At 45.4% G+C, this 285,324-nt stretch overlaps 12 protein-coding genes and 2 pseudogenes across 35 annotated transcripts in view; 8 read left to right on the top strand and 6 right to left on the bottom strand.

Annotated features, from left to right (window-relative positions):
- Nucleotides 1-5,699: 5,699 nt before the first annotated feature.
- On the bottom strand, nt 5,700-14,956 carry LOC133381241 (zinc finger and SCAN domain-containing protein 31-like). Of its 3 annotated transcripts, none has more exons than XM_061620074.1 (4): nt 14,851-14,956; nt 11,203-12,184; nt 8,594-8,723; nt 5,700-6,544 (listed from the first exon to the last, which is right to left on the bottom strand). In XM_061620074.1, exons 2-4 carry the CDS (start codon nt 11,887-11,889, stop codon nt 5,700-5,702), a joined length of 1,662 nt encoding a protein of 553 aa, XP_061476058.1. In that variant the 5' UTR covers nt 11,890-12,184; nt 14,851-14,956. The 3 variants fall into 3 exon arrangements, with proteins under 3 accessions (XP_061476058.1, XP_061476057.1, XP_061476059.1); XM_061620073.1 differs by having other exon boundaries at nt 14,864-14,956; XM_061620075.1 differs by having other exon boundaries at nt 8,594-8,720; nt 14,864-14,956.
- Nucleotides 14,957-18,179: 3,223 nt separating this feature from the next.
- Nucleotides 18,180-53,302, top strand: LOC133381268 (zinc finger protein 271-like). The gene is made up of 5 exons (XM_061620162.1): nt 18,180-18,331; nt 27,095-28,016; nt 30,069-30,198; nt 31,427-32,732; nt 46,973-53,302. The coding sequence occupies exons 2-5, from the start codon at nt 27,267-27,269 to the stop codon at nt 47,592-47,594; spliced, it is 2,808 nt and encodes a 935-aa protein (XP_061476146.1). The 5' UTR covers nt 18,180-18,331; nt 27,095-27,266; the 3' UTR covers nt 47,595-53,302.
- A 10,386-nt stretch (nt 53,303-63,688) lies between these two features.
- Nucleotides 63,689-72,696, bottom strand: LOC133381240 (zinc finger and SCAN domain-containing protein 31-like). Its single transcript, XM_061620072.1, has 4 exons — nt 72,571-72,696; nt 70,202-71,141; nt 68,049-68,151; nt 63,689-67,196 (listed from the first exon to the last, which is right to left on the bottom strand). The coding sequence occupies exons 2-4, from the start codon at nt 70,943-70,945 to the stop codon at nt 66,379-66,381; spliced, it is 1,665 nt and encodes a 554-aa protein (XP_061476056.1). The 5' UTR covers nt 70,946-71,141; nt 72,571-72,696; the 3' UTR covers nt 63,689-66,378.
- A 222-nt stretch (nt 72,697-72,918) lies between these two features.
- Nucleotides 72,919-89,932, top strand: LOC133381239 (zinc finger and SCAN domain-containing protein 31-like). 3 transcript variants are annotated; one of them, XM_061620071.1, is made up of 4 exons: nt 72,919-72,986; nt 75,842-76,962; nt 81,543-81,642; nt 84,205-89,932. In XM_061620071.1, exons 2-4 carry the CDS (start codon nt 76,096-76,098, stop codon nt 84,936-84,938), a joined length of 1,701 nt encoding a protein of 566 aa, XP_061476055.1. In that variant the 5' UTR covers nt 72,919-72,986; nt 75,842-76,095; the 3' UTR covers nt 84,939-89,932. The 3 variants fall into 3 exon arrangements, with proteins under 3 accessions (XP_061476055.1, XP_061476052.1, XP_061476053.1); XM_061620068.1 differs by having other exon boundaries at nt 84,202-89,932; XM_061620069.1 differs by lacking the exon at nt 72,919-72,986 and adding an exon at nt 73,025-73,069 and having other exon boundaries at nt 84,202-89,932.
- Nucleotides 89,933-118,343: 28,411 nt separating this feature from the next.
- On the bottom strand, nt 118,344-133,557 carry LOC133381227 (zinc finger protein 436-like). Of its 3 annotated transcripts, none has more exons than XM_061620020.1 (5): nt 133,435-133,557; nt 132,106-132,191; nt 130,593-131,496; nt 127,986-128,115; nt 118,344-124,630 (listed from the first exon to the last, which is right to left on the bottom strand). In XM_061620020.1, exons 3-5 carry the CDS (start codon nt 131,391-131,393, stop codon nt 123,396-123,398), a joined length of 2,166 nt encoding a protein of 721 aa, XP_061476004.1. In that variant the 5' UTR covers nt 131,394-131,496; nt 132,106-132,191; nt 133,435-133,557; the 3' UTR covers nt 118,344-123,395. The 3 variants fall into 3 exon arrangements, with proteins under 3 accessions (XP_061476004.1, XP_061476007.1, XP_061476006.1); XM_061620023.1 differs by having other exon boundaries at nt 118,344-124,627; XM_061620022.1 differs by lacking the exon at nt 132,106-132,191.
- Nucleotides 133,558-138,361: 4,804 nt separating this feature from the next.
- LOC133381257 (zinc finger protein 239-like) lies at nt 138,362-148,293 on the top strand. Of its 7 annotated transcripts, none has more exons than XM_061620137.1 (4): nt 138,362-138,436; nt 143,578-143,636; nt 143,842-143,980; nt 146,354-148,293. In XM_061620137.1, exons 3-4 carry the CDS (start codon nt 143,875-143,877, stop codon nt 147,301-147,303), a joined length of 1,056 nt encoding a protein of 351 aa, XP_061476121.1. In that variant the 5' UTR covers nt 138,362-138,436; nt 143,578-143,636; nt 143,842-143,874; the 3' UTR covers nt 147,304-148,293. The 7 variants fall into 7 exon arrangements, with proteins under 7 accessions (XP_061476121.1, XP_061476119.1, XP_061476122.1 ...); XM_061620135.1 differs by lacking the exon at nt 138,362-138,436 and adding an exon at nt 142,392-142,444; XM_061620138.1 differs by lacking the exon at nt 138,362-138,436 and adding an exon at nt 142,423-142,448.
- Nucleotides 148,294-150,463: 2,170 nt separating this feature from the next.
- Nucleotides 150,464-150,582, top strand: LOC133382475 (5S ribosomal RNA; annotated as a pseudogene).
- An 11,992-nt stretch (nt 150,583-162,574) lies between these two features.
- Nucleotides 162,575-171,154, bottom strand: LOC133381231 (zinc finger and SCAN domain-containing protein 31-like). The gene is made up of 4 exons (XM_061620033.1): nt 170,980-171,154; nt 168,414-169,337; nt 167,379-167,505; nt 162,575-166,528 (listed from the first exon to the last, which is right to left on the bottom strand). Exons 2-4 carry the CDS (start codon nt 169,191-169,193, stop codon nt 165,561-165,563), a joined length of 1,875 nt encoding a protein of 624 aa, XP_061476017.1. The 5' UTR covers nt 169,194-169,337; nt 170,980-171,154; the 3' UTR covers nt 162,575-165,560.
- Nucleotides 171,155-174,144: 2,990 nt separating this feature from the next.
- Nucleotides 174,145-184,467, top strand: LOC133381243 (zinc finger protein OZF-like). 5 transcript variants are annotated; one of them, XM_061620082.1, is made up of 5 exons: nt 174,145-174,170; nt 174,639-174,807; nt 176,216-176,283; nt 177,631-177,662; nt 180,215-184,467. In XM_061620082.1, exons 4-5 carry the CDS (start codon nt 177,641-177,643, stop codon nt 181,744-181,746), a joined length of 1,554 nt encoding a protein of 517 aa, XP_061476066.1. In that variant the 5' UTR covers nt 174,145-174,170; nt 174,639-174,807; nt 176,216-176,283; nt 177,631-177,640; the 3' UTR covers nt 181,747-184,467. The 5 variants fall into 5 exon arrangements, with proteins under 5 accessions (XP_061476066.1, XP_061476065.1, XP_061476067.1 ...); XM_061620081.1 differs by having other exon boundaries at nt 174,160-174,249; XM_061620083.1 differs by lacking the exon at nt 176,216-176,283 and having other exon boundaries at nt 174,160-174,249.
- Nucleotides 184,468-187,034: 2,567 nt separating this feature from the next.
- Nucleotides 187,035-211,550, bottom strand: LOC133381226 (zinc finger and SCAN domain-containing protein 2-like). 3 transcript variants are annotated; one of them, XM_061620018.1, is made up of 10 exons: nt 211,454-211,550; nt 210,005-210,089; nt 205,341-205,478; nt 203,683-203,823; nt 202,306-202,395; nt 201,733-201,873; nt 198,392-198,469; nt 197,661-197,683; nt 195,582-195,688; nt 187,035-192,888 (listed from the first exon to the last, which is right to left on the bottom strand). In XM_061620018.1, the coding sequence occupies exons 2-10, from the start codon at nt 210,044-210,046 to the stop codon at nt 191,465-191,467; spliced, it is 2,184 nt and encodes a 727-aa protein (XP_061476002.1). In that variant the 5' UTR covers nt 210,047-210,089; nt 211,454-211,550; the 3' UTR covers nt 187,035-191,464. The 3 variants fall into 3 exon arrangements, with proteins under 3 accessions (XP_061476002.1, XP_061476001.1, XP_061476003.1); XM_061620017.1 differs by lacking the exon at nt 211,454-211,550 and adding an exon at nt 210,857-211,418; XM_061620019.1 differs by lacking the exon at nt 211,454-211,550 and adding an exon at nt 210,579-210,668.
- LOC133381264 (zinc finger protein 629-like) lies at nt 210,918-255,133 on the top strand. Of its 6 annotated transcripts, XM_061620156.1 has the most exons (6): nt 210,919-211,389; nt 215,406-215,647; nt 244,127-244,225; nt 249,048-249,145; nt 250,422-250,551; nt 254,006-255,133. In XM_061620156.1, exons 5-6 carry the CDS (start codon nt 250,428-250,430, stop codon nt 254,950-254,952), a joined length of 1,071 nt encoding a protein of 356 aa, XP_061476140.1. In that variant the 5' UTR covers nt 210,919-211,389; nt 215,406-215,647; nt 244,127-244,225; nt 249,048-249,145; nt 250,422-250,427; the 3' UTR covers nt 254,953-255,133. The 6 variants fall into 6 exon arrangements, with proteins under 6 accessions (XP_061476141.1, XP_061476142.1, XP_061476140.1 ...); XM_061620152.1 differs by lacking the exon at nt 215,406-215,647; XM_061620153.1 differs by lacking the exons at nt 210,919-211,389; nt 215,406-215,647 and adding an exon at nt 211,529-211,625.
- Nucleotides 225,131-225,239, bottom strand: LOC133382553 (5S ribosomal RNA; annotated as a pseudogene).
- Nucleotides 231,854-234,598, top strand: LOC133378881 (zinc finger protein 232-like). The gene is made up of 2 exons (XM_061613494.1): nt 231,854-232,649; nt 234,518-234,598. The coding sequence occupies exons 1-2, from the start codon at nt 231,897-231,899 to the stop codon at nt 234,596-234,598; spliced, it is 834 nt and encodes a 277-aa protein (XP_061469478.1). The 5' UTR covers nt 231,854-231,896.
- A 23,759-nt stretch (nt 255,134-278,892) lies between the features above and the next one.
- The window catches only part of LOC133381222 (zinc finger protein 436-like), a 20,016-nt gene continuing 13,584 nt past the window's right edge, over nt 278,893-285,324 (top strand). Inside the window, exons 1-3 of the mRNA XM_061620006.1 lie at nt 278,893-279,017; nt 282,325-283,290; nt 284,285-284,408. Coding sequence (XP_061475990.1) covers nt 282,568-283,290; nt 284,285-284,408 — 847 coding nt within the window. The 5' untranslated portion in view covers nt 278,893-279,017; nt 282,325-282,567. The remainder of the gene's footprint in view (nt 279,018-282,324; nt 283,291-284,284; nt 284,409-285,324) is intronic.

The following is a 285,324-nucleotide window of genomic DNA, read 5'->3' as shown; positions in this document are numbered from 1 at the left end:
CACCGCCAGTTCAGACCCCATGAGCGTATATGTGAAATTAAGATTTTTTGCTCCAATATTTTGCTCCAATATGACTGGCAGCGGCTCGCCAGGGTTTTAGACGGGACGTTCCCAGCCCTACCTGAAGGTGCCGGGGATTGAACCTGGGATGTTCTGCAAGAAAAAGAGGTGCATGACCACTGATCTTCGGCCCTTCCTCCTTCTGTAAGTTAACCATGCCTGAATATCCAGCTTCATTGGATGACCCCTGGTTCAAATGTCATGAGACAAAAAGTGCTTCTGTATTTATGGTTTCATAAGCAGAAATACCCATTCTGCATGCAGAAATACTGCAAACCAAGGGGAGGGGAAATAAATGCCACAGAAATATTTGAGAAAACGTGTCAATAATTTTACCAGCATTTCCTAAACTGTACATATAAACACCAGCTCACGAGGCTACGGATTGAGAGACTGGTAGTTTTGTTAGCTCGGTGCCATGTTCTCTTAAAATGTTGTCTGCAGTTGTTCCTACTTCCATCATTAATGTGTGTAACTCCTGTCGCGCTGCGATAGTACGTGTGTGGTCCAATACAACACCAAAAGCAGGTTCAGGTATAGAAAAGATCCAGTCACAGGCAATGATTTCTTTTAAGTCTTTACTGAGACATTTAGAGTTACAACCAGCTTCTTCCACATAAACGCTACACCCCCACGTACTTTCGGTTTCTCTCAGCCTTATGTAGATAAGAGTGCCCTTGTGATGGCACAGCTGCCATCTATGGCCTTGGCACTCTTCCCAACCAACTTAACCCCATAAGAGCAGGTTTGTCCGTTGCTTTCCTCTCTGTGAGGAACACACACATAACCTGAGAGCCCAACAACTCCATGATCAAAATCCTCCGAAAACTTGTCCTCCGTTATCAGAAATTTCTTTTTATTAGAGGCAATCCCACACCAGGCCTGTGAATCGTGGGATAACAGCCACTGACGTTTGTTGATGGTTGTGTGTGTAAAATTCTTTTCAGAATGTTTCTAACTGAGCAGGTTTCCCTTCAATTTTATTTATTTTATTTATTTATTTAATTACGCTTTTAAACCGCCCTATAGCAACGAGCTCTCAGGGCGGTGTACAGCAAGATAAAACCACATTTAAAAAAGAACAAGTGTGGAGTACAGCATACAATATAAAACATATTTAAAAACAAAATTAGAATACAAAAAATAAAAATACAATTACAGTTAAATTTAAAATAAAATTAAATTTAAGCTTAAAATGCCTGGGCGAAGAGGTAGGTTTTTACCTGGCGCCGAAAAGATAACAAAGAAGGCGCCAGGCGTATCTCATCTGGGAGGGCATTCCATAATTCGGGGGCCACCACTGAAAAGGCCCTAGATCTAATTGTTGTTCTCCGGGCCTCCCTATGAGTTGGGACCCGGAGAAGGGCCTTAGATGTCGAGCGCAGTGAACGGGTAGGTACATAGCGAGAGAGGCGTTCCATCAGATATTGCGGTCCGATGCTGTTAAGGGCTTTATAGGTAAGAACCAACACTTTGAATCTGGCCCGGAAACATATAGGTAGCCAGTGCAGTTGGGCCAGAATAGGTGTTATATGGTCGAATTTCTTCGTCCCAGTAAGAACTCTGGCCGCAGCATTCTGCACTAGCTGAAGTTTCCGAATCGTCTTCAAAGGTAACCCTACGTAGAGTGCATTACAGTAATCCAATCTAGAGGTTACCAGAGCGTGAATAACTGAGGCAAGGTTCTCCCTGTCCAGATAGGGTCATAGTTGGGCTACCAGCCGAAGCTGGTAGAACGCATTCCGTGCCACCGAGGCTACCTGAGCCTCAAGTGACAGGAGCGGATCTAATAAGACCCCCAAACTATGGACCTGCTCCTTTAGGGGGAGTGTAACCCCATCCAGAGCAGGTCTGACATCAACCACCTGGGCAGAGTACCCCCCCACCAACAGCATCTCAGTCTTGTCAGGATTGAGTTTCAGTTTATTAGCTCTCATCCAGTCCATTATCGCGGCCAGGCAGCAGTTCAGTACATTGACAGCCTCACCTGAGGAAGATGAAAAGGAGAAGTAGAGTTGCATATCATCAGCATATTGCTGAAAACGCACTCCAAAACTCCTGATGACCTCACCCAGCGGCTTCATATAGATATTAAAGAGCATGGGGGACAGAACTGAACCCTACGGGACCCCATATTGGAGTACCCAGGGACTCGAGTAATGCTCCCCAAGCATCACCTTCTGGAGGCGATTCCCAAGATAGGATTGCAGCCACTGCCAAGCAGTGCCTCCAATTCCTAAGTCCGTGAGTCGCCCCAGAAGGATACCATGGTCGATGGTATCAAAAGCCGCCGAGAGATCAAGGAGAATCAACAGAGTTACACTCCCTCTGTCTTTCTCCCGACAGAGGTCATCATACAGGGCGACCAAGGCTGTTTCTGTACCAAACCCCGGACGAAAGCCCGATTGAAATGGGTCCAGATAATCAGTTTCATCCAAGAGAGCCTGGAGTTGGTGAGCGACCACGCGCTCTAGAACCTTGCCCAGAAATGGAACATTTGCTACCGGTCTATAGTTGTTAAAATTATCAGGGTCCAAGGAGGGCTTTTTTAGGAGCGGTCTCACCACCGCCTGTTTCAGGCAGAGTGGGACCACTCCCTCTCGTAAAGAGGCATTAATCACCTCCTTGGCCCAACCGGCTGTTCCATTCCTGCTAGCTTTTATTAGCCATGAGGGGCAAGGATCCAGAGCAGAAGTGGTCGCCCGCACCTGTCCGAGCACCTTGTCCACATCCTCGAGCTGTACCAACTGAAACTCATCAAATAAAACCGGACAAGACTGTGTTCTGGACACCTCATTAGATTCAACTGCTACAATATTGGAGTCAAGGTCCCGGCAGATGTTAGTGATCTTATCTTGGAAGTGCCTCGCAAACTCATTACAGCGGGCTATTGATGGTTGTATTGCATCCGGAGGACCAGAGTGTAGAAGTCCCCGGACAACTTTATAAAGTTCCGCTGGGCGGTTACAAGATGACTGAATGGAGGCAGCAAAGTACTGCTTCTTTGCTGCCCTCACCGCCTTCACATAACGTTTGGTAGAGGCCTTCACAAGAGCATAATTACAGCCGTCGGGAGTTCGCCTCCATTTGCACTCAAGCCGTCTCCTTTCTTGCTTCATCACTCTTAGCTCCGAGGTAAACCAAGGAGCCAATTGAGCTCTGCAACGGAGAGGGCGCACCGGGGCGATTGTGTCAACTGCCTGGGTCATTTCCGTATTCCACAGAGTGACCAGGGTTTCGACAGAATCGTCAGTTTTATCAGCCGGAAAATTCCCTAGAGCCCTTTGAAATCCCTCAGGATTCATTAGTCTCCGGGGACGGACCATCTGAATCGGTCCTCCACCCTTGCAGAGGGGAGAAGACAATGTGAGTCTAAATCTCAATAGGCGGTGATCTGTCCATGACAAAGGAATAGATGTAAAATTCCTTACTCCCAGATCACCATCCCCTAACCCAGTGGCAAAAATCAAGTCTAGAGTATGTCCTGACACATGCGTAGGGCCAGTAACAAATTGAGACAGCCCCATGGCTGTCATGGAGGTCATGAAGTCCTGAGCCGCTCCAGACAAAGCAGCCTCGGCATGGATGTTGAGATCCCCCAATACCAGAAGCTTGGGGGATCGCAACACCAAATCCGAGACCACCTCCGTCAGCTCAGTTAGGGAAGCTGTTGGGCAGCAGGGTGGACGGTACACCAACAGTATTCCCAGTCTGTCTCGCTGACCCAATGCAATGTGCAGACACTCCAGGCCATTAGCCACCTGGATAGGGTGCCTAACGAGAGGAATGGAACTTTTATAGACCACAGCGATTCCCCCTCCCCGACCCTCGGATCTACCCAGATGCTGGACCGAATATCCAGGTGGGCACAACTGGGAGAGATTAATACCTCCCAGATCGCTCACCCAGGTTTCGGTAATACATGCCAGATCGGCCACCTCATCCATAATTAAATCATGGATGAGGGAGGTTTTATTATTTACCGATCTGGCATTAAGAAGCAGCAACTGGAGATCCGAGGGTTGGCTGATAAGACTACCAGCAATCCTGTGGGTGTGAGGAGGACCGGAACACGGCACAGCCACCAATTGTCTGGGTCGAGTTCCCCTTAACTGGCATGTCTTCCTCACAGCACCATACCTCCCATTACCCGTCACTGCACTGATTGGGGCCCCCTTTGGTCCTCCCTCCCAGCACACTATCCTCTCACCCAGGCACATAATAAAAATAAAATAAATAACAAAGCTCATATTTTATACACAATCACACACTCATTCATACAACCACTCAAATTAGCTGGGATATTTCAATCTGTTCAAAGAGACCATTTCCAGAGAGAGAGAAAAGTACATCTGTATAGCTTTATGTGGGTACAAAGCTTTCACATATACAAGCTGGAAAACAAAATACACGAACCAACAGATGTTAGCATTAGTAGCAGTTATATTGTGAATAGGAACACAGAAAACTGCCTTCGGCTGACTCAGACCATTGGTTCATTTAGCTCAGTACTGCCTACACTGACTGGCAACAGCCCTCCAGGGTTTCATGCAGGGGAAATTCCCAGCCCTCCCTAGAGAGGGCACTGGGGATTGAACCTGGGACCTTCTGCATACAAGGCAGATGCTCTGCCACTGAGCTAGGGCCCTTCCCCTATAAAGCTGCATTAAAGGACTCCTGAAATTAGGAATACAGGGTTGTATCCAACTAAAGTCTACTCACAGTAAAACCGCTGAAATTAAAGCTAGGACTGGGGAGGGCACCTGTGAGAAAACTAGAAAAGGTCCTCAAATGCAAAGATGTGTCACTGAATACTAAAGTCAGGATCATTCAGACCATGGTATTCCTGATCTCTATGTACGGATGTGAAAGTTGGACAGTGAAAAAAGCGGGTAAGAGAAAAATCAGCTCATTTGAAATGTGGTGTTGGAGTTTTGCGCATACCATGGACTGCGAAAAAGACAAATAATTGGGTGTTAGAACAAATGAAACCAGAACTGTCAGTAGAAGCTAAAATGATGAAACTGAGGTTATCATACTTTGGACACATAATGAGCAGACCTGATTCACTAGAAAAGACAATATTGCTAGGAAAAACAGCAGGGAGTAGAAAAAGAGGAAGGCCAAACAAGATGGATTGATTCCATAAAGGAAGCCACAGACCTGAACTTACAAGATCTGAACAGGGTGGTTCACGACAGATGCTATTGGAGGTCACTGATTCATAGTGTCGCCACAAGTCGTAATCGACTTGAAGGCACATAACAACAAGTCATGTCTATTAATTGTAATGGGTTTACAATGAATAGGGTTAACATTGGTTACAACCTACAGGAAGCTGCCTTATGCAGAGTCAGACCATTGATCCATCCAGCTCAGTATTATCTACACTGACTGGCAGCAGCTCTCCAGGAGTTCAGACAGGGGTCTCTCTCAAGCCCTACCTGGAGATGCTGGGGACTGAACCTGAGACCTTCTGCATGCAAAGCAAATGTTCTACCACTGAGCTACCACTTCCCCAATCAAGTGGATTCTCTGATGTCTGAAAGCTAGTGGATTCTTTGGGAGTTAGAAGACAGATGAGAGGCCCAGCAGCGCCAGTGTGTGACAGAGCCAAAGAAGAATAAGATGTATCCTGTCTAGAGGATTCCATCGCTCATGTGGATTCTCTGGTGTTTGTTGAAGTTTGAAATGTAGTGGAAGATCTTCCCACAGTCCTGGCACTCGTAGGTTTTCTCTCCTGCATGGACACGCTGGTGCTTGGTGAGGCTCTGCTTGCTGCAGAACCGCCTCCGGCACTCTGGACATTCATACGGCTTCTCCCCAGTATGGATCCGGTGGTGGGAGACGAGGTGGGCCTTGCTGATGAAGGTTTTCCCACAGTGGAGGCATTCATAAGGCCTCTCGCCCGTGTGGATTCTCAAGTGCTTAACAAATTCCTCTTTCCACCGGTAGGTTTTCTTGCACACGGGGCAGGTGTAGGGCTTCTCGCCTGTGTGGATCCTCTGGTGGTTGATCAGCTTCCCTCTCTCGCGGAAGCTTTTCCCGCACTCAGGGCACTTGTGGGGTTTCTGCCCCGTGTGGATCCTCTGGTGCCTGATCAGTTTGTCCCTCCGGCGGAAAGTTTTCCCACACTCCAGGCACACGTGGGGCTTCTCGCCGGTGTGCATCTTCTGGTGTCGAATTAATGTCGATTTGTGCTGGAAATGCTGGCCGCACTCCGGACATAGGTACTTGATCGGCCCCCCGCGGAGCATCGCTTTAGCAACTGGTCTGGCGGCTTCCACGTGGACTGTGGGTTCCCCCCATATCATCACAGTCAGCTGTTCCTGCTGCCGCTTTGACCCACAGCCTTCCTCAAAACTCTCGCACCTGAGCACAAGGTGCCCTTCGGATTTGTCTGGGAAAACCCCGCCTGGTTCTGCTAGCTCTGAACCTCCCCGCTGCCTGTCCTCTTCCTCATTCTGAGACATCGTACTGTCACCTGAAAGAAAAGACACAGACCTCTTCACACAGCATGTAGTTATAACTACGCAGTGATGGCTGCCCAGTTGGGGAGCTTCCAGATGGGTATTTATCGCTGGACTGGTGCTCCTCCGCATGCAAGTTTTTTGCACTAGCATCAATAGGACTGTGAAGGCTCAGGAAACACAACAACCCACCTCTCCCTCCCCATTTCCCCCTTTTTTTGTCCAGGCCCTCACATCTCTTGGCATCAAAATGCCAGCCCGTATTTCCACCACCCCCTTAATCCAGATGCATACTTTCTGGGGAAAATATTGTAACTTTTTTCAAAAAAACCCTGTTGTCCCACAGCCCCTTTGAGGCATCTCAGTGACCAATTTGCAAATTAAGTCACCATCTGGAAAGACCAGAGAATAATTTCAAAAGGGGATGAGGTAAACTCGTGGAGGATATCGCTGTACCAACAGACGCTAGTCATGACATCTGTCTACTACCTACATGCCTCTGAATGCCAGTTGCTGGGGTCATGAGTGGGAGAGTAATGCTGTTGCACTCTGCGTGGGGGCTTCCCATTGGGGCATCTGGTTGGTCACTGCAAAAAGAGGATGCCAGACTAGACGGGCCTTTGGAATGAACTAACATGGCTCTGCCTACGCACAGAGCTTATGTTTGCCCGCCGGTAAGCAAACTGGCAGGCAGGAACCCTGAACAGGATTCCTCCCGCTAGGAAGCAAGGATGCACTGCAACATATTGTAGCAGGTCTCACTTCTCTGTGTGTGTGCGTATACACAAGCATACAGAGTGAAGCCACCAATCACTTTAGCACAGAGGTGGGGAACCTCCGGCGCAGGGACCAAATGTGGCCCTCAAGGCCTCTCTATCAGGCCCCTCATTGGCCCAGCTTCACACCCTGAATGTTTTGCCTGGCTGAAGTGTTTCCTTCAAGTCTCTTCATGCCTCCTGCTTCCCTGGATGAAGGATTAGAGAGGGGTGTGTAGGTCTGGGTAGAAACTAGCCTACTGTACAAAGGTAAAACTCACGTTTCTTGCTCCGCCCACTTTCTCCTCTAGCCCCGCCCACCACTGGCATGCAGTCGCAGGAAGGCTGCTCAGAAGGGAATGCACCCCCCAGGGCTGAAAAAGGTTCCCCTCCCCGATTATTAGTATTATTATTTAACAAGATTTATATACTGCTTAATAGGAAAAAAATCTCTAAGTGGTTTCCCACCGAACGTCACTTTCACCTGCTTTTTTCTTTTTTCAGTTCCCTCCTCATCTCACTTTGGTCACATCCACACCACAAGTTTAAAGCATTTCTGTTGCAGTTTAAACAGGCATGGCTTCCCCCGCCACAAAAATCCTCGTTTGTTAAGGGTGCTGAGAGGTGTTAAGAGACCGCCTCGCAGAGCGACAGTTCCCAGCACCCTTGCGTACCCTGTGGACGTGATCTTGCTTTTCCTCACACAAGGAGTTCCCAAACGGTGGCCCGTGAGCTGCACTGGGTTGGCCCGCCGCATATGAAATATTCACGTTGGTTTTTAATTGTGTTTTTATTGCTTCTTTCATTTCTTATATGGTATTGTATTACAGTTTGAATTCTGCCGAATGCAGAATGGAAAAAATGAAATACAGCATAAGAAAGAAGGGAAACGAAAGAAACAATTAAAAATCATACAGCGTCTAGCACAGCGCATTGCAATGGCTGCAACAGGCATGGTCTGCCAAGCCCATCAGCAATTTTCAAGTGGCCTGTGGGGAAAGAAAGGTTGGGAGCCACTGGCTTACATCATTAATCCTTCAGGTTTTCTTATTGGTTCTTTCTGCACCATCCCTCCCTCCTTCCACAGTCAAGGCCGGTGGCTCCGATTCTGGTGTGGCAGTGAATCCGCTCCGGGTTTTAGTCTGAACTTTGAAGGAGTTGTCCAAGGTGCATCTTGGACAGCTCCTTCACAGTTCAGACTAAAACCCGGAGCGGATTCACTGCTCCACTGACATGGGCGCCACCGGCTGCCACTGTTTAAACACTCCCTCCCATTGACTATTACGGGTCTCGAGAATAGTTCCGTACCGAATGATCCTGCATCTCTATCGCCCTCCTGCTTGATCTCCTTGAAGAGTGGCCTCTGCCAAGCATCCGATGGAGCCTGCTCCCCCTCAGGATAATTCACCGTCACTTCCACAAAAGGCCCTGGCTCCTGCTAAAAATGTAAAAGTTTTCCGATCAGAGCTGAGCCGGGGCAGGAATGCATCGGAGACTGGGGGACAGGGAGGATTTCCCACCCACGCCCATTTCAGAAATGCATTGTTTCACAAAATTAAATAGCAACATAATGAATGAATGAATGCAAGGCAAATCATACTGGGCAACTGGACACAACACCAGTCAAACTTAAAATCAAAGTTGCAATTGACTTTTTTTAAAGGTGGCTATCCTTAGGAAGTACATAGACTTTGTTTTATTTATTAAATGTATATGCTGCCCTTCCTCCCAACAGGAGTTGAGGGCGACAAACAGCAAGTGATAAAACAATAAAAAACTTCTTAAAAACAAAACATCTTAAAAACAATTCCAATAAAAGTGCAGACTGGGACAAAGGTGTCTACTTAAAAGGCTTATGTACATGCTATATTAACGCAGGTTCTTGTATTAATATACTAAGACCTGAACAACTTGGGTCCAGGATACCATAGGGACCACCTAGGCACAAGGCCAAAGCAACACTGGAGTGGCTCAAGAACAAAAAAGTGAATGTCCTCCATTGGCCCAGTCAAAGTCCCGATCTCAATCCCATTGAGAAACTGTAGCTCTCTTTGAAAACTGTGGCCCACAAGCGACGTCCAACCAACCTGAATGACCTGGAGCGAATCTGCCAAGAAGAATGGGCCAAAATCCCTCTGACACCATGTGCAAAGCTGGTACATACCTACCCCGAAAGACTTAAAGCTGTTATTGCAGCGAAAAGTGACTGTACCAAATATTAACGTGTGGGGGTCGAATACTTATGCAAGCAACATGTTTCAGCTTTTTATGTTTCTTACAAACATTTCCCAACATAAAATCAATGTCACCTTACAATAATTGATTTTGAGTTTCAGTGTTTCAAAATAAAATATCCTACAGAACAAAATTACAATGTACCATTTGTAATTCAGTAATATGAGAGCATGGTCAGGGGTCTGACTGCTTTTGCAAGGCACCGTATTTCTGAGTAGACATGCCTAGGATTCATATGTTAATAGTTTTCACTGTTAGGAGAGTGAAGATCTGAACCCACACCTCCCCTAGGGGTGGGATCCAGTGGCTGATTATAGTTCGAAAGCATTCCGTTGACCTAACAGGCTGGTACCAATTCAAGTTTGGTCTTTGTGTCCTAGCCACGGCTTTTACTAATCCGTTTTTCCCCTCTCACAAAAAATATTGATATTAATATCAACATTTTTTAAAGGAAACATCAATTTTAAAGTAAATATTGATAAAATTCTCGTTCTTAATTTTAGAGGTGGATTTTTTTTAAAAAAAATCCATGTTCAAACATAGCTGCAGAAAATCACTACATAGAAATTCAAGCGGCAACAATAGAGAATAAGTGAATTAATTGAAAATTTGGTACCAAATCTGAATTGGGTGGAATTCTAGCACATCGCTAATCTCCCCAGTCTAAGGTCAAATCCACACCACACATTTAAAGCACATGGCTTCCCCCAAAGAATCCTGGGAACTGTTGTATGTTAAGGGTGCTGGGAAATGTAGCTTTGTGAGGGGTAAACGACAGTTCCCAGAATCCTTTAGGGAAAGCCATGACTGTTAAAATTCTATAAATGTTCTTTAAAAGTGTAGCGTATAGAACCTGGACTGAGGTTATGCTTGTTAGATGGAGAGGTTTATTTTAGGATATTTCTGTTGCTCAGAGTAACATACACTAGTGCTGTTCCAGAATGTTCTCTAAGCTCTGGGGAGGACTTGTCTATGCTAGGGATGGGGGAGAAATTCAATCTAGTTTTCACTTAGGGGCAAACTGATCAAATTCAAACTTTTTGAAACATTGTAAGAACTGACACATGGCCATTCTTCAAAATACTGTGATGTAGTTCTCCAACCAACGTTTACAAAAATTATGAGGAAATGTGCATAAAATGAATATGTTAGTGAAAACAACATACGAAGATGCATTATAATTGGTGAAATTCAAACATTCGCAAATTGCTGCAGAACTGAATTTCAGATTGCAAAAATGAGAAAAGCACAGACATTTTTATCCCTAGTCTACACTGAGCCCAGAGCATTCCAGAATCTGGTCTGGATCAAGGAACGCAATAGACCAGCCTTTCCCAACCAGTGTGCCTCCAGATGTTGTTGGACCACAATTCCCATCTTTCCTGACCATTGGCAATGCTAGCTGAGGGTCATGGGAGTTGTGGTCCAACAACATCTGGAAGCACACTGGTTGGGAAAGGCTGCAATAGACAATAGAGCCTGGCCTCCTCAGTCCAACTCCAATCACGACACCACACTGGTGGACACACTATGCTACACTTCCGTGTGACTCCAGTCGCCGCCCGCCCAGTCAAGTTACATAGATCAAACTCTGGTTTATCAGCAGATCCAGACACCCACCACCCTACACCCTTGGCAATTCCCCCCTGAGCCCTCTAAATGCCAGGCGGAAACCCAGTCACCTCCTGCCCCCATCGTTCTGCCTCTCGTTGTCTCAGCAGGAAATCTTCAGCCAGGGCAATCACGTGGGCGCAGGTCTCAGGCTCTCGTTTCCTGACCCAATTCTGCATCTCCGAGGGCAGGACAGTCAGGAACTGCTCCAGGATCACCAGCTCCAAAATCTGCTCCTTGCTGTGCCTCTCTGGCTTCAGCCACCGATGGCAGAGGTCCCGGAGTTGGCTGTAGGCCTCATGCAACCCCTTGGCCTCTTGGTAGCAGAAACAGCGGAACTGCTGGCGCTGGGCCTCTGCTTCGACCACCCCTCTTGGAAGAAGGCTGTTCTTCTCTTTCCCGCCATCCCTCCTTGTTGCAGTACTGTTTGGCCTACCAGCAGCTTGTTGCCCTTCCCCTCTGATGACAGACGTCTCCTGCTGAGTCCCCCACTCTCTGGCCAGCCATTTGAAAGGCGTGGACGCTCCCTCAAAGGAGGCTGAGAAGACTTTGGCATCATCCCACGGCACAGCCTCTTGCAACAGCAGGTTTCCCCATCCTGAGGGAGGGGATGAGGCGGCCTTTAAGAACACCTGCTTCTCTCGGGCTTCCCACCACAGCTCTTCCGGTTCCTGCTTGACGTGCCATCCCAGCGGCTCGCCAACACACACCACCTGGATGTTATGAGCATTGGCGTCATTTGGATCCTTGGCCTCCATTTTTATCCCCCCCCCTGCTGTTCAAGTGCAACCTGGAATGGCAGACAAAGGGGTCACGATGAGCCTCCTTCCTCGGTGGCCGTTTTGACTTGGCCTTCCCCCAGCCGTGGCCCTCAAACTCACAGGCCTTAGCATACACCTGAGGGGAGCATTGGGCCTTGTTTTTTTCTTTTCTTTTTTCCTTTGTTTATTTGTTAGGCTCGGTAACCAAACAGGGGACTCTGAGCCTCTTTTTGTTGAACTGGTACCTAACGAGGAGTTGGGGGCATTCTCAACTGGCAACCAGGGCATCTCCCTGAAAGAAAGAAATGGCAAGATATATATATTTCCTCTTCAAACTCACTCTATCATCCGCAGGCCACTAGTTTCAGGCAGGGAGTCTTATCCCAGTTCCACCTGAAGACACTGAGGACTGAGCCTGGGACCTTCTGCATGCCAAAGGAAACTGCTTCATGCTAAGGTTGCAGCCCAATGCCTACTTTCAGAGAGTCATGATCCAAAAGGCCGCCTCCTTCCCTACAGATCCTCTCGACTGTTAAGATCAACAGAGGGGACCCTCTTGGTAGTTTTACCATCCTCAAAAATTTAGGGGATAGCGGCCCGGGATATGGCTTTCTCTGTGGCAGCCGCTAACCTGTGGAATTACCTCCTCTCAGAGGTGCGGCTGGCACCTTCATTACAGTTTTTGTGGTATGCTGAAGACGCCCCTCTTTACCCTTGCCTATACATAATAATAATCCGACATCTCGTTCCCTATTACGACTCCTCTCTGACGTTTCCAAACGCGGCTTGCATGTGTGAGCCGTTGCCAGTATTAGAGCTGGGCTAAGGATGGGTCAGAAATTTGATTCAGTTTGGACTTGAAGGGGAACTTACCCAGTTCTCCCTCTCTGAAAGAATATGCAAACGGAAAAGTAGCTATCCTGAGAAATTGGCACTTCTCCAAATTTTGCAACACGGTGCTCCAGCTATGTGTACAGAAATGCGTATACTAGGGTTACGTCTGCATATAAATGCACATATGAGTGAAAATCATAGAAACATCCAGGTGGTTCTAGCAAATCAGAAATCTGTCACCTTAACCCTGCGAAAGACCTTATCAAAAGTTCTGCTGGATCAGACCCAAAGGCCCATCTCTGTCCACTCACAGAATCATAGAACCACAGAATAACAGAGTTGGAAGGGGCCTATAAGACCACCAAGTCCAACCCCCTGCGCAATGCAGGAATCCAGATTAAAGCATCCCCAACCGGTGGCTGTCCAGCTGCCTCTTGAATGCCTCCAGTGTTGGAGAGCCCACCACCTCCCTAGGTCATTGGTTCCACTGTATAGCTCTAACAGGAAGTTTTTCCTGATGTTCAGTCAAAATCTGGCTTCCTATAACTTGAGCCTATTATTCCATGTCCTGCACTCTGGGACGATTGAGAAGAAATCCTGGCCCTCCTCTGTGTGACAACCTTTCAAGTATTTGAAGAGTGCTATCCTATCTCCCCTCAGTCTTCTCTTCTCAAGGCTCAAACATGCCCAGTTCTTTCAGTCTCTTTGTTTCCAGTCCTCTGATCATTGTTGTTGCCCTCCTCTGAACCTGTCCCAGTTTGTCTGCATCCTTCTTACAGTGTAGTAACTGGATGCAGTACTCAAGATGAGGCCTAACCAGTATTGAATAGAAATAACATAGAAAAATTTATTGTGTTATTAGAGGAAATTGTGTGTGTAAGATGATATGGCATACAAAAATGTGTATATTCTGAGAAATTCACATTAAAATGCTGCATTTTCATGAGAAATCTATCTATCATCTCAAATTGATGTGAAAATGTGGAGACCTGAAGTTCAGATTGGAAAAATAAGAAACCGAAATTGAGATATTCACCCATCCCTACTCTGGGCCAAGGATTGCTTGCTTGGGGAGGCGATGTTTTTGGTGGTATCACCAAAATGACTGCAACACCAATGTTGTAAAACAGACACTTGGCTGCTTGTGATGGTAGAAATCTCTGATCATGCCAGGCAGTTTTACAAAAGTGGTCTCTTCCTTTTTGGGAGCCATAAATAGCTAACACAGATATGGATCTAGACGTAGAGGCAGAGAATCAGTCAGTTTTGGATTCGCTCAGTTTCACATTTTTCAACCTTACCTTCAGTTCCCCACATTTACACATCAGTTTGCAATTCTATTTTTTAAAGTCCTCATGAAAATTGCACACATTTTCCCTAACATACACATCTTTCTATGCAACGTTGACTAACATGCGCATTTGTGCAAGCAATATTGCCTAACAGAATGCATTTTGTTAAATGTTCTTTTCATTAATATATGCAGTTTTACATAATCATTTTCCTCTTATGCATTGTCATACACACTTTTTTTTTGCTGAAGAGCTGCACAGCAAAAGTTGGGCATGTGCAAATTTCAAAGGATCGCTGTGTTTTGGTTCATGTATTGGGTCCGAAAGTGCGAATGACCAATTCAAAGTTTTCCTCTATCCTCAGATGTATATACACCAACCTTTGGCTACCTAGTCCCCTCCAGATGTTTCGGACTACAACTCCCATCAGCCCCAGAGTTGTAGTCCAAAACAGCTGAAGGACACCAGGTTGGCAAAGGTTGGTATACACTGATAGGCATGATGTAAATAATAATGATAAAAATAAAATACCGTACTGATTTCTCTTGCATAATAGGAACTCCATCACCCCCTTGGCATCCAGTGACAGTAATAAAAACAGGTAGCTCAACAAAAACAGCCCCAAAGAGTACAGCAGCAACGCATCAGTGAAAATAATTGTCTCTCTGGGACAAGGGGGGGGACAGGGTTTATCTGGGATTTAGGAAGATGATCCTCTCTGCTCCCAAGGTGCAAAACGTAATCCCCTTCCTGGCACAGTTTCTTTCCGCTCCAACCCCAGTGAACTCTCCTTTTCCCAAAATGTCACCCCTTTCTTTCTCCTCCAGCTCACCCACTCTTTGCACCTTGGAAACGTCCTGCCAATGCTTTGATGGTCCTCTTACACCTAGCAAGACACAGAAACGGATTCCTCATCAGGGCACTGAAGGGAAGAGGGAAGCTCTTCCCCCTTGCAGCTTCCTACCTTTCCTGGCCTCTCTAGGAACCAAAGAGCGGTCTGATTTGTTCTTTCATTTTTTTAACCCTTATAGCAGCAGACACCTCTCTCTCTCTCTCTCACTCTCTGCTTCTCTGGAGGCAAACTGCCATCACTGTCTTAAGGCCAGATACTCCTGGTTGCCACCCTTTTAAAACAACAACAACCCTGGGCCTTTAAGCAAAAGCTTGACAGGTAGACATTTAACAGGTGCAGCCAGGCACATCACTGAATTTCCATGTCAGGGAATAGCTTTGCCTGCTGGATTTCTCCCTGGCATTGTGCTCTTAAAAGCCAGAAGAGCCCTTCTGTTTTGGAGAGAGAGAGATGGTGGAAACTCCCCTAACTCAGGAGTGCTTAAGAGTTGTGTCTGTTATGTGTTGATTTCCTTCAAGGACAGTAGTGCTATGCCATTCAATCTGGAAGGCAGAAAAATCAGCTTGTTTCACTTTCAAGGCAGGTGTTGAGGGTCAGCGTTGTCAGGCATCCACCAAGGGCCCAGATCCCAGTAAGGGGCCCTCTGACAAGAGCCCCCTAGTAGAGCTGCTGCACTGAGGAGGGAGGACAGGCTCACCCAGGGAATGGAGGATGAGGCTTGCCCGAAAAGTCTCCAAAACCTGCAGTTCTTGTGAGGCCATAGCCACACCATACATTTAAAGCCCATGGTTCTTCCCCTAAAGAATCCTGGGAACTGTTGTTTACCTCTAACAAAGCTACAATTCCCAGCACCCTTAACAAACTACAATTCCCAGGATTCTTTGAAGGGAGCTGTGTGCTTTAAATGTATGGTGTGGATGTGACCACAGTCTGCTTAGCTTGAGTGCAAAAAAGGAGTCACTACCCAGTGTGATGGAAAGCAAAAAAGGGGAAACCACAGGCATTGAGGCATACCTCTGTAATGCAATGTCAACTAGTATACAAATAGCCAAAATGCCATGGAAATCGCTGCAAACAGTAAATAATATTACAGATTCCAAAGACAATGAAGCGTAACACTGTAATCCCAATAACACAATGCAAACATATATTACAAATAGCCTAAACGTGATACAATACACAAATACCAGTACAATGTGCCCTGGATTCTCCTGCAAGAATAATCCATGTGCTCCACTGAAAAAAATGCAAGATATTCCTGGGAGAAACCAACCTTCAAAAACCTTCTTCTTGTGTGAGGTAATCCTTGATCCAGTCTCTTTAGGTCATTTGTAATATATGTTTGCATTGTATTACTGGGATTACAGTGTTACACTTTGGAAACTGTAATATTATTAACTGTTTGCAGTGATTTCCATGGCATTTTGGCTATTTGTATACTTGCTTACATTGCATTAGAGTTCCCCATCATAGCGGGTAGTGACTCCTTTTTTGTGTTTGTTTTGCAGAACCCTCTCCTCTTTGGTAGGGCATTTTGCTTAGCTTGAGACCATAGCCTGGGACTGCTCTGCTGTTTGTCCCCCAGTGAGTGATATACTGCCTCTGATTATGGAGGTTCCATTCAGCCAACATAGTTAAGAACATAAGACAAGCCCTGCTGGATCAGGCCAAAGACTCAGATAGAACAGCATCCTGTCTCCCCTACTGGCTAACCAGATGTGTCTGGGAAGCCCCGCAAGCAGGACACGAGGGCAATGGAAACTGGTATAGAAAGGTAGACAACTTCTGAACCTAGAGACTCAATTTAACCCTCCCATATGCATCGGTTTGCTTATTTAATAATGTGATTTATCACCCGCACAATAACAAGAGTGCTCTAGGTGACATAAAAATGTTAATAATAATAATATTAAAATCACAATGATAATAAAGCAAAAAAATAGTTAAAGATGACTATTAGATCATTTAAAAATCACTTTAAAAAAGGATAAAGATATTAAAATGTTACAGCAACGATTGATTAGATCAGAGTCCTTTTCTCCCCCACTTTGTTAAATTTGCAAATTAAAATATATATATATTTAAAAACCAAACCAAATAAAATGTAAAAATTCATAGAACAGAAGATGGGGAATTTTATATATACATACATGTATGGCTAATGGGGAACTCAATATACATAATCAATAAGCAAAAACATTATTTTATGAAGCTATAAAGGTTCATAACATTTTAATAGTTTAGTAGGAAGGCAGATCTTTTTCTCTTTGGAGCTGTCTCCCTGACTATGCTGGTCGTTTGGAACTACTTGTACTCAAAACAATTGATAACACTGTGCTGAATATCTCAGCACCTCTGAGACGTAGAAAGAATTGCAGAATAGCTAAAATGCTTAGCTCATTAGCTGGAGTGCATAGCTCACTGTGAAAATGTACTTTCATGTGAAGTACTCAACATTGCCAAATTCATTAGAACACCAAATTCACTAGAACACGATGCAGAGAAGTACAGTACCTATGCAATGCCTATGCAAAATGCCTGTGTAATACTGTCATGTCTATGTAATTCTGATGTGTTAAAGTACAAAGTACCTATGCAAAATGCCTGTGTAATACTGTCGTCTATGTAATTCTGATGTGTTAAAAGTACAAAGTACCTATGCAAAATGCCTGTGTAATACTATCATGTCTATGTCATTCTGATGTGTTAAATCCTGATTGGTAGATGCTAAACTCTGAAATGTATAAAAACCCCAGGCAAACAGTGCCAAGTTGCAGTTCTCCACTCACTAGGAGGGGGGCTGACCAAGTGTACATTTGTCATCCAATAAAGGCCTACCTTTTTGCTGCAAGCCTGTGTCTTCAAAATTTTTATTCAAGGACCCCCAGCAAAAGGACCCACAGGAGAAATACAAAATTCTCCAACACTAAACATCCATACTAAAACAACAGCGCATGTATACGATATATGGGTTTTTCATTATACGTCCTATTTTGAATGTTGCAAACTGCCTAAAGGCTTGTGTTGGTGATGCACACATTATAGTTAACGACGACAGCCACAAGCTGGTTGACACCAGGTCAGACATTTTGTACTGTACTGTCTACACTGACTGGCAGCCGCTCTCCAGAGTGTTGGGCTGGAAAAGGTACTATTTCTCATCACCCTGCTAACTCCCTCATCCCTTTAGCCCAGACCTTGGATGCTGCAAAGAGTTAAGTCAATAGAGGCTGTGGTTGCCAGAGAGGGCCGGAAATGTCAACACAAAAAAGTGTGTGTCTGTGGCGGGGAGAGAAAGGGGAACTATCCAGTTCCCTTCCTGCTCCACCTTCCCCAGGAGGGAATCTGTCTTTTGAATTTGTGCCCCCAGCCTTGATTTACACTGCATTGGTTGGCTAATCTGCAGAAAAGAGTTTCTCTGGATTTTTTTTTTTTTTTTTGCTGTGCCTCTGGAAAGGAGGTGAGTTAAAAGAGGGAGGGGCGAGGGATTTAAAAAAGAAAAAGACCTCAGAGGAGGGAAAGAGATAACAGATAATGCAGGATTGGATACCTGTCCCCCCCCCATCATAAAACCCGAAATCTGAGGAGGGCAAATTTCGTCTACTATCAGGTTCTCTTTGATCATTTCTTCTGTTCCTGCTTGCTGTATATCTCTGAATACTAGTTTTTGGAAAACTGAAATGGGCAGAGGGCTCTTGCGCACAGGTCCTGCTTGGGGGTGTCCTGCTGGGGATATCTACTTGGCCACTGTGAGAACAGGGGGCTGGACTAGATCAATGGCTGTTGGCCACGATGGCTATCCTCTCCCTGCACTGTCGGAGGTGGTGTGCCTTTGAATACCATGTGCTAGGAGTCAAGTACTGTTGAACTCAGGTCCTGCTTGCCGGCTTCCCTGAGACATCTGGTTGGCCACTGTGAAGATGCTGGACTAGATTGGTGGCTATTAGCCGCAACGGCTATGTTCTCCCTCCACTGTCGAAGGCAGTATGTTTCTGAATACAAGTTGCAGGGGACCACAAGTGGAGAGAGGGCTCTTGCGCTCAGGTCCTGCTTGTGGGCTTCCCAGAGGCATCCGGCTGGCCAGTGTGAGAACAGGGCGCTGGACTAGGTGGGCCACTGACCTGATCCAGCAGCCAGGCTCTTGGGTTCTTATTACAGTTTGATCTTTTTTTTTTTTTACGTTAGATTGTAGGTTGCTTTTAAGAAGCGCATTATTAGGCACTGAATGACAACACTAATTAATAGCAGCAGGTAAGACATTCTTGGTAAGTGCCAGACACAGTTGAGTTTCTGAAATTTTAAAACATATTGGGCATGATCCTTTCTCTGCCCTCCATGAGGAATTATACAATTCATGGCATGTTCCTTGGCAGTAAGTCCCAGTAACAGAGTCATCCTATATATGACTACTCAGAAGTAAGTCCCATTGAGCTCACTGGGGCTTACTCCCAGTTAAATGATGTGATTGTATAGCAGTAGTTCCCAAACTTTTTTCCCCCTGCAGACCACTTGAAAATTGCTGAGGGTCTTGGCGGGCCACTTAATGTTTTGTCTGCCTATTGTAGCTATTGTAATTCCATATAATTCAAACTGCAATAGAATAAAATACAATATAAGAAATAAAAGCAATAAAGATGCAATTAAAAATCAGTACGAATACTCAGTGCGAGAGATGTGCTTTCTCCCATCTTCAATCGCAAATACGTAAACATGCCACGAACCACCTGAATGAAGCTCGCGGACCACTGGTGATCCACACACCACAGTTTGGGAGCCCCTGCCGAATAGGACTGCAGCCTAAATTCAGAGGACTTCACTCACAAGGATTGAGAAGGCCCTTAGTTCAGTGGTGGAGCATCTGCTTTGACTCAGTATAAGGCAGCTTCTCCTTATTATCCATGGATTATTTACCTCTTGCCTTTAATGGCCCCACTGTTTGCTTTCTTATCCTCTGTGTCTGTGTATTTTAATTTAATCTAAAATGTTTATCTCCCTCTCGCCTGCTCATAGATCATTCAGTGGCTTAGGTTCTGCGTAAATCGAAGCCATCCATGGCGCCCTGTGAACAGGCAAGGGTGCTGGCACAAAGGGAGAAAAACACGGGAGCTTGGACCACACACTACCATGAGCTAAGCCATCGTTTGGGGAATCTCAGGCACGGGGCCAAATATGCCCCCTCCAGTCCTCTCTGTCTGGCCCTCAAAACTCTCCCCAGGCTACACCCCTCACAGGGCTACCCTTCCCAGGATTCTCCGTGACTGTTGCAGTGGTGCAAGTTTGCTTTAAATGTATGGTAACAAAATGTACAAAAATGTACAAAAGGGACGGGCTCCACTCCACTCCACTCCAACCAGAATGGAACCAGACTGCTGGCACTTAAAATTAAAAAGGTGGCAGAGCAGCTTTTAAACTGACTGAGGGGGGAAACCCGACAGGAGCTGAGAAAGGTCCGGTTCGGAATAAACCTCCCCCCTGGGATAAAAACCAAAGAAATGATGAAATTTTAAAAGGGGTAGGCCTAGAAGTAGGCATTGTGAGAGCAGGGGCACAGGATATAAATTCAGAAGAGCAAAATTACCACAGGCCTAACCACAAGTGCCAAAGACACTTGAAGAGAGACACTGCTTACAAGTGCCTGTACGCTAATGCTAGGAGCCTGCGAACCAAGATGGGAGAACTGGAGCGCTTGGTCTTAGAAGAGAGCATTGATATAGTGAGCATAACGGAGACCTGGTGGAATGGAGAAAACCAGTGGGATACGGTTATCCCTGGATATAAACTATATCGGAAGGACAGGGAAGGACGTATTGGTGGCGGAGTCGCTCTATACGTGAAAGAAGGCATTGAATCCAGCAAGCTCGAAACCCCAAAAGAGGCAGACTCCTCCACAGAATCGTTGTGGGTGGTGATACCATGCCCCAGGAGGGACTTAATACTGGGAACGATCTATCGTCCCCCTGATCAAAATGCTCAGGGAGACCTGGAGATGAGATATGAAATTGAGGAAGCATCCAAACTAGGAAATGTGGTAGTAATGGGTGACTTCAACTACCCGGACATAGACTGGCTGCATATGTGTTCCAGTCATGACAAAGAAGCAAAGTTTCTAGATATTCTAAATGACTATTCCCTAGACCAGTTGGTCATGGAACCGACCAGAGGGACGGCAACCCTGGACTTAATCCTCAGTGGGGACCGGGACCTGGTGCAAGATGTAAGTGTTGTTGAACCGATTGGGAGCAGTGACCACAGTGCTATTAAATTAAACATACATGTAAATGGCCAATTGCCAAGAAAATCCAACACAGTCACATTTGACTTCAAAAGAGGAAACTTCACAAAAATGAGGGGATTGGTAAAAAGAAAGCTGAAAAACAAAGTCCAGAGGGTCACATCACTCGAAAATGCTTGGAAGTTGTTTAAAAACACTATATTAGAAGCTCAACTGGAGTGCATACCGCAGATCAGAAAAGGTACCGCCAGGGCCAAGAAGATGCCAGCATGGTTAACGAGCAAAGTCAAGGAAGCTCTTAGAGGCAAAAAGTCTTCCTTCAAAAAATGGAAGTCTTGTCCAAATGAAGAAAATAAAAAAGAACACAAACTCTGGCAAAAGAAATGCAAGAAGACAATAAGGGATGCTAAAAAAGAATTTGAGGAGCACATTGCTAAGAACATAAAAACCAACAACAAAAAATTGATTTGAAACGAATGCTGATGAAAGTTAAAGAGGAAAGCAGGACAGCTGAACATACAAAAGACTAAAGTAATGACAACAGAAGATGTATGTAACTTTAAAGTTGACAATGAGGACATTGAACTTCTCAAGGATTATCAATACCTCCGCACAGTCATTAACCAAAATGGAGACAATAGTCAAGAAATCAGAAGAAGGCAAGAAGACAATAAGGGATGCTAAAAAAGAATTTGAGGAGCACATTGCTAAGAACATAAAAACCAACAACAAAAAATTCTATAAATACATTCAAAGCAGGAGACCATCTAGGGAGGCGATTGGACCCTTGGATGATAAGGGAGTCAAAGGTGTACTAAAGAACGATAAGGAGATTGCAGAGAAGCTAAATGAATTCTTTGCATCTGTCTTCACAGTGGAAGATATAGGGCAGATCCCTGAACCTGAACTAACATTTGCAGGAAGGGATTCTGAGGAACTGAGACAAATAGTGGTAACGAAAGAGGAAGTTCTAAGCTTAATGGACAATATAAAAACTGACAAATCACCGGGTCCGGATGGCATCCACCCGAGAGTTCTCAAAGAACTCAAATGTGAAATTGCTGATCTGCTAACTAAACTATGTAACTTGTCCCTTGGGTCCTCCTCCGTGCCTGAGGACTGGAAAGTGGCAAATGTAACACCAATCTTCAAAAAGGGATCCAGGGGGGATCCCGGAAATTACAGGCCAGTTAGCTTAACTTCTGTCCCTGGAAAACTGGTAGAAAGTATTATTAAAGCTAGATTAACTAAGCACATAGAAGAACAAGCCTTGCTGAAGCAGAGCCAGCAAGGGAAAGTCCTGTCTCAGTAACCTATTAGAATTCTTTGAGAGTGTCAACAAGCATATAGATAGAGGTGATCCAGTAGACATAGTGTACTTAGACTTTCAAAAAGCGTTTGACAAGGTACCTCACCAAAGGCTTCTGAGGAAGCTTAGCAGTCATGGAATAAGAGGAGAGGTCCTCTTGTGGATAAGAAATTGGTTAAGAAGCAGAAAGCAGAGAGTAGGAATAAACGGACAGTTCTCCCAATGAAGGGCTGTAGAAAGTGGAGTCCCTCAAGGATCGGTATTGGGACCTGTACTTTTCAACTTGTTCATTAATGACCTAGAATTAGGAGTGAGCAGTGAAGTGGCCAAGTTTGCTGATGACACTAAATTGTTCAGGGTTGTTAAAACAAAAATGGATTGCGAAGAGCTCCAAAAAGACCTCTCCAAACTGAGTGAATGGGCAGAAAAATGGCAAATGCAATTCAATATAAACAAGTGTAAAATTATGCATATTGGAGCAAAAAATCTGAATTTCACATATACGCTCATGGGGTCTGAACTGGCGGTGACCGACCAGGAGAGAGACCTCGGGGTTGTAGTGGACAGCACGATGAAAATGTCGACCCAGTGTGCGGCAGCTGTGAAAAAGGCAAATTCCATGCTAGCGATAATTAGGAAAGGTATTGAAAATAAAACAGCCGATATCATAATGCCATTGTATAAATCTATGGTGCGGCCGCATTTGGAATACTGTGTACAGTTCTGGTCGCCTCATCTCAAAAAGGATATTATAGAGTTGGAAAAGGTTCAGAAGAGGGCAACCAGAATGATCAAGGGGATGGAGCGACTCCCTTACGAGGAAAGGTTGCAGCATTTGGGGCTTTTTAGTTTAGAGAAAAGGCGGGTCAGAGGAGACATGATAGAAGTGTATAAAATTATGCATGGCATTGAGAAAGTGGATAGAGAAAAGTTCTTCTCCCTCTCTCATAATACTAGAACTCGTGGACATTCAAAGAAGCTGAATGTTGGAAGATTCAGGACAGACAAAAGGAAGTACTTCTTTACTCAGCGCATAGTTAAACTATGGAATTTGCTCCCACAAGATGCAGTAATGGCCACCAGCTTGGACGGCTTTAAAAGAAGATTAGACAAATTCATGGAGGACAGGGCTATCAATGGCTACTAGCCGTGATGGCTGTGCTCTGCCACCCTAGTCAGAGGCAGCATGCTTCTGAAAACTAGTTGCCGGAAGCCTCAGGAGGGGAGAGTGTTCTTGCACTCGGGTCCTGCTTGTGGGCTTCCCCCAGGCACCTGGTTGGCCACTGTGAGAACAGGATGCTGGACTAGATGGGCCACTGGCCTGATCCAGCAGTCTCTTCTTATGTTCTTATGTTCTTATGTAATGGGCTCTTCTCCACCAAAGCTTCTGTCGCTGATCAGTGTTGTTTGGCCCATTATATCATTTCTTCTTTTTAAGTTATTGTTGGTATTTCAAGAACAAAACCAGTGATTGGATGTGTTTTGCAGTGGTCCAAATTGTAAAGAAGGACATCAGATGAGCCCTGAAGCTGGATCAGGCCAGTGGCCCACCTAGTCCAGAGCGGCCATCCAAATGCCCCAGTGGGAAGCCCACTTGAGTGCAACAGCACTCGCCCCACCTGCAGTTCCCAGCAACTGGCATTCAGGGCCACACTGCCTCTGATGGTGGAGGCAGAGAATATCCATTGTGGCTAGTAGCCGTTGGTAGCCTTCTCTTCCATGAATTTGTCTAATCCTCTCTTAAAGCCACCCAAGTTGATGGCCATCACTGCCTCTTGTGGGAGCAAATTCCAAAGTTTAACTCTGTGCTGAGTGAAGAAATCCTTTCTTTTGTCTGTCTTGAATGTCCCACTTTTCAGCTTCATTGGATGGCCTCATTGGTTCTGGTTAGGGACAAGGGAGAAATGTGATTTAGTTCACATTTAAAGGCTAGCTTCACCTAATTTGCATTTTCAAAAGCAACATGTGAGCCAAAACACAGGCATCCTCTGAAATTTGCACTTCTCCAAATTTTGTACTGCAGTTCTCCAGCTAAGTCATGGGTACAAAAATGCATATACTAGGGTAAAGTGCTCATTCAGATGCATATATTACAGAAAATAACATTGCAAATGCATTATATTAGGGGAAATGGCTTTGCAAAAATGTGCGTATTATGGTGAAGTTGCCCACAACAATGTATATATTACACTGGTGACTTTTCATTAGGACTTTTAATATATATTTTCAAAACTGATGGGGAAATGTGGAGCATTGAATATAGACTGGAAAAATGAGAAGCTGAGAGAAGCCAAGATTGGCTTCAATTCGCCCATCCCTAGTTCTGGTACAGGAATGCCTCAGTTAATGAAGTACATGTGTTCCTGGACGTTACTTCTTTAAAAGAAACTTTGGTACTAGAGGTAGGAATAACATGGAAAGTATAGGGATTGGTTCCTACACCCAAAAAAGAAGAGCAGTTCAACATATTTCAGCAAACTTTTTATTCAAAACTAACAGTATGCATGTCTGAAATGAAACAACCAGGTCAGGTAGGCCTTGCATACAGACCACGTGAAGGCTTCTTCCAAAATGCATCCAGGGATGCCTGCCATGTCCTTTTTCTTTTATCACGTAATATCTTGCTACAGCAATCTAAAGCTTTGAGCACAGTTCTCTCTGTGCACTTGAGCAGGCAGGCAAAGGGCAGCCACCACCACCACCACCGCCCTGTGCGCTCTCTCTCTCTCTCTCTCTCTCTCTGCCACCCTCCCCTACACTCGAGCAGATGCATCTGCAGTAAACAATGCTCCCAGGGCACCCAAACCACTGTTTACTGTGGAGCTGTCTGCACCACCTGGCAAGAAGCACCATTTCAGCAGCACATGGGAGAGCTGCCTGCAGCAGCTGCAGTCCAGTAGACAAGGGGCCACATTCTGACTATGCCCTCCATTCCCCTGCACCCCAAAAAGACTTCATTAAAAGGAGCTTATTTCCTGGAGCGTTTGTTAACTGAGATATAACTGAGACCATCTACCTGTGTGAGTTTCTGCAAGACCTGCTCCCTGCATTTCTGGCTAATTTCCACCTGGCCTGGAAGGGTGGGGCCCTGTCTCTCTCCATCTACAAAAGCAGCAACTGCTGAAGGGGCCAAAGACCATCTACCTGTGTGAGTTTCTGCAAGATCTGCTCCCTGCATTTCTGGCTAATTTCCACCTGGCCTGGAAGGGCGGGGCCCTGTCTCTCTCCAGCTACAAAAGCAGCAACTGCTGAAGGGGCCAGAGACCATCTACCTGTGTGAGTTTCTGCAAGACCTGCTCCCTGCATTTCTGGCTGATTTCCACTTGGCCTGGAAGGGCGGGGCCCTGTCTCTCTCCAGCTACAAAAGCAGCAACTGCTGAAGGGGCCAGAGACCATCTACCTGTGTGAGTTTCTGCAAAACCTGCTCCCTGTATTTCTGGCTAATTTCCACCTGGCCTGGAAGGGTGGGGCCCTGTCTCTCTCCAGCTACAAAAACAGCAACTGCTGAAGGCGCCAGAGACCGTGTGTGTGTATGTGCGCGTGAACCTGCTGCTCGGGATGTCTATAGACTACTGGGGTTAGTTGTTTTTTAGTTGTTTTTGGGGTCAAGATTTAATTTTGGAGATTCATTTTTGCTGTTATTTGGACTGCAGCATATTTTTGTTAGACACTGTTGTGAAGTGTGTGGGGATTGCTTAATTGTATATTTATTGAGATGTTTTCATTAGTTTGTTGTTTATTATTATTGTTTGGCTACTTATATACTGTGTATATTTATATTTTTTTGTTGTATTATTTCTCTGTTGTACACCGCCCAGAGAGCTATGCTAGTTGGGCGGTATAGAAATTTAACAAATAAATAATAAATAAATAAACTGTACAGAGAGAAGGATCACTGTTCTCTAACCTCTTGCACCACGCTATGCATACACCACTTATTTGCTCACCCCAGCTAAAAACTGTGCAATCTGGTGTCAGGATAGGTTTGGGCTTGCTTTCCCCTGTAGCTTGGCTCACTCACATGATCTGGAAGGACTTGCTATCTAAGCGGCTTTTAGGATTTAACCAGACCACTGGTCTGGATTACTTGGGTTGATCGGCAGGAGTGGGGGGAAAGCTGGATAAGGTGATGCTTTTTTCTTTTTTTTCTTTTTTGGCGCCTTCCAGTATTAGTATTAGTATTATTAATCATCATCATTATCACCACCAGTTATTATCCGCCCTTCACCCAAAGGTCCCACAATTTTAAAATATAGCAATAAAAACAATTAAAAACAACCTAAAAATCACAATTTTATTTATTTCTTTATTGCATTTATATCCCACCTTTTCTCCAAGGAGCTCAAGGTGGTGTACATGATTCTCTCCCCTCATTAATTCCCACAACAACTCTGTGAGTTAGGTTAGGTTGAGAGGCAGCGACTGGCATTTGTACCCTGGTCTCCCAGGACCTAGTCCAGCACTCTAACCACTACACCACATCGTGTGGGTCCTAAAAATGTATACGTCTTGGGTGTCAAAGGCCAGGGTAAAGAGGTGCATCTTAGTTGATCCCAGGGCAAGTTACAACAATTTTAAAATACAGCATTAAAAACAATGAAAAATATATGTCAATATGTGTGTCAAAGGCCAGGGCAAAGGGATGCATCTTAGTTGATTAAATTTCTTGTCTGTTTCTCTAGACAGGCATGAGAGAGACCCATCATCTCTAAGCGCAACTTATTTGAAGGAGAGAAGTAAGGTTGAAACCTGGACATGAGACATTTTTTGAAGGTTTAAGCAGTTAAAGGAGGAGAGGAAGAGTGGAGTGAGGCTTGAGCTTCAATAAGGCTGTCCTGTAGCCTGGGAAAGAAAATGGCTGACAAGCAAAGGATTCTGGGAGGCCAGGCTGCTCTGGATGAAGAGCAAATGGATGAGGAGGACCTGGGAGGCTTGGAACAAATGGAGGGATCAGGAAGAGCCAGGAAAGCACCTCATGACATCCTCCATCCTGGGGGCATCAGGAGACTCTTGAAAAAGATAATGGTCCCACAGGTTAAAGAGGAAACTGAGGAGGAGCTGCTCCAGAGCCAGGAATCTGAGTGGCAGGAGTCTCTCAAGGGAAAGAAGGCCCCTCTCTCAAGCTGGAGCAACCCAGAGCCAATGGATCCCACCATGCCGTGGGGAGATATCAAGGCCTTCCTGGCCCACTTTGAAGGAGCTAATCAGGCCAGCCAGTGGGCTGCCCGCCTTGGAGAAGTTTCAGAGGGCAGCCCTGACACCCAACAGAATTACGGGAAGATGAAGGCGGCCATCTTGCGTGGGGAGGCTAGCTGCAGGGAGTGGCAGCGCCAGCGTTTCAGGCTCTTCTGCTATGAGGAAGCCGAGGGGCCCCGAGAGGTTTGCAGGCAGCTCCAGGATTTCTGCCACCAGTGGCTGAAGCCAGACAAGCGCACGAAGGAGCAGATCCTGGAGCTGGTGATTCTGGAGCAGTTCCTGGCTGTCCTGCCCCCGGAGATGCAGGGCTGGGTGAAGGAAAGTGGCCCAGAGACTTGCAGACAGGCGGTGGCCCTGGCGGAGGTGTTCCTGTTGAGGCAGCAAGAGGGTGATAGCCAGGAAGAGGAGGTGAGATTATCGAGGGAAAGGGGCATAAGAAGTTGCCCTATCCGGACTCTAGGGATGGAAAGATGCAGTTTGGTTTTTTTTGTTTTTTTAAATTATCATGAAAATTCTCCAGCATTTTAGTGCAAATTTTGCCTAATAAATACATATTTGTGGGCAGTTTTGACTAATGTATGCATTTTTTAAAGAAATTCCTCCTCATCTAATGCATATTTGTATGTTATTTTTCACTCATGTATTCATTTTCATGCGTGCTTTCCCCTAGCACATGTGTTTTTGTAACCATAGCTTGGTTGGTGAACGGCATCGCAAAATTCAAAAAAGTGGGAAGGATGGCTGTGTTTCACTTCTCATATTGCTTTGGAAAGTGCGCTTTCAATAGATTCAGCTTGATATGCAAACTGAATCAAATTTCTCGCCCATCCCTACTTGTGTCAGACTGTTGGTCCACCAAGACCAAGATGGTTGGCAGTGATTGGCTGCGGCTCTCTAGGGGTTTCAGACAAGGTCATTTCCCAGCCCTACCCAGAGAGGACAGGGGCTGAACACAGAGCTTTTTGCATCCGCTTTACTTCTAAGCTACTACAGCCTTGCAGAGATGTGCAGGTGGGGCTGTGTTTACAGTGGGGGTGGGAGACCTCAGGCCTTGGGGCCAAAGGCCCTTCCAGGCGTCTCTATTTGGTTCTTAGAACTCAGGCCACAGTCCTCACTGGCCTTACTTTCCACCCTGGATATTTTTGCCTGGTTGGAATGTGTCTTTGCCGCTCTGATGATGCCCCTTGCTTGCCTGGTGGGAGGAGAGAGAGAGGGATGTGTGCGAGTCTGTGTGCAGAAATTAGCCTACCGTCCAAAGCAGCCTTTCCCAACCAGTGTGCCTCCAGATGCTGTTGGACCACAACTCCCGTCAGCCTCAGCCAGCATTGCCAATGGTCAGGAAAGATGGGAATTGTGGTCCAACAACATCTGGAGGCACACTGGTTGGGAAAGGCTGGTCCAAAAGTTAAATTTATGATCCTGGCTCTGCCCACTTTTGCCTCTGGCCCCACCCACAACTAGCATGTGGCCCACCCAGAAGGTTGCCCAGAAGGGAATGTGGCCCTCAAGCTTAAAAAGGTTTCCTGTTCCTGGTGTAGACTTCTGAAAACTCAAAGGCTTCAAAACTGTTCACCAGGAAAAGCTTCAAAACGCTTTGAAGTTCTGCACCAGGATTCCCCCCCCCGTGTGTTCTGCAATGGCTGATTGGAGGAAACGATCTATACAGGATCCTGAAGTTCTCCCCCCTTTCAAGTCCAGAAAATCAGATTCATCCATGCTGTCTGACAAATCAGTGATCTGAGGCTGAGGTTTTCTTTAAATCCACCCACTGAATTGGGCTGGTACACACCATACAAAAGAGAGCCAGTTTGGATAGTGGTTAAGGTGCTGGACTACAACTTGGGAGACCAGGGTTCGAATCCCCACACAGCCATGAAGCTCACTGGGTGACCTTGGGCCAGCCACTGCCTCTCAGCCTCAGAGGAAGGCAATGGTAAACCGCCTCTGAATGCTGCTTACCATGAAAACCCAATTTGTAGGGTCGCCATAAGTCGGGACCGACTTGAAGGCAGTCCATTTTTTTCCACACACCATTCATTTAGAATAATTTAAAGCACATTTCCTAACTCCCCACCAAGAATCCTAGTTTGTTAAGGGTGCTGGGAACTGTAGCTCTATGAGGGGTAAACTACACTTCCCAGGATTCTTTTGGTCATGTGCTTTAAATTGCTATATATGATGCGTAAGCAGCTTTACTGGAGAGGCGAGATTCGAACCAGTGACTGGTTGAATGGGCGGTTGGTTAGAATCATAGAACAGTAGAGTTGGAAGGGGCCTATAAGGCCATCGAATCCAGCTTGGAGCTGCTGATTCTGGTCCTGCTGCGGGAGAAGAGCAGAGGGAAAGAGGTTGGGACTGTACCCTTTAAAATACTGGGGGGGGGGGACAGGGGACCGAATCTGGCCCCTTCCCTCTCCATTGAGTTCCTTGCCCTGACTGGGATCCTCATTGCCATTTCAGGTCTTGGGGCTGTTTGAGGAAGGAGCTGAGGATTCCCCCAAGGACGAGCAGATTCTGCTGGATTCCAAGCAGAAGCAGCTGGACAATCAAATCGAGGAAGAGAACCGCCCAGACGATGGAAGTATCCATGGTAAGTGAGGTATAGGGTGCGAGGTTTGGCCTTCCCTTTGTCTCACTTTGAAGCCTGTCTTTGCCACTTCTTTTCCCTCTTCCTCTTCCTAAAGTGGAATCTGAGCTTTTCAGGATAAGAACATAAGAAAAGCCTGGGAGGATCATGGCAGGCCAGTGGCCCATCTCAGTCCGACATCCTCTTCTCACAGCGACCAAATAGATGCCCGTGGGAAGCCCACAAGGAGGACCTGAGCGCAACAGCACTCTTTCTTCGCATGTGATTCCCAGCAACTGGGTTTTGGAAGCATGCTGCCTGCAACTGTTTAGGGCTTGGGGCCGCTCCAGACAACCATTTTCCTGGGCATTCGTAATGATTTTGTGCTCATGATGGTCTTGGGGTGGTGACACACGATCCCCGCTTTCACTGCTGGTTGTGCCTGCAAAAGTTTCAGGGCGGACATACTGCTTTGTTTCCAATCAGAGTACATCCCATAACTTCCTGCTGAAATCCTGCACCTTTGTATAGCACAAATGTTCTGGGACTGTTGTTGGTTTCTTCTCGTCCCACTTTTCTTGCACTATAGTGCAAGAGTGCCCCTCCAGGCGGCAATAATTACAATTCTATAGAATTTAAATTGTAATAAAATAAAATACAATATATAAGAAATAAAAGAAGCCTTCAAAATACAATTAAAACACACACATAGCATCTGCCACAGCACATTTATAATGGCTGCAAGTGGCAGAAAATGTATTACGTGGTCCGCCAAGGCCCTTAGCAGTTTTCAAATGGTCCGTGGGGGATAACGTTTGGGCACCTACTGGTCTATAGCATATACAATAATAATCAAACAATCTTATGCGGTTTCTCAATGCTGAAATGCAGACACTGTGTGTAATATCACATCAATGTATTATAAAACATCTAGTTGTGCTGACCGGATCTACCTTTCAAATGGTTGGCTATCGGTTCTATCGTTTGGTCAGTAACCATATGATCTTGGTTTGGCTTTTCAGTCTATAAAAGACACAACAGAAAAGGAAAATGTATTGGGAGGAAGAAGGACATAACCAACGACAAGTACCAGTTCTTAATTGCAAATTGGTCTAATGACCAGCTGGGATATTAATAAGCAGATTTGTTGGGGGAGCAGTTTAAAAAGTTAAGGTTTGCACTGTTGGTCAGAAACAGGGTCCCAGAACATCATCAGTCACGCAGATCTCTCTTGTGATGTTGTCTTTCACAGGTGACAGTGAGGGACCTAGTGAAAATGAAGCTTCTGTGGGAAATCTAAAGCAAGCAGCGATCCACGGGGCGCTGCTTGGAAGAGCAAAAAGTGTTTCCTGGCATTCCAAGCCAGGGCAAGCTTCCAAGAACCAGCACGTGAGGAAGAGGAAACAGCCCAGCCAAGAAATCAGCCCAGCCAAGCAAGCAGGTGCCCTTGCCCTGGGAGGAGGTGGGGGTGGTAACGATGTCACCCCAGGGAGGCCTTCATTTCAGAGCTCAGAGCCTTGTGAGGAGGACAGGAACGATTCTGGTGATGGCACTGACTTCTTAATCGATGCTGAGGGCAAACCCCACAAACGCTCAGAGCCAGCTGGTCAGACTGGTGGCTGTATTAAGCATCCTGGAGGAGCTCATGCGGCAAGCGAGAAGACCAGTAGCTCTCTGAGCTGCGGGAAAAGCTTGAACCCAGTTGAGCAGGAGCAAAGGCATGTAGGGGAAGAAGATGCTCAGACTCGCGGATGCTCAGACTGCAGGGAAAACCTTGACGGGGGCTTGGCTCTTGTTAAGCATGAAAGAATCCCTCCAGGAGAGAAGCGTTACGGGTGCTTAACTTGTGGGGAAAGGTTCAGCCTCTATTCGAGCCTCATGAAACACGAGCGCACTCACACCGGAGAGGAGTCGTTCGTGCCTTTGGAAGCCGGGAAGCGATTCTGCCGGAGTGGCAGCCTTCCCACCGGGGATGAGAAAACCCTGGCGGCAGAGAAGCCATACAAGTGCCCAACCTGCGGGAAGAGCTTCAGTAAGAGTTCGGGCCTTCGTTTCCACAAGAGAATCCACACCGGGGAGCGGCCGTACGCATGCGCAGACTGTGGGAAAAGCTTCAGCCAGAGGTCCAACCTTATCCTGCACGAGAGAACCCACACCGGGGTGAAGCCTTTCCGGTGCTCCGACTGCGGAAAGAGCTTCCTCCGCAGCTCGGACCTCGTGAGGCATGAAATCATCCACACAGGAGAGAAGCCGTACACATGTGCCGAGTGTGGCAGGTCCTTTGGCCACAACTCGACGCTCATCGCACATGAGAGAACTCACACAGGTGAGAAACCTTATAAGTGCTCGATCTGCGGAAGGAGCTTTAGGCACCACTCGGGCCTTATCAAACACGAGAGGACCCACACTGGAGAGCGGCCGTACGCCTGCCCAGCCTGCGGGAAAGGTTTCAGTCAGAGCTCAGGCCTCACACTACATATGAGGACCCACACGGGGGAGAAGCCTTACCAGTGCTCGGCCTGCGGGAAGAGCTACAGTCAGAGGTCAAAACTGACAAAGCATGAGAGAACCCATCTGACAGAAAAACTTTAAAAGTTCTCATTGTGGAAGAGTGGCAGGTTCAGGAATTCAGGAAGAGTTTGGAACTTAAACCTCTGGTTTGTGGGGTGTTACATATAAGCAGAAAAAGGCAGTTACATCACATGTGGAGGCTGCCAAATGGTGGGCCTCGTTAGCAAACCTGATTGTGGGCACCTCTGCATGACTGTTTAATGTGGTTGCAATGCTGCTTGTACACACATTTTGCCATCCGTGCACATAGGGGTGCCAGCGCAGTGCCCTTGGGTGCCACTGTGTCCACTAGTGCCTCCTACGATGCCCATCGAAAGCCTCAGTAAATAATCTCTCAAAAATCCACAATGCACGAGAGGCTGTTCCTGCTCAGTCCTTGTTTGCACTGGCTTGGCTCTCTTCTGCATGGAGCACAAACTTTAGACATGCCCACATTTCATTGGGTGACAGGATTGGATACTTCTTTTCCATTCTTAACAGGTGAGAGGGGCGAAGCACTTCTCTCTGTGAGTGAGTGCAATGATGAGTGATGTAGGTGCCTTTTCCCATTGATTGGAGGGCAGGGACCTGCCTGCACTGGTTTGCAATCCTGTCTCTTTTTCTGCTCTGTTAGATGTGGTGGCCATTTTGTGTTATGCCACAACCCCACAGCAATTTTGTGACTGGCACCAACAGCAGTTTCTCAGCATTCCAGATGTGCCCACTACCCCAAAAAGGTTGCTGACCCCTGGTCCAGACTATGGTGTCCTCATCAAAATGCCATCCCATTTTATTTTCCCATTTAATCTGGATCAGGGGTACCCAAACGATGGTCCACAGGCAACCAGTGGTTTCCGAGTTCAGTGAGGTTGTCCACCGCACGTCCACATTAAATATTCATCTTGATTTTAATTACATTTTATTGTTTCTTTGATTTCTTTTATATTGCATTTTATTGTATTATAATTTGAATTCTATGGAATACAATATAAGAAATAAAAGAAACAATAAGAATACAGTTAAAAATCACACAGCATCTAGCACTGCTGTAACAGGTCAAGTGGTCCATGGGGGTAAAGTGTGGAAACCACTGCTCTCAATTTACTGTTGCCATGGAAACTCCAATAAATTAAAAACATGGAAACTAAAACCAGATTAAAGTTGTGGGTGGGAACATGGGATGCCATTTTAATAAGGACACTGATCAGATGCTTCACTGAGTCCACCATAAATTGTGGTGTGAATGCTCATTGTTTTCCCAGGGTTTCAGCCACAATTGTGGCTGGTCCTTGTAGCCCTCACCCTCACTCAAATATCTCCCATTTGAATGCTTGTTTAAACAAGTTGTTTCACAGTAGTTTTGTTCCACCAAGTGAGTTTTTGTCTTTTTTTAGTCAAAAGTTCTCGTTTTCTTAACTTGCTTTTTATTTGCCACTGTGGGCACTTCCAGACTGTCGTTTTCTGACGGGATTCAATCACGTGTCGGCAAATTCAGGTTGTGCCACAAAACCGCTTCCCCAAAAGATGGGGCTTTTGGGGATAAGGAAAGTGACAGGAAAATGCACTGGAAAGTGAGGGATGAAATACTTGCTTTGACGCATCTAATCTCCCTGCAAAGAAATCAGGACGAACACTCAACAAACAGGTCGCTTGGAAAGGCCCTAAACCCCATCTGTGTCCATGCCTCTATCTTAACTTTTCACAGGCGAGGAAAAAGGGGTGGCACAGAGAGAAAAAAAGGTGGTTGCAGAGAGAAAAGAGAGAGCCCTCCCACTTTTGGCTTTGGCCTTGCCCACCATTGTTGGCATGTGGCCTCTGAAAAATTACCACATCCAGCCCCTGAAGGAATTCAAGCCTTGACAGGAAAAAGGTTCCCCAGCCTGGTCTATGTCACTCACCCCCACACCCCATGTCTGTCTATTGCAGGGGTGGGGAACCTTTGACCCTTTCTGGACTCCAGCTCCCATCAGCCCCAGTCCATATCACCAGTAGTCAGGGATGATGGGAGTTGGAGTCCAGCAACATTTGGAGGGCCACAGGTTGCCCACCCACCAATGGGTCTATCTGTCTCAGCCCCGGGTATGTGTGGGCGTGTGCACGCAAGCTTGTGTGTGTGTGTGTTTTGGTATCTCTCTAGAGCAGGGGTGGGGAACCTTTTTGGCTTCTCAGGATCTGCCTCCTGGGCCAAATTTGACAGGTGGGCAGGGGTGCTTCAAAGGATGCTTCTGTACAGGGTTTTAACCCTGCATGGATGAAAACCTGCTGCCTTGGCTACATGATCTTGTTCCCTGCTGGCAGGGCCGGTGCCAGGGGGTGGCCAGATGGGCCCTGGCGAAGGGCCCCTGTGGCCCACAGGGGCCCCTGAAGGACCCTTCCTTAGGGTGAGAGGATAGCTCTCCCATTCTGTGATCCATGGCAGTATTGGCTCCCAACCCTACCGCAGATCTCAGAGAGGGATCTCCCAGGGCACCCCCATACAGACTGCACTGGCCCGCAACACCCACCTGCATGCCCCACCTACCTGTCCCATTGCTGTGAATGCTTTGTGCACTGTGCACGCAGACGTGCCATCAACCAAAATGGCGTCTAAGGCTTCCCTAAGGGGTTGACACCTCTGCCGCCGTCCTGGTTGATGGCAGGCATGCGCATCTTGGTTGATGCCAAGCATGCGCACACAGCGCACACTGCATTCACATGAAGCGACAAGAGAGGTATGTGGGGCATGCGGGTGGGCACTGCAGGCCCAGAGCAGGGTGGTACCCAAGGGCCCAGTTATGCCTGGTGCCAGTCCTGCCTGCTGAGAAAGGGATCACACAGCCAAGGCAAGACTAAACCCTGTCCTGCCCACCCGCTGACATCACTAGCGATATCAGCGGTTGGGTTTGGTTTGGGGAAAATTGCCTCAGGGGCCAAATGGGTCCTCTTGAAGGGACATGAGGCCAGAGTTGTCCCATCCCTGATCTAGAGAGAAAGAGGGAGACAGGAAGGTGTCTACAAATAGATGTATGGATTGCTAACACTTTCTTGCAATCCAGTCACAGGCCTGTTTACTCAGAAGTAAATCCCCATTTGCTCAGTAGGACTTCCTATTTGGAAATACAGTTGTTGAAGTCCATTGTCTCCTGAAGCAAGCTGTCACGTAGCCATGTTCACACCCAGGAATGTATCTAATTGTTTGCTAAAACAAGCTTGACCCTGTGCCCGGCATACATTTATTCAAATAGTCATATCTGCATAATTGTCTTAATTTGCATGGCTCGTTTCAGCTTTCCTAGTCATGGCAGGGGATCCAGACACTTGAACTTCATCCTGAGCACTAAAAGCACAGCTTGGAAAAGTTACTTTTTTTGAACTACAACTCCCATCAGCCCAATCTAGGGGCCATGCTGGCTGGGGCTGATGGGAGTTGTAGTTTAAAAAAGTAACTTTGCCAAGCTCTGAAGCCCTTGTTCAACCGCCTCTCTGGCTTCTGATTTTCCCACACCCTTTAAAGCCTGTCTCCGTCTTCATAAGGCCTAGAAACTTGCTTTCTTTCTGTTTAAAAACATGTTAATATTTGGGGGGGGACTGACTTCTGCACTCACAGTCAGATTCTGCGCTTCTGCAGGATTTCATCATGCATGCCACTCTGAATATACTGTGGCTTTCACCCAATTAAGGAAATCTTACAGAGCAATTCCATACATCTACTCAAAATGGAGCCTCATTGAATGGAGTGGGACTCATTCCCAGGTAAGTATGTATAGGACTGTGGCTGTAAATTAATCACATGAACTTTAATTAATTAATTGTGCAAGTATTTGCATAAGTATTTCTGAAAGGAAAAGGCCTGTCTTTGTTTTTCAATGGTGTACGTGTGATTGCTGGGGGGGGGGGGCTATCCTGGAGGAGGCACCCCCTCCTGTGTGGAAGAGAAGACAGAAGATACATATGTTACCTTTTTTATATTCATCTATTAAAAAATAATATTTCTTTTAAAATATGTTGGTTGATTAATTTGGATTCCTTTGTAGCCTATTTAAAAGGGGCATTGGGGGAGGAATCCATGTGTTCAATTAAAACAAGGGTGGCTAAACCCCAGTTTGCGGGTGGGGGGGCTGTGACGTCCTCCCCTGGTTCTCCCTGTCAGGTTCCCACCTGTTTGTGGCTACTGCCTTTCACTAGGCACCACCAGGGATACCACCAGTCCGGACCGTCCTTTATATGGTTTCTCACTCCGCTCTAGCACAGATCTCACTAGATCCCCCTTCTAGGCAGCACCACCAGTCATGTCCTATAACCAATACTCCCAGAGACTTTGCCTGAGTCTCTCTCTAGCTGGTTACTTTTGTGACTGCGTGCTTATGCTGTTCCCAACCCCCTTGTATCTTTATAGATAACGCATACAACTCTGGGTTGCTCTGGATACTTGAATTGTTATTATTCCTCCCTTCACTGCTGCCACCATTAGATACTGTTTCTGTTCAGCCTTGGTAATTACCTTGCCCTCCCTTCTGGTCTGTATATCCCGCAGCCAAGGATCAGGCCTTTGGTAAACCAAATAAGTATTTATTAAATATCAGAAATAACAAGATTAGTTTTAGAATGTTTCACAAGCGTATGGTTTCATCTATTCCTGTTTTGTACTTGACTTATTATTAATCAGAACTCCAACTCCCTCTTTCTCCACACTCCTGACCTCCACCCTCAAACACCTCTTTCTCCACACTCCCAACATCCACAGCCAAACACCTTCTTCTCCACCCTACTAACGTCCATCCACCACACCTTCTTCTCTACCCTACTAACATCCACCCCACCAAACACCTTCCTTTCCACCCTACTAACATCCACCCCACCAAACACCTTCTTCTCCACCCTACTAACATCCACCCAGATTCAACTGTCATTCTTCCATTTATACTCCCAGCCACTCAAACGCTCAGCCAATCATCCAACATTCTACTGCTCATGTACTCCCCCCTCCTCTTTCACTCCACTTACCATATGTCTTCTATATAAACAGCACTTACCATTTTTACCCTACAAGCAGGAACATCACAGGGGCTGATCTGGTTTCCTAAGCACATTCTTCTGACCACCCTCCCCCAAGGCCCCACTGTTTTTGGGAGCAGCAATAGCAAAAGAAAACCAATTTAAAGTAGAGTGCTGAGATGGACAGAGCCCAGTGCCCTGATGGGGATGTGAAAGGCCCACCTCCACGGGCATCAGATCAATCATTTTAATGGATGGAGAGAGAGAGCTATGACCTTGGCCTTTCCCAAAGGACTAGTAACATAAGAAGCTGTCTTGTCCTGAGTTAGACCGTTGATTTTGTCTATCCTTCGAGGTAGCCGTTCTCCAGGGTTTCAGGCAGGGACATGCCCAACCATACCTGGAGATGCTGGGGACTGAACCTGGGAGCTTTTGAATGCAACACAGGGCTGTTCCAAACAGCTATGACCCCTCCCTCTGCTGTTGTGTAGGTGTGATCTTGATGCCTATGGAATTATCACTTGCAGGATCGCCTTACCATATATGTGCCCCCTTGACCACTTTGATCTATGGAACTGGCCCTGTTACAGGTGCCACATAATACTCATTCCACACTTGTAAGAAATCAATCTTGTAGTAGGGGGTAGGGCTACACTTTGGAACTCCCTGCCTATTGACATCAGGCTGGTGCTTTCGCTATATTTCTTTTTGGCACCTGCCTAAAACATTTTTGTTTAGGCAAGCCTATCCAGATATGTAGATGTTGTCATGTTTTAATATCTTTTTAGTTTACCATTAATTTTATTCACCTTTTAAATGTTTTTAATTACTTGGTTATACTGTTTTATATTGATAATGTTAATATTTATTGAAAACCGCTTAGAGGTTTTATTACAGTCAAGTGGTAGATACTTTTTGTAAAATAAATAAACATCATCTCATTTTTCTGATATATGACACAGAAAGCTACTTGCAAGATTTAAAAAAGGCAAAAAAAGCAAAGCAATAGCATAAACCTGCATATTAATTAAAAATACAGATAAATAGCAATAAAAGGAAGACCATTTCAAACAGCTTCCAGATTAGAAACAGAAAACAGCAGGCTGGCAAACCAAAATATGAAAAGCACAGCAAAATGAAAAAGCAGAGAATCCCAGCAGATCACACGGGGAGAGGATTCCACACTATTGGGAACACCACTAAAAAGGCCCTGTCTTGGGTAGCTGATTTCATGTTGGGATAGGACCAGAAGCAGAGTGTCTGACACTGATCTTGATAGGTGGGAGATAATAGGCCTCACCTGCACTATACATTTAAAATGGTGTTATGCCACTTTAAACAGTCATGGATTCCCCCAAAGAATCCTGGGAACTAGTTTGCTAAAGATGCTGAGAGTTGTAAGGAGACCCTTATTTCCCTCACAGAGCTACAATTCTTGGTGCTCCCTGTGGAGAGGGATTTAAAAAAACACTCTGGAATTGTAGCTCTGTGAAGGGAATAAGGGTCTCCTCATGACTGCCAGCACTCTTGGCAAACTACAGTTCCCAGGATTCTTTGACGGTTTAAAATGGTATATTGCTTTAAATGTCAACTGTTGTAACATGCCCTGGGACCTGCTAGTGAAGGGTGGGTAATAAATTTAATGATGTTGTTGATGATGATGATGATAATAATGTAGAGTACAAATGGGGACATAGACAGGTAACCTGCCCCCAAGCCAGGTACATTTAATTCATTCCATTCATGAATGTCTTTCCCCCCAAGAGGTGCATCCCGCACTTCCTTTGCATACCTTTCCTCATATGCTGAAGATGCACCTCTTTATTTACCCTTTTGACCCACGAGAGAGACATTTTGGACCCATCCTGTTTTTCCAGTTGTAAATCGCGTTCACCTGATTTTCATATTGCAATTTTATATTGTTGTCATTTGCCATGGGATCTTATGGTGAGGGGCAGGAAAGAAAGAAATAGCTGGTACTGCGTATACACATCTATTCAAGGTGCAATGTCATCTTTGGCAACTGGCCCCCTTAAAAGGCGCAGCAAAAAATCTAAATAAAATTTCAAAATTGAACGATGCCTTTAAAAAAAAGGCTCAGCATTACTTCCAGGCTTTTTAAAAAAATTACAGCTGGCAATTCTGCTCCACTTCCAGCCCTTGAAACGGTTAAGTAGACTTCATCTCCCTTCCTAGAGAGTCCCTGGGAGTGAGCGTACGCGTGGGAGGGTACGAGTTGTGTTAAAGGCTCCTTCCTGTTCCGCCCTCCTCTCCCCTCCCCATAGTGGCAAAAGTGGCACCTGGAGTTCAGATGCAGCAGCACCGACCTTGCAGGGATCACCCTCAAAGGAGGTAAGGGGGAAGCCTCCCTTTTAATCGCTTAGGAAAGTAGACTTTGCAGTTTCAGGCGTAAGGGAAACGGTGGTTGCAGCTACCCTTGCTTTGGAGCCGCCACCACAAAAAATCAAAACTCAAAATTTGGGACCTTTTGCTTACCTGGTGATAGCCGTGAAAATAATTATAGATAGATAAATAGATAGACAGTTTTGAAAGCAACAAACTTCACCCAAGCTCTATCTATCTATCTATCTATCTATCTATCTATCTATCTATCATCTATCATCTATCATCTATCATCTATCATCTATCATCTATCATCTATCATCTATCATCTATCATCTATCATCTATCATCTATCATCTATCATCTATCATCTATCATCTATCATCTATCATCTATCATCTATCTATCTATCTATCTATCTATCTATCTATCTATCTATCCCCCCCCCCCCACATGCACACAACTTGGTTTTTATTTTTATTTTTAAAGTGGGAGGAGAAGACAGCTAGGCGGGTGGGTTGCTTGTTAAGAACCTAGGAAGCTAACTCAGTATTCTCTACACTGGCTGGCAGCAGCTCTCCAGGATTTCAGACAGTCTCTCCGCAGCCCTCCCTGGAGATGCCAGAGGGACTGAACCTGGGACCTTTTGCATGCAAAGCAGAGGCTCTGCCTCTGAGCTATCTATCCTGGGTAGGGAAGCTGTGATCCTCCTGATGTTATTGGACTCCAACTTCCATCGGTCTTAGCCAGCATGACCAGCAGTCAAGGATGACGGGAGCTGCAGTCCAAATAGGAGTCAGAGCTCAGAGAGATGCACCCTCAGAAGGTGGAGGAGAACAAAGAGCCAGTGTGGTGTAGTGGTTAGAGTGGTGGACTGGGACTTGGGAGACCAGGGTTTGAATCCTCACTCAGCCATGAAGTTCACTGAGTGACCTTGGGCCAGTCACTGCGTCTCAGCCTAACTTACCCCACAGGGTTGTTGTGGGGGATGAAATGAGAAGGGAGAGAACCATATATGACACTTTGAGCTCCTTGGAGGAAAGGTGGGATATAAATGCAATGCATAAACAAAGGAGAGTATGTGGTCTGAGACGAATCAGGAAGAGATGCTCAAACAAACAAGTGGTCAGTAAGAGGAAAGCAAAACATCACTCTTTCAGTCTATCATCTCCCCCGCCCCCCAGTTCAAGTAACTGACTACAAGCACTGTTGTCTCATTCCAGCAGATCTGAACCCTGATCTCCCAGGTCTAGTCCAACACCCAAGGTGAAAAGATTGTGATCCTACCGGTGGTAGAGAATAAACCTGCTTTAAACTGAATTCCTATAATAACAAATCAATATTTGTTTCTTCCTCATAAGGTCCCTTATGTGAACTGAACGATACTTATTGACCAACATCAACATCATTGCCTCCATGTTGCAATGGTTCCTTGCTTCAGAACACATTTCCACATGATAAGTGCATTGTATGTTAGCACATGACATTCATCAAAGAATACTGGGAACTGTAGGGGTGTTAGAAATTGTAGTTCTGTATGGGCTGAACTACAGTTCCCAGGATTCTTTAGCGGAAGTAATGTGTTTTTAAATGTATGGTATGTATCCACTAGGCCTGGGCAGAACTAGATTTAAATCTCCACTTAGCTATGTGCAACTCTGTTCAACTCCCCTTCCTCTTGGGTACATCCGAGGCGTCACTTTATGAAAACTTGGGAAGACAAGGATCTGGCATGCTAGCATCTCTGAGGTTCAAGTGAGACAGAAGAAAGGCTTTCTTGTATAGGTTTGTAGGAAATCTTGAATCGTAGGAACATAACAAGAGCCTGCTGGATCAGACCAATGGCCCATCTAGTCTGGCTTCCTGTTCTCACAGTGAACAACCAGATTCCCGGATGTCTATGGGAAGCCCGCAAGCAGGCCCTGCCCACAACAGCACCCTCCTCTCCTGCGGTTTCCAGAAGGTGGTCCTGCCTCTGACAGTGGAGTTAGTACACAAATCCATTGTGGCTAGTGGCCAGTGATAGCTTTATGCTCCATGAATTTGTCTTATCCAAGTTGGTGGCCATCATAGCCTTTGTGGGAGTGAATTCCAGTTTCACTATGCCCTGCATGAAGAAGTCCTGTCTCTTGCTTGTCCTGAATCTTCCAACATTCAGTTTCATTGGATGTCCCCGAGTTCTAGTGTTACGAGAGAAGAAGAAAAACTCTTCTCTGTTCCCTTTCTTCACACCATCAACAGCAAAAATCAAAATACTGTGATTTAAAACTGGGCAAAAACGTGTTATTGTTTTTCGCCAACAGGGAGAATTGATCTTGCAGATGGCTATTGCCATGAGCCTACAGTGTCTCTGCTGTTAGTTCCCCAGACTGCAGCTCGGCAGATCATCTCACCGATGGCACCGAATCAGCCCACGGGAGGAATGTAGACGTGAGCCTAAAATGGATGGGTTGTGGGGCTGTGAAGCCCAGTTGTTTGGCGTCAAGGTGGGCCCCTGTGGGAGGATTTGGAAGCAGCTGTCAGCCTGAGCCGAGGTTTGGAAACTGGAAACAAGACGACGTTTGGTTTAAGAGATGTCTCTTCTTGGGGGGGAAAAGAAGGCGTCAAAACAGGGATCGGCAGAAGGCCAGATCCGAGCTGCAGCCAAGAAGGAGGCAAAGTTAGGAGCACAAGTAGAGGAGATGGAGCCAAAGGGCTGCGAACCAGACGACAGATCCCTAGAAAAGGGGGAGGAATGCCCTCAAGTTATCCAATATGGAACCACCAAAGACTTGCCAAGGTGGCAGACATTGCCGCCACAAGTGAAGCAGGAGCCAGATGATGAACTAGCCAAACATTGGGAAGCCCAATGGCAAGAGTTCTTGAAGGCCACACCTTCCCTTTGCTCGACACTTGAAGACCCACCAACGCCGGAGCGCCCATCGTGGAGCAACACAGAGGCCTTTCTTGCCTCGTTCAAGGGAGTAACTAATGTTCGCCAGTGGGGTCGAAGAGAGTGGGTGACTCTTCTTGCACCAGCCTTCGACATAGGAGTGGAGCGGGACTCCAGTCTCCTGGATGCCACCATGGGGGGGTCCTCCAGGAAGGACAGGGAAGCCTCCATAGGGGCAGAAATGCAGGACCCGCAGCTGTGTTCCCGGAACGCTGAGGGGCTCCAAGAGGTTTGTGGTCGACTCCGGGAACTTTGCCAACAGTGGCTGAAGCCTAAGACACCCATGGAAGAGCAGGTCCTGGAGCTGGTGATCCTGGAGCAGTTCCTATCCATCTTGCCCCCAGACGTGCAGAGCTGGGTCAGGGAGCACTGCCCGGAGGCATGTGCCCAGGCGGTGTCCCTGGCTGAGGCCTTCCTGCTGAGGCGGCGAGAGGCTGACAGGCAGGAATGGGAGGTGAGAGCCTTTTGCCACAGATGAAGGGAGGACCCATGTTGGTCACAGGCTGCAGAGCAGATCAGTGTCAGAAGCCAGACTTCCCAATTAATCCTTCTCCCCAGGGAACTCTGTGAGTTGTAGTTCTCCTTGACCCCTCTCAGCACTCATACCAAACTACAGGTCCCAGGATACTTTGGGGGAAGCCATTTTAAGTGGCGTAGTACTACTTTAAATGTATAGATGGAGTCCTTGGGTGGTATTTAATGCTAGACATATGAAGGCCTGGAAAAAAGCAGAGTAAGTAGGAGAAAACGGGGGAAACTCAGGAAACGGGGGAAACCTTCATATCTCTATTTAACTCTAGCTGTATTCAGAGTAGACCCAATGGAATGAATGGACATAACTAACTCATGGCTAACCCATCGTTGTTAAATTCAGTGGGTCTTCCCGGAGTAGGACTTGGTTGAATATAACCCAGAGTGTGGTACAGGCGGGCCCCGCTTATACGGCAGGGTCCGTTCTCGACCCCCGCCGTAAAGCGGAAATCACCGTAAAGCGGAACCCCATTGAGTATAATGGGGCGCATTGCGTCAAAATGCCGCAAAATCGGCTTTAAAACGGGGAATGAAAGCCGCCGCATTAGCGGAACGCCGGGAAGCGAAGCACCGGGAAGCGGGGCCCTACTGTACATGTTGAAAATTCGATTCATAGAATAGTAGAGTTGGAAGGGTCCTATAAGGCCATTAAGTCTAGCCCCCTGCTCAGTGCAGGTATCCAAAATAAAGCATACCTGACAGGTGGCTGTCCAGCTGCCTCTTGAAGGCTTCCAGTGTTGGAGAGCCCACCACCTCTCAAGGTCATTGGTTCTATTGTTGTACTGCTCTAACAGTTAGGAAGTTTTTCCTGACATTCAGCCGAAATCTAACTTCCTGCAACTTGAGCCCATTATTCCATGTCCTGCACTGTGGGATAATCGAGAAGAGATCCTGGCCCTCCTCTGTGTGGCAAACGTTCAAGTACTTGAAGAGTATCGTATCTCCCCTCAGTCTTTTCTTCTGAAGGCTAAACATGCCAGTTTTTTCAGTCCTCTCCGTAGGACTTTGTTTCCAGTCCCCTGATCATCCGTGTTGCCCTCCTCTGAACCTGTTTCTGTTTGTCTGCATCCTTCTTAAAGTGCGGAGAGCAGAACTGAATGCAATAGTCAAAATGAGACCTAACCATTGCCAAATAGAGAACTAATGCTTCATGCGATTTGGAAACTATACTTCTGTTAATGCAGCCTAAAATAGCATTTGCCTTTTTTGCAGCAACATTGCACTGTTGGCTCATATTCAGCTTGTGATCAAGAATTCCAAGATCCTTCTCACATGTAGTATTGCTGAGCCAAATATTCCCCAACTTATAACTGTGCATTTGGTTTATTTTTCCTTTAGAAACTTTGCACTTATCCCTGTTAAATTTCATTCTGTTGTTTTCACCCCAATGCTCCAGCCTATCAAGATCACTTTGAATTTTGTTTCTGTCCTCCTGGCTGTTAGCTATCCCTCCCAATTTAATGCAGCCTAAAATAGCATTTGCCTTTTTTGAAGCCACATAGCTGTTTGGGTTTTGCCCCTGCTAATTTGTAATGGTGAATTTGGAAAGTGGTGTTTGTGTACATGCGCACAGCATCAAGCCCTTGCCTGTAGCTTTCACCTTTCCAGCCCTGCCTACCCTGCGCTGATCAAGACCCTCACTGCTGCTGTTGCAGGTCCCAGGGCCATTTGAGATGACTGCGGTGAATTTCCCAACAGCTGAATGGGCACTTTCTAACATCTGGCAGAGGCACCTCAGCCGAGGAAGCAAGCTAGAAGGTGATGGGGATGCCAGCTTGCTAGGTAAGGATAGAAACATAGCCTCCTGCAATTTTCAGGATTTGGGGGTGGGTTTTTTTAAATAAATATTTCTAGTCTTTAAGGCTACACGGTGGTAGGCATGGAAGGATCTGTCAGCTTTGGTTCTCTCAGTTTTTCATTTTTTTTTTAATCTTAAATTCAGTTCTCCACATTTCTGCAGCAATTTTTGATTTTTTAAAAAAATCCTCATGAACATTTTAATGCGGTTTTTTTCTCCTAATAAACACATTTTTGCAGGCAGTTTTGACTTATGTATACATTTTTGCAAGCAAATTCGCCTAACACAATGCATTTTTGTAAGTTATTTTCACTAATATATGCATTTCCAGCCACATTTCCCCCTAATATATGCATTTTTGTAAACCTTACCGGTTGGAGAACTGCCCTGCGAAATTTGGCTAAGTGCGGATTTCTACAGATGGCTGCGTTTCGTAAAGTGCAAATGTAATAGATTCAGTTTTAAATCCGAACTAAATTGGATTTCTGCCCCTTGTCTCCAGGGTGGTGCTAGCCAGCCTGCCCAGCCCATTTCCATTCCTTCTTCCCCAGGTTTTGTGTTCCCCTCCCCCCCTCCGTAGGTCAGCCATCATCCTCTTCCCAGTGTGTATGCTCAAGTCTTCATTGGGATATATTTCGGTTCTTTCCCCAACCCCCACCTATTTAGGCTTTTTTGTGCTTCGGCAAACTTTGCTGTTCCCCTAAGCTCTCTGATACTCCTTTTGGACATGGATGGTGCCTTTTCAGCTACATAAGCAGTGGCCCTTGCCACTTGAATGTTAGAAATAGAGATGATTCTGTCACTTCACCTTTGCTTTATACTTCTTTGAGAGAAATCTCAGGCCCCTCAAGGCCTCCTTTTTATTGCACATTCGTAATGATTTCTGTACATGATGGTTATACGCAATCCTGCTTCCAATACTGTTTGTTCCTGGAAATGGTTCAGGCCAGACATACTGCTTTGTTTCCAAGCAGTGCATGCCCTGTAACTTCTGCTGAGATCCTAGAACTTTTCATCCCACAAACGATCTGGGGTGGGGTGGGGATGTCCTGCTTTTGTTGCACTATAGAGCAAGAGTGCCTCCCCCCCCCCCGATGGCACATTGGGGAAGCATCACATATCATCTAAGGAAGTGGAATGATGTGTGGCTGATCCAATATAAATCCACTAATGCAGTATTATAGCGTCAATGACATGTTGCTGGACACACCCACAAAAAAGTCCCACCAGTCTGAAGGGGTCCCCCACTTCTTCTCAGTAAAGGGTATAATTCACGTAATGACCCTTTTTTTAAAAATTCCAGATGGGTGGAGAAGTGAGAATGCCTTACTCAGAAGAACTGAGCAAGTGATGTCACTGAGACAAGCCAAGGAAAACATGGTCCAATGTTATAATCGGGAGGAATCTCCTAAGCATCTGGATAGATCAGAGTGTAAGCAGGAACCCCTCAGAGGGATAAGACCAAAGAGATTGTCCAGTTGTGGTGGAGAAACTGATGACAATGACCTTGGCACGACACAGATTCAGCAGAGACTTTCCAATGACAAGAAACAAGATCTCTCGAGGACATGCCCTGATCGTCCCACCCATGCGGGAATGAGTGCTGACTTGAAAATATACAGTTGCGCAGAATGTGGGAAAAGCTTTTCCCGTAGCTCAAACCTTATTAGCCACCAGCGAACCCATGTGGGCGACAAGCCATACAAATGCTCGGACTGTGGGAAGGGCTTCACCCGCAGCTCGAACCTTATTAATCATCAGAGAACCCACACAGGAGAGAAGCCATATACATGCTTGGACTGTGGAGAGAGCTTTTCCCGAAGTTCACAGCTCATCAGCCACCGGCGAATCCATACAGGCGAGAAGCCTTACCAGTGTCCCGAGTGTCAGAAATCCTTCAGTTTGCGCTCACTCCTTATTAGGCATCAGAAAATCCACACAGGGGAGAAACCATACCAATGTGCCGAGTGCGGGAAACGGTTCATCGAGAGCTCCGAACTCATTACACACGAGAGGACCCACACGGGTGAAAAGCCATACAAGTGCAGCATTTGTGGGATCAGCTTCTGCCAGAGCTCAAACCTTCTGGCACACACCCGAACCCATACTGGGGAAAAACCCTACCAATGCGCAAGCTGTGGGAAGAGTTTCAGTCGGAGTTCGAACCTCATTGTGCATGAGAGGACACACACAGGCGAAAAGCCGTATGAATGTTCCTACTGTGGGAAAGGCTTCAGCCAAAACTCTCGCCTTATTAGTCACAAGAGAATCCACACTAGAGAGACTGTGTGAAAAGCCTCAGGAACTGTTTCTGTGGCTGGCTCTTGACATGGTGAGATCTTCACACATGAAAGCAAAGCCATGCACGCTTCTGACAAATGAAAAAACAAACCTAGATTGAGAATGTCAGCTTCATTAAATACAAGAATATCCATGTAGGTGGGGAACCTGTGGCCCTCCAGAAGTAGCTGAACTACAACTCCCATCATCCCTGGTCACCGGCCATGCTGGCTGAGGCTGATGGGAGTTGTAGTCCAGCAACACCTGAGCTATGGGTTCATGAGTTAGCTACCCCTCATGCAGAAGGAAGAATTTTCACTCTGTTGCAAGAAGGAGTAGGGTAGGGAAGGGAACCTGTTGCTGCAGCTAAGCAGGGGTATATCTAATCAGTTCCTCAGAAGGAAGACTATATTAAACCCCATTTAAAAGTAGAACATAAAGGTGTTGTATCCAACATAGCTCACAGCCACAGTTCTGTCAGCGCAAGGAATTCCATGAGTGCAACTGGACTTCCCCTTTTCCTCCCCCAGTGTCCCCTCCCCCCGGGTATGTTTTCCTTACATGCTTCAGGACGTAGCCCCGTTACTTTTTTTGCAGCCGGCCGCCTTCTTGAGTCCCTCTGTCTGTCCCTACAGCAAATGAAGCCACCACAATTCCCAAACGCAGAGTGTGTGCTTGTGTTTAACACCCTTTCCTCTTGCCTTAGGAGAGAATCCAGCAAGGCCAGGAGTCACTACAGCTCATCAGCAGTCAGTATGAATCTCCTTGCGTGCTAATTGGCTCCCACCATCTACTGCTGTGGGGAGGAGAGAAGCATGAGGAGGGAGAGAGTCAACACAAGTTAAGAGAGGGAAGTTTCCTGAGAAGAGGGGGGTCGGCCAAGCCTGATTTAAGAGTGGGTTTGCATCAGAATCTTGCTAAAACTAAGGGCTTTCAAACAGTGCCACGCAGACCCATGGCAGCCAACGCAGAGGATGGGTGAAGACAGCCACACTGTGGGGCAGGGAGGATGGGGCTAAGAGTGAGCCAAAGCAGCATTTTCTCACAGAGAAGGGGGACGAAGGGCTAAGAAGGGTGGGGGTGTTTTATAGACATCATTGGGCGAGACAGAACTTCTCCCACCTGATCTACAAAATAGGTTTCTTCCCCTTGTAAAATACAGGCAGCCTCATTCTTCTTAGCCCTTTGCTCTTTTTGTCTCCCCCCCCATGAGTCTCTCTCCCACCTCCCCCACTTTCTCACAGACAATCTGCAAAACGCACAATCAAGGGGAGAACTGCTTTACAAGCAATCCCCCTTGTATTTTACAGGCAGCCTTCCCCCTTTCTTCAGCCTTATTTGTGACCCACTCTTGGATGTGGGCCAATAAATTGAGGCTGAATCCTGAAAAGACAGAGGTGTTATTTGTCCAGAGTTCTCATGTCGAGGAGATGGGGAGACGGTCCGTTCTGGATGCTCTTTCCTTGAAGGAGCAGGTCTGCAGTCTGAGGGTGCTCCTTGATACCATACTGCCACTGGAGATTCAGGTGGCCTCAGTGGCTAGAAGTGCCTTTGTTCCAGCTCTGGCTAGTTCACCAGCATCAGCCCCTTTTGGACTGAGAAGACTTGGCCACAGTGCTCCATGCTCTGGTAACTTCCAGACTGAATTATTGCAATGTGCTCTACATGGGGCTGCCCTTGAAGATGACTTAGAAACTTCAACTGGTCCAAAATGGAGCAGCCAGATTTCTGGCTGGGGTTCCCTTTAGAACTCATATTTATGCTTTAATTTGGATTCCTGCATTGAGCAGGGGGTTCGACTCGATGGCCTTATAGGCCCCTTTCAACTCTATGATTCTATGAACCCCTGTTTTAAAACAGCTTTAAAACAGTCAGTTTGTTTCTGGGCCCAGTTCAAGGTGCTCATGTTAGCGTTTAAAGCCCTAAACGACTTATGTCCCAAATATCTGAAAGACCGCCTCCTCCCCTACAGACCTTCTCGGGTGTTGACATCAGCAGAGGGGGCCCTTTTGATGGTCCCGCCACCCTCAGAAGTTGCGGGGTGGGGGTGGCCTGGGAAAGGGCAGCCTCTGTGGCATCCCCTAACCCAGCCTTTCCCAACCGGTGGGCCTCCAGATGTTGTTGGACCACAATTCCCATCAGCCTCAGCCATTGAGCCATTGAGCAGAGAGTAGGAATAAACGGACAGTTCTCCCAATGGAGGGCTGTAGAAAGTGGAGTCCCTCAAGGATCGGTATTGGGACCTGTACTTTTCAACTTGTTCATTAATGACCTAGAATTAGGAGTGAGCAGTGAAGTGGCCAAGTTTGCTGACGACACTAAATTGTTCAGGGTTGTTAAAACAAGAAGGGATTGCGAAGAGCTCCAAAAAGACCTCTCCAAACTGAGTGAATGGGCGGAAAAATGGCAAATGCAATTCAATATAAACAAGTGTAAAATTATGCATATTGGAGCAAAAAATCTTAATTTCACATATACGCTCATGGGGTCTGAACTGGCGGTGACCAACCAGGAGAGAGACCTCGGGGTTGTGGTGGACAGCACGATGAAAATGTCGACCCAGTGTGTGGCAGCTGTGAAAAAGGCAAATTCCATGCTAGCAATAATTAGGAAAGGTATTGAAAATAAAACAGCCGATATCATAATGCCGTTGTATAAATCTATGGTGTGACCGCATTTGGAATACTGTGTACAGTTCTGGTCGCCTCATCTCAGAAAGGATATTATAGAGTTGGAAAAGGTTCAGAAGAGGGCAACCAGAATGATCAAGGGGATGGAGCGACTCCCTTACGAGGAAAGGTTGCAGCATTTGGGGCTTTTTAGTTTAGAGAAAAGGCGGGTCAGAGGAGACATGATAGAAGTGTATAAAATTATGCATGGCACTGAGAAAGTGGATAGAGAAAAGTTCTTCTCCCTCTCTCATAATACTAGAACTCGTGGACATTCAAAGAAGCTGAATGTTGGAAGATTCAAGACAGACAAAAGGAAGTACTTCTTTACTCAGCGCATAGTTAAACTATGGAATTTGCTCCCACAAGATGCAGTAATGGCCACCAGCTTGGATGGCTTTAAAAGAAGATTAGACAAATTCATGGAGGACAGGGCTATCAATGGCTACTAGCCATGATGGCTGTGCTCTGCCACCCTAGTCAGAGGCAGCATGCTTCTGAAAACCAGTTGCCGGAAGCCTCAGGAGGGGAGAGTGTTCTTGCACTCGGGTCCTGCTTGTGGGCTTCCCCCAGGCACCTGGTTGGCCACTGTGAGAACAGGATGCTGGACTAGATGGGCCACTGGCCTGATCCAGCAGGCTCTTCTTACGTTCTTATGTTCTTATTGGCAGTGCTGGCTGAGGCTGATGGGAGGTTGTGGTCCAACAACATCTGGAGGCCCACCGGTTGGGAAAGGCTGCCCTAAGCTATTTAACTCCCCACCGAGGTGCGTCTGCCAACTCCATTGTACAACTTTTGGTGAATGCTGAAGATGCACCTCTTTGACACCTGAGGTGTATATTTTTAGGACCCACCCTATTTTCTGTGATGTTGTTTAGGTGGTTTTTAACTGTTTTTAATTATGTGTTTTTAAATTGTTGTAACCCATCCTGGGACCTTTGAGTGAAGGGTGGGTGATGATGATGATGATAATAATAATAGTAATAATAATAATAATAATGCATTAATTGAATATCGCCTAAGGCTAATAAATATTAAAAACAGAAGGACAATTCTCAAAACTGCAGGCCTCAGCATCACATACATTTCCTGTCCCCCCCTTAACCTGAAACTTCTTAAAGTATGGATATTTTGGTATCGTATTTAACCAAGCGCCTGGTCACCATAGGTGACAGAAAATTCCATGCAGGCGAGTAAGTGGGTGGCAGAGGAGGGGTGATGCACTCCATCCCTCCTCTACCAGTCTGCTCAGTTTCTGAGTTGGTTGCAAAAGAAAAAAATACCCATCCCTCCAACCTGTCCCCATTTGACCAGCCTGTTTGATAGAAAGCTTTTTCAAAAAAATTGTTAGAAATCTAGTTTTCTGTGGTGGCCACAGAGAGTGGGGTGGGGATGAGGGCTTCTCCTTCTCTATAGAAAGCATGGGAATGCAGGCTACTAGCCTTTTAGCTGGCTAGTGGGAAACAACAACACTGCAACTTTTGTGGGCGTAGTTTTAGGGCTGGGTTACCTGTACCTGCCTCAATTGTCAGCACGTGACTATCTGAAAATATGGGACAAAAATATAGGAAGTAAATGAATGACTCAAATATATATGCAGAATATCTGGTTTAGTGTAAATTTATGTGGTTCCGTTTTCTCTTTTTTACAAAAAAGTTTTTGGTGTTTTTTTTTTACAAAAAAGTTTTATCTCTGGCCACATCCTCACCATACATTTGAACCACTGTTATACCACTTTACACAGCCATGGCTTCCCCCAAAGAATCCTGGGAGTTTGTGAAGGTTGCTGAGAGTTAGGAGGAGAAACTCTATTTGTGGTATGTGAAGGGGGTTAATTTTTTTCTGCACTTTGGCTAGTTTGACTTCCTCTGGTCTCGAAGCCTCCTAGAAACCCCTGCAAAAAGGAGGAAGGAGCTGCCAGACCAGTCAATAAATGTGTCTCCCCCCCCTTAACATGGCTCCTGTGTGTCTTTTATTATTTAGCAGCTGCAAGACAGATTTGCCTCAACCATGGACATAAGAGCCCTGTTGGATCAGACCAAAGACCTGTAAGTTGTGCTGGTCAGGAAACGAGAAGAGCGTGGGCGAGTTTAAATTTAACTCTTTCCATCTGATAAACTGAGACTTGGACTGACACACCGCTGCTTCCCTTTCCTCAACTCATGCCTTAATGTAAGGCTTCTAGGGTTGGCTAAACCACAGTTTCTTGTTATGCCCAACCTTGGAAACTGGTTTTGAGTTTACAGTACACTTTATGTTCAGATTGAGACTGTTATGTCTGAATTAGGCCTATTTTTGCACTATAAATGTTTATACCTTTCCTGTACTAAATTAACTGCTATGGTTTTTTCTGTCAAAATTGTAGCATGACACAAGTGCTAAAAAATTCTCTTGACTCCAGTTCCCAGGATTCCTTGGAGGAAGCCATGCTTGTTTAAAATGGTAAAAGTGCTGTCCTGGGCTGGGAGGAAGGGCATGATATAAATCTAATAAATAAATAAAGCAAGCAAGCTGCTTTAAATATATAGTCCGGATGGAGCCTTAGGCTAATCTTCTGAATGCTGTCTGTGGAACATGCCCTCTGAAGAGCTGCTTGTGAAATTCACACTTTTTTTGTTTTTAACCTTGTTAATGTTCATTGGTTATTATATTTGCTCAGGTGGAGTTCCTTGACGTCTCACTATGGCTTTGATTATTTTTGTTGTTTCTGCTGTGTGTGTGTGTGTGTTTGAATTGTCTCAAAGTTTGAAAGAGATTCTTAAAATAATTTAATAAAATTCCAACGGAAAATAAAATAAGAAATGGCTACAGAATGTTTTTGTTCTCCAAGTCAGACATTTATTAAGGCCTTAGATTTATTAGATTCAGGGGAACTTCTGCAAATGGAAAAGGGTCAAGGAGGTGAACATTTGTCAAAATAAAGATATTGCTTAAAACATTATTTTTGTTCTTCAGTATTCCATTAGATTGTGACTTGACCATTTTTTGAAAAATTGTAAATAAAATATGTTTTCAGCCGTGGGCAAGCTGCATAGTCCCAAGGAGCTCAGTTGGCCCCCAGCTGGCAGATGCGGACAAGGAAGGGGCTGGCTTGTGCAGCTGTGGCAAACTGAGCAGGCCCTACCAGCTGGGGAGGACAAGCCTCAGAGGGAGGCAATGGCAATGGCAAACACCTCTGAATACTGCTTATCATGAAAACCTTATTCATAGGGTTGCCATAAGTCAGGATTGACTTGAAGGCAGTCCATTTCCATTTTTCCAAGGGTGGTTCAATACTCATCCTGCTCAGTAGACCCATTGAAGTTAATGAACATAACTTAGGCTCATTTTAATGAGTCTACTCTGAGTAGGTCTACCACTGAATACCAACCTTTGCCCATATTTTCGATAAGGTTGGTAGGAAGATTAAAGAATGAGACAAAAGAAGTTGCCATTGTGAGTTTTTTGTGCCAGCTATAGACCTAGACCAGATCCACACCATACCTTTTAAAGTGCTATGAGGCCACTTGAAACAGTCCTGGCTTCCCCCAGAGACTTTCTCTATTCCCCTCACAGAGCTACAATTCCCAGAGCTCAGTGGGAAGAGGGATTGATTGTTAAACCACTCTGGCAATTGTAGCTCTCTGAAGGGAATAGTGGAGTCTCCCAACAGCACCCTTAACAAACTACAGTTCCCAAAATTCTTTGGGGGGAAGAATGCTTAAATGTGTGGTGTAGATGTGGCCTTTCCCCCAAGTCTTTGGATGACTCACTGATGTTTTAACTGGTTATATTTAAAAATAAAATGTTTTCTGGATTGACGTTTAGTTTTATGAAGATTATGCTTTATGACTGAAACCCATTGTTAAATGCAGAGAAGGCTATAAATATTTTACATGAATAATAAATGAAAATGAAATCTGAAATGAGAGGTGGACATACATTAAGGGTGAGAATGCTGGAGCAAGTATGATGGAAGATGGTGTGTGTAATATTTTAATTTTTTAAAAGTCCACCTGTATAATATTTTAATTGCTAAATAGATGTAATTGCTAAACAGAATAGTTCATCATAGACCCGTCTTGATGATGAACAGGGTGCGTGGGGAAGAGTTGTAGCTCGGGTTGGAGCGTTTGCTTTGCATGCAGAAGGTCCCAGGTTCAATCCCTGGCATCCCCAGGAAGGGGTGGGAAAAGACTCCCTTCTTGAAATCCTGGAAAGCCACTGCCAGTCAGTGTAAACAATAGTGAGGAATGGACCAATGGTCTGACTCAAGTATAAGGCAGCTTCCCATGAGCCTCTTTATTGCCATCAGCACCAAGCTGGCTAACAGAAAGGAAATAAAAACAGCATAATTCCACTGGCCAGACGCGGAGGACCTGCGCTCTTTTAGATCAGAGGTTGCCAAAGGAACACCTGCGGGCACCAGTGTGCCTGCCAGAGCCTCTTATAGGCCCACAAAAAGTCTCAGTAAATTTCCCCTCAAAAATCCCTAATGCATACAACTTTTGTACATTTTGTGTTCCTGTCTCTTTTTCTGCTCTTTTAAACAAGAGAGCCATTTTTTTGAGACAGCCATTTTGTGTTATGCCATACACCCCATGGCAGCTATGTTGTAATTGGCAGCCACGACACACTCCCAAAATTCCAGATGTGCCCAATGGCCTGAAATGTTTGGCTACCCTTGCTCTAGTCACTTTTGGACTATGACCCTTTCATCCCTGAGCATTGGCCATACTGGCTGTGACTGACAGGAGTTGGAATCCAACAGGAGCTGGAGATCCAGAGGTTCCCCACTTCTGGTTTAGAAGGAAAGGGTCCCTTTTCACGTTCCCTATTAGTGCTAGAACCAAAACGGTTAAACAAATTGCACAAGTGTTTCATTCTCAACCCCACCAACATTTTCATAGATCAATCCACCCATTAAACTGGTTAACCGGTCCAGCCATAGTTTCCAGAGGCATGACCTGGCCCCAAATATGGTAGACCCAGGTGGCCATATGCCTTCCTCAATGAACTCCCCTTCCAGAACTGCCTCCCTCAATAGCCAATGCAATTGGTTGCATCAGAGAGGATGAGAAGGCGAGGCCCGTTCCATTGGCTCAGCTGGGACCAGCTGACACTTGGCTCCTCCCCCACCCCAAAGTGCCTCCATCAGTGGCTATTCCACCCGGTCATTATGTAAGCCAAAATATGAAGCAATTGACACCTGAATTAGCTTCTTTTCCTCTTCACAACTTGCCCCTTTCATATTGCGGCTACCAAATATCTGAAAGGTGGCCTCCTTCCCTACAGATCCTCTCTTAAGATGGACAGAAAGGGCAATCTTAGCAGTTCCACCACCCTCGGATCTGCAGGGAATGGCAGCCTGGGAGAGGGCTTTCTCTGTCGGCCGCAAAATTGTGGAATTCTTTTGCCACAGAGGCAAGAGGCACCTTCATTGTGCAGCTTTCACCCTGCGCTCAAGACTTATCTCTTTGACGGTTAAGGTATTTTGTTTTGTAGGACCCACCTCTCTTGCTGAATTGGAAACGGTTTTACGTGATTTATAACTGTCATGTTTTTATTGCTGTATATTCTGTTGTAACCCACCCTGGGGCCTTATGGTGAAGGGTGGGTAAGAAAGTTCCCAAAAGGTAAGCCCTTATTTTCAAGCAGGCCGAGTGCACTGGCAAAAAGGCAGAGTATAAAATGCAGTCAACCACCCAGACCTTGGGGTCGTCATGGATAGCTCAATGAAGATGTTGACCCAGCGTGCAGCAATTGTAAAAAAGGCAAATTCCATGCTTGGGGTTATTAGGAAAGAAATTTACTGTCGATGCCAATATAATGCCATTATACTGGCTTCCTATTAGCTTCCTGTTAGCTACCGGGCCAAGTTCAAGGTTCTAGTTCTGGTGTACAAAGCCCTATACAGCTTGGGACCAGTATACCTGAAAAACTGTCTTACCCCTTATATACCCAGTCAATCACTATGCTCTGCAGGTGAGGGCCTCCTGCAGATACCATCTTATCAGGAGGTCCGTTCTGCACACCATAGGAAACGGACCTTTAGTGTTGTGGCACCTACCCTTTGGAATTCCCTCCCCTTAAATATCAGACAGGTGCTATCTGTTATCTTTTCAGTGCCTACTGAAGATCCTCTTTCAACAAGCATAAGTAGAGAGCTTATCCCAGTCTCCGTCTGTGGTAGAACTGCTTTTTAAGATGTTTTTAAAGCTTTTTTAAAAAGATACTTTAAAATATGTTTTGTTTTAATTTATTTTAGAGTTTTTAGTGTTTTTGTTCATCGCCCTGGGCTCCTACTGGGAGGTAGGGCAGGCTATAAATTAATTAAATAAATAAATCTATGGTGTGATTGCATTTGGAATACTGTGTACATTTCTGGTCACCTCACCCCAAAAAGGATATTGTAGCTGAATGTTGGAAGATTCGGGACAGACAAAATAAAGTACTTCTTCACCCAGCACATTTGGTCCCACAAGAGGCAGTGATGACCACCAACCTGGATGACTTTAAAAGGGGATGAAAATGTGGTGCCCAGAATTTGACGCAGAACTCCATACAGGGCTGGCCCAACTGTTAGGCAGAGTGAGGCAGCTGCCTCAAGGAGGCAGATCTTGAGAAGCAGAGACCAGACAAAGCTGCATGATGGGATACTCTGTCCTATTGCCAGAAAGTCCTTACATGCGATGGAATTAGTTCCCACAGGAGGCAATGATGGCCGCCAACTTGGATGGCTTTAAAAGAGGATTGGACAAATTCATGGAGGAGAAGGCTATCCACTGCTGCTATCCACGATGGCTATGTTCTGCCTCCACTGTCAGAAGCAGCATGTCTCTAGATAGCAGTTGCTGGGAATTGCCAGTGGGGAGAGTGCAGTTGTGCTCAAGTCCTGCTTGTGGGCTTCCCTTAGACATCTGGTTGGCTATGATGAGAACAGGATGCTGCACTAGACCGGCTTTTGGCCTGGTCTAGCAGGGCCAGTGGTGGCTGGTGCCCATCAGGAGTGGTAGGGCAGAAGGAAGGGTGGCCCAACAGTAGGCAGAGCCAGAGCCGGAGCCAACTAATCATAGTCTTGTCCCCATCCTCCTCCTCCCTCTCCTTGCTGAGTTCTACAGGGGCAACACTGAGACTGACAGAGAAGAAGCTGACAGCCAGTGCTGTCCCCTGGGCTGGCTGTAAGAAGCAGGAGAATGGCGGATGGCTGAGGGCACAGTGAGGTTGGTGGGGCAGCCTAGATTGAGCAGAGCCATTCAGTTCTTAAACCGACCTTTAGCCACATTGCTTCTACAGTGGTGTCTGGTGTGGCATTTAAAAAACAAAGCATCTATGCTTCAGACTAACTAAGATCTATTTAATCACGTGGTAGCTGTGAGGCGTCCTTCCCTGGCTATCCCTGTCAGGTTCCTACCTGCTTGTGGTTACTGCCTGTCACTAGGCACCACCAGGGACTCCACCAGTCCGGACCGCTCTCTCTTATGGTTTCTCTCCCCGCTCTAGCACAGATCTCAACAGATCCCCCTGCTAGGCAACCACCAGTAACGTCCCAATACTAGTATTCCCAGAGACTCTGAATACTGGTATTGTTATTCTCTTCACCGCTGCCACCATTTGTTACAGTTCCCCTTCAGCCTTGGTCATTACCTTACCCAACCTTCTGGTCTGTGAAACCCCAGCCAAGGATCAGGCCTTTGGTAAACCAAATTAAGTATTTATTACAGATAACAAAGCTAACAAGATTAACAAGATTTCTTCTTAAGGCACATAAGCATATGGTTTTACTCAATACTAATCCGAACTCCACCTCCCTCCTTCTTCACTCTCTCCTGGCAAACAACTCTCTAAACCCCACCAAGCAACCCACTCAGTTCTCTTCTCCCCCCCAGATTCCACTCTCACTCTTCCTTTTATACATTCAGCCATTTTAAACACTCAGCCAATCATCTCGCATTCTACTGCCCATTCACTCCCCCTCTTTCACTCCACTTACCATGTATCTTCTAAACAACCAACACTTACCATATATACATTAATATAGGAACATCACATCTCCCACACCCTTAAACAACAGCAGAGTATTATTCCTGTTCCAGGATTTATACGTCGCGTTAACAAATAAAAGTCTCTATGGGGAAAATGTCTTTCTTTGTTCCTCTGTCTGGTCACGTCACTGCAGTCCCAGCCACTTACCTGGAAAGTCCATCGGCCAGTACATTGTCCTTGCCTTTTATGAACTGGAAGTCCACTTGATAGTCCTGTAGGGCCCAGGACCACCTCTGCAGCATAGTGTTATGGTTTTTCATAGTCTGCAACCATAACAAGGCCCGATGATCCGTAGTCACTGTGAATCTTTGTCCCCACACGTATGGGCGCAACTTGTTCAGTCCCCACACGACCGCTAGGCACTCCTTCTGGACCGACAAATAGTTTTTCTCCCTCGGCGTCAGCTTGCGACTCAGGTACGCCACTGGATGTCTGGTGCCTTCTCTCTCCTGTAGCAAGACGACTCCCAGTGCGAGGTCTGACGCATCTGTAGCCACGATGAATGGTTTCTCATAGTCTGGTGCTATTAATATGGGTCCTTGGCACAAGGCTTGCTTCGGTAGATCAAAAGCCTTCTGACATTCATCCATCCATACCACACGCTCAGAACACTTCTTCTTTGTTAATTCATGCAAGGGGGTTGCTATTTCCCCAAAATTTCTCACAAACTTCCTATAAAATCCAGCCACACCCAGAAATGCCCTTACTTGTTTTTTGGTTAAGGGGATCGGCCACGCTTGTATTGCCTCCACCTTGCTCCATAAGGGGGTGATTTTCCCACTCCCCACCTTATGTCCTAAATAGATTACTTCCTTTAGTCCAAACTGGCATTTCTTAGCTTTTATTGTGAGGCCTGCTTTTCTTAAGGCCTCCAATACTGTTGTCAGGTGTTGGACATGCTCAGGCACTGACTTGCTAAAAATGGCCACGTCATCGATATAGGCCACTGCAAAATCTGACATGCCTCGCAACACAGTATTGATTAGCCTCTGAAATGAACTTGGTGAGTTCCTTAGTCCCATGGGTAAGGTCACAAACTCATATAACCCATCTGGTGTACTGAAGGCAGTTTTGGCTCTGGATTGCTCATCTAGTTCCATTTGCCAAAATCCTTTACAGAGATCTAGTGTAGAGATAATGGTTGCTGCCCCCAATAACTCTAACATTGCGTCTACCCTAGGCATAGGATACGCATCTGGGACAGTAATTTTATTGATTAGCCGATAATCAATGCAAAACCTTGTCGTTCCATCTTTTTTCAGAACCAGGACAATACTTGAGGCCCAGGGACTGATGGATTCCCTGATCACTCCTAATTCCAGCATATCTTCCACCTCCTTTTTGATCTCATTCAAAACTTTCCCATTCACACGGTACGGAACAGATCTGATTGGGGCATGATCTCCAGTATCAATGGAATGTATAACTACACTGGTTCGGCCAGGTTTGTTGCTAAAGAGATTCCTATAGGTTTTCAAAACTCTCAGAATCTCCTCTTTTACTTCCTCCTTCACCTCCTCTGACCATTCCACTTGATCTACCCCTCCTTTATCTTTGCTTTCCTGTACCAAATCTGGAAGTTCAGGCCCACTTCCCTCAGGGAATAAGGTAACTTGCAACACCTGTGCATCCCTGGTATGGTAAGGCTTCAACATATTTACATGAACCACTTTGCTTTTGTTTAATTGGTCTGTGGTAATTACATACGTCACTGTGTCAAGCCTTTCTCTGATGGTATATGGTCCTTCCCAGTTAGCCTGTAATTTGTCATGTTTCCTGGGTATGAACGCCATAACCATATCTCCCACATCATACACACGTTCTCTGGCTGTTCTGTCATACCAGTAACGTTGCTTCTCCTGTGCTTGACTCAAATTCTTTTCCACCACCTCCATCATTGATGTTAATTTATTGCGGAATTCCAATACAAAATCTACTACAGGTGTTTTGTACTCTCCCAGGGTTCCTTCCCATGAATTTTTTAATAGTTCCAAAGGTCCCCTCACTTTTCTAGTGAACATGAGTTCAAAGGGTGAGAAGCCTGTTGACTCCTGAGGGACTTCTCTGTATGCAAATAAGAAGCATCCCAACCGTTCATCCCAGTCTTGTGGGTGATCTTGAACATAGCTTCTGATCATGCCCTTCAAAACTCCATTGAATCTCTCTGTTAACCCATTAGTGGAGGGATGGTAAGTAGTGGTCTTTAGATGTTTTAGACCACAACATTTCCACATACATTGCATCACTTCTCCCATGAATACACTGCCTTGATCCGTCAGCACTTCATGAGGGAAACCCAGCCTCATAAAGATTTTTAATAAAGCCTCTGCCACTACAGGGGCTTCCACGGATCTTAGTGCTTCTGCGTCTGGGTACCTGGTGGCAAAATCCACCACCACCAATAGATATTTCTTGCCATGCCTTGTGGGTTTGGAAAAAGGGCCCACCAAATCTATTCCCACTCTATAAAAAGGTTGTCCAATTATAGGAAGGGGCTTTAAGGGTGCCTTAGTCTTTACTCCACTTTTCCCCACCTTTTGGCATATTCCACAAGATAGACAATGTTGTTTTACATCTTTGGAAAAGTTTGGCCAATAATAGTGTGCTGCCAATCTCCTCTTGGTCTTTTTTATTCCCAGATGTCCTGCACATGGGACATCGTGGGCTACCTCTAGCAATCTGGTTCTGTATTTGCTAGGTACTATTAATTGCTTCACTGGTTCACATTCATCCTTTCTCTCAGCAGGCATCCACAGTCTATATAAAATCCCATTCTCACACACAACTTGATTCCTCAGTTTGTCAGTGAAAGGAATCTGTTGGGTCAGAGCTTGTTCCTTTATCTGCTTCAAACTTATATCTTTTTGTAGCTCTTCCCTGAATTGATCTGCCTCATCATTATCAGAGACCACTTGATACAGTTTGTCTCCTTCAGCAGGCCTGCTAGTGGTTGCTATGGTGACCTGAGGCTGGTTAACAGATTCCACCCTGTTTGTTTCAGCCCCCCTTAATATGGCTTCTTTTTCTCTGCCAATTTGCTGTCTGGTCACTACATAGATCTTTCCTTGGGCGCCCATTACATCTCTTCCCAGTATTACTGGTTCTTGTTGCTGGGCATTAATGCCTACTTTATATTGGCCCTCTCGGCCTCTCCACGCCATTTTCACCAGGGCCACAGGCAAGCTTTCTGGTTGACCCCTCACTCCTTGGATAGTCACAGTTTCCTGAGGTAATATTTCCTCAGATTTTATTAAATCTGGCCTCAGTAATGTCTGAGCAGCACCAGTATCAAGCAATGCCCAATAATTTGCCCCTTGTACACTCACTTCCTCTCTCAGACTTGAATCAAGGTCTGTTACTTCTGTCCAGTTTATCTGGCAAAACTGAACCTTTTTCGCTGTTTCTAAAGCCTTGGGCTCTGTTTTCACTGTCCTTGTCTGAGCAGGATTACTACTGGGGTTGGCAACCTCACATTGAAAACGTAGGTGCCCCGGTCTACCACATTTGTAGCATAATTTCTCCTCACTTTTAGGGTACACAGATCCACTCTGGGGTGTCCTGTGCCCTTCAGATTTTACTGGAGGACTCACTTTCTGTGGTACCACATCCCTTCTGCCAGCATTATATGGTCTGGGTTTAAAATCTCTTGATGTTTTCCCCACCCAGCCAGTTCTGTTGGAGGCGAAGTGATCCGCCATCTCTGTGGCCTCCTGCACTGATGTAGGGGAACGGTCTTTGACCAGGAGCCTTATTTCTGGTGGTAACTGATGGTATAATTGATCCAATATCATGAGGTTTTTCACCTCCTCCACAGACTGAGCTTTTGCACTTGTCAGCCATTTCCCAAATATGTCCATCAGTTTTGCCCCCAGCTCCACGAAAGACCTCCCTGTCTGTATCTGGCAGTTTCTGAAAAGCTTTCTAAAATAATCAGGCCCCAGTCTGAATCTTTTAAACACTGCTTCTTTGAATTCAGCATAGGTGACGGGCCTGTCTGAGGGGAAATATTGGTATACCTCAGCCAATTCCCCTTTAATCAGGTTTGATAAATACTGCATGTATTTATCTTCAGGTAGCCCCCACAACTGAGCTGCTTTTTCAAAGGTGCTGAGGTAAATTTGAGGATCTTGACCAGGCTCATAGACAGCAAAGTCCTTTGGAGTAATTTTTATTTTTGCTCCATCTCTGTCTTTCCTTGTCTCATCAGAATGAAACTTCTCTCTTTCAAATTTTAACTTTTCTGCCTGTAATTCCGCATCCACTCTCATTCTCTCAAATTCCAACTCCCGCTGCTTTTCCTTCTCTGCACCTTCCATCCTCAATCTCTCAGCTTCCAACTCTCTCTGTTTATCTTTTTCCTCAGCTTCCATCCTCAATCTCTCAATTTCCAACTCTCGCTGTTTATCTTTCCCATCAGCTTCCATCCTCAATCTCTCAGTTTCCATCCTCAACTTCTCTCTCAAATACTCTATATAAGCGGGATTGCTTAAGTATCCTTCTGGGGTCTCTTCCCTGACAGGTTGTTTTTGCTGGACAGTAGCAAATCCTATAAGTGCTACCCTCAATTCATCTACCCCTTTACCCTCGTGAGGTAAATTGAATGTTATGCACTTCTCCACCAGCTCCTGTCTTTTCATTTTTATGTATTCAGCCATGGTGTTTGAGTTCACTCACTCTTTGCCACACACTCTTTGCCAGTCACTCTCACAAGTAATCTTGTTTTGTTATTTCTGTTTGCCACACAACTATTAGGGATTCTCTAGTATTCGTATCTCACTGCTACAGCCAACACCTGTGACGTAGTCTCCTTTGTCACCACGTGTCTTTGTGACTCTCTTTGGTTCGTATCTGGATTCTCTGTTGTTCGTATCCCACCGCTACTACAACCTGTGAGGCGTCCTTCCCTGGCTCTCCCTGTCAGGTTCCTACCTGCTCGTGGTTACTGCCTGTCACTAGGCACCACCAGGGACTCCACCAGTCCGGACCGCTCTCTCTTATGGTTTCTCTCCCCGCTCTAGCACGGATCTCAACAGATCCCCCTGCTAGGCAACCACCAGTAACGTCCCAATACTAGTATTCCCAGAGACTCTGAATACTGGTATTGTTATTCCCTTCACCGCTGCCACCATTTGTTACAGTTCCCCTTCAGCCTTGGTCATTACCTTACCCTCCCTTCTGGTCTGTGAAACCCCAGCCAAGGATCAGGCCTTTGGTAAACCAAATTAAGTATTTATTACAGATAACAAAGCTAACAAGATTAACAAGATTTCTTCTTAAGGCACATAAGCATATGGTTTTACTCAATACTAATCCGAACTCCACCTCCCTCCTTCTCCACTCTCTCCTGGCAAACAACTCTCTAAACCCCACCAAGCAACCCACTCAGTTCTCTTCTCCCCCCCAGATTCCACTCTCACTCTTCCTTTTATACATTCAGCCATTTTAAACACTCAGCCAATCATCTCGCATTCTACTGCCCATTCACTCCCCCTCTTTCACTCCACTTACCATGTATCTTCTAAACAACCAACACTTACCATATATACATTAATATAGGAACATCACAGTAGCCTTAGAAAATATATACGGTATTTCAGTGTAACTTGCCTCCAGCTTTATTCCATGGAAAAAAAAATAAACTCTTGAGTCCCACCATTCCTCTTTTCCATGACAAATGTTTGGGAAAATGCTACTCCAGTGTGGGTCTTTGCCCCTTACAAGGGTAGTTTATGTCCCAAATTTTGGCTTTTTAGAAGCCACTCTCTTCCGTACAGGAGATTAATCAGTTTCGTCCAGCGCTTAGAATAAATTAGTTTGGTTTAACAAAGTCAATCGAATTAGTTCAAAAATCTCTGGACTACACCTGAACGTTGTTCCCATGATTGCTGGGTGACCTGACTGCGAATTCAGTTTGTTCTAGGGTAGAACTTTGAATGATTTCTAGTTCATCTTCAAGTTCATTCTCTTACTTTTTTTTAATTTGATAGACCCTTTGGGCTTTGAAGCTTAAAGATCATCATTGTTAGGGAAAATAAATAAACCATTCACATCCCACTGTGTGTGTGCGCGTGTGCACGCTTTGATGTTTTCTTAGTCTTCTTAAGTCTATTTTATCCTTCATCCGAGCAGCTTGAAACATTCTGAATGCTGGGGGGGAAATCTGCCAAGGATTGTTTGAATGAACTGCGAACTGAACGGGAACGGAACTAGTTCATTTTCTAAAGGGACAAACATGAACGGGAATTAGTCCCTTTCTGGACATCTTGTCCTTGAACTAGAGCTAGTTCCTTTAAAAAAAAATTCAGGCTCTGGTTTCATTTAGAGCTGTGCTTTTTTTTTTGCAGCCAATCTCCTGGCCATTTGTGGGAAGAAGGGGTGACAAGAAATCCCCCAAGGGAAAGAAAAGTGGCACAGTGACATTTGTATAGGATGTCTTTGCAGGGGGTTGCCTCTTTTTGCTCAGCAATTCCCTTAATTACATTAAGAGGTGGCCGAGTGGTGTGGAGTTCTTCCTTTTGCCCTTTAAAAAGAAAAAAGCTTTGCGCTGGTCTCTGGCGATCTTTACCTCTCGCACTTCCTGGAATGCTCATAGGAGGATACGATGTCATGACGCCCTACCATAGGACAAAGGAAGCTGCCATAAATTGAGTCAGTCCTTTGGCCCATCTAGCTCACTATAGTCTGCACTGACTGGCAGCCACTCTCCGGGGTTTCAGACAGTAGAGATTCCTCAGCTTTACCTAGAGATGCTGGGGATTGAACCTGGGACCTTCTGCACACAAAGCAGATGCTCTACCAATGACCCAGGGCCCTCCCCCAAATAAAGTATGGCTGGCTAGGAGGCTGCCTGTGGAGTGCTGAAGGTTGAAAGGAAGGTTTAATTTCTTTTCTTTTTTTTAATCTTCCACCATTCTCCAGGCAGCCACACTTCCTGAACAGCCCATGGGAAGGCGTAACACAGCAGCCTCCTATGGACATTTCAGGAAGTATGGAAAGCCAAGTTATAAAGGGAGACTACCGAGCCAGTGTGGTGTAGTGGTTAAGGTGTTGGACTATGACCTGGGAGACCAGGGTTCGAATCCCCACACAGCCAAGAAGCTCACTGGGTGACCTTGGGCCAGTCACTGCCTCTCAGCCTCAGAGGGAGGCAATGGTAAACCCCCTCTGAATACCGCTTATCATGAAAACCCTATTCATAGGGTCACCAAAAGTCAGAATCGACTTGAAGGGCAGTACACCGCACCACTCCACCAACTCATGATGCGATTACTGTAAGAGCTAAGGAAAAGAGACTAACCTGCCCCAGCATTGTCGGAAGGCAGAGCTGGGGTCCCAATCCCGGGGAGCTGGATCCCGGAGAGTTGGGAGAAGAGTATTCGGATGGATGGCAGAGGGAAGGGGGAGGAACTTCCCCCCTTTGGAGCGAAGACGAAACAGAGGAACTGCCAGTGATAAGGTCGCTTAGCAACGGGGAGCCTGAGCCCTCCCAGGACATTCTCACGCCTCCCCCTCTTTCAGGCTCAGAGCAAGAGGGGGAAGAGGGAGGGCTGCTCACAGCAGAAAAGCGGGGAGGCAGTTTACCATCAGCTCCTCCCCTATCCCCCATCCTGGAATCGGAAACTTCAGAAGAGGAGGGGGTGATGCTTCCCCCCTCACCGCGCACACGCAGACAGCTGAAAAGACAGGAGAGAAGGGGGGGAAGGCGGGCAGTACCTGAGGGGCAGTTAAGGAGGAGCGAAAGATTGCGCGCCCGTTTGGCCCCTTCTTAAATAACAGGCGGGAAGAAGTCCCTTGCTCTGTCAACTTTCTCCCAATGCCGCAGGACCTGTATCCCTGTATTGCTTCATGAGAAAACGCAGTCTTTGTTTGGACATTACCCTAATAAAACACGAATTAACTACAACCGCTGATCTGGTTCCTGAGTCACATACTGGGCCTGACAAGCATGCACTCTGCACAAAAATCTCACTGGATTTCTCCCCCCTCTCCCACAGAGCAGCCGAAAAGTAGACCCTGCTTTGACAGGGAGGGCAAAGAGTTTTATGGAATAGGTGGGGTGGGGGTTTGGCACAGTATCTCCCTATTGCCAGAGCAAAAAGCAGTCAAACAGTTTGGTGTTCCACAACAGAAGAATGGAAAGGGAAGCTCTTCCCACAGTCTGGGCCTTCATATGGCTTCTCTTTGCGGTGGGTCCTCTCGTGCTTGAGTAAGCCGGTCCTATTGCTAAAGCGCTTCCCACAGTCGGAGCACTGGTAGGGCTTTTCGCCGGTGTGGATCCTCGCATGCTTGATGAGGACGGACCGGTTGCTGAAAGTTTTCTCACACACCGAGCATCCATAGGGCTTCTCGCCCGTGTGGGTCCTCTTGTGCGCAATGAAGGTCGAGTGGTGGGCAAAGCTCTTCCCACACGCAAGGCAGAGGTAGGGCTTCTCTCCGGTGTGGGTCCTCCGGTGCCCAAGGAGTTGCGATCGCTGGCAGAAACTTTTCCCACAGTCCAAACACGTGTGCGGCTTCTCCCCCGTGTGGATCCTCTGGTGTCGAATCAGGTCTGATCTCCGGCTGAAGCTTTTCCCACAATCGGAGCATATGTTGAGCTTTTCTACTGCTTCAATGCGCTTCTCCTTAACTGAGACAGAGCCGAAGCCCTCCCTGCTCTCGACGTACATTTCCAATGTTCTTTCACTGGGGATTTTTTGCTGGGAGTCTTCCGTTTCTTCCTGTCCCACAGCAAACATAAATTCGCCCACCATCTCCTTCGAGTTGATCTCCCGCTGCCTCTCTATTTGTTCTCGATTGCCTTCCACCTCGTGACACAAATGATCCTTCTTTCCTCTTCCTGGCAGGATCCTGAATTGTTCAGCATCCCTGGAGTTCTCTAGTTTTGAAACCATTTCAGCCTCTCCCAGCAGCCTGTTATTTGCTGGAATGAAAAGACAAAATCCCAGGGCCGTCGCCCAGTTAAAAAAGCTTTGACTCAATGAAATTTTATATTTGCTTATAAAGTAAGTGTAGTATTCAACACTAGTCCAACTCAGAGAAGACCCATTGAAGTTAATAGACATGACTAACTTCGGTTCGTTCATTTCAGCGGGTCTACTCCAAGCAGGACTTAGCTGAACACAGCCCAAGGTTTGCAAACATCTGCGTATTGGCTGAAATGGCAGTTTAAGTCATTTGCAAATTTATGCAGTTTTGAAATCAATTACTTATCATTAAATGATTCATTTACAGAACCACAGGATCCTGAAGAATCCTGGCAATTGTAGTTTGTTAGGGGTGCTGACCTCACAGTGCTATAATTCTCAGCAAGTAAGAGGTGACATGATAGAGGTGTATGCAATTATGGATACTGTGGAGAAAGTGAACTGAGAAAAGTTTTTGTCCCTTCTTTTTGTTATATTTGCAAATAACAATTCTTAAAAAATGAAGAGACCAGGATACCTTTGCATCCTTTGTTGGTTAAAAAGGTTATTTTTCAATTGATTCACATAACCCAATTAAAAGGAGGGTGGGGAACCTTTCTTTTTTGTCGAGGGCCAGATTCCCTTGTGGATAAATCTGCCAGGTACCAAGGTGGAGATCTCTGGGATTGAACTTGGAACCTTCTGTACGCAAAGCAGGCACTCCACCACAGAGCTACAGTCCTTTCTCAGCTAGGCCTCTCTTTTTGATTTATAAGCACAAGGAGGTTCAGAGAGGAATCTCAGCAGTATTGTGTAGAAATCTCACCCCCAGAACATCAGAGCATCCAGAAATGTAGGCAATGTCTTACACAGCAAACTGTTGTCCCTGTGAACTTCTTGCGTGGCCTTTGATGGACTCGACCCTGCCATTTGGGAATCCACAGCACTTTCTGTAAGTGGGCCCAGCAGCACCTGAGACAGCAAGAGGATCTCATTCAGCTTACATAAAAACATAAACATAAGAGCCTGCTGGATCAGGCCAATGTCCCATCTGATCCAGCATCCTGCTCTCACAGTGGGCAACCGGTTGCCCTTGGAATTCCTCCCAAGCAGGACCTGAGTGCAAAGAGCACTCTTTTCCTTCTGTGGTTTCCAGCGGCTAGTATTTGGAAGCATACTGCCTCCGACTATGGAGGCACAGCATAGCCATCAAGGCTAGTAGCCACCAATAGCCTTCTCCTCCATTAATTTGTCTAATACTCTTTTAAAGCCATCCAAGTTGGGGGCATCACTGCCTCTTGCAGGAGCAAATCCCATAGTTTAACTATTATTATTTTTATTTATTATTTGATTTATATCCCACCCTTCCTCCCAGCAGGAGCCCAGGGCGGCAAACAGAAGCGCTAAAAGCACTTTAAAACATCATAAAAATAGACTTTAAAATACATTAAAACAAAACGTCTTAAAAACATTTTTTTAAAAAAGGTTTCAAAACATCTTTTTTTTAAAAAAGGTTAAATACATTTAAAAAAAGGTTTAAAAACATATTAAAAAGCTATTCCAACACAGACGCAGACTGGGACAAGGTCTCAACTTAAAAGGCTTGTTGAAAGAGGAAAGGCTTCAAAAGGTGCCAAAAAGATAGCAGAGATGGCGCCTGCCTAATATTTAAGGAGAGGGAATTCCACAGGGTAGGTGCCGCCACACTAAAGGTCCATTTCCTATATTGTGCAGAATGGACCTCCTGATAAGATGATATCTGCAGGAGGCCCTCACCTGCAGAGCACAGTGATCGACTGGGTATATAAGGGGTAAGATGGTCTTTCAGGTATCCTGGTCCCGAGCTGTATAGGGCTTTATACACCAAAACTAGAACCTTGAACTTGGCCTGGTAGCAAATGGGCAGCCAGTGCAATTCTTTCAGCAGCGGGGTGACATGTTGGCAATACCCTGCCCCAGGGAGCAGCCTTGCCACCGCATTTTGCACCAACTGCAGCTTCCGGACCAACCTCAAGGGCAGACCCACATAGACCGCATTACAGTAATCCAGCCTGGAGGTTACCAGTGCGTGGACAACAGTGGTCAGGCTATTTTGGTCCAAAAACAGCTACAGCTGTCTTACCAGCCAAAGCTAGTAAAAGGCACTGCTAGCCACTGAGGTCACCTGGGCCTCTAGTGACAAAGATGGATCCAGGAGCACCCCCAAACTACAGTCCTGCTCTTTCAGAGGGAGTACGACCCCATCCAAAGCAGGCAATTGACCAATTATCTGAACTCGAGAACCACCAATCCACAGAGCCTCTGTCTTGCTAGCATTCAGACTCAGTTTATTGGCCCTCATCTAGCCCACCACCGAGTCCAGGCAGCAGTCCAGGTCTTGCGCGGACTCTCCCGATTCAGATGTTACAGAGAAATAGAGCTGGGTATCGTCAGTGAGATGCTGACACCTCGCCCCAAATCTCCTGATAACCGCTCCCAATGGCTTGATATAGATGTTAAACAGCATTGGGGACAAGATGGTGCCCTGCGGCACCCCACAGCACACCTGCCAGGGGGCCAAAAGACAATCACCCAATCCTATTCTCTGAAAATGACCCTGGAGGTTGGATCAGAACCACTGTAAAACAGTGCCTCCAATAGTAACAGGGTCGCACCCCCCTGTCCTTCTCCCGATAAAGGTCACCACCACCTCTGAATACCGCTTACCATGAAAGCCCTATTTGTAGGGTCAACATAAGTCGGGATCGACTTGAAGGCAGTCCATTTCCATTCCAAAGTGTTTTTAGTGCTTTTGTTTGCCACCTGGGCTCCTGCTGGGAGGAAGGGCGGGATATAAATCAAATAAATAAATAAAATAAGAATGATCATCCTCATCACACCACTGACTCTGGGCTTTTTGGGGGTTGTTCACTTACATCTCTTACCTGTTCTTGGGATTATTGATTTCAGCCTCTGGCCTGTTTTGGAATTACTGGTTTATGGCTCTCACCTGTCCTTGGGATCACAGACTTACGTCTCTCACCTGTTCATCTAATCTCTCTGGCTGCTTCTGCAGGAAATCCTCTGCCAGGGTCACAGCTTGGGCACAGGTCTCAGGCCTGCCTCCTTGGACCCAGCTCTCCATATCCTGAGGCAGGATGGTCAAGAACTGCTCCAGGATCAGCAGCTCCAGGATCTCTTCTTTGGTCCGTCTCTCTGGCTTTAGCCACCAGTGGCAAAGCTCCCACAGCCGGCCACAAACCGCTCGCGGCCCCTCGGCCTCTTGGTAGCGGAACTGTCTGAAGCATTGCCGCCGCATCTCCGTACTGGAAGCATCCTCTCCTGGGGTCTCTTCCTTCACCTTCCCGTCACCTCCTCTTGCACGGCAGATGTCTTCTGGTGGTTTCCCTTCCCCTTCCCCTCGAAGGGACTGACCGGTCTCTGCCACATCTTCCCCCGGGGCCAGGAATGCCTTTGTATCCTGCCACACCATGGGTTCTGGCAGCAGCGAGTTGGCCCATTCTAAGCGGGGACACTCCACTGCCTTCAGGAATTCCTGCCACTGGGCTTCCCAGTGCTGAGTTAACCCATCCTCTGGTTCTTGTTTCACCTGAGGCAGTGCAGCCCTGTGGAGAAATTCCCGGATGTTGCCAGCCTGAATTACATGAGGTGATTTTCTGTCTGACTCCAATCTCCCCCTTGCTTCAGGAGTGGCCAGATCCTGCTCTTCTACTTTGATCCTGGGAGACATCATCTGTTCAGGTGTAACTTGGAACTCTGTTGCCATGACATTTGAAACGGGGCTAGCTAGCCTTGGCTTGGGCCTACCACTTTCCCTTTCAGTCCTCTTGTCATGTGTCCAGGATTCAGGGCTGCAGTTAGGCCCATTTCACAGGCCAACCCTCCAACTTGGCCTCTCTTCCAGACCGGCAGCCATTTTGTAGACTCTGGCTGTACCCCCAACTATTCAGATGAGCTTCGTTCTGAAGGAGAAAAAGAGCGGGTCACGTGTTTGAGAAAAACAGATGGAAACATGAAAATGCAAGGAGCTGCTGTGTACAGAACTAGTCCATTGGTCCACGCAGGCCAGCATTAAAAACAGAAGAACATGAGAAGAGCCAGCTGGATCAGGCGAATGACTCATCTAGTCCAGCATCCTGTTCTCACGGTGGCCAACCAGATGCCCCAAAGGGAAGCCCACAAGCAGGACCTGAGCGCAAGAGCACTTTCACCACTTGCGATTCCCAACAAATGGTTTTCAGAAGCATGCTACCTCCAATGGTGGAAGTAGAACACAGCCATCATGGTTAGTAGCCACTGATTTTCTTTTGCTCCAAGGATTGAAGGGGGAGGCTGTGGCCCTTCAGATATTTGCTGGACTACAATTCCTATCATCCCTGACCATTGGCTATGCTGGTGAAGGCCGATGGGAGTTGAAGTCCAAACACATCTGGAGGGTCACAGATTCTCCATCTCTGGCTTGGTGTGTCAGACTACAACTGGGAAGACGCATGTTCAAATCTCCACTCAGTCACAGGGAGATAAGAAGAGCCCTAAAGCTGGATCAGGTCAATGGCCCATCTAGTCTAGCATCCTGTTCTCACAGTGGTCAACCAGATGCCTCAACAGGAAGCCCACAAGCAGGATCCGTGTGCAGCAATACTCTCCCCAGTTGAGATCCCCAACAATTGGTTTCTGTGGCATACTGGTGTAACAGGATACAAGAAAAATGCTCAGCCATATATATTATTAAGAGACCACCAGAGAGTTAGCCAACATGGCATCCTCCAAATCTTGCTGGACTACATCTGACCATTGGCGGTGCTGGTGGAGGCCAATGGGACTTGAAGTCCAGCAACATCTGGAGGATCACAGATTCTTCACTTCTGGGGTGGAGTGTCAGACTAGGACTTGGGGAGCCACAGGTTCAAATCCCCACTCAGCTGTAAGAACATTAAGAGCCCTGCTGGATCAGGTCAGTGGCCCATCTAGTCCAGCACTCTGTTCTCACAGCGGCCAACCAGATGCTCCAATGGGAAGCCCACAAGCAGGACCTGAGCGCAAGAGCACTACTCTCCCCACCAGCAACTGGCATTCAGAGGCATACTGCCACTGCCCTCGAGCTTAAAAGTTCCTAATCCTTCAGTATTTTAAATGGTGTCAGAGCCCAGCCAATCTGGAGGGCCACAGATCTTCCCCTACCTGCTCTAACCACTGCACCACACTGCCTCTCACCGCTCTTCATCTGCAGTGATCTGTAAAAGAGCTACCTTGTTGAGATCACCTACTCAGCCATCTTTCCCAGCCTTGATACAAGTTGGAATAGACTCACGACATTGCACCCTTTTCACCTATAGTTGCATTCCATCAATTACCCCCCTTCCTCCAAAAAAAGCTCATTTTTAAACTCACCCTTGCAGCAAAGATCCCTTCAGGTTTCAGCAAGTTACTCCAAATGCACCAGCCTAGGAAAATGCAAAAGGTTGATGCTCTCTAAACGAGGAGGAGGAATAGGAAGGGGGATCTTCAAGCACCACTTCCCTCCTCCCTTGCCAAATTTCCATGGAGCTCTCTGGGAATTACCTCCCTTGCATTAACCCCTCCTGCACAGGACTAGCTGTAGGTTCATGTTGGTTCCCATGGCACATGGAATATATGTGCCTCTTAAAAAGGGTTAAAGCCATAGAGCACTGATTCTCAGAGGGGCCCAGAAATTTGAAAAGGGGGGACTGTAAATACTGCAAAGTCCCTTCCTCCTCTGTTTCCTAGCTCAGCTTGTGCAGTGGAGCTATTGTTGTGTCTTCATTGCTGCAGACCCTGAGGTTGGGGTGAGTTTAAAGGGCTCTAGGGCTCACCCAGGACAAGGTTTTTTTTGGAACAGGATATCTTTCTCTTGCAACTGCATTCCCAGGTGAAAATGTGGTTTATTGGTAGGGCTGTGTCACCTTTTATAGAAATGTCGTTTTTATCATCTCAGGGTTGCAAAATGAGTTAGGATCTCTCGAGAGGCTTCCTGCAACTACTGCGTCTTCAGGGTAACTTGCCCTGTTGTTTTAAAATTTGCCAGTCCCTTGCTTTGTTTTTAAGCCAGACCATAACCGCTCCCAAGATTCTTCGGGGGAAATATTTAGTTAGTATTGTTTTCTTTCTCTCCCCACTGTGGTCGGGGACACATTTTACAATATAGGTCAATTTATACCCTAGGCGCTGAGCAGGTCATTGATGCAGTGTGGCTACATAATATATTGAGTTGGGATCAATCTTATTAATAGCAGCAGCAAAGATATACATCATTTGCAGTTCTGAATGAAAATCCTACTATGCAATCCTACACACACTTATCTGGGAGAAAGCTCCATTGGGGATTGGGGCAGAAATTCCATTCAGTTCTCATTTCAAGCCAAATCTATCGAATCCACACTTTCTGAAACAATATCAGAACCAAAGCTCAGTCATCCTTCAAAAGTCACTCTTCTCAGGATTCTGCAATGCAATTCTTCATTCAACAATGTTTACAAAAATGCATAGATTAGGGGAAAGTGTGCTTTAAAATGCATATATTAGTAAAAGCTAACATACATAAATGCATTACGTTAGGAGAAATTGCTTGCTGAAATGTGTTCATTACTCAAAACTGCATACCAAAAAAAGGTGTGTTAGGAGAAATTCACACTAAAATGCTGAAGAATGCTCATGAGGATTTTTTTTAAAAGTGCAAATTGCTGCAGAACTGAATTTAAGTTTGAAAAAATGGGAAACTGAGAAAACTGAAACTGACAGATCCTTTCACCGCTACTCCTGAGTAAACCTGGCTAGACTTGTGGTGTTTAGTGTTCTCTGTTGCCATTTAGGTTTTGTTCTTCCTAACGGGGTGTCTAAGCTGGCTAGGTGAGGAGGAAGGAACGGCTCCTGCACCTCATTGTTGTGGAAAAAGAGAAAAAAATTACATGTCATTTGTGAGTTCTGAGTGGTACTGTGATGCCTTTTCGTGCTGTTTGGTGGAATTTTATAACGTACATTAACAGTAATCCTTTACAACATCAATGGCCAGCAGTAACCCTTGAGATCTGGAAAGAACTTGAAGAAGTGGATTAATAAGGTCCCACCTGGAGCATGCATTTAAAGCACACATTAAAAGCACATGGCTTTCCCCAAAGAATCCTGGGAATGGTAGTTTGTTAAGGGTGCTGGGAATTGTAGCTCTGAGGGGTAAGCTACAGTTCCCCAGGATTCTTTGGGGAAAGACATAACTATTAACATAGTACAATTGCACTTTAACTGTATGGTATGGATGTGACCTAACACTGTGGAATACTTTGCTATCTAACTGTGTGAGGTAACATAGACCAGGGGTGACCAAACGTTTTTCCCCCATGGAGCATTTGAAAATTGCAGACACTGAATGATTTTTCTGCCTGTTGTTGCGATTGTAATGCGCTGTGCTAGATGCTTTGTGATTTTGAATTGTATTTTTATTCTTTTATTATTTTTATTGTACTTTATTGCATTCCATTTTGCATTCCATAGAATTCAAAGGGTAATATAATAAAATGCAGTATAAGAAATAAAAGATGCAACAAAAATACAATTAAAAATTGATATTTAATGCGGACACAATTTTTAAAAGGTGTAGGAACCTTGACCTCTTTGGAAACTGGCCACCATACCTGTGTCTGGAAAGTACTATTTAAGATTGTAGTAGTGGTTCATATGATCAGATGCATTCTGTATAATGTTTTTTAAGCCCCATAGAAAGCAGCATATGGTTAGCACTCTTCCCGTTGACATGAGAGTGTTCTTGCACTCGGGTCCTGCTTACGGGCTTCCCATTGGGGCACCTGGTTGGCCACTGTGAGAACAGGATGCTAGACTAGATGGGCCACTGGCCTGATCCAGCAGGCTCTTCTTATGTTCTTATGCTAACTTTCTGTGTGCAGGGAGTGCAATTTTGTTTAATTTTTTGGCATGGTAGACCATCTAATAATGACATCAGCCTTGAAACACAGTTTTTTTTATTTATTAAATGTATATCCCACCCTTCTCCCAAAGGAGCCCGTGTTGACAATAGTACAATTCACACCCAGGCTGATTCAGAGAGAGACCAGAGCGTTAGAGTATCTATGGGTTTTCTTGAGAAGCACCCAGATGCTTAATTTCTTCCTTACTCTGCAATTGAAATGTAAAATATTTGGGAGTTCTGCAAATCTCTTAATTAAAAAAAAAGAAATGTGGGAGGAAATTGGAATGTTTGCGGCATTGCCCTTGTGTACAGTATTCTGCATGAGCCCTGAACTCACTGTTAGGGGCAGAATTTATTATATCGGCTTTCATTTCTTTTTAAAAAAAGGTTTCTAGCCCTTATGACCACGGAGAATGTGGTTCAGTGGCAGAGAATCAGCTTTGCATGCAGAAGGTCCCAGGTTCAAGACCCGGCATCTCCAGTTAGGGCTGGGAGAGAGCTCTGGAGAGCTGCTGCCAGTTAGTGTAGTCAATACTCAACTAGATAGACCAATGGTCTGATTCGAAGTAAGGCAGCTCCTACATTCCAAAGAGAAATAGGTTTGAAACTGAGGCGATGTCTGGCAGAATCTCAGAAGCTGGATGGACAAGATAAAGTTATTCTGAATGTTTGGGGTTTTGTATGTTCTCTGTCATTCCCGTTTATGTCTCTTTTTCTTCTCAGGAAGACGGCTCTTGAACCATTCTCTATCATTACCTTCATGATACTTTTTTTCAAAAGAAAAATTGAACTCCTCACTTATATTTTTAAGAGAGCCTTGTGGACTCTGCTGCTGGGTCAAGCCTGGATCAACAACCCAAGTAAACTCAGAACGAAGATACTCCTGAAAAGCTGATATTGTGTGTCCCTGTGAGAGAGGGAGATTGAGAGACTGATAGTAACGCCTGGACCTAAGCAGAAGGCCACTCCCTAGAGAAATGGCTGCTGAGCAAGGGATTGTGGGGGATCCGGTTCCCCAGTTCCAAGCTGGGCTGCAGCCAGGGGAGCAAATGGTGGAACGGGGCCTATTAAGCCCCAAACCGGAGGAAGAATCCGAGGAAGGGAGCGAAACATTGTCTAACATCCCAGCCGGGAGCCCAGGGGGATTCCCCAAAGGAATGACGGCCCCACAGATCAAAGAGGAAGCTAAAGAGGGTTTGGCGCCGCAGTGGGAACCTCAGTGGCGGCACTTCCCAAAGGAGCCGCAGGCCTTTCACACCATTTGGGGGAATCCACACCTCCCACAGCCCTCCCCCTGGGGCCACACCGAGGCTTTGCCACCTCCATTACAGGGAGGAGTTAACGTTAGCCGAAGGCCCGGAGGAGAGTGGGCAGCCCAGCTCCTGTCTGGCCTCAGTAGAGATATTCAAGGGACATTAGCCAAAGATGAGACAGGCTGTGGGGAAGTCAAGGAGAAGGTGTCCTCGGATGAGGAGACTGTTGGCATGGAGCTGCGCCGCCAGCAGTTCCGGCAGTTTTGCTTCCAGGAAGCTGAGGGGCCCCGTGAGGTCTGCAGCCGCCTCTGGTTCCTTTGCTACCAGTGGCTGAAGCCAGAGAGACGCACCAAGGAGCAGATCCTGGAGCTGCTGATCCTGGAGCAGTTCCTGGCTGTCCTGCCACCGGAGGTCCAGAGGTGGGTGAAGGAGCGCAGCCCGGAGACCTGTGCCCAGGCAGTGGCCCTGGCTGAGGACTACCTGCTGAGGCAGGAAGAGCCACTGAGGACAGACGGTGAGCTCTCGGAGCCTCTCGGAGCAGAAGAAAGGAGCTTTGGGGCACTATTGCCTTTGCAACACATGGAGAAAGTGGTAAGGGTTGGCCTTCCCCTCTTCTCTCCCCAGTCCTAGTCCAGCACTCTTACCAGGGCCGGATTAAGCTGAGGAGGGCCCCTAGGCTGATTGGTGTTTGGGGGGCCCTTCTCCTCTTAGGCAATACTTTTCTCAAACCCCTTACAATGCGTGCCATCAACCAAGATGGCGGCAGAGGCTTCAGCCCCTTAGGGAAACCTTGGCCGTCATCTTGATTGATGGCAAACTGCAAAAAACAGAAAAAGGTAAGTGAAGTGGGGGGATGGCGGGCGGTTCGGAAGCTCTTGTCCTGCGACATTTTCTTTTTGTACATAATGAAAAATCTATATGATAATTTTTTTTAGCTTATGCATGGGCCCCCAAGAGCTCCAGGCCCCTAGGCTTCAGCCTACTAAGCCTAATGGATAATCTGGCCCTGACTCTAACCACTACACCTCACTGTCTTTCATGTGATACTGCACAGCTCAGTAAAAAATACCCATCATGTTACAATAACTGCACCATCCAAAAACGATAATACTAAAACACTAAAACAAACAATATAGCACACTACTCTGTGTGTGTGTGTGTGTGTGTGTGTGTGTGTGTGTGTGTGTTATGTGCCTTCAAGTCGATTACGACTTATGGCGACCCTATGAATCGGCAACCTCCACTAGCATCTGTTGTAAACCACCCTGTTCAGATCTTGAAAGTTCAGGTCTTTGACCTCCTTTATGGAGTCAATCCATCTCTTGTTTGGCCTTCCTCTTTTTTACTCCCTTCTGTTTTCCCAGCATTATTGTCTTTTCTAGTTAATCATGTCTTCTCATGTGTCCAAAGTATGTTAACCTCAGTTTCATCATATTAGCTTCTAATGATAGTTCTGATTTAATTTGTTCTAACACCCAATTATTTCTCTTTTTCACAGTCTATGATATCCGCAAAACTCTTCTCCAACACCACATTTCAAATGAGTTGATGCTTCTCTTACCCACTTTTTTTACTGTCCAACTTTCACATCCATACATAGAGATCGGGAATACCATGGTCTGAATGATCCTGACTTTAGTGTTCAGTGATATATCTTTGCATTTGAGGACCTTTTCCAGTTCTCTCATAGCTCCCCTCCCCAGTCCTAGCCTTCTTCCGATTTCTTGACTATTTCTTCCATTTTGGTTAATGACTGTTCCAAGGTATTGATAATCTTTGACAAGTCCAATATCCTTATTGGCAACTTTAAAGTTACATAAATCTTCTGTTGTCATTACTTTAGTCTTCTTGACATTCAGCTATAGTCCTGCTTTTGTGCTTTCCTCTTTAACTTTCATCAGGATTCATTTCAGATCATTACTAGTTTCTGCTAGTAGTATGGTATTGTCTGCATATCTTAAATTATTGATATTTCTCCTTCCAATTGATCCATCTTGATTGATCTTGATCCAAATCTGCTTCCCATATGGTATGTTCTGCATATAGATTAAACAAATAGGGTTATAAAATACACCCCGTCTCACTCGCGTTCTGATGGGGAACCAATTGGTTTCTCCATATTCTGTCCTTACAGTAGCCTCTTGTCCAGAGTATAGGTTGCGCATCAGGACAATCAGATGCTGTGGCACCCCCTTTCTTTTAAAGCATTCCACAGTTTTTCATGATCTACAAAATCAAAGGCTTTGCTGTAATCTATAAAGCACAGGGTGATTTTCTTCTGAAATTCCTTGCTCCGTTCCATTATCCAACATATGTTTGCGATATGATCTTTGGTGCCTCTTCCCTTTCTAAATCCAGCTTGGATATCTGGCATTTCTTGCTCCACATATGGTAAGAGCCTTTGTTGTAGAATCTAGAGCATTACTTTACTTGCATGGGATATTAAGGCAATACTTTGATAAATACTGCATTCCCTGGGATCCCCTTTTTTGGAATTGGGATGTATATTCAACACTTCCAATCTGTGGGCCATTGTTTTCTATATTTGTTGACACATTTTTGTCAAAATTTGGACAGATTCAGTCTCAGTAACTTGTAGCAACTCTATTGGTATGCCATCTATTCCTGGTGATTTGTTTCTTCCAAGTATTTTAGGAGCAGCATTCACCTCACATCCTAAAATTTCTGGTTCTTCTTCATATGGTTCCTCTGTGAATGAATCTGTCATCCTTGCTTCTCTTTTATGTAGTTCTTCAGTGCGTTGCTTCCATCTTCCTTTTATTTTATCTCGGTCTGTGTGTGTTCCCCTGTTGATTATTCAACAACCCTACTCCTGGTTTGAATTTCCCTTTGATTTCTCTAATCTTTTGGAATATGGCTCTTGTTCTATCTTTTATGTTATCCTCTTCTATTAATGTACAGTAATTATTGTAGTACTCTTTGTCTCTACGTACTAGTTTCTGTATTATCGCATTTAGGGTTCTAACTGTGTTTCTCCTTTTGCTTTTGCTTTCCTTCTCTCTTTAACCATTTTAAGAGTTTCTTCAGTCATCCATTGAGGTCTTTCTCTCTTTTTAACTAGAGCTATTGTCTTTTTGCATTCTTCCCTGATAATGTCTCTGACTTCACTCCATAGTTCTTCTGGTTCTCTGTCAGGTACAGTTGAAGCCTCAAATCTGTTCCTTATTTGATCTTTAAATTCTTCTGGGATGTTATTTAGATTGTATTTTGGCATTATGATTGCTTTGTTGTTCTTTTTTAGCCCACTCATGATCTGTACCGCAGTCTGCTCCTGGTCTTGTATTCGCAGAAAGTATGGAACTTCTCAGTCTTCTGCTACCAATTATATAATCAATTTGATTCCTATATTGGCCATTTGGTGATGTCAACGTGTACAGTTGTCTTTTTAGTTGCTCAAAAAATGTGTTTGCAAGAAACAAATTATTGGCTTCACAGAATTCAATAAGTCCTTCTTCATTTCTGTCTCCTAAGTCCCATTTCCCCACAATTCTTCTCTGTTCCCTACTTTTGCATTCCAGTCTCCCATTATTTTCAGTACATCTTGTTTTGGTGTGTGATCAATTTCTTCGTGTACTTCTGTGTAAAATCTTTCCAATTCCTCCTCTTCTGTGTTTGCTGTTGGAGCGTAGACTTGGATGATGGTTATGTCAATAGGTTTCCCGTTCAATCTCATTGATATCACTCGCTCAGACCTTGCGTTGTAGCTCCTAATTGCTTTTGCTACATCACTTCTCACTATTAAACCAATCCCGTTTCTTCTTAATTTCTCATTTCTTGCATAAAATTTTTTGTAGTTGCCTGATTGAAAATGTCCCATTCCCATCCATTTTAATTCACTCACACCAAGTATTGTAATGTTGATACATTCCATTTCTTGCTTGACAATTTCTAACTTTCCCTGGTTCATGCTTCTCACATTCCACATTCCTATTTTGTGTGTCGTACAACTCTGGACTCTCCTTTCACATCTGTGAGCATCAGCCTCTTGGGCTTCCTTTCAGCTTTGACTCAGCTGCGTCATTAGTCACAGCACTACTCGTACTTGTCCTTTGTTCTTCCCCAGTAGGTCAATGAGTGCCTTCTGACCTGGGGGTCGCATCTTCCAGCACTATCTCGTGTTGCATTTTGGATACTCTGTTCATAGGGTTTTCATGGTAAGAGGTATTCAGAGGTAGTGTACCATTGCCTTCCTCTGAGTTTGGATGCATCTTAGTCTGGTGTCTCAGCTTTGACCATTCCGCCTTGGATGCCCCTGCTAGGAGTCTAGCCTCTTGGTTTAGACTCCTGATGGCATTGCTTTCAGCTTCTTTGGCATCTCAAACCCCCTGACCACGTTAAAGTGTGCATCCTAGAGGGGGAGCACAATACTAGTCCTGTGTAATTCATAAGAACGTAAGAAGAGCCTGTTGGATCAGGTCGAGGGCCCATCTAGTCCAGCATTCTGTTCTCCCAATGATGCCTTTAGGAACATGGGAAGCTGCCTTATACCGAGTCAGACCATTGGTCCATCTAGCTCAGTCTTGTCTGCACTGACTGGCAGCAGCTATCCAGGGTTTCACGCAGAAGTCTCTCCCAGCCCTCCCTGGAGATGTCATTGGTGATTGCACCTGGGACCTTCAACTTGGAAGGCAGATGCTGTCTGCCACTGAGCTATGGCCTTTCCCTACAAGCAGGACCTGAGCACCACAGCACTATCCCCACTTCGGATTCCCTGCTACTGGTATTCAGAGGCATGCTGCCTCCAACAGTGGAGGGAGAGCACAGCCATCAGGGTCAGTAGCCATGGATGGCCTTAATCCTCCTCTGAGAATTTGTCTACTTCTCTTTTTCAAGCCATGCAGGCTGGTGGCCATGCAGGCTGGTGGCCATCACTACCTCTCGCGGGAGTGAATTCCATAGTTTAGCTAATGCAGCTGTGTGGCTGTTAGAGCAGGGATTACTGAGGCCAGCCTATCCTGATCTAGGAAGGACTGTAGCTGGCAAACGAGATGGGGATTGTATTGTCTGATCCCAGTTAACAATCTTTGCTGGCCTGTTTTGGACCAGCTGAGGTTTCTGGGCCATTTTCAAAGGCAGAACCACATACAATGTGATGCTGTTACTCGGGTATGATGATTCTGTCTGTATTGATTCTGTTTGTATTGTTTCAGGTGTCTGGGCTGCTGGCAGAGGTGGGCCTGTATTCTTCCAAAGCAAAGGGCACCTTCAGAAAGAGAAAGCAGGAGAGGGGCAGAGATGTTTCGTTGCCGGGTAAGCACGGCCTTAATTATTCTGTGTTTCCATAAAAATAAGGAGGGGGAACTTATGGCCTTCCAGATATTGCTGGACTACAGCTCCCGTCATTCCTGACCATTGGCTATGCTGCCTGGGGCTGATGGGAGTTGGAGGCCAAGAACATCTGGAGGGCCACAGCTTCCCCATCGCTGCCAAAGTAGAAATGAAAGAGCACAAGAGTTCACCCTACTGAGAATCATGAGAGTTATTTAAATGAAGCTCTGAGAAGGTTGTCAGATTTACCTAGTCTCCTGTGGTGAGTTAAGTGCTGCCTGCAGATAACTCAACTTGAGGAAGCTTTTGCAGACGTGGTTCTTTTTCCCTAGGCTGTCTGTGTGCCTCTAATAAGCAAAGTAGTTAGCCGCTCAGCGAGATGAGCTAAACTGCAGTTTATTTGGGAGCAAATATTATGTAGAGTTATTTGGAAGGCTGCATTAAACCTGGAAGGATGACCTTCCAAATATATTTATTTATTTATAAACAATATTTATAGACCACTCATTCACATAAAATTTATTTATTTATTTATTAAATGTATACCCCCACCTTATGGCCAAAAGGCCCTCAAAATATCAGTGTGGTATGCTGCAGTATCTTCCCATATATATATATCAGGTAGATCCACAGTTGGCAAAGAATCGTACTCAAAGAGTGCTTATCAGTGGATCCTTCTCAAACTGGGGGGACATAATGAGTGGGGTACCGCAGAACTCAGTCATGAGTCCAGTGCTCTTCAACATTTTTATCAATGACTTGGATAAGGAGGTGCAAGGAATGCTTATCAAATTTGCAGATGATATAAAATTGGGAGGAGTAGCTACAGTAATACCTTGGAAGACAGAAAAAAAATTCAAAGGGATCTTGATAGGCTGGACCATTAGGCTGAAGACAACAGAATGAAATTTAAAAGGGATAAGTGCAAAGTTCTACACCTAGGAAAAAGAAACCAAATGCACAGTTATAAGATGGGGGATACTCGGCTCAGCAATACTACATGCGAGAAGGATCTTGGAATTCTTGATCACAAGCTGTATATGAGCCAACAGTGTGATGTGGCTGCAAATAGGCAAATGCTATTTTTAAGCTTCATTAACAGAAGTATGGTTTCCAAATCACATGATGTACTAGTTCCCCTCTATTCGGCACTGGTTAGGCCTCCAGTTCTGGATACCGCACTTCAAGAAGGATGCCAATAAACAGGAGCAGGTTCAGAGGAGGGCAACAAGGATGATCAGGGGACTGGAAACAAATCCCTGTGAGGAGAGACTGAAAGAACTGGGCACGTTTAGCCTTGAGAAGAGAGGGGAGATATGACAGGACTCTTCAAGTACTTGAAAGGTTGCCACACAGAGGAGGGCCGGGATCTCTTCTCGATCGTCCCAGAGTGCAGGACACGGAATAACGGGCTCAAATTGCAGGAAGCCAGATTTCGGCTGAACGTCAGGAAAACCTTCCTAACTGTTAGAGCAGTACGACAGTGGAACCAATAACCTAGGGAGGTGGTGGGCTGTCAGATACTGGAGGCATTCAAGAGGGAGCTGGACAGCCACCTGTCAGGTATGCTTTAAGCTGGATTCCTGCATTGAGCAGGGGGTTGGACTCCATGGCCTTATAGGCCCCTTCCAACTCTTCTATGACAGCACTCCTGGATGATCTCTGTGATCGGGCTGGGATATAAGGGCTCAGGTAGTCCTTAAAGTATTCTGGGCCCACATTGTTCAGGGGTTTGTCTATCAACAAAGAACCCTGGTCTGGTATCATCAGGGCAACCAGGATAGGTGTTTTAACAGAGGTGTCGCATGATGTTGGTGGTCTGCCCCCATCAGCAGTGTAACTGCTGCAGGGCAACCCCACGTAGAGTGCATTGGAGTAATCTATTCTTGAGGTTACCAATGCATGGACTACAGTGGCCAAATCATCCTGATCCAGATATGGCTGTAGCTGGCACACCAGACAGAGCTGGTAAAATGCATTCCTACCCACAGAGGTCACTTGGGCCTCTAATGACAAAGATGTATCATGGAGTACCCCCACGCTGCTCTGCCGCCACAACTAGAAGCCCTTGTTGAAACTTGGGTAAACAGGTGAAACCACCTAAGGGGCCTGTAGTTCTGGACGGGCAGTTTTTACCGCAATGTAAAACAAAACTTCTCTTTGCTGCTGCAGCAACTCCAGCGCAGACACACGTCTGGCCACCTTGCCCAGAATGCCTTGCTCTGAGGGAGGACCCCCTTAGCCCTTTCTCAGAGCAAGGTGGGGGGGCAGGGGAGGAGTAATGCCTGCTGCTGCTATTGCTGCTGCTGTGGCAGCAAAAGGAATAAATCGCAAGCAGGGTGAGGAGGAGATGAGGGAGATGGGAGGGAGAGGAAGTGGGAGAGTGGGTGGGAGCAGCTCCCACAGCCCACCTGAGTCAGCGCAGGCTCTTGCGCCAGACCTGGACCCACATAGGTGAGGGCGGGGGTGTGGTCCATCTCTGTTGTTCTATCCTGCTAAAACACATTCCCCCCCCCTTTTCTTTTTATGTGTATTTTCCAGCAGATAACGTGCAGGAGATGGAGGTCGGCGCAGTTTTGCCCCAGGAAACTCCTAAGAAAGAGGAGCCACCACAAGACTGTGGGAGAGACCTTGATACAGGTTTGGACGTTGCCGGATGTGAAGATGCTCCCCCTGGCCTGAAACCTCACAAATGTTCCGAGTGCGGGAAACGATTCCACCAGATCTCCCACCTTAATAGACACCTGAGAATCCACACTGGGGAGAAACCATACAAGTGCTTGGATTGTGGGAAAAGCTTCACACAGGGCTCCTGTCTCCTTGGACACCAGAGAATCCACACGGGCGAGAAAGCGTATTCATGCTCCTACTGCGACAAAAGCTTCATTTGGAGCTCTGGTCTCCATCAGCATGAGAAAATCCACCTGGGTGAGAAGCCTTATAAGTGTTTAGAATGCGGGAAGAGCTTCCACCGGAGCTCAGCTCTCACCGACCATGTGAGGTCCCACACGGGAGAGAAACCATACACCTGCTCCGATTGCGGAAAAGGCTTCAGCCAGCACTCAAACCTCATCGTGCACAGACGAGTCCACACGGGAGAGAAACCGTACACCTGCTCCGTCTGCGGGAAAAGCTTCACCCGTACCGCGCTGCTTATGGCGCATCGAAGGATCCACACGGGAGAAAAACCATACAAGTGTTTGATCTGCGAGAGGAGCTTCAGGGAGAGACCAGCTCTTACAAAACATAAGAAGATCCACATGAGAGAAAACTTGTAGTATGTTGGGACTTTTGGGAAAGCCTCAGTCTCGCCTCTCCTTTTCAGTTGGCTTGCGTCTCTCACCCATTTTAAACTTAGCTCACCTCCACACCGTACATTTAAAGCACCTTGTATCATAAGAACATAAGAAGAGCCTGCTGGATCAGGCCAATGGCCCATCTAGTCCAATACCCTGGGTTCACTGTGGCCAACCAGATGCCCGAGGGAAGCCTGCAAGCAGGACCTGAGTGCAAGAGCACTCTTCCCACTTGTGATTCCCAGTAACTGCTATTCAGAAGCATCCTGCCTCCGACAGCAGGGGTAGAACATAACTATCAAGGCTAATAGCCACTGATAGCCTTATCCTCCATGAATATCTAATCCTCTTTTAATGCCTTCCACTTTAACAGTCACGGTTTCCCCCAAACAATTCAGGTGGGAACTATAATTTGTTAAGGGTGCTGAGAGTTGTTAGGAGGCCCCTTATTCCCCTCACAGAGCTACAATTCCCAGGGTGGTTTGACAATCAATCCTTCTTCCCAGGAAACTTTGGGAATTGTTGCTCCATGAAGGCAATTGTTGGCTGTGTCCTAACAACTTTCAGCACCCTTAACAAACTACAGTTCCCAGAGTTCTTTGGGGGAAGCCAAATATTGTTAAAGTGGTGCAAGATTGTGGATATGACCTTAGAATTGGCCTGTAGGTCATGGAGTGTGTTCCAACTGATCAGGGGCCAATATTCAATCATTTTACTTTGACGAGTTTAGCACTGTTGAACAGAAGAGTGAAGCTAGTGTGGCTGGGTAGGAACTACATCACTCAGGAGCAAGAAAACATTGGCCACTGGAAAAGAAGTTTTTACATTTGTTGTTGGGGGGGGGTGAGGGGTGGAGACCAGGGAGCACAAGGATGAGTGAGGCCAAACGGCTGCCACGTGGAAACTGAATTTCACATAACAGGTTTCAGCTAACCAGCCACATCTTGAATGGCAGTGGGTGTCGCATACAAAAAATGTTTGACAGAAAGTGACACCCAGCCAATTTGCTTGCTGAAGAGGTTGCTCTTGCCACTGGAACCTCCGGCGCAGAAAAGTCTAGTCTCCTAAGTCCATCTGCTAAGCCCTGTTTTTCCACCAAGGCCACGACTGTTTTCCCTACTGGTTTTCAGTTTTAGAATTCTATCCAAACTGATCTCAGGGATTCTTGAGAGCTTCTCAGAAATGTCACATAACACCATCACAAAAATTAGGATGGGTTGTTGTAGTTGTTGAGTGAGTAGAGGCAAGCAATTTATTATAGAATTGGATCTGTTGGGTTCCAGTGCATGGCTAGTCACCTTTTACGGTTGTCACGCTGAATCAAGAGGAGTTGGTAGGAACATGCCTCTGTGGGTAAATCTCCTGCAGCCTAAGTGTTGTAAATCCTCCTCAGAGTGGACCCATTGAAATTAATGAACCTAATTTAGTTGTCATTATTATTATTTATTAGGACGGGTCGCAAAATTCAATATTAAAAACAGTTAAATATAGTCACAGGAATAGAGTCTGTTACAGTCCATTAACTTCAGTGGATCTACTCTGAGTAGGAGTAGCTCTGAATACCACCCACTGTTTTTGAAGGATGTGTTTTCCCAAGTGCCTAATCTAGGGTTGGCATCCAGGATTGGCCAAAGCCCCACATCCTTGGAGTAGGTTTCACTGCCTCCCCCCCCCAAGAGGTTTCTGGCCCAGCATCCTTCTCTTTCCTTGTGCTCTTGAACTGGGTGGTTGAGTGGTTTGAACCAAAGTGAACAGGCTGCAGTGGCAACAAGGAAAAGTCCGCACTGAGTTACTTGACTTGCATCAAAGCACATTGGTTTCATTGAGCTGGGAGAGGTGCCAAAAAGAGCAGTCAAAGTGGAGCAACTTCCCTACAAGAAAGATTACAGTGCGCTTTTAGATGCAGGAATAAGGGGTGCATAAAATTAATGCCTGGCAGGGAGGAAGAAAACAGAAAGAAGACGCCTGCCCAGGGTCTTCCACTGCCAGAGGGCTGGGGCTGTGAGCCTCCATTCCCATGTCCCACAATGCCCTGGGATAACACTAAATAAGGCACTGTGGGGCATTATGGGAAGTTAAAACAGCCGCTCCCAGCTGTTGCTATGAAATAAAACCAGGAGTATCCATTGACACAAGAGGAGGCCCCCCCAAGGGACTCTGCCGAACCCTTCTCTCCATCCTCTGTTCCTTCCTAAACGTTCCTTCTGAGAAGCCTTCAGCTTTAACCCCGGAGGAGCCTTCAGCCATTGTCTGCAACCCAAACAAAGTCTTGAGGCTAGGGTTGCCAGGCTCAGGGCCTGAGACTGATCCTGTATCTTTAGGAGAAGAGAAAGTCAGCCACGTGCAGGTGCTCTTGCAACACAGGTGGAATTCTCCCTTCCCCTGGAGGGCCACATTTGAATCCTGGCCTGGAGGTGCCCCACCCCAGTGGATAGGAAGCCACTGTAAGCATTCATCCCTTGGTAGCTTTGCCTCTGCAGCACGGATGGGGGAGCTTGTGGTTCTCCAGTTGTTGGCTGCATAGACTAGATGGCCTATAGGCATCTTCCAACTCTATGGTTCTAAGTACATGTAAGCAGCCATGGGTGGACCACAATTCCCTTAATCCCTGAGCAACAATCATGTTGGCTGGGACTGAAGGGAGTTGTTCAACAACATCTGGAGGGCCACAGATATTCTCCACCTCTGCTCTGTACCCTGGTTCATTTTTCTTCATTTCTGGAATCCCAAAAGAAAAGAAAAGTCCAATAATATTTTAGAAAACAGTTGAAAGCAAAGCATGGTGTTTCCCCCAAATGGCTGCAGCTTAAAAGAAGGGAGAGTTGCATGGGAACTGTTGAACAAGTTTATTGAGGTTTGGAAGCATTAAGTAGAATCTTGGTTGTGGTGGGTTTCCCCCCCCCCAGGTTTTGCAAAGCAAACTTTGTTCTTTTGACTTTCTTGTTGTAGTTCCTAGTTGTGAATGGGAATTATGGTTTGTAGTGTTTGTTTTTAATGCAAATATATATATTAATAAATAGATTTTATAATTAAATGTTTGTAAGGTTTGGGGAGATTAGAACCATCCTTTATCTCCATCATACATTGATGGAGTTATATTTTTAATAATTAACAGTGCAATTTAGGAGCGCCAATATGGTGCAGTGGTTAGAGTGTTGGATTAGGACCTGGGAGACTAGGATTCAAATCCCTGCTCGGCAGTGAAGCTCACTGGGTGACCTTGGGCCAGTCACTGTCTAACCTACCCCACAGGTTGTTGTGATGATAAAATTGGGAAGGGGAAAAGCATGTTCTATGCCATCTTGAGCTCCTTGGATGAAAAGCGGGAGATAAATGTAATAAATATATAATGTGCAGGTCTACTCAGAAGTAAGGCTCATTGAGTCACATCAGACTTACTCCAGGTAAACATATACAGGATTGCCATGTTAGGCAGTGAATTCAATGAGATTTACTTCTGAGTAGACATGCATAGGATTGTGTAGTAAAAGTCATGCCCTCAAGGTGTTTCACAAATTTTCAGTGGAAATCCTGTTTTGACTTCTTTTTAAACTTAGGCTGTGTACACCCCATACATAGAAAGCCCATAGCTGCCCCCAAAGAATCCTGGGAAATGTAGTTTACTTCTCACAAAGCTACAATTCCCAGCACCCTTAAGAAACTACAATCCCCAGGATTCTTTGGGGGAATTCATATGCTTTAAATGTATAGCTGTGTGGAGCCCTAATTTATATTCTTTTTTTTTTTCAGTAACCAGTTACACAAAAGGCACTCATACAGGAATGGGGAAAAGTATGTACTGTATCAACTTTAGCCAAATACTCACTGGGTGACCTTGGGCCAGTCGCTGCCTCTCAGCCTCATGAAAACCCTATTCATAGGGTCGCCGTAAGTCAGAATCGACTTGAAGGCAGTACATTTACATTTTATATATATAGATAGATAGATTATGTATACATATAAAGTGAACATCACAGGCTTGAATATTTATGTAAACATAGAGAGGGGAAATATACTGGCACTTAAGCTTACTCTGGAAGAACTCCTACATGAATCATTATCTTTGTTCTGGTTCCTTAGAACCATACCTTCATTATATTACTGCAGCATATGGATCTGTAGAAATCTTTTTGGAAGCACATGGCTTCCCCCCAAGAATCCTGGGAACTGTAGTTTGTTAAGGTTGCTGGGAATTGTAGTCCTGTGAGGGGTGAAGCTACAGTTCCCAGGATTCTTGTGGGGAAGCCATATGCTTTAAATGCATGATGTGGATGTAATCTTAATTAGTTAATTAAAACCCACTTAATTGGAGACAAGGATCTTTTATTGGTTGGCAATGCTAGTTTGCACTTATGATGATAACTATTTTATAAGGGAGGGTTCCTGTGCTGTGTCTCCTGTGTCAGTTGATGAGGGGGGGAGAGAAAGAGAAATCATTTTGCAAGCGTTGGCTGCAAGGGGGACTGATGCATGCAAAAAATCAGGGCTGCTTGTTTCAGCTGCGCAGTGCCAAACTGAGCAGGATTTAACCCCACTGCTCATCAACTGAGGAGTGTGTGGGGTGTGTGTGAAATCTTGCTGCTTTGGCTGCCTAACATAAAATACCAAGGAGGTAAACAATGTTAAAACATTAAAAAATAAAAATACAGATAATCAAGGTGACTGGCTAATCAAAATAAAAATTAAACAACTGCAAAGGCCTGTCAGCATAAAAAAGATCTTCAAGAGTTGCGTGAAAGTCAAAAGTGAGGAGCCTGCCGAATTTCTGCTGGAAGAGAGTGTTCCTTCTCATGGGACCAGCAACACTGAATGCCTGACTCCTAATTGAGGCCAGTTGGGTCTCTGTAACATGAGGGAGAACTAATTGCGCTCCTCTGGATAATCACAGTGAGCTTGGCTGCATTCACACTGTATATTTATTCCACTATTATTCCACTTTAAACAATTGTGGCTTTCCCCAAAGAATTCTGGGAAGTGTAGTTTGTGACGGGTGCTGAGAGTTGTTAGGAGACCCCAATTCCCCTCACAGACCTGCAGTTGCCAGAGTTCTCTGGGAAGAGGGATTGATCATTTCCACTCAAGGAAATGTAGCTCTCTGAGGGGAATACTGTAGAGGCCTTTCAGTATCCTTCACAAACTACACTTCCCATGATTCTTTGAGGGAAGTCATGACTATTTAAAGTGGTATAATGGTGGAATAAAGGTATGGTGTGAATGTGGCCAATGTTTGTGAACAGGGAGGAGCCTTAGGTCAGTAGTAAGAGCATCTGCCTTGCATGCAGAAGGTCCCAGGTTCAACCTCTAGACTCTGCAGGTAGGGCTGGGACCTGGGAGAGACCCCTGCAGGAAATGCTAGAGAGCTGCTGCCAGTCAGTGTGGATATTACTGAGCTAGGACAAATGGTCTGAATCTGTATGCGGCAGCTTCCTATGTTCCTGCTTTCTAGAGGGACAGCATGGTGTAATGGTTAAGGTGTTGAACTATGACCTAGGAGACCAGGGTACTCAGCCCTGAAGCCCACTTGGTGACATTGGGCCAGTCACTGTCTTTCAGCCTAACCTACCTCACAGGGTTGTTGTGAGGATAAAAAGGGGAGGGGAGAACCATGTACACCACTTTGAGCTCCTGGGATGAAAGGTGGGGTATAAATGTAAGAAATAAAACAAAGAAACAAGTTTAAAAGCACTGGTCCCAATACAGATCTTGAGCAGGGGAACCCATTTCCTCCTTCCAGTGTGGGAATTATCTTATTTATTCCTGCCCTTCTTCCAGTTCTTTAATCAGTTACCATTCCATAAGAGGACATGTCCTTCTTACTCCATGACTGCTGAGTTTATTCAGGAGCTTTTGGTGAGCTTTTTGTCAAAAGCTTTTCAGAAGCTCAAATATATCATAATATCTACTGCAGAGATTGGAAAACTGGACCTCTCAGATTTTGCTGGACTACAACTGTCATCATTGGCCACGCTGCCTCGGGCTGATGGGAGTTGGAGTTCAACAACACCTTGGAGGGCCAATGGTTGGCCACTCCAGACTACAACTCCCATCATCTCTGATCTCATTGGCCATGCTGGATGGGGCTGATGGGAGTTGGAGTCCAACAACATCTGGAGGGCCTCAACTTTCTTCATCCATGACCTTCTGAATCATCTCCTTTCCACGTGCTTGCGGACACTCTTCGAGTTCTCCCACCGATCAGTGAGGCTGGATTTCCCTTTGCCAGGAAGAGAAGCACAGCTGCATATGAGAGGGAAGGAAGCCCTCAGAGTAACCAGAGATGGGCGTAGTAACTATCCTCCCCCCCCCATTTCCTGGAGGAGATTCTTGTATAGAACAATGCTTGGAGCATTCCAGCTGCATCCTAGGTCCCTGCCAACACCTTAAGAGTAAACAGAGGCCATAATAGCCATGCCAGGGATCATAGAATAATAGAGTTGGGGGAAGGGGTCTCAAAGGTCATCTAGTCCAACCCCCTGCTGCCACAGGATAGCTGCTGCTACGGCCTCCCTGACAGGTAGTCATCCAGCCTCTGCTGGGAAACTGCTAAGGAAGGTCCACCTCCTTCCAAGGCAGCTTATTCCGCGGTCCAGCAGCTCGTACTGTTGGGAAGTTCTGTTAATGTTTAGTTCAATGGCTCCCAAGCCTTTCCCCCCACAGACCACTTGAAAATTGCTGATGGCCTTGGTGGACTGCTGAACAATTTTTCTGCCAGTTATAGCAATTGTAATGGGCTGTGGGGAATGCTTTATGACTGTGAATTGTGTTTTTTATTGCGTCTTTGATTGTATTCCATAGAATTCACATTGCAATACAATAAAATACAAGAGACAAAGGAAACAGTGTGAATTCAGTTTAAATCAATATGAATATTTAAGGCAGAAATGCCGCGGACCACCCAAATGATGCTTGTGGACTATTGGTGGTCCACCACGACCAGAGTTTGGGACATCCTAGTTTGATTGAAATCCCCTTTCTTCTGTTGATTTGAGTCCTAATGTGTGGAGCAAGGGGCTCCCAACCCAGTGCCAGAGTGCCCACCAGTGCATCCCATGATCCCCTTGAAAAGCTTCCCAGCTGAATCAAAGTGAACTTAATGGCTGAGCAGGAGATTTGAATCCGGGTGTCTCGGGTCTTTAATCTCTTAACTGCTATATCAGTGTGAGAGCCAGCATGGTGAAGGGGTTAGAGTGTTGGACTAGGACCTGGGAGACCAGGGTTCAAATCATTACAAAGCTTGCTGGGTGACCTTGGGCCTGTCACAGTCTCTTAGCCTAACCTACCTCACAGGTTTGTTGTGAGGATAAAATGGAGAGGGAGGAGAACCATGTTCGCCACCTTGAGCTCCTTGGCGGAATTATGGGATTATACAGGTAACAAATAAATAAATAAACAAACAAACCACACACTGGCCCTCAATACTTAGTAAAGTATATTAATAAAGATCAGTAAAGATTAGAGAGGAACGACTGTATTATGTATGATTATTAGTAATAATAATGTATAGTATATTATTAATTTGTTAATATTAAATTAATAATAATTGGCTCAAGGCGATGTACAATACTATGATTTAAAACACAGTTCAAACCCGAAGAAACAGTCGATCTATTTCAAAACAAAACAGTCACCCATGGCAAAGACACATTCGTCCAGCTTGTCAGAACAACAATGTCTTCAATAGTTTCCAGAAAGCACAGATAGTGATATCACAACAGGGATGATGTTCCACACAACAGGGGCAGAAAGCCCTGCTCCAAATTATTGTGGAATGGGCTTCTGACATTCTTGAACTTGCAGGAGTTCTTCCGTAGACTGCAGTGACCTACTGGGTGTATAATTCAAGCATGCTTAGGGTGTATTCTGCCAACAAACAAGCATCCAACTCATGAGCTATAGATGAACCTGAAGGCTATATTTGGGGTGAGAAAGGTGTGGGTTTTTTTTAATTTCCCTAATAATGCAGGGAGGTGGGGGAGTGTGGTGGTTTGCTTTATGGTGTACACCCATGGGTAGATGTACCAGGAACCAGAGCCTATGTATGATGTTAGGGCCAAACTACACATTACACACTCCAACCTGGCCACGGTGTTAGATGCATTCATTCAGTGTTCACCAACCTGAATGGATTCTTCCATGGTTAATAAGGCTAGATCTTTTATGGCTTTTCCCACGGCATATATTTGGCTTTCATCCTGCAGAGTATTCTGAAATCCCTGAGACGAAATCTAGCTGCTTGGTTGGCTTTTGCTGATTTGGCTTCCAGATCTCTTCCACTTCATAAAACCTGGAACCATCTTTGGCTTTTTCGACTGATGGTCCATAGACTTCCATTTGCTCAAGGTTTTTCACTTCAGCAACTACCTCATTCTTGCTTATTCTCCGCTAAGCAAACAAGAGAAAGAACTCACAATCCAGTCTTCCTTAAAAAAAATTTGTGTCCCTTCTAAATTTTCTCTGCCCTCCGAGACCCCCAACCCAACATCAGCCATTTCTTCAGAAGCCAAGCACACAGAACTCTCAAACACTGCTGCATGTCTGTGGCCTACAAAGGGGTACATGGATCAGAACCTTAACCCAACACTGACATTAGACTTCCCTGGGAAGAGGGATTAACCACTCTGGAAATTGTGGCTCTGTGAGGCGAAGAGGGGGTCTCCTAACAAGTCTCAGCATCCTTCACAAACTGCAGTTCCCGGTATTCTTTGGGGGAAAGCCATGGCTGTTTAAAGTGGTATGATAGTGCTTTAAATGCACAGTGTAGATACAGTCTGGGGCTGCATTCAGACAGCAGTTTATTCCATTTTCCCAAAATTTCCTTATCTGATAATATCTGCATTTTATTTGAACTTTCACACAACGTAAAAGCCACTTCTGGAAATCTAGTGGAATCTAGTGGAAGTTTAGCATTCATGTCTGTGTTAATTACTTCCAGAAAAAGTCCGTTTGCAACCCCACTGAGCCAGAAAATCGCGGGAGCCAAGTGACAAACTTTGGGGCGGTCTACTGGCATACATGGGGAAACGGAAGTGTGCATGTGCAGAAAGGGTGGGAGAATAGTGTCCTGTCCAATGACATTCACTGTTGTGTCACACCACTCCCACTGGCGTGAATGAAATGTGGCGCAACACAGTGGTCTGTCAGTCAAAAAGCCACCGTTCCACAAGGCAACAGGTGCAGCCGTGTGAAAGGAACATTAGCAATTGGGACGGAACTGCTCCCATTATAATCAGGAAAACGAATGCAATAAACCTCATGTCTGACTGCATCCCTGGGCCTCACTGAGCTAGATGGACCAATAGCCTGACTCAGTATGAGGCAGCTTCTCATGGTCTCTCTCTGCCCTCCTGTTCATTCTGATCAAGGATGAGGACGATCCAGAGGCTGGAATAATAAAAAAATCATCATCCTGGCAACGGTGATAAGGGAGATCCCCCTTCCCAACCCACAACAACTCTTGCTCCTTTGCCACTCTCCCTCCTAAAACATTCTCCCTCCCTCCCTCCCACCCACCTCTCTCTCTCTCTCTCTCTCTCTCTCATACACACACATACACACTTTGAACAACCCTAAACATGCCAGTCCCCTGGCAGCAATTTTATGGGGCAGGAATCTAGGGCTGTGATTCATTTCCCCATTCCTTTTCCTTGGCTAGGGATTCCTTAGCTTTCTCTGCACTGAGTAAAGAGGAATGTTCGTTTGTCTGTCCTGAATCTGTCCCGAAAGGCTATAGGTCTGGGTAGACCGTCTAGGTCCCATATTCAATTCCCGGCATCTCCAGGTAGGGCTGGGAGAGACCCCCTGCCTGAAACCCTGGAGAGATGATGCCAGTCAGTGTAGCCAGTACTGAACTAGATGGACCAATGGTCTGATTCATTATAAGGCTGCTGTTTTTGTTCCTATTGAAACAGCTCTTCAGTTAGTACCATGAGGACTGGAATCTTACTTTAACTTTAATAATAATAATAATAATAAATTTAATTTCTTCGTCGCCTATCTGGCCGATGGCCACTCTAGGCGACTTACAAATTTGTTAGAATACAATTGATAAAATATAATAATACAATATAAAAACAATACATCTGCAGCAACAATATTAAAACTGGGCAGGAGGCATTACAGTTATAACAATTAACCCTCCCCGGATACCCCGAAGGCCTGCTGAAAGAGCCAGGTCTTTAAGGCTTTCCGAAACACATTTAGGGAAGAGGCATGCCGGAGATCTTGTGGGAGGGAGTTCCAAAGAGTGGGGGCCGCCACTGAGAATGCCCTCTCTCTAGTACCCGCCAATCTGGCTGTTTTTGTTGGCGGGATTGAGAGAAGGCCCTGTGTGGCCGATCTTGTCGGGCGGCATAATTGGTGGCGTTGAAGGCGCTCCGTGAGATAAACTGGGCCGAAACCGTGTAGGGATTTAAAGGTCAATACCAACACCTTGAATTGGGCTCGGAAAACAACTGGTAGCCAGTGTAGGTCGAACAACACTGGTGTGATGTGATCTCGGCGGCGACTATTCGTAAGTAGTCGAGCCGCCGCATTTGTATCAGTTGTAATTTCCGAACCGTTTTCAAGGGTAACCCCACGTAGAGCGCATTACAGTAGTCCAAACGAGAGGTGACCAGGGCGTGTACCACTAGTGGGAGCTGGTGAACAGGAAGGTAGGGTTGCAGCCTTCGTATGAGGTGTAGTTGGTACCAGGCTGCCCGGCTCACTGCCGAAATGTGAGCCTCCATGGACAGCCTGGAATCAAGCACAACCCCAAGGCTGCGGACCTGGTCCTTTAGGGGTAGACTCACCCCGTTAAACTTCAGGTCAATGTCGCCCAACCTTCTCTTGTCCCCCACAAGTAGTACCTCGGTCTTATCAGGGTTCAACTTCAGCTTGTTCCTTCCCATCCATCCACTCACGGATTCCAGGCACTTGGACAAGGTCTCCACAGCCAACTCTGGTGAAGATTTAAACGAGAGATAGAGCTGAGTGTCATCTGCATATTGGTGACACTGCAGCCCAAATCTCCTGATGATTGCCCCCAGCGGCTTCATATAGATGTTAAATAGCATGGGAGAGAGGATAGAGCCCTGTGGCACACCACAATTGAGAGGCCAAGGGTCTGATACCTCCTCCCCCAACGCTACCTGTTGGTACCTGTCGGAGAGAAAGGAATGGAACCACTGTAATACAGTGCCTCCAATTCCCAATCCCTCCAGGCGAAGCAGAAGGATACTGTGGTCGACAGTATCAAAAGCCGCTGAGAAATCGAGGAGGACAAGAAAGGTGGATTCTCCCCTATCTAATGCCCTCCTCAAATCATCTACCAGAGCGACCAAGGCTGTTTCAGTTCCGTGACCAGTCCTGAAACCCGATTGGTATGGATCCAAATAATCCGTTTCATCCAAGTGTGCTGACAACTGGTTGGCCACCACTCGCTCAATGACCTTGCCCAGAAATGGTAGATTCGAAATTGGGCGGAAGTTATCGAATACTTGGGGATCCAAGGAGGACTTCTTTAAGATGGGCTTTACAATTGCCTCCTTGAAGGCTGATGGCATCACACCCTCTTTCAAGGATGCGTTTACCACCGCTTTGATCCCCTCGCCCAATTTCTCTCTGCAGCTCACAAGGAGCCACGAAGGGCAAGGATCAGTAAGACAAGTGGTTGGCTTCACAGATGAAAGCACCTTGTCCACTTCCTCAGAAGGGAGAAGCCAAAACCGATCCCAATTTACCGGCATGCAACTGGCCAACTCTGGTTCATCCACTGTGTCCACGGCGCACGGGATCGAGCTCCGTAAGTGTTCAATTTTATCGGCGAAGTGTTTTGCTAATAAGTCACAGGAGGCCTTTGACTGTTCCAAGGGTTCCTGAGCAACTGGACCGACCAGGCTTCGGACCACCTGGAACAGCCTCCTGGGACAGCACTCCGCAGACGCAATAGAGGCAGCAAAGAAAGCCTTCTTTCCTACCTTTATTGCCACTTGGTAGGCAGCTACTGCTGCTCTAACCTGTGTCCGGACATCTTCGGAGCGGGATTTCCGCCACCGGCGCTCTAGTCGTCTCACCTCCTGTCTCAGACTACGCAACCGCGGTGTATACCATGGTGCTAGCTGAGTTCTATTCAGGGGGAGAGGACGTTTCGGAGCCACCCGGTCTAATGCCCTGATGATCCCCACGTTCCACTCCTTCACCAGGGTTTCGACCAGGCGACCTTCAGCAGGTTCCAATTCCCCAAGCGCAGTCAGGAATCCATCCGGATCCATCAGGCGTCTGGGGCGGGCCATTTTAATAGGTCCTTCACCCCTGCGGAGGGGGCATGGCAACGAGAAGTCCATATTTACCAGGTAGTGGTCTGACCATGACACATAAGGAATGGGACCACAACTCGGTGGGTATGCATATACCTGTCAGGTATACTTTAAGTGGGATTCTTGCATTGAGCAGGGGGTTAGACTTGATGGCCTTATAGGACCCTTCCATCTCTACTGTTCTATGATTCTAGAATCTATTCCAGAGTATCTGCTTGGCTTTCAAAAGCTCCCAGGTTCAATCCCCAGCATCTCCAGATGTGGTTGGGAATCTCCCTGCCTGAAACCCCATAGAGCCGCTTCCAGACCATGCAGACAAAACTGAGCAAGATGGACCAATGAAGAAGCTCTCTATGTAAGTAGCCCTTTGGGGAAGGGTTGTAGCTCAGTGACAGAGCACCTGCCTCACATGCAGAAGGTCCCAAGTTCAATCCTCAGCATCTCCAGGTAGAGGTTGGAAGGATCCCTGGCATCTCTACATAAGGTTGGGAGGGACTCCCTGCCAGTCAGTGCTGGCAATACTGAGCAAAATGGACTTGTTACAAGGCAACTTCCTTTGTTCTTATTTAAATAGCTCCTCATTTAGAACCATGAGGACTGGAATCTTATTTTATCTTTAAGGGAAAGGACCACAGCTCAGTGACAGAGCATCTGCTTTGCACGCAGAAGGTCCCACATTTAATCTCTGGTGTCTCCAGATAGGGCTAAAAGAGAGACCCCTGCCAGAAACCCTGGAGAGCTGCTGACTGTAATTGTAGACACTACTGAACTAGATGGACCAATGATCTAATTCCTATGTTCCCATAAGGGGTATTCAGTGACCCCCAGTTCTAGGATTCCAAGAGAGAGAAGACCGTCCCTTTCTCCACACCAGCTATAATTTTGCAATCATCTACCATCATGTCGTTGCCTTTTTCCTAAAACTAAAAAAGTCTCAAAAATGATTTAGCTCTTCCTTGTAGGCGAAGTGCACCAACTTTTTCAAGACCTCAATGAAAAAAAGACAACGGTGTGTGGGAGAAGAGAAAAACAAACTCTGTTCCAGTTTCCAGACGCTCCCGTGGAGGCAACCGTCAGGCAACGGAGGCAACCAAACTAACTACTGATAAGAATAAGCTTATGGAATCTTGATGTTTTCTAGAAAAAGTTGGGCAAGCATCTCAGAGATGCTTCACTTCTAAAACCTATAAAACTGATGAAACATCCGGGACTCAATAAACATCCTGTCTGCCTGAAACTAAGGCCACATCCACTATACATTTAAAGCAGTATTATACCACTGTCATGGCTACCTCAAAGGATCCTGGGAACTGTAGTTTGTTAAGGGTGCTGAGAATTGTTAGAAGAGGCCCCGATTCCCCTAACAGAACTACTATTCCCAGAATTCCCTGGGAAGAAGGATTGATTGTTAAACCACTCTGGGAATTGTCACTTTGTGAGGGGAATAGGGGTCTCCTAACAACTCTCTGCATCCTTAAACAAACTACACTTCCCAGGATTCTTAGTGGGAACCCATGACGGCTTAAGGTGGTATAATATCACTTTAAATGTAAGGTATGAGTGTGGTCTATAAGAAATGGAGAAGAGCAATGTGAGGCGTCCTTCCCTGGCTCTCCCTGTCAGGTTCCTACCTGCTCGTGGTTACTGCCTGTCTCTAGGCACCACCAGGGACTCCACCAGTCCGGACCGCACTCTCTTATGGTTTACCTATCCGCTCTAGCACAGATCTCAACAGATCCCCCTGCTAGGCAACCACCAGTCACGTCCTAATACTAGTATTCCCAGAGACTCTGAATACTGGTATTGTTATTCTCTTCACCACTGCCACCATTTGTTACAGTTCCCCTTCAGCCTTGGTCATTACCTTATCCTCCCTTCTGGTCTGTGAAACCCCAGCCAAGGATCAGGCCTGTGGTAAACCAAATTAAGTATTTATTAAAGATAACAAAGCTAACAAGATTAACAAGATTTCTTCTTAAGGCACATAAGCATATGGTTTTACTCAATACTAATCCGAACTCCACCTCCCTCCTTCTCCACTCTCTCCTGGCAAACAACTCTCTAAACCCCACCAAGCAATCCACTCTTTCTCTTCTCCCCCCCAGATTCCACTCTCACTCTTCCTTTTATACATTCAGCCATTTTAAACACTCAGCCAACCATCTCGCATTCTACTGCCCATTCACTCCCCCTCTTTCACTCCACTTACCATGTATCTTCTAAAACAACAACACTTACCATATATACATTAATATAGGAACATCACATTTCCCCCCCCCTTAAACAACAGCAGAGTATTATTCCTGTTCCAGGATTTATACGTCGCGTTAACAAATAAAAGTTTCTATGGGGAAAATGTCTTTCTTTGTTCCTCTGTCTGGTCACGTCACTGCAGTCCCAGCCACTTGCCTGGAAAGTCCATCGGCCAGTACATTGTCCTTGCCTTTTATGAACTGGAAGTCCACTTGATAGTCCTGTAGGGCCCAGGACCACCTCTGCAGCATAGTGTTATGGTTTTTCATAGTCTGCAACCATAACAAGGCCCGATGATCCGTAGTCACTGGGAATCTTCGTCCCCACACGTATGGGCGCAACTTGTTCAGTCCCCACACAACCGCTAGGCACTCCTTCTGGACCGACGAATAGTTTTTCTCCCTTGGCGTCAGCTTGCGACTCAGGTACGCCACTGGATGTCTGGTGCCTTCTCTCTCCTGTAGCAAGACGACTCCCAGCGCCAGGTCCGACGCATCTGTAGCCACGATGAATGGTTTCTCATAGTCTGGTGCTATTAATATGGGTCCTTGGCACAAGGCTTGCTTCAGTAGATCAAAAGCCTTCTGACATTCATCCGTCCATACCACATGCTCAGAACACTTCTTCTTTCTTAATTCATGCAAGGGGGTTGCTATTTCCCCAAAATTTCTCACAAACATCCTATAAAATCCAGCCACACCCAGAAATGCCCTTACTTGTTTTTTGGTTAAGGGGATCGGCCACGCTTGTATTGCCTCCACCTTGCTCCATAAGGGGGTGATTTTCCCACTCCCCACCTTATGTCCTAAATAGATTACTTCCTTTAGTCCAAACTGGCATTTCTTAGCTTTTATTGTGAGGCCTGCTTTTCTTAAGGCCTCCAATACTGTTGTCAGGTGTTGGACATGCTCAGGCACCGACTTGCTAAAAATGGCCACGTCATCGATATAGGCCACTGCAAAATCTGACATGCCTCGCAACACAGTATTGATTAGCCTCTGAAATGAACTTGGTGAGTTCCTTAGTCCCATGGGTAAGGTCACAAACTCATATAACCCATCTGGTGTACTGAAGGCAGTTTTGGCTCTGGATTGCTCATCTAGTTCCATTTGCCAAAATCCTTTACAGAGATCTAGTGTAGAGATAATGGTTGCTGCCCCCAATAACTCTAACATTGCGTCTACCCTAGGCATAGGATACACATCTGGGACAGTAATTTTATTGATTAGCCGATAATCAATGCAAAACCTTGTCGTTCCATCTTTTTTCGGAACCAGGACAATACTTGAGGCCCAGGGACTGATGGATTCCCTGATCACTCCTAATTCCAGCATATCTTCCACCTCCTTTTTGATCTCATTCAAAACTTTCCCATTCACACGGCACGGAACAGATCTGATTGGGGCATGATCTCCAGTATCAATGGAATGTATAACTATACTGGTTTGGCCAGGTTTGTTGCTAAAGAGATTCCTATAGGTTTTCAAAACTCTCAGAATCTCCTCTTTTACTTCCTCCTTCACCTCCTCTGACCATTCCACTTGATCTACCCCTCCTTTGTCTTTGCTTTCCTGTACCAAATCTGGAAGTTCAGGCCCACTTCCCTCAGGGAATAAGGTAACTTGCAACACCTGTGCATCCCTGGTATGGTAAGGCTTCAACATATTTACATGAACCACTTTGCTTTTGTTTAATTGGTCTATGGTAATTACATACGTCACTGTGTCAAGCCTTTCTCTGATGGTATATGGTCCTTCCCAGTTAGCCTGTAATTTGTCATGTTTCCTGGGTATGAACGCCATAACCATATCTCCCACATCATACACACGTTCTCTGGCTGTTCTGTCATACCAGTAACTTTGCTTCTCCTGTGCATGACTCAAATTCTCTTTCACTACTTCCATCATTGATGTTAATTTATTGCGGAATTCCAATACAAAATCTACTACAGAAGTTTTGTACTCTCCCAGAGTTCCTTCCCATGAATTTTTTAGCAGTTCCAAAGGTCCCCTCACTTTTCTAGTAAACATTAGTTCAAAGGGTGAGAAGCCTGTTGACTCCTGAGGGACTTCTCTGTATGCAAATAAGAAGCATCCCAAACGTTCATCCCAGTCTTGTGGGTGATCTTGAACATAGCTTCTGATCATGCCCTTCAAAACTCCATTGAATCTCTCTGTTAACCCATTAGTGGCGGGATGGTAAGTAGTGGTCTTTAGATGTTTTAGACCACAACATTTCCACATACATTGCATCACTTCTCCCATGAATACACTGCCTTGATCTGTCAGCACTTCATGAGGGAAACCCAGCCTCATAAAGATTTTTAATAAAGCCTCTGCCACTACAGGGGCTTCTACAGATCTCAGTGCTTCTGCGTCTGGGTACCTGGTGGCAAAATCCACCACCACCACTAGATATTTCTTGCCATGCCTTGTGGGTTTGGAAAAAGGGCCCACCAAATCTATACCCACTCTATAAAAGGGTTGTCCAATTATAGGAAGGGGCTTTAAGGGTGCCTTGGTCTTTACTCCACTCTTTCCCACCTTTTGGCATATTCCACAAGATAGACAATGTTGTTTTACATCCTTGGAGATATTTGGCCAATAATAATGTGCAGCCAATCTCCTCTTGGTCTTTTTTAATCTGGCCTCAGTAATGTCTGAGCGGCACCAGTATCAAGCAATGCCCAATAATTTGCCCCTTGTACACTCACTTCCTCTCTCAGACTTGAATCAAGGTCTGTTACTTCTGTCCAGTTTATCTGGCAGAACTGAACCTTTTTCGTTGTTTCTAAAGCCTTGGGCTCTGTTTTCACTGCCCTTGTCTGAGCAGGATTACTAATGGGGTTGGCAACCTCACATTGAAAATGTAGGTGCCCCGGTCTACCACATTTGTAGCATAATTTCTCCTCACTTTTAGGGTACACAGATCCACTCTGGGGTGTCCTGTGCCCTTCAGATTTTACTGGAGGACTCACTCGCTGTGGTACCACATCCCTTCTGCCAGCACTATATGGTCTGGGTTTAAACTCTCTTGATGTTTTCCCCACCCAGCCAGTTCCATTGGAGGCGAAGTGATCCGCCATCTCTGTGGCCTCCTGCACAGATGTAGGGGAACGGTCTTTGACCAGGAGCCTTATTTCTGGTGGTAACTGATGGTATAATTGATCCAGTATCATGAGGCTTTTCACCTCTTCCACTGACTGAGCTTTGGCACTACTCATCCACTTTCCAAATATGTCCATCAGTTTTGCCCCCAGCTCCACGAAAGACCTCCCTGTCTGTATCTGGCAGTTTCTGAAAAGCTTTCTAAAATAATCAGGCCCCAGTCTGAATCTTTTAAACACTGCTTCTTTGAATTCAGCATAGGTGACGGGCCTGTCTGAGGGGAAATATTGGTATACCTCAGCCAATTCCCCTTTAATCAGGTTTGATAAATACTGCATGTATTTATCTTCAGGTAGCCCCCACAACTGAGCTGCTTTTTCAAAGGTGCTGAGGTAAATTTGAGGATCTTGACCAGGCTCATAGACAGCAAAGTCCTTTGGAGTAATTTTTATTTTTGCTCCATCTCTGTCTTTCCTTGTCTCATCAGAATGAAACTTCTCTCTTTCAAATTTTAACTTTTCTGCCTGTAATTCCGCATCCACTCTCATTCTCTCAAATTCCAACTCCCTCTGTTTTTCCTTCCCATCAGCTTCCATCCTCAATCTCTCAGCTTCCAACTCCCTCTGCTTGTCTTTTTCCTCAGCCTCCCATCTTAACTTCTCTCTCAAGTACTCTATATAAGTGGGATTGCTTAAATATCCTTCTGGGGTCTCTTCTCTGACAGGTTGTTTTTGCTGGACAGTAGCAAATCCTATAAGTGCTACCCTCAATTCATCTACCCCTTTACCCTCGTGAGGTAAATTGAATGTTATGCACTTCTCCACCAGCTCCTCTCTTTTCATTTTTATGTATTCAGCCATGGTGTTTGAGTTCACTCACTCTTTGCCACACACTCTTTGCCAGTCACTCTCACAAGAAATCTTGTTTTGTTATTTCTGTTTGCCACTCCACTGTATCTGGATTCTCTGTTGTTCGTATCCCACCGCTACTGACATCACATGTGAGGCGTCCTTCCCTGGCTCTCCCTGTCAGGTTCCTACCTGCTCGTGGTTACTGCCTGTCTCTAGGCACCACCAGGGACTCCACCAGTCCGGACCGCACTCTCTTATGGTTTACCTATCCGCTCTAGCACAGATCTCAACAGATCCCCCTGCTAGGCAACCACCAGTAACGTCCCAATACTAGTATTCCCAGAGACTCTGAATACTGGTATTGTTATTCTCTTCACCGCTGCCACCATTTGTTACAGTTCCCCTTCAGCCTTGGTCATTACCTTACCCTCCCTTCTGGTCTGTGAAACCCCAGCCAAGGATCAGGCCTTTGGTAAACCAAATTAAGTATTTATTAAAGATAACAAAGCTAACAAGATTAACAAGATTTCTTCTTAAGGCACATAAGCATATGGTTTTACTCAATACTAATCCGAACTCCACCTCCCTCCTTCTCCACTCTCTCCTGGCAAACAACTCTCTCAAACCCCACCAAGCAATCCACTCTTTCTCTTCTCCCCCCCAGATTCCACTCTCACTCTTCCTTTTATACATTCAGCCATTTTAAACACTCAGCCAATCATCTCGCATTCTACTGCCCATTCACTCCCCCTCTTTCACTCCACTTACCATGTATCTTCTAAAACAACAACACTTACCATATATATATTAATATAGGAACATCTCAAGCAACCTATTCATTCCTTGCTGATTCTTTCTTTAAACTTGTTTGTTTATTTCCTCAGGCTTTACTTCCTCCCTTCTCTTCCCTTCTTTGTTAGTCAAGAGGTAGTGCCTATGAGTACAAGTCTCATAGGTCTACAATGGTCACATGTATGTCTGCAGTCAGAACGACTTTATTTCCCAGTAGTAATAAATCTTATAAAGACCCTCCGTGGTGCAGAGTGGTAAGCAGCGGTAACGCAGCCGAAGCTCTGCTCACAGCCAGAGTTCGATTCCAATGGAAGGAGGAAGTCGAATCTCCGGTAAAAGGGGTCGAGGTCCACTTAGCCTTCCATCCATCCGTGGTCGGTAAAATGAGTACCCGGCATACGCTGGGGGGTAAAGAAAGGCCGGGGAAGGAACTGGCAATCCCACCCCATATATACGGTCTGCCTAGTAAACGTCGCAAGACGTCACCCTAAGAGTCGGAAACGACTCGCACTACAAGTGCGGGGACACCTTCACCTTCAATAAACCTTACGTTTCTTTATTCTTTCAACCACCAGTCTTACCAGACTATTTCTGCATTCCGCAGCAAGGTATACCAAAATCCAGTAGTCCCTAGGAGCTTATAGCAACAGACAGACACTATTACCTGCTCCTTATCCACATGTTCCCTCAACTGGAACTCCTCCGCCAGGGCCACAGCCTGGAAACACGTCTCCAGCCCGCCTGCTTGGATCCAGCCCTGCAGTTCCGGCGGGAGGCTGGCCAGGAACTGCTCCAGGATCAGCAGCTCCAGGATCTGCTCCTTGGTGCGTCTCTCCGGCTTCAGCCACTGGTGGCAAAGTTCCCAGAATCTCCGGACGGCCACCCAGGGTCCTCCTGCTTCCTGGTAGCAGAACTGCCTCAAGTGTTGCTGTTCTGTCTGCAAGCCAAGAGCTCCCCCCCTGCCAGGTTCTCTTCCTTTATTTCCCAACTGCCCCCTTTTTTGACATGTGCCAATGGGCTGGACTCTGCATGGAGGCTTGGTGGGGTTTGAACCGCCCTCCCTCCTCTGAGATGTTGGCTGAAGTCAGCTGTGTTCCCAAAAGGGCTGCACCCTCTGATAATCTTTTGGCCTCTATTGCAGCAAGAGGGGCAGCTCGCATTGGAAAGAGGGGTCTCTAGAGCCTTCACACACACACACCCAAAATTTGGCTTTCCAGCACTCTTGTGAGTCTTCCTTTGACTCTTGCTTAACCTGCTGCCCTGACTTATTTTATGTTTGTTTCTCTTTTGTGTTTTTTCTGTTTTTATATTGCTTCTGTATTTGTATTGTTTTTATTATAATTGTAAGCTGCCCAGAACTCTGTTTTAACAGTGGAATGGCAGGATATAAACCCTCTTAATCAACCCGTAAATATTCCATCAGTTGGTTTAAGGGGGGGTGACCTGAGTGCATGGAACCACTGTTGTTGCTTCTATGGATGTAAGGGAGTGAGGTAATGAAATGCAAATAGAAAAACTAAAGATAGTGATGATTTCCTAAATGCAATACCAAACCAACCACAACGATTGCTATGAGTAAGGCAGAAAACTCAGCATCCCACAACCAGTCAGGATTCCTAACCAAAAACCAAAACTAAAAAAATCCTGGCAGCCAGTCAGTCAAGGTCACATAAATCCCCATGAAGCACAACCTGACCCCCCGGGCTGCAGGTAGTGCAGAATGCTGTGGCACGATTGCTGACATGAGTGAGACCCTATCAGCACATAATACCTCTGCTCAAGTACGCAGGAGGGAGCTAGGCCTGATTTCCCTTCTGTGTCTCCAGGTTATATTTTCACTTCCCCTCAGCCTCCCCCCCCCTTCCTGGGGCGCTTCCCTCCATTTGCCCCCCTCCCCCTACCTCGTTGCCTTCAGCCACCATGTCCTTTTGTGACATCACAGGCAGTCCAGTTGCCAACAGTAACAGCACAACCTCCCTTGGCCTGACAATGATGACACCTCAGCAGCTATTTATTCATTTATTACTAAAATATTTATAGCCCCATGTATACTTATGGCATCATGTATACTGATACCAGGGAGGGGCATACCATAACACTCAGGGATTTGATCTCCCATTGTTGTTGTTTTTAGATAGAATGGACACCACAGGCAAATGTATTAAAAAATATTTTATTTAGAAATAAAAGCTGGCTTCTTTAAGCCTTGCAGGCTTAAATGTATATTGATACCAAGGAGGGGCACGCCATAACACTCAGAGATTTTATCTTCCATTATCTGTTTTTGAAGAAAAGATACAACGGACAGAACAACAGATGTATTTAGAAAAGCATTTATTTAGAAATAAAAGCTGGCTTCTTTAAGCAGTCCTCTTCATTGTTTTCATGGGCGGTCTCTCCAAACCTCACCAGCTTCGGAGACATCCCTGGAAGGAAAAAAACACAGAGACAATGAGGGGGATGGCTACTATCCGACAGCCTAACCCAGGCACCTCCACCGGTGTCCGCCTGGCAACTTCATCCGCTAACTTCCGCCTGTCAACTTCCATTGGTTTCATCTATTCATGAATATCCACCGGTTTTCTTTCACACGTCACATTCACACACTTACACACACCACTCCCCTCGACCGCATCCGAAACCCCACTCACACACACAAACACACGGCCAGCCGACATCCATGAAGAACGCCAGCGACAACATCCGCCCCTCTCTCGCCCCCCCATCCATTCACATTCGTGCCCCAGCTTCAACCCACAAATATCCACCGCTTCTGTCGAGGGGCTTCCGAAGGTGAATTCCAACCAGCTTCCTCCACAAACATCTGCCTGCTTCAGCCTTGCGGCATCCGCCAGCTTCCGAATGCGAAATCCACCGGCTTCCAACCACCAACATCTGCCAGCTTCTGCTAGGTCCATCGCTAGACATCAGCCAGCTTCAGATTGTGGATATCAGCCACCTTCAAGCCGCGATCCCGCTCAGCAAGTAAACTTGCCTCATTGTTGCTCCATGATGGCATTCCGCAGCCAGATGATCGCCTCCTTCCATTTGCCAGTTCGCCTCCTCCGAGTGAAAGAAGACCAGGCAAGGCTTTTCCCTCAGTCTGCTGGCTTTCCACTTGGCCCACCTTTATATCCACTCAGCGGCCATGTGCTTTTGTGACGTCACAGGCAGTCCGCAGCCTATGGCAACAGCTGGGGAGTCCTCATCATCATCTCTTCACACACCTCACAATTGTGGGTGTAACTCAGCTGTGATTTATTTGATTGCTCTTTTAATATTAACAAGTTTTATAGCCCACCTTTCATCTGTACTGATACTGGGCTGGGGAAGATTGATCACTCCAAGGGTGGCCTTCCCTTGTGGGCAAATGTTCCAGGGACTACATGCCAGAGGTGGGCAGGGCCAGAGGCAAAAAGTAGGCATGGCCAAATGCAAATATGGGTGGACCAAAGGCCGTGACTTCTCTTTGTACCTTCAGCTCCATTCCAGCTATGCAAAAATCAAAGGCTCCTGCACTTTCTCATTTCTCCAGTCCAGTTAAGTAATAGGCATCATCATAGTTCAAGGACACAAAAGCAGTTGAGGAGGGTTTGGAGCTGGGCCTGTGAGGGTCATGGCCTGGGAAAATTCCTGAGGGCCAGGCAGAATGTGTTGGAGGGCTGCTGAGATTCCCCCCACCTGCTGTAAAATAGTTTTTATATAAAATATATAAAACCATGAAAAGTCTTCGTGGTGCCAGCAAACTGATATTCTTTTAAGGAACTAAGAATTGCTGAAAAGGATTAAGGAAGCAAAGTCTGCACTTTGATTTCACTGGACCAGGTTCAAGGTTCCTCTGTTAATATACAAAGCCCTGAACAGCTTGGATCCAGCATGATGTATGAACTGCCTGAGCCCTTCATTCCCAGCTTCGTGGCTGAGATCCTCCGGAGGAGTGCTGTTAGTTGTCCTCCATGTTAGAGGCCCAACTGGCCTCCTTGAGAAGTTGGGCATTTAGTGGTGCCAGTCTCATTCTATAGACCCACAGGGCCTTTGCTTCCCTTGGATTCAGCTTCCAGTAGGGCCCCACTCATACAGCGGGTTACGTTCCGGACCCCCGCCATAAAGCGAAAACCGCTGAAAAGCAGAACTCTTTGAATAGAATGGTGCGCGATTAGGGTTGCCATATTGCCCGGTTAGCCGGGTTTTACCCGGATTCTTTGCATGCCACCCGGCGCCCGGCTAGGCCCTTAGATGGCCCGGATTCTCACCTTTAATTTTTTTAAAAAATTAAGTTTCTAGGTGGTCCGGTTCTCGAGATATACATAAAAACGTCAGCCGCCCCCCCAACTGTTAAATCTTTCTTTAAACAGTACTAGCACTTCGTAGCTTTAACCCCGCCCGTTCAGCATTGCAGCCAATCAGAGAAGCCAGGATTGTTTCAGTTTCATTGACCTGAGGCAGTGTCTAAAAACAAAATGGTGGTTCCCCCCCCCCCCCGTTTATCTGAAAATCTCATAAATTGGGTAAGTATATACATTTCAGTTTCTTTTCCTCTTGTGTGCAGGAGTCAGATCTTGGGCAGTGTTTTGAAAACCTTCCCAATTGTAGATATCACGACACAGTGAGACACGGTGAGACCAGAGTTCAATTTCGGAGCCCCCCTCGTAATTCTCGTCTCCGCTTTTATTTTACCTCCGCTTGGAGGCGTGGATTATTTTCTCTCCATAAACAGCCTATGACCTTTAACTATTGTATAACATCACGTACATACATAGTACAACAGCATTATCTACGTGGCAATATGCAGGCAGTTATTTAACCACTACAGATGTCAGTATCGTTTACAGCCATAAAGTTAACCACATCCTGTTTTTCCACTGGTCAGATCGCAATGTCTTGAGAGATAGTGTACTGAGAACAGCAGCGTGGTTTGCCAACGTATGCTGTTCATTCAGTCCACCCCACATCTCCCCCTTTTTTATTTTTTAGCAAAAAGTAATTACTACGTAATGGTCGCGGAGCAACAGGTGTACACGTCTGGAAAAGGTATTGTAAAAAACAGCATAAGCCTATACTTAAAATGAGTAAAAGAATAGCATATCTAAGAATCTGACTTAGCCATCCAGTGGGCAGCCAACTCCAAAGCCACTGCCACCAAGTTGTAGGGGCGTCCTGCAAAATGTTATTAGCTAGATCCTTCAAGTTTTTTACCTGTGTTCTGATTTCAAAACTGTTGTCAGTTAAATTAAAACAGCACATATTCTTTATAGTTTCGCACCCCAACTGATGTTGTAATAGCAGGTAATCTATAGCTGCACGATTATCCAAGATAGCTTGTCTTAATATACCCTGCTCTTCATTTAACAAAGCAATGGCTCGAGAGGTGGCATTTATCATCTTAACATAATTACAGGCTAATTTATGTAATTGATTGCTGTTACTTACTGCCAATGCAGGAAGTCCAACAAGGGAGATGGCTAGTGATACACTTTCTGCTTTATTAAGCAATTCCACCTTGTCATTACAATCAGCCGGCATGGCAACAGCTTCTCTTTTCCTACGTTGGGCTAGCAACTCCCTTTTATGAAGGAAAATGGGAACCAGTCGACTCAGGCAACAGATGGTATCAGAAATATTAGCGGGAACATAATTAAAAGTGGTTTCTCCACATGTCCAAAACCATCCACCTGGTAAAGGAATGTGTCCGTACATACTGGATATGTTAATGTGCTGTGTACAATTCCATGTGGGTCTCCCAACCTTTAGACATCCCTTCTGCACCTTATGTCGACTACAATTAACCATCCGAGCACACGTATTATTAATGGAATTTGCAACATGTGATGTAAATAATTGAAAAGCATTAACAGGCAGCTGGAAGGTTGGAGTTCCCCAATTCGAAACAGTATGATATTTAATCTCTGAAGTATTCATGAACCGCCCAAGTCCTGTAATGTTCCCAATATCCCCAGGTGCTTTGCATACGGGTATTAAACATGTTCCCAACATACCCATTTCCTGTACATGTTCAGTCATGCAAAAGTCACTCACATTTGTCATTCTTGCTAACTGAACCCAGATATTGTGTTGAAACCGCATCCCCAACTCCTGCCCCAACCTGTCAGCCCCGGCGCTTCCTAAAATCCAACAAATGCAAAGTACAAAAATAGAATTTGTATTTAAAGACGCAATTAAAGCAAGAATGGTATTCTCAGTTGTCTTGTCCACCCCGGCTTGTTCCATTGCTTTTTCTGCTTGTGTTGCTAAGTTCTTTATTTGGCCCCAAGTCACGGGAGGTTGCGGAACATTCCGACCACGCTTCCTGGAAGACATCCCAGTATCCTGAAGTTGCAGAGAAAAATTAGGGATGGGATTCTTAAGATTATCGTGCCAGGACATCGTCTTTCCAGGGCCGGATACACCTAGCAGGTACCCACACAGGACCGTCAGGCGTAGACACAGCCGCGTAACCTCGACCCCACGTTATAAGCGGAACTGGGCCTTTCCACTCTGGATTTGGTAGTTGCCGAAACTGCACCCGCGGGGCAGGTAGAGACTCCGACTGCTGAAAATGCCACTGCGCTCGAGTAGAAAAGGAAAAATGAGTATTGGGAGATTGAGACAAATTTAAATGATTAATGGTAAACAACACTTGTGCCAGCCACTCCTCTTTGGTGGCCATTAATGGTAAACAACACTTGTGCCAGCCACTCCTCTTTGGTGGCCAATCCCAGTGGTACTCCTCCTTTTTGTTTTTGTTTAAGCAAATGCTCTTTAAGGGTACGATTGGTACGTTCGACGACAGCTTGACCTGTAGAATTATAAGGAATACCAAACAAATGTGTAATGGACCACTTAGTGCAAAACTGTGCAAATTGCTGTGAAACATATGCAGGACCATTATCAGTTTTTATCGTCTGAGGTTGGCCCATGATGGCAATAGAACGAATGACATGATTAATAACATTCTTAGTTTTTTCCCCTTTCTGAGGAGTTACCCATATGTATCCGGAATATGTATCTACTGTAACATGCAAATACTTCCATGGGGAGAAAGTAGGAAAATGTGTAACATCCATTTGCCACAACTGGTTAACTATGAGACCTCGTGGGTTCACTCCTGGTTCTGGGGATAGAGTTAACTGTGTGCATTGGGGACATTGTTGAATAATGGCAGAGGCTTCCTGGGCAGTAAGATGGAATTGCTTCTGGAGTGCTTTAGCATTTTGATGATGAAGGGCATGACTTTCTATGGGTGTGCAAAGGAGGGCACGAAGAGCCTGATCAGCATATTGATTACCTTCTGTTAACAATCCTGGGAAAGGTTGATGACTGCGAATATGAAATATAGCAAATCGACAAGACCGAGTATGTATGAGTTTTTGAAGTGTAAGCATAAGAGCAAGTAGATTAGTGTCCAGCATGGGAGAGACATAACTACCGGGTAATGCAAGTACAACATTCTTAACATAAAGACTATCGGTAATAATGTTAACCTCCTGATCTGCAAAAGTCAACAGCGCCATACTAACAGCGGCCAACTCAGATCTCTGAGCGGAAGTTTGGGGTAAGGTGAAAATTGTCTTCCAAACCCCCTGCTCGTGCCATGCAACAACCCCTCTAGTTGGACTGCCATCAGTATAGACCGTGACCGCAGGTAAGGGTTGTAAACTGATTACAGATTGAAACTGGATAGGAATTTTTTGTGTAATTTGAAGCCGTGGATCTGATGAGGAACGACATGAAATTGTGCCCAAATAAGAGACTAAAGCCCATTGAAGGTCATCAGAAAGCGCAACAGCATTTTCCCATGTGTAAAGTTTAAGAGGCAACGAAATTTCAACCGGATCGATACCTAATAATTGCCTTGATCGTAATCGTGCTTTTTGGATTATTTCTGCTGCTTGCATTGGCAAAGTTGTGATAGATGACTTTGGTGTATGGGCTAAGTAAAGCCACTCTATTATATGTGTAGCATTGGAGCCTGACTCCTGAGTGAGTGCAGCAAAAAGTTGGCTTCCATCAAATAAAACAAATAAAATCAGTGGTTTATTCAATATTTGTCGATCCACCCAAATAGCTTTTAACGTTGTAGAAACTAATTCTAGGGATTGCCTTGCCTGTTCCGTTAAAGTAATAATATCTGCAGGTTGACGTCCTTGTTTTAAACATTCAAATAAAGGCCCCATGTCTTGAGTGGTAAGTTTACAATATGGTCGAATCCAATTAATAGAACCCAAGAATTGTTGTAGTTCTACATAAGTTGGCTTCATTGACAAAGTAAGACAGGGCAATACAGGAGTGGAGTAGGATTGCATTAATTTATGTCCTAAATACAGAAATGGTTCTTTGAGTTGTACCTTTTCAGGGGCAATCTGCAACCCTGACTGTGACAAATGATCAGTAAGGTGTTGTTGCCACATAGATGGGAGGGTTCTCCCAGCCACCAAGATGTCATCCATATAATGGTAGACCAATAATGTAGGGTATTGAGCCCGAAAGGGTCGCAGGGCCATGTCTACAAACTGTTGACATAGGGTTGGACTATTTAACATGCCCTGAGGTAGCACTTTCCATTGATATCGTTGCGCAGGGCCAGAGTTATTATATACGGGAACAGTAAACGCAAATTTCGGTGCGTCTTGCGCTTGTAACGGTATTGTGAAAAAGCAATCTTTCAGGTCTATAATAGCTAAGGAATAGTCATATGGAATTAAATTTGGATTAGGCGTCCCACATTGTAGCGGACCCATGGGCACAATTAATTTATTTATTTCTCGTAAATCATGTAAGAGCCTCCACTTTCCAGATTTCTTTTTAATCACAAACACTGGGGTGTTATAAGGGCTATTACTTTCTGCTATATGATCAGCTTCCAGTTGCTCCTTTACCAGTTGGTGCAGAGCTTCTAATTTTTCTTTGGGTAAGGGCCATTGTTCTACCCAAATGGGTATGTCTGTCTTCCATTGTAAAGGAAGAGCTGCCTTTTGTTGGCTAATCATTAATAACAATGGTGGTCTGGAATTGCTCCAGTAAATCCCTTCCCCACAGATTTACTGAAATGTCCAAAATACAAGGGCGAATGTGGGCTATACGATCACCATCAAGAGCAACAACTTGTATCCAATCCTTACTCCGTTTTGAATCCTGAGCTCCGCCCACTCCCCACACAGAAGGGGCCACTTCTACTGGCCAAGAGGATGGCCAGTTATGTTCAGCAATTACTGTGACATCTGCCCCAGAATCTATAATACCTTCAAAAATAACATTGTTTAAACAATACTTACGAACCGGTTTCTCCCTGGTCACTTCTGCCAGTACTGCAGCTACCTGTGGATGGAAAGGATTACCTGAAATACTCACACTCGGCGATTTCGTCCTTGTAGATCCGAATCCACCAGTACGTTTTTGGGAGGAAGTGTTCGATGTGAAAAGACGATATGGCAATAACAATAGTTGCGCAAAAGAATCTCCCTTCTTCAACTGAAGGGGAAGGTGACTCCAATACTGAATATAAATAATTCCCTGATAATCAGAATCAATAACACCAGGTACCACCATTATATTATTCTTGGAAGCAGAGGATCGCGGTAGTACAAGGCCTACGGTGCCTTCTGGTAAAGGGCCAGTGAGTGTGGTAGGCATTAAAAGAACTGCTCCAGGCAAAGGAACATCTTTTGACTCTGCATGTATTAAATCAATTCCAGCGCTTCCTTGAGTAGCAGGGGTGGGTACACTTCCTTGAGATTCGGGGCTGGAAGCCTGCCCCAAGTTCAGTTTCCCTCAATAGGACGGGAAGACACATTGGTATTGGTAGTGGGAGCTGAACGACACTGATTAGCCCAATGATAACCCTTTTTACATTTCGGACAGATTTTCTTTGGCCGGTTTGTAACAGTGCCCCCACCTTTAAATGCTCCTCCGCCAGGAGCCCGACATTCCCTTCTGAAATGACCAGGCTTTTGACAATTAAAACAATTGCCTGTAGGTTTGTTACCCTGTCTTAATGCCCCAGCTAACAATGTCATGGCATGAACATGTGTACCTACCTCTGCACAAGCTTGAATCATGTCTCCCAATTCATATTGCGGTCTATGAATAATGTTTTTCAAAATCTTTTTACAGTCTGTGTTAGAATTCTCGTAAGCTAATTTTAACAATAATTCCCCTTGTGCCTGAGGGTTATCAACCTGCCGTGTCAGAGCCTCTTTCAAACGGTCAACAAACTGAAAATAGGGCTCTGTTGCTTGCTGCCGTACATTCGTAAAAGAACGTAAGGGTTCTTTCCCAGCAGGCACCTTTTTAAATGCTTTCTGTATACACTCAGCAGTTCGATGAAATGCGGCTTCAGGCAATACCCCTTGTTGTGCTATGGTAGCAAAATTACCTGACCCATAAATTTGCTCGGGAATGATATTAGCATCCCCAGCTGCTATAGCAGCATGTCTAAATTCTTGGTCCCAAACTACATATTGCGAAGGAGTCAAAATCATCCTAAAGAGATCCTTCCAATCTTGAGGGATCATGTTATATCCAGTAGCTACTCCTTCCAACATCCCTTGTACATAATTAGCCGTAATCCCATATTCTCTTACTGCCTTATTTATTTCTCTAATAACAGAAAACGGAAGAGCTGTCCAAGTTGCTATGCGATTATTAGCATTATTAGGATCTGGCTGATATGTAACGGGAAAAGCTGAAATTGTACCCTCCCAGTCTCCCATTTCTTCCATAGATAATAATCCTGAGGCTGCAGCCTGAGCTATGGCTGCTTTAACCTTCCCAGTAACCTGTTCTTGTTGGACTGGAGGGCTATATGGAGGAGCATTTACAAATTTCTCAATATCCTTTTCAGGTGTAGGTAAAGAAAGTTGGGGATAAAGAGGAGTTTTCTGGTCAGAATTGGCAAACAGCGATGTCTCTTTTATCCCTAAATGACTAATGGCCTCAGCACACTTTTGCCATAATAAGAGATGGTGAATAGGTGCTCTTGGTTCTTCATGTAATTTTCTCCCTATCTTTATCCAATCTGACTGACGTAGTGATCCTTGCTCTGGATACCATGGACATTGACATTGAATTGTTTTTAACAATGATTCAATGTGAGAACGACTTATAAAAGCTGAGGTATCCTGTTTTAAAATTTTTTGTAGCTCTTGTGCATGAACCTTCTGCTGAGCTGACAATTCCCCCCCCATACTCACGAATGGGAGCTGTACGCTGAGGTGCACCGTTGGCTGATCCTGCCAGTGGGTACGAGGGTGTTTGTTCTGAATCACGTCGGGGTCACCAGATGTAGATATCACGACACAGTGAGACACGGTGAGACCAGAGTTCAATTTCGGAGCCCCCCTCGTAATTCTCGTCTCCGCTTTTATTTTACCTCCGCTTGGAGGCGTGGATTATTTTCTCTCCATAAACAGCCTATGACCTTTAACTATTGTATAACATCACGTACATACATAGTACAACAGCATTATCTACGTGGCAATATGCAGGCAGTTATTTAACCACTACAGATGTCAGTATCGTTTACAGCCATAAAGTTAACCACATCCTGTTTTTCCACTGGTCAGATCGCAATGTCTTGAGAGATAGTGTACTGAGAACAGCAGCGTGGTTTGCCAACGTATGCTGTTCATTCAGTCCACCCCACACCCAATACTTGCTTTTTGTAAAAGCAATGCTAATCCCATATGTTGCTTATCACTTGAGGTTGCATTTCTGCCCCTGTTTGAGTAGGACCCACTGAATACACTGGGACTTGCTTCTGAATAAATAAACCTAGGATTGCACTATAAATATCTTTACAGTTTGTGTAAATAATAAATATATTTGATAGTCATGCTTATATAAGTATTTCTTCATTTATCATATTTTTGGTTTTTGCTTATGAATCCTGACTGGTTGTGGGATGCTGATTTTTCTGTCTTACTCACAGGAATCTTGTTGTGGTTGGTATGGTATTACATTTAGGAAAGTGATACTGCCTTTTGTGTTTTTTTTTTCCTATTTGCATTTCACTTATCTTTAACCTCACTCCGTTACAGCCATAGAAGCAACAGCAGCATATGCAAGATAATTAACTCCCATTAGTGATAAGAGCAAGAATTTATAATTATTATTTCAATTAAAACAAGAGGCTTATCAATACTTTGAAGAGGACCAGATATTTATTTTCTTTCTGAGCCCAGGACTGGGTCTTTCATGATGCCCGGTGGGGGGGGGGGAGCAGGAGAGTAGTCGATAAGACAGACATCCTGGCATTGGTAATCTAATTAGCAAGGTATGTGTGGGGTTGTTGCACACTTCCAGGCCCAGTTTCATTTTGAGTATGGAGGTGGAACCTGTGTAGATGTGGTTGAGAAATTTTGAGTTAAGCAAAGCTCTGCTTTTATAAAACCTAAGAAACATACAGATACTTTGAATGTCTGAATGCCTGCACCAGTAGAATACTGGAGGAACTTGTAAAACTTGCTGCAACAGTATTTAGAACTGAGCATGTAGTGTGAAAGACTCCTTTTCCTAACATTTTGGCTTCTCGCTTTTCTCCACCCACCACATCTTTGAAATATATTGTATATGGTTAACCGTACTGCTGCCCTGACTTACTTTATGTTTGTTGCTATTTTGTGTTTTTATTATGTTTTTATATTGATTGTGTATTTTTATTGTTTTTATTATATTTGTAAGCTGTGCTGAGCTCTGTTTTTAACAGCAGAAGGGCAGGGTATAAATCCTCTTAATCAATCAATAAATACTCCATAGTGTTGGAAACTAGAGTCTAGGCATTTAAGGCTGAAAATGTTGCTTTTAAAAAAAAGATTTCTCTCATCTTTCCCCAGTTTTTGGTGGTAATTCCTAGGCACAAAAACAAAACAACTGGACAATCCAAATATTAATATGCAAATAATTTGCATAATATGCAAATTAGCCTGTCCGGATTTGTGGAACTGGAATATGGCAACCCTATGCGCGATGCCTGAAAACTGCCATAAAAGAGGAACAAGCGCCGTATGAGTGGGGCTTTAGTCGAATTGCGTCTAATTGAGACCGCCGCATTAGCGAAGTGCCGTAAAGCGGAGCCCTACTGTATTAGCCCTCATGCAGCCCACTACTCAGGGCAGGGGCACATCTTTTTTGTGGTGAAGGCGATCTCCCTAAAGAGTGCCATGGAATGCAAAGAAGCAAACTTTGGTCCAAAAACTCTGGTTCATGTTCTAAGCAGGTCTTGGTGTCTTTCGTAAGGGCAGAAATGTCTCAGTCTGCCTGTATTCTGGAATGTGGGGAGCAGAAGCCATACATGTGAAGCAAATTTAAAACACGGAGCTTCCCCCAAAGAATCCTAGGACGTGCAGTTTACCCCTCACAGAGCTAGAATTCCCAGTATCCTTAACAAACTACAGCTCCCAGGATTCTTTGGGAAAGTCATGCAAGTTAAAAGTATGGGGTGTGCGCAGTCCTCAGTTGAGCTAAGACAATGCACCAGCGCGAAGATGCAGGATTTTGGTTCTGCTTACAATCAGCAGTTCTTTGTGACTTTTCATGGACTTCAGATGTACCTGACAATGCTCGAGATACAGTTAGGGTTGCCAGGTCAGAAACATCCCAAACCCTGAGATTACAGGGGTGGGCCCTAGTAATGTCACAGGGCAGGGCCCTAGTGATGTCATTAAGCATGATATGTTAAGCATCAACCACAGTTACTCACACACCCCTCTCTGTCCTCCATCCTGGAAAGCAAGAGCCATGATCAGAGTTCAAGGCTACATTGCAGCCAAGCAAAAACTCTCAAGGAGGGTGCAAAGCAGAGCCAGTGAGGGGCATGGCTTGGGGATAAGAGGTGGGGCTGAGGAAGGGGTGGGGCCCGGGAGAGAGTCGCAAGGGCCAGATATAGGCCAGGAAGCCCCTCTTTTGGTCATGTAGGGGAAGGTGATCCTAGCCTATGCTCTTATTTTTTAACTATGTTCTCTACCACAACCTACAGGTTAAGAATTTACCTGTTTTGTGGATGGTTAAGAAAAATATGTAAAGCAAGCAACACAAGGATCTAGTGAAAGTATTTTTTTAATGTACCTTCACCTTGACATGCATGAATCTCTGTTCTTCTCTCCCCTTCCCTCTCCCCAAAAATCCACAATGACACAATACTGCACATTGCCTTTTCACAAACACTTTTATCATTGTTGCTTCCCCACGGATGCTTTGACGTTTCGCAAGATCAGCTCTGGCATTTTAGGCTTTCTTCAAAATTCAAGCACTTGCACACTGGGCTCTGTATCTGCTTTAGGTTGTTTTGAAAGACAGCAACACTCTACAACAGGGCGTCCAAATTCTAAGGTCACGTCCACACCATGCACTTAAAAACACATGGTTTCCCCCAAAGAATCCTGGGAATTGTAGTGTACCCCTCTTAGAGGTACAATCCCCAGGATTCTTTGGGGGGAAGCCATGTGCTTTAAATGTACTGTATGCTATTCATATGATGAAAACTTTTTGTTTTTGCTGGCTATGACGGAAGCAAAGAGATCAGTTTTAAGGAGCTGCCGCCAAGGCCAGAAGTCTTATTCCAGTCCCCTGCCTCCAACTTTCCCACGCTTTGCTCACTCCATTTGTTGAGTCTATAATTCTGTTCATAAGGACTAGAAACCAGTTGTTGTTTTTTTAAAAAAGAAAGCTAATTTCTATACCAAGTTCCAAATATTTCTTTGGCACAACTGCAGACAGTTCAGAGCCCTTTTACATCAGCAGTCACATCTCACATATTCATTTCCTGTGATACAGCAGTCTGGACTCGTCATAAAACCCCCACCCCTGGCAATCAGATCATTCAAAAGTACAGCTGCAACATAAAACTATATTTGAAAAAGCTCATAAGGACATAAGAGGAACCCTGCTGGATCAGATTTAAGATCTCTCCACAGATCCTTTTTATTGAGCATTCATCATGATTTGCGCTCATGATATTGGGGCAGTGATTCTGCTTTCAATGCCGCTTGTGCCTGCAAAAGTTTGAGGGGCAGACATATTGCTCGGTTTCCATTCAGTGCACGTCCCGACACTTCCTGCTGGAATCCTGTAACTTTTTACTCCACAAACGCCCTGGTTATGCATTTTTTTGGTCCCGTTTTTGTTGTCCTAAAGAGCCACAGCGTCCCTCCAGATGGCAATAATGTAGAAACCCTGGGGAAACATTAAAGCACACCCAAGAAAGTAGGACGGTGTATGGACGGTGCAGTATAAATCCAGCCCTAATGCACTATTGTTGCTTCAGTGACATGTTGCAGAATGCACCTGGAAACACACACACACACCCCAACCTGGAGGGACCCTAACTCCAGTTTCCTGTTTCCCACAGCGGCCAATCAGATGCCTCCAAGTAAAGCCTGAAGGCAATAGCTGCCATTGGGGCCAGCCTTCCCCAACCTAATGCCCTCCAGATCTTTTTGGATTGCAAACCACATCAGCCCCAGTCAATAGAGCAGGCTGGCTGGGGCTGAAGGAAGCTATAGCCCAAAACATCTGGAAGGTGGCCAGCTGGGGAAGGCTGGGTTAGATACTGTCATTAGGGTAGATCTAACCATGGAATCGTAGAGTTGGAAGGGGCCTATAAGGCCATCACATCCAACCTTCTGCTCAATGCAGGCATTCAACTTAAAGCATACCCGGCAGGTGGCTGTCCAGCTCCCTCTTGAAGGCCTTCAGTGCTGGAGAGCCCACCATCTCCCTAGGTCATTGGTTCCATTTTTGTACCGCTGTAGCAGCTAGGAAGTTTTTCCTGATGTTCAGCCAAAATCTGGTTTCCTGTAACTTGAGCCCATTACTCCGTGTTCTGCACTCTGGGATGATCGAGAAGAGATCCCGGCCCTCCTCTGTGTGACAGCCTTTCATGTACTTGAAGAGTGCTATCATATCTCCCTTCAGTCTTCTCTTCTCCAGGAAACTGGCTGGCAGATTTGAGTTGGATAAAAGCAAGTCATGTTTTCCCCCCACACAAAAATGATAATAGCTCGGGCCCCAGCATCACTCTCCATTTAAAGCATCAGCATACAGTCATGGCTTCCCCCAAAGAATCCCGGGAGATGTCGTTTGTGAAGGGTGCCAAGTTGTCAGGAGACCCCCTACCCCCTTCACAGAGCTACAATTCCCCAAGTGGCTTAACAATGGACCAATCCCTCTTCCCAGGGACACTGCAAAGAGCACCTGCTTTGCATGCAGGTCCTAAATTCAATCCCTAGCATTGCCAGGGAAGGCTGGGAATGTGCCCTGCCCGACACCCTGCAGAGCTGCTGCCTGTCAGTGCAGACAATCCTGAGTTAGATGGACCAATGATCTAATTTGGTAGAAGGCCGCTTCCAATAATTCAGGGATGGGGAACCTGTAGCCCTCCAGATATTGCTGGACCACATCTGCCCCACCTGTCAGCATCTCAGGGACCACAGGAGTTTTATTTATTTATTTATTTATTTAATTATACTTGTATAGCGCCCTATAGCCGAAGCTCTCTGGGCGGTTTACAGTAACTAAAAACATTAGAACAAATACAATTTAAAACAGATCTTATAAAAACAATTAAAAAATTTAAACAGTATAAAACACATGCTAAAATGCCTGGGAGAAGAGGAAAGTCTTGACCTGGCGCCGAAAAGATAACAGTGTTGGCGCCAGGAGCACCTCGTCAGAGAGATCATTCCATAATTGAGTTGTAGTCGAGAAGTATCTGGAGAATCACAGGTTCCTCCCTGCCCCCCCCGCATGGCATAATTAATGCATGGGATTCCCTTCCACAAGGTGTACTGGTGTTCACTGGCTTCTTAAAGTAGAGCAGTGTGACACAGCGGTGAGATTAGAGTGTCTGGCTAGGACTGGAGCGCCCCGAGTTCAAAGCTGCAGTCAAAGCCATGAAGCTCTCACCGGGTGAGCCTTGGGCTGGTCGCTATCTCTTTCAGCCTGAGCTACCTCACAGGGTTGTTGTGAAGATAAAATAGGCGGGGGAGAGTATATGTATCACCTTGAGCCTCCGGGAAAGGTAGAATGATGTACATGAAAAATAAATAAAGATGGCTTTGAACGGGGACTGGACAAATTCATGAAGGAAAGCATAGGAACACAGGGAACTGCCTTCTACAGAGTCAGACCATTGGTCAATCTAGTTCGGTATTGTCCACACTGACTGGCAGCGGCTCTCTAGGGTTTCAGGCAGGGCTGTTCCCCAGCCCTCCCTGGAAACTTTGGGGACTGAACCAGAGACCTGCTGCATGCAAGGCAGATACTCTGCCACTTAGCTACAGCCCTCAGTGGCTATCACTCAAGACGGGTTTATGGAACCTACATGCCTAGAGGCAGTCTACCTCCACATACCAGCTGCCAGTGATGAGCAATGGGGAGAGGGCTCTTGCTTCCTGTGGTATCCAGTAATGGAGGCAAGAGTAAAAGACAAAGGGATTTATGTGTATAAATACAAAGGAAACAGCAATAACATGACTTAAGCAGTTCAGCCTAGGCCTAAGCCCATTTGCTGCCCCCTCCAATGTTGTCAGACTACAACTCCCATCATCCTTAGCCATATTGGCTGGGGCTGATGGGAGCTGTAGCCCAATACATCTTCACAGTGCCAGTCTGGGAACAGTGGGGAAACCTCTGACCCTCCAGATGTTGTGGGGACTCCCAACTACCATCAGCCTCAGCTAGCACAGCCAGTATCCAGGAATGATGGGAGTTGCTTTATTTTAATGTATTTACTTTAGTTACCTTTGTACTTGGGTACTAAGCCTAGATTATTTCATAGTAACACTGAATTTACTCTGTGTTTTATTAAACTGCTCATTTGGCCATATTTGAATTTATTGATATGTGTTATAACACTGCGGTTCCCACACTTTTGTTCCCACGGACCACTTGACAATTACTGAGGGTTTTCGAGGACCACTTAATGGTTTTTTCTGCCTGTTGTAGCAATTGCAGTGTGCTGGTGCTAGGTGCTGTATGATTTTTAACTGTAATGTTATTGCTTCTTTTATTTCTTACATTGGATTTTATTGTATTAGCATTTGCATTCCATGGAATTCAAGCTATAGTATAATAAAATATGAGGAAAGGTTGAAGGAACTTGGCATGTTCAGTCTGGTGAAGAGAAGGCTGAGGGGCGACATGATTGCACTCTTTAAGTACCTGAAGGGCTGTCACATAGAGGAGGGTACAGATTTGTTCTCTGCTGCCCCAGAGGGTAGGACTAGGTCTAATGGTTTTAAGTTGCAGGAGCGTAGATTCAGATTGGACATTAGAAGGAACTTCTTGACAGTAAGGGCAGTTCGGCAATGGAACCGACTGCCTAGGGAGGTGGTGGGATCCCCTTCGCTGGATGTCTTCAAGCAGAGGCTGGACAGCTATCTGCGGGAGATGCTCTAGCTGTGGATTTCCTGCTGTGAGCAGGGGGTTGGACTCGATGGCCTACAAGGCCCCTTCCAACTCTATGATTCTATGATTCTAAAATACAATATCAGGAAAAATGAAGCAATATAAGCTTGCAGACCGCTGGTGGTCCATGAACCAGAAGTGGGGAACCCATGTTATTAAAGATGCGAAGGCCCAGGGGGAAAAAAACGGAAAAAATTGGAAGAAAATACCAGACAAAACAGGATTTTTTCCTAGCCTTTCATATCTCTACTTATAACAAATTGGCAGCTTTTAAAAAAAATTATGTATCTCGATAACAAGTTAATGTTCATGGTAAGCTGTTTTGGATGCAGTCTCCTGCGGGAAAGCAGTCTCCAAAGAAACTAAACTAAGCTGTGGGAAACAGGATGCTGGTGTCAGCAGACCTTCCATCTGATCCACCAGGGCTCTCCTTATGTCCTTAGATGGTTTTTGATCCCTGCAAGCTTCACTGCTGAACGATATGAAAAGAACCTTATCAAGAAGGTCTCTCCATCTACACTGAGACTTGACCATGGCCTGACGACCTCCCACACTATTATGCCACAAATAAACACACACACACTTCTCCTGACTTTCCTCTTTGCCGTTCAATAATGGCAGGAAATGCCAAGAGACTGGAGCATCTCTAAAAGGAGACTTGTGACCTTATTTATTTTTCAGCTATTTGCTCCTCCACTGATGCCTAGTGAGGTGGCATTCCCCACCCTCTGAGAAAATCTACGCTTTCTCTTTCAGATGTGTCCTCTCGTGCACAAGGAGATTTGGCTTCTGAGTGAAGCCCTTCCCACATTCCAAGCACTTGTACGGTTTCTCCCCAGTGTGGATTCTTTCGTGCTTAAGAAGGTTAGAGCGGTGGCTAAAGCTTTTCCCACAGCCTGAGCAATGATACGGTTTCTCCCTCGTGTGGGTCCTCTGGTGTACAACAAAAGCTGACTTGTCCCTGAAACTTTTAGGACAGTCAGGGCACTGGAAGGGCTTCTCTCCTGTGTGGATCTTCTCATGCTGTACCAGGCCGGCGTTCTGTGAAAAACATTTCCCACACTCCAAGCACTTATACGGTTTCTCTCCTGTGTGGGCTCGCTTGTGTTTCATAAGGGATGACCCATCGCCAAAGCTCTTTCCACATTCTGTGCACTTGTATGGCTTCTCTCCTGTGTGAATCCTTTCATGCGCAAGGAGGTTTGTGCGATGGCGGAAGCTTTTCCCACAACCTGAACATGGGTATGGTTTTTCCTCTGTGTGGATCCTCCTGTGCACAAGGAAAGCTGACTTGTTCCTGAAGCTTTTGGTGCAGTCAGGGCACTCGTGCGGTTTCTCACCTGTGTGGATTCTTTGATGTCGAATAAGGTCGAATCTCTGCCTGAAGCTTTTCCCACAGTCTGGGCAATGATAGGGCTTCTCTCCCGTGTGTATTCTCTGATGAGCCACAAGTCCAGTTCGCCTGCTAAAGCTTTGTCCACAGTCAGGGCAATCAAATGGCTTCTCTTGCGTGTGAGTTCTTTCGTGAGCTGTAAGATGTGATCGCTGATTGAAGTTTTTCCCACAGTCTAGGCAATTAAAGGGCTTTTCCCCAGTGTGGATCCTCTGATGTGCAACCAAGACATTCCTCCTGCAGAAGCTCTTCCCACAGTCTGGGCACATGTAAGGTTTCTCTCCTGAATGCATTCTCTGATGTTCAGTGAGCTCTGCTTTACATCGAAAGGATTTTCCACACTCAGTACATATCTCGCCTTTGAGAATTCTTTGCTGGATTGGCATTGCAGGGAGCTGAAAATGAATGGATTCGCCTTCTTCATTATGGGGGCAAGCTTCCTGCTGGTTTTCAGAAGTTTCTCCCCAGTCAGGGTATCGTGAAATGGTCTGTTCTGTTCTCCCTGGCAGCATCCAACGTACTTCACCTTCAGAATTGACCAGCATATTCTTCTCCTTCCAAAATGTCCTCTCGCCACCTGCTGGAATAAAGAGACAATCTTTACAGTGGGGGATTTCTCTTTATCAAAGAGAAAGGGGGGCTTGTGTTAAATTATACAGCACTGAAAAGGTTTGAGACTAGATTACTTGAAGACTTGCCTACATACCTGTGTGAACCTACCCAGACCCTAAGAGAAGCATCCGATATCCTACTTTCTAGGCTGTTTATGGTATCAGTTAGATTTGTGGCACTAGAGGCAGGGCCTTAACCGTGAGGGCCTCTTACTTGCAGAACTCCCTCCTTAGGAGACATACAGCTGGGACCATCAGTTCTGGCATTTAAAAAAGGCCTATCCATTTTAAACAGCTCTTATTCAAGATGCTTTCATTTGGTGGTATTAGGTATTGTTCTGCTGGTTTTAAATTGTTCTTAATGCTTTTTTAATTTTAGAGAGTTGCTTAGCTGGACTTTCTTTGAGGCTTTGTAAATGAGTGCTTTAAATAATTGTGTTTTAAAATTTTTATGCAAGCTGCCTTGGGAGAGTTTTTTGGCTTACAAATATCTGAACAATAAAATGAAGTAGAGACGTATCTGCCTAAACAGCTAACAGCCTGGTGAATCTGCCTTAAACCAAACCAGACATTGATCCATCTCATCCTATATTGTCCTGTTTGACCAGTAAAGATGCTCCAGGACCCTGGCAGAGCATTTCCTTACTAATGAGAAGACATCTAAGACAGCTTCCTATCTTTGCCTACATTTATTTTATTTATTTATTATGTATTTATTTATTAAATGTATATCCCGCCCTTCCACCCAGTAGGAGCCCAGGGCAGCGAACAAAAAAACTAAAAACACTCTAAAACGTCATAAAAAGGGACTTCCGGGAAGGGTGACTTAGCCTGTGCCTGCTTTTGAGACGGGCTCCTGCCTCAAAAGAAGCTTATTCAGATATATCAGTCAGTTTTTTCTTTTTTTTTTGACTGATTAAACTTCTCCCGGGTAGGGAGAAACGAAGAGATTAACCTCAAAGCCTATTTTTGTTGGGACGACCAGATCTCATTAATTTATGGGACGAGGTCCAGCCGACGAAGGTGGGACGGATTTTCAACAGCAAGCTCTATCTGTTAAAGCGAACGTTCATCTTATCTTCTAAGAGAGAACGCACTAACAGGCAAGCACCCTTCTTTCTATATTTTTCTTTTACTTGACTTAAATTGTTGCTGTTTAAAAGAGATTTGCCAGATTGATCGGTTTTTGACATCTCACTGGGGAGCCGTAACTTCTCTCTGCTACGCACTAATTAATAGCTTATCTCTGTTTTTGTTGCAAAAAGCTGTCCTGGATTTGCATTCTAAAGATACACACAGAAGAGGGATTTCTATTCCAGATTTTTATTTTGAAAAATATTATACTGTTTTGAGACTACTCTCTTTTTGGTCTATTTTATTTTGACGAATCTGTTTCTTGACGACTGCCATTAATTGCTTCGATCCTGGGAACTGCATTTTGTTTACTTAACTATTGGAGAGATAAGGCTGTCTGCTCTGTTTATACTGTGATGTCACCAAGTTTGGAGTATTAACCCAATTGTTGCTGAAATAAGAAGTGGTTTTCCTATATTTTTCTTTTAAAATGGCAATTAAGAAAGTGGCTGAGAATCTGGAAATAACTATGTTTCAGAGAATAATGAATGAGATTGAGATAACGAAAATTGAATTGAGTAAAATGAAGCAGGAGATTAAAGATATAAGGGTCCCTGTGAGAGAGGTGACCCTGGAAGGGGTCCCTGTGAGAGAGGAGACCCCGGAGATTGGAATAGGGGTCCCTGTGAGAGAGGAGACCCTGGAGACTGGAATAGGGGTCCCTGTGAGAGAGGAGATCCCGGAGATTGGAATAAACGTGGAACAGGAACAAGATTTGGAGTCTATGGACTTTAGAAATAAAATCTATTGTTTGGAACTCAATGTTATCTCTGAAGAAATTAATGAAGATTCTAGAGATAAAGTTATCAATGGCATGGATTATCTTCTGGACTGGAATGATGTGATGGAGCCCAATATAGAGAAAATCTATGGAATTAACTGCAGCCATGTGACAATGGAAAAACTTTTAAGAGATGACCCAGTGTATTTTGAAAAAAAGAACAGAGATATGATTTTACAGCAGTATTTCAGCAACTTATTCAGAATGGATGGCAAGAAAATATTTGGGATAGAGGTAATTCCCATCAGACTCTTATTATATGACTATGGCTTTGACAGCAAGATTATTATGGAATACTGATAATGGAAGATTGGATATTGAAATTACTGGACTTAACAAGACTACTGAAGATGGAAGATGGAAAATGGAACTAATAGAGATAATAGAACAATGGCTACTGAAATTACTGAACCTAACAGATTCTGATGTGATGGATTAATTGAAATGTTTATTTTGACTATGGTTATGACAATAAGATTATCATAATTAGTAATGAGATGGATTAATCGATATGCTTATCTGGAAAAAAAAATTGATAGATATATTTCTTAAAGAATTGAAACCTCTCTTTGACTTTTTGTGGAAAGAATAAAGTAATGTTTATGAGATTTGATGATTAAGTAAGATAACTACTGGAGGAAAGTGATTTTATAATATGACTTAAGAGACAGGATTGCTATATATTATAGACTTATAACTGATTTGATCTTTGACAAATGGGAAGTCAATATTTTACTCTTTATTTTTTATTTTTGTTTTTTTTTTTTTCTTCTTTTCTTTTTTTCTTTTTGTTTAACTATTTTTGATTTTGTTTTTTGTCTTTGAATGTTTTATGATTTTGTCTTGTATGTTTTATGAAAATCTGAATAAAAATTATTGAAAAAAAAAAAAAAATAAAACGTCATAAAAACAGACTTTAAAATACATTAAAACAAAACATCTTTAAAAACATGTTAAAACTAAACACCTTTAAAAACATCTATTTTAAAAAAGCTACACATCTTAAAAAGCAATTCCAGCACAGATGCAGACTGGGATAAGGTCTCTACTTAAAAGGCTTGTTGAAAGAGGAAGGTCTTCAGTAGGCACCAAAAAGATAACAGAGGTGGTGCCTGTCTAATATTTAAGGGGAAGGAATTCCAAAGTGTCGGTGCCACTATCCTAAAGGTCCACTTCCTATATTGTGCAGAACGGACCTCCTGATAAGATGGTATCTGCAGGAAGCCCTCACCTGCAGAGCACAGTGATCAGCTGGGTTTATAAGGGATAAGACGATCTTTCAGATATCCTGGTCCCAAGCTGTATAGGGCTTTGTACACCAAAACCAGAACCTTGAACTTGGCCTGGTAGCCAACAGGCAGCTATAACCCTGAAAGGGGATTCACGTCATCCAGCCAAGGACTCCTTACCTAGCAAAGGGACATCGGCAGCCGTGTCCTCCTGCTTGACCTCTCTGAAGAGCGGCCACTCACCAGAGTCCGACAGATCCCCACCTGCCTCGGGGGAATCACCAGCTTCCTCCTTGAATGTCCACAGGGCCTGAAGCAGCAGAAAGAACAAGACAAAGATATGGATGAGAAATGCCGGGAATTCGACCCTTTCTGCCTAAACCCTCACACTGCACTGTGGAATACAGGAAGCTGCCTCAGACCGAGTCAGACCACCGATCCATCGAGCTCAGTATTGTCAACATTGGCTGGCGGCAGCTCTCCAAGGTCTCAGGCAGAGGTCCTACCAGGGGCCACCTGCGGCCCTCAAAGGCCTCTCTATTTGGCCTTTGTAATATTTCCTGGGCCACACCCCTGCCCTGCCCCAAACCCTCCCTCCCGGAGTGCTTTTGCCTGGCTGGAAGTGTCGAACTCTGATAATAAGAACATGAGAACATAAGATAAGCCCTATTGGATCAGGTCAGTGGCCCACTTAGCAGGGCTGTGGAGTTGGTACGCCAAACCTTCGACTCCAATTCCGACTCCTCTATTTTTCTACTGTCTGACTCCGACTCCACCCAAAATTATTTCCAACTCCACAGCCCTGGAAAGGGCTGTAAATGTCTTTTTAAATTGGAAGCTCTCATAGTAGCATTTTTATCGCTGCCTGAATATGCGCTGATCTTGGCATCACAGCATTTGTCTTCATCTGGGTCCTGTGTCACACACTGACACACAAAATGTTTTCCATCTTGAGTTATGGCGAAATGCTCAACTACAGCTGACTTCATGGGAAGCTTCTTTGACATTTTGAATTTATATTTTAAAAAATTGTCAATTAAAATTTATTCTGAAGCCGGAGTCGGTACATTTCTACCGACTCCGACTCCACCCAAAATTGCTTCCGACTCTGACTCCAGAGCCCTGCCACCTAGTCCAGTCCAGCATCTTGTTCTCACCATTATCCTGGGCAATCGGCCAGTACACTTTTAATTATTCTTATTCAGGACTCCGATGAATCAGTTACCTTGAGTGTGGCCAAATATTTAAATCAAGCAATGATGATCAGAAAGGACATGCTGGGTCCGAAGGCCTGTTTATATGCTACCTGAAGTCATCTGACGGTTTACAGCTTATAATTACTTTGTATTGTAAGTACTGTAAGCCAGTGCACTGTAAGAGATTTTGAAAGTGTACAACAATTGTAAAATGTATTTGTCTGTGTATTTGTATCTTGCTGTGAGTGCCTGCAGTGGTATGGTCTGTTGACTATGCAATAAAGGCTATTGATTGGTTCTCACCATGGCCAACCAGTTGCCCATGGGACTCCTGCAAGCAGGACCTGAGCACAAGAGCACTCTCTCCTCCTGCAGTTTCCAGCAACTGGTATTCAGAAGCATCTACTGCCTCTGACTGTGGAGGCCAAGCACAGCCGTCATGGATAGCAGCCTTTGATAGCCTTCTCCTCCATGAATTTGTCTAATCCTCTTTTAAAGCCCTCCGATGCCTCTGCCTAGACGGAGAGATTTGGGAGTGCAGAAAACTCTGGCTTTTGCGTGGCTGCCGCATAGCCCCCCAAACACAAAGATAAGAGGTGCATCCGCTGCTCTGCTCCCTTTGCCCTCTGGCCCCGCCCACCACTGGCATCTGGCCCCCCGAAGGCTGCTCATGAAGGAATGTGGCCCCCTGGGCTGGAACAGCTTCCCTACCGCTGCTCTGCCTGGAGATGCCGGGGATTGAACCTGGGACCTTCCTCATTCAAGGAACTTAACTCTACCACTGAACTATGTCTCCACCCTCAAAAAAACTAGGAACATCAGCAGTTGCCTTATAAAACAGGGATGGGGAACATCTGAGGCCCTCCAGAGGTTGCCGGACTCCAGTGCCCATCACCCCTAGGCAGCACTTCCAATGGTCAGGGAAGATGGGGAGTTGGAGTCTAGCAACCTCTGGAGGGCCACAGGTTGCCTGGCCTTGCATTACACTGAATCAGACCATCTATCTCAGTATTGGCTACACTGACTGGCAGTGCCTCTCCAGGGTCTTAGGGAGAGGGCTGTTCCCCCCCCCCGGTCCCACCTGGAGATGCCGAGGATTGAACCTGGGACCTTCTGCATGCAAGGCAGATGCTCTACCCCTGAGTTACCTTTGAAGATGGGTGGAGGATTAAACGACTTAAGTCGGGACAGGAGGCAGCAGCCCATCTCCTGCATCTGCAGAGGCTCCCTGTTCAGTTTCAAGAGCGTTTCAAGATGTCAGATAGAAAAACTCGCACAAAGCCCTCAATGGCCAAAGCCCAGCATAGGCTGCCTTCTCAGCAGGGCAGGCTGGTCCACTAGGGCAAATGGGGCACTGCCCCAACAGCACTGTTGTCTGTCCCCAGCAACTGGCACTCCAAGGTACACAGCCTCTGAACCTGGAGGTTCTACTGACCTGCATGAATTTGCCAGCTCCTATTTTTAAAACCATCTCTAAGGCAGCAGTCAATCTAACCAATGCACGGGCATACAAACAGGAGAAGCTACCACTGACGGTTAGGCCTCCAGGCTCCCTTTCATACTGTCTTTTGTCCCTCCCCCCCCCGCTCACCTGTCGTTCCGGTAGCTCGTTCTCTTCCTGCCTCTCCAGGAAATCCTCTGCCAGGCCGACTGCCTGAAAGCAAGTCTCCGGCCTACCTTCTCCGACCCGGCCTTGCATCTCCTGGGGCAGGATGGCCAAGAACTGCTCCAGGATCACCAGCTCCAGGATCTGCTCCTTGGTGTGCCTCTCCGGCTTCAGCCACCGATGGCAGAGCTTCCAGAGCATCTCCCAAACCTCCCGGGGGCCCTCAGCCTCCTGGTAGCGGAACTGCCGGAAGCAGAGCCGCTCCACTTCCGGGGTGGTGGCCGCCTCGTCTGGGATCTCCTCCTTCACTTCCCCGAAATCCGCCTTGTCCGTGGCCAAAATGCTGCGGGCAGGCTGGTGGCTTTCTCTGTCGGGGCCAGGCAAGACTTGGGCCGCCTGGTCTCGCCCAGGCTGCAGCCTCCCATCCAATTCCCCTTCCAAGGGAGCCAAATCAGCCTGAGGATCGATGTCTCTCGGGCCGTCCCTCCCCAGCTGCATGTTTCCTGGTTCAGGCTGAGCAGACCGCACGCCCTTTAGGAATCTCTGCCACTGAGCTTCCCAGCACTCCTGAGGCCCTCCCTCGGGTTCCCGCTTAATATGGTCCAGTGCAGTTTCTTCCCAGAATCTGTCCATGTTCGCCAAGCGGATAGCCAGAGGGCCTTTCACTGCAGCTTTGCCTGGGTCAGATTCCGACATGTCCTCCGCTGCCTCAGTCTTCACTCCGTCCTCTGGCACGGAATCCAGCTGGACAGCCCAGGCGGCTACAGATCTGCGCTCTGCTGCCATCGCCACCCCAAGGCTTGGTGGTCGTCAGTCCCACGTCGTTAGCCAATGTTTCTCAGCAATGTCAAACTGCTGGGTCCACAACTGTTTACAGGGCATGGTGCTCCTGCAAGAACCAAAGAGAAGGCATGGGAGCTGCAACAAAATGTCGCAGATTCAAGTCCTCCTGTTCAGGATGCCCCATTCCATAACTGCCCTCCTGTTTTCCATCCCACCCTCACCAATCAGTGGGTCAGCATTCCATGCCCACTGAACATGCTCAGTCTTTGCTGAGCTTTATGAGAATGTCCCCCCAGCCCACCCCATGCCTTAGATTTCTTTTCTCGATTTTTTGGGTACTTTTTGCAAACCTTGCGGTTCTCCCCAGATTGCTGACACCACTTTCCTTTTTGGCACTCAAAGAATTGAGTTTGCAGTTAGTTATTTACAGCAGGCAGATGAGATGGCTCAAGTTTCTACGCAGAACACGCCACAATCTTCCAGCAAGAACGAGAAGATATGACTCAGCTGTTCCTCCATTCCTAATGTTCTCCACTGTGTTTTGTCTCTCCCCTCAGGGTTGCCAAATGACCAGGAAAAAGACAGCCTGGCCTGCTCTTTTGCCTAGAAGAGAACTCTGGCGGCAGCTAGCTTATTGTTCTTTTAGCACCAAATGCCTTTTAAAAAACAAAAACCCTGAGATTTTGCTATACAATGTTAACAGAGAGGGCCATACCTTAGCAGTTATCTGTTTTGCATGCAGAAGGTCTCTGGTTCAATCCCCAGTGGCATCTCCAGGTAGGACTGGGAGAGACTTCCAGCCTGAAAAATTGGACAGATGCTGCTAGTTGGTGCTGACATTACTGAACTGGATGTACTAGTGTTCTGACTTGGTATAAGGCAGCTTCCTATGTTCCTCTTGACTGTTTTATGCTGCTTTTCTGATTCTGTGGGGTTTTTTTAGCCACCCTAAGGATTTTAATTGTTTTATTCTCTTTGGAAACCCACCCTGGGGATACAATTGAAGGGCAACAGGATGCCTAATAAATGTAACAATAAATTAAAAAGATGCCCTTCCGCAGCACTACCCCGGCAACCAGTATTCAGTGGCACAGTGCAGGGCTGGGCTGGCTTCAGGCTTGTGGGATCTACTCTGTTTTCCCCTAGAGTCCAGAGGTTCACCAGCAGGAGCGAAGTGCAAAACAGCACCTTAGAAAATGGGACAAACCTACACTTAATTAGAAACCAGTCACCTTTGAGTATGTTGCATACATTCCATATATTTAAAGCACACATTTAAAGCATGTGACTTCCCCCAAAGAATCCTGGGAACTGTAGCTTGTTAAGGGTGCTGAGAATTGTAGCTCTGTGTGGGATAAACTACAGTTCCCAGGATTTTTTTTTTTTCAAGGATGGGATGAAATGTACTTTAAATGTATGGTGTATACACATTCTATATCTTAGCCCAGGAATTTCTTTTCAATACAAAAACTTAGTCACAGTCCTTTCACACAAGAATCAGTTCCTGATTTTGCCATAAGCTTTCAGAAGCTTTTTATTTCTTTTAGGGGAGGGCAGAGAAATGTTGCTGTTGTTAATTAACTGAGACTCAGAGATCTTTAGAGACCCTTCCTCCTACTGCAAATCACCCAGATCCTGACCTACCTTCTGCTCACTGCTGACATACCACCCCTGACCATGGAGGCAACATATAGCCATAACTAATAGCCACTGATAAGACTTATTATCCTCCTCTATACTTTTTTTAAAAAAAGATGAGGATTAGACAAATTCACAGAGGATGTGTGTCTCGAAAGCTAAAGCTCATATTAGCCAAATGGAACCTCCATGTTCAGAGGCAGTCTACCTGTGAAAGTAAGCTACTGGAGACAGAGAACAGCAGGCGTAAGCTGCCTTTTTGTTTCTGCCTGTGAGCATCCGAGAGACATTTGACTGCCCACTCTTGGAAACAGGCTGCTAGAATGGACCTGTGGTCTCGTGCAACGGGGCTTTTTCTTATATTCCTAAAGGAAAGCTCCTTCCTGTTGCTGCCTTTTTAACTTACCTGACTCCCTCCCAGACGGTGCAAAGATCTTTCTCTAGCCTCGAATACTGCATCTGGTTACACTACTTTGGAGCAAAGAAAAGCATTACAGATTCATCGATAGAAAAAAAGGAAGGGCCTTCATTACTCATATCCTTTACTTCCGAAATGCCGCTCTAGGAATCCTGCCTCTCTCAGCTTAACCCTTTGTGACAACTAGAGCACATATACTAGATATACCTATCTAAGCACATACAAAGGAATTCAGGGAGGGGCTGCAGTAGCTCCTTTGTATGCAAAAGGTCCCAGGTTCAAATCTCCCATTGAAAGATGATGGGAAGGACTTTTCTCCGCTTGAGCCCCTGCAGAGCTGCTGCTAGTCAGAGTGGATAAACAAATACACTAGTAGAAGGCGGATTCCATCTGGCTGGCTATCTCTGCTTATAGAAAAGAAAGTTAGGGCTCTATTCAGTGTTCATCCTCTACAGATTAAACAGTAGACCCATTTAAATTGACTAACAGGCTCACTCATTTCAAAGGGTCTACTCTAAGTAGCAGACCTGAATTTACAAGATCTGAACAGGATGGTTCATGACAGATGCTGTTGGAGGTCGCTGATTCATAGGGTCACCATAATTGACTTGAAGGCACATAACAACAAAACGCTAAGTAGAAACTAGTTGGATACATCCCAATGTATTTTAAAATTTTTAATCTTTTAATGTGTTTAAATTGTTAATATGTGTTTATTGTATTTTGATGTTAGTCTTGTGCACCGCCCAGAGAGCTTCGGCTATGGGGCGGTATATAAGTTTAATAAATAAATAAATGTGAAATAGGGATGCTCCTGTTGCAAATTTTGTCTCTGCCATGATAAACTCACGGGGTGGTCTGACTCTCAGCCTCAGTTGGCTATTATATTTTATCAATGTTATTATTTTTCTGCTATCAGTCCATACAGCACTTTGTTTTTGTTATGTGCCTTCAAGGCGATTACAACTTATGGCGACCCTATGAATCAGCTACCTGCAGTAGCATCTGTCGTGAACCGCCCTGTTCAGATCTTCTAAGTTCAGGTCTGTGGCTTCTTTTATGGAATCAATCCATCTCTTGTTTGGCCTTCCTCTTTTTCTACTCCCTTCTGTTTTCCCCAGCATTATTGTCTTTTGTAGACAGCTGGTATAGCACAGTGGGGAGGAGAGCCTGGCTGGGAGTCCAGAGTCTGTGAGTTCAAATCCCCGCTCGTGTCTCCTGGGTGTCAAGGGGCAGCTAAAGATCACCCCACAGTGAATGGCTCAGGGGTTACGTGCCCTGCCACGTGTAGCCGTGGACAAGCTGCATAGTCCCAAGGAGCCCAATTACCCCCCAGCTGGCAGTTGCGGACAAGGAAGGGGCTGGTTTGTGCAGCTGTGGTAGGCTGAGCAGGCCCTAGCCAGCTGGGGAGGACTAGTCTCAGAGGGAGCCAATGGTAAACCCCCTCTAGATACCGCTTACCATGAAAACTCTATTCATAGGATGGCCATAAGTCTGGATCGACTTGAAGGCAGTCCATTTCCATTTCATTGTCTTTTCTAGTGAATCATGTCTTCTCATTATGTGTCCAAAGTATGATAACCTCAGTTTCATCATTTTAGCTTCTAGTGACAGTTCTGGTTTAATTTGTTCTAACACCCAGTTATTTGTCTTTTTCGCAGTCCATGGTATGCACAAAGCTCTCCTCCAACACCACATTTCAAATCAGTTGATATTTCTCTTATCTGCTTTTTTAACTGTCCAACTTTCACATCCATACATAGAGATTGGGAATACCATGGTCTGAATGATCCTGACTTTAGTGTTCAGTGATACACCTTTGCATTTGAGGACCTTTTCTAGTTCTCTCACAGCTGCCCTCCCCAGTCCTAGCCTTCTTCTGATTTCTTGACTATTGTCTCCATTTTGGTTAATGACTGTGCCGAGGAATTGATAATCCTTGACAAGTTCAATGTTCTCATTGTCAACTTTAAAGTTACATAAATCTTCTGTCATTACTTTAGCCTTTTAGATGTTCAGCTATAGTCCTGCTTTTGTGCTTTCCTCTTTAACTTTCGTCAGCATTCATTTCAAATCGTTACTGGTTTCTGCTAGTAATATGGTATCGTCTATCTTAAATTATTGCTATTTCTCCCTCCAGTTTTCACACCTCCTTCATCTTGGTCCAATCCTGCTTTCCGTATGATATGTTCTGCACATAGATTAAACAAATAGAGTGATAAAAGACACCCCTGTCTCATACCCTTTCCAATTGGGAACCAATCGGTTTCTCCATATCTATTAATAGGCAGAATGCACCCTGCCCTCCAGAAGCTCACAGTCTAAAGCAGGTGTGGGCATTTAAATTGATGGGCATGACTAACTTAGGCTCACTCATTTCAACGGGCCTTCCCTTCGGCTTTCCAGATATTGCTGAACTACCACTCCCATCATCCCTGGCCACGGTTGCTGGCATTGATGGGAGTTGTAGTGCAGCAACTTCTGGAGGACCAAAGGCACCTGGATAAAGCAGTGAAGAAGCCGGATACAAACCAGGGCTTTAATGCCAATGTGAGTTGCCCAGATCTGATTTTTCCACGCGTCCTTTGGGCACTTTCATCCATATATTTATGCTTTCAATCTTATGCCTCTGTCCACCGTCCACACTAGTGGGCAGTGAAGGATGGGCTGTAGTTCCCACTGCGTGTTACATATGAAGCTGCCCCATATTGAATCAGACCATTGGTCCATCTAGTTCAGTCCTGTCTGCAATGACTGGCAGGGGCTCTCCAGAATTTCAGGCAAGAGTCTCTCCCAGCCCTACCTGGAGATGCCATTGGGGATCGAACCTGAGACCTTCTGTGTGCAAAGCAGATGCTCAACCATGAGCGGTGGCCCCTTCCTTCTTGAGACCCTGGAGAGCTGCTGCCAGTCAGAGTAGATGAACAAACAGACTGGTACAAAGTGGCTTCCATCTAGCTGACTAGCTCTGCTTATACAAAAGACAGTTAGGGCTGCATTCAGTGTTAATCTTCCTCAGACTAAACAGTAGACCCATTTAAATGGATGGGTATGACTAATTTAGGCGCACTCATTTCAAAGGGTCTACTGTGAGTAGAAACTAGTTGGATACCTCCCAATGTGAAACAAACAGGAGGCTCCTGTTGCAAATTTTGTTATGGCCATGATAAACTCACTGAGTGGCCTGACTCTCAGCCTCAGTTGCCAGTCAGCAGTGTGGGTATTATCTACTCCTTCCCTGACATCCCTGATCTCTGGGAAGTCCAGAAACCTGAGGTCCTTGGTGGGCATGTGGGCAGGCATTTGTTTATCTGTGAGTGCACAACTTTGGTTTAATTGCTTTGCCCCTGGAATTATGCAACAATGAACTGCCACTAAAGCAAAGTGGCCAACTGATTGATTCGTTGATTTTTTAAAAATAGATGTTTTAGAGATTTCTGGTTTTGCGCAAAAGTAGTATTTTGAAAAACGTAACTCCTGAGCCACTCACTGTGGGGTGATCTTTAGCTGGCCCTTGACACCCAGGAGACATGAGCAGGGATTTGAACTCACAGACTCTGGACTCCCAGCCAGGCTCTCTTCCCCACTGTGCTATAGGAGAAAAAAATGGGGGAGAGGAGAGAGCTTTGGAGAATTCACATTTGAAGTTTAAAAATTTATACTCAGAAGTAAATACCACTGAGTTCAGTGAGGCTTACTCCCAGGTAAGTAGTGTGGAACTTCTGTGTGCTGGCAATGAGCTTGAGGGAAGAAAGGAGGAAAAAATGTCTACTCAGAAGTAGATCACACCAAGTTCAGTGGGGCTTACTCCGAGGTAAATGGAGTGCCTAAAAATGTGAGAGAGACTTGTCAGGAATAGGGTTGCCAGGTTCAAGGCCTGAGACTGATCCTGTATCTTTAGGAGAAGAGAAAGTGAGCCAAGTGCAGGTGTTCTTGCAACACTGTAATGTGAAAAACTGTAAGGTGGAATTCTCCATTCCCCCCCCCCCCCCGGCACAACTTTTAAAGATACAGAAGACCTCTTGGAGGCCAGACCTGGCAACCAAGAGGTCTTCTGTATCTTTAAAAGTTGTGCCAGGGGAAGGGAGAATTCTACCTTGTGGTTTTTCCCATTATAGTGTTGCAAGAACACCTGCAGTTGACTGACTTTCTTCTCCTAAAGGTACAGGATCATTCTCAGGCCCTGAGCCTGGCAACCCTAGCTCAGGAAACTAAAGCTAGGAATGGACTGTTTAAATTGTTGATTTTTAAAAAATAAGTTTGTTTTACAAACTTAAATGGAGTTCACTCCTCTTGTGGGCTCAGACAAGTGAAAATTGCTATCTTGAGAGAAGGGCAGAAGGAAGCAATAATCAGAAAGCTAGCAAAGAGAGAGAAGGGGGGAGAGATCCTGAGGGCTCACACTGTAATTCTAAAAATGTCTACTCAGAAGTAAGTCTCACTTAGTTCAATGGAGCTTACTCACAAGTAAGTGGAATTAGGATTGCCTTAAAAAAAGCAAGAGTTCTGTCAGAGAAGCTAGAGCTAGGCAAGGACTGTTTACATTGTTAATTTTTACAAAATTAAGTTTGATTTGTCAAAAATAGCTAACTTTGGTCAAGCTGAAATGGGCCACTAGAGGGGATTCTGGGAGCCCATGATTGCTGGGACTCCCTACTGGGGGAGATCCGCAGCTCAGGGTTAGACAGGCAGTTTGCAACCTGGGCAGGGGGATGTAACTGATCCCTAGCTATTATTCCTTATCAGCTTCCTGGGATTAGAAGTCAGGAAGAAAGGGTGTGTAGATCAGAGCCCCGGGGGAGGCTGACTAGCTCCCTTATCTTCAAAGGAATCAAAGGAGTAGACCCCTGCACAGGTGGGAGATGACTGTTTGCTTTCCCCCCTCTTTGATAACTAAACCCCATAAAAAAGGAAGGAGAAACTTCCAAAGAGAGTTCCCTACGTTCCATCTACTCGACTTGCCTGAAATGCGGGAACCGGGCTGATCTATGTAAGTATAGGACCTAGCTAGAAAGTCCTTTGTTTTATTCTGTTGTCTGTATTGAACCTCTTCCCTTTTGTCATGCCAATGTGCCTCGTGTAACCCATCTGTGGGTGATTATCTTTAAGGAAACAAACCGCTGCTCTCTTTTGTAAATACCAACTCATTTACGTTTAAATAAATTCTCTTTTATAAGTGTTGTGTATTGGATTGGAACTAAGGATTCTAAATCTAGTCCTCTGACTGCTGAATGCTACTGTTACTGTTAGTTAACGAGGGTTAATCCCTTGGAATTCACATTGGGCTCTGAGGTCCCTTCCCTCAGAGAAAGGAACCTAGCCAGAAGGATGGTGGCAGTTACTATGGAAGTAATTACTCCTGAAAGAGGGAGAGTTTGCCTGGGAAGCAGCGGCCCAGAGGGGTGGGACTGTTCTCAGAAGCAAAGACCTTGGAGAACTAAGGACAAGGGACCCCAGGGGGACAAGTCTTTGACAGATTACATTCACAGTACAATCCTACCCCTAAAGCAGCCTCTCCCAACTAGTGGGCCACCAGATGTTGTTGGACCACAATTCCCATCTTTCCTGACCATTGACAATGCTGGCTGAGGCTGATGAGAGTTGTGGTCCAACAACACCTGGTGGCCCACTAGTTGGGAAAGGCTGCCCTAAAGTAAATCCCATTCAGTTCGGTGGGATTTACTCCCAGGTTAGAAGGATTAGGATTCCAGCCCCTTAGAAGAAACAGTTGGGGGGGGGGGCAGAGAAAGGGAGGGGAAAGAGTTTGTCTGTGTGTCTGCTCACAGTACAGTCCTAGCCATGTTTACTCAGAAGTGAGTCCCACTGAGGTCAATGGAACTTACTCCCAAGTAAGTGGGGTTGGGATAGGATTGCAGCATCACTTTGAGGAAAGTGTAGGAAGTGGTGAAAGGACAACAGAGAGGTAATGAAGAGAGAAAAGGGGGGACCCCTAAGACTCTGAAGCAGAACTTGTGTGGCCCCTGTGGGCTCAGACAAGTGAAAATTGCTATCTTGAGAGAAGGTGGGAGGATTATTATTATTATTATTATTATTAATTTATTTATATCCCGCCTTTTGGCCAAAGGCCCTCAAGGCATCTTACTAGTAATCTAGTAAAGGGGATGGGGAGAAAGACTAGGAATCTGAGGTTACAGTTAGGGTTGCCAGGTTCAGGGCCTGAGACTGATCCTGTATCTTTAGAAGAGAAAGCCAGCTAAGTACAGCTGTTCTTGCAACACTGTAATGGGAAAAACTACAAGGTGGAATTCTCCCTTCCCCCGGCACAACTTTTAAAGATACAGAAGACCTCTTGGTTGCCAGGCCCGGCAACCAGTTTTGGAGAGGCCACCACCTCCCTAGGTCATTGGTTCCATTGTCATACTGCTCTAACTGAACAGCAGGAAAACTTCTGGCTTCCTGCAACTTGAGCCCATTATTCCATGGCCTGCACTCTGGGACAATTGAGAAGAGATCTTGGTCCTCCTCTGTGTGACAGTCTTTCAAGTACAGCCTAAACCTGGCTTAGCCAACATGGCGCCCATGGGCTCCATGGCGCCCATGGGCTCCATGGCGCCCACAATGTCCTACTGTGATCTCCACTTCTACTCCCTGTGCAGGCATCAGAATCTCAGCTTCAGGAAGCTGTCCCAATTTCTCCTTCCTTCCTAGCTGCTGCCCACGTCGGTTCCCCTTCTGTGCTGACCAGCTGGAGAAGAGACCCCAGCAAAGCCCTCCATGGAGGCCAAGGAGGGGAGAGAAGAGGAAGAGGCGGAGGAGGGAGGGGGCTTCAAGGGAGGTGTGTCTGTGAGGGGGATGGGAGGAGGGGCAACAAGCAAGCAAAGCAATAAAGCAGAGCAGCCATGTGGGCAAAAAACCACAGAGCAACCATGTGGAGTCAAATAGGAGGAACAGCAGCCCTGAAGAGAGGAAGAAGGGAGCAGTCATGAGGGGAGAGATAGAGCCCCCCCCCCAATAGAGCTGCCATGTAGGAAGAAATGGGGGGGATGGGAATCTCCAGAAGCCCTGAAGGGAGGAGGAGGGCACCTGGTTGGCCACTGTGAGAACAGGATGCTGGACTAGATGGGCCACTGGCCTGATCCAGCAGGCTCTTCTTATGTTCTAACGGGGAAACCAAGCAATAACCAGAGCAGTCGTGGGCAGGAAGGGGGTGGCTCATGGAGTTCATGGGGAGAAATGGGGGCACAGCAGCCATAAGAGGGCAGTCATATTCCAGGGTGCAAACAGGCTTTCTTTTTTGCCAAGAGGCCTTTGCAGCTGTTTCTTTTTTTTAATTAGCCAGTCGCTTTTTAATGATTAGGAACATAGGGGTATAGGAAGCTACTTTCTGCAGAGCTTGGAAGATTACTTTAAAAAAGTAATAAATTACAGTTACAGTTCCATGGCCCCCCAAAAGTAGTAATTACCTTTACAATTACAATTGCTCTGAAAGTAACTGATTACTTTACTTTTATTCAAAAGTAATTGCTACAATTACATTTTAGTTACTTTTAAAAAAATTGCCTACAAGGTGCTGGCTTTGGCTGCTGCACATTTAAGTAGCCTAAAATAACATTAAAAATAAGCACACACACACAGAGGGTAGTAAAATAATTTTTTATCCATAAGATTAACAGAATGGCATAACAGAATCTCACATCCCCTCACCCCACCCCCAGCAATGATACCTCAACACACATATTTTTTTGTATATATATATTGCCTCCAGCTCTTTTCTCCTTCTACTCCTGTCAATTTTTAAACAATTGTTTTCTCCATGCCGTCTAGCTCTCCACCTCCTCTCTCATTGTCTCTTAAGCACCCAAAGAGCATGAAGGAAGAACAACGCTGCACAGAATCCCAGTTTGAAGCACATGATTTTTATTCACAAATCAGAGGAGCAGAAGACTCCCCCTGCTCTCCCCCAAGTAATGCACAAAAGTAATGCTGGAAACATTACAATTACTCCTCAAAAGTAATGAAGTTACTACTATTACCAGCAAAATGTAATGAAGTTACCCACTCGTTACTCAAGAAAGTAATAAATTACAAGTATTAGTTACTTCTAAGCTCTGCTTTCTCCTCAGTCCTTCTAGCTCAGTATTGTCTACACTGACTGGCAGCGGTTCTCCAGGGCTTCAGGCAAGAGAGTCTTTCCCAGACCTACCGGGATATGCCATTGGGAACTGAACCAGGGACCTGCATGCGAAGCAGGTGCTCTGCCACAGAGTTACGGCCGATCTGTACTGTTTTTAAGGCTGTTTTATGCTTCAAACCAGCCCTGATGTTTTCCAATATGGCAGTATAGAAATACTCAAACAAATCAATAAACAGAGAAACAAACTCTAGGGTGCACTTCCAGGAACAAACCAAACAAAAAATGTAGCTCTCCTAGCCAGAGCAGTTGATTTGGACGGTGAGGATTTGCTGTGTAAACTTGTACCCTCACTAGGGTTGCCAGGTTCATGGCCTGAGACTGATCCTGTATCTTTGCCAGCCCTGGCCTCCAAGAGGTCTTCTGTATCTTTAAAAGTTGTGCAGGGGGAAAGGAGAATTTCACCTTGTGGTTTTTCTCATTACAGTGTTGCAAGAACACCTGCACTTGGCTGACTTTCTCGTCTCCTAAAGATACAGGATCATTCTCAGGCCATGAACCTGGCAACCCTAACCCTCACATTCCTGTTTTTAACGGCAATGCTTTCCCTCCATTCGTTGCCTTAGGCAGTCTAGTAGACGCCATGCATTTAAGAATATCCCCCGTCCAAGAATTCTGGGAACTGGAATTTGTTAAGGGTGCTGGGAACCGTAGCTCTGTGAGGGGGAAACTACAGTTTCCAGGATGTGCTTTCAGGAATGGGCAAGAGAGCTTTCCTCTTGGGTTACCTATCGAGACTCAACTGAAGGGTTAAAGTGTGAGAGTTGACACCCCTAGAAAAGCAAATAGGAAGGAAGGAAAGGTCTGCAAACGGCTTGAAGTCACTTCCTGCCCCTCCTCTCTGTAGTGCGTATGTTGGGGTTTATATGTTTGTTTTGTGCTGGAGATCAGCGGCTGGGCAGGGTCTGCGAGGTCTTTGTGTCCCAGGAGGATTTAGGAAATCCATTGCGGAGGTTCACGGGGATGGAAAATGAGAAAGCGGCAGGGAGAATATCTATGGAATATGCAAAGATCAATAAAATTTCGGGGGGTGGCTAAAGCCTTTGTAGTTTAGGGGCTTTGAGGGATCCTGAAAAAACAGGATAAAAATGCTTTGCGAAGAGCAGGATATAGGATCTCTCAAAGCTCTCTGTAGTAATGGTAGTAGTAGTAGAAATAATTAAACAAATCGTATTAAGTTGGATGTTTATGCACAGATGTCTCCAGTTTTAAAAAGATCTGAGTAGAGAAGTGTGGTTTGTATGCAGCCCGTGTGTGGGTTGTTTTCCCTCTTGGCTAATTGGCCAGGCTGTTGCTAAATACCGAAAAGGTTTCTGGGTGCAGGCCCCTGGCACAGATTTGCATAAAATGTACACATATGGTTATTTGTATGTGTAGATGCAACTGTAGGTCTCTCTGAGCAATGAGATGGGTCACTGGGTCTGTTCCTTTTACTCTGCAAAAAGGAGGATAAAATGCTCTTCAAAGAGTACTTTGTCCTGTGCTTCAGGATCCCTCAAAGCTCTGTGCAGTGATAATGATAATATTAGGTTTGAGGTTTATGCCCAGGCATTATCCAGTTTTCAAAGATCTGAGTGAGTAAGGTGGGGAATAAGGTTGCCAACTTGTGAACTGGCCCTTGTTGCTGTGCCTTTAAGAGCAGTTTTGCGCTGCAGGTGGATGGCACTTTTCTCCCTAGTGGGATAAATCTTTACTTGCTTTATTTTGTGGATCAGGCCCCTGTTAAAGGCACAGGAGAAGACCAAACTGGATTTATTCATTTATTTATTTTGTCATTGTGCAGCGTACACACAATACATTCAAAGTACATCCCTTCCCCTCAAAGTACCCTGGGAAGTGTAGTTTACAACCTCACAAAGCTACAGTTCCCAGCACCCTTAAGAAACCATGGCTCCCCCAATTCTATTCTTTTTGCCGGGGGGGGGATATGCCTTAATTTGCTATGTACACTCACACATACCTCTCTATCCTCCATCCAGGCAAGGAAGAGGAATTATCAGAGTTCGAGAACACCTCCCAGTCTGCCAAAACCCTCAAGGTGGGTGCAAAGCAGCGCCACTGAGGGGTGTGGCTATGGACGGGGTGTGGCCTGGAGAGAGCCCAGAGGACTGGACAGAGAGGCTTGGAGGGCTGTATTTGGCCCCCAGGCCTGAGGTTCCCCACCCCTAATCTCAGAAGGGCAGCGTGAGGGATAGAATCCCCCTTGTCAAGATGTGCCATCTTACCTCTCTTTTTCCATATAGGATCATTTAGCGTTCCAGCTGTTGGTGCTGTTCATGGACGGGGCTGCTATCTTCTTTGAGGCAGAGGGAGCTCCGTCAGACAATGTGCAGAGGCTCCTGGGCCAGGGAGTCAAACAGGAGGATTACCAGGAGTCACTGGGTAAGGAGAATTTCTTGTACCTCGTGCAGAAGAAATGGAGGAGAAACTTTGGGGAAGGGCCATAGCTTAGTGGTAGAGCCATGTGCCTTACGTGCAGAAGGTCTCAGGTTCAGTCCCCAATGGCACTTCCAAGTAGGGCCAGGAGAGACCACTGGTCTGAAACCCTGGAGAGCCACTGCCAGTCAGTGTAGACAATACTGAGCTAGATGGACCAATGGTCTGATGCAGTATAAGACAGCATCCTAACTTCAGTGCTCACTTTAATGTAGCTCAGCAAGTTTCAGAGTGCAAACTCTCCAGGAGTGTAAAAAATTGGAAGGTTCTACCAATTCTGAAAGTAAATGATTCTTCAAACCTAACAACTGCAGATGCAGCTTGCCAGAAAAATCAGACCAGAAATAGGAGCATTATCTCTCTCCACATCTAAGTTGAGCCTCTGCGATGAATAGCTAAATTAATGCTAACACTATTGGTAGTCCTTCTCCTTTTTCCCCTGCTTTATTCATTTGATAATTTCCCCCATCCTTGTGCACCTGAATTATCATACCTGAATTGTGCCCAAGAGCTAGTGAGGAGAAAGATGGTACCGCGATGAACGAGGCTGTCAATGGAGGAAATAACTTTTCCTTGATTTATCATCGCCCTTTAACTGATTAACAGGAATATAAGAAGAGCATTCTGGGTGAGGCCAGTGGCCCATCTCGTTCAGCATCCTGTTCTCTTAGTGGCCAACCAGATGCCTCAGCTAGAAGCCTACAAGCAGGATCTGAGCGCAAAAGCACTTGTGAATCCTAGTGACTAGCATTCAGAGGCATATGGCCTTTGACAGTGGAGGCAGAACATATCCACATGGGTTAGTAGCAATCAATAGCCTGATAAGAACATAAGAACATAAGAAGAGCCTGCTGGATCAGGCCAGTGGCCCATCTAGTCCAGCATCCTGTTCTCACAGTGGCCAACCAGGTGCCTGGGGGAAGCCCGCAAGCAGGACCCGAGTGCAAGAACACTCTCCCCTCCTGAGGCTTCCGGCAACTGGTTTTCAGAAGCATGCTGCCTCTGACTAGGGTGGCAGAGCACAGCCATCATGGCTAGTAGCCATTGATAGCCCTGTCCTCCATGAATTTGTCTAATCTTCTTTTAAAGCCATCCAAGCTGGTGGCCATTACTGCATCTTGTGGGAGCAAATTCCATAGTTTAACTATGCGCTGAGTAAAGAAGTACTTCCTTTTGTCTGTCCTGAATCTTCCAACATTCAGCTTCTTTGAATGTCCACGAGTTCTAGTATTATGAGAGAGGGAGAAGAACTTTTCTCTATCCACTTTCTCAATGCCATGCATAATTTTATACACTTCTATCATGTCTCCTCTGACCCGCCTTTTCTCTAAACTAAAAAGCACCAAATGCTGCAACCTTTCCTCGTAAGGGAGTCGCTCCATCCCCTTGATCATTCTGGTTGCCCTCTTCTGAACCTTTTCCAACTCTATAATATCCTTTTTGAGATGAGGCGACCAGAACTGTACACAGTATTCCAAATGCGGCCGCACCATAGATTTATACAACGGATCATGAATTTGTCTAATCAGTTAACCGAATGCATTTAACATTAATGAGCATATTCCAAAAGAACAAAACCTAATACATTGGCCCAGTTCACATGTAATGCTAAATTGTTGTTTATTGTTACAAGGGTGAGCTACAGCGAGCCTCAGACTTGTGCAATTCTCCCATCCCCTCTTCTTCTCTGTCCTCTGGCATGGCCAAATGGAGGAGATTAGAAGTTTCCATTTTAGATTAACTGTAGTTTATCATGTTGCCTGAACCCTAAACTGTAGCTAATCTTTAACTGTGATTAGTGGAAATAAGTGAACTGTAAACTATGGTTTAGAGGAAGGCAATGGTAAACCACCTCTGAATACCGCTTACCATGAAACCCCTATTCATAGGGTTGCCAACAGTCGGAATCGAAGGCAGTTCATTTCCATTTCAAATTGTGGTTTGAACTTTGCTTGTCTCAATTAACCATAATTAAGATGGTTAATTTGTTTGTTCAGGCTAGGCACAGTTTGTTTGGGTTAGGGCGACAAGGCAATCTGGTTAATCAAAAAGGGAATCTCTAGTTGTTGTTCATATGTCAGGGCACCCACCAGGGAAGTCTGAATATGCCTCTGATTTTCTCACAAGAAGCTTTGAGTCTTGCAAAAAACTAAAAATAAACCCCTGATTCTTCCCCTGCTGTAACATCTCCTTTCATATTGTAGCCCCTGTTATCTGTTAATGGGGAATGTTTACTTCTTCTTTCAGAGACTGGTGAAAGAATGTCCCAGTTAACTGGTGTTAACTTTGGCTCTCATTGGGTTTCTCTCTCTATTCCAGTAGGAGGATTGTGGGAAAGGGAGAATGAAGGGGAAGCAAACACCAATATTCAAGATGAACCAATGAGGCAGCAGGGAAGAAAAGTGGCAGTCAGAGATAAACGGAGGAATAAATCCATTGCCAGCAAAGGTGAGGACACCCATGAAATCCCAGTCCAACAAAACGTGCAGGAGGATGAGAGAAGGAACAAGTGCCACGTGTGTGGGAAAATATTTTGTTCTAAATCACGCCTTAAAGTACATCAGAGAATTCACACAGAGAAGAGGCCATATAAATGTTTTGAATGTGGAAAGAGTTTTAGACAGAGTGGACACCTTTCTCAGCATCAGAGAATGCACACCGGTGAGAAACGATATAAATGCTTGGAATGTGGGAAGAGCTTCAGTCAGAGTACATATTTTATTCTGCATAAAATAACCCACACAGGTGAGAAACCTTTTACATGTTTGGAGTGTGGCAAGAGCTTCAGTCACAGCAGGAGGCTTACTATACATCGCACAATCCATACAGGGGAAAGGCCTTATAAATGTAAGGAGTGCGGACAGAGCTTCAGTCAGAGCACACACCTTACTTCACATCAAAGGATCCACACAGGGGAGAAACCATATAAATGTCAGGAGTGTGGGAAATGTTTCAATCAGAGCACACATCTTACTTTGCATCGAAGAATCCACACAGGGGAGAAACCTTATCAGTGTTTGGAGTGTGGAAAATCCTTCAGTCAGAGACCACATCTTACTCTGCATCAAAGAATTCACACAGAGGAGAAAATGTATAAATGTTCAGAGTGCGGAAAGAGCTTCCACCGAAGTGACCATCTGACTTCACATCAAAGAGTACACACCGGGGAGAAACCTTATCAGTGCCCACAGTGTGGAAAGCGCTTTAGTCGAAGTGCAATCCTTACTAAACATCAAATCTCCCACAAAGTTGGAGAAACTCCCACTTGAACAAATATGGCTCTGCTTTGAGTGTCCCAGGCTTCCCAGTGGTCACTTTCTCCTTGGATATCCCTGCCTTGGACGTTGTGATGCACTGCCATTTGAGTGAGTGTCTTGAGTTGCTTTAAATTGCATGGTCCATGCTCCCCCCCCCCCCCCAGGCAGTAGCCATTTTCTTTTAAATAAGAAGGCTATGTAGTTATGCTGCTAGGGAACTTCTTTCAACTAGATGGGCTGGTGGAAGTAAAATGTTTGCCTTATTAGTAATTGCTTTATTTAGTATTTCTTTGTGAAATCATCCCTCTTTTGAACAACTGCTGTTTTGCACATCGCACTGTTTAGAGCAGTGGTTCTCAAATGTTTTTCCCCATGGACCACTTGAACATTTCTGAGGGCCTTGGAAGACCAGTTAATGATTTTTCTGCCTGTTGCAGCAGTTGTAATGTGCTGTGCTAGGTGCTGTATGATTTTTAATTGCATTTTATTGCTTCTTTAATTTCTTACATATTGTACTTTAATTCAAATTGTGATACAGTAAAATACAATATGAAAAATAAAAGAAGCCATTAAAATATAATTTAAAAATCAGTATGAATGTGTCATATCTCCCGTCTTCAGCCACAGATCCACAGACAGCACAGACCACCTGAATGAAGCTCACAGACCACTGGTGGTCCACGGACCACAGTTTGGGAACCCCTGATTCAGAGTCTTTTATTATACACACTGTAAATTTGCCTTTGTGTTTCTCAGTCAGGGCTGTGGAACCTCTGGCTACCGAATGTTGCTGGACTCCAGCTGTCATCAGCTGTGACCACTGGTCGCGCTGCCTGGAGCTGATGGAAGTTGGGAGTGCAACGACATCTGAAGGGCCACCAGATTCACAATCCCTGTTCTAAGTAGTCATTTCAGGTCATGCTATTATTTCTTCACGTGTGTGTATGTGTATATATATATATTTGTTTTCTTTACTATCAATAAACCCTTCACTTCCTTTCAGTTACAGTATTGAGTCTGTAGCCTTTGTTACCGGTCAGGCGTTATTTCAGGAGTGGAAAACTATGGCTCTCCAGATGTGATTGGACCCTAGCTCCCATCGTCCCTGACCATCAGCCATGTTGCCTGAGGCTGATTGGAGCTAAAGTCGAGCAACATCTGCCAAGGCCCCAGATGCCCCATCCCTGCCCTAAGGACATTGAGCTGCACTACATCTCCCAGCAGGCATGGAGCAACATCTGAAGGGCCAAAGGTTCCCTACACCTGGCCTAGAGAGCTGAAGTTGCAAGAGGAGCAGTGTTGCTGTAAGCTTTGAGGGGGTCTGGTTAGGATGGCCTCCAAGGACTCCCTGTGCCTCCCTGGTTGCTCCACTTTCGTCGTCCTGCCACTGCCCTGGTTGTTGTGCCCCCCTCCCATAAATCTGCCAGGGGGCAGCTAAAAGAGGCTCTTTTTCTTTGAAAAACATTTTTGCTGGGATGGATGGAGGGCAAATTTATCAATGGCTACTAGCCACAATGGGTCTGCTTTCCTTCCACTGTTGGAGACAATATTAATAACAGCTCACATTTACAGCACATTGAATACTCATTTAAAGCACGGGGCTTCCCCCAAAGGGATCCTGGGAACTGTAGTTTATTCCTCATAGAGGTACAATTCCCAGCTCCCTTAACAAAGTACAATTCCCGGGATTATCTGGGGAAGCCATGTGCTTTAAATGTATGGTGTGGATGCAGTTGCGGGGAATCACAAGTGGGGAGAACACTGTTGTGCTCAGGCCCTGCTTTCAGAGACATCTGGTTGGGGCACTGAGAACAGGATGCTGGACTTGATGAACCACCACGGAGAAGGACCTGCTTTGAGTCAGCACCAGCCAGGCAGTACCCAGCAGCAGCCTTTTCATTATATATCATTCATTTTGTTTGTGCATTTTAAAACTGCAATAAATAAGTACTGGGAGAGGGTGCTCTTTTAGTTTAGGTACTTGGATCCAAAGCCCCGTTTGGCTATCTGAGCTAACCACCTGGAATTAGCCCTGATAGATAATTGGAAGCCAGTGCAATGCTTTTAGGATATGCGGCCCCCTCAGGGGGACTGTGTTCTGTACTAGCTGCAGCTTCCAGAACACCTTCAAGGGCAGTCCCACATAGAATGCATTGCAGTAGTCCAGGCTGGAGGTCACTAGAACATGTACTAATGAACCCAGGCTATCCCAGGTCATGACCAGATGTAGCTGACAAGCAAGCCTAAGCTTGGCAGACAGATTCCTAGCCACAGAGGTCACTTGGCACTCCAGTGAGATTGGAACAAACTGTAGTTTGTTGACTGCTGAGAGTTGTTAGGAGACCCCCTATCCCCCTCAACAGAGCTACAATACTCGGAGTGGTCTAACAATCACTCCTTGGGGAACTTTGGAAAATGTACTCTGTGAGGGGAATAGGGGTCTCCTCTCAGCATCCTTAACAAACCTCAGTTCCCAGGATTCTCTGGGGGAAGCCATTACTGTTAAAGTGGTATTTGTTGTTGTTATATGCCTTCAAGTTGATTACGACTTATGGCGAACTTATGAATCTTTTTTGGATATATTCATAGGGTTTTCATGGTAAGAGGTATAGTAGTGCTTTAAATATAGGTGCAGATGGGTCCTTAGTTGTCCAATATTGCCTTAGCCCCATCTGCACTAGACATTTAAAGCAGTATCATACCACTCAAGGTTTATTTTAATGTGCAGCTAGACCCATTTTATGCAGTGTCAAAACGTTATGCTCAGTGAAATAACTTTTTGTGCAGTTGGGCATATGGGATTTACCAAAATGGAAATGGACTGCCTTCAAGTCGATCCTGACTTATGGCAACCCTATGAATAGGGTTTTCATGGTAAGCGGTATTCAGAGGGGGTTTACCATTGCCTTCCTCTGAGGCTGAGCGGCAGTGACTGGCCCAAGGTCACCCAGTGAGTTTCATGGCTATGTGGGGATTCAAACCCTGGTCTCCCAGATCGTAGTCCAACACCTTAACCACTACACCACGCTGGCTCTCTGGGATTTACTAAGGAGCTAGGTAATTTCTAGAAAAAACATAGATGAGAAAAATTTAAAAATAATTGAAAATGAAGATGAGTACAGGTTCCTTTCAAATCATAACCTTATCTTAATAGTATATTATCGGACTAATTGCCTACAGCCATACTACCCTGATCACACCAGATCTCCTCTGATCTTGGAACCTAAGCAGGGTCAGGCCTGGTTAGTACTTGGATGGGAGACTGCCTGGGAATACCGGGTGCTGTACGCTTACAGCAGCATTTCCCAACTAGTGGGCCACCAGATGTTGGACCACAATTCCATCTTTCCTGACCATTGGCAATGCTGGCTGAGGCTGATGGGAGTTGTGGTCCAACAACATCTGGTGGCCCACTAGTTGGGAAAGGCTGGCTTAGAGGAAGGCAATGGTAAACCACCTCTGAATACCTCTTGCCATGAAAACCGTATGAATACATCCAAAAGATTCATAAGGTCACAATAAGTTGTAATCAGTTTGGAGGCATATAACAACATGGGACTAACTGATATACTGAACTCTGCTTAACAGCATATGCACATATACAATCATTACATACCAGTACGAAACACACAGAAAATTGCACAGTTGTGCCATGGTGCCTCCTCTAGCATTATGCTGAGAATGTTAAATTATCCTTTATTTTGAGATGGTCAGATTGTCACCATCTGGGACTGGATATTGTGAGCAGTTTTGCTTGCAAGCCTCTGAGAAAATCCCCTTAAACCGCATTTGCTCTCTTGCATTAGCCATGACTTTGGTTCTGTGCCCTTGTTTTTTAATTCATGGGAGTGCTAATGCCCTAGGAGCTCGTTTAATGTATTGTGACATATTGTGATAGACGCAGAGGTATTTATTGTTTGAATCAACTGAGTCTGTTTCTTTTGATGGGCTTCAAGGTGACTATGAGGCTTAGCTGCCAGAAGACATGCCATGAGCATTGTGACATTTCTGTATGCATAAGATAATGCAAGAAAATGAACCAAATGGGATCAGAAAGCACACAAACCAACACAAGGAACAACACTAGTATGTATCTGACAAGAAAGATATTGGTGCTGTCTGTAATTAAGTGGTTGACTCTCTTGTTGAGTTGCTATTCTTCATCATCATCATCTACAGATGCGGTCCACTTAGATATAATGCTTTCAGCATCTCTGGCAGAGTGAGCTTTCCAAATGAAAGACCAACCCAAATTGTGTTTGCATTTTGACAAATTTGTAGGGCAGTCCAATATCTCAAACAGGAGGTCAGGTCTCCTGCTCCCCTGGTGCATTCACTATAGTTGCCAAATTTCCCTGCTTTTTAAAGTTTGATAGGAATATCTGTGGGCTATAGGTACATTCTTAAACCGCAAGGTTTTTTGCCTATTAGTGAATATGTATATATGTACAGCTAGCTTTGGCCAGTGTTGCTCCAGTCTCCAATACTATGAGCCATACCAGGCTGTTGCCAGATGTCCAGTTTATTTTGGGTTCCTGTTCCTTTCTCACTTCTCCTTTTAAGCCTAGAAGCAGCGATTTAGCAAAATCCAGCTTTTTCTCTTGCAAGCAAGCACTTGGCCATTTTTACCCAGAATCCCTTGATCAAATAAATCAGCCTGGTTAAAATGAATGGGGTTCAGTCAGTGGTGTGCTGGTAAATATTTAACAACCAGCTCTCCAGGAAAAAAAATCCAAGCTGGATTTAGAATGGAAAGAGGCACCAGAGATCATCATATTGCAAGCATATGCTGGATAATGGAATGGACGAAGGAATTTCAGAAGAAAATCACCCTGTGCTTTACAGATTACAGCAAAGTCTTTGATTGTGTAGATAACAAAAAACTATGGAACGGTTTTAAAAGAAATGGGGGTACCACAGTATCTCACTGTTCTGATGCACAACCTATACTCTGGAGAAGAGGCTAGTGTAAGGACAGAATATGGAGAAAACAATTGGTTCCCCATCGGAAAGGGTGTGAGAGGGGGGGTATTTTATCATCCTATTTGTTTAATCTATATGCAGAACACATCATATGGAAAGCGAGATTGGCCCAAGATGAGGAGGTGTGAAAACTGAGGGAGAAATGCCAGTAATTTAAGATATGTAGATGATACCACACACTTAGCAGAAACCAGTAATGATCTGAAACGAATGCTGATGAAAGTTAAAGAGGAAAGCACAAAAGCAGGACTACAGCTGAACTCAAAAAGACTAAATGACAACAGAAGATTTATGTAACTTTAAAGTGGACAATGAGGACATTGAACTTTTCAAGGATTATCAATACCTCGGCACAGTCATTAACCAAAATGGAGACAATAAAGAAATCAGAAGAAGGCTAGGACTGGGGAGGGCAGCTGTGAGAGAACTAGAAAAGGTCCTCAAATGCAAAGATGTATCACTGAACACAAGTCAGGATCATTCAGACCATGGTATTCCCGATTTCTATGTATGGATGTGAAAGTTGGACAGTGAAAAAAGCAGATAAGAGAAAAATCAACTCCTTTGAAATGTGGTGTTCGAGGAGTGCTTTGTGCATAGCATGGACTGCAAAAAAGACAAATAATTGGGTGTTAGAACAAATTAAACCAGAACTGTCACTAGAAGCTAAAATGATGAAACTGAGGTTGTCATACTTTGGACACATCATGAGAAGACATGATTCATTAGAAAAGACAATAAAGCTGGGGGAAACAGCAGGGAGTAGAAAAAGAGGAAGGCCAAACAAGAGATGGATTGATTCCATAAAGGAAGCCACAGACCTGAACTTACAAGATCTGAACAGGGTGGTTCATGACAGATGCTCTTGGAGGTTGCTGATTCATAGGGTCACCATAAGTCGCAGTCGACTTGGAGGCACATAACAACAACCTCTTCAAAGTACTGATAAGCCTCTTGTTTTAATTAAAATAATAATTATAAATTCTTGCTCTTATCACTAATGGGAGTTAATTATCTTGCATATGCCCATAGTAAATTTTCAGATACTTTCAGACCCTCAGCAATTTTCAAGTGGACTATGTAGAAGAAAAGTTTGGGAACCCCTGGTATAAGACATCTGCTTATGTCCCTATGCTGCTCTCACCCCTCATTTAGGTGCCTGGGATGCATGCGTGTGGACATACCTCCTTACAATTATGGAAAGTGATTCTTAATAATAAGTCTCCAGACACAAAGTTACATAGGTATTTATCAGTTGTTTAGTAGAAAATTCAGAAGTGCAGAGTCCCTTCATGATAGTTGCAGCCACATACACCCTTTTTTGCTCCTGGATTAAGAATGAGATCTTTGTTAATGCATTCTCTCACAACAACAAACATCTCTAGGAGCCAATCAGCATGTAAGTGGAGAGCGTTAGCAACTGAGAAGAGTCTTCTCAGTGGCTGACTCACCTCCTTTCACTCTGATTGGCTCCAATCAGCAGGAAAGGCAAGGAAGCATATTAGAAGACTTTTCTCAGTGACTAACACACTCCCTTTTCATGCTGACTGTAGGATGCTTGGAGACATAGGGACCCTGCTCCCAAAAAAGCAGAGGGACTAAGACCCCCTGGGCGACTACCCTCCTGGTGCTTATGGACATGACCGTAATATATTTTGTGACGTGCAAGTTTGATATTATTTATTAAGTGTGTTTAGGATTACACTGATGGCATTCCCAAATATGTACTTTCACACAGACTTTGGTTTTCCATAACACAATGTTTGTCCAAGCCTCCACACTTGGGGGGGTACTACTTGCACACCCCTTCCATAAGCACATCAAAGTTGGATGCACACCTGAACCAAGACCCAGACAACAGGGCACTCAAAACAAAAAGGTAATTACAGTGGCTGAGTAGATCTTGTACAGTGGTTATACTGACTGGGCAGTCACTGTCCTTCATATTTTACAAAATACTTTCTCCTATACAAAGATTAAATTTCTGTGTATGAAAAAGTAATATATGAAGTGGTCTCAACAGTGAGAAAAGTAAACAAGTGAATGGTGATCCAAATGTTTTTCATTCTCAAGTTACGAAGCTAGCTGCCAGATGATGTATCACCTTCACTACGCATGCAGCATAGACTGAAAAAACAGCACCCAAGCCACCATTCAATACGTGCATGTATTCTTTCCAACATGAATCTACAGGTCTCAAAAAGTAATGTGTGACAAAGTCCTCAAACACCTTATAACATGCCTCAAACATGGTCTCTTTTGTTTGCCGCCCTGGGCTCCTCCTGGGAGAAGGCCATCTTTGGGCTGATCAATCCTCCCCAGCCCAGTATCAGTACAGATGAAGGGTGGGCTATAAAACTTGTTAATATTAAAAGAGCAATCAAATAAATCACAGCTGAGTTACACCCACAATTGTGAGGTGTGTGAAGAGATGATGATGAGGCCTCCCCAGCTGTTGCCATGTGCTGCGGACTGCCTGTGACGTCACAAAAGCACATGGCCGCTGAGTGGATATAAAGGTGGGCCAAGTGGAAAGCCAGTGGACTGAGGGAAAAGCCTTGCCTGGTCTTCTTTCACTCGGAGGAGGCGAACTGGCAAATGGAAGGAGGCGATCATCTGGCTGCGGAATGCCATCATGGAGCAACAATGAGGCAAGTTTACTTGCTGAGCGGGATCGCGGCTTGAAGGTGGCTGATATCCACAATCTGAAGCTGGCTGATGTCTAGCGATGGACCTAGCAGAAGCTGGCAGATGTTGGTGGTTGGAAGCCGGTGGATTTCGCATTTGGAAGCTGGCGGATGCCGCAAGGCTGAAGCAGGCAGATGTTTGTGGAGGAAGTTGGTTGGAATTCACCTTCGGAAGCCCCTCGACAGAAGCGGTGGATATTTGTGGGTTGAAGCTGGGGCACGAATGTGAATGGATGGGGGGGGGAGAGAGAGGGGCGGATGTTGTCGCTGGCGTTCTTCATGGATGTCGGCTGGCCATGTGTTTGTGTGTGTGAGTGGGGTTTCAGATGCAGTCGAGGGGAGTGGTGTGTGTAAGTGTGTGAATGTGATGTGTGAAAGAAAACCGGTGGATATTCATGAATAGATGAAACCAATGGAAGTTGGCAGGCGGAAGTTAGCGGATGAAGTTGCCAGGCGGACACCGGTGGAGGTGCCTGGGTTAGGCTGTCGGATAGTAGCCATCCCCCTCATTGTCTCTGTGTCTTTTTCCTTCCAGGGATGTCTCCGAAGCTGGTGAGGTTTGGAGAGACCGCCCATGAAAACAATGAAGAGGACTGCTTAAAGAAGCCAGCTTTTATTTCTAAATAAATGCTTTTCTAAATACATCTGTTGTTCTGTCCGTTGTATCTTTTCTTCAAAAACAGATAATGGAAGATCAAATCTCTGAGTGTTATGGCGTGCCCCTCCTTGGTATCAATATACATTTAAGCCTGCAAGGCTTAAAGAAGCCAGCTTTTATTTCTAAATAAAATATTTTTTAATACATTTGCCTGTGGTGTCCATTCTATCTAAAAACAACAACAATGGAAGATCAAATCCCTGAGTGTTATGGTGTGCCCCTCGTATCAGTATACATGATGCCGTAAGTATACATGGGGCTATAAATATTTTAGTAATAAATAAATAGCTGCTGAGGTGTCATTGTCAGGCCGAGGGAGGTTGTGCTGTTACTGTCAGCAATGGACTTCCTGTGATGTCACAAAAGGACATGGTGGCTGAGGGCAACGAGGTAGGGGGAGGGGGGCAAATGGAGGGGATGCATGGAGGGGAGGACCCTAGGAGGAGGGGGTGGCTGAGGGGAATTGAAAAGATAAGCTGGAGACACAGAAGGGAAATCTGGGCTGGCTCCCTCCTGTGTACCTGAGTTGCCAACATTTGGTCCCTCAGAGCTCCTGTGCCTGTCTCACCTGCACTGCTGTCAAAAAAGTCATGTAACTGAGGAGTCTCCCTGTCTCCATACACACCAATAAACACCTAAGGAGGATCTCATGGGTTTGTAAAGCTCATTTAGTTGAAATATGCCTGCTGGGGCTGGTGAGGAACTTGCTTCAGGATCAGTCGATGAGAACTTGGAACAGTGTAATCTGCTGCTCCCAAACTAATGCCTGCATGGGAAGGGGGAGATGTTATTTTCTCCCTCCCTGCCCCACAAATTTACAAAATGGGGGGGGGGTTTCACCTCCCTCAGTGGCTTTGTGATGCCCTTTTGGTCTGGTATAATTATCCCCATTTTGGGGTGGAGAGCTGAGGCTGAGGAGGCCAGCTAAGGCTGCGTGCCAAGGCCGTGGGACAGCTGCAATTTATTTATTTATTATTTCTTGTTTGATTTATATCCTGCCCTTCCTCCCAGCAGGAGCCCAGAGCGGCAAACAAAAGCACTAAAAACACTTTAAAACATCATAAAAACAGACTTTAAAATATATTAAAACAAAACAACTTTAAAAACATTTTTTTAAAAAAGCTTTGCGACATCTTTTTAAAAAAGGTTAAAAAACATATATATATATATTTAAAAGGTTTAAAAACATATTAAAAAGCAATTCAAACACAGAAGCAGACTGGGATGCGGTGTCTGGTGCTGTTTTGGCTACATGAATTCCTTATTATTGACGTATAGGGCGAGAGAGAGATTTTGAACTGCCCACTAGCTTCTGCAGCAGGGATGGCCAACTTCTTCAGCCTATCCCGGGCTGAAGAATCCCTCCCAACACCAAGTAAGAAAGGCCACCTCAGAGGTTTCAACAATATCACAGAAGCCTATACGACAGCCCTTCATTTGCCACCAAGAAGGGTCCCGACACTAGAAAGGAAGACCAAGAGGGGGGCTGCTATTTGGCTGGCCAGATCTCCTGTTAAGAACAGAGGAAGATGCCTTATACATAGTCAGACGATTGGTCCATCTAGCCCAGTTTTGTCATAACTGCCTGGCAGCAGCTCTCCAGGAGATCTGTGAGGGTAAACTACAGTTCCCAGGATTCTTTGGGGGGGGGAATGTGCTTTAAATGTATGGTTTGTAAGTGTGTGAGAAAATTGATGGTGGGGTGAGAAAGAGACTGAATGGATGATAGATGAATAGGGTACATGTGTGAGAATGGATGGGGGGATGTTTGTGAGAAAGACAATGGACGGATGGACGGATAATGGAGAGAGTGTGGGACACAGGAACCTAGGAAACTGTCTTATACTGAGTAAGCCATTGGTCTTTCTAGCTCAGTCTTGTCCTCACTGACTGGCAGCAGCTCTCCAGGATTTCAAACAGGAAGTCTCTCCCACCTGGCCTTCCTACCTCCGAACTCTCACAGAAAATTTGTCTGCCAGGGCTACTGGGAGCAGTTCTGCGGCCCACCTTCCTTGACCCAGCTCTGCATTTTCTGAGGTAGAAAGGCCAGGAAGTGCTCCAGGATCACCAGCTCCAAGATCTGCTCTTTGGGGATGCTCCTCTTGGGCTTCATCCACCGACAACAAAGATGGCTGCAAATGTCTCAGGGGCCCACAGCCTCCTGGTAGTTGAAGCGCTGCATTTCTGTACAGGTCTCATCATTATCTGGGATCCCTTCCTTCACTTTCACACACCCTACCTTATATTTTGTTGAAGGGCTGCTCTCAGTCTGTTGGCTCTCCAAGCTGAAGCCCAACAAGAGTTTGCTCACCCTGTTTCTGGCGCCGGCTTCTCCCTCAAAGGTGGGCAGAAAGCCAGTGGAATTACCAACTGCCACCAGTCTTTGTGAGGGTCTTCATTCGGAGTCAGCGATCATCAGTTGCAGAACTCCTTCCACTGGGCTTCCCAGCCCCACTGCAAGCTCCTGATGGGCTCCTGTTTAACTGGCTGTGGCAACATTATTTCCCAGAATTCCCTCATGCTGCCAAGGTGGTTGACCGGAGGGCCTTGTCCTATTTCCCTTCCCGCTTCACAGCCGGCTGCTAGGTCCAAGCGGGCCCTGAGGATCAATGTGTGCCCTTGGTCAGCTGCCATTTTCTCTCTTACAGCCTGGGCGCAGGTGGCCTAAATCAGTTCTGTCAACTAGACCCACAAAGACAGTGTACCTGTCAGGGCACTGCATACAATTTGATACAGAGAGAGAGAGATAGAGGGAGGGAGAGAGAGAGATAGAGGGAGAATGAATTCTTCAGCAGTTTCTCCCTGGAGGGGAATATGAGAGATTGTCACAAATCAGAAAGAACAACAGGGTCCAGAGAGATTGCTGTAGTCTGGGATGTCAATGTGGTTGAGTGACTCCCTTATGAGGAAAGGTTACATTTGGGGCTTTTTAGTTTAGAGAAAAGGCAAGTAATGGGGGGGGGGACATGATAGAGGTCCATTATGATTACATTTAGAGCAGAGACAAACGTTTCCCCTGAGCCCTCTTAATACTAAAACTTGGGGATGTCTGATGAAGCTGAATGTTGGGAGATCCCGGTACAGACAAAAGAAAGCACTTCTTCACCCAGCGCATGGTTAAAACTATGGAATTTGCTCCCACAAGAGGCAGTGACGGCCACCAACTTGGATGGCTTTAAAATTGGATAAGGCAAATTGAAGGATAAGGCTGTCAATGATTATGTTCAACCTCCTCTGTTGGAGGCTGTATGCCTTTGGATACCAGCTGCTATGGATCACAAGCAGAGAGTGTGCTCCTTGTCCTCAGGTCCTGCTTGTGACCTTCCCAGAGGCATCTGGTTGGCTACTGTGAGAAGAGGATTCTAGACTAGACGGGCCTTTGGCCTGCTCCAGCAGCCAGGCTCTTCTTATGTATGTGTTTGGACTGGATCCACACACGAATGGGGACTGAAGGCTATCAGTCACTTTGTACTCTACCCACTTTTGCTCTGGCACCAAGCACTACTGCCATGTGGCCCCCAGGAGGTTGCCCGGAAGGAAATGTGGCCCTCGGGCTGAAAAAGGTCCCCTGTCGCCACCTTAGCCCTTTTTCTTATCCTTCCCATCCCCTTTTCTGTTGTTTCACTTCACATCTGCCCTGAAGAGCTCCTGAGCACTGGACAGCTCATTCCATACTTTCTTATGGCAGGTTGGTTGGCCCCTATAATAAAGGCATTACTCTTTCCCTGGCTTTGGATTGATAAAATGAATGTTTCATTTGTAACGGCAGTCAGCAGCCCTTACTATGGTGAGGATCAACGTGGCTTCCAAGGGTCTTTTGAATCCCTAATAATCTGTGTTATTTACTGAGGATGGAGCCCAGGGGGGCAAACCCTTCCACAAAACAACTGAACGACGACAAAAGGAAAAGCATTCTAAAAACAGTTAAAAACATTTCTAAAACGCAATTCGTTAAAAACATGCTAAAATGAGTTACAGGTGAACAACAGTCTTGTGTTGTAGCCAACATTAGCCCTACTCAGAGTGGAACCAATGAAGTTATTGTACTTGACTAATTTAAGTCTATTAATTTCAATGGGTCTACTCCCAGTAGGGCTTAATTGAAGACAACCTCTTGTTCTTACTAGAGATGTGAAGGCCTAGAAAAAAATCTGGATTTTAAAAAATGTTTTCCTCCCCAAATTTTTCCAGGCCTTCACATATGTTGTTCTTATCTTCAGAGTTCTCTGGCGGCTTACCCCACCCTAATCTTGGAAACATCTCCCTTGCATTGTGACCTTTGCTCCTCCACCCAAGCCCACTGCTCTCAGCTGTTATCTGAAACGGCTCCACTCAGTCCCCCTTGCCATCCCCATCCCAGGAATTCCTTCCTAGAAGCCCTTATGTGGTGCCATGGCTTGCTTTCTGGGAAGGGCTGGTAGCTCAGTGGTTAGAGCAGGTCCCAGGTTCAATCTCTAGCACCACCAGGTTAGGGCTGGGAATGTCCCCCTGCCTGGGACCCTGGAGAGCTGCTGCCAGCCAGTGTGAACAATCCTTCCCCAACCTGTGCCCTGTGGCTGTTTTGGACTACAACTCCCATCAGCTCCAGCCAGCACAGCCCAAACAAAGAAGGCTGGGGTAATCACTACTGAGCTACAGGGACTAATGGTCTGCAGTAGTGCCATCACAGGAGGACTTTAGGGCTGATGTCCAGGGCCCCTGCAGCAGAATGAACAGGAGGGTCCCTGAGCACAGCAGGCCTGGCTGACCACATTTGGAAGGACTGTAGCTCAGTGGTTAGAGCATCTGCTTTGCCTGCAGAAGGTCCCAGGTTCAATCCCCAGCAACATTAGATAGGGCTGGGAGAGATTCCCTGCCTGAAATCCTGGAGAGCTGCTGTCAGTCGGTGTTAACAGTATTGAGCTAGATGGGCCAATGGTCTGACTTGGTGAAAAGGCAGCTTCCCATGTTCTTAAGTATTATGATTGGCTTGTATCCAATGCTAGTTCTACTCAGAGTAGACCCACTGAAATTAATGGACATGACTAACAGGTTTATTCATTTCAATGGATCTACTCTGAGTAGGACTTGTTGTTATGTGCCTCCAAGAATACAATCCATTACTATTATTGATTGATACACTATGCTACAGTATTGTAAATTGCTTTGAGATGCCTAACAGGAAGTGCTTCATAAACAAAAATATTATTAAATAATAATAATAATAATAATAATAATAATAATAAATAGGCTTCTAAGCTTTTCCCAAATATAAAACTGATTACACAACATTTAAATACAATTAAAATACACAATAAAACTATCCCATTAAAACATTAAAATATGAAATCCATTATTAAAATGCAATAAAGCAAATCCATTAAAACACAAGTGTGAAACCCATAATTAAAATGAAATAAAGCAATCCCATTAAAACATTAAAATATGAAACCAAATAATTTAAAATGCAATAAAACAATTCCATTGAAATATCAAATCCAAAATTAACTATGCAATAAAACAATCTCATTAAAACCTGAAAATATAAAATCCAATTAATTAAAAATGCCATTAAACAATCCCAATAAAACTACACAGCTGTATAAAACGGCTACACATTACTATCTAAAAAGCACCCCCTGTGAGACCATTTGAGCCTAACATTTACCCACTGCACCCGTGGGCTATCTGACTCTGTGTAAGGCTGCTTCCTCTCCCCTTCCTTCAAATCCCTCCTCAAAGCTCACCTCTTTTGTGAAGCCTTTGGAACTCAGCCCCAGCGGAGCCTGGTGTCTCCATGTCAGTGGAATCCATTTTGGGTCCCCCCTCCCCCTGAGCTGCCCAAGGTCCTGAATCCTTATAGGTTTCAACTCCTTGGACAGATCGGGGGGGTGGGAACCCAGAGTGAATTCTACTGCCCTACCGGCGTGGAGCACCAGCCACCACTGCTCAGCCCCCCTTAATCCTTGCCTCCAACTGAAACAAAGCAAAAGCCCCTGGAACGGCAGTCATGCCTCCGCACCCAACACCTTTCCCATCTCTCCTCTCTATTGGTTTCCTTGCCACTGAGATTCAAACTCTGAGCTCTTCTCCTAGGGGGCAAAGTTCTGTTGGATGTGCTTGTGTACCTCTAAAAGCGCCATCCCAGACACTGATCACAGGAACACCACCAGAGAACATCACCACCCTTTGCAGCGTCACTGATGAAAATATACGCATGTTTGCTGGCCAGCCATCTGTCGGCGATGCTGGAGTTGCATCCTGCGCGGGAGATTTTGCACTGCACAGGGGATTGGATTAGATGATTTCTGAGGTCCAGTCCCACTCTGTGATTCCAGGATCATTAAGGCCTAAGCTTTTGAAGCCTAGAGCTATGCTGGAGATGGCACAGACTGTATAATTTGCATTTTATTTATTCATTTATTTATTTAACAAAACTTGTATACCACTTAACTGTAATTAAAACCCCTAAGCGGTTTATGAAGAATATAAAATCTACATTAATTAAAACTTAAAAATCCATGTTAAAAACAATTTTATATAAAAAAAGAAAATGAGTAAAATTGTTTGAAAGTATATTCTAACCTAAAATTGCAGATGAAAACACACATCAACTTCAAATGTCTCAGTAGGCATGCCTGAACAGAAAATTTTCTTTTCCAGGCACCAGAAAGAATACTGCAAAGGTGCCTGCCTAATGTCAATGGCCATGGAGTTCCAGAGTGTAGGAGCTGCCACACCAAAAAGGCCCATGTCCTTAGAAGTGTGGAATGAACATTATGTGGCGCTTGTAAAAGTGCTAGTCCTGCAGATTGAAGTGATCAGCTGGGCATATATGGGGTAAGGCGATCCTTCAAGTCAACTCCTCCCAAACTGTTAAGCATCTTAAGAACATAAGAACATAAGAAGAGCCTGCTGGATCAGGCCAGTGGCCCATCTAGTCCAGCATCCTGTTCTCACAGTGGCCAACCAGGTGCCTGGGGGAAGCCCGCAAGCAGGACCCGAGTGCAAGAACACTCTTGAAATTGGTCTGGTAATAATTTCCATTTGGTCTCATTTTCTCATACACACTCACAGCCACCGCAGACTTCATGCATCTGATGAAGGGGATTCTAGTCCAGGAAATTGTCTGCCAGAATAACAGCTCATTCCTAGGCATGATTAGTCAACAGGAAGTACCCACAATATTCAATGGGACTTACGCCCCAGTAAGCACATATAGGACTGCATTCTAAGTGTGTGTGGAAAACTCTGGCCTTTTCACCTTCTGGCCTAGAGGAGCTCAGAATGGGAGATAAAGTTGGTAATACACTTCCACTTTCCTTTTCAAGAACCATCTAATCTGGACTATCCCATAAAAATCAGAGTGTGTCTTTCCTTATGTCCACTGCAAATGATTTGGGGGACCCCCGAAGGGAGAAGAGGAAGAGGATGTACCCAGGGAATGGGCATGTTGGTTAGGTGTGGCTACTGTGGAAATACAGAGAAAATGGGACAAAGAGAACCTTCTGGACAGACAGGGCTTTATTTATGTATTGCTAGCAGCCTCACACTCGGCATTTGCTAGGGAAGTCTAAGAAATCAGTTCCGTTTTGAAATCAGTGGTTAAAATCAGCACCGTTTTGAAAGGCTGAGTCTGACATCTTGATTCGAAATGGCGTCCAATGGTGTCCAAAAAGACATGGGCGAAAACCTGCTTATTGCTCTCAGGAACCATCATGCAAAATTTGGTTACAATATCTTAAGAGATGTCCAATGCACAGTGAACAGACATAACAACTTTCCGAAAGATAGATACGGGCACTTTAATCCAGGATGGGGAATGAACGGCCCTTCAGATGTTGCTGTTATTTAAATTTAGACCTTATATACAAAATAAAACAGACAAATTGTCAGGTCCAGGTGGCATCCATCTGAGAATCCTTAAAGAACTCAAATATGAATCTGCTGATCTTCTAAAAGAAATACATAACTTGTCCCTAAGATCAGCCTCTGTTACTGAAGACTGGAAAGCGGCCAATGTAACACCAATTTTAAAACAGGAATCCAAGGAGTATCTAGAAAATTACTGGTCTGTTAGCTTAACATTTGTTCTGGGAAAATGGTGGAAAGCATTATTGAAGATAAAATTACCAAGCACATAGAACAGGTGTTGGAACCTTTGGCCCTCCAGATGTTGCTGAACTACAATTCCTATTAGCCCCAGTTAGCATGGCCAATGGCCAGGGATGATGGCAGTTGTAGTTCAGTAACACTGGAGGGCCAAAGGTTCCTCACACCTGGTATAGAAGAACAAGTCTTGCTAAAGTAGAACCAGCATGGCTTCCGCAAGTCTTGTCTTTGTCAATAAGCAGAAGGATAGGGATAGGGATGATCCTTTGTGTACTTTCAAATTACACAATTCACATTGTGTACTTTCAAATGGCTTTCTAGAGAGTCCCTTATCAGAGACACCCTTAAGCTTAGTAGTCAGGGGAAGGGCGGTAGCTCAGTGGTAGAGCATCTGCCTTGCATACAGAAGGTCCCGGGTTCAATCTCCAATGTCATCTCCAGGTAGAGCTGGGAATTTCCCCTGCATCAAACCCTGGAAGGCTGTTGCTAGTCAGTGTAGGCAGTACTGAGTTAGGAAGCTTCCTATGTTGCTATGAAGACAGGTCCTCTTATGGATCAGTAACTGGTTAAGGAACAGGAAGCAGAGTAGGAATAAATGGAGAGTTCTCACAATGGAGGGATGAAAGAAGTGGAGTCCCCCAAGGATCCGTATTAGGACCAGTGCTTTTTAATTTGTTCATAAATAACCTGGAGTTAAGGGTGAACAGCCAAGTTTGCTGATGACAAATTCTTCAGGGTGGTTAAAACAAAAAGGGATTGCAAAGACCTCCCAAAGGATGTCTCCAAACTGGATGGAACGGGTGTTAAAATGGCAAATGCGATTCAGTGTAAGCATAAAGTGGTGCGCATTGGGGCAAACATTCCTGACTTCACATATATACTGACGGGGTCTGTAGCGGTGGTGACTGACCAGGATAGAGAGCTTTCAGGGCCATGGTGGAGAGCTCCATGAAATTGTCGACTCAGTGTGAAGCCCCTAAGAAAAAAGGTCAATTTCGTGTTAGGGATATTAGGAAAAAGACTGAAAATAAAACCACCAATATCTTAATGCTGTTATTCAAATCAAGGGTGCAACCTCGCTAGGAATACTATGCATAGTTCTGGTCACCTTGCCTCAAAAAATATATTGTAGCACCAGAAAAGGTTCAGAAAAGGGCAACCAAAATGACCAAGGGGCTGGAGCGACTCCCTATGAGAAAAGGCTTTTAAATTTAGAAAACAGGCAAGTAAGTGGGGACATGTGTGGTAACAACGGACAGGAAGACGTTATTCTCCCTCTCTCATAATACCTGATCTTAGGGAGATGTGGGACAGACAAAAGAAAGTACTTCTTCGCCCAGAGCATAGTTAAAGTACGGAATTTGCTCCCACTGATGTAAAAGTGGGTTAGACACATCCTTGGAGGCTATGTCTACCAATGGCTGCTAGTCATGATGGCTATGTGTAGTACCTCCATTGTTGGAAGCCTCTGAACAACAGTTGCTAGGAATTACAAGTGAGGAAAGTGCTCTTGCACTCAGGTCCTGCTTGCAGGCTTTCCACTGGGACATCTGGTTGTCCACTGTGAGAACAGGATGCTGGATTAGATGGGCCTTTGGCCTGATCCAGCAGGAGCTTGTCTTACGTTCTTTGGCCAAAAGTTAGCGAGAGACCCCTTCTGTTAACAGTCTTCTTATATTCTTAGAGACTGAGTAGCCCAAGATCATCTAGCAGGGTTCAAGGGTGAATGGGGATTTGATCCTGGATCTCCACAGTCTCAGATGGCCACTCAAACCACGACATCAGAGTGGTTTTCTGCATAGGAGCAAGTCATTGGGCCTACAGAATACTGCTGGTCCTCCAACCCTTGCTCAGTTCAAAACATGACTCCCATTAAAAATCACTTGCCGCGGAGGAGCTTGTGATTTCTGTCCAGCATGAATCCGTTTGTGCCTATTAAGGCTTGATGCTCCTGTGAAGCCTTTCCCACAGTCAGAGCATTCGTATGGTTTCTCTCCTGTATGGATCCTCTGGTGCGTGACAAGCTTAGGCCTCCGGCTAAAACCTTTCCCACAAACTGAACACTGGAACGGCTTCTCTCCGGTATGGGCTCTCTCATGGACACGAAGGTGTGATGTTCGGCTGAAACCTTTCCCACACTCTAGGCATTTATGTGGCCTCTCTCCAGTGTGGGTTCTTCTGTGTAAAATCAGGTTTGATTGCTGACTGAAGCTCTTCCCGCACTCTGAGCAGGCATAAGGCCTCTCCCCTGTGTGGGTTCTCTGATGTTTAATAAGATTTGCTCTTTGAGCAAAGCTCTTCTCACAAACTGAGCATATATACGGTCTCTCATCACTGTGGGTCCTCCGGTGTCTACTGAGACTCGAACAGTCGCTGAAGCTGTTCCCACAGTCTTGGCATTTGTATGGTTTTTCCCCTGTGTGTATCCTCTGATGACTGACAAGGTCAGCTTTCCGGCTAAACCTCTTCCCACAGTCCGAGCATTCGTAGGGTTTCTCTCCCAAGTGGATTCTTCGATCTGCACTGTGTTCAGCCCCGCTTTTCCAAAATTGCCCACATTCAGTACATGCCATTTTTCTCTCACATTTGAGGATTTTTTTCTGGATAGCTGTTTCATCAAGGTGCTTGCAGTGGCCTTGAGAACAATGAATTGATCTTTTACTTTCATTCTGTTGTCTATTTCCCATGAAGCTCTGAGAGACATCCCACCAATCAGAATGGTGGGAAGTGCACTGGTCATGGCTTTCTGACAACATCCAATATGGCTGCACATCCCCAGAGACTTCTGGGTGGTTTTTCTCTTTCCTTGAATTATTTTCTAGAATAAAAGGGGGGAGAATGCAGAACCTCAATGATTCCCTGAATTAGTAAAAATGGAAACCTCCAATCCCATTTTAAAAGCCACAAGAAACATTCATAAAAAGAGATATTCCTGGATCCTCTCATAGGGACATTATAGGAATCTACAGCAAATACAAAGAACACCCTGCCTCCCCTGCACCCCAAGTAACAAAGATACACATTTGGGAGTGGGAATTATCTATTAGCAAATATATATAGTGACATGCATAATGCATGTAAAGAATTAAAATTTCTTTACATATAATATGTAAATAAAATACACCATTGGATCAAAGCCTTTTTCTGTCAAGACTGTGTGTTGATTGTCATGCGCTGATCTCCCCACATAAAACAAGTCACGCACTGGCATCTTCCAAGCAAAGACCTTATCTTGGAAGACAATCTTACTCGGCCACAAGTGATTGCCAATGAATGAATGAAATAAAATACATATTATATTCCACAAGTGAGACTCGCAACAAAATATTGCCGTGTGGGGATGCTGCTTCAGGATTCCAGCCACTCTGTTCCATTTCTAGATGTCATTAACACTCCAACTCCCATCAGCCCCAGCCAGCATGGTCAGTGGTCAGGGATGATGGGAGTTAGAGTCTAGCAACATCTGAAGAGCCACAGGTTCCCCCCACCCCTAAAGCAGTCAACTGAGTGGTAAAAGGGGAATTGTCCAGTGTGTGCAGAACCATACAAACAGGAAAGGGGGGGATCCCCTATCAGATCCACATTTGTAGTTTTATCAATGCCTTTTCAGGAAGTCCCTCACTTGAAACTCCAGTTGACCCAGTAACTCAAGATGAAAGCATCCTTACCCAGCATGGTAGCATCCAAGTCCTCCTCTCGCTTCATTCCCCTAGAGGCGGGTGTATGGCACGCGTCCAATGGTGCCAGCTCTGCCTCAGGAAGGCAATCCGACTCCTCCTTGAACGGCCTCAGCACCTGAAACAACATTGAGAGAAAGCACCAAGAGCAGCATTTCATGACTAGATACCTAGATTCAGTTTAGGAAAAAAAGGAGGGTAAGAGGGACATAACAGAGGTGTGTACAATTACGTATGATGTGGGAAAAGTGGATTTTTTCCCTGCATAATACTAGAACTTGGGACTGTGGAACAAAGCGGAGTGTTGGCAGATCCAGGACAGACAAAAGAAATTCCTTCCTTAAATGGCACATAGCTAAACTGTGGCATTGGCTTCCATAACAGTTACATAGGAAGCTGACTTATACCATTGGTCCATCTAGCTCAGTCCTTTCTGCACTGATTAGCAGAGGCTCTCCAGGGTTTCAGGCGGGAACCCTCTCCCAGCCCCCCGTGCAGACACCAGGGATTGAACCTGGGACCTTCTATGGGCAAAGCAGACGCTCTGCCACTGAGCTACACCTCTTCCATCTGACGTGTTGCTTTTCCTGCACACGGAAGGACAGAGCCATTGCTCTACGTCCTTGCGTGGTTTGGGTTGGAAAGATGGCTTACATGCATGGAACTATATCAAGGTTGGGGAACCTGTGGCCCTCCAGATGTTGCTGGACACCAGCACCCATCATCCCTGGCCACTGGCCATGCTGATGGGAGTTGGAGTCCACCAATATCAGGAGAGCCAGGTTCCTCACTCCTGCTTGAAATGGAGACTGAAACTGCTAAGCGATATGGCCTCCCTTATAAACAAGGGCTGCACGGGTTTCCCATCTCTGAACTACAACTCCCATCATCCCCAATTGCTGGCCATGTTGGTTGGGGCTGATGAGAGTTGGAGTCCAACATCATCTGGAGGGCCGCAGGAAGTTCCATGCCCCAAACCAAACAGAACAAAAGAAAGAGAACCGCTCAGTTATCCAATTTGTCCACCTTCTCCTCTCCTCCCTCATCCTGTCGCTGTCTCAGCAGGAAAGCTTCTGCCAAGGCCACCGCCTGGGAGCAGGTCTCTGGGTCCCAGGCCCTGATCCTGCTCTGGATTTCTTTTGGAAGGAGGGCCAGGAACTGCTCCAGGACCACCAACTCCACAATCTCCTCTTTGGTCCGCCTTTCGGGCTTCAGCCACTGGTGGCAAAGTTCCCGGAGCCTCCTACAAATGTCTCGCGGCCCCTCTGCTTCCTGGCAGGAGAAATGCCTGAAGCGTTGGCGCTGAATATCCTTGGCCACCATCTCCTCATCTGGAGCCTCTTCCTTCACTTTCTGGCTGCCTGCCCCATCCTCAGCCAACAGGGTTTTGGACAATTCCTCCCGGCAGAGGCCTGGTGGGACTTTGGTTGCCCTTCCTCCTCCAGAGTGCTGCTTGAGGTGAGCTGTGCCCCCCAAAAGTGACCGGAAAGCCTCATGATTCTCCCATGGCATGAGCTGTGGCAGTTGAGAACAGTCCTCATCTAAACAAGGAGACTCCAGAGCCTTCACAAAGCCCTGAAGTCGCGCTTCCCAGCTCCGCTGGAGCTCTTCATTGGCTTCCTGCTGTGAAGTGGTTCTTTCCCAGAATCCTCTAGTCCTCCCTTCCTGGACTGGCAGAACGGCTTTTCCCATGCCCTGTTCTGTTTCTGGGCCTACTGGGTCCAGCTCCTCCACCTTAATTCCAGCCCCGGGGGCAGCTTTTAACTTTACACCGTGGGTTGATATGTTGCCCCATTCTGCTGCCATTTCCCCTTGTGGGCCAAAGGGCAGCCTGTCTTGAAGCACTTGGTTGTTTTAGAAGAACCAGTCAGTATTTTTCTTCAAATCAGAGTCTATAGATGGGTTATAGGCAGAATTTAGGAACATGGGTTAAGGAAGAGGGACTTATCCCTAAGGGAAGAAAAAAACAATAAATTAGACAAAAGAGACCAGAGGTGGTATTCAATGCTAGTCCAACTCAGAATCAATCCATTGAAGTTAACAGACATGACTAACGTGGTTAGACTGTGATTTTAATTATATATAACTTTGACTATGATTAGCTGTCCTGGGCTCCCTTTGGGTAGGTTATATAAATTTGCCATCGTAAATAATAACAAATAAATGTCTAGGCTTCCTCTACCAAAGTATAGTGGAAATGTTCAGTCGCATCAACACCATACATTTAAAGCTCATGGCTTCCTTTGAAGCATCCTGGGAACAGCAGTTTACCCATCACAGAGCTGCAATCCCCAGCACCGTTAACAAACTACAGCTCCCAGGAATCTTGGTGGGTGGTTAAGACATGTGCTTTAAATGTATGGTGTAGATATGACCAAAGAGGGGCAGCAACATAATAAAGCATGGGTGGTTGTTTTTTTTGTAATACAGTAGGGCCCCGCTTTACAGCAATTCGCTAATACAGCAGTCTCAGTTAGATGCAATTAGACTAAAGCCCCACTCATACGGCACTTGTTCCATTTTTACGGTGGTTTTCGGGCATTGCATGCCATTCTATTCAATGGGTTCTGCTTTATAGCGGTTTTCGCTTTACAGCGGGGGTCCAGAACATAACCCGCTGTATGAGTGGGGCCCTACTGTATCTCCTTTATCTAGTCCAGCATCTTGTTCCCACAGTGGCCAACCAGATGCCTATGGGACGAGTGCAAGCAGGACCTGAGCGCAAGAGCACTCTCCCCTCCTGTGATTCCCAGCATCTGGCATTCAGAGGCATTGACTGCCTTCAACTGTCCCCCATAGCTAGACGCTATCCATAGCCTTATCCTCCATGAATTTATCTAACCTTCTTTCAAAGCCATCCACATTGCTGGCCGTCACTACCTCTTGTAGTGAGAAAAGATGTCCCTCTTTTCCAGTATCACAACTGAATCGGAGACGCCTTTTAAAAACTAGAGATGCCAGAGCTAGCAGAACATGCCACACCAACTGAAGCCCCCTCTTTTACACAACTATTCATGGCACAGGAGGCCCGCACAAGCTATGCCAACTGACAGGTCTTCTGCAGTACAACTGAACAATGCAGGCACCCCAGAAGCTGCACCTGCTGGCATTCCTTCTCCTGCACAATTATCAAAGACGCAGGAGCCCTGGAAACGACATCAGCTGAAGTTCCCTCTTCTTCATCCCAGAGTGCAGGACACGGAATATTGGGCTCAAGTTACAGGAAGGCAGATGTCGGCTGAACATCAGGAAAATCTCCTAACTGTTAGAGCGGTACAACAATGGCACCAATGACCTCGGGAGGTGGTGGGCTCTCCAACACTGGAGGCCTTCAAGAGGCAGCTGGACAGCCACCTGTCAGGTATGCTTTAATTTGGATTCCTGCATTAACCAGGGGGTTGGACTCGATGGCCTTCTAGGCCCTTTCCAACTCTGCTATTTCATGATGCACAACTGTGAAAGGCGACGGAGCCCTGCCCTCTTTTGCACCTGGCCACCCTCCTATAATCCACGGGAGGAGGCCCCCTCCTTTTCTAATTCCTGCATTTGGGGATCCTTTATTCCAAACTGGGCATGGCAGGGATTGAGTCACCTGCAATGGACAACAAGCGCTCCGCCTCTGATCTGGATCTCTTCGCGGGCCTCCTCCCTTTTCCATCCAGCGCTCCTCTGAACTCCAGGGTAGTCTTCCAAACGGAGGGAGGGGCGACGGGGGCAGAGCAGAAATGCAAAGCCCGCTTTCCCACAATAGGCGGGCCAGGAAGTTCCCGCTCCACCCTCCTTCTCCCTTGGCATGCTTGCAGGAGGAGGAGGAGGAGGGGTGTCCCCTCTAGCAATCCGAACTCGCTCCGCTTAACTCTCAGACAGCCACTGAAGCCAAGAAGAGCCAGGCGTTATCTTTTCCTTGGTGTTGGGGGGAGAGACGAGGTGGGGGTTGCGAGTATTAAATGCAGGAGGGGGAAAAGAGAGACTGTCAGCCGGTGGTGCACAGATGCTTGACAAGCTCAGCCGGCTGGCAACGACGATCTCTTGAAATCTGATTAGGTTGTGGTTATGAATATTATGATTAGTGTATTATTACTGTATTGAACTAAGTTCTACACAGAGTAAACCCACTGAGATTAATGGACTTTTGAGAGTCATGTCCATTAATTTCAATGGGTCTTCCCTGAGTGGGATCACCATTGGATATAACCTAGTAGTAGTAGTGTTGTCGTTGTTGTTACTATTATTGTTATCATCATCATCATCAGTGCTTTTTTTGCGAACCTAAGAAGAGCCTGCTAAATGAGGCCAAAGATCCATCTAGTCCAGCATCCTGTTCTCACGGTGGCCAACCAGTTGCCCCAATGGGAAGCCCCCAAGCAGGACCTGAGCGCAAGAGCACTCCCTCTCCCCTCCTGCGGCTACTGGCAACTGGTTTTCAGAAGCGCGATGCCTCCCAACTGTGAGGGCAGAGTGTAGCCATTGTGGCTAATAGCCACTGATAGCCTTTTCCTCCATCGCAATGATACTTACAGGTATGGAGTAACGGAACCTCCGTTTTGTTTTTTTGCTGCCCATGGCAACCATTTTGTGCTGATCACATACACACTTTTATCAAGGTACGAGTACTGGCAGCTGGTTTTTTTTACCAGCCCATCCCCACTGATTATCATCCATTAATTTCAGTGGGTCTTCTCTGAGTGGGACTAGGATTGGATACAGGCTGTTGCCGTTGCCTCAGAATAAGCCTGCCACTCAGGAATACAACTGAAGCAGAATGCTGGGAGATTCAGGACAGACCAGAGAAAGGCCTTCTTCACACAGCCCATAGTTAAACTATGGAATTTGCTCCCACAAGGGTCAGTGACGGCCACCCAGCTGGATGGCTTTAAAAAAGAATCACAGTCATGGGGGAGAAGACTGTCAGTGGCTACTAGCCACAATGGCTTGGCTCTGCCTCCAGAGATGGAGACAGGATGCCTCTGAATTACAGGTTGCTGGGACTTGCAGGGCTTTTGCACTCAGGGCCTGCTTGGGGGCTTCCCCTTCAAGCATCTGACTGGCCACTGTGAGAAGAGGATGCTGGACCATAGCGGGCTTTGGGGTCAAATCCAACAGGGCTCTCCTTACGGTTAGCTGATATGATGTCCTCCAGATGTTGTATACTGCCACTCCCATCATCCCTGACCAAACTGGCTGGGGCTGAAGGTTGCTGCCGTCCACATCTGCAGGAACACACCACATTGGCTTCCCTTGCTCTAGCTGATGTACATCATACAGACAAAACCAGAATTAAACATGCCTCAAAATACAAGCAATTTTATTAGTCACACCATACTCTACATTCACCTAGGTTACCTACAGGAAGGCAGCGATCCTATCACACTTACCTATGTGTCCCATTGAATTGAATGGGACTTACTTTTGAGTAGGTATGCCTAAGATTGCACTGTAAGGGATGGGGAACCTGTGGCCTACAAGACAGTGGCAGCTGGTGGCACCATGTCGGTGGGGCAATGGAATCCTCTCTGGGTTTCAGTCTGAACTTTCAAGGAGCTGTGCAAGGTGCTCCTTGAAAGTTCAGACTAAAACGCGGAGTGGATTCCACTGTCCCACTGATATGGAACCACCAGTTGCCGCTGCTACCAGATATTGCTGGTATCTGGTATATTGCTCCTGCCATCCCTGACCAGTGGACCATAGGCTGTGGGTTCTTTGGGAGAAGCCATGCACTATAAATCAAGGGTTCTGAATCTTTTACCTCACAGTCCACTTGACAATTGCTAAGCATCTTGGCAGACCACTTCATGATTTTTCTGGCTGTTGTAGCAATTGCAATGTGCTGTGGTAGACGCTGTATGATTTTTAATTGTATTTTTATTGCTTGCTTCCTTTCTTATGTGTTACTGTATTCCATAGAATCCAAATTGTAATAAAATACAATATAAGAAAGAAGAGAAACTATTTAAATACAATTAAAAATCAATATGAATATTTAATGCAATGAATGTTTCATCTCTCATCTTCAGCCATGAATACGCAGACAAGTCGCGGACCACCTAAATAAAGGTCGTGGGCCACAGTTTGGGAACCCCTGCTATAAATACAGACCTTGGAAAAGTTACTTTTTTGAACTACAACTCCCATCAGCCCAAACCATTGGCCATGCTGGCTGGGACTGATGGGAGTTGTAGTTCAAAAAAGTAACTTTTCCAAGCTCTGTAAAATATATGGTGTGGATGTGACCCATCCAGTGATCCGCACTCAGTGATCCGCACATACTTTTCGTATGGGAGGTCCCAAGTCCAGTCCTTGGCATCTCTAGTTTAAAAGAGTCAGGTGCTATCAGGGTAGACCACCCGTCTCCAACCTGTGGCCCTCCAGATGTTGCTGGACACCAAATCCCATCAGTCCCAGCAAGCATGGCGAATGGCCAAGGATGATGGGAGTTGTAGTCCAACAGCATCTGGAGGACACCAGGTTGGGGAAGGAAGGCTGCTGCCAGTCAGTGTTGACAATACTGAGCTAGATGGACCAGAGGTCTGACTCCGTATAAGGCAACTTCCTATTTTCCTAAGTATAAAAAGGAAAGCGCTCCTCTAATTGGGGGTGGGGAACATCACAGTTCTAGTCCCCCAAGAAATTGAAACTTCCTTTGAGCTATCCCAGCCTAGCCTGTGAAGCTTTGGGAGTTGCTACCCCGTGTGGCCACCAGAGGGCCCTAGAGGTTACGCTAGGAAATATAAAGGGGGGCGGAATTGCCTCCTGTCTTTGATCCCTTGGCCGACTCAGCAAGGGGTTGGTTGCTTGAGTTTTACATGCTTTTGCTTTTTTGCCCGGGGAGGTTGGCTGCAGACGCTGGCAAGTTTCAGAAAATGTAAATAAGGAGGGGAGGCTGCCGAGGAGGGGAGGCTGCCGGGGAGGGGGGCCTCGGATGAGGGCTTGCAACAAGGGGAGGATGTCAGAGCTCAGCAGTGGCCTATCTGTGCTATGCGCCTTCCAAGATCCGAGCCTCGGGCCAAGGGCTGAAGTTAATCGAGGAAGCTCGCTGTCTGCCTTGCCATTTTTCAATCTCTGGCCTTCTCCGGGGACCAGAGGTGGTTCCTGGGCCACCGTACAAGGGAACCTGGCTGTAAGCGGCCTGATCTAGGGATGCAATTTGATTTTGATTTTTACTCGGGAGTCATTTCCTTCCCACTCAGAGACTCTCTCCTAAGGAAGAGTGCAGAGATAGGATTGCGATCTCCGTCTTCTGTTCTCTTCTAGATGAATGCCAATCCCGTTGAGATCTCCGGTCTTCTCTTGCCAGAGACTGGCCAACGTTGGATAGGAGAACCAGGCTGTCTGGAAGGAGACCAAGGTCTGCTGCGTTTGGGAACAAAGGCCGTTGGCGAAGACAAAGGGACCAGAGGCCGGAGCGGACGATAAGAATTCCGTGAGATAAATATATTTCTGCTCTTTCTCAGAAAGCCATCCAGCGGAAGCCTGGATGGCTTTAAAAGAGGATTAGACAATTTCAGGGAGGAGAAGGCTTTATGTGGATGATGGAAATGTAGCTAAACCCATAGTTAAACTATAGAATTCCCTCCCACAAGAGGCAGCTACGGCCACCAACTTGGATGGCTTTCAAAGAGGATTAGACACATTCAGGGGGAAAATGGACTGCCTTCACTTCGATCCCGACTTATGGCGACCCTATGAACAGGGTTTTCATGGTAAGCGGTATTCAGAGGGGGTTTACCATTGCCTCCCTCTAAGGCTGAGAGGCAGTGACTGGCCCAAGGTCACCCAGTGAGCTTCGTAGCTGTGTGGGGATTTGAACCCTGGTCTCCCAGGTCGCAGTCCAACACTCCAACCGCTGTGCCGCACTGGCTCTCCTGCACATTCAGGGAGGATACGGCTATCCACTGTTGCTAGCCACAATGGCTAGATTCTACTGCCAGGATTGGAGGCAGCATACCTCTGAATACCAGTTACAGAGAACTGCAGGAGGGGAGAGATACTCTTACGCTCAGGTCCTACTTATGGGCTTTCCATTGGCCTGGTGCAGAAGGCTCTTATGTTTTTCTGCATCTGGTGCAGAGATGTGCTCAGAGAGCTCTTTGATTCAGCCGTTTATAAATCTTTCTAAATAGATATGTCTTCCAGGCTTTCTCTCTCTTGCAGGGACGGCGTATCTGTTGCCTTTCAGATGTTGTCCAACTCCCGTCAGGCAACCCAGCCAGCATGGCCAGTGGTCAGGGATGATGGGAGTTGTGGTTCTGCAACACCTCTAGGGCACCAGGTTCCCCATCTCTGCTCTAATACAGCTTTTCCCAACCCGGCACTCTCCTGATGTTTCTGGAATCCAACTCCCACCAGCCACAGCCAGCATGGCCAACAGTCAGGGGTGATGGGAGTTGTAGTCCAGCAACATACAGCGGGCCACATGGGTTCCCTATCCCTGGTCTAGGGGCATAATTCTCACGTTAGGTTTGAGATGTTCAAAGAAACCCTTTTGAATGGGATGAAGAGGGGCTGAACCTTAATCGCAGTGGCGGCTGACCTGGCAGGGCTGCTAGGAAGCCATGAGGGCGTGGCCAGTGAGGGTGTGCGGGTGTGGCCAGTTCTGGTTTTCTCCCCATCCTCCTCCCTTGCAAAGATACTGTGGACACTTAAGCATTGCAGTTGTAGCAATTCTCAATCCTTGCTCTGTTGGAACGTAGGAATCTGCCTTATAGCAAAGTCAGATGATTGCCTTCTCTGACTGGCAAGCAGCTGTCCAGAGCCACAGCCAGAGATAAATCTTTTTCCTTTCAGCTTTAAAACTTTGCCTCATCACCTCTTTTGTTATATGCCTTCAGGTCAATTGCGACTTATGGCGACCCTATGAATCAGCAACCTCTGTTATAAACCACCCTGTTCAGATCTTGTAAGTTCAGTTCTGTGGCTTCCTTTATGGAATCAATCCATCTCTTGTTTGGCCTTCCTCTTTTTATACTCCCTTCTGTTTTCCTCAGCATTCTTTTCTAATGAATCGTGTGTTCTAATCCTTTTTAACTGGCAGTGCCAGGGATTGAACCTGGAACCTTCTGCATGCAAAGCGGATGTTCTGCCGCTAAGCCACGGCCTCTCTGCTGTGACATGCAGTGTATTGGTGCCAGAAGGTACTGTTGGTGCTATTTCCAGATTGGTGGAGTCTGACAGGGGAAGGGCTATAGCTCAGTGGAAGAGCATCAGCTTTGCATGCTGAAGGTTCCCGGTTCAATCCCCGGCATCTCCAAGGAGGTCTGGGAAAGAGTTCCCTGTCTGAAATCCTGGAGGGCCCCTGCCAATCATTGTGGGCAATGCTGAGTAATATGGACTCAGTATAAGAGCTGACTTGGATGTTCCTTCCTACCTTACAGACTAACAGATTTGTTATGGCATGAACTTTTCTGGACTCAAGTAATCATCAGATTCATGAAGTGTGGTGATGATGATGATATCTTTCCTCCAAGAAGCTCAAAGTGGCATACACAATTCTCCTCCATTTTATCCTCACAACGACCCTGTGTGGTAGGTTAGGCTGAGAGGCAGTGGCTGGCCAAAGGCCTTCCAGTGAGCTTCATGGATGAGTGGGGATTTGACGCCTGGTCTCTCAAGCCCTTGTCCAACACTCTAACCTCTCCTGCCTCGGTAGGCAGCTGTATATATTCAAAAAACACAGTTGAAAGTTCAATTTATCAAAGTGACCCTTAGTTGGTGATGGCACAATCATCTAAGGTCATGCTTACGCTATACATTTAAAGCATGTGGTTCCACCCAAAGAATCCTGGGAGCTGTAGTTTGTTAAGGGTGCTGGGAATTATAGCACTGTGAGGGGTAAACTACAGTTCCTAGGATTCTTTGAGGGAAGCCATGAACTTTAAATGTATGGTGCTGATGGGATGTCAGTGAGGCAGGAAGCGTTGCGTCTGTTCAGACCCAAATTCAGAACCAAATTCTTGATAATCTTGTAAGTTTGCAGTTTCATACAGCCCTTTCTCTCTGAAGTTCCTTTGTTCAAGAATGGACACCTTAAGGTCGGTGACAGATTGTCCTGGTCGGCTGAAATGTTCTCCTTCTGGATATTGCTCTTTCTGATGTCAGAGTTGTGTCCATTGATTTTGTGTGTGTGTAGGGACCGGCCTGCTTGTCTTCTGCAGAAGGGCATTGCTGGCAAACGATAGCACTACTGAAATGTCTGTCAGCCTGGATTCTCAGCTTCCACATTTTCTTTCTTTCTCTCTCTCTCTAGATGCTTTGAGATGGCCCTGGACACCAAAGCAGGTAAGATTTTGTCAAGGTCAGGAGTTCCCAAACTTTTTTTGCCATGGACCACGTGACAATTGCTGAAGGTCTTGGCGGACCACTTAATGATTTGTCTGCCTGTTATAACAATTCTAAGGTGCTGTGTTAGATGCTGTATGGTTTTTGTAGAATATTTTGTAGCACATATTTATTTGTTTATTTATTTATTTATTACATTTATACCCCGCCTTTCTTTTCATGACAGAAACCCAAGGCGGCTTACATGTGGTTCCCAGGCGGTCTCCCATCCAGACACTGGCCAGACCTGACCCTGCTTAGCTTCAGCAGGATGCTGGCCTCATGTGCCTTCAGACCATAGCCTGGGACTATTTATTTATACTAATTTATTTATACTAATATTGTAAACCTCTCAGTTCAGGTGTTCCCAAACTTTTTTTCGCCATGGACCCCTTCAAAAATTGCTGATGCTGCTGGCAGACCCCTTAATGATTCCTCTGTCTGTTGTAGCACTTTGTAATGTGCTGTGCTCCGTGCCGTATGCTTTTAATTGGATTTTATTGCTCCTTTTATTTCTTATTGTTATTACAATCTGCATTCCCTAGAATTCAAATGGTAATACAATAAAATTCAAAATAAGAAATAAAAGAAGTAATAAAAATGGGATTAGAAATCAATTTGAATAATTAATGCTAATTTGCCACGGATTACCTGAATGAAGTTCATGGACCACAACTTGGGGACCCCTTATCTAGGATATGGGTGTGATTTTCTGTAGAATGGGTTGAAAATTGAGTTTTAAATATTTCAGTCTTTCAATTTTTTTTTTAGCTGATCCATGATCTGGCTTTGATTTCAGTGCAAAGGTTAATTAAGGATTCAATAACGTTTGCGTGTTCCAGAGGTCTCAGAAACATGGCGGGGGAGTTGTGTTTTGCAGGAGGCAGAAATGGTTGCAAAATTCCACCACCAGCACTGCTCAGGTTTAGTTCAGTGCTAATCAGTTAAAGTTAGTTGTTGGCCATCGCTACATCTTGTGGGAGTGAATGTTGTACTTCAATGATGCACTTGCTAAAAAGAAGGAAAGTGGAATGGTTCACTTGGAGGGTGTGGGCAGAAATGTATGAAGGCAAGAATTCCTGAATCGGTATTTCAGATACAACCTGGTGGTCCGCCAAATTATAGGGGTGTTCCACAGCAGCCTCATACACTGCATCTTGTCACCAGGCTCAGAAATGGAAAAAAAGGTGTCTTTATTGTAACAGTTTTCATTCCTATATATTGCAGTAGAGTGCAGGAATAACTGGCCTGTAAAGACTGGTAGTTGAAAGAATAAAGAAACTGAAGGTTTATTGCTACAAAGAGATACAGTCATACAAGCTGAAGCAGCCATGCGGCTTCCACTCAGGAAACCCTTACCAATTAACTGAGAACAAAGAAGGGAGAAAAGAGGAGGAGCAAAGCCTGCAAAAACAACAAACACTTTAGAGGAGGAATCAGCACAGGGAAGAATAGATTGTCTTTCTGTGTATTGCCCTCCCTCCACCTGGTTCAGGTCACTTGTAATAGGCGTTGCTGTTTTACTCCCAACACTTATTGGGGAAAGGACTTGATCAAAGAACTTGGATTGGAAGAAAAGATTCAGGCCCAGAGTGCCCTTCTGGTGCAGTGCTGGCTGGTCCCCTTTGGGACTGGTAGAGCAGACGGCAGGGAGACCAACAGCAGGCAGATCCAACAGCAGGTGAGATAAATGCCAGGCAGAGCCACCCCTTGATCAGTTGTAAGTAAGGAGGCAGGCAGGTGGGGGCTGGCTGACAGCAGACTGTGGCTGGTGGGCCAGCGCTCTGTTTTCCCTAATGGACCATCTGCCGTTGCTTCTGTGAATGCAAAACTGAAAGGGATTCAACACCTCGTAAGCAGAAAAAGCTACCCCACCGAATTCTAGCTGAAGAGGAAATATCTGATACCTATATTAACAGCACAGGTGAACTAATAGTTCACCATTATCTAAAACATGGATGTGGAAGCTGTGGGCCTCCAGATGTTGTTGGGCTGCAATGCCCATTATTCCTGACTTTTGGCCATGCTGGCTGGAGCTGATAGCATTTGTACTCCAACAATATCTGAAGGGCCCCAGGTTCCCCATTCTTCCTCTAAAACCCCTGGAACAGAAAACAATTGATGCTTTGTGATGTTATGATTATTATTATTAATTTAATTGGTTAGTTTCCTCATACCCAGTGGTCTCTAGGCAATTTACATTTTAAAAATCTACAATATAAAACTAATTTAAAAACATAAAATATATAAAATTTAAAACCTAAACCAAAAGGATTAAGATAGCATACCAAAGGCCTGAGTGAAAAGGTGGGCCTTTGCCTGGTGCATAAGGATGGATAGAGAAGGTGCCAGGTGTCCCTGCCTGGGGAGAGCATTCCACAGCCGGGGGGGGGGGGCACCACTTAAAAGGTCCGTTTTCGTGTTGCCACTCTCCAAGCCTCCCATGCTGTAATCTTAAACGGATAATAATAATAATAATAAGCATTCATTATTTTTTCCTCTTGTTCTTGTAGGTTGTGGTTCCGTGAGTAAGAGTGAGGAGGAGATTCCCTCGCAACTTAAGCCAGGAGCGCCACTTGGAAAAGCCAAAGAGAACCTTTCCAAGTGTCACGAGCAAGGAGAAACCTCTGTAGATCTTGCAGGTAGCCACACAGATCGGAGAAGGAACGTGTCCCATGAGGGACTCTCGACAGACCACAGTGAATCTGAAAATGTGCAGACACCTATAAGGTATAGCAAACGCAGGCTGCACAACAAAAGTGGAGATAGTGTTGATCCGGTCTCCCATCATATTAGACGTCAAAGAATCTACAAGCCAGAGAAAAGCCACAAGTGCTTGCACTGTGGGGAATACTTTGGCTGGAGACGGAATCTTTTGGGAGAGAAAATCCAGTCAAGGGAGACATGCTCAAATTGCGAGAAAATGATGAGCCAGAGCTTGCAGCTTACTGCACCCAGGAAAAACCATAAAAGAGGGAAAGCACATCAGTGCACCATCTGCGAACAGATCTTTACGGGGAGCTCAGAACTTGCTGTGCATAAAAAAGTCCATAAAACAGAAAAGTCATACAAATGCCTGGAATGCGGGAAGTCCTTCCGTTCAAAGGCAAACATGCTCAGGCACTATCAGATCCATACCGGGGAGAAACCGCATCAGTGCTTAGTTTGTGGAAACAGCTTTAGGCAGCAAGAGCAGCTTATTGCACATCAAAGAACCCACACAGGCGAGACGCCATTTCACTGTTTAGTGTGTGGAAAAAACTTCAACCGGAAGTCGGTCTTCCTGACCCATCAGAGAATCCACACCGGTGAGAGGCCATACAAATGCTCCTTTTGTAGCAAAAGGTTTATCCGCAGGGCATATCATGCCATACATGAGAAAATCCATGCCCGTGAGAAGCGGTATAAATGCTCTGAGTGCGGGCAGAGTTTTAACTGGAATTCAGAGCTTATTGAACACTTGAGAACCCACACTGGAGGGAAGCCATATCAATGCTTGGGCTGTGAGAAGCGCTTTGGTTGGCACTCAGACCTTATCAGACATCAGAGAATCCACACGGGAGAACGGCCCTACAAATGTTCCCAGTGCAGAAGAGGCTTCGTTCAGCGGGCTCAGCTTCTTCTACACGAAAGGACCCACACAGGAGAGAGGCCATACAAATGCTCGTACTGTGGGAAAAGCTTCAGCCGAAGTTCCGTCCTCATCAGGCACCTCTTGCTGCACACAGGGGAGAAACCATATAACTGTTTGGACTGTGGAAAAAGCTTTTGTGAGCGGGCCCAGCTTGTTTCTCACGAGGTAACCCATGCAAAGGAAAAACCATATAAGTGCACAGACTGCGGGAAAAGCTTCAGCTGGAAGTCGGCGTTTACTCGACATCGGAGGATCCACACAGGGGAAAAGCCCCACAAATGCCCTGATTGTGGGAAAAGCTTTATTCGAACCGCCCATCTTGCGACCCACCAAAAAATCCATGGAAGGGAGACAGAGGCTGATGCTTTAATCGGGAATGAAATTTTAACTGGAGACGACAGCTTAATGTAGAACCAGATATCACTACAGGTAAGTGGAGAGTCTCCATTCGGGCAAATAGGGCTCTGCCCCGCCAGCCTCAGCCAGCCAGCTTCCACCTGCCTGCCTGTGTACTTCCATCTCGTCCAAGGGGTGGCACAATCTGTCAGCTTCCTCCTCTTCGGTCTCCTTTCGGAACTCGGAAGCGAGAAGGGTGGGGACAAAACCAGCGTTAGTTGGCTGCGCCTGTCATTGGCTCTGGCTCCAACTGCGGTTTGGGCTTCCTGCCTCCCAGTGCCAAGAAGTGCCAGCCACCACTGAATACAGGAGGGGAAACCATCTCAAGGTTCAGCGCTTTGGGCCGGCGTAGCAGAGTGCACTGTGAAAGCGCTCCGTTTAAATTGTTCCTCAGCCATGAACTCACTAGCTGGCCTTGTGCAAGCCATCGTTATAAGAGCCTCAACTTCTCCATCTGTATTATGGGGCAAAGAAGTGGGACCTGCAACCAAATGTTGCAGGGTGGCGTTCTGCTGTTCCGGATTCCAGACACTCCATTCCATTCACCCTCCCACCCAGTTTTCCATATCCCCCCTCCCCCCAAGGCCTCTCAGCATTCTGTGCCCACTGAGCTTCCTCTGTGCACGTTGGGTTGGTATGGGGTCCCTCCCCACATTTGGATTTATTTTGTTTTGTACTTCTGGAACTCTTGGGACATTGCAAACTGCCTTATACTGAGTCAGACTGCTGGTGCATCTAGCTCAGTATTGTCCACACTGACTGGCAGTTACTCTAGGGTTTCAGGCAGGGAGTCTCTCCCAGCCCTACCTGGAGATGGCAGGGATTGAACCTGGGACCTTCTGCATGCAAAGCAGATGCTCTGCCACTGAGCTACGTCCCTTCCCCATCCTTTCGCCCCAGCCTGCCGTATGCCATTTTGGCCGCATGAGGATCTGCCCAGGTAACCGATATCGCTGTGAGCTTATAGGCTAACCGATTCGGGTTGCAATCCTGGCCATACTTATCAGGGAGCAATCCCCATGGGATTCAGTGGGGCTCACTCCTGAGTAATGTAGTTATTGTGGTATGAACCCACACTAGAGATCGTGATAGCAATTTTGAAACAAGGCAAGTCACTCAGGTGCCAAGAATTAATATAGCTGCAGTGTTTTAAGTGTCCGCTGTTTCTTTGCAAAGGAGGGAGATAGGGAGAGGATCAGAACAGCTTTTCTGCCAGCAGAGAAGCAACTGTGGCAGCAGGGATTCTTCCTGAATCAAAGTAAAGACACTTTTCAGTTAGGTGCTAAGTATTTGTACAATTGCAATGTTTAGACAGGCATCGTATCTATTCAAGGGAGGAGGATGGGGAGAAAACCAAAACAACTTGGCCACACGCTGATGACTTCTTAGCAGTCCCAACCAGTCCAGTGGTCACCAGCCGCCAATGACAGAAGGCGATAAATAGTGATCTACCTTAGAGGGCTGCTATAAGGTTTATGAGATGTGCATTTTGACGTTTTGTGAGGGTTTTTAAAAAACGCTATTGCTGTGGGGAGAAAAACACTTCTTTTTAAGGTCCTTGAAACCTGCTTTCGGGAAGGTGGATTATCATTTTAACCACTACTCCTTATCAGCCCCTAATGTGTGTGGTAAGATTTTTCTTGCTAATGATTCAGATAACCAGCTGCCCAAGTGGCCACCCGTACACTGGGGCGAGTTACAACTTGGTGGTCGCCCATATCCATCTAATATTGGTGTGTGCTAAATGTAGAGAAATGCAGTATTTTAGAGCTGAGGTGAGCAACCTTCCCAGCTCACGGCATGCATTTGGCCCCCAGCCTCATAAGCATATAAGAAGAGCCTACTGGATCAGGCCAGAGGCCCATCTGATCCAGCATCCTGTTCTCACAGTAGCCAGCCAGATGCCCCTGGGAAGCCCACAAACAGCATTCTCCCCTCCTGCGGTTCCTAGCAACTGGTGTTCAGAAGCATGCTGCCTCAGATTTAAAAGAGCCCTCAGCTTCTCTACCCCATGATATGGTTAGGGTTAACAAGGATGGGGAACCTGTGACCCTCCAGATATTGTTGGACTCCAACTCCCATCAGCCCCAGTCAGCATGGCTAATGGATCAGAGATGATGGGAGTTACAGTCCACTGGCATCTAGAGGGCCACTGTTCCCCATCCCTGCCTTCAGCTGTTCTTTAGTCCAAACCAGGGCTGTCTTCTCCTAAGAGAGTGAGTGTCCTCCATCTTCTGGGCAGAGCTTGGAAAAGTTACTTTTTTGAACTATAACTCCCATCAGCCCAATCCAGTGGCCATGCTGGCTGGGGCTGATGGGAGTTGTAGTTCAAAAAAAGTAAATTTTCCAAGCTCTGCTTCTGGACTATGTGTTACAAGTCTGCAAGGCAGACTGCAAGCGATGCTCTCAGTATGAGCTCTGCAGGGAGGGGGAGAATAAAGAGGAGGGGCAGAGAAGCCATTTTGGACAGCCCAGGGAAGCATGGCATGGGAGGAACACCTCAGAACGAGCCAAAGGAACCGCGGTGTGAAGCTTCTGGCTCAGAAGAGAAGCCAGCAGCCCTTGTTGCAATGGACGGGAAGATTTATGTATGTTTCCCAATATTAAGTCTTAATAAGTACTAGCAAAGACAATAGTCCTCAACATAAAAATGTATGTACTTTGTTTTTGCCTTCTGTTTCTTCGTGACTGTCTCTTCCTCTCTTAAGCTTATCTCTACTTTGTTCAATAAAACTAGCTGGTTTACCATAAACTGGACCCATCGAGTTCTTTGTGTGGTTCAGGAAATGTTAACTCAGATGCCTTGATGTTGTGGAGCAAATTATTCTTAAATATCTGAGTTTTCCTCTGGCTCCATCTCACCATACCCTGCATTTTTTTGTCACCTACAGGGGCAGGGATACAAAGAATTTAGAGGCTTTATTGTAAGTGCAGATATTCCTGTCACAGAAGTATACTCTGAGTACATTTGACACATCACCTTTCTTTTTAGGATTAGGATCAGGGATAATTTGTTTTTATACTTCTGAGCAGAAACCAGATTTGCTAGGCTGTGCACAGCACTGATTGGCTGGCTCTCACGTCCATCATGAATAATCTCTTCCCCCTAAAGAGCTGGGCTGTTGCACAGCACTGACTGGTTGGCTGTTGTGTCAGTTATGAAGCAACAACCCGTCCCTTATTGGAGCAGATTTAAAAATCTGCTGATGCAATTTAAATCTTTTTAATCCAATCAAAATATTTTCAGTTGATTAACCTAACAGATGGATCAACTTAAAGTTGTTAACTGAAACACACAAAAATTAAAACAGGCATGTTATAAAACTAAAAACAATCAAGTCGCCAATTAAAAACAAAGCAGCAATGCAATTGGCCAAATGGATGTGACAGCACATAATGCAGGCAGAAATTCTACACGTGCTGCAGTGACAAGCAGAGTTTTGCCTTTTGAATTTCTCCATATTCTTCTTCACCTCTTAAAGGGAGACAGCTAAGGAAGGAGCATGGCAACCCAACCTACTGGGTTTCAAGATAAACTTCCTAGACTGTAGAGAAATGGAACTAGAGATGCAGCAAAGCTCACCATATCCAAGATCAGAATAGAGCTTCAGAGGCCCATAATACATCAGGACACGTTTTACAGGTGCTACTGCTAAAGATTAGAATGTCACAGACCAAAGGACCATCATCATCTATGAAATTAAACGAAATACATAGTTGATTTTCTTCCACACTCACGTGCATGTTTCTAACTCAAGAAGACAGTCTGACTCGGTATATGGCAGCTTCCTACTATTTTTACTGTTAGGGCAAGGATGCCCCCTTCCAAGTCCGATGAGACACAGCCTTAAAGGTCAGGGATGATGGGAATTGTAGTCTTGATGTTTAGCCAAAATTGGCTTCCCTGCAATTTCCAACAATTGGTTTCAAACACGCCCTGGGAAGCAACAGAGATCTCAGTGCTATCTTAAGATTTATTGCAGGCTCGCTATGGTATGTAAGTGCCCCGCTGTGTTTTATCCGTGATTGGCTTTATCCTTTGGCATATGTCCCACAGAAACTTGGTACACAGATGAGACATTGCGTACCTCTTACAACTGGCAGAGGCAGATTATAAGAATGTAAGGACATGAGAAGTGCAGGACCCGAGTGCAAGAGCACTCTCCCCTCCTGTGGTTTCCAGCAACTGGTATTCAGAAGCATACTATCACAGACTATGGAGGCAGAGCATAGCCATCATGGCTAGTAGCCATTGCTAGCCTCATCCTCCATGAATTTCTCTCATCATCTTTCAAAGCCACCCAACCTGGTGGCCAGCACTGCCTTCTCTAGGAGCAAATTCTATAGCTTAACTATGTGCTGTGAGAAGAAATCCTTTCGTCTGTCCGGAATCTTCCAACATTGTTTCCTTGGATGTCCACGAGTTCTAATGCTATGAGGAAGAAAAGCCTTTCTCTGTCCACTTGCTCCACGCTCTGCAAAATTTTATACTTTTCTATCATGTCACCTCTGACTCGCCTTTTCGCTAAACTAAAAAGCCCCACATGCTGAACTTTTCCTCATAGGGAAGTGGCTCCATCCCCAATCATTTTGGTTGCCCTTTTCTGAACCTTTCCCAGCTCTACAGTATCCTTTTTGGAGTGAGGCAACTAGAACTATACATAGTATCCCAATTGCAGCCACGCCATATATTTGTATAATGGCATTATGATATCAGCAGTTTTAACTTCAATTCCTTTCCTACCAATCCCTAATATGGAATTTGCCTAGTAGGGATAGCCATCTCTGCTATCTTTTCAGCACCTTTTGAAGACTTTCCTCTTCCGACAAGCCTTTTAAGTCGAGACCTATCCCAGTCTGCGTCTGTGTTAGAATTGCTTTTTAATATTTTTTAAATGTTTTTAACCCTTTTTAAAAAAGATGTTTTTAAAGCTTTAAGAAAAACATTGTAACGTTTTGTTTTAATGTATTTTAAGGTCTTTTTATGATGTTTTAAAGTGTTTTTAGCGTTTCTGTTTGCCGCCCTGGGCTCCTGCTGGGAGAAAGGGCAGGATATAAATCAGATAATAAAATAAAATTGCTTTTTTTCACAGCCGCCGTACACTGTCCACTACGATTCAATCAGCAACTGAGCGCTTGCTTCATTTTGGAGAATTTACAGAGGATACACTGTGCAGATATTCACAACGGAATTCTGACTTTTATAGCAGCTTTTGGGGGATAGGGGATTGTGCGCCTGTGTGGGAAGGGTACAGACTTGGGAGAGGAGATGCTACTCACTCGCAAGACAACCAGTGTAGAAAATTCCTGCTTTCAGAGAGACAATTTTATTGAGCATTAAGAAATAAAGCAGAAAAGAGCCCCAAAGATATTCAAAACAAAGCGTAATTGTATTCAGAGCTAAGCTAAAGGGTGGGGTGTGGGGGGAAAGAACATTTGCAAAATAAAAAGAGCGAAGTACAATTTGGATATTGGAACAATGATCAAGGACAGCAGTGGAGAGCAATTGATGACATTGCTCCTTTCCTGCTAAATACAGTTTATGTACAGTTATACAGGGAAAAGGAACTTGCCTGGGATATGATCCACAGCTTCAAAGCTACCCTGAAAAGCATACACTGGGGGTGGGGAACCTGTGGACCTCCAAATGTTGGTGGAGTACACCTCTCATCGCCCCTGACAATTTTCCATGTAGATTGTGGATGAGGGGAAAATGGAGACCAAAAACATCTAGAGCAGGTGAGACGAACCTTTGGCCCCTCCAGCTGTTGCTGATCTCTCATCAGCCCCAGCAAGCCATGGCCAATGCCCAGGGATGGTGGGAGTTGTAATCAAGCAACATCTAGAGCAGCCTTTCCCAACCAGTGTGCCTCCAGATGTTGTTGGACCACAGTTCCCATCTTTCCTGACCATTGGCAATGCTGGCTGAGGCTGATGGGAGTTGTGGTCCAACAACATCTGGAGGCACACTGGTTGGGAAAGGCTGATCTAGAGGACCAAAGATTCCCCAAAACTGGAACACACCACAGCAGAAATTCTGGTGGTGTTAATGGACAACCTGTCGACTTCCACATGTTGTAGACTACAACGTCCATCATCCCTGAGCACTGACCCTGCCATTTGGGGCTAATGGGAGGTGAAATCCAACAATACCTGGATGGCCTTAGGTTCCTCATTCCCAATAAGGATGCTACATTGTTGGGTGGAAGGAGAGGTGTGATTCTCCCTGTGTGTTTCCTCTCAGGTAACCCTGTAACCGTTGAGGACTGATTCCAGAATTCAGGGTATAGGCCATATTTATTCCACTATTATTTCTCTTTAAACTGTCCTGGTTTCCCCCCCAGAATCCTGGGAACGGTAGTTTGTTAAAGGTGCTGAGAGTTGTGAGGAGACCCCTGTTCTCCTCCCAGACTTACAATTCCGAGGCACTGGGAAGAGGGATTGAACATTAAACCACTCGGGGAGTTGTACCTTTGTGGAGAATAGGAGACTCTTAATTCTCAGCAGCACCCTTCACAAACTACACTTCCTAGGATTCGTTGGGAGAAGCCATGACTGTTCAAAGTGGAACAATAGTAGAATAAATGTAAGGTGTGAATGTAGCCATAGCACAGTAGTATAGTTCTCACAGAGCTATGCCATCCTAGATGCCGCACTTCCAGGAGGCCTGTAGCATTGGCTTTTTCCGGATTCCAAAACAGACTCTCAAAGGCTATGCGTTTACCTGAAACAACAGATGGAAGCATTACACGTGGAGGGGAAATCACTCATTTGAGTGTGTCCCTATGTTTTATTTTTAATTTTCCTGCATCTGGAGGACCTGGGCATCAGGCTTCTAAATCTACCCTTCTTCAGACAGGATATCTTTTTGTGTATAGGGAGAGTGACATCTGCCCTAGACGTTTAAAGCAGCATAGACCACTTTAAACAGTCATGGCCTCCCCTAAAGTATCCTGGGAACTGTGGTTTGTTAGGCATGGTGAGAATTGTTAGGAGACCCCTATTCCCCTCACAGAGGTACAATTCCCTGGGAAGAGGTTCTGACTGTTTAAACCACTCTGGGAATTGTAGCTCTGTGAGGGTGAATAGGGGTCTCCTCACAACTCTTGGCACCACTGACAAACTACTTTGAAGGTTTTGTTAAAAGCGGTATAAGAGGGCTTTAAATGGAAAGTGCAGGTATGACCAAGGTCATACTTTCTGGCAAGGCATCTGGGGCAGTGGAGTCCCAGGAGTTAATTGCAGCCACATTCTGAAAAATGACTTCTTCTGAACCAACTGAGTCAATTCAAGTAAGATTGTGTTAAAGTGGGGCGGGAGGGGAATTACTCGAGACTCCCCTCAATTGAGCTGCTTAGAAAAAAAGAATCAGGGAGAAGGCATCCTCCTGTGGGACTTTCATTTGCAGTTTGGGACCTTCTGAGGCAGGGATGGGCAACCTGTGTCCCTCCCAAGGTTGTTGGACTCCCAACTCCCATCATCCCTTTGGCTGGGGCTGATGGGAGTTGGGAGGCCCATAACCTCAGGAGGGCCACAGGTTGCCCATCCCAGCTCGAGTCTCCCATTTATGCTCGAATTTGGTTCATCCCCTATGCACCGTCCAGAATCCTACCATGATATCGGATTTGGGGAACCTGCAGCCTTCCAGACGGTCTGGACTCCAACTCCCATCAGCCCCAGCCAGCGTGGCCAATGGTGAGGGATGTTGGGAGTCCAGCAACCGTCAGAGGGCTACACTACATTCCGCGTCAAATTCCTGCACCAGCACACATAGGGACGGGTCAGCTGCAGCTCAGTACAGAGTGGGCCTCCTGCATTATAGCCCACAGTGAACCCCTTCCTATCTAAATACAGTGTGGGGAGCGTTTGGGCCTCCAGGTATTGCTGAACTACAACCCCCATCATCTTTGGCCGTTGGCCACATCTGCTGGGGCTGACAGGAGTTGTAATGCAGTAACATCGGGGGGGGGGGGAGAGATTCCCCACACCTGTGGTACAGCATCAAGGTCTATCACCTCATCCTGTATAATGTGTAGACAGGCTCTAAGGCACGAAAAGGGAAGCCTGTAGCCCTCCAGATGTTGCTGGACTACAACTCCCATCATCCCTGGCCACTGGCTCTGCAGACTGGTCTTGATGGGAGATGGAGTCCAATGACATCTGGAGGGCCGGAAGCTCCCCAACTCTCCTCAAAGGCCTGCTCTCCACAAACAGCAGAATTGGGGGGGGGGAGGCCCGAGTTGATAAAATGGACCAGAACTACTTCCAATTGAAAATGGGGAATACTCTTTTTTTAAAATGATTCCTTAAACTCCTTGCAAGCAGTAGGCTAGGCTAGAATCTTCTCCCTCCTGTGCTAGTTTTCTGCTTTCAGGGCATTTAATTTAAAAAGCAAAACAAAACAGTGTGTGTGTGTAGGGGGTACTGAATGAGTCAACAACTCCCCTAACCCTAATGTCCCAAGCAAGAAGCCTGCCCTTTACTGCAGGGGGTGGGGAACCTTTGGCCTTCTAGCTCTTGCTGGACTCGAATTCCCCTCAGCCCCAGCAAGCATGGCCAATGACCAGGGATGATGGGAGTTGTGGTTCAGTAACACCTGGAGAGCAAAAGTTCCCTACAACTGTTTTCTCGTGACCAAGAGGCGAACTATATATGAAAAATAAATAACACATATTCTGCTAAGTGGAGCCTGCTACCCAAGTCAAATGCTAAACAAGACAGAAAACTGAATTTCATTTCCCACAATTAAAATGCAATTTGTCTAAAAAGAACCAGTTTGGCTTCTATTAATGGTCCACTCCCATGATGATGATGCACCTCCAACCCAATTTTCAGGACCAACCCTCTGGTGGGTTGGGGCAAAAGCATCAGCACTGATGCGGAGCCTTGCCACGCATCGATAAAGTCATGTGGACTGGCTTCTTGGCCAACTTGGATTTCCAGTCAGTGATGGTGTATGTTTTTTTAAAATGTGTGTCCACCTTGGCTTCCCTCCTGCTAGCCAGAAGTTCTTTATCCCTTATTCCGAGGAAAGCCTTGGAGGAATTCATATAAAAAAGCTTCTGTCACATTCAGGTTACATAAGAATCCACTGCAGGGCTTGGCGGTAAAGGAGGATTATCTGGGCCAAACCAGATTCTCAAGTGCTGCCAGCTGGTTTCTGATTGCTAGCCGAAACCCTCCTCACCAGAACAAAGTAAATTTTAGGCAGGGGATGGGGGAAGACTGATGAAGTAGGCCCCAAACCACATCACTCAATCTCTCTTCCTACCAATTCCTCTTTTCTCTCCTGGTGGTCTGAAAATGTCTTTCTGGCAACAGGAAGGGAACCATTAGATATACGGGCTTGTTATTTCCAGGGACAGACCTCTTCATGGTTGCAGGTTACTGGGAGGCAGACAGAGAAGATGGCGGACTGGTGCTAAGCAACCACCTCATGCTTCTCCAGCTCCCCTTCCTCACCAAAAAAACAGCATGGAGATAAAGATACAGGGGCAGAAAATGGAGGGAGGAGGAGGAAAAAGAAGGAAGCAGTTAGCCAAAATGGAGGTGGGAAGGGCTGCCCATTCTTTTCACAGCCTAGTCAACAACTAGTTTTAAGAAGGCAATTACACCCATCGCCGCCTCCTTTATCCACCAAACAAGTTCACTCAGCTGTGGCGTAGTTTTTTGTTTTCTATTTGAAAGAGGTGCAAGTGTTGACTGTTTGGAAAAAGAGAGGGGAAAATACTTTTCATATCTTAACCTCACTGCCATTTTCTTCCTCCTCTTCTTCCGCCACCTCAGGGTAGGTCTCTTTGGACACCTGCGAGAGGTCCACCATCAGGCTCAGGTTGACACACTCAGGGCACTTCTCCGGGTTCTCGGCGCTGGAGGAGAAGATCTTCCCGCAGTCGGCGCAAATAAAAGAGTTCACGCCCAGGTGGCAGCGCTGGTGCCGGATCAGGGCCGCCTTGGCCTTGAAGCAGCTCCCGCAGTCGCGGCAGGCATAGGGCTTCTCGCTGGTGTGGGTCCGCTCGTGGGCGATGAGCTGGGAGCTCTCCCGGAAACACTTCCCACAGTCCAGGCACATGTAGGGCTTCTCACCCGTATGGGACCTCTCGTGCGCCACCAGGCTGGAGCGCTGGATGAAGCCCTTCCCGCACTGCAGGCAGATGTATGGCTTCTCGCCCGTGTGCGTCCGCTCGTGCTTGCTGAGGCTCGAGCGGACACTGAAGCTCTTCTCACAGTAGAGGCACTGGTAAGGCTTCTCGCCCGTGTGGGTCCGCTCGTGGGCAATGAGCTCCGAGGTCCAGTTGAAGCCCTTGCCGCACTCCAGGCACTTGTGGGGCTTCTCGCCTGTGTGCGTCCGGATGTGGGCCATGAGGTGGGAGTTCTGGCTGAAGCTCTTCCCGCACTCAGAGCAGGTGTAAGGCTTCTCTCCGGTGTGGATGCTTTGGTGGCGGATGAGGTCGGCGCTCAGGCTGAAGCCCTTCCCGCACTCCAGGCACTTGTAGGGCTTCTCCCCCCGGTGGCTCTTCTCGTGCAGGACGAGGGTGGCCTTCTGGCTGAAGCTCTTCCCGCACTCCAGGCAGGTGTAAGGCTTCTCCCCCGTGTGGCTGCGCTCGTGGATGATGAGGCTGGAGCGCTGGTTGTAGCTCTTCTCACACAGCAGGCACTTGTAGGGCTTCTCCCCCGTGTGGGTCCTCTCGTGCAGCTGGAGGTGGGAGCTCTGGCTGAACCGCTTGTCGCAGTACATGCACTTGAAGGGCTTCTCCCCCGTGTGGGTCCGCCCGTGCGTGTTCAGGGTTGACCGCTTCCCGAAGCTCTTCCCACACTCGTTGCACTTGTATGGCTTTTCAACTGGCTGCGGCGCCACCGGCCCCCTAAACTGCGAGCTTTGGCTCAGGCTGGCCCCAAAGCTTTTCGAGGCCTCTTGGCCCTTCTTCTGGAGGAAGCTTTGCTGGACAGCAAACTCGCTGAAATCGAAGAAGCCCCCGCCGAAAGGAATGGAGATCGGACCCCTGCTGTCCAATGGGCGGCCCTCGGAAGCTCCAGGCTGGCCTTCACCCTGGGGAAAGCTAACCTCGTCTCCTCCCCACATCATCCTGTTCAACTGCAATCGCTCCAAGCTCCCCAGAGAAGGCTCCCCTTCCTTGCTCTGGCCTAACCAGCCGGCTGCAGAAAGAAGAGAATCAAGATACAGAGAGAGAATTTGTCAAAATGAGGAGCAGCAACACAGATTTTAGCTATGTAAAAGGTAAGCAGGCGTCCAATTTGGAATCAAGATTCTAGTCCTTATGTGCGCAGAGACAGAAATGAAATCAAGTCGATTACCTAAAATGTTACCTAGTGGCAGCCATTCCATCGGCTGCAGAGCAGAGAGGTGAGAATCAGGGCTATTCCATAGCCTCTGTTAAGAAAGGCCAGCTGCCTGTGGCCCTCACTCAAATGCCAACTAGCAGCCATTCCATCAGGCTACTTGCTCTTGTCCATCCATCCATCAGGTCCTGCTTGTGGGCTTCCCATTTGGGGCATCTGGATGGCCACTGTGAGAACAGGACGCTAGACTAGGTGAACCATTGGCCTGATGCAGCTGCTGAGTTTTTCTTATGATCTTATCCCATCTGATCACTATCAGAACTTTAAAGAGCTGGTGCCTGCGCTTGCCTTTTTCTTCCTCGCCTAGACAAATCTTTGAAAAGGCTCCAGAGTGGCTTACAACTGCAGAGCAGGGCAAAGATGCTTTAAATAAATGATTAACAAAATAGGCAGACCACAGCAAAGAGACCTTAGGGTTCATATGAGGATGCCTTTATATATGCTACTTCCACGCCATGTAGGGCTTTATCAACACACACACATACAAACCACTAGGTGGCTGAAGGATGGAATAAAAATGCCAATCCTCATTTGCTATCTAATTCTGTCACATGCAGTAAAAATGAATAGAATCCTAACGTGGCAGAGTGGGACCACATTCACATCATACATTTATTCCAGTATTATTCCACTTGAAACAGTCATGGTTTCCCCCAAAGAATCCTGGGAAGTGCAGTTTGTGAAGGGTGCTGAGAGTTGTTAGGAGACCCCTCTTCCCCTCACAGAGCCACAGTTCCCAAAGGTCCCCGGGAAGCGGAACTGAGTGTTAAGCCACTCTGGGAATTGTACTCTGAGGGAAAAAGAGGGTCTCTATTATTTATTTAAAATATTTCTATCCCGCCCTTCTACTCTATAATAGGGCACTCAGGGTGGCGTACAAAAATAAAATCAAACATGTACATAATAAAATTGTAAACAGTAAAATCACAAAAACATTAAAATAAATTTAAAATACATAAAAATACAATAAAAATACATAAAATACAATATATATATTCTATATATATACACATATACATACACACACACATACATATACACTAAAGGGACTACAAAGGTAAAATTTAACGCAGAAGGCATAAAATCAGTGTCAGGTTTTACCTTCAATCCCTCCCAAAGGCTCTCTCTCTCCTAGCAACTCTCAGCACCTTTCACAAACTACCCTTCCCAGGATTCATTTGAGGAAGCCATGACTATTTAAAGTGAAATAATAGTGGGCTAAATGTATGGTGTGAAAGTGGCCTGGACTGCATCACTTCAGATCACAGATGTGCATCCACACTGGAGAGAAGCCTTGCATGTGTTTAGAGTGTGCTCTCCCCAAGTAAACTCTATCAAAAAACAAAACCCCTAGCATGTTTCAAAAATTCTTAGCTACCTAAACCAGACATGGGGAACCTCTGACCCACAGGCCAAATTAGGCCCACCCCTGACAGTGGATTCAAGTCACAACTACAGACTTTTATTTATTTATTTATCTATTATTTGATTTATATCCCGCCCTTCCTCCCAGCAGGAGCCCAGGGTGGCAAACAAAAGCACTAAAAACACTTTAAAACATCATAAAAACAGACTTTAAAATATATTAAAACATCTTTAAAAACATTTTTTGAACATTTTTTTTAAAAAGGTTAAAAAACATATTGGTTTTTTTTAAAAAAAAAAAAGGTTTAAAAACATATTAAAAAGCAATTCCAACACATGACGCAGACTGGGATAAGGTCTCAACTTAAAAGGCTTGTTGAAAGAGGAAGGTCTTCAATAGGCGCTGAAAAGATAACAGAGATGGCGCCTGTCTAATATTTAAGGGGAGGGAACTCCACAGGGTAGGTGCGCCACACTAAAGGTCCGTTTCCTATGTTGTGCAGAACAGACCTCCTGATAAGATGGTATCTGAACTCAGGAACCACAAACCCACACCACCTCCATCTTGCTAGGATTCGGACTCAGTTTATTGGCCCCCATCCAGTCCACCACTGAGCCCAGGCAGTGGTCCAGGGCTTGCGTGGCCTCTCCTGATTCAGATGTTACAGAGAAATAGAGCTGGGTATCATCACCAAGGGCTTCATATAGATGTTAAACAGCATGGGGGACAAGATGGTATCCTGAGGCACCCCACAGCACAACTGCCAGGGGACCAAAAGACAATCACCCAGTGCTATTCTCTGAAAATGACCTTGGAGATAGGATCGGAACCACTGTAAAACAGGGCCTCCGATACCCATCTCACCAAGTCGGTCCAGAAGGATACCATCGTCAATGGTAACAAAAGCCGTTAAGAAACTACTTTTCCTCTGTAGATTACCTTTGCAGACAACTTTGCCAGTCTGCAGAGGAAAAGTGAGGACCCCTAATTAAGCCCACAGGGCAAAGTTTCCCCACCACTGGCATTGAGACCATAAGTCTCATTTTATATAAAAAAAGGCAGTTCTTACTAGTTTTACAGCCCAAAAGGTCTGCCCACCCAACACTGCCTACAAGAGGCTCACCTTTGAGTCGCAGCAGCATCTCCTGGAAGGCAGGACTGTTCTGACATAAATCGCCGTATTTGCGCTTGAGTTCCTCAAGTCTCAGTGCCAGAGGGTCCTCTTTTCCCCTGAGGATTACAAGAGGAGAGAGAAAAAATAGGAAAGGAACCACGTAAACAGCTTTGCATTTGAGCAGCAATGGAGAAGGAGGCCTGCTTAGTACACAAGAGTGCCTGGGATAGTATCTGTCAGGTCCCAGCCAGAGGAGTCCTCATCAGAGGAAGACCAGGAGGTTCTGGTCTTGGACCCAGCCATGGCTCAGGATCCTTCTGAGGGTGAGGGCCCAGGGTCCTATGATGAGACCCTCGATGGGCCATCTCCACCCAGGGCGAGTTTGGCCTCTGACAACGAGGCTGTTAACAACCCCCAAGCTCAACAGAGGGGCATCTCCTCCAACGCCAGAGGGAGACCTGGAACATCCAGAGGAGTGCCTGACTACAGGCCTCAGGAGTAAAGGAATAAAGGACTGGCTGCAGATGATCAATGGGAGTCAGCTGAGGTTTGGGTATGGTTCAGCAGCTACAGCATAAAAAACTGAAAATTGGAGGGAGAAATATAAATAATTTAAGATACGCAGACGATACCATACTACTAGCAGAAACCAGTAATGATTTGAAATAAATGCTGATAAAGTTAAAGGGTAAAGCACAAAAGCAGGACTACAGCTGAACGTCAAAAAGACGAAAGTAATGACAACAGAAGATTTATGTAACTTTAAAGTTGACAATGAGGACATGGAACTTGTCAAGGATTATCAATATCTTGGTACAGTCATTAACCAAAATGGAGACAATAGTCAAGAAATCATAAGAAGGCTAGGACTGAGGAGGGCAGCTATGAGAGAACTAGAAAAGGTCCTCAAATGCAAAGATGTATCACTGAACACTAAAGTCAGGATCATTCAGACCATGGTATTCCCAATCTCTATTTATGGATGTGAAAGTTGGACAGTGAAAAAAGCGGATTAAGAGAAAAATACAACTCATTTGAAATGTGTTGGAGGAGAGCTTTGCGGATACCATGGACTGCGAAAAAGACAAATCATTGGGTGTTAGAACAAATTAAACCAGAACTATCACTAGAAGCTAAAATTATGAAACTGAGGTTATCATAGCTTGGACACATCATGAGAAGACATGATTCACTAGAAGAGACAATAATGCTGGGAAAAACAGAAGGGAGTAGAAAAAGAGGAAGGCCAAACAAGAGATGGATTGATTCCATAAAGGAAGCCACAGACCTGAACTTACAAGATCTGAACAGGGTGGTTCACGACAGATGCTATTGGAAGTCGCCGATTCATAGGGTCACCATAAGTCATAATCGACTTGAAGGCACGTAACAACAAAAAGGCTTGAAGGGCTGCCGGAACAATGTCTATGCACCAGCTCTGTACCTGCCCTGTTTAAATATTGCTTGTGACCCCAGACCTGTCTCTCGCCTTACCCCTTACCTGCGTTGCTTACAGACTGCTTAGCTTCTGACGCCGATTCTTGCCTGACCCCCTTGGTTTTGAGATAGGCTCTGGACTCTGACTTTGGACTGACCCTGGGCTGCCCTCACTCATGTTTGTGCTGGGGAGTGTCTCGTCTCCTCAGGGATCCCGGTGAGGCAAGCCTTTCCAGAGAGCTGTTGATGCGTTTTAATCAATTTTTCACTGCTGTTTTAATTGTCTTGTAAGTGTATTTTTTGTTTTTAACCGATGATGATGATTGATTAAATTTATATCCCGCCCTTCCTCCCACAGGGAGCCCAGGTTGGCAAACAGACGACAATGAAAACATCGCAAGAACAAACCATCTTAAAAAACTATTCCAGTACAGATGCAGACAGGGATAAGATGTCTAATTAAAAGGTTTGCTGAAAGAGGATTTTAATGTTTCTTCTAAACCACTTGGGAGATCCTTCTTCTCCCCCCCCTTTTTTTTTTTACAATTAAACGATATAGAAATTTTGTTACATAAATTAAAAAAAAACACTCAAGGTCAATGGAAGGGAACGAGAGAGTTTTCACCCCCTGGAAGAAAGCCCCATTCTTACCTGCTCGCAAAGCTTCCAGCTTCCTGCAGGGGGTGATGGAAGGGGAAAAGAAAAGACATACATTATTATGTGAATGGGAGTAAATTCTTTTTCTTACAAAGATCCATTGAGACCCACAGGCAACAGGTTAAGGACAAGGAAAAGAGAAATCTATCTTTGCACAATGCATAATTAGAACTGTGATCCCTAAGGGTAAGTTTTCTGAGATATGGCTTTCTTTTATTCCGTTCGTTAACTGCAACAGAAGTGTACAACGGCCTCTCAGAGCTCCCCGTGTCTCACCCCTCCTGGTCAGTGGCAGCGACCCACCATGTTTGGAAGCCATGGTGCCCCACCGGTGCCCTCTCACCGGCCGCTATGGCAGAGCCAACAGTCTCTCTCTTGCATCATGGAATTTTGAGGAGATATTTATCAAGACCTTCTATGGGCACCATAGGAGGTACTGGCAGGCACATTGGTACCCACAGGCACCATGTTGGTGACTCCTGTATTATACAACAACAGGTCTGGCTCCTTATTGTGGGCCAAAAAGGAATCTGCCTACCCAACATCAGATCATGTAATAATCAGTGGAGGCTGGGGGCTCCAATGTCAGTGGAACTTCTTGAAGGTTCAGACTAAAACCTGGAGAGGATTTACTGTTCAACTGACATCAGAGCCACCAACCTCCACTGGTGATGATTTTGTTTATCTTACTCAACTTCATTCCCCCCATCAACAAAAAGCCTTACCACTATCTCCTCGCAGCTGTTCCCTTCCTCTCCATCCTCTTCTTTTCTCAGGTCAATCACTTCAGCATCCAGCAACGCCTTCCAATGAATGAAATTGCTAAGATCAATAAAAACCCATTGCGACAGCCTCCTCCTTTTTTTATTACATTTATATCCCACTTTTCCTCTTCCTCCAAGGAGTTCAAAGTGGTGTCCATGGTTCTCCTCAATTTTATCCCCACAACAACCCAGTGAGGTAGGTTAGACTGACAGATTGTGACTAGCCCAAGGTCACTCAGCAAGCTTCATGGCTGAGTGGGGATTTTAACCCTGGCCTCCCAAGTCCTAGTCCAACCCTCTAACCACTACACCACACTGTACTTCTGTAAATCTGTACATTTTTTGAAGTTCTATTTTTTAAAGAGGACCTTTTCAGTTGTGGCTCCCCATCTATGGAATGCGGTTCGCAGTGAGGTCCGCCTGCTGCCTTCTTTGATATCTTTTCAGCCCTTGACAGACTTGAGATGATGTTGTTTGTATTAGTGTGCTGCCAAAGCTTTCTGTGGTTGTTGTGGGGTGGTGGTTATTTTATTAATTTGGTTTTATGGTCTGGTATATTTATGTTTGTTTCTAACAATGTTGTAAGTCGCTTGGAGAACTTTGGGTACCAAGCAACTATTAAATCCAATTAACAACAAAGACAACATAGTTTGGGTCCCAAGATACCAATGTACACCACACAGTATTTCGTAATCCACAAATGTCACTGCGTATCAGGCAGGTGTCACCTTGATGACTTCTTGGTGCCTGTTGAAGACCTTCCTTTGCCAACAAGCGTTTTATCCCAGTCAGTGTCTGCATTAGGCTTGAAACTGTTTTGTTCCCCCCTATATTGTTTATATAATTTTTACTGATCTTTAAAGCAATTATTTTATTGAGTTTCCAATGACAATAAATAAATATAACAAAAACTACTTTTAGCAGCTTAATAAGATCCAGAATTAAACAAAACAAGTTCATAAAGTAAGAGAAAGAACAAAGAGAAAATGACAATACTCAAAAATGTAAAAAAATTGAGATACAATTATCTTTACATTTTCTTACAAAAACTTAATCTGCCTTTTATGTTTTATTTCTCCACAAAATCATTCTGAGGCATCAGGTAGTTTCAAAGTCACTCAAAATCTCAACATTTTTATTGCTGATGTTTTTATTTGTTAAAGTGTTTCAGCATGTTTTATGGGAAGCAAGTCAAATTTAAATAATAATGAACAACAGCAACAACCACTATGTCAGGTATAAGTCAGGTGGTTGCAGTTCACAGTAAAAAGGATGTCGTGGGCCAAATTAGAACCTGTGCTGGGCCTAATTTGGTCCACTTGCCAGAAATTCCCCACCCCCGTGCTATTATTATTATTATTACTCTTTATTTTTACCCCGCCCTTTTTCCAAAACTGGAACTCAGGGCGGCTTACAAATAAAAACTACACATAGGTAAAAAACATACAAAAATATACAATTAAAATAGAATTAAACTATTCGTAACATTAAAATCATGAAACATACACTTAAAATACTAAGACAATTTAAAACATTAAGAATAGGACCATAGAACAATACAACTGACCTTATGAGGCCCTATCTTAAACATCTTCTAGTCCAAAAGCCTGTCGGAATAAAAAAGTCTTTGCCTGCCGACAGAAGGATAGCAAGGAAGGGGCCATTCGGGCTTCCCTAGGAAGAGAGTTCCAGAACCTGGGGGCAGCCACCGAGAAGGCCCTATCTCGCGTCCCCACCAATCGCGCTTGCGAAGGTGTGCAAACAGGACATGATCCCCTTGCCTGGATTTTAGAGGCTCAATCATGGCCTTCCTATCCCCAGTTTCAAGGAGTGACCCCTAACCAAGGCTGCATACGTACCACCATACATTTAAAGCACATTCTCCCCCACACACAAAGAATCTTAGGAACTATAGTTCGTTAAGGGTGCTGGGAATGGTAGCTCCGTGAGGGGTAAAACCACAGCTCCCAGGATTCTTTGGGGGAAGCTATGTGCTTTAAATGCATGGGGTCTACGTAGACCAAGCTCAATTGCAGAGTTCAGCTGAGGAGAAAAGCAACTGGGGGAACAGACCGCAAGGAAAAGTAAACTAGATGAGAGGAAGGGTCTCGCTTTGTACATGAATGAGGCAAAGCCAAGTTCTCATCCATTGGTTTTCCTCCATAATTACTTATTTGGCTGTTATGTTTCCAGTGCAATGGGAATTTTATACCACTAACCTCTTTAAGAGTCAGGAAAAACTCAGTCAATCATAAGACCCAAAGTGACACTCCTACCCAAAACAGCAGAACCAGCTTTTTGGCCCAACATGGTCCCATCCACACCATACATCTAAATACGGTTGGGGGATAATATTTCCTAAATCAGATTTATTACCGGATTTTGACATAATCCGACAATCCGCATTGTTTTTGGACTGGCATTGATTTCCTGCAGTGGGTTGTGGCCGTTTTTTCTTTTTTTAAAAAAATCTGCTCTGAATTTTGTGTTATTGGCTTCATAATCCACTTTCCTCTAAGCTGATGCATTATTAACTTAACTCAGTGGAACAAGTGCCTACAGCATAAGCATTTTCATTAATTTTTCGCTGGAAAAAACTGGCGAATTGGCAATTGCGCAAACCATCGGGGGGAAAAATGGCAGATCAGTATGGAAGGCCGGACTGTCGGAATTCAAATGGATAGGAACCAGCTACCGAACTCCCACCCCTACATCTAAAGCACATGGCTCTCCCCCAAGAATCCTGGAAACTGTCATTTGTTAAGAGTGCTGGGAATTGTTAAATTGTTTTTAAAACATGCGTTTTTAAATTTGTATATTTGTTTTTAATGTTTTAATTGTTGTAAACCACTCAGAGAGCTTCGGCTATGGGGTGGTATACAAATGTCATAAATAAATAGTAGCAGCTCTGTGAGGGGTAAACTCACTATCTATATATTTAGGCTTAAGCTGCACCTGTTGCCACCATGGCTATGATACGTACAAATAGTTTGTGCTTGTAGTAATATATGCCTCTGAATGCCCGTTGCTGGGGCTCGCCAGCGGGGAGAGTGCTGTTGCACCCAGGTTGGGGGGCTTCCCATTGGGTCACCTGGTTGGCCACTGTGAGAAGAGGATGCTGGACTAGAGGGGACCCCTGGCCTGATCCTTAACAGTTCTCTCTTAAGTGAGAAAGAAGGCACGAGGCAGTTTTGGACTGCTATTTTGCGCTAACGGGTAAGCTGACTTTGAGCCACATTTGCAGTTCCAGGGAAATTTAGCAGCCACCCTAACGAAAAGCCATCCCCAAACCCCAGCAGTACCTCGTTGCTCTTCCTGCTCTCCTCTTCTTTAGGATCTTCAATCAGCAACTCATCACCGCTACTGTCCTCCTCTGTTTTAACCCTGTCCCTTCTGATTTCTAACGGATCAGCCAGATTCGCCTGCAATTTCTCATGCTGAACCTTGGAGGGGGGGAGGGGAGGGGGGGAAAGACAAAACCATTAGCATCTGGATGTTGCGCCAAATCGAATCACCACAGCAGCTTGTGCAGCTTTAAAAGATTTTCACGGGCAACGTGCACTACATGCCAAGCCGCATTACGAATCTGGCCGACATTTTTCTGTCTGCTGTTTATGCACCTGGTAAGCCCAGACACATCTGGAGGGCCCGAGGTTTCCTGCCATAAGCCATGGTTTACTGGCCTGAGAATGAGCCAAGTGGTTGAACTGCTACTTACTCATCAGGAGGTGCTTCTGCTTCCACATCCCTGGCAAGTAATCAGGGATGAAACCAGTTTCCCGTTACGGATGTAACAGAAAACTGCGGTTTAAACAATCCAAAGACCTCAGGCCAACATGTCAAGGCTTGGTGACAACAACTTACTGCACACATACCTCGTTTTCTTGCAATGACGTAGATGGCCTGTGAGAAGCTTGGAAATCAGGCACCAGTCGGCTGATACGCCCAGAAAAACCATCTGCCATCTGGAACAAAATGCCAGTTAGAACAATCACAGCCTAGACCAAAAAATAAATGTTTAAGGTCTTAGCACAGATGACATCTTACACCATGGAGAGGAAACCTCTGGCCTTCCAGATGTGGCTGCACTATAGCTCCCATCATCTCTGACCACTGGAGTTGGGAGTCTCACCACATCTTAAGGGATACAGGGTCCTCATCCCTGCTATATCATTTCTGAAACAACAGCTGCAAGCACTGTTCCTTATGCAGGCAAAATGGCATCACCCACACAAAAGAGGGAGATTACTGGCAGACTGGAGGGAACGGAATTGCATATTCAGAAAAAAAAATCTGACGAACTCCTCTTCTTTAAAAAAAAGAACAGCCCAATGAAGACTGAACATGCTCAGTGGCCACAGAATGCTACCTGACTGTTGGCGGGGGGAGGGGCTGAGAGGGAATGCAGCATCCCGGAAGGAGGCACTGAATAGGAACACTGCACTGCAACATTTTGTTGCAGATCCCACAAATATATATGTGTGTGTGTATGACATACACACAAACACTATAAAAGCATAAATATATGAATAATGAAATAAGCTTTTGCAGCTGCTGGAGAGGCTCTAACACTCCCTTGAGAGTGGAAAAATGGTCGGCCAACCCACCAACCCAACAGCCCAGGGCTCTCCCACAGCCAGATAACATTTTGGACTACAATTCCCAGCAGCTCCAGCCAGCACAGCAGCTGGAAAGTTGCCTTTCCACAGCATAGGAACATAGAAAGCAACCTGATACCGAATCAGAACACTGGCCCATCTAGCTCAGTAGTGGCTACAGTGACAGGCAGTGGCTCTCCAGGAGTTCAGGCAGGAGACAATCTCAACCCTAACAGGAGCTGCAGGGAATTGAACCTGGGACCTTTCGCCTGCAGAGCTATGACCTCCCCCATAAATGTCTTGGACTGTACTGCTCTACAAAAAGTCATAAGTGCCCTTCCTAGGGGATTCTCGTAGCATTATAAGGCAGTTTCCTTTGTTCCCAAGGCAGTCCATTGGTCCACCTAGCTCAGTATTATTGACACTGACTGGCAGCAGCTGTCCAGGGTTCTAGACTGGGTTTTCTCCCAGCTGGGGATTGAACATGGGACCTTCTGCATGCAAAGCAGATGCTCTACCCACCGAAGTCCCTTCCCTCTGGCTATCTCTTTTGCCTCGTTGCACCACAACTTCACAAAGATTGCAACCTGAATTGTACTGTGGCACGTTCAGGGCATGTTGGAGCCCCTGCAAACACAGGAGTGAAATTCCTACCTTTAACTCATCACTTGTTGCCGATCCCTCATCTTTCTCACTCTCTATCAGCACGTCCTTGCCGTCCGCTGGTTCCTCAGGCGTATCTTCATCACCTCCTCTCTCTTTTTTAAGATTGGTCAGGCCCACCTTGAAGACCACCTGAAGAAACATCAAGGAAAAGGGGGGGGAACAGCCACCCACAAGTGAAAAGTTATTTCATCTGCAACGTATGAAGGTAAGCCAAAATCTACGATCCCTTATGATGGGTAAGAGACTCGCACATCATGCCTGGAAGGATGAAATGCTCACGGTCTATGACGCAGCAGTATGGAAAACCTGAACACCCTTCCTACATTCAAACGCACATTTGAACAACCTTTGTTTGGATACCTATTTTGACATTTGGATGGCATCTGTACATGTAAATTTAGATGGATGTCTTGAAGCTTATATGATTTTAAGCCTTCTACATTAACTTTTACCCTTGTAGTCCCCTTTAGTACCACTCCCTATATATATGTATATGTGTGTGTGTGTAAATATATATATATATCTTTCCCTTCTACCCTATAACAGGGCACTCAGGGAGGCTTACAAAAATAAAATCTAACACGTACATAATAAAATTGTAAACAATAAAATCACATGTGTGTGTATAGTATTTTATGTATTTTAATTGTGTTTTATGTATTTTAATTTATTTTAATGTTTTTGTGATTTTACTGTTTACAATTTTATTATGTACGTTTGATTTTATTTTTGTAAGCCGCCCTGAGTGCCCTATTATAGGATAGAAGGGCAGGACAGAAATATTTTAAATAAATAAATGAAATAAATAAAGACCCGTAGCTCAGTGGCTGAGCATCCGCCTTGCATGCACAAGGTCCCAGGTTCAGTCCCCAAGGGCATCTCCAGGTAGTGCCGGGAAAAGACTCCCTGCCTGAAACCCTGGAGAGCTGCTGCCAGTCTGGGTAGACAATACTGAGTTAGATGGACCAAGGGCCTGACTCAGTATCAGGGAGCTTCCTATGTTTATTTATTTATCTAATAAAATGTATATACCGGTTGATTGTAAAAAAAACCACCACCACCTCAAAGTGGCTTACAATATGTTCCTGTTGTGTTGTTCATGTCAGTTGACAGGGGGAAGGATCCTTTTTCTCATTTTTTCCCTCTTCCTTTCCCCCTCCCCCTTAATAAATTTGCAATAAAAATCCATTTTAAAAGAAATCTGCCTGGCGCCTGCCTGTGAATGTGTGCGCATGCAACCCCTCACCCACTAAAATTCATTTCCCACCCTGCCCTCAATAACATCAACTTCAATTCACTTACCTACAAAACCCAGGAAGAAATTCAACAGATGCATCCCCTCCATCGTAGAAACTGCCTTATACAGAGTCAGACCCCTGGACGGTCTAGCTCAATACTTTCTACGCCACTGGGCTCTGCAGGGTTCCAGACTCTGGGGTCTCTCCCAGCACTACCCGGAGATGCCATTGGGGACTGAACCTTCTACATGCGCAGCAGATGCCCTATCCACTGACCTATGGCCCCTTCCCTTTGGATATCTTTCTTGCCTTTTTGCACCATAACTTCACAAACATGATTTCCTAAATTTTACTGAGATACGTTCAGGGCTTATGGAGTCCTGGAAAAAACGGCAGTGAAATTCCTACCTTTAAGTTGTCATTGGTTGCTGAACCTTCACCTTTCTTGCTGTCTATCAGCATGTCCTTGCCATCCGCTGGATCCTCAGGCATATCTTCATCTTCCCTCTCTTTTTTAAGATTGGCCTGGACCTCCTTTAAGATCACCTGAAGGAAGAAGGGGGTGTAAGTCACCCAGGAGGTCAAATGATCTCCACCATGCCCCCCCTATGATGAGCTTCTGCCGGGCCTTGAAGACCTGGCTCTTCAGGCAGGCTTTTGGGGTGGGTTAGGTTTTATTATTATTGTTGAGATTTTTAATGTTTTAATGTATTTGTATGTTTTTATTTTGTACATTGCCCAGAGTGGCTGGACAACCAGCCAGATGGGCAACTAATAAATTTAATAAATAAATAAATGTTAAATTTGAAGCATTGTTTCATGTGTAATGCATTAACATAAGCCAAAATCAACAGCAGAACAACACAAATGGATTTGACGATCCCTTAAATTCGCTAAGAAACTTGCACGTCAAGCCTGGAAGGATAAAACACTCACTCTCTTTTTACGAAGAACACTGAAAACCTGAACGCCCTTGCTACATTTGAATGTTACTTTTTATAAGCCCCTATTTGGAACATTCGGATGGAACATATGGATGGAACATAGATTGATCGGTATGTGTGAATCTGTTGTTGTTATGTACCTTCAAGTCAATCACGACTTATGGTGACCCTATGAGTCAGTGACCTCTGTGATGTTCCTGTATTAGTGTAAATAGGGTAAGTGCTGGTTGTATAGGAGATACATGGTAAGTAGAATGAAAGAGGAAGGGCGAGTGAATGGGCAGTAGAATGCTGGATGATTCGCTGAATGTTTAAAATGGCTGACAGTATAACAGGAAGTATGACAGGTAAATCTGGGTGGATGTGAAGTGGATGTGAAGTGGACATTGGTGGGTTTGAGAGAGTTGTTTGTCAGGAGAGCGTGGAGAAGGAGGGGGTGGAGTTCGGATTAGTATTAGATAAAACCATATGCTTATGTGCCTTATGAAGAAATCTTGTTAATCTAGTTCTCTGTGTTATTTAATAAATACTTAATTTGGTTTACCAGAGGCCTGATCCTTGGCTGGGGTTTCACAGACCAGAAGGGAGGGTGAGGTAAATAACCAAGGCTGAAGAGTGGCAAATGGTGGCAGCGGGTGAAGGGAAGAATATAACACCACAAGTATTCAGAGCAAACCAGAATTATAAGCCGTCTGAGTAAATCAAAGGGATTGGGACAGCTTAAGCACGCAGTCACAGAGGTAACCTAATTGAGGGAGACTCAGGCAGAGTCTCTAGGAATACTGGTTATAGGACGTGACTGGTGGTGCTGCCTAGCAGGGGGATCTGTTGAGATCTATGCTAGAGCGGAGAGGGAAACCATAAAAAAAGGACGGTCCGGACTGGTGGAGTCCCTGGTGGTGCCTAGAGACAGGCAGTAACCACGAGCAGGTAGGAACCTGACAGGGAGAGCCAGGGAAGGGCGTCACAACCTCCAATAGCATCTGTCGTGAACCACCCTGTTCAGATCTTGTAAGTTCAGGTCTGTGGCTTCCTTTATGAAGTCAATCCATCTCTTGTTTGGTCTTCCTCTTTTTCTACTCCCTTCTGTTTTCCCCAGCATTATTGTCTTTTCTAGTGAACCCGCTCTTCTCATGATGTGTCCAAAGTATGATAACCTCAGTTTCATCATTTTAGCTTCTAATGATTGTTCTGGTTTAGTTTGTTCTCACACCCAATTATTTGTCTTTCACAGTCCATGGTATGCGCAAAGCTCTCCTCCAGCACCACATTTCAAATGAGTTGATTTTTCTCTTAATCCGCTTTTTTCACTGTCCAACTTTCACATCCGTACCTAGAGAGCGGGAATACCATGGTCTGAATTGAGACAGATTTATTGATGCTAACAGGAAAGGGCCATAGCTCAGTACAAGAGCATCCACTCTGCATGCAGAAGGCCCCGGGTTCAGTCCCCAATGGCATCTCCCGGTAGGGCTAGGAGAGATTCCCTGCCTGAAACCCTGGAGAGCCGCTGCAAGTCAGAGTAGACAATACTGAGCTAGATGGACCAATGGTCTGACTTGATTTAAGGCAGCTTCCTCTATTCCTCTTGCATTGTTAATGTGAGCTGATAGATGTATGTGTGTGTGTGTGTGCGTTGGGTCTCTTTTTTTAAATTTTTTTCCTTCTTTTTTTCTCACTCAATACATTTGTAATAAAAATCAATTTTAAAAAAACAATAGGCCAAAATCTGCCCATGACCTGTCTGTGCATATGTGTACGCGCACACACACACCTCTGTCATTTCCCATTCCGCCCCAAATAATTTCAATTACAATTAATTTACCTCCAAAACACAGACAGAAATTCAACAGATGCATCTCCTCTACTTTATACAGAGTCTCATACAGCCATATACAGAGTCAGACCAATTGGTCCATCTGGCTCTGTATTGTCCACACTAACTGGAAGGAGCTCTCCAAGGTTTCAGGCACTGAGTCTCTCCCAACCCTACCTGGAGATGCACAGGACTGACCGCACGCAAACCAGGAGCTCTACCACTGAGCTACCGCCCTTCCTAATCACAAAGTAAGACTGGAATCTGATTTATCTTTAAGGGAAGGGATCTCAAGCCAGTGATAAAGCACATGCTTTGCATGCAAAAGTTCCCAGGTTCAATATCAGGCCCAAGTGTTGCTGGGAAAAACTCCCTGCCTGAAATCTTGGAGCAATCCCAGGGAACTGGGTCTTGCTGCATTTTAAAGCTCCCACAGTGCCCCAGAGCAGGAGAAGTTTAAACAACAGCTAGAGAGGATCAGAACACCAGACTAGAAAACATTTTTTAAAGGGGGGCACAGAGCAGAGGTGGACCCTGCCTGGATCCTGGCACTTGCCCAAAGACGCCGGGTGTTGGCACCGTCCCGGATAGAGTAATCAAGACTAATAAAACTCTTAACACTGTAGGGCAGGTAATAAATCCTATACAACATAATAGGGGGAAAATATTTTTTACTCCCACTTACCAATCCTGATTATTTTATGGACATAATCGTGCACTATCTGCTTATTGTTTTGTCACCAATGTTAAATTCATATGTTTAGTATCACATTTGATTTAAAACTCAATAAAAACATTTTTAAAAAACCCTGTAGGGCAGGGATAGGGAAACCTACAGACCTTGGCCCAATTTCACACGGACGGCAAGAAGAGGTGCAGAGGGGTGAAGGGCAGCCGAACAGGAAGAGAGAACGGGGTGGCCCCCCTCAGCTTTGGGTCCGAAACGGCACAATGCTGGAATATGGACCCTGACAGTTAACCCCAAAGGGAATGCGGCCCTCAAGAGGAAAAAAAAAAGATTGCCCACCCTGCCACTGTGGGTTCAGTAGAACCCCTACCAGCGCTTCAAGCGCACCCAGGGAAAGACCATAACTCAGCAGCAGAATATCTGCCTTGCATGCAGAAGGTCCCTGATTTGAGCCCCAGCAACCTCTCTCAGTAGGACCGGGAGAGACCCCAGTCTGAAACCCTAAAGAGCCGCTGACAGTCAGTGTGGACATTTCCGAGCTACATGGACCAACGGGTCCGACTCAGTATAAGGAAGCTCCCCTTGTTACCATAAGGGGTTGCACTGAGTAGCCATGCAAAGAGTCTCTACGTGCATATAGCCACGGACAGGTGAGTACACTTCCAAATACCAGTTGCCGGAAACCGCAGGAGGAGAGACTGCTCTTTGCACTCAGGTCCTACTTGTGGGCTTCCCATGGGCCTCTGAGAGAACAGGATGCTGGACTAGATGGGCCATTGGCCTGATCCAGCAGGCTTTCCTTAAGTGATCCAAACAGGCTCAAGATTCCATCCCCTTGCATGAGGGAGTTCTACATGCATACATCTCTATGCACAGGGGGTGCCAACCCTCCCAGTGGCTGAATGAGTGGCCGGTGGGGAGCAGGTGTAACCAGCAGCAGGCACCCCCCTCCCAAATTTATAACCCTGCCCTGGAACGAGACAAACAATTGGACCATCCAGCCCATCGCTGTATCCTCTTGATGTCAAGAGGCCTCAATTCAGGGAGGTGACCTTGCTGTCCTTTTAGAACAGGGGTTCCCATACTGTGGCCCGCGAGCTTTATTCAGCATGCCCACATTGAATAATCAATTATTATTGATTATACGTGTTGCATTTTGATTGCTCCTTTTATTCCTTATCTCACGCTGCCATCTGAATTCTACGACCTGCAAACCGCAACGCTGCGAAGTACAACGTAACATATAAAAAAAGCAACACAAATACTATTAAAAGTCACACAGCATCCAGCAACAGCGTTTTACAATTACCTCAACAGGGAGAAAAATGGTCCACCAAGACCATCAGCAATTTTAAAGTGGTCCGTGGGGGAGGAAAAGGTTGGAACCGCTGTCAAACATCTTGTTCTCACAACGGCCAACTCGATACTCAGCTGCTGTTTTTGTTTTAGACGGGAGATGCTGGGGTTTGAACCCAGGACCCTTTTGCATGCAAAGCAGATGCTCTGCCACCGAGCTTATTCCAGATCAAATTAACACAGAGTAAAAAAGGAACGTGCTTTGTGGAATACAGCCCTCAGGAATCATCTCTTGACTCTTCTGCCATTGCCCCCCCCCAATGCCTACCTCAATTTTCTCCTCTACAGCCTTTTCGTCTCCAGTATCCATGGCAAAGCTGCAGCGATCACTAAGCAAATACTGTACTGTGATTCTGTTGGGAAAGAGAGAGAAGAGAAATGGGAGATTTTAAAAGGAGATTGAAAGGAAAGAGGGGTAGAGCTGTAATCAAGGAAGGCAATTATTTCTCTGGGGTGGAGAAATCGGAGAAAAGCCCTGAATATAAGTTTGCAAGGCTATAATTAAAAGCGATAAAGAAGTATCTCTCTATATTTGGCTCTCCACTTCGTCCCACGCAGGCTGAGTCTTCATCAGCCGAGGATGGGGGGGGGGAATCCGAGGAAGGGCTTTGATCTGGAGCGCTAGGCCCCACGTGTTGCTGTGTCACAAAAACTAGGCAAATGGGCACGTGCAGAGTGCAATTCTGGCAGCCCACCTCAACCCCCGCCTATTGGAAGAAAGAAAAGGGGAGCGGAGGCGGGGAGACGGAGCATCAAAGAAGACAGGAAATTGTTTTAAAAAAATGCTTTAGAGCACGTGCAGAAAGGCTTCCTTCCCCACCCTCCACCCCCAAAATACACACGTATGCTGAAGCACAGCCTGCTCCCGAAGCTTGTCTAGAGCTGCGAAGGTGCAGAGAAGGCCTTTCGGCAGGCCGAGGGTGATGCAACAGTAAATACCAGGATCCTTCTGAGCATGTGCAAAGCGCGCGCCACTACCCCCTCCCCCCGCAATGATCACGCACTAATCACCACCCCCATCTAGAACTGGGGGAAAGACGAGCTTCCCGAGGCGGGCACAATTATTAGAGAATGCCTCTGAGCATGTGCAAAGTACACCCTCTCTCCCCCCCCCTTTCACCTCCGGGTGCAGGTTCCAGACAGAAGATCCTTTCTTTTCTTTAAAAGTATATATATAAAAAAAGGAAAATGGAAGGAAGGCAAAAAAAATGCAGTCTTCCAGAGGAGTCCTTTCGGAGTCCAGCCTCTAATCCTCGGGTCTTTAAGAAGAATGTCTACATTGCAAACTTAAACCGGTTAGCCACCCACTCGCTTCCCCTCCCGCGGAACCCTGGGAGTTGTAGGGAGAGAGTCACTATCTGACCATTCTCTGCATTGCTCCCAAGACTACATTTCCCAGAGTTCCTTGCACGGCAATAGAATTAACTATACATGCCGCTAACGACCCTCTCAGAAACCACTTTTGAGAAAGAAACCTGGGGGAGGGCGAACCAAGGCTTTTATTTTATTTTATTTCTTTAATTTCTGACTAAAACCCCTTTTTTCTCTTATGGAGTTTTGTCTCTTTTCAGGAGGGGGAGAGCCGGAAACCAGGTTGAAACCGGTTTAGGGTCGCGCCGTATGGAAGCGCCTTCTTGAGACTCCTTTCCCCAGGTAAGAAAACGAGGTCTTTCCCATGTCCTTCTCGTGCAGAAACTGGGGTGGGGACTGCACTCACCGGTTCACATGGGCAGTGCCCGGATACAGAATCTGGTAGTCAGAGGAAGCGGAGTGTCTTGTTCAACTGAGCAGAGAAATAACAAGAGAAATGGCCTGGGCTTCCCCTGAGCCAGGGCCCTCTGGTGGCCAGAAGTAGTGCATTAATAGCCAACAATGCGAAATCGCACCGGGTATGTATGTGTATGAACGTGTGCGTGAATTAAGATTTAGGCTGCCTCCACGCCATACATTTAAAGCATATTATTTCCCTCAAACAATCTTGGGAATTGTAGTTTGTTAAGGATGCTGGCAATTGTACCTCTGAGAAGGGATAAACTACAGTCCCCAGGATTCTTTGGGGGAGGGAATAATGCACTTAAAATGTTTGGTGTATACACAGCCTAAAACAAATATTAAAGGCTTGTCTGCCTTTTACAGTGGTGTGACAGGCAGAAGTTCAACAAGTGCATGTTTGTTATTTATTATTGCACCTGTATCTCACCTTTCCTCTAAGAAGGCCAAGGTGGCATACATGGTCCTCCCCCCCCCCCGCTCATTTTGTCTTCACAACAAGCCTGTGAGGTAAGTTGGGCTGGGAGACAGCAGTTGGCCCAAGATCACCCAATAAGAGCTTCATGACTGAGTGGGGATTTGAACTCTGGTCTCTCAGATCTCAGTCCAACACTCTGCTGCACCTTACAGACTGTTGCTATTTTTCAGGTGAGATTCCATCACACACTGGCAAATTCAAGTAATGCAGTTAAAGTGCATTTGGTGCTCAAAAAAATTTGTTTAGTTTAAGGAAAGGATATCTATGAATGGAAAATTCAAAGAAAATTCAAACATCAAAACCGTGTTCATTCCATTATAGAAAGGATACGTTTCCTGTATTATTATTGTATATATATTTTATTTGGTAATAAAGTTTGTTCACTTTTTTAAAATGTTAATTTGGCACTCTTGCACCAAATGTAAGGATCTTGTATACAAGGCCCTTATAAATGTGAGTCCAAGATACCTTTATGTACTGCCTGATTCTTTAAATACCAGCCCAGTCACCAAGGCATTCAGAGAAGTCTCTGTTAATGTTCTCTTCCATGGCTCGGACGCACAGCTTGTATCTGCCAGGGGACATATGTTCAGTATTGTGAGTTCAATTCTGGGGAGATCAGACAGGTTCCCCTCCCTGTTGAACTTCCAGCTCTCAGTGAAGACTTTTCAACAGGCATTTTTAAGTGTACATTTCTGATTTTATGGTTAAATTTTAACTGATTTTATGATGTACTTTGTGGTTCTATTGTAACCTTCTTAGAAATGATGGTAGCAAGCAGTATATAGCTGTATATATAAATCATTAAAATAAATATATAAACCTGCTCCCCACCCCCACATTGCATTTTTTTGCCATAAAGAAAGTAAAAGGATAATGCACTGGAAGTGAGAGATGACACTTGCTTGATGCAAAGTTGTCTAACGCATCTGCAAACAAATCACAAGGAATGCTCACTAAACAACTGGCCCTAGTCTAATTTCCCTGCAAACTTTGTGCAGTAAGGCTGTCCGGGACAGTGACCACAGTTACATGCTGTAACGGGAAGCATCTTTTGCCTAAAGGTTGCCACTTCTTTTATTTTCCTGACCATATTTCAGCTGACCAAAAAACATCGGAGAGGATGCAAATCAGGCCCTGTAAGGGGTGTGGCCCAGGGAGAGGGGGGCATGGCCTCTGGGAAGGAGGTGTCCCAAGGGCCAGACAGAGAGGCCTGGATGGCTGCTTTTGGCCCCCAGGCCTGTCTTACAGCTAGGAAATTTCTCCTACTATTTAGCTGAAATGTGGAGAGCCCTATCTGAATCAGTTCCGCCCCCAACCCCCATTCTTGCTCCTTTTTATTCATGAACCTCTTCTAATATGGGTGGTTTGACACATTTTGTACATTCTCCCCCCTTCCCATGTTACCTAAGCAGGGTGGTTCACAACAGATGCTCTTGGAGGTCACTGATTCACAGGGTCGCCATAAGTTGTAATCGACTTGAAGGCACATAACAACAACCCCATGTTAACAAAAATGAAAAAAAACCCCACAATTTCCCCCCTCCAAAGGAAAGAAGCTAATGTCAACACTGGCAATGTTTTTTCTCTGCACTAAAAATCCTGGCTCATCAAAACTGAGTTTTCCAACTCTGAGCCAAGTTTTGTAGGCAAGTGTTGCCTCTTTAGTTCCTTCCCCTCATTCTACCCAACTTTTTTTTTTTTTTAATGCTAGCGGTTTTAACTGAATTTTTGTTCACTGTTGTTGTTGTTGTTGTTGTTTTACTGCTGTGAGTATATAGCAGTGGCCGGCCTCACTTTAACCACAGTTTCCTGCTTTGGATGAAAATAGGAAGCTGGGGAAGACTTCCAGTTTGTTTTGCAAAGTCTCTCTTGTGTCTTGGCTTATTAAGTCAGGATGCGATTGCCCAAACTCTCCAAATAGGGCTTTTGTCTAATGGCTTTTGTTTTTGAAAGGTAGCCAGCTGCAATACAATTTACCCCTGCCCAATCTCAGTCAGTCACCTCTCCCTCCGTGTGCTGGGTGAGATTTGCATCACTTTTGTGCCGTGGAAAATTGCCACCAAATGGTTTAAGTTCCACTGTAAGAGGACAAGACCTATGATAGGCTTCCTGACCATGTGACTGTTACCTCTCCCCTTGTACCTGGGCGGAGTCTGAGGGAAGGAAATGTTGTAAGAGAAAATATTCCCTTTGGGATCTTTTTCTAGGTGCTGCAAATAACAGCCATTTATTTATTTATTATTTATAGAATTTATTAGTCGCCCATCTGGCTGGCTGTCCAGCCACTCTGGGCGACGTACAACATAGGCATATAATGCATAAACATTGAAAATCTAAAAACAATGAAGATAAAATCTAGCCCACCCCAAAAGCCTGCCTGAAAAGCCAGGTCTTCAAGGCCCGGCGGAAACTCATTATAGAGGGGGCATGCGGAGATCATTTGGGAGGGAGTTCCACAGGGTGGGGGCCACAATTGAAAAAGCCCTCTCTCTAGTCCTCACCAGTTTGGCTGTTTTGACTGATGGGATGGAGAGAAGGTCTTTTGAGGCTGATCTTGTTGGGCGGCATAGCTGATGATGCTGGAGGAACTCCTTTAGATAGACTGGGCCAAAACCGTATAGGGTTTTAAAGGTCAAAACCAACACCTTGAATTGGGCCTGGTAAGCAACTGGTAACCAGTGCAGCTCTTTTAGCACTGGAGTGATATGATCTCGCCGGCGGCTGCCTTTAATCAGGCGCGCCACCGCGATCTGTACCAGTTGCAGTTTCTGGACCGTTTTCAAGGGTAGCCCCACGTAGAGCGCATTACAGTAGTCTAGGCGAGAGGAGACCAGGGCATGTACCACTGATGGAAGCAGATGATTGGGAGGGTAGGGGCATAGCCTCTGTATCAGATGGAGTTGATACAGTGCTGCCCGGCTCACAGCCGAAACTTGAGCTTCCATGGACAGTTGGGAGTCAAGAATGACCCGAGGCTACAGACCTGGTCTTTTAGGGGCAATTGTACCCCATTGAGCACCAGGTCCAAATCCCCTAACCTTCCCTTGTCTCCCACGAACAGTACCTCAGTTTTGTCAGGGTTCAGCTTCAGCTTATTCCTTCCCATCCAGCCACTCACCGATTCCAGGCACTTGGATAGGGTTTCTACAGCCAACCTCGGTGAAGATTTAAATGAGAGATAGAGCTGCGTGTCATCCGCATATTGGTGACACTGCAGCCCAAATCTCCTGATGATGGTTCCCAGCGGCTTTATATAGATGTTGAACAGCATCGGGGAGAGGATGGAGCCCTGTGGCATCCCACAAGTGAGAGGCCAAGGGTCCGAAACCTCATCCCCCAATGCTACTCTTTGGTGCCTATCAGAGAGGAAGGAATGGAACCACTGCAATACAGTGCCCCCTATGCCTAACCCCTCCAGGCGATCCAGAAGGATACCGTGGTCAACGGTATCATAAGCTGCTGAGAGGTCCAGGAGGGCGAGGAAGGTGCACTCACCCCTATCCAACGCTCTCCTCATATCATCCACCAAGGCGACCAAGGCTGTTTCAGTCCCATATCCAGGCCTGAAGCCCGACTGAAATCGATCCAGATAATCCGCTTCCTCCAAATGCGCTTGCAACTGCTTCACCACCACCCGCTCAACTGCCTTGCCCAAGAATGGTAAGTTTGAGATTGGGCGAAAGTTGTTCAAATCTTGGGGATCCAAGGAGAGCTTCTTTAAAATTGGTTTTATTACTGCCTCCATTATGCCCTCTTCCAAGGATGCATTTACCACCGCCTTGATCCCCCTCGCCCAGTCTGTTCTTGCAGCTCATAATGAGCCACGACGGGCAAGGGTCGAGTAAGCAGGTGGTTGGCCTCAAGGTTGAAAGCACCTTGTCCACTTCATCAGAAGGAAGAAGCTGGAACCGATCCCACACCACCGGAGAACCACTGGCCGACTCTGGCTCGCTCACTGTATCCATGGCGTGCGGAATCGTACTCTTTAGAAGATCGATTTTATCCGCAAAGTGCTTTGCAAACTCATCACAGGAGATCTTAGAATGTTCCACAGGTTCCCTAGCAACTGGACCAACCAGGCTTCAGACCAATTGGAACAGCCTCCTGGGACAGCACTCTGCAGACGCAATAGAGGCAGCATAAAAATCCTTTTTTGCTGCCCTTATCGCCACATGGTAGGCTGCTGCAGCTGCTCTAACCCGTGTCCGATTGTCATCAGAGCGAGATTTCCGCCACCGGTGCTCTAGCCGTCTCACCTCCCGCCTCAGAGTTCACAACCATGGAGTATACCACGGTGCCGTCTGAGCTCTATTCAGGGGGAGAGGGCGTTTCCGAGCCACCCGGTCTAATGTCCCGGTGATCTCCTTATTCCATTCCTCCACCAGGGTCTCAACCGAGTGCCCATCTGCCCATAAAGTCCCCAAGCTCATTCAGGAATCCATCAGGATCCATCAAGCGCCTGGGGCGGACCATCCTAATGGGTCCTTTACCCCCATGGAGGGTGTGTGGCATCGAAAGGTCTACTCTCACCAAGTAGTGGTCTGACCATGACAAGGGGGTAAGAGATGTAGCCCCCATTTTCAGATCACTCCCCTCCTCTCCCGAGACAAATACAAGGTCAAGTGCATGACCAGCTACATGGGTGGGGCCCATGGGAATAAGGTGCAGCTCCCAGGAAGCCATGGTTTCCATGAAATCCCGAGGTGCCCCTGTGAGGATGGCCTCAGCATGTATGTTGAAATCCCCCAGTACCAGCAAGCTTGGGGATTGCACCCACACATCTGAGACCACCTCCAGCACCTCGGCCAGGGAGTCAGTCGTGCAGCGGGGTGGGCGGTACACGAGCAGAATCCCTAAGCTGCCCTTTGGGCCCAACCTCCAGTACATACAATCAACAACCTTGGTCTCATGAAAAGGAGGTCTGGTGAGAACCAGGGACCCCTGATAGATGACCGCCACTCCCACTCCCCAACTTCCAACCCTCGGTTGCTGCGCATATAGGAACCCAGCTGGACACATGGCCTCAAGGATGGGAGCTGCGGCCTCATCCAGCCAGGTTTCCGTAATGCATGCCAAGTCCGTGCCCTCATCCAATATCATGTCATGGATGAGAGATGTTTTTTGGGCAACGGGCCTGACATTGCACATCAGCAACCGAAGGTTAGAACATGGAGTCCTGCATCCCTCAGCTATCTTTTGGTCTTGGGCAGGCCCGGAACAAGGAACAGATATTACTTATCTCTCCCTAGTTCCTCTTACCTGACGTGGCCTGCCACTAGCACCCCACCAGCATCTGCCTCCCAGCCTCGTTATATCTTGGCCTCCTACCCTCCCCCCAGTACTCCCCCCTGATTTACACATGCCCCTGACACTGGAGTCCGCAACTCAGGCAGGCCACCCACCCTTAAAACCACCCAGAACACCCTAAAATCCCACAACCGCCCCAGAGACCCACCCCCTAACAACAATTAATTTAAAATCACAAGAAGAATATTTAAGAACTAACCCCCAAGCCTAACCCCAAACCAGAAAGTCCTCCAAAAGAAGCTGCTTTTGAAGGCTGGAGGGTGGGGCAAGGCAGGTGGAAACAGCCTCCCCTGGTAGCAGCAGAGTCAACAGGGAGTAAAGTAGAAGCAGTTTATTAGTTCAGAACTAAGACCCCAGTCTCTGAAATGAGACTGCAGCAGCGAAGAGAAGAAGCCAGTCACTTTTATAACTTTTACATTATAACTTTGCATAGTGGTCTCTGCCTCATAGACACGTCACATGGTATCCATGGAGACAGTTCTTTGCATAGATAAGAACTTAGCACTTTGCTAACCACACAGGCTATATGGTACAAAACCAGCATGGCAGATATACTCTGCATAACCACAGAGGCACACTGTCTAGGACAAAGCAGGCTACTGGAACAAAGTTTGTGGTTAATAACAGGATGCTATATAAATTAAGCTGAAAGAACAGGATGTGGTGCTCTGCTACTCCTGAAGCAGAGCTTGGAAAAGTTACTTTTTTGAACTACAACTCCCATCAGCCCAATCCAGTGGCTATGCTGGCTGGGGCTGATGGGAGTTGTAGTTTAAAAAAGTAACTTTTCCAAGCTCTGTCCTGAAGTCACTGAGCAAATTTCACTGTGTATGTCTCTTGCTCGCCTCGAGCCTATGTCTATCAATCACATGGTCTCAGAAATATGGGGTAACTTTGGCTCTTACCACAGAAAAAAATGAGGTATTTGCCTTGTCTGTACAATTGCAAGATGGTGCTGGAAGTCATGAAGAAGCAGATTTCCATCGTGTTGAATTGACAGGTGAATATGCCCTGTATCCTGTTACAGAGTCAAGAAAGAGAAAATATATAATTTTTGGTTTTTTTATGCTTCTACTCACAAATACAACAACTGACCAAGGTCACATCCACACCATACATTTAAAGCATGTGGCTTCCCCTGAAGGATCTGGGAACTGTAGTTTACCCCCTCACAGAGCGACAATGCCCAGCACCCTTAACAAAACACAGTTCCTTAAATCTATTATGTTGATATGACCCAAGGCTGATGAGAATTAACAATCATACCTTTTTAGAAGATGGTCTGCACCAGATATGTTCATATTTGGGAGGCATAGTCCAACAATATCTGGGAACCATCCCCAGCCAGTTTAAGCCAATGGTCAGGAATGATGTGAGTTGTAGTCAAACAGAATATGGGGTCCCAGGGTTGAAGAAGGCTGGTCTACATGATACATACAAGGAAGTGGACTAATTCTGGACTGTGCCACTTCAGATCATAGGCAAGGGTTAACCCTCTGAATGTTCCACACACATTTTTTTAAAAAATACGAATGTAGACATCTAGTGCAAAAGATCCCCTTCCTTATGTGCACATTTTCTACACTGAGAACATATATTTTTTAATATGACATCCCTCCCCAGATTGCAGTAGTATAGTCCAGAATTCTATCACCATAGTCTACTTTGACCTCCTCCTGCCCCAGTTTAGATAGTGGCTGCAGTTTCTTGTTGAGGTTTTTCCCCCATACTGAAAAATATTCCCTGATGAGCAACAAGCTTTCAAGGGGAGAAAACATGCCCCCTCCTTTACACAGCATTATTGTTTTCATTTGTATGGATTCTCTAATGTCTAAGCAGTGTTTCTTTCTGACCAAAACTTTCCCCGCATACTCCACACTCATAAGGTTTCTCTGCTGTGTGGATTCTCTGATGTCTCATCAAGGTCTCTCTCTGATTAAAGCTTTTACCACATATCATACATGAGTACAGTTTCTCTCCTGTTTGAACTCTCTGATGTCTAACCAATTTGGCTTTCTCACTGAAGCTTCTCAAGCAAGGAGGCTTCCTTTCCTTGGGAAGCTTTATCATACCCAGGACACCCAAATGGTTTCTTACCTATGTGGACTCTCTGATGTCTAAGCAATTTGCCTTGTCGGAGAAGCTTTTCTCATACCTGGGCAGCTGTACAGCTTCTCCCCAGTATGGATTTTCTGATGTGCAAGGAGGTTGTCTTCTTTGAAAGCTTTTTCCACAAGTGATGCATTTGTAGGACTTTAAGCCTGTGTGGATCATCTGGTGTTTCACCAGGTGGGATTGGTAGTGGAATCTTTTACAATATTTGTGGCATGCATGTTTCCTCTCACTGTCGTTGTGCAGGCATTTGTTAAAGGCCCTTATGCCCTCTGCAAGCTGAACAGACCTGCGCCATCTCTTCCCCTACAGTCTCTCCGAATCACTGCCTCTTTTGTGGATCTTGGGCTTTGTGGAAACATTCCCGTGGGATCTTTCCAGGGACCTCTCATGCGATACAGCCATCTTGGACCTTTCCACTGAAGTTGTCTCCTCTTAGATCTCAACTGTTGCCCTATTATCTGGAAATAGGGAAGGAACCCAGATCGGGAGGAGGTTTGAGAAAATTGTCAGAATTATGGAAATAGAGGGGGGAAATGAAAAGAAAATCAGTCAAACTCGCTAACCTTAACCTTAGAGAAGGCAGAAAGGTGGAACTAGTATAATAGATCCTTGATTTCTCAGAAGGTAAGCTGCCTCTTGTTACCAGATCTGCTTTTGTACACATTTGGACATAAAATGTTACCTGCGTGTGGCAAAAAGTCTGATTGTGGGAAAAAGTCTTTTAGCCTAAAATATCCTTTCTCTTCCCCTGTTGCCATGTATTTTTTCAAAAAATTATCTCCTGCATTTGGATAGGTTTGCAGGGGAGTCAAAGGGGAATATATCTGGGATAGTTTAGTTTGCCAATTTTTCCAGATAGTGAATGTAGTTTTTGTGAACGGGTTATTAATATTTTTTAGCCAGGTGTTATGAATTGGTAAAAAAGGTAGATTCCATAATTTGCCAGTGGGTAACATTGATTCCTCTAATCTGATCCAAGTCTTTTTTGATCTCATAATCATGAAACTGAGCTGACGTAATTGAAATGCTGTGTGGTATAAATGTAAGTTTGGGAGTCCCCAACCGCCATAATTTGTCTGGGTGTAAAAGGAGGTTAATGCTAATCTTGGTCTTTTGTTTTGAAATATGAATTTATTTAACATTTCTTGCCATTTACGGATTATATTATGAGTAATGAGAAGGGGAAGCACCTGAAGCAAATAGAGGAATCTAGGTATTATTTTCATTCGTATGGTAGCTATCCAACCTAATGTAGTTAAATTAATTTTTTTCCATTTATTTAAGTCTATATCCATTTTATGTATTAGAGGACAATAATTAATGTAAAATAGTTTTGAGATATTTTTTGGAATTAAAACCCCCAGATATTTAAAGCAGAGTTGCATATGTTAACTCCTAACAGTTTACGAATCATCAACTGATCCTGAGGACCGATGTGAAAAAACATTATGGAAGATTTGTTAAAATTAACCTTAAGCCCAGATATTTTCGTAAATGTTTCTAACATCATTTTAAGTAACGGGGCTGATTGTGATGGATTCCCCAGCATTAATGTCATATCATCTGCATATAAATTTAGTAGATGTTCTTCTCCATTTACTTTGGTCTGATAACCCTTTATTAGAACATGTGAGCGTAATTTCATAGCCAATGGTCCTAAGGAAAGGGCAAATAGTAAAGGAGATAGAGGGCATCCTTGCTTTGTGCCCCTTTGTATCGGTATAGGGTCTGAGTCCAGATTATTAGTGCGAATCACTGCAGCAGTTGTATCGTATAAACGATCAATCATGGTTGATACTCTTTCTCCCAGATGATATTTATCTAGCACCTTTTTAAAATAATTCCAGTTCAGACAATCAAAGGCTTTGTATACGTCTAATGACAGTACACCTAGCGATTTGTTGTGATGTTTAGCATAATATTACATTGAGGAGTCTTCTGATGGGATCTGAGATATGTCTACCTGTGGTGAATCCTGTTTGGTCTATATGAACCAAATCAGCTATCACTGGATTAAGTCTGGTTGCTATTATGGCGGTGAATAATTTTTGGTCCTGATTAAGAAGATTTATTGGTCGATAGGAGTCCAATTTATCTTTATTTGGTTTGGGGATGACAATTATGTGGGAAGTCTTCCAAGTGTCTGGAATATTTCCCCCAGCCAAATGTGATTGTATAATTGAGTTAAATGTGGGATTAGTGTCTCTTTAAAGGTTTTATAAAACATGCTATTAAATCCATCTGGCCCTGGCGCTTTATTGTGTTTAGGTCTTGAGATTGCAACAGATACTTCTTCTGTTGTTATATCTTGGTTTAAAAATTTTTCCTGTGCATTTGAGAAGGTGGGGGGGGATCAAGAAGATATTTTTGGATCTCTTCTGTTTTGGTAGGTATATTACTATATAATAAAAATCTGTAAAGCATTTATTGATTCCTTTAGTATCATATGTTTTTTTTTCTTGATGTGATATTGCCATATTTTTTGTAGCTGTATGCTGTGCTTTAAGGGCATGAGCTAGCAGTTTAGAGTTTTTATTTCCCCATTCATAATATTTTTGCTTCATCAGCGAAAGCTATCTGGTTTTCATAAATTCATGTTAGACTAAGTATTCAAACTGCAAAATACTCACCTGTATACTGTCACATACCTATGTACTCTTACACTTCTGCATATATGCTATAGCAATATCACAAGTATTGGCTCTGGGGAGGGGGGAGGGGATCAGGGTTACATATATTTAGCTGTATTATTTATGTTAAACTTTTGTATAACAATAAAAGATTTCCCGCCCAACGGAGCTCTTTAAAATTGTACGAGGGCTCTTACACTCTGGCCCTCGGGACATTATAGATTCATCTGTAGCCCGCTGTGATGAGTTCGCTGGGCACTTCCAAGATAAGATCGCATGCATTCATCGGGACTTAGACTCCACTATTATAGCAGTTGGACCTAATGAAGCATCCAGATCACGGTCTTGTCCTTATTTATTGGATGAGTTTCAGTCTGTGCAGCTTGAGGATGTTGACAAGATCCTTGGAATGGTGCGGGCGACTACGTCTGTGCTGGACCCTTGCCCCTCTTGGCTGGTGAAAGCTGGCAGGACCGGAACCGCTGTCTGGGCCAAGGAGGTGATAAATGCCTCTTTGAGAGAGGGAGTGGTCCCTGACTGCCTAAAAGAGGCGGTAGTGAGACCACTCCTGAAGAAACCCTCCTTGGACCCAGATAACCTGAACAACTATAGACCTGTGGCGAACGTTCCGTTCCTGGGCAAGGTGCTGGAACGGGTGGTTGCCGGCCAGCTCCAGGGGCTCTTGGATGACACTGATTATCTTGATCCATTTCAATCCGGTTTTAGGCCCGGTTTTGGTACTGAAACAGCCTTGGTCGCCCTGTATGATGACCTCTGTCGGGAGAGGGGCAGGGGGAGTGTGACCCTGTTGATTCTCCTTGATCTCTCAGCTGCTTTTGATACCATCGACCATGGTATCCTTCTGGGAAGACTCACGGAGTTGGGAGTTGGGGGTACTGCTTGGCAGTGGCTCCGCTCCTACTTGGTGGGTCGTCACCAGAGGGTAGTGCTTGGGGAACATTACTCGACACCCTGGACTCTCCATTGTGGAGTCCCACAGGGATCGGTACTGTCCCCCATGCTCTTCAACATCTATATGAAGCCGCTGGGTGCGGTCATCAGGAGTTTTGGGGTGCGTTGTCATCAGTATGCTGATGACACGCAACTCTATTTCTCCTTCTCATCTTCCTCAGGTGAGGCTGTTGACGTACTAAACTGTTGCCTGGCCGCGATAATGGACTGGATGAGAGCGAACAAACTGAAGCTCAATCCAGACAAGACTGAGACGATGTTGGTGAGTGCTTCCCCTGCCCAGATGGTGGATATTCATCCTGTTCTCGATGGGGTTACACTCCCCTTGAAGGAACAGGTTCGTAGCTTGGGAGTTCTTTTCGATCCTTCCTTGTCACTGGAGGCCCAGGTGGCCTCGGTGGCACGGAATGCCTTCTACCATCTTCGCTTGGTAGCCCAGCTACGTCCCTATCTGGACGGTGATGACCTCACCTCTGTTGTTCATGCTCTGGTAACTTCTAGATTGGACTACTGCAATGCGCTCTACGTTGGGCTGCCCTTGAAGATAATTCGGAAATTACAGCTAGTCCAGAATGCAGCGGCCAGACTGTTGACACGGACCAGTAGGTCCGCTCATATAACACCTGTTCTGGCTCGTCTGCACTGGCTTCCTATTTGTTTCCGGGCTAGATTCAAAGTGCTGGTTTTGTCCTATAAAGCCTTACACGGCATGGGACCGCAATACCTGGTAGAACGCCTCTCCCAATATGAACCTACCCGTACACTGCGCTCAACATCTAAGGCCCTCCTCCGAGTGCCATCTCATCGAGAAGCTCGGAGGGTGGTGACCAGATCTAGGGCCTTTTTGGTGGTGGCCCCCGAATTGTGGAATAGTCCTTCTGATGAGGTGTGCCTGGCGCCGACGCTGCTATCCTTTCGGCGTCAGGTGAAAACCTTTTTATACTCCCAGGCATTTTAAAGTGTATTTTAATCTGGTTTTATAGTGTATTCCTAATTATAATAAATAATAATAATAAATTTAATTTCTTCGTCGCCTATCTGGCCAATGGCCACTCTAGGCGACTTACAAAATTACCTACCTCACAGGGTTGTTGTGAGGATAAGACAGAAGGAAAAGAGCCATGTATGCCACCTTGAGTTCCTTGGAGGAAGAGGTAGGAAATAAATGCAATAATAAGTAACACACAAGATTTCAGCCTTAGAAACATAATTAATCCTTACCCAGAATATTGATATCTCCATCACTGTTTTGTTGGGCTTGTTTATAGATCTAGCTCTGTGAACTGCCTGGAAGTTCCTCCTCTGTTCCCAGGAAATTCATGTAGGCCTCCTGCAAGGCCTCCTGCAATGATCCCATTCAGATCAAATGGATAGGGCAGAGAATATTATTCCTGTGAGCAACAGGCATTCTGCTCCCATAAATCTCTAACATCTAAGTTGCATAATTTTGATTAGCAAGGTAGGTTGCCAGCTCTCTCTCTCTCTCTCTCTCTCTCTCTCTCTCTCTCTCTCACACACACACACACACACACACACACACACACACACACACACACCCCTACTTACCTACCTGCTGAGCCTTTAAAAGGACCATGGCAGACAGAATTCCAACAGATGAAAGTGCTCCTTCCATCTCTGTATCTACATGCAAAGAAAAACTATACCTTCTTGAAACTTGAAACTTGAATTGAAATACCTTCTGGACTTCCTGTCCTGACATGCCGCTGGTAAAAGCAGTCGCACTGCCAGAAATAAAAGGTGGCACCCTTGCCCTTCCTTGCAGCTCTGTTCTGAGGCTTATTTATTTAATTAATTATCAAAAGTTATATACCGCATGATTGTACAAAGCCTCTAAGGGGTTTACAAATAACATTAAAATGATAAATGAAACAGTTAAAAACATATAATTAAAAACATTTTTAAAACAATTAAACAGCAGTAAAACAAGCTTAAAACACATCAGCATCTGTGTGTCTGGAGGATTTGTTGTTATATGCCTTCAAGTTGATTACGACTTATGGCGACCCTATGGATCTTTTTTCTTTCTTTCTTTTGGATGTATTCATAGGGTTTTCATGGTAAGAGATATTCAGAGGTGGTTTACCATTGCCTTCCTCTAAGCCTACGGCATCTAGTATTCCCAGGTGGTCTCCCATCCAAGTACTAACCAGGCCTGACCCTGCTTAGCTTCCGAGATCAAGCATGTTCAGGGTAGTATGGCTGTAAGCTGTCTGGAAAATAGGCATGTCTAAACAAAATTATTTTAGACAGGTGCCAGGAAGAATACAGTGAAGTTACCTGCCTGACATCGATAGGCAGGGAGTTCCAAAGTGCAGGTGAAGTCAAGCAAGATAAGTATTGCAAAGGTTTCTGTACCCTGAAAATTGCTAGAGGAATCCTAGAGGATGAACAGTCAAAGAATATTGTTAACAAACAGACACTGTCAATAACTGTTCATAACAGTTGGTCATCGCATTGTTCTTATTTGGTGTTCAGTGTCTGGAGATAACCTGGTTCTTTCAGCCTTTTCTACATGTTGGGATTGATTCCATTCATTTCTACATGAACAACCACACGCTCTGTGGGCATGAAAATCTTGCCTGCCTTGGCCATTTCCTGGCTCATGAGGAACTCCTCCGCCAGGGCCACCGCCTGGGAACACGTCTCCGGCCTGCCTGCTCGGATCCAGCCCTGGAGTTCCGGCGGGAGGCTGGCCAGGAACTGCTCCAAGATCAGCAGCTCCAGGATCTGCTCCTTGGTGCGTCTCTCTGGCTTCAGCCACTGGTGGCAAAGCTCCTGCAGCGGGCTGTAGACCCTTCGGGGGTCCGCTGAACCTCCATCCTCAGGGCATCCCCTTGCAAGATGGCCACCTTCACCTTCCCATGGTCCTCCTGGTCTCCAGCTTCCAGGCTCCTGAAGCATTATAACCCAATGGTTCCAAAACTCACCCCTCACCCCTGTGGACTACTTGAGAATTGCTGAGGGTCTTGGCAGACCCTTTAATGGTTTTTCTACCTATTAGGGCAATTGGATGAGCCATCGCCCATCTTCAGCCACACAACTCCAGACACACCATGGACCACCCATGGACCACAGTTTTGGAACCCTTGCTCTAACCATTACAACACACTGGAAATTAGGATACTGTCTTAAATACATCTCTTAAACCTCCTATCTTCAGAGGCTTTCTTTCTTCCTTATTTATGATATATACCACAGTCATTAAAAAAATAAAAAGGGAAAATATTGAATGATATTCAGCTTCTCTGAGCAGATCCACAGAATCCATTGGATATCACGAAAAAATGTCTTGGGGTGGCAACTTAAATGCATCACCAAAAAAACAGAAAGAAAGAACACCAATTTGCATAAAATTTGCGCACACTAATTTCTATGAGTAGATGCAAATTGAAAAGCCTTTTGGTTGGGCCTATGCCAGCACCAACAACTCCTCGCCTGAGTAAAGCCAGAAGAGGAGAGAGGAGAAGGTGTCTCTCCTCTGACTGGAATATAGCCAGAGTGTTGGAGGAAATTATTTATTTACTCATTAAATTTATATCCTGCCCTTCCTTCCAAAGGAGCCTGGGGTGGCAAATACTTCTGTGATAAAAAAAAATATTTAAAACATGTTTAAAACACCCTCTATGGGGAGATCAAGATTTAACGTTTATCATTAGAAATATTATCTAATTATAGCATTTATAGTGAGAGAAAAGGTTAATATTTATTAGTCATAGTAAGAACAGCAGTAGGACTTTCAGCAAGACTGGGTGACTGTTGTGTGAAGTGGGCTGGAGAAAAAAAGTATCTCTCTGGAAGAGAAGGCGTGTTGGCGGATTTTTGCCTGCCCACCCCTCTAATAAGGCCGCATCAGCTCTATCCATCTAAAGCAGTATTACACCACTCTATCCTGACTTCCCCCAAAGCATCCTGGGAAGGATAGTTTGTACTATTCCCCCCTATTGTAAACTATTCCCCCTTCACAGAGCAACAATTTTCAGAGTAGGTTCACAGCCAGTCCCTCTTCTGACGTAAGAGAAAATATTCCCTTTGGGATCTTTTTCCAGGTACTGCAAAAAACAGCCATTCAACAGGAAGTAAAGTAGCAGCAATTTATTAGTTCAGAACTAAAACCCCAGTCGCAAAACAGACTGAAGCCCCGAACAAAGGGTACAAGTTACTTTTATATATTTGCATAGCAGTTTCTGCATCATAGACACGTTACATGGTATTCATGGAAACAGTTCTTTGCATAGATAAGAACTTAGCACTTTGCATAATCACAGAGGCACACTGTCTAGTACAGTGGTTCTCAACCTGTTTTGCTCCATTCCCCCCTTTCACCATTGTTCAGAATATAATTCCCCCCTTCCCAAGATAGTCTCTCAGAGCGTGTTGACGTTTCGCGAGTGACGGTGGTGTTTCTCGTGAGAGAAAAATTTCTTAGTTTATATTATAACAGAATTTCTTGGAGCACTTTCTGGTCTTTAAATAATAATTTAATTTTGCAAATGAAAATAATGCTGCATGTTCAAGAATCGATTTTAATCTGTGACATTCAATAAGAACATAAGAACATAAGAAGAGCCTGCTGGATCAGGCCAGTGGCCCATCTAGTCCAGCATCCTGTTCTCACAGTGGCCAACCAGGTGCCTGGGGGAAGCCCGCAAGCAGGACCCGAGTGCAAGAACACTCTCCCCTCCTGAGGCTTCCGGCAACTGGTTTTCAGAAGCATGCTGCCTCTGACTAGGGTGGCACAGCACAGCCATCACGGCTAGTAGCCATTGATAGCCCTGTCCTCCATGAATTTGTCTAATCTTCTTTTAAAGCCATCCAAGCTGGTGGCCATTACTGCATCTTGTGGGAGCAAATTCCATAGTTTAACTATGCGCTGAGTAAAGAAGTACTTCCTTTTGTCTGTCCTGAATCTTCCAACATTCAGCTTCTTTGAATGTCCACGAGTTCTAGTATTATGAGAGAGGGAGAAGAACTTTTCTCTATCCACTTTCTCAATGCCATGCATAATTTTATACACTTCTATCATGTCTCCTCTGACCCGCCTTTTCTCTAAACTAAAAAGCCCCAAATGCTGCAACCTTTCCTCGTAAGGGAGTCACTCCATCCCCTTGATCATTCTGGTTGCCCTCTTCTGAACCTTTTCCAACTCTATAATATCCTTTTTGAGATGAGGCAACCAGAACTGTACACAGTATTCCAAATGCGGCCGCACCATAGATTTATACAACGGCATTATGATATCGGCTGTTTTATTTTCAATACCTTTCCTAATTATCGCTAGCATGGAATTTGCCTTTTTCACAGCTGCCGCACACTGGGTCGACATTTTCATCGTGCTGTCCACTACAACCCCGAGGTCTCTCTCCTGGTCGGTCACCGCCAGTTCAGACCCCATGAGCGTATATGTGAAATTCAGATTTTTTGCTCCAATATGCATAATTTTACACTTGTTTATATTGAATTGCATTTGCCATTTTTCCGCCCATTCACTCAGTTTGGAGAGATCTTTTTGGAGCTCTTCACAATCCCTTTTTGTTTTAACAACCCTGAACAATTTAGTGTCGTCAGCAAACTTGGCCACTTCACTGCTCACTCCTAATTCTAGGTCATTAATGAATAAGTTGAAAAGTACAGGTCCCAATACCGATCCTTGAGGGACTCCACTTTCTACAGCCCTCCATTGGGAGAACTGTCCGTTTATTCCTACTCTCTGCTTTCTGCTTCTTAACCAATTCTTTATCCACAAGAGGACCTCTCCTCTTATTCCATGACTGCTAAGCTTCCTCAGAAGTCTGGTGAGGTACCTTGTCAAACGCTTTTTGAAAGTCTAAGTACACTATGTCCACTGGATCACCTCTATCTATATGCTTGTTGACACTCTCAAAGAATTCTAATAGGTTACTGAGACAGGACTTTCCCTTGCAGAAGCCATGCTGGCTCTGCTTCAGCAAGGCTTGTTCTTCTATGTGCTTAGTTAATCTAGCTTTAATAATACTTTCTACCAGTTTTCCAGGGACAGAAGTTAAGCTAACTGGCCTGTAATTTCCGGGATCCCCTCTGGATCCCTTTTTGAAGATTGGCGTTACATTTGCCACTTTCCAGTCCTCAGGCACGGAGGAGGACCCGAGGGACAAGTTACATATTTTAGTTAAACTTCAATAAACTTTATTGAATGTCGCAGATTAAATTAAAAACAAACTACAATTTTACAGATTGTACATAATCTACAGGACATCACACTTTGCTGAATAGTGGTCCCAATTCCCCCCCTGGAACCCTAAAATTCCCCCCCGGGGGGGAATTCCCCCCTTGTTGAGAACCCATGGTCTAGTACAAAGGAGGCTGAAACAGACTGGAACAAACTTTGTGGTTAATAACAGGATGCTATATAAAATAAATTGAAAGAACAGGATGTGGTGCTCTGTTTCTCCTAAAGTCACTGGACAGATTTAACTGTGTGTACGTCTCTTGCTCGCCTGGAGCCTATGTTTGTCAATCACATGGTCTCAGAAATATGGGGTAACTTTGGCTCTTATCACACTTCCCAGAGAACTCTGGGAATGGTGGCTGAATGAGAAGGGGGGATGAGGGGTCTCCCAACAACTCTCAGCACCCTGAACAAACTACAGTTCCCAGGATTCTTCATGGGAAAGCCAATACTGTTTAAAGAGGTATGATACTGCTTTAAGTGTGTTGTGCTGGTAGGGCCCTACTCAAAAGTAGACCCCATTAAGTTCAATGGGACTTATTAGGTCACATGCACACCACAAGTTTAAAGCTGTATTATACCCAGTTTCAACCATCATGGCTTTCCCCAAAGAATCCTGGGAATTGTAGTATATTAAGGGCATGGAGGGTTTTTAGAAGACCTCCTATTCCCCTCACAGAGCTACATTGGCCAGGGTTCCCTGGGAAGAGGAATTTATGGTTAAACTACTCTGAAATTATAGCTCTGTGGGGGGAGAGATGTCCTAACAGCTCTCAGCACCCTTCACAAACTACACTTCCTAGGATGCTTTGGAGGAAGTCATGGCTTTTTATAGTGGTATGAGAGTGTTTTAAATGCAGTGCTTTTGGGGGGGGAAAGGAGGTGCTGGTACTCATATCTTAATACAAGTGCTGTGGGTGCCAGCACAAAATGGTGTCATGGGCAGCAAAAAAGGAGGTGGTGGTCCTCCATGCCGGTGGGTATCATCACAGAAAAAGTACTGTTTAAATGCATAGTGCAGACAAGGCCTAAGAGAGAGTCTCTGGCAGTAGCATCTGGTATGGTGGGTCAGACCTGGGCATTACTACACCTTACTGGGATGTGCCAAGGAGAACTCAATCAGTAGGCCTTACAGGTGGTGCGGAGAGGTGGGCCAGCTGACCGGTTCTGTGGCTCAGAGCTCCTTATCTTCAGCTGGCAACTGGTTGACCACTGCTGCTATTGCTGGGATCGTCTTTGAAGTTGCCGCAATGTTGCCCCCCCCCGTATTGTATTTTTACTGACTCTTGCCATTGTTTTCTTCCTTTCTCTTCCTAGAGGGAAATGTGTGAGGTTCTATGGCCAGGTTGTATATGACCAGTAGTGTAGTGGCAAATTCAGAAGTGCAAGGTCACTTCATGTTAGTCACAGCATGCCCCCCTTTTTTGCTTCTGGGTTGAGAATGAGATCCTTGTTAATGCCTTCTCCCACAACAACTTAATTAATTAATTAAAGGAGAGGGTGTTAGCTACTGAGAAGAGTCTTCTCATTAGCTGACTCACCTCATCTCACTCTGATTGGCTCGTACGATTCTGGAGACATAGGGACCCTGCTCCCAAAAAAAGTAAGGGGTCTAAGACCCCTGAGACCTGCGACAACTACACCGCGGTATATGACTCTGAAAGCATCAATTCCTACCTCTTCCTTGGAAAAGAGCCTGATATTTGGATTTCTTTTGGTCCCTGAGTTGAGGGAACTGGGTGGTATTTATAGGAGAAACCTATCCCCATTTTGTGACTGACTCTTTTACCCCCATTTTGTCACTGGTTCTGTCCCTGCACCACCATTTTGCGGCTGGTGAGCCTTGGTAATTTTCAGCAGAAAGTTTGAGAACACCCCCGATGAAGATTCCTCTGTCTGGTCCAAGTCTGACTGAAGGATAAGGAATCCGAAGAAGGGAGAGCAGGCTTTGAGTTAAAGCACATGGACTGTTTATTTTTACCTGTATATCCCTCCTTTTCTACGAGGAGTTCAAGGTAGCTTGTATGGGTCTCTCCCTCTCCATCTTATCCCCATGACAACCCCCTGAGGAGGTAGGCTAAGAAGTGCTGATGTCTCAAGGTCACACAAAGAGCTTCATGCTGATCAGGGATTTGAACCCTGGTCTCCCAAGTCCTAGTCTGACACACTAACCACTGCACAGCACATATGTATTGTATTTTTATTTAAATTATAGCAATTATTTATAAAGCAGCATATGCAAATTTTATGCAAACCTGTGTCTTCTTTTTGTCCTTTTGTATGTGATGTATTTCCTCTTTTCTTTCTGGCAATGCTTAAGTGGCCATCTTATCTACTCACGTAAATGTTCTGCCTCTCTCTTTTAATAGGAAGAAACTGCCCTCCCTCCCCCCAACTCAGGAATGCCTCTAGGAAATGGACTACTGGAGGCCTCTGACAATTGCTACTCTTTTGTCCCTGGCAAATCTCTGCAGGTCTGATTCATCCCAGTGGAGGGCTAAAATCAGCCAAGGATTTGAAGTTGGATTGTTCCCTCTGCATTTCTCACAAGATCAGGGGGATTGGGAGCAAAGGTCTTTGTGAGGAATCCACCTGCCAGAAAGAACCTTCATCTGCTCTCTGCTTCTGGATTTGAAGAGGTCGATTGAGAAGTAAAGGGATGAAGGAGCAAAAATCTGCAGGCCGAAAACTAGAAGGCCACATAGGCAGAGCAGAAGAAGCCACCAGAGCAGTTTATTCTGAATATCCGACTGAGAGACTAGGATGGGGAGTGTCGCAAGAAGGCAAAGGGGACCCTTGCAAGGGGATGCCAGAGCACTGGGAAGTTCAATGGCAGGAGGTCCTGAAGACCCTGCAGCCCATTCAGACAGAAGGGGAAGATGCACCGGGGGTGCCCGAGTCTGCCCCCTGGGAAGATGCCAAGGCCTTCCTGGCCTCCTTCGAGCAAGTGGCCAAAGCCTGCCGGTGGCCTAGAAGAGAGTGGGCTGCACTGCTCCTGCCAGCCCTGAGTGGGGAAGCGGAAGAAGCTTTTAGCATATTAGAAGCCGGAGATCAGGAGGACTATGGGAAGGTGAAGGCGGCCATCTTGCGAGGGGATGACCTGAGGGTGGAGGCTCAGCGCCAGTGCTTCAGGCAATTCTGCTGCGAGGAGGTGGAGGACCCCCGAAGGGTCTACAGCCAGCTGCAGGAGCTTTGCCACCTGTGGCTGAAGCCGGAGAGACGCAGCAAGGAGCAGATCCTGGAGCTGCTGATCCTGGAGCAGTTCCTAGCCAGCCTCCCGCCGGAACTGCAGGGCTGGATCCGAGCAGGTGGGCCGGAGACGTGTTCCCAGGGGGTGGCCCTGGCGGAGGAGTTTCTGAGGAGCCAGCAGGAGGCCAAGACTGGGCAGTTGATAAGGATAAATAACCCCTTAGTATGTTGTACCTTCCAAATGTTACTTTCATTGCAGTCACGCCATCTTGACACGTATGCACTTGTTGTTTTGCTGTATTCATGGCCTTATAAGGCAATGTTCTTTTGTAACAATTTGTGACTGAAATTATGGGATGCAGAGACAGAGCCCAGGCGATTATCGTCCAGTACAGGACTTGAGGGCAGTAAATGAATCCGTCATATCCATGACCCCTATAGTACCTAACCCCTACACTTTGTTGGGAAGAATACCTGGAGGGAGTACTATCTACACAGTAATTGATCTGAAAGACGCGTTCTTCAGCATACCGTTGGCTGAAGAAGCAATACCTTTGTTTGCCTTTACTTGGGAAGATGTCCAAACAGGAGTTACTAGCCAGTACTCGTGGACCCGGCTGCCCCAAGGGTTCTGCCACTCCCCATCTATTTTTAGCCAGCAGTTGAATAAAGACTTGATCAGCTGGCAGGAGGAAAATGGGCCCTTGTTAATTTATGTGGATGATATTTTGCTCCCCAGTTCAGACTTTGATACTTGTTGGAAATATTCCAAATCTTTGTTGCAAACCTTGGAGGCCCTAGGTTACCGGGCAAGTCAGAAGAAGGCCCAGATCTGTCAGTTGGAAGTAGAATATTTAGGATTTATAATCCAGAAGGACCAAAGGTACCTTAGTCCGGCTCGTACTGCTGCAATACGTTCACTACCAAGACCTGAAACTAAGAAAGAGCTCCGTACATTGTTAGGAATGGCCGGGTATTGCAGGATATGGATTCTGGACTATGCTACCATTACAAAACCATTATATTCCATGTTACAAGAATGGAGGCCAGAAACTGCCCCTTTAGATTGGGAGCCCTCCCACGTTGCGAGCTTGGAAAAACTGAACAATGCCCTGCTAAACCCACCAGCATTAGGGATACCCGATACGACAAGACCATTCAAACTATTTGTGGATGATAGAAGAGGAGTTGCGGTGGGAATGCTGACCCAAGCCTTGGGCTCCTGGGAACGCCCCGCGGCGTATCTAAGTAAGAAATTGGACCCCGTAAGCCAAGGCTGGCCAGGCTGCTTGAGGAGCATTGCGGCTACATCCTTGTTGTTAACTGAAGCATTGAAACTCACCTTCGGGCAAACCATTCAAGTGACTGCATCACACTCCATTCGAAATCTGCTGGAAAAACAAGGGCCAAAATGGATGACAAGTTCCCGTCTAATTAAATATACTGCCCAGTTGTGTGAAAATCCAAACGTGATTGTACAGGATAGGGCAACATTGAATCCAGCTACATTAATGCCAGTGCCAGAGCAAGAGCCAGTACACGATTGTGAAGAAATAATGACTAGAGTGTTCTCCAGTAGACTGGACCTAAAAGATCAGCCATTAAGGAAGGGACAATCCCTATTCTGCGACGGAAGTAGTTACTTACAGCAAGGGACTAAAGTAGCAGGATACGCAGTAGTGGAACAAGGAGGACATATAGTCCGGCATGGCAAGCTGCCCCCAGGAACTTCGGCTCATAAAGCTGAAATTATAGCACTTACTGAAGCCCTACGGGAAGGAGCAGGACAGGAAGTGACAATCTATACAGATAATAAAAATGCTTTCCTCACCTTGCAAGTGCATGGAGCCCTGTATAAGGAAAGAGGATTCCTTACCTCTGAAGGAAGGCCTATAGCGTACGCACATGAAATCAGGGCACTCTTAGATGCAGTGTGGAAACCTAGGAAAGTGGCTGTGGTACATTGTAGGGCTCATAAAAGACAGGATGGTCCGGTCCATCAAGGAAATGCTCAGGCCGATAAAGCAGCTAAGTCTGCAGCTCTTAAAGCCCCCCCTGTTGCCAGGAGTTTTGCTCACCTGTATTATGTAGAAGTTCCCACGGATGTGGGAAGTCCTGTCTACACTCCAGAGGAAAAAAGAGAAGCTCAAGATTATAGTTACCGGGATGTGAGTGGATGGAAAGTCTTACCTGACGGTTATGTCTGGATACCTCAAAATTTGGCTCATCCTATAGTTTCCAAGGTTCACCAACAATGCCACCTGGGAAAGATAGCTCTGGAAACGTTGTTAAAGAAATGGTATTATATTGACCATATATCTAAATGGTGTGATATAATCACCAAAGAATGCCTTACCTGTGCACAAGTGAATCCTCGTCGCGGACCAAATCTGACCCCAGGAGCCATACTGAAGGGTACTAGGCCCTTTCAAGTGATTCAGGTTGACTACAGCCATATGCCAGCCGCTTGTGGACTAAAGGTATTGCTCGTTGCTGTTTGTACTGTTGAGGATAATTTGTGATCTCCTGTTTTGAAATACTATAGTTCACTTAGGCTAACACCAGCTTGGGCTTTCTGGGAAATAGAACCAAAGTGGCCTTTATTTGGCTTTTGATATTAAATGTCGGTTTATTTCCTGGTGACTTGACCCTTACCTACATTCCAGTGGCTCGCATAATAAAAGCCGGTTTAAGCTGGAAACCTCCCTACTATGCATTTCTTTATCACATTCATGAAACCTTGCTTATTGTTGCTAATGTGCCTTACACAGGAATGTCAAATGCTGTTCTTGTGCCCCTCATATCCTTGACTTGTTTTGTACCTTTGATATGCAAGCAAAGCAATATCATGTCTGTCTCCAGTTTAGGGGGCGCCCGGTTGCAGCTGGGCCTCCCCTCAATAGTTGTCTTTGTCTACTGTTACAGAGTGCTTATCTCAAGGACATGTGAAATGTGCAGACATGGAGTCTGGAAGATAGTCTTGATGTTTCCAATTCTACCCCTTTCCTGTACCCCTTTACCTCCTTTCATATGCTTCTAGAACTGTAATTATTGGCAATTGCTTGCTTTTGTTATTATGACGCACACCCGATACTGTAAACTTCGGGGTGAGCCTATATATTCTCCTGCACGCAAATAAACGAGGTTCCCATGCTCTCAGGCTTCGGCGTGTAAGTATTGGGTCCCCTTTGCAAAGGTTTTTGTCTTGTGTTACTTGATCTCTGACAGTGGGTTCATTTGCACCCAGCTCCGCACTCTTCCCGGGTGTAATAAGAGAGTTGGGGAGACAGGGCGGCTTGCGTGTTGGGTTTGGACCTAACAATTGGGGGCTCGTCCGGGATCCCTTGTGCGGACCCCCTTTTTGCCATTGCACCCCTTTATTTGATAACAGGCGCCACGAGAAAATTTTCTCGGTTATCAATAAAAGCGGGCGGCTTTGACACTTTGGGGATAAAGCACAGCTGAGGAAAGAAAAACCCGCTGCCAGACGTCATGGGAAATAAAGGGAGTGTGCCGGTAAAGGACAGCCCCTTGGGAATCATGTGCATGCTGTGGCAAGAAGAGGAATTGCCGGTTAGAAGAAGAGGCCTGAAAAAGAGTAAAATGATAGAGCTCTGTGAGGAGGAGTGGCCGCGGATGACTGCAGTGTCGGCACCGGGTGAACGGTGGCCGAGGGGTGGATCCTTTGAAACCGCTCCGTTACTGGGAGTGCGGAGGCGGATTGGGGATACCCACCCGGATCAATTGGAATTTTGGCTCCTATGGAAAATAGGGTCGCAAAAGTGGGATAGTCTTACTTTGATGGCAGTTAGAACTTTGTCCATTGAGGAACCCCCTCCTCAGTATTTTAATGACGATACGTCAAATAGAAGGACGGTTCTTACTCGTTCTATAATACCCTCTGCTCCAGATCCGCAACCAGCTCCCGGGGGCGGGTATCCCAATCTGGAGGAGAGGGGTTCCTTGGTTGTCTCAGATGATGAGACAGACGAAAAAGGAAAAGAGAAGGGGGCCTCAGGGGGTATGGACACGCGCCAGCATTCGCGCCAGCGACCTAAAGATAAGAAAAGAAAAGAGGCAGAGGCGTTGGAAATGCCTTTAATTGTACATGACCAACCGTACGTGGATGGCCGCGGGGGCATCCAGCATACAGAAGTAGTGGAGTTGAAAAGTTGGCTGGAATGGGATTTAAAGGAATGGAGTACCATGGCTGGAACCTTTGGGGAACAGCCAAGAAAAATCAGGGAATTGCTAGCCAGATTATTTGAGAGCCACAATCCGACGTACTCGGATGTGGAGCATTTGCTAAGGAGAGTTTTGACAGGTGAAGAGCGTAGCAGGTTGTGGACGTTGGAGACTGCTTGGGCCGCCGAGGCGGCGGTAAACAGGGCTTGGCCGGAACAAGCGCAGGCGGCTGCAGCTTGGGTAGCGGGAGACTGGACGCAGCCTCGCCGCGCTCAGTTGCAGACCGATAGAGATAGGATTTTGAGGCACTTAGAGCGAATGTCACAGAAACCCCCCAACCAAGCTAAATTTATGGCAATTAAACAAGAGGCCAGCGAACCTCCCAGGAAATTCTGGTCGCGCTTGTTAGAGGGAGCACGCAGTTATACTAATTTGGACCCCGAAAACTGTAGCCAATGCTGTTTTAATTTCCCGGTTTTGTCTTTCCGTAGCTCCAGATGATTGCGGGTGATAAACAGTATGAAATAAATGCTTGATTCCCAAACCTTCTTCTATTTTGGTCAGAATCTGTCCTGTAAAGTGTGTTCCGCGGTCCGAGTCTATTACCTCTGGGACTCCAAACCGCGGTATAATCTCCTTCAACAATAATTTAGCTACCGTTGTAGCGGTGGCGTTCGTGGTCGGAAAAGCCTCTATCCATGCTGTCAAGGGGCATACCATGACTAGAAGATGTTTCTTCCCTTCTGCTTTTGGGAGATCAACAAAGTCAATTTGTACATGCTGAAAAGGTGCAGCTGGTACAGGTCTACCCCCTTGCGGAGCCCTATTTGGTAGGGCGGGCCCGTTTGCCTGGCAAATGTGGCATGCTTTCACTATTGCCCCGCATACTGGTTGGATTCCGGGGGCGTACCAAAAGCGTGTGATTGAGTCCACCAACGCATGTGTACCATAGTGGCCTCCGTGATCGTGAAACCACTTAGCTGCTGTGTGGTATACTGCTCTGGGTAAGCAGGCTCGGCCGTCAGGCATAACCCAGAGTTGTTGCTTCAGGATCGCTCCCAACTCTGTCCATCGCTTCAGCTCCTGTGGGGGTATTGAAACAGATACCGGCGGGAGAAAAGCAGTCGTTGCTAGGGCTAATGTAGGCATGCTTATAGGAAGCAATGCTGCCTGGCATGCGGTCCTTAGTGTGTGCCTTACAGTGCACTACTGCCAATTGTGAGGGCTCTAGTATAGTCTGTAATAATTTCTGCACAAGTTCCAAGTATTGTATTGGTTTGCCCCCTGCAGTTGTAAACCCCCGATATTTCCATAAATGAATGTGGCAATGTATAACCCCAAAAGCATACCTGCTGTCCGTGAAGATGGTCACCTTTTTTCCTGCTGATAATTGGCATGCTCTGGCCAGGGCGTAAATTTCTGCTGCTTGTGCACCCCATCGTCCCAGGAGCGCTGCTGCCTCTACCACATCCCATTGAGTCGTTATTGCAAAACCCGTGTATCTTACCCCATTCTGGTAGTAGGAGCTGCCGTCCGTGAAAAGGATGACATCTGATTCCGGTAGCGGTTCGTCAGACAGGTCTGGCCTGATCTGCAGAGTAGATTGCAAAACCTCCACACAATCATGGTCCGGAAAGGGTGGAGGTAGCTCGGGTAGGAGGGTGGCCGGGTTTAACGGTCCGCAACGTTCAAATCGCACGTTGGGGTCCTCCAGGAGTTCCGCCTCTAGCTGTTGCTGTCTCTGGGCTGAAAACACCTGTGTGGTACCTTTACGCAACAAGGCTGACAATGCGTGTGAAGTCCAAACCGTAGTGCAGTGGCCTAAAGTCAGCCCTTTCACTTTAGTTAGAAGTAGGGCCGCTGCAGTCAGGGTGCGTGTGCAAGTGGGGGTTCCGCGGGCCACATTATCGATTTGTTGCGAGTAAAACGCCACTGGGAAGTGGCTGGGGCCGTACAGCTGCGTCAGGACCCCACTGGCCACCCCCGATCTTTCGTGGACAAACAAATGAAAAGGTTTGCCGTAATTTGGAGGTTTCAGAGACATCGATGTGGCCACGCTCTGTTTTAATAACTCAAATGCTTTTTCATTGTCCCGACTCCATTGTATCAGGTCAGGAGCTTTACTCGCAGTAAGCGCATGTAGCGGTTTACTCAATTCGCCACAAGATGGCAACCATGGTCTGCAAAACCCAATCAAGCCCAGGAACCCTCTTAACTGTCTCTTGGTTTTAGGAAGCGGGCAATTCTGTATAGTAGTAACGCGCCCAGGGTCCATTTGCCGTCCCTCCGGTGTCAAAATGAACCCCAAGTATTTCACCTTTTCTGACAGCCACTGAATTTTCTTCGGGTCTATTTTATGACCCCTTGAGTGTAAGTATAGTAAGAAGGCCTTACCGTCTTCCCGCAGCACCGCCTGGTGTCCATTAGCAATCAGGATATCATCAACGTACAGCACCAAAACGGAACCCCTTTTTGGGGTGAACCCTTCCAGATCGTCTCTCAAACATTGGCTAAACACCCCGGGACTATCACAGTATCCCTGTGGGATTCTTGTCCACACGAAAGAGCGTTGGTCCCATTCGAACCCGAACAAATGCTGCGAATCTGGGTGGAGAGGGATGCTAAAAAAAGCATTTTTTAGATCAATGACGGTAAACCACTTAGCGTCCCACGGGATCTGGCTGATGATCGTCACTGGATCTGGAACAACAGTATGCAAGGGGACCACGTACCTGTTTACCGCCCTTAAGTCTTGGCAAAATCTCCACCGTATGGGGTCTCCGGGTTTCTTGGGGGGTTTCTTTATAGGTAGGATGGGCGTGTTGCAGGGGGTTCGCTGTGGCCGGATGACTCCCTTAGCGATGAACCCTTCAATTATGGGGCGTATGCCTTCTCTGGCTTCTAAGGACAAGGGGTACTGAGCAACATTTGGTGGTGGGAGGAACGGTTTTACCTGGATTCTAACAGGGCTCACTGATCGCAGCAATCCTACATCCGTGTCCTCTGTGCCCCATAAATCCGACGGCAGGTCAGCAAGGTCCTCTGGCAAATGATGGTCTATGTGTTTGTGTTTAATGGTGTTCCCTTCGGGTACCCCCAAAACGCTCATCAGTAAACCCACCCCTTCAGGGGTGCAAGTTAAGGTAGCCTCCAGTTTACACAACATATCGCGACCCATCAAGGAGATAGGGCAAGAAGCAGAATAAAGAAAAACATGGTTAAACATCTTATCATTGTATTTCACTTGTAATGGTAACGTAATGCACATAGGTGTGGGGTTTCCATCTACCCCCATTGTCATTTTTACTTCCCTACTCAACCAATTGTCAGAAACAACATTTATCAAAGAATACGTGGCTCCTGTGTCCACCAAAAAGGTCACTGTTTGCCCCTGCACGTTTAAGGAAAGTCTGGGTTCTTGGATTGGGTGGGAAAGAGAAAGAAAGAGACCTGCCAGAGACATAAGATTCATTAGTCCTGTTCCTAACCCCTCCCTCTCCATGGGTAGTCATTGTTGGCCCTGTTGTTGCATTTGGCGCCCGCCGTATTGATCCCACGCAGCCGGTGTCTGTTGAGCAGCAACAGGCGGAGGCGGTGGCGGAAAATCTACGTTTGCACTGGTTCCTGTGAAATCTGGGTAGAAAGGATTGTTAGTGGTGTACTGCGCGTCCCCTGTCCTCCACGGACAGACTTTCTTGAAATGAGTGTATTCACCGCACTGGAAGCAAGCCCTATCTCCCTGCCAAGAATTCCTCATTTGTCCCCTTCCTCTCTGAATTCCGGCTCTCGGCCCCCTCGGAAAGCCTCTACCCCTGCCTCGAAATCCTCTATTTGGTGGCTGGCCTCTTATAGCAAGAGCCAACATTTCAAAATCCTCCTTCTTTTCCTTCTTTCTGCTTTTCTCCTTGTCCTTATCCCAAACAAAGTCTGCTACTTCCAAAATCACAGTCACAGCCTCCCCCCCCCATCCAGGTCTGAAATTCAGAAAATAATCCCTCACCGCTGGCTGCGCTTGGTGAACGAAATTAGCAATGAGTGTCGGGTGGTCCAGCACGTTGGATGGATAGAGGCTAAACCAGCAACAGGAGAGACAGCAGCTGTAGTGTCAAAATTTATTTTGGAAGAAATTATTCCTCGATATGGTCTACCAATACAAATCAATTCTGATAACGGACCAGCGTTTGTAAATACTCTAGTGAATAGTCTATCAACGGCATTAGGGTTGACTTGGAAGTTACACTGTGCATGGCGACCACAGAGTAGCGGAATGGTTGAGAGGGCAAATCAGACCATCAAGGCTCATCTCACTAAGTTATGCATAGAGACTAAAGAAAAATGGCCTCGGCTGTTACCATTGGCCTTATTACACGCCAGATGCACCCCACGAAGCTCAGGCTACACTCCGTATGAATTAATGTATGGCAGACCACACCTCTGCCAACTGGAGTTGAGGTATTGGAAGACCATGGACAAGTACGGCTTCAGAAACAACTGCAGGCTCTGAATAGGATTGTTGGACAATTACAACAGTATACTGATCCCAGTCCATTACAAGTTACAACTAACATGCACGCCTTTGAGCCAGGGGATTTAGTATGGGTCAAGGTATGGGATGATAAACCATTGCAGCCTAAGTGGAAAGGTCCATTTGCAGTAATAATGGTTACTCCCACGTCCTTGAAGGTTGAAGGGCAGACTCCATGGATTCACTGGACCAGAGTGAAACCAGCAGCGAATCCAGAATGGGAAGTAGTAACCAACACACCAGGGGCGTTGCGGATGAGGATCCAGAAGCGTGCCACTACTGGAAGCAGGGATGCGACGGGAGAAGCCTCCTCGGGACCGGCAACCGAGTGAGCGAAACCACAGAGGGTGTTGCATCCCCTACTTACCCGGAAGAAGTAGTGGGACACCGCCCGAAGATCCAGATCTGTCCAGAAATAGCAATTATGTCCTGCTGTAAATTGTCTTATGTGATCATTTTGTTTCAGTTCTTAGTTCTTTTGATTCTGATATTGTTTCCCCCTTATTGTCAAGCATCTGAACCCCCAGGCATGTGTCAAAATTGCCAAGAAAATACCTTTCTAACATTGGTAAATCAAGTGGCAAAAAAATTTAATCTGTCAAATTGCTGGATTTGTGGAAATCCTCAGGGGTTTCCTAAATGGCCGTGGATGGCAATCCCCTTAAACCCTAAATGGTTGTTAAGCAACAAGAGTGATGTTCATAATGGAAGTGACCTTTGGACTACTAATCACAATTGGGAAGTCCGCTGGAATCCTGGAGGTCATTATTGCATACAACAGAATCTGTCGGAGGGGGTCTTGGTCGGAAAATCATATTGCAATTGGACTATGCAATGGGAACAATTTTGTGTTATTGCCTACTGTCCCATTACAAATTGTAGCAAAGAAATGCATAGGTGGAATCAAACCCATATTCAATTGAAAAATGGTACTTGGTGTGTCTGTACTCCTGGTAGTGATAATCCACTTATAAACTGTGATGTGGTATGTGATGCAGCAAATTCCACCACTTTGTTATGTCAGTTGCATAACTGTACCTTAGATCAAATAAGAGGGTGGCGTTTGCAAATTGTTGAATCTGACAACAATGGGCAGGCTGTAAAAGATCTTACAAATAAGATGAAGAAACTCGCCCATGTACCCATACAAACCTGGAAGGGAATAGATTTAGGTGATTGGAGTTCGTGGTTCAACTGGTCTGGAGGATTGAAAGGGTTAATAGGTATTGTCACTGTATTATTATTGTTATGTTTGTTGTTGCCATGTGTTTTGTCAGTAATCGTAAATCGCTTTAAAAGTATAATTTTAGGTACAGTGGAAAACCAGGTAGCCCGACAGATGGTGTTACAAGCCAACCGATATCAGCCAGTACCTCAAGAAGAAGAAGAAAAAAATCATTTGTAGTACAGTATTGTGTAATACTTTAATTATTAAAAATAAGAAGTTAAAGTATTAAAGGGGGGAATGATAAGGATAAATAACCCCTTAGTATGTTGTACCTTCCAAATGTTACTTTCATTGCAGTCACGCCATCTTGACACATATGCACTTGTTGTTTTGCTGTATTCATAGCCTTATAAGGCAATGTTCTTTTGTAACAATTTGTGACTGAAATTATGGGATGCAGAGACAGAGCCCAGGCAAAGAGTATAAGTATTCTCTGTTCTTTGCATTTTGGCGCGCTGTTGGCTGAGCTTGACTCCCTAGCGCCTTGCTGCAGCAATAAAACTTTGTTATACCTACCTTGATCTAGTAATGCTTATTCTCAAGGACATCCCTTATCACAGTGGCAGGTGAGGGCTTGGTCATGGTTAGAGTCTCTAGGAGACACAGCATGTAGAGTAGGTGACCATCTGTAGTTCAGTTTCAAATGGACAGCAAGGATTGATGCCTCCTGGCCTGTCTTAACTTTTTTCTGCAGAATGGCATTCTACATTAGAGCATTTTAAATGCTTCCAAAAAGTGCCCCAACTGAGGAATGCTCGAGACAGCCACATATAATACCTAATCTTTGTATCATAATTATTGTTAGTTATTTTTATTTAATACATGGCTTATTGCAAAACATATCAAGAGTTTAAACAATTTTAAAGGAATTACATTCATATCATACATACTGTTGTGTCATATGTATGTTCACCAGTTTATGAGATGAATATCAGAGCTACTATGATTCCTGTCCAAAACTAACCATAACGATTACTGTTATTGACAAATGATTATCATTAATAACAATTTCTTAACTATGATTTGATAAGGCTTTTTGATACTGTCTCTCTGCAATTCCTCTACCGGTTTTTAGTATCAAAATTCTTTGCAGTCCTTGTCTCCCATATCTTCACAGCAGCCCTTCAAGGTCCTACTTTTTATTTCAGACAGGGCTATTGTGTTTTTGAGACAGGGATAGCCAACACGGTGCCCTGCCGATGGTGCTGAACTAAAACTCTCATCATCCCTGATCGTTGACCATATTGGCTGATGGGAGTCCAGCAATGTCTGGAAGGCACCACATTGGCTACCCCCAATTTAAGAGCTTCCTGACAGGGTGGAAATCTATAGGTGCAACTCTTCTGGGCATATAGACACACTGATGGCAATCATGCACCACCTCCTGGAATTAAAAACTTGAACCTGTGTTTGTGTATTTCTCCCTCCCTCCCAATTCATCTTCCCTTTACAATGTGTCTTTTTAGATATTAAGGATTGTAAATCGCCTTTGTGTGAGAGAGAGCAGAAAAAGCATTCCCTACCTAAATAGATCTGCTGGCTGGGAATGGAGGGAATTGTTAAACTTGTGTGCTGTTCAGTTGCTTAACTTCATTGGCCTTGGAGAAGCCTCATGAGAACCTGTGAGCTGGTGAGACGTTTATTTTGCAAAAGGAATGCAATGGCATAGGGCTGAAGGGAGCAGAATGTGTCTTTTGCTTAGGGCAGTTCATCTCCCAGCCATGTCTCTCTCTATTGATTGGGACCATCCTTCCTGTTTTAGGGGCCTCTGAAGGAGGAGGGCATGAATTCCCGGATGCTGTGCAGGGTCAGATCTACAAAGAAGTCAAGTGAAATGGGGACAGGGAGATCAATGTGACGGGTAAGAATTAGAGATAAAGTTTCCAGAAATTTTGAAGCCATAGAAAAAAAATGGGGTTGGGGTGGGGGAATGGAATTTTTTTGAAAAATTGAAAAAATACAATATTAGCACTTTTTACAGATTGGAAGGCACTTTGTAACTTGAGGAACATAAAATGTAATTATGTACAAGTTGGTTTGGCATAAAATTATCACATTTGGTATATTTTTACTTTTTTTTGTAACAAATGGAGCTACAAGCTCCTGAACTGTAAGGAACACCTGAACTCTAAAGACCCTCTTTGGTTTTGCCAGTTTATGAGCAGCAGGCAAAAAAACTATTTAAAAAACCCAGAAGAAACCATCAACATTAATAACAAAGAAAATTATTTATGTCTCCGCTAGTCCTCCATACCTCCTTTAGGTTGCACACCTTAACGTGGGGAGGGGGTTTGAGAGTGTTGAAGAAGCTGAGAACAATGCCGTCAGGAGTCTAGACCAAGAGGCTAGACTCCCAGTAGGGGCACCCAAGGCGGAATGGTCAAAGCTGAGACACCAGACTAAGATGCAGCCAAACTCAGAGGAAGGCAATGGTAAACCACCTCTCAATACCTCTTACCATGAAAACCCTATGAACAGAGTATCCAAAATGCAACACGAGATAGTGCTGGAAGATGAGACCCCCAGGTCAGAGGCACTCACTGAGCTACTGGGGAAGAACAAAGGACAAGTACGAGTAGCGCTGTGACTAATGACGCAGCTGGGTCAAAGCCAAAAGGAAGCCCAGAGGCTGATGCACACAGATGCGAAAGGAGAGTCCGGAGTTGTACGACACACACAATAGGAACATGGAATGTGAGAAGCATGAACCAGGGAAAGTTAGAAATTGTCAAGCAAGAAATGGAGCGTATCAACATTACAATACTTGGAGTGAGTGAATTAAAATGGATGGGAATGGGACATTTTCAATCGGGCAAGTACAAAATATTTTATGCAGGAAATGAGAAATCAAGAAGAAATGGGGTTGCTTTAATAGTGAGAAGTGATGTAGCCGAAGCAATTAGGAGCTACAACACAAGGTCTGAGCGAGTGATATCAATGAGATTAAATAGGAAACCTATTAACATAACCATCATCCAAGTCTATGCTCCAACGTCAAACACAGAAGAAGAATTGGAGAAATTTTACACAGAAGTACAGGAGGAAATTAATCACACTCCAAAACAAGATATGATGATAATCATGGGGGACTGGAATGCAAAAGTAGGGAACAGAGAAGAACTAGGAATTGTGGGGAAATGGGGCTTAGGAGACAGAAATGAAGCAGGAGAAAGACTTATTGAATTCTGTGAAGCCAATAATCTGTTTCTTGCAAACACATTTTTTGAGCAACTGAAAAGACGACTGTACACATGGACATCACCAAATGGTCAATATAGGAATCAAATTGATTATATAATTGGTAGCAGAAGATGGAGAAGTTCCATACTTTCTGCAAAAACAAGACCAGGAGCAGACTGCAGTACAGATCATGAACTGGTCATATCGAAAATCAGAGTAAAGCTAAAGAAGAACAACAAAGCAATCATAATGCCAAAATACAATTTAAAATATAAAGATCAAATAAGGAACAGATTTGAGTGTTTAAACTTAGTTGACAGAGAGCCAGAAGAACTATGGAGTAAAGTCAGAGACATTATCAGGGAAGAATGCAAAAAGACAACTCTAGTGAAAAAGAGAGAAAGACGTCAATGGATGACTGAAGAAACTGTTAAAATAGTTAGAGAGAAGGAAAGCAAGAGCAAAAGGAGATAGAAACACGGTCAGAACCCTAAATGCAACAATAAAGCAACTAGTATGTAGGGACAAAGAGAACTATTACAATAGTTATTGTATAGAAATAGAAGAGGACAACAAAAAGGGAAGAACAAGAGCCCTATTCCAAAAGATTAGAGAAATGAAAGAGAAATTTAAACCAGAGTAGGGATGTTGAATAATCAACAGGACTGACTGAGATGAAATAAAAGGAAGATGAAAGCAATACACTGAAGAACTCTATAAATGAGATGAAAGGATGACAGATTCATTCACAGAGGAACCATATGATGAAGAACCAGAAATTTTAGAATGTGAGGTGAAAGCTGCTCTTAAAATACTTGGAAGAAACAAATCACCAGGAACAGATGGCATATGAATAGAGTTGCTACAAGCTACTGAGACAATCTGTCCAAATTTTGACTATAATCTGTCAACAAATATGGAAAACTAAACAATGGCCCACAGACTGGAAGCGTTCAATATATATCCCAATTCCAAAGAAAGGGGATCCCAGGGAATGCAGTAATTATCGAACTATTGCCTTAATATCCCATGCAAGTAAAGTAATACCCAAGATTCTACAACAAAGGCTCTTACCATATATGGAGCAAGAAATGCCAGACGTCCAAGCTGGATTTAGAAAGGGAAGAGGCACCAGAGATCATATTGCAAACATTTGTTGGATAATGGAAGAAACCAAGGAATTTCAGAAGAAAATCACCCTATGCTTTATTGATTACAGCAAAGCCTTTGACTGTGTAGATCATGGAAAATCCCAGTCTGCATCTGTTAGAATTGCTTTTAATATGTCTTTTAATATGTCTTTAACCCTATTTAAAAAAAAGATGTTTTTAAAGTTTTTTTTAAATGTTTTTAACGTTGTTTTGTTTTAATGTATTTTAAGGTTTTTTTTATGATATTTTAAAGTGTTTTTAGTGTTTCTGTTTGCCGCCCTGGGCTCCTGCTAGAAGGAAGGTGTGGTATAAATAAAATAATAAATAAATAAAAACTATGGAATACTTTAAAAGAAACAGGGGTACCACAGCATTTGATTGTCCTGATGCACAACCTATACTCTGGACAAGAGGCGGACAGAATATGGAGAAATCGATTGGTTCCCCATCAAAAAGGGAGTGAGACAGGGGTGTATTTTATCACCCTATTTGTTTAATCTGTACGCAGAACATATCATACGGAAAGTGGGATTGGACCAAGAGGAAGGAGGTGTGAAAATTGGAGTAAGAAATATCAATAATTTAAGATATGCAGACGATACTATACTCTCAGCAGATACCAGGAATGATTTGAAAAGAATGCTGATGAAAGTTAAAGAGGAAAGCACAAAAGCAGGACTACAGCTGAACATCAAAAAGACTAAAGTAATGATAACAGAAGATTTATGTAACTTTAAAGTTGACAATGAGGACATTGAACTTGTCAAGGATTATTAATACCTTGGCACTGTCATTAACCAAAATGGAGAGACAATAGTCAAGAAATCAGAAGAAGGCTAGGACTGGGGAGGGCAGCTGTGAGAGAACTAGAAAAGGTCATCAAATGCAAAGATGTATCACTGAACACCAAAGTCAGGATCATTCAGACCATGGTATTCCCGATCTCTATGTATGGATGTGAAAGTTGGACAGTGAAAAAGGCAGATAAGAAAAAAATCAACTCATTTGAAATGTGGAGTTGGAGAGCTTTGTGCATACCATGGACTGCAAATTGGGTGTTAGAACAAATTAAACCAGAACTGTCACTAGAAGCTAAAATGATGAAACTGAGGTTATCCTACTTTGGACACATAATGAGAAGACATGATTTATAAGACCATAATGTGGGGAAAAACAGGAGTAGAAAAAGAGGAAGGCCAAACAAGAGATGTGTTGATGCCATCAAGAAAGCCACAGACCTGAACTTACAAGATCTGAACAGGGTGGTTCATGACAGATGCTCTTGGAGGTCACTGATTCATAGGGTCGCCTTAAGTCGTAATCGACTTGAAGGCACATAAGAACAACAAGTCCTCCACAGTGTCAAGCAGACATAAAGCACCCATTCCCATAAAAAGAACTGAGAAAAAGCGGAGGACCAATATTCAATGCATCATGCTGAAATAAGACATTCCATATTCCATTTTTTCTTCATTTTTTTCAATTTTTCAGAAAAAAAACAAAAAAGGTTTCGGAAAAAAGGAAAAAACCAGTTTTTTCCTCAAATATCCAGTTTTTTTCTGGGCCTTCACATCTCTAGTAAGAATTCACTGAATTAGCTACTATGTTCTGCCACCTTCTGGGTTTGTGAGATGCTTGGGCTGACCATGTGAAGGCCAAGGCTACAGCACTGGTACCAGTCCTGTGGACAAGGGAATTTTGGCAAATGCAGCTTATCATGCAGGGGATCAGAGCAGCTGCCTCCCCTGAATGTCTTTCTTCAGTGCCACTCTGGAAGGTGCAGGATGCTCAGCCTCTTCTTGTGTCTGATCCAAAGTGCCAGAACTAGGTCTCTCTACCAAAACGAGAGAATGCAATAGCATTATACATATCCAAGAATCCTGCTTTGATCAGAACCTACCAGGCTTTTTCCCTGGTCAGTTTCAGCTGAAGTGCCGCTTCCTAGAACTCCTAGAACTAGCAGCCCCTCTGTGCAAGATCCTTGAAATAAGCTGTGCACAGCCTGAATTGTTGGATCAAAGCTGAGCTCTTTCAGACGCTTCAACTTCTCTTCACATAGTAAGGGTTACTTCAGCTGCGTCATGGACCAGCTTTCAATGAGGCTCAAAAAGGCAGCCTAAGAGAGTCTCTCCCTCTTTTCCTGGATGGTGATGAGGTACAATGGAAGCCAGGGCTCCTGAGCCTATCGTAGTTGGAAGACCAGGGATTTCAATAAGAGCATCTTTTCCCACCACTGAATTGAAAATTCCCTCTTGTGCCCAAGGGAAAGGACTCCCATCCTCCTCTGAATCACCCTAACAACAAAGGGGAAGACAGGCTCCCCTTCTAAAATCTCCATTCCATCCCCTGCAGGCAATGCAATCAAAGTCTCAAGTCATTCCAGTTCATCGCTTTCTCCTGAAGGACAGGCAGTGGATCAAATTGGTGGGAGAGAGGCAGGTGACATTCTGGTGAGTCGCTTCGTTATGTGCAAAGCTGTAGATGTATAGGAATCAGGGCAACATATTCTGTGATAATGGCTGCTGAAAAGTTAGTTCGTTTAGATGCAGACCGGCTGCCTGAGATGTGCTCATGTTTGGACAGCTGGGAAAGGTTTAAAAGACACCATATCTCCCAAACATATGTAGGATTAGAAGCATAAGCCCAAACTCAATACTCTGGCAGTGGCCTGTGTTAGTATATATTTATTCCAGTGGCCCTTCTGTAAGTGTTGGGGGTTGGGTGGGGCAATTCCCCCCATTGTTACCCTGGCCTTGTTTGCATGGCACAATAGCCCACAGTTTGTTTGAACAATGGTTTTATTGTGAACATGCCTTCCCCCCACCCCGCTGCGTGGACCATCTTGTGGCTTCTCCCAGTTCCCGTATGGCCTGTCTATTGCTTGTACTGCCAACCAAAGAGAGAAGGTTCCTAGTGCAACCATAAAATACACAGAAAAAAGTCACTACCCAAATTGCAAAACACTGTGGCATGCAGCCGAAATGAAAACTAGCATAATAATAAAGGCAAGCACAATGACTGTTAATAGCAGAATGGATAATTATATTGAGAGGCCCAGAACATGAGACCTGAAATGAATATAGTAACATGAAAAAATATACAGTGATGACAGGCAATGAAAAATGACACAATAATGTAAAGATGACAGTTATTCCGGATTGTTAAACTGTTTCAATGTTTCTTCAGACATTTATAGTATTCAAATCTATGGCTTGTGCCATCTGAACTCAGATGGTGGTTTGTTTCAAACCAAAAAACACAAATGGCAAGTCAGAAATATTGGTTTGTTTCTGAACTTGCTGCTCATGGTTTGTTTGAAATAAACAAGCCAAGGTCCAGGATCAGATAATGTGACAAACCATAGTATGGCTTGTTTTAGCTGTCTGGGAACTACCCACTGGGGGTGGGGTAAGTGGGAGGCAAGTTCACACTTAAACTATGGCTTAACACAAATTCTTTCTTTCTTTCTTTCTTTCTTTCTTTCTTTCTTTCTTTCTTTCTTTCTTTCTTTCTTTCTTACTTACTTACTTACTTACTTACTTACTTACTTACTTACTTACTTTCTTTCTTAGATTTATATCCCGCCCTTCCTCACAGAAGGAGACCAAGGTGGCATTATGGCTTTTTGTGATGTGTAAACCAGGTCCCTGAACATTTATCAGTGGACTAAGGATTGTATATGTAATAGTCCTGTGTTCTTCCTTCACGGAATTTTTGTGCTTGCAGGGAACAATGGATCTCGATGAAATGGGCAGCCCTCTGCAGATAGTCATGCTGAGTGTTACCCAGCCAGTCCAAAAGACCATGGTCTGGCAAGTCCTGCAGGAGGAGGATGGTGGGAACAGAGATTCTTTGGGTAAGGAATTGTTTTCTTCTGGTCAAGAAAATCCAGTAAACATCAGGCAAACCTTTTGCCATTTGTAGGGTTCAAAACAGTTGGTAGACAAAAAGAGGCCTCTTTCCATTTTTGAATGCATATGTATGAAAAGAAACTTGACATAAAGGAATGTTAATCCATTCCCAAAGTACAATACTCTATTCCTACAGTACAATCCTTTTTGTACAGAAATTTCCATCAAAAGCTGAGACTTTCCTTCCTTTCTCTTCCCTTGGCTTTCACTTCCTTCCCCTCTCTTTCTTTTTGGCCCCTTCCCCTGTGCGCTGCCACTGTTGGGACTGTTGCTTTCTGGAGCCCAGTGGATGTCAATTGCTAGGCATGCACAAAGGTCTGAGGGTGGGACTGTTTGGCTTTTTCTATATTAACCAATATATATTAAGCAACTTCAAGCCGCAAATCTGGTTGGCCACTGGGAGAACCGGATGCCGGACTAGATGGGCCATTGGCCTGACCCAGCAGGCTCTTCTTATGTTCTTATATTCAAATAACACCCTCCCCCCAATTTGTTAGAAATTATTGTAAGACTTTTCTCCAGTTTCTTTCTCCATCTCTAGATTTCCTTCAATGTTTAGGTCGGGGTATGTGTGAAAATATGGCCCTCTGCAAGATTATTTATCAGGCCGTGGAGGAAGCATCTGTCTCTGTTGAGTTTCATAGTCTGCAGAAGGTAGCCCTAGATTTCTTCATTTAAAATATATCAAGTTTCTAATCTTTAGTATCAGTATTTTTAAATTTTGATTACAAAGCACATTATGGTGTGTGGCTCCTGTATTATTAAAAAATAATTAAACCATACTGCCTCAAAAAGATGTAGAAGCTCCTAAATAAACGTTGCAGTCATCAGACGGGTCTTCTTAGGGATCAGTAACTGGTTAAAGACGCAGAAGAGAGTAGATACAAATTGTCATTTCTCACAATGCAGGGATATGAAAAGTGGGATCACCCCCAAGGATCTGTACTGAGACAAGTCCTTTTTAACTTGTTTATAAAAGATGTGTATTTATTTATGTAGAGTATTTGTACCCCACTCTTCACCCTAAAAGCCTGCCGGAGTGGCTTATGTACAATCAATTAACACAAGAGAACTTCTGCCCGCAGGCTTGTAATCAAAGAAACACGACACACAAGAGGCAAGGGACAGGGGGCAGAGTTGGGGGGACCAGTGAGACAGTCAGGTGTGCAGGGACAGGTAAAAGTAAAAAGGTATCACAAAGAGCTCCAAAAGGATCTCTCCAAACTGGGTAGATGGGAATAGAAATGACAAAAATATGTCCCTCACACTAAGCAACTTTTAGATTCATAGGAACACAGGAAGCTGCCTTATGCAGCCAGACCATTGGTCCATGTGGCCCAGTATTGTCAATAATAATAATAATAAATAGCAATACTCCATTTTTGTGATGTTAATGACGTATTTTAAACTGTTGTAACCTGCTGTGGAACCTCGGGGTGAAGAGTGGGTAATAAATTAAAATAATAACACAGACTCATCCCCAGCCCTACCTGGAGTTGCTGGGGATTGAACCTAGGATCTTCTGCATGCCAAGCAGGCGCTCTTTCCCGGAGCTATGGGGAGGCAGAGCATTTCTATGGAGGAGCCTACCACTTTTGCGATTTCTGCCTTGTTTGAGTTTGTGCCCCCTTTGACACATGGAGTGACCCCACCCCCATTACGCCTTTTACTGTCCTTCCTATATTATCATGATTAATGAATTTATACCTCACCCTTCCTGCAAAAGTACACAAAGCGACTTATGCCATATTGATGCAGTACAAAATATGACAAAAGCACAACCTCAAAACAACAGCAAAGTAACAAGTAAAACCAACAGCAGTTAAAAGAAAAAGCAGCGTTTTTGAAATCAGATCCCAATCTTCTATCGGGAGCTGCGGGACTGCACTCTTCCCCTCCCCTGCCGCTCTGGCCCCAGCTTCTTTTCCCAGCCTTAACCAGGGCTCCCTCTTAACCAAGATTTGAAGCCCAGATCTGAGGCTTCTTCCATGAGTAAGTGGGAACCTCATCAGTGGTCGCTGTGGTTTGCATAGAGTTTGTAACAGTAGGTGATTGCATCCCACTGGTTCTCTCCATTCTACCAGATCTCTGTTACGTCCGCTATATCTATGCTCTCCTTTACAACCAAGTACTCCAACTCACCCATCTTGCCTTCGAGACTCTAGCATTAGTGTTGCAGCTGAAAAAAACCGCACTGGCTGCCCATTAGGTACTGGTCCAAGTTCAAAATGCTTTTTTTGGTGTACAAACCCCTATGCAGCTTGGGATCAGGATACCTGAAAGATCATCTTACCCTTTACATACCAGTCAATTATTAACCTCTGCAGGTGAGGACCTCCTGTAGATACCATCTTATCAGGACGTCCATTCCACACAACATAGGAAGGGGACCTTTAGTGCTGCTGCAGCTACCCTTTGGCATTCCCTCCCCTTAAATATTAGACAGGCACCATCTCTGTTATCTTTTCAGCACCTACCAAAGACCTTCCTCTTTCAACATGCCTTTTAGATAGACCTTATCCCAGTCTGCATCTGTGTTGGAATTGCTTTTTAAGATGTTTCAAATGTTTTTTTAAAAAGATCTTTTGTTTTAATGTGTGTTAAAGCCTTTTGCTTTTAAAATGCTTTAAAGTGCTTTTAGTGTTTTTCTTTGTCACCCAGGGCTTTCTGGGAGGAAGGACAGGATATAAATTGAATAATAAATAATAGTGTGTCAGCCCCAAATATCTCATGTGTGTGCATTTCCCCCTGTGGCCCATGCATGTCTTTGGAAGGTTATCGTGTCTCCCTGTCATTACACTGCCTAGTTCAACCCTGTTCCCATCAGGACAATTCAGAAACATTTTCATCCTCTTTCTCTTTAAGGATAATTCATACCAAACTGGACACCTCCTTTCAACTTTTATACTTTTATTTCTTTCTTTGTCCCCAATACAGGTCAGTTAAACTATCACGTAGCTATTAATGGACAAATGAGGGTAATATGCTTTCTCCAGGATCAGAGGAGCCAGGCCTTTTGAATACCATTTGCTGTGGAGCAATAAGGGAGAGGGATATTTCTGTCATGCTGCACATGTAGACTTCCCAGAGGCATCTGGGTGGTCACAATTAGAAACTGGATGCTGGGTTGGATACAAGCTTGCTATGATCCAGCAGGACTCTTAAGTTTTTATGGGGGGGGGGGAGAAGAGGTAGCAGAGGGGAAATACCTTGGAAGAAAAATCCAGGAAAAATTAGGTTATAAGCATTTTCAAAAGAGGTCACCAGAGAGAAGAAAGAAAGATGACTGTAGCAGAGAGGGAACTACCTCTGACAGGAAGGTTAGGCAAAAGTAGGTTACAGACATCTTGAAAGGAGGTCACAAGAGCATGGGCAAAATTTCTCTTTCTGTCTCAGCAGCTGATGGAAAGGAAATTGGGCTCAAGGTGGAGAACCCTCTGTTTGGAGAAAATGAGCCAGAGGACACACCAAGGACACCTCAGCAGACAAGCCATGGGAATGTGCTGGAGACAGCTGAGAGGAAGGAGAAAGGAGGCGAATCCAAAGGGCATCAGTGGAAGCAGCCAGTGGAGAGAGAGAATGAACATGGTGAGCTCACAGAAGGTCTTCCAGCTCCAAAGGACCAGCCTTCCGATGTACACTCAAGAGCGAAAATGCCCTTGTTCTCCAAGTATGGCAGGAGGTATCGCTACAGGCCAGAACTTGTTATGATGCATGTAAGTGAAGACCACAGTGAATGCTTCACGTCAGAGGAAAATGTCCAGCAAACTTCATACTTTGATGAGTACCAGAGAACTGTAACAGGACAGAAACAGAACATGTTCCCTGAGGATGGGAAAGGATGCTATTTGGTTAGACATCAAAGTCATGATACAGAAGAGAAGCCTAATAACTCTCCTGACTGTGGAAATTATGCAAAGTCAGTAAAGGGAACTCAAGAAATTCAGGCTGAAAGGAGACCATATAAAAGTTCTCAGTGTGGGAAATGCTTTAGTGAGAGAATCCATAATGGGAAACTGCATGGATGTCTTGAGTGTGGGAAATGCTTCAGTCACAGGAGGGATTTGGAGAGACATCAGAGAATTCATACTGGAGAGAAACCATATAAATGCCTTGAGTGTGGGAAATGCTTCCATCAAAAAGGAAACATGAGTAGACATCAGAGAACTCATACTGGAGAGAAACCACACACCTGTTCTCAATGTGGGAAAAGGTTCAAGCAGAGAATGGATTTAGAGAGACATCAGAGAATTCATACTGGAGAGAAACCTTATGAATGCCCTGAGTGTGGGAAATGCTTTAATTGGGGAGACACTTTGAGAAGCCATCAGAGAATTCATACGTGAGAGACAACGCTGTGTTGGGAGTGTCACCATGTTACTCCCTCTATCTCAGTTCTCCTCATCTATGGTGTGGGGATAATATTTCTCAGCCTCATATTCCTCTGTATCTCTGCTATGGCGATTGTAATAGTGGGCAGTTTATTTGTCCCCCTGTAGGAGCAGGAAGCATTTACAGAGAATTGAATTAAATCAAAATTAAATGAAAAATGCAGTATCTCTTTGGTTTTTCTTGTGTGTGTGGGGGGGTAACAGTGCTATCTTTGCAACCGTGAGCTCCTTGATTTCAGCGTAGCACACTATGGGGACTGCCTTTGTGTAGAGCAGAGGATGATGTGGGATTCTTCCCTTTGTACAGGAGGCTCTATCTCGGCCACAGGCAGTCACACACACACACACACAAACACACACACAAAGGCCAGCGGTGTTATAACAATCCAAGGACACAACAAAAAGTAGCTGATGGTAGCACCAAGTACCGCCAGCGGAGGGTGTGGCCTGGGGAGAGGCCCTATGGAGCAGCCTGAGGGCTAGGTAGGGAGTTGTGGAGGGCCACATTTGGCCCCGGGCCTGATGTTCCTTGTGATGTTCCTATATTAATGTATATATGGTAAGTGTTGTTGTTTTAGAAGATACATGGTAAGTGGAGTGAAAGAGGAGGGGGAGTGAATGGGCAGTAGAATGCGAGATGATTGGCTGAGTGTTTAAAATGGCTGAATGTATAAAAGGAAGAGTGAGAGTGGAATCAGGGGGGAGAAGAGAACTGAGTGGGTTGCTTGGTGGGGTTTAGAGAGTTGTTTACCAGGAGGGAGGTGGAGTTCGGATTAGTATTGAGTAAAACCATATGCTTATGTGCCTTAAGAAGAAATCTTGTTAATCTTGTTAGCTTTGTTATCTTTAATAAAGACTTAATTTGGTTTACCAAAGGCCTGATCCTTGGCTGGGGTTTCACAGACCAGAAGGGAGGGTAAGGTAATGACCAAGGCTGAAGGAAAACTGTAACAAATGGTGGCAGCGGTGAAGAGAATAACAATACCAGTATTCAGAGTCTCTGGGAATACTAGTATTAGGACGTGACTGGTGGTTGCCTAGCAGGGGGATCTGTTGAGATCTGTGCTAGAGCGGATAGGTAAACCATAAGAGAGTGCGGTCCGGACTGGTGGAGTCCCTGGTGGTGCCTAGAGACAGGCAGTAACCACGAGCAGGTAGGAACCTGACAGGGAGAGCCAGGGAAGGACGCATCACACGTGGTGGCAGTAGCGGTGGGATACGAACAACAGAGAATCCAGATACGAACCAAAGAGAGTCCCAAAGACACGTGGTGACAAAGGAGACTATGTCACAGGTGTTGGCTGTAGCAGTGAGATACGAATACTAGGCAATCCCTAATAGTCGTGTAGCAAACAGAAATAACAAAACAAGATTACTTGTGAGAGTGACTGGCAAAGAGTGTGTGGCAAAGAGTGAGTGAACTCAAACACCATGGCTGAATACATAAAAATGAAAAGAGAGGAGCTGGTGGAGAAGTGCATAACATTCAATTTACCTCACGAGGGTAAAGGGGTAGATGAATTGAGGGTAGCACTTATAGGATTTGCTACTGTCCAGCAAAAACAACCTGTCAGAGAAGAGACCCCAGAAGGATATTTAAGCAATCCCGCTTATATAGAGTACTTGAGAGAGAAGTTAAGATGGGAGGCTGAGGAAAAAGACAAGCAGAGGGAGTTGGAAGCTGAAAGATTGAGGAGGGAGGCTGATGAGAAAGAAAAGCAGCAGGTCTTTGAGGCTGAGGAAAAAGATAAACAGCGAGAGTTGGAAACTGAGAGATTGCGGATGGAAACTGAGAGAATGAGAGTGGATGCGGAATTACAGGCAGAAAAGTTAAAATTTGAAAGAGAGAAGTTTCATTCTGATGAAACAAGAAAGGACAGAGATGGAGCAAAAATAAAAATTACTCCAAAGGACTTTGCTGTCTATGAGCCTGGTCAAGATCCTCAAATTTACCTCAGCACCTTTGAAAAAGCAGCTCAGTTGTGGGGGCTACCTGAAGATAAATACATGCAGTATTTATCAAACCTGATTAAAGGGGAATTGGCTGGGGTATACCAATATTTCCCCTCAGATAGGCCCGTCACCTATGCTGAATTCAAAGAAGCAGTGTTTAAAAGATTCAGACTGGGGCCTGATTATTTTAGAAACCTTTTCAGAAACTGCCAGATACAGACAGGGAGGTCTTTCGTGGAGCTGGGGGCAAAACTGATGGACATATTTGGGAAATGGCTGACAAGTGCAAAAGCTCAGTCTGTGGAGGAGGTGAAAAACCTCATGATATTGGATCAATTATACCATCAGTTACCACCAGAAATAAGGCTCCTGGTCAAAGACCGTTCCCCTACATCGGTGCAGGAGGCCGCAGAGATGGCGGATCACTTCGCCTCCAACAGAACTGGCTGGGTGGGGAAAACATCAAGAGATTTTAAACCCAGACCATATAATGCTGGCAGAAGGGATGTGGTACCACAGCGAGTGAGTCCTCCATTAAAATCTGAAGGGCACAGGACACCCCAGAGTGGATCTGTGTACCCTAAAAGTGAGGAGAAATTATGCTACAAATGTGGTAGACCGGGGCACCTACGTTTTCAATGTGAGGTTGCCAACCCCATTAGTAATCCTGCTCAGACAAGGGCAGTGAAAACAGAGCCCAAGGCTTTAGAAACAGCGAAAAAGGTTCAGTTCTGCCAGATAAACTGGACAGAAGTAACAGACCTTGATTCAAGTCTGAGAGAGGAAGTGAGTGTACAAGGGGCAAATTATTGGGCATTGCTTGATACTGGTGCCGCTCAGACATTACTGAGGCCAGATTTAATAAAATCTGAGGTAATATTACCTCAGGAAACTGTGACTATCCAAGGAGTGAGGGGTCAACCAGAAAGTTTGCCTGTGGCCCTGGTGGATATGACTTGGAGAGGCCGAGAAGGCCGATATAAAGTAGGCATTAATGCCCAGCAACAAGAACCAGTAATACTGGGAAGGGATGTAATGGGCGCCCAAGGAAAGATCTATGTAGTGACCAGACAGCAAATTGGCAGAGAAAAAGAAGCCATATTAAGGGGGGCTGAAACAAACAGGGTGGAATCTGTTAACCACCCTCAGGTCACCATAGCAACCACTAGCAGGCCTGCTGAAGGAGACAAACTGTATCAAGTGGTCTCTGATAATGATGAGGCAGATCAATTCAGGGAAGAGCTGCAAAAAGATATAAGTTTGAAGCAGATAAAGGAACAAGCTCTGACCCAGCAGATTCCTTTCTGACAAACTGAGGAATCAAGTTGTGTGTGAGAATGGGATTTTATATAGACTGTGGATGCCTGCTGAGAGAAAGGATGAATGTGAACCAGTGAAGCAATTAATAGTACCTAGCAAATACAGAACCAGATTGCTAGAGGTAGCCCACGATGTCCCATCCCACGATGCGAAAGGGATTACGAAGAGCTCCAAAAAGACCTCTCCAAACTGAGTGAATGGGCAGAAAAATGGCAAATGCAATTCAATATAAACAAGTGTAAAATTATGCATATTGGAGCAAAAAATCTTAATTTCACATACACGGTCATGGGGTCTGAACTGGCGGTGACCAACCAGGAGAGAGACCTCGGGGTTGTAGTGGACAGCACGATGAAAATGTCAACCCAGTGTGCGGCAGCTGTGAAAAAGGCAAATTCCATGCTAGCGATAATTAGGAAAGGTATTGAAAATAAAACAGCCGATATCATAATGCCATTGTATAAATCTATGGTGCGGCCGCATTTGGAATACTGTGTACAGTTCTGGTCGCCTCATCTCAAAAAGGATATTCTAGAGTTGGAAAAGGTTCAGAAGAGGGCAACCAGAATGATCAAGGGGATGGAGCGACTCCCTTACGAGGAAAGGTTGCAGCATTTGGGGCTTTTTAGTTTAGAGAAAAGGCGGGTCAGAGGAGACATGATAGAAGTGTATAAAATTATGCATGGCATTGAGAAAGTGGATAGAGAAAAGTTCTTCTCCCTCTCTCATAATACTAGAACTTGTGGACATTCAAAGAAGCTGAATGTTGGAAGATTCAGGACAGACAAAAGGAAGTACTTCTTTACTCAGCGCATAGTTAAACTATGGAATTTGCTCCCACAAGATGCAGTAATGGCCACCAGCTTGGACGGCTTTAAAAGAAGATTAGACAAATTCATGGAGGACAGGGCTATCAATGGCTACTAGCCATGATGGCTGTGCTCTGCCACCCTAGTCAGAGGCAGCATGCTTCTGAAAACCAGTTGCTGGAAGCCTCAGGAGGGGAGAGTGTTCTTGCACTCGGGTCCTGCTTGCGGGCTTCCCCAGGCACCTGGTTGGCCACTGTGAGAACAGGATGCTGGACTAGATGGGCCACTGGCCTGATCCAGCAGGCTCTTCTTATGTTCTTATGTTCTTATGTGCAGGACATCTGGGAATAAAAAAGACCAAGAGGAGATTGGCTGCACACTATTATTGGCCAAACATCTCCAAAGATGTAAAACAACATTGTCTATCTTGTGGAATATGCGAAAAGGTGGGAAAAAGTGGAGTAAAGACTAAGGCACCCTTAAAGCCCCTTCCTATAATTGGACAACCCTTTTATAGAGTGGGATTAGATTTGGTGGGCCCTTTTTCCAAACCCACAAGGCATGGCAAGAAATATCTATTGGTGGTGGTGGATTTTGCCACCAGGTACCCAGACGCAGAAGCACTAAGATCCGTGGAAGCCCCTGTAGTGGCAGAGGCTTTATTAAAAATCTTTATGAGGCTGGGTTTCCCTCATGAAGTGCTGACGGATCAAGGCAGTGTATTCATGGGAGAAGTGATGCAATGTATGTGGAAATGTTGTGGTCTAAAACATCTAAAGACCACTACTTACCATCCCGCCACTAATGGGTTAACAGAGAGATTCAATGGCGTTTTGAAGGGCATGATCAGAAGCTATGTTCAAGATCACCCACAAGACTGGGATGAACAGTTGGGATGCTTCTTATTTGCATACAGAGAAGTCCCTCGGGAGTCAACAGGCTTCTCACCCTTTGAACTCATGTTCACTAGAAAAGTGAGGGGACCTTTGGAACTATTAAAAAATTCATGGGAGGGAACCCTGGGAGAGTACAAAACATCTGTAGTAGATTTTGTATTGGAATTCCGCAATAAATTAACATCAATGATGGAGGTGGTGGAAAAGAATTTGAGTCAAGCACAGGAGAAGCAACGTTACTGGTATGACAGAACAGCCAGGGAACGTGTGTATGATGTGGGAGATATGGTTATGGCGTTCATACCCAGGAAACATGACAAATTACAGGCTAACTGGGAAGGACCATATACCGTCAGAGAAAGGCTTGACACAGTGACGTATGTAATTACCACAGACCAATTAAACAAAAACAAAGTGGTTCATGTAAATATGTTAAAGCCTTACCATACCAGGGATGCACAGGTGTTGCAAGTTACCTTATTCCCTGAGGGAAGTGGGCCTGAACTTCCAGATTTGGTACAGGAAAGCAAAGACAAAGGAGGGGTAGATCAAGTGGAATGGTCAGAGGAGGTGAAGGAGTAAGTAAAAGAGGAGATTCTGAGAGTTTTGAAAACCTATAGGAATCTCTTTAGCAACAAACCTGGCCGAACCAGTATAGTTATACATTCCATTGATACTGGAGATCATGCCCCAATCAGATCTGTTCCGTACCGTGTGAATGGGAAAGTTTTGAATGAGATCAAAAAGGAGGTGGAAGATATGCTGGAATTAGGAGTGATCAGGGAATCCATCAGTCCCTGGGCCTCAAGTATTGTCCTGGTTCCGAAAAAAGATGGAACGACAAGGTTTTGCATTGATTATCGGCTAATCAATAAAATTACTGTCCCAGATGCGTATCCTATGCCTAGGGTAGACGCAATGTTAGAGTTATTGGGGGCAGCAACTATTATCTCTACACTAGATCTCTGTAAAGGATTTTGGCAAATGGAACTAGACGAACAATCCAGAGCCAAAACTGCCTTCAGTACACCAGATGGGATATATGAGTTTGTGACCTTACCCATGGGACTAAGGAACTCACCAAGTTCATTTCAGAGGCTAATCAATACTGTGTTGCGAGGCATGTCAGATTTTGCAGTGGCCTATATCGATGACGTGGCCATTTTTAGCAAGTCGGTGCCTGAGCATGTCCAACACCTGACAACAGTATTGGAGGCCTTAAGAAAAGCAGGCCTCACAATAAAAGCTAAGAAATGCCAGTTTGGACTAAAGGAAGTAATTTATTTAGGACATAAGGTGGGGAGTGGGAAAATCACCCCCTTATGGAGCAAGGTGGAGGCAATACAAGCGTGGCCGATCCCCTTAACCAAAAAACAAGTAAGGGCATTTCTGGGTGTGGCTGGATTTTATAGGAAGTTTGTGAGAAATTTTGGGGAAATAGCAACCCCCTTGCATGAATTAAGAAAGAAGAAGTGTTCTGAGCATGTGGTATGGACGGATGAATGTCAGAAAGCTTTTGATCTACTGAAGCAAGCCTTGTGCCAAGGACCCATATTAATAGCACCAGACTATGAGAAACCATTCATCGTGGCTACAGATGCGTCGGACCTGGCGCTGGGAGTCGTCTTGCTACAGGAGAGAGAAGGCACCAGACATCCAGTGGTGTACCTGAGTCGCAAGCTGACGCCGAGGGAGAAAAACTATTCGTCGGTCCAGAAGGAGTGCCTAGCGGTCGTGTGGGGACTGAACAAGTTGCGCCCATACGTGTGGGGACGAAGATTCCCAGTGACTACGGATCATCGGGCCTTGTTATGGTTGCAGACTATGAAAAACCATAACACTATGCTGCAGAGGTGGTCCTGGGCCCTACAGGACTATCAAGTGGACTTCCAGTTCATAAAAGGCAATGACAATGTACTGGCCGATGGACTTTCCAGGCAAGTGGCTGGGACTGCAGTGACGTGACCAGACAGAGGAACAAAGAAAGACATTTTCCCCATAGAGACTTTTATTTGTTAACGCGACGTATAAATCCTGGAACAGGAATAATACTCTGCTGTTGTTTAAGGGGGGAGAAATGTGATGTTCCTATATTAATGTATATATGGTAAGTGTTGTTTTAGAAGATACATGGTAAGTGGAGTGAAAGAGGAGGGGGAGTGAATGGGCAGTAGAATGTGAGATGATTGGCTGAGTGTTTAAAATGGCTGAATGTATAAAAGGAAGAGTGAGAGTGGAATCGGGGGAGAAGAGAACTGAGTGGGTTGCTTGGTGGGGTTTAGAGAGTTGTTTACCAGGAGGGAGGTGGAGTTCGGATTAGTATTGAGTAAAACCATATGCTTATGTACCTTAAGAAGAAATCTTGTTAATCTTGTTAGCTTTGTTATCTTTAATAAAGACTTAATTTGGTTTACCAAAGGCCTGATCCTTGGCTGGGGTTTCACAGACCAGAAGGGAGGGTAAGGTAATGACCAAGGCTGAAGGGAAGCTGTAACAAATGGTGGCAGTGGTGAAGAGAATAACAATACCAGTATTCAGAGTCTCTGGGAATACTAGTATTAGGACGTGACTGGTGGTTGCCTAGCAGGGGGATCTGTTGAGATCTGTGCTAGAGCGGATAGGTAAACCATAAGAGAGTGCGGTCCGGACTGGTGGAGTCCCTGGTGGTGCCTAGAGACAGGCAGTAACCACGAGCAGGTAGGAACCTGACAGGGAGAGCCAGGGAAGGACGCCCCACATTCCTCATCCCTTCTATAGGCAGGTAGGGACATCCTTTCTGAGCTGAGGTAATCTGAACTAGGGTTACCAGGGCCAGGTCCTCTGGGTCTCTGGGTGAGTCACCCCAAACACCGGACTCTTAGCTTTCATTAAAAAAAATTAAAGTCCTAGATGATCTGGTTCAAGAAATATACACCAAAATACCAGCCCCTCAGGCAACTTCTGTTCACTGAGCCTAGTAGCTGCTCTAATCCCCACCCTTGCAGTTTTTTAGCCAATAAATGAAGTCAGGGTTGTGATTGATGAGGGATTTGTTGACCTCCAGGTACTAGGTAGAACTATTGCAAGTCCTGAAAACAGCTTCTTTTTACTGCTTGTCTGCACATCACACTGAGTAAGTTTATAGCTTTTAGCAGCAGCAAGAGTGCCTTTCTCTGCATGTGCAGGGCATCTAGAACAGACCACAGCAGGATCTTGGTAGGCATGCACAGTAAACAATTTCAGTTATGATTACAATAAAAGTGTACATGCAAGGTTTTTAATTACTTGCAAAATAGCATATTTTACATTTTTCTTTCAAATAATATTTGAACAGAAATAAACAAGTATACATGCAGTTTATGATGTCACTACAATGTGTTATGCTTTTCTAATTATAAAGAGTCAAGTTTAAATTTTTCTGGGCTGTTGAAGAGGGCAGTTTATTTGTTTAATTCATAGCCTGTTTTGAAAACCTTCCCAATATAAAGCATAAATCCTACACTCACTTTTCTGGAAGTAAAGCTGCAGTGCTTATCCCACATACCTGGGAACTAAGCCCATTTAATTCAGTAGGACTTACTTTTGAGTAGACTTGGTTAGGATTGTGCTGTAAATCAATGGGACTTTTGAGTGAACATAGGAAACGATTGTGTTGTAAATCTTTCTCTCCCCCTCCAGTCCTTAAAAAAAAGCTGTTAGGCAGGGCTTACTTACGTGTCACTCCTTTTATTTGGTAGGAATGAATATATATATATATATATATAAAGTTCTGCAATGACCAACTGGTTTTGACAATAAACGATTGTATGGGTGTATGTATTTTTACATCTCCAGTGTGTGCGTATATGGAGTCTTTCTACAACCCTGTGAGGTAGGGCTGCTGATTGGAAACCAAGACAGATCAAAACAAGAACTAAATCAATTTAAATCCAATAACCATAAAACAAGTATAAAACAGTTGCAAAATCGCTTGAAGTGGCATGATTCTGAATTTTGGGTTGGATGAGTGAAGTTCCTTAGCACTTGAGGTTGCAGACCTGTGCACGCTTCCCTGTTTGAATAAGCCCCACTGAATACATTGGGACTTTCTTCTGAATAAACATCCATAGGGTTGCACTATAAATATATTTATGGGTTGTGTAAATAATAAATATCTTTGACAGTCATCCTTATATAAATATTTCTTCATACTATGACTTGATAAGTATCTCATTTCACAGTATGGCTGCACATTATTATTTCCTCTACATTCTTCCTTGGGGTAGTCATGGTTCCCCTCTGTTGTTTTCACCCTGAGGGGCACATTAGGCTGAGAGATGGTGAGTAGCCTATGGTCACCCAGTAAACTTTGTAGCTGATTTCCATTTTAAAAAATTAATTAAAATGATTTACATGCAGACAAAGCTTATGAAGCAATGCAGATCCATACAATACATTTAAAGCACATCCAGCTCACATTTAAAGTGCATGACTTCCCCCCAAGAATCCTGGGAAGTGTAGTTTCCCCCTCCCAGTTATTGTTCCCACCACTCCTAACAAACTACAGTTCCCATGATTCTGTGGTGGGATTCTTGTGCTTCAAATGTGTGGTGAACATGAATGTACATGGTGTAGATCTGCCTTAGGTATGTTGTGCATTCATTAGTGAATTGAAAAGAACAATTTTAAAACACACTTTTTTCAACAGGAAGGGCTGTAGCTCAGTTGTAGGGCACCTGCAAAGGTCCAAAATTCAATCTCTGGAATAGACTGTTGCTTGGAATCCTGGAGAGCCAGATGGTACCAAATGGCGTGAGTCAGTGTAAGGCACATACCTTTGTTACTAAAAGAGGGTCACTGTGCCACACGCTATGAGCAAGTAAGGACTAGCTGACTGCTCGAACATGGGAAACCACGGGGCGCTCGGCTGGGGATGGTCAGGTTGGCAAGGCAGTGCCTTGGGCATGGGCAAGGGGGGTGTCTAATGGAGCCGTCTCTGACAAGGCAGTCTCTGACAGTTCAGGTTGCACTCCTGCTGGGAGGTCAGGGGGTTGGGCATGCTGTGAGCTCTCCTTGCTGCTCAACCCCTCTCTCAGTTCATCACCCCAGTCCTCTGTTGACGTGTGTGCGTTGTTGCGTGAAACAGCATACATTACGTTGGAGTTAAGTTGAGCAAGAAACTTCTTCAGAGCATTAGATCATGTTAAGAGTCTTTATTAAGACATTATGGCCAAAGGCTTAAGAGTAAATACATGTAGAGTTTCTTCAGTCACCCCCCTTCTGGTACATCTCTCTCCAAAGGTAAACACAGAAGAGAACCTCTCAGTTCAGAGGCAATACATAGAAGATACAGCTTAACACAGATAGCTGCTAGAACTTTTCCCAGTTTATCGCGATGGCTACCATAGCAACGGCCTTGGCAGTCCGTTCCCAGACTGGGCAAAGACATAACTCCCCCTAGTTACAGTTTTTCAAACTTGATGGAAAACAAACTCAGTGACAGTGCGGTTCAGTGGTCAACATCCTCATAGTCAGTATCCTCCTCATCGATGCCTCCCTTCCTAACCTGGGTTACAACAGAAGGAAAGATCACAGCTCCCTCAAAAGTAAATTTTATAAGTCCCCAAACCCCCAAATGGAATGTCCCATATCATATATCTCCATGACTGGAGGAATCCCACTTTAAGCACATTAGTAAAATTATTCAGTCAAAATTATCAGGCTTCTGAAAGTCTCATAAATGCATGATGACATTATAAAATCATAAAAATAAGTAACTGAGGGTGCCCACTGCAAACTGTGCTTTGGGCCAGGATAAATCATAAGACCTAAGCAAGGGAGAGCGGGTCCTCTATGAGATGCCAATGCATCCCCCCTACCCCAGAGCTTCCTGTGGGCGCAAGGCATACTCAAGGGCATATAGGTGCAACAAAAATAGCCACAACTTGTAGAAAAAGATAAGTAACTAAGCCTTCTCCCACGACATGTGATTTGGGCAAGGACAAATCATTCCCCAAAGCAAATCGGAGAGTGTCCCTTATGAGATGGCAATGCATCCTGACTGGGAACTCAAAGAGGATCCTCTCCTGTCTGCTTTGGGGTATGATATGTCCTGTCCCAAAGCATATTCTGGGGCGAGCACCCCCATTTATCTATTTTTTATTATACCATCTTGCATCAGTCTTCCACAAGTCTGATAGTTTTTATTCAATATGCTTACTGTTGTTCTTAAAAGGGGGAGTCTCCCGATCATGGTGATATATGATTCAGGGTGTTCCCACATGTGTTTTGGGGTTCAGGAACACATAAACTTCGGAGGGTGCTGTGAACTTTCTTTTTGTACTATAATAACGTTTCGAGCAAATAAGGAACAGGAACTTGGAACCAACTTCAGAATTGTAGCAAACGCTGGACATTTTTTTAAAAGCAGTTACTTTATGACAGTGTTTCTTAACCTGGGGAGCATGCACCCCCGGGGGTGCGAGACACTATTTCTAGGGGTGCGAGGCGTTGTTCAAGAGATTTAAAAATTTCTATTCTCCCTGACACTGATCTGTTTGACATACAGGAAGGGCCATCTCACTGTTTGTCTTTTACTACATAAATTCTCACATTTTTATCTGTCTGAGAATTGAGAAGTTGTTCTGTTTTTTGAGTCTGTGATTATAGTATGTAATTTAATAAATTAAATCTAAGCATGTTATTTATCTCATTTTTTCTTGTAATCCCTAACCTTGTACCCAAGTATTTTTAACACTGATGGATGGACTTAGGAGAATACTCTTTCTTGGTCGTTCAAGTGTAGCTAAGTTAGGCTAAAACACACATTAAAATAAAAAACGAACAGTATTTTTTCAGGGGGTGCAAGAGCATATTTTGGAAATCCAAGGGGTGCTGGCAGTGGCAAAGGTTAAGAACCACTGCTTTATGACAACGGCTAGACTCCTAGCAGGGGCACCCAAGGAGGAATGGTCAAAGCTGAGACACCAGACTAAGATGCATCCAGACTCAGAGGAAGACAATTGTAAACCACTTCTGAATACCTCTTACCACAAAAACCCTATGAACAAAGTATCCCAAATGCAACACAAGATAGAGCTGTAAGATGAGACCCCCAGGTCAGAACGCACTCACTGAGCTACTGGGGAAGAACAACGGACAAGTACGAGTAGCACTGGGCTCTGCTCTGAGCTCCTGCTGGGAGGAAGGGTGGGATATAAATCAGATAATAAATAAAATAAATAAATAGCACTGTGGCTAATGACGCAACTGGGTCAAAGCCAAATGGAAGCCCAGAGGCTGATGTGCACAGATGCAAAAAAAGAGTCCAGAATTGTACGACGTATACAATAGGAATATGGAATGTGAGAAGCATGAACCAGGGAAAGTTAGAAATTGTCAAGCAAGAAATGGAATGTATCAACATTACAATATTTGGCTTGGGTGAATTAAAATGGAAGGGAATGGGACATTTTCAATCAGGCAACTACAAAAAATTTTACGCAGGAAATAAGAAATTAAGAAGAAACGGGGTTGCTTTAATAGTGAGAAGTGATGTAGCAAAAGCAATTAGGAGCTATAAAGCAAGGTCTGAGCAAGTGATATCAATGAGATTTAACGGGAAACCTAGTAACATAACCATTATCCAAGTTTATGCTCCAACGGCAAATGCAGAGGAAGAATTGGAAAGATTTTAAGCAGAAGTACAGGAAGAAATTCATCACACACCAAAACAAGATTTTCTGATAATCATGTGGGACTAGAATGCAAAAGTAGGGAACAGAGAAGAACTAGGATTTGTGGGGAAATGGGGTTTAGGAGATTGAAATGAAGCAGAAAGACTTACTGAATTCTGTGAAGCCAATAATTTGTTTCTTGCAAAGTTACATAAATCTTCTGTTGTCATTACTTTAGTCTTTTTGACGTTCAGCTGTAGTCCTGCTTTTGTGCTTTCCTCTTTAACTTTCATCAGCATTCTTTTCAGATCATTCCTGGTATCTGCTAGCAGTATGATATCATCTGCATATCTTAAATTATCGATATTTCTCCCTTTACTTTCATGGGATATTAAGGCAATAGTTCGATAATTACTGCATTCCCTGGGATCCCCTTTCTTTGGAATTGGGATGTTTATTGAATGTTTCCAGTCTGTGGGCCATTGTTTAGTTTTCCATATTTGTTGACAAATTTTTGTCAAAATTTGGACAGATTCCGTCTCAGTAGCTTGTAGCAACTCTATTGGTATGCCATCTGTTCCTGGTGATTTGTTTCTTCCAAGTATTTTAAGAGCAGCTTTCACCTCACATTCTAAAATTTCTGGTTCTTCATCATATGGTTCCTCTGTGAATGGATCTGTCATCCTGGCATCTCTTTTATAGAGTTCTTCAGTGTATTGCTTCCATCTTCCTTTTATTTCATCTCAGTCAGTCCGTGTGTTCCCCTGTTGATTATACAACATCCCTACTCTTGGTTTAAATTTCCCTTTCATTTCTCTAATCTTTTGGAATAGGGCTCTTGTTCTACCCTTTTTGTTGTCCTCTTGAATACTGGCATAATAAACCTATTTTGAAGTCACATCCATGGAGAAAACTGCAAGAATGCTGCACTGGAGGCCCTCGTTGTTGTTTACAATTATGTTTTCTTGTTTTCCACAACAACCAGCATGGCCAAAGGTCAGGAATTATGGCAGTTGTAGTCCCGCAACATCTGGAGGGCCACAAGTTCCCCATCCCTGGTACAGCAGGAATGTATCCTACTACTGCACATAAAGAAAAGTCTCATTTGTTGCTCTGCCTCTGGTCCCGCCTACTTTTCACTCTAACCCCACCCACCACCCCCCTACTCCAAAGGTTACCCACAAGGAAATGCAACCCTTGGGCTGAAAAATGTTCCCCACTCATGCCTTAAACCATAGGTTGAGTAACTTTGCTAGGCCAGAAACAAAAAGGATCCCTGCCTGAAGGAGTTTACAGTCTAATAAATAAACAAGAGATAAATTGATTCTAAACAGATTTGGCCAAGGTCTCTTTCGATGGTGTATTCTGTACAGTGTCTAGGGTCACATCCACACCATACATTTAAAGCACTCTTAGTCCACCGTGGCGCTGAGTGGTAAGCGGCATTAACGCAGCCGAAGCTCTGCTCACGGCCGGAGTTCGATTCCAGCGGAAGGAGGAAGTCGAATCTCCGGTAAAAGGGGTCGAGGTCAACTCAGCCTTCCATCCATCCGCGGTCGGTAAAATGAGTACCCGGCATATGCTGGGGGGTAAAGAAAGGCTGGGGAAGGAACTGGCAATCCCACCCCATATAAATGGTCTGCCTGGTAAACGTCGCAAGACGTCACCCTAAGAGTCGGAAACGACTCGCACTATAAGTGCGGGGACACCTTTACCTTTAGTCTACTTTAAACAGTCAAGACTTCCCACAAAATATCCTGGGAACTATAAGATGCTGCGAATTGTATCTCTGAGGGAACAGGGGTCTCTCCTAACAAACTACAGTTCCCAGGACTCTTGGGGGGAAGCCATGACTGCTAAAGTGGTAGAAAATGGAAATGGACTGCCTTCAAGTCTATCCCGACTTATGGTGACCCTATGAATAGGGTTTTCATGGTAAGCGGTATTCAGAGAGGGTTTACCATTGCCTTCCTCTGAGGCTGAGAGGCAGTGACTGGCCCAAGGTCACCCAGTGAGCTTCATGGCTGTGTGGGGATTCGAACGCTGGTCTCCCAGGTCATAGTCCAACACCTTAACCACTGCACCACACTGGCGAGTGATTTAAATCTATGGTGTAGATGTGACCTTGGTTTTCAAGCACTTGACTAATAATAACATTGAAAGCCAGAGGTGTAGTGATTAGAGTGTCATACTGGGAATGAGGAGATCCTCAAACCTCCACTCAAACCCTAACTCAGCTATGCAGCTTACCGTGACCTTGTGCTAGCCACTTTTTATTTATTTATTAAATTTATATCCTGCCCTTCCTCCCAGTAGGAGCTCAGGGTGACTTTTTCTCAGCCCAGCCTACCTCACAGGGTTGTTGTAAGGAGAAAATGGAGCATGGGACAAACAAGCAGAGGTGCCAGGCTGAGCTTCTTGGATGGTTGGAATAAAAAATGATACAGTATTAATATTTATTAGGTTGCTGTATGTGTTTTTCAGTTTAGCATATTATTTAACATATTATTATGTTAAGGATGTTATTTAACATGTTAGTTATGTTGAGGATGTCCACTCTTTGACTCAGGGCTATTTCACAACACACATCTCATTTTCTATGAATCATTTTACACATTTGTAAATCTGTAATCTCTTGTCCTTTTATTTGCGACAAACATCCCAGAGGCTACCAAATTTCCCCTCTGTCTCTACTACTGTGCCTTTTGCACCAGAGTCAAACAGTATTTTTTAAAAACTCTTTTAAACAAGGTAGTTTTTTTTTTTAAAGTACTGTTCCAGCCCTGGAGAAGTCTTTTATATGTTGTTCTCGTTTTCTCTGTGGCCAACGTTATTATCATTATTAGTTATCATCATCATCATCTCCCTTCATCCTAAGGTCCCAGGGCTAGCCACATTTAAAATGCAACATTAAAACACTTAAAAACAACTGATGCTAGAAGCTGCCAACTACCCCCTCTGCTTTTGCTCCTATGCTTTATACAGCTGCCTGATTCAAACAGAATCCCACTCCCTTTTAAAACAAAACAAATAAAATCAAAAACGAAACAGGAACATTCCTGTCCCTACCTTGGTCAGTCTGTAATCTGTTGTCCTTTTCTTTATGACAAACATAAAGCTAGAGGTTGCCAATGATGTCATAAAATCATAAATCATAAGTAACTGGGGGTACACACCCCAAAATCTGCTCTGGGCTGGGACAAATCATACACCCCAGGAAAGGGGAAGGTGTCCCCTACGAGATGCCACTGCGTCCCGTCCGGCCCAGAGCTTCTGCTGGGCACCAGGCACTCACGAGGGCATCTATGCAAAATCAAACTGGACAAAAACACACAGAAAAAAATAAGTAACTGGGGGTACACACCCCAAAATCTGCTCTGGGCCAGGACAAATCACATGCCCCAGGAAAGGGGAGGGTGTCCCCTACCAGATGCCACTGCGTCCCGCCTGGCCCAGAGCGTCTGCTGGGCGCAGGGCACGTGGGAGGGCATCTATCCAAAAACAAAGCAGACAAAAACATACAGGAAAAAATAAGTAACTGGGGGTACACGCCCCAAAATCTGCTCTGGGCCAGGACAATTCATATACCCCAGGAAAGGGGAGGGTGTCCCCTATGAGATACCACTGCGTCCCACCTGGCCTAGAGCTTTTGCTTGGCGCAGGGCATGGAGGAGAGCATCTATCCAAAACCAAAGCAGACAAAAACATACAGGATAAAATAAGTAACTGGGGGTACACGCCCCAAAATCTGCTCTGGGCCAGGACAATTCATATACCCCAGGAAAGGGGAGGGTGTCCCCTATGAGATACCACTGCGTCCCGCTTGGCCCAGAGCTTCTGCTGCGCGCAGGGCACATGGAAGACCATCTATCCAAAACCAAAGCAGACAAAAACATACAGGATAAAATAAGTAACTGGGGGTACAAGCCCCCAAATCTGCTCTGGGCCGGGACAAATTATATACCCCAGGAAAAAAGATGGTGTACTGTATGAGATGCATGTCTTTCCCAGCTAAAATAATGAAGAGTAAATATGGCAAAACTGGTACAGAACGCGGCGGCACGCCTGATTAAAGGCAGCCGCCGGCGAGATCATATCACTCCAGTGCTAAAAGAGCTGCACTGGTTACCAGTTGCTTACCAGGCCCAATTCAAGGTGTTAGTTTTGACCTTTAAAACCCTATACGGTTTCGGCCCAGTCTATCTAAAGGAGCGCCTCCAGCAACATCAGCTATGCTGCCTAACAAGATCAGCCTCAAAAGACCTTCTCTCCATCCCATCAGTCAAAACAGCCAAACTGGTGAGAACGAGAGAGAGGGCTTTTTCAATTGTGGCCCCCACCCTGTGGAACTCCCTCCCAAATGATCTCCGCCATGCCCCTTCTATGATGAGCTTCTGCCGGGCCTTGAAGACCGGGCTCTTCAGGCAGGCTTTTGGGGTGGGCTACATTTTATCTTCATTGTTTTTAGATTTTCAATGTCTAGGTATTATATGCCTACATTGTATGTCGCCCAGAGTGGCTGGACAGCCAGCCAGATGGGCGACTAATAAATTCTATAAATAAATAAATAAATAAATAAACAAACAAACAAACAAACAAACAAACAAACAAACAAACAAACAAACAAACAAACAAACAAACAAACAAACAAACAAACAAACAAATTGTGGTGACCACTACAAAATCTTCTGTGGGCTATGAAAAATCATTTTTTACATCTCTCCCGTTGTCATGGACAGATCACCGCTTGCTGAAGTTTAGACTTACAGTGGCCTTTCCCCTCTGCAAAGGTGGGGGACCTATTAAATTGGTCCGCCCCCGGAGACTAATGAATCCTGAAGGTTTTCAAAGGGCTCTGGGGGATTTTCCGGCTGATAAGACTGGCGCCCCTGTCGATGCCCTGGTCGAACTGTGGAATGCGGAGATGACTCGGGCTGCTGACACGATTGCTCCTGCGCGCCCTCTCCTGTGTAGAGCTCATACAGCTCCATGGTACACCCCGGAGCTGAGAGCGATGAAACAAAATAGGAGACGGCTTGAGCGGAAGTGGAGGCGAACTCCCGATGGATGCAATCATGCGCTGGTAAGTGCTTCCACTAAACTGTATTTAGAAGCGGTGAGGGTGGCGAAGAAACAATACTTCGCTGCCACCATTAAGTCATCTCTTTCCCGCCCAGCGGAGCTTTTTAAAGTTGTCCGAGGGTTACTTCATTCTGGCCCTCAGGACTTGGTTGAGTCATCGGTAGCCCGCTGTAATGAGTTTGCTGGACACTTCCAGAATAAGATCTTATGCATCCGTCGGGACTTAGACTCCCAGTTTATAGCAGTTGATCCTATTGAGGTGTCCAGAGCACAGTCTTGTCATGTTTTATTGGATGAGTTTCAGTTGGTTCAGCTCGAGGATGTGGACAAGGTGCTTGGACAGGCACGTGAAACCACTTCGGTACTAGATCCTTGCCCCTCTTGGCTTATAAAAGCTAGCAGGGATGGAACAGCTGTCTGGGCCAGGGAAGTGATAAATGCCTCTTTACGAGAGGGAGTGGTCCCTGGTTGTCTAAAGGAGGCGGCAGTAAGACCACTCCTGAAAAAACTTTCCTTGGACCCAGAAAATTTCAACAGCTACAGACCGGTAGCAAATGTTCCATTCCTGGGCAAGATCTTGGAACGAGTGGTTGCTGGCCAACTCCAGGCGCTTTTGGATGAAACTGATTATCTAGATCCATTTCAATCGGGTTTCAGGCCCGGTTTCGGCACTGAGACTGCCTTGGTCGCCCTGTATGATGACCTATGTCGGGAGAAAGACAGAGGGAGTGTAACTCTGCTGATTCTCCTTGATCTCTCAGCAGCTTTCGATACCATCGACCACGGTATCCTTCTGGAAAGGCTTGCAGAGTTGGGAGTTGGAGGCACTGCTTGGCAGTGGTTCCGCTCCTACTTGGTGGGTCGTCTCCAGAAGGTAGTGCTTGGGGAACATTGCTCGACACCATGGGTTCTCCAATATGGAGTCCCGCAGGGGTCGGTTCTGTCTCCCATGCTTTTCAACATCTACATGAAGCCGTTGGGTGCGGTCATCAGGAGTTTGGGGGTGCGTTGTCATCAGTATGCTGATGACATGCACCTCTACTTCTCCTTTTCATCTTCTTCAGGTGAGGCTGTCAATGTGCTGAACCGTTGCCTAGCCGCGATAATGGACTGGATGGGAGCTAGCAAACTGAGGCTCAATCCAGACAAGACTGAGATGCTGCTCGTGGATGGTTTCTCTGACCAGGTGTTGGATAGTTACCCTGTTCTGGACGGGGTTACACTCCCCCTAAAAGAGCGGTTTCGTAGTCTGGGAGTTTTGTTAGATCCTTCCCTGTCACTTGAGGCTCAAGTGGCCTCGGTGGCACGGAATGCGTTCTACCAACTTCGGTTGGTAGCCCAGCTACGTCCCTACCTGAGCAGAGAGGATCTTACATCAGTAGTACACGCTCTGGTAACCTTGCGATTAGACTACTGCAATGCGCTCTACGTTGGGCTGCCTTTGAAGACCGTTCGGAAGCTGCAGCTGGTCCAAAATGCGGCGGCCAGATTAATAACGAGGACCAAGCAGTTGGAACACATAACTCCTGTTCTGGCTCGCTTGCATTGGCTGCCAATATGCTTCCGGGCCAGATTCAAAGTGTTGGTTTTGACCTATAAAGCCCTATATGGCGCGGGACCACAATACCTGTCAGAACGCCTCTCCCGATACGAACCTGCCCGTACACTGCGCTCTACATCGAAGGCCCTCCTCCGAGTCCCGACTCATAGAGAGGCTCGGAGGGTGGTGACAAGAACTAGGGCCTTCTCAGTGGTGGCCCCTGAACTTTGGAACAGTCTCCCCGATTAGGTGCATATGGCGCCGACACTGTTGTCTTTTCGACGCCAGCTTAAGACCTACCTCTTCTCTATGGCGTTTTTAACTTAAATTTTATACAGGAAATTATTATGAAATTTTGATCTTTGTATTTATATGTTTTGTAGTATTATCATGTAATTTTTATGAGATGTATTTGTATTTTTTTGTTGTTCACCACCCAGAGAGCTTTTGCTAGTCGGGCGGTCTAGAAATCCAATAAATAATAAAATAATAATAATAATCATTCACTTGAGCAAAGTGAATAGTGTCCTCCGCGAGATGCCACTGCATCCTGCCTGGCATGGTTTGTGGTCATACGGAACAGGTATCGACATCTATGCACAACAACAATAATCAAGCTATGTAGAAAATACATAAGGAACTGTGGGATTCCACCATCAAACATGCTTTGGGCACTGCAGGTCATACACCCATGCATTCTGGAGAGGGTTCCCACCCAATTCAGAATTTCTTGTATCTGTATGGCACAGACAAGGGCATATATGTATTAGAAAATATAGCGAATATGTACAGGAAAAGAATAAGGAAATGAGGTGCCCATCACAAAAGATGGTTTGGGGCACCATAAAACATACTACATTGCACCTGGAAGAGTGTCTTCTCTGAGATGCCATCCATGAATGCTTTTGAGTGTCAATTATGAAATTACATCTTCAAGAAATCCTTGTTGTTTAACCTGCCACGTTTCCTTCTGTCGCCAATACCAATGGCTTTTTGAAATAATAATATTTGAGCTGTAACAAGGTGAGTAAGAGGGTAGACCGATACAAAAATTAAACATAAGAAAATCCCATCTTTCAACAACCCTTTTAAGGAGAGACCTTGTCCCAGTGTGCATCTGTATTGGAATTATATTCAAGATGTTTTCAACAATGTTTTGTAATTTTCAAAAGGTGTTTTTCAATGTTTTGTATTTGATTTTCTAAAGATCTTTTGTTTTTAAGATGTTTTTAAAAGACTTGGGAGGGTATCACTTTTTTGCCACCCTGGGCAAATGTGGTGATGTTTGTGCAACAGATGAGTTGTTCCAAGACTTCACAAAGAAAAATAGTACTTCAAGTCATATTGTAGCAATGAGGCTATAAAGGACCAAACAATAACGATGATGTGCAATGTGCAGTTTAGAAGGTCCTCTTCTAAATCTACTACTATTTCAGAGATGTTTGAAAAACAGGAGATTATTTCGAATGGGTGAAATTGTTTAATTCCAGCCCACGTGAAATGGTGTTGATTTTGTAAACTGCAAAAATGTTCTAATATATTTCTAACCAAAATGTTTTTTACTGTTTTACCAGTTCTGATAAATGTGACTTCCTTATTTGTTTTTTAAATTAAGTCTGCACTTGTTTATATGTTTATTTATTTATTTTATTTATTTAGACTATTTCTATACCGTTTAATATATAAAAAGATCTCTAAGCGGTGTACAGAGAAATAAAACAAGTACGTATTATAAAAATGCACAATAAAACAGTAATACAAAAAATACATACACGATACAAATTATTAATAAATAAATACCAACACAAATTCCTTCACACTTCCCCTCTCCATCTCCTGGGTCCCACGCAGGACTCCACCAATGCACCCTGGCTCTCACCCAGGGCCCAAACAAACACAAATCCCCCCAAAGTCTCACCAAAAAAGTGGGTTCCCAGGGGATCCCAAAGATGGCACTTAGGACCCACATTTTATAAGCCTGTTCATTTGTATATTTGGTTCTTACCTGTTGGAGAAATATAATATATATGTGTAGTAATTTATTTAGAGATATAATAAATCAAATGCACAAGAATTCTTCTCAAAGTATGACTCTATGTTATCTGGTGCCATGGCAGATGGAAACTTGGCCGGATCACCAGACAATGATTCACTCAAGAAGCATAAAGATGTAATTTCATAGATGAGACTCTAAACTATGCATGGATGGCATCTAATAGAAGACAGTATCCCTGATGTGTGGAACTATGATTTGTGCTGCCCCAAATCATATTTTGGGATGGGCATCCAAGTTCCTTATAATCTTTCCTATATATTTTGGCTATTCTTCTGATACATAAATTAATGTTGTTGGTGTTGTTTAGATTTATTCCCTGCAGTTAACTAAAATGTTTCGGGCGGATCACAAAAGTTATAAAATGCATAATTAAATACAGTTCAAAACACTCTAAAATCAGAAATGATAAATGACCTTGTCTGAGCTATAACTGAACAAAAAGCTCTGACCTGGGTTGGAACCAATGCCATCTTGTAGAGGACCCTGTCCTGTATGAATATGTGTATGGATCGTCACCTTGCAGTGGTGAGTGGGCTTGCGTGTTCCAATGAACCCTGTGAGCAATGCCGTCGGGAGTCATGTACTCCCAGCGGGGTCATCCATGGCGGTAAGGTCAAGGGAGAGGAACCAGACAAAGAACGATCAAAGAAAGTCCTCAACGGCAGAACAAGCGGAGGATAACAATGTGTATGTTACAACGGCTGTGAAGGCAGATGAAGGCTGCAGCAGATAAAAGACTTCCAATCAACGTGGTATCCATGCCATTGGATCAAAGCCTTTTTCTATCAAGATTGTGTGTTGATCGTCGTGCACTGATCTCCCCACATAAAACAAATTCACGCACAGGCGTCTTCCAACCAAACCAAACCAAAAGTCCCATGGCGATTGGCGGATGGCAACGGGGGCAGGACTGTGAAATCCGGAAGCCGCTAGTCATGGACCAGCACATGGGCAGTGGATACAGACTCAGTAGTCCTGGCTCAAGGACCGAGGCAGTTGAGTTGTTCGGCAGCTGTATCCACGACTGAGCATTCCTATTCAGGATCCACTCTGCTCACCCCTTATGGGGAAGGTGCTAGAAAAGGTGCCCTAAATATAGTCTGCCTCATCCCTCTCCCTGACTGGATTACCGCGTCCAGTGGGGTCACCGCTTAGCAGTCGCAAAAGACAAATGAACTTTGGAACGTGGAATATACGGACATTGCTGGACAATACAGATAGTGAACGTCCTGAACGCAGAACTGCCATCATTGTGAGGGAGTTGAGATGTTTTGGTATTGACATAGCAGCACTCCAAGAAACTCGAAGAGCAGCTGTGGGACAATTGAAGGAAGAAAAAGGTGGTTACACCTTCTTCTGGAAAGGACTGCCTGAACAAGAACGACGAATACATGGAGTAGGCTTTCCTGGGGTATATGATTTGTCCTGGCCCAGAGCAGATTTTGGGGCGTGTACCCCCAGTTACTTATTTTTTCCTGTATGTTTTTGTCTGCTTTGTTTTTGGATAGATGCCCTCCCACGTGCTCTGCGCCCAGCAGACGCTCTGGGCCAGGCGGGACGCAGTGGCATCTGGCAGGGGACACCCTCCCCTTTCCTGGGGCATGTGATTTGTCCTGGCCCAGAGCAGATTTTGGGGTGTGTACCCCCATTTACTTATTTTTTTCTGTGTGTTTTTGTCCAGTTTGATTTTGCATAGATGCCCTCGTGAGTGCCTGGTGCCCAGCAGAAGCTCTGGGCCAGGCGGGACACAGTGGCATCTCATAGGGGACACCCTCCCCTTTCCTGAGGTATATGAATTGTCCTGGCCCAGAGCAGATTTTGGGGCGTGTACCCCCAGTTACTTATTTTGTCCTGTATCTATTTTCTGCTTTGGTTTTGGATAGATGCCCTCTCACGTGCCCTGCGCCCAGCAGAATCTCTGGGCCAGGCGGGACGCAGGGGCATCTCGTAGGGGACACCCTCCCCTTTCCTGGGGTATATGATTTGTCCTGGCCCAGAGCAGATTTTGGGGTGTGTACCCCCAGTTACTTATTTTTTATGATTTTATGACATCATTATGTATTTATGATAATATCGGAATCCTGATGATTTTCATTGTATAAATTTATTGTCAGTCTTGACGGGGAGAGTCTCCTGATTACAGCGATATATCATACAGGGTACCCCATTATTTATTTTGGGGTTCAGGGGCATTTTAAATTTGGCTTGACGTTGCTGTAACTGCCTACTTTTCTTCTTTGTTAGTGACTGAAATTTCACACAAATAAGGAACTGGGAACCGGGAACTAGGAACCAACTTCAGCGTCGTGCCAGTTTCTAATCTGCTGCCCTTCTTGTCTTCATGGCAAACTTAATGCTAGGGCTTGCCAACTTTCCCTTCTGCCTCTGCTCCGGTGCCTTGTGCACCACCCTGACACAAAGAAATCAAAGCGAGGGAAACCTTTCTTCTATCACTTCTTTTTTTCCTGTCAGAAGAAAATCGTGGGAGAGGGGGCTGGGAACTAATACGTGTACGCACGTGTGTGAGAGGACCCTTTGTTGTTTTCCAAACACGGCGACTGTTTCCGAGGGGTTTGTTTTTTCTGAAACACTCGAGAGGGTTAAAGTCTGGCTTGCTGGAGAGCCCAGGAGAGATGGGAGGCGGGGGGGGGGGATTGACAGTGGGGAATCCCCCCCTTTCTTCTCTTCTTCCCTCGGAGGGACTTTTGCTTTTGAAGGGCTGCAGGACAGGTAAGTTAAAAAAAATAAACCAAGAAAGGCCTTTGTGCAAAAGAAAGACGGAGATCTAGAAATTAGAGACACAGAAGGGGAGGGTGGATGGGGAAAAGCTGCATTCCTCCGCGACCCCCCCCCGACCCAAACACACACACACACAGACCCAGCCGGCGAGGGTGGTGGTATGGGGGTCCCCTTCCCCGGAAGAAGGGGCAGATAATTCGTGAAATGAAGGGGACAATATCCTAAAAAGATCAGAAAGTACCTTCCACGTAGATTTGAGCAATCACACGTTTTATAGGAACATGGGAAGCCGTCTTATGCGGGGGTCAGACCATTGGTCCCTGTCATTTTTTACATGCTGCTGTAAAATTTAGGGTATAATCCTTGTGGAGTTATGGTGCAAAAAGGCAGGAAAGATATCCAAAGGCCCTTACGGGGAAGCTCAGTGGCGGTGGAGCATCTGCGTCCCAGGTTCAACCCCCAATGGCATCTCCAGGCACAGCTGGGAGAGATGCCTTGCCTGAAACTCTGGAGAGCTGCTGCCAATCTGTGTAGACTCTACATGAATCTCTCCCAGCCCTGCCCGAAGATGCTACTGTGGACTGAACCTGGGACCTTCGGCAGGCAAAGCAGATGCTCTAGTCTACGCACTGAGCTACAGCCCTTCTCTAGAGGACTAGTAACTTATTATTATTATTATTATTATTATTATTATTATTATTATTATTGCATTTATATACCGGCCCATAGCTGAAGCTCTCTGGGCAGTTTACAACAATTAAAAACATTAAAAACAAATATACAACTTTAAAAAACACATTTTTAAACAGCAATTTAAAAATGCATGCTAAAATGCCTGGGAGAAGATGAAAGTCTTGACCTGGCACTGAAAAGATAACAGTGCTGGCGCCAGGCACACCTCGTCAAAGAGATCATTTCATAATCTGGGGGCCACCACTGAGAAGGCCCTCTCTCTTGTTGCCATATTCCTTAGTCCAAGTCAGACCATCTAGCTCAGTACTGATCCATCTGGCTCAGTGTATCGCTTACACTGACTGGCAGAGGCTGTCCAGGATTTCAGGCAGGAAATGTCTCCCAGCCCTAACTGGAGATGCTGTTGGGGATTGAACCTGGGACCTTCTGCATGCAAAGCAGGTGCTCTACTGCTGAGCAATGGCCAGTCCTCCTTTTCAACAATGGTCTACCTGGTGACCTGAAGGAGGAGTTTCATAATTCCCACTTAGTAATGGTAACCCTTATTCTGTCTAGTATTCCATTTACACAGTGTGGCTATAACTGTGTTCACTTGATGCTGTGCTGTTTGTTTTCAATGGCAGCCGTTAAATAAAATAAAAATGGTGGTGAGGGACAAAAAACGAAGTACTGGGTAAAATCTTTCCTAATATCCCTACTGGTTTTTGTAGGTGGCTTGTCTGGGTGAGAGAGGTGATGTGGAAGGGCCGTAGCTCAGTGGTAAAGCATTTGTCTTGCATGCAGAAAGTTAATCCTTGGCGTATCCAGGTAGGGCTAGGAGAGAGTCCCGTTAAAACCTTGGAGAGCCGCTGCAGACAATCCTGAGAGCTAGATGGTCCAATGGTCTGACTTTGAATAAGGCAGCTTCCTGTGTTCCTATGTAACTCCTTATATTCACGGCCAGGTCAATATTGGGTATATAGATTTTGCCCTGTCCACCAAGAGGTTTGGTCTTGTTCAGAACTAAAGGCGGTACCTTTGAAGGTCTTTCCTAGTTGGCATTTGTTCTCTCTCCCTCCTTCCCTCCTGTGCAATCCAGGGAAGGTACAGAGACAAGAGCATCCTCAAGATAACGTAACATGGATTGGTTACTCTCTGTCACATTAACTTTCCTTAACTCAACTGATCTGTTGGGTTATCCTGCCAGTTCCCTCAGCCTTTTCCTGCAGAGGGCTGTTCAGGAGGGCCTCCCCAACTTTTCTGAGAGAACATTTTGGGGAGTGCAGGAGGTATGAGGGGACATGAAAGGTTCCTTCTGTCGACTTCCTGAAATTAATGTACCCTAAAATTCATGTTGTTGTTTATAATATGTAATGATGGATGTATATCTCTGTTACCTTTCGGCACTTACTGGAGACCTTCCTCTTTCAACAAGCCTTTTAAGTTGAGACCTTATCCCAGTCCGTGTCTGTGTTGGAATCACTTTTTAATATGTTTTTAAACCTTCTTTTTTAAAAAATAGATGTTTTTAAACCTTTTTTTAAAATGATGTTTTTCAAGTTTTAAAAAAAGTTTTTAAAGATGTTTTGTTTTAATATATTTTAAAGTCTGTTTTTATGAAGTTTTAAAGTGTTTTTAGTCCTTTTGTTTGCCACCCTGGCCTCCTACTGGGTGGAAGGGCAGGATATAAATCAAATAATAAATAAATAAAATAAATAAGGGAACATAAACGTCTTTTCATAAACTTCCTTAAGTTATCCTAGAATCCCAGCTGGTGCTATTATTATTATTAATAATGATAATGATGGTGATGATGATGGAGGTATGAGGGGATATGAGAGTTTCCTTCTGTGAACTTCCTTAAGTTATTCTGGAATCCAAGCTGCTGCTGCTAGTATTGATACTTGTTAATATTGTTATAGGTAAAAATAATGTTCTTGACTCGCTCTGGTCAAATAAAGTTGCTGGATGGCAGTTTTAGAAGTAAAATATAAAAAGTTTATTAAAAAGGCACTCACAAGAAACAATTAGTAATGTGGGTGCGGTCGACAACCCACCTGCCTTTGTCTCCCACTATATATAGCCCTCAGGAAACAACTTACAGGAAGCTTTACAATAGGAACTCCAAATAAGGCAGTACTATACTACTTCACATTTTGATTGGCTAACTTCTAGCTTACAACAGTACAACATTCCCTGATCACGCTTCCGGCCATTCCCTGATTTCTCCTTTGGTCATACTTCTGGTCATGCACTGATCACTCCCTGAATGCGTGATCAGCTTACACTACTGAGACGGCGGATGTAGGGCATCCGTTGTAACATTGAGGTGCTAAGTCATAACAGTAGATAGTCCTCGAGTCATAATAGTAGATAGCCCTCAAGGAGGTGCTATACCGTTAAAGGAATTAACCCTTAACAATATTGTATTATATTATAATATATCATAGTGTGATATTAATATTATTATTAATAATAATGCTGGAGGTATGAGGGGACATGAGCATCCCCTTCAAAAACCTCCTTCAGTTAACCTATCTTAGAATGCAACGTTATCATCATCATCATATAAATAATATTGATATGTAACAAGATTCTATTGCATGTATGCTTCTTTTTCATATAGAAAGAATGTCCTCTTTGTGCAAACCTGTAAGAAGCCTCTGAGAATCCCCAAGTGACGCCCATCACATCTGCAGCAGGTCCAGCTGACTGGGCTGATCCGACCCACCAACTGAGGTGGCAGGGCTCGGGTCTTTCCTTCTTGCGCCTTTCCTAGAAAAGCAGGCAGTTGGATCAACCAGTTCTGGCTAGGGATTACCCCCCGTTGGATGGTAGCTGGCACTTTCAACTAGCACCAGAGGTGAAAATGGAGGAGCAGAACCTTGCGGGCCCTGAACTAGAACGGAGACTGGAAGTGGCGGGGAAAGCTCCCTTTGAGGGCCTACCTGAAGGCTTGTCGGCAAATCTGGGGCGGGGAAGGTCGTGCGAAGTGACAGACAAGGAGCTGCAACGTCCCGAGGAAGCCCACTGTCCAGAATTCTTGAGGGGGCTGGATTCCCCTCGGAGGGGATGGGGGAACCCACTTCTGCTGGGGAACACACCGCGGGACAATGTCAGAGCATTCCTCTCCTCTTTTGAGCAAATTGCTGAAGCCTGTCAGTGGCCCAGAGAAGAATGGGTGGGCCAGCTCCTGCCCTCACTGAGCAGAGACGTTGAGCAGGCCTTGGGCAGGCTGGAAACAGCAGACAGGGAGGATTATGGAAAAGTGAAGGCCGCCATCTTGCGGGAGGACATTAAGAGGATGGAGACCCTGCGCCAGCGCTTCAGGCAGTCCCGTTACCAGGAGGTTGAAGACCCACGAAGGGTTTACCAGCAGCTGCGGGAACTTTGCCACCAGTGGCTAAAGCCGGAGAGACGCACCAAGGATCAGATCCTGGATCTGCTAATCCTGGAGCAGTTCCTGGCCATCCTGCCTCACGATCTGCAGACCTGGGTCAGGGAAGAGGGCCCAGAGAATTGCACTCAAGCCGTAGCCCTGGTGGAAGATTTTCAGATCAGTCGTCAAAAAGCTGAGCCGTGGAAATGGCAGGTCAGCCTCGTTAACTCAGGGATATCCAGCATGGTGCCCCCAAGATGGACCCCAGCTCCCATCAGCCCCAACTAGCATGGCCAGTGGTTAGGGATGAATGGGAGTTGTAGTTCCCTGGTGCCTTTTATCTGTAAGGATATATCTGGGCTGCAAATGTTTTCTGTGTGATCTGCCGCTTGCATTTGAGCAAGGTGAGGGTCTGGTCTTCGTTGAACCCTGGGATCTGTTTGTGTTCCACTTTCTGTTTTGTGTCTTTGATGCTGCTCCATCTTGGGGTCTGCATCTCCTGTGATTTCGTTTTCCCTCGGTGTCCTGATGGCATGAACGGAAGCATTTACAGCACAGGCAGCCAACCCAGTGCCCTTCAGTTGCTGTTGAAACCCCAACTCGAATCTAATACTAGAACTCATGGACATCCAATGAAACTGAATGTTGGATGATTCCAGACAGACAAAAGGAAGAATGCACAGGACGTTCTTAAACTATGGCATTCGCTCCCACAAGAGGCAGTGATGGCCACCAACTTGGATGCCTTTAAAAGAGGGTTAGACAAATTCATGGAAGATAAGGCTATCAGTAGCTACTATCCATGCTGGCTACGTTCTCCCTCCACTGTCGGAGGCAGTATGCCTCTGAATACCGGTTGCTGGAGGTCACAAGCGGGAGGAGTGCTGTTGCCCTCATGTCCTGCTTGGGGGCTTCCCGTTGGGGCTTCTGGTTGGCTGCTGGGAGAACAGGACACTGGACTAGAATGGTCTTTGGTCTGATCCATCCGGGCTCTACCCTCTAAACTCCCATCATCCCTGACCATTGGCCATGCTGTCCAGGGTTGATGGGAGCTGGAGTCCAGCAGCAGCAGGAGGGCACCAGATTGGCTACCCCTCCTCTACAACCACTGTTTATTTTATTTATTTCTGATGTTCTTGCGTTGCCCTTGGGTACATCACAATCTATAACGGAATGCGTTCCCAGCCTCTGCTCCTTGCCGTTTCAGGTGCCGTTTCAGGAGGTCACCAGGAGGCCCCTCGAGCCACAGAAGACGTCATCAGACCCCTCTCGGAGCACTTGTCCCTACATGGCCACGACACAGAAATGTGACGGGGACACGGATTTGCTGGGTAATGCTTTATTTTTAAAATGTTTACTGGGTGAAACGTTTACAAGCAACGAAGACATAGGCATGTAAGAACAGAAGAAGAGCCTGCTGGATCAGGCCAGTGGCCCATGTAGTCCACTAGCCTGTTCTCACAGTGCCTAACCAGATGCCCCGCTGGGAAGCCTGCAAGCCAGGACCTGAATGCAAGAGCACTCTCCCCTCCTGCAGCAACTGGTATTCGAAAGCACACTGCCTCTGACTACGGAGGCGAAGCACAGCCATCATGGCTAGTAGCCACTGATAGCCTTACCCTCCATGAATCTGTCTGTGTAAAATCAAAAGGTACCCAAAAATATAAATGGATGAAAGTAAAAAAAATGTAAACGTATTGCCTTCAAGTCGATTCTGACTCATGGCGACCCTATGAATAGGGTTTTCATGAGGCTGAGAGGCAGTGACTGGCCCAAGATCACCCAGTGAGCTTTATGGCTATGTGGGGATTCGAACCCTGGTCTCCCAGGTTGTAGTCCAACACTAACCACTACACCACACTGGCTCTTGGATGAAAGTAGTAAGGTGTTTAAACAAAATTAAATTAAACAATGGACCCATCTGTCGGGAATGCTTTGATTTGGATTTCTGCATTGAGCAGGGGGTTGGACTTGATGGCCTTATAGGCCCCTTCCAACTCTACGTTTCTATGATTCTATGAAAATCCCAATTAAACAAAAATTTGGTGCTGTTTCAGCACAGGCTCAAATGGATCAGAGAGACCAATTCTCCTTTTTCTTGTTTTTAATTAGAATAAGGAGTCACCAGAATTTGCTCGTCTAGGGGTCCTGTTGGTGCTGCTGTCAGAGAGCTGTCATCCATCCAGACGCCCATTTTCAAAGGAATCTAAGGAGGCCCATTGCTATGTTTATATCTAAAAAGTTTGT

Source organism: Rhineura floridana, chromosome 3, assembly GCF_030035675.1.
Source record: "Rhineura floridana isolate rRhiFlo1 chromosome 3, rRhiFlo1.hap2, whole genome shotgun sequence".
Classification (NCBI taxonomy): Eukaryota; Metazoa; Chordata; class Lepidosauria; order Squamata; family Rhineuridae; genus Rhineura; species Rhineura floridana.
Note: the sequence above shows the minus strand (reverse complement) of the source record. Positions and strands in the feature narration are given on the sequence as shown.

Coding starts and splice junctions, on each gene's coding strand:
- LOC133381241 (XM_061620074.1), bottom strand. CDS start 11,889: ATGGAGGCCAAGGATCCAAATGACGCCAATGCTCATAACATCCAGGTG. Junction 8,724..11,202: donor CAGAACGATGGGGGCAGGAG/GTGACTGGGTTT, acceptor TTACATTTTTAG/CAGGAGCCAGGGCCTTTTGT. Junction 6,545..8,593: donor TAGAGATGCAGGATCATTCG/GTACGGAACTAT, acceptor CTTTTCTTTCAG/GTGACAGTACGATGTCTCAG.
- LOC133381268 (XM_061620162.1), top strand. CDS start 27,267: ATGGCTGACAAGCAAAGGATTCTGGGAGGCCAGGCTGCTCTGGATGAA. Junction 28,017..30,068: donor GTGATAGCCAGGAAGAGGAG/GTGAGATTATCG, acceptor TTGCCATTTCAG/GTCTTGGGGCTGTTTGAGGA. Junction 30,199..31,426: donor AGACGATGGAAGTATCCATG/GTAAGTGAGGTA, acceptor TGTCTTTCACAG/GTGACAGTGAGGGACCTAGT.
- LOC133381240 (XM_061620072.1), bottom strand. CDS start 70,945: ATGGCAACAGAGTTCCAAGTTACACCTGAACAGATGATGTCTCCCAGG. Junction 68,152..70,201: donor CAGAGAGATTAGATGAACAG/GTGAGAGACGTA, acceptor TTGCTGTCTCAG/GTGCTGCTGGGCCCACTTAC. Junction 67,197..68,048: donor CAGGGACAACAGTTTGCTGT/GTAAGACATTGC, acceptor TTTTCATTCCAG/CAAATAACAGGCTGCTGGGA.
- LOC133381239 (XM_061620068.1), top strand. CDS start 76,096: ATGGCTGCTGAGCAAGGGATTGTGGGGGATCCGGTTCCCCAGTTCCAA. Junction 76,963..81,542: donor TGCAACACATGGAGAAAGTG/GTAAGGGTTGGC, acceptor GTATTGTTTCAG/GTGTCTGGGCTGCTGGCAGA. Junction 81,643..84,201: donor CAGAGATGTTTCGTTGCCGG/GTAAGCACGGCC, acceptor TGTATTTTCCAG/CAGATAACGTGCAGGAGATG.
- LOC133381227 (XM_061620020.1), bottom strand. CDS start 131,393: ATGGCAGCAGAGCGCAGATCTGTAGCCGCCTGGGCTGTCCAGCTGGAT. Junction 128,116..130,592: donor ACGAGCTACCGGAACGACAG/GTGAGCGGGGGG, acceptor CTGCTGCTTCAG/GCCCTGTGGACATTCAAGGA. Junction 124,631..127,985: donor TGCCGATGTCCCTTTGCTAG/GTAAGGAGTCCT, acceptor TCTTTATTCCAG/CAGGTGGCGAGAGGACATTT.
- LOC133381257 (XM_061620132.1), top strand. CDS start 143,115: ATGATAATATTAGGTTTGAGGTTTATGCCCAGGCATTATCCAGTTTTC. Junction 143,637..143,841: donor AGTCTGCCAAAACCCTCAAG/GTGGGTGCAAAG, acceptor TTTTCCATATAG/GATCATTTAGCGTTCCAGCT. Junction 143,981..146,353: donor GGATTACCAGGAGTCACTGG/GTAAGGAGAATT, acceptor TCTCTATTCCAG/TAGGAGGATTGTGGGAAAGG.
- LOC133381231 (XM_061620033.1), bottom strand. CDS start 169,193: ATGGCAGCAGAATGGGGCAACATATCAACCCACGGTGTAAAGTTAAAA. Junction 167,506..168,413: donor ATGAGGGAGGAGAGGAGAAG/GTGGACAAATTG, acceptor ATGTTGTTTCAG/GTGCTGAGGCCGTTCAAGGA. Junction 166,529..167,378: donor CTTGGATGCTACCATGCTGG/GTAAGGATGCTT, acceptor CTTTTATTCTAG/AAAATAATTCAAGGAAAGAG.
- LOC133381243 (XM_061620080.1), top strand. Junction 176,284..177,630: donor AACCACCCTGTTCAGATCTT/GTAAGTTCAGTT, acceptor CTCTCTCTCTAG/ATGCTTTGAGATGGCCCTGG. Junction 177,663..180,214: donor GGCCCTGGACACCAAAGCAG/GTAAGATTTTGT, acceptor TTGTTCTTGTAG/GTTGTGGTTCCGTGAGTAAG.
- LOC133381226 (XM_061620018.1), bottom strand. CDS start 210,046: ATGGATACTGGAGACGAAAAGGCTGTAGAGGAGAAAATTGAG. Junction 203,824..205,340: donor CAACCAATGACAACTTAAAG/GTAGGAATTTCA, acceptor ATGTTTCTTCAG/GTGGTCTTCAAGGTGGGCCT. Junction 201,874..202,305: donor CGTCATTGCAAGAAAACGAG/GTATGTGTGCAG, acceptor CCCCCCTCCAAG/GTTCAGCATGAGAAATTGCA.
- LOC133378881 (XM_061613494.1), top strand. CDS start 231,897: ATGAAGGAGCAAAAATCTGCAGGCCGAAAACTAGAAGGCCACATAGGC. Junction 232,650..234,517: donor TAAGGATAAATAACCCCTTA/GTATGTTGTACC, acceptor TGTATTATGTAG/AAGTTCCCACGGATGTGGGA.
- LOC133381264 (XM_061620158.1), top strand. CDS start 250,428: ATGGATCTCGATGAAATGGGCAGCCCTCTGCAGATAGTCATGCTGAGT. Junction 250,552..254,005: donor TGGGAACAGAGATTCTTTGG/GTAAGGAATTGT, acceptor CTGTCTCAGCAG/CTGATGGAAAGGAAATTGGG.